We start from the raw sequence: 216,695 nt of genomic DNA, 5'->3' as shown, positions 1-216,695 counted from the left end.
TAGGTAACGTGATTTTGCAAGGGATTCTGCATTTAATTCACCATATTATTTATTTAAAATAATTATCTAACTAGTGGGGGTATATAAGGTTTTTTAGGCTCAATAGATTTATGTTAAATACCAATTACAAATTAAAGATTTATCAAGAAGTAAAATCTCGGGTATTTAACAAATAGCCCAATAAAATTAATAGTTTAACTATATTTTTGTTGGAAGTGGATAGAATACGAAAGTATGATATAATTATTGTTCAACCAGGATATTATTGAGAAATCACACTTGATACAAAATCTTAACTTCAATTTACAGTAGAACCTCGATAAATTAATACCCGATAAATTAATAACCTCGCTTAAATAATAAATTTTCCCGGTCCCGACTCGGGGACAACGTGCTAAATTAATAATTCGCTAAATTTATAAGATAATACACATTCGAAAAATTTAAGAAGCCCCATATAATATATAAATTAATAATGCATAAAAATAATTCTTAAATTACTTGGTATAGTACATATTTTATAGATCTATGAAGCGTAATACAATATAATTTAATTGTTGTTTGTTTCTTTTTGAAGTTCACATTACCATCAATCTCGTCCCTCACTTTTTTTAACATGGTTAGAACTTTCGGTATTGTTTTGTCATAACTCAACATAAAATCGTTATACATCATTGCTGCTTTAAGAGCTTCCGTTCGTGAAACGGGCTCTATAATGCATTGATCTAATGATACATTGAATAATATACACGTAAAAAAAAATGTATTTATTGAAAATAATAATAAAAGTAATTTCATATAAATTAATAATTTATTAATTAATGTATAAATTAATAATTATTAATTTATCGATAAGTTAATATTTCCCTAAATTAATGAAATTTTGATGGTCCCAACAATATTAATTTATAGAGGTTTAACTGTATATGTAACTAGAGTCTCACCGTGTGATACGATTAAAAGAAAACATAATATAAAAATATTATAAGTTAAGATATTGGGAAAAAAAAAAAAAAAAAACCCACACCGGATCAACTTTACTTGGCAAATAATTACCAATTTAACATAATATGTTGTAGGCCACATCAAAATGCTATAGATAACTAAAATTAATGGAATCGAATTTTGGCGCAATTTTATACATCCAAATATTTCTCGAAATAATAGACGGAGACATTACGAGAAAACCGAACATTATTCAATAGTTAACATGTTTCATGTTCATACCCCTAATAGGTTGTTCCAAACAATAATTAATTGTCAGTTTATATTATATTACATTTTATTTTTTTAAAACTAATGGTATTGGCGGGTTAAACCGTCTAAATTAGCAGTTTGAACTGTATAACCCGTCGATTTGCCGCCCCTTTGTTTTTTGAATAATTATAGTTTTTTTAAGAAACAAAAAAATAAAATGATAAAATAATAAAATTCAAAATCGTTTGGTGGCGGTTCAAATCATGAATTGGGCCATATTCGGACCGTGAACCGGTATATATATGTGATGCTGCTCCAAAATGTTGGGTCAGCCCAATGGTCTTGAAGCCCACAGTTCTCCTAAGTCCAGGAATTCTCAAGCCCAATATCGAGAATGTCGAGAGTCCTTGCCACGCGTCCGAGGTAGTCGAAGGGATCGCTCCACTCGTTAACCTACAAAACAGTTGAAAACACTAGGTGACACGCCGGGGGTGGCCCGACGATTGTCCTCCGACGCTCAAGTCAGAAAACTATCACAATATAAACAAATAATATTAATTAATTGCCTAAATAGTGCTTACCTTATTATATGAGTTAAATCACATATTTATAGGTGATGGAATATGGAGACTTCTTGTAGAAATCCGATGTGGGACAATATGTTATAACTAAAATCCTATTGAATTTTAGTAGATGTGATAATTGGGCTTTTATTATTAATTGGATTGATTTGGCCTTTTAGGCCAAAAACCCAATTAAGAATTAGGCACATCATTAAGCCCCCAATCCCAGGTTGGGCCACGGCCTCGTGGACCTGCCTGGGAGTAAATAAGAAATGGTCGCTTGAATACGTATCTCCCCCTTTTTTTATGTTAGGAGAAAATACCGAAATTGCATTTTATCTTTTTCGGAAAAAATTGCCAATGGCTAATTTGTTTTGGAAAATGCTTCGAGACTTCGTGAATTGGGAGTCTGTTTTTCTTCAAGAACGAGAACTTAATTTATCTTCCTTAATAGGTGATATCCATTGGCTTTAGTGCTTAATCGGACTCGCGCATTTCCTAAAGAATGAGTTTTGCTTTATCTTTTCCGGTGAGACGGTATCCCTTGGCTATATTGCCTATTGAGAGGTTCGACTCTCGTAAAGAATGAGCTTTACTTTATCTTTTTAGGTAAGACGGTATCCGTTGGCTTTAACACCTAATGGGAAGTCCATTTTTGAAAAGAATGAGTTATGCTTCATCTTTTTCGGTGAGACGGTATCCCTTTGGCTATATCCCCTAGTAGGAGGCTCGACTCTCGTAAAGAATAAGCTTTTACTCTATCTTTTTTGGTAGGACGGTATCCCTTGGCTTTAACGCCTAGTGGGAAGTCCGTATTTTTGTGAAGAATGAGCTATGCTTTATCTTTCTAGGTGAAACGGTACCCCTTGGCTTTATTGCCTAGTGGGGAGTCCGTATTTCTGTACTTGGCGGTTGATCAGACCCTCAAGTTTTTTATGTGGGAAGTCCGTTTGCCTAAGTGTTTTATACGAACTTTTATGGCAGATCAGACTTTCTTGAGCTTTAGTTGCTCTATTTTTTGGAGCTCTAGGAGCGAGAAACCAAGGTTCGAGTTGGCCAGACCCTTTGTGATCCTTGATATCTTCCCATTTAGCTACTTTTTGAATCTGTTGAATTTTTGTTAAATCGATTGTCAATGCTCTGCGTGCAGAAGACAAAGGGTTGATGTAGAAATTACGGCGGCGGTATCCCACCGGCTAAAATAGTTTATTAATAATCTTGCGGCTGGTAGTGTGCCGCCGATTTATTACATAATTGGAAATATTGAGCGGTGCGGTATGCTAGCGACTTATTACCTGATTGGAAATATTGCGCGGGACGATATGCCCCCGACTTATTGCTGAAAAGAAATTACATGGAGCCCGCGTGGGGCAATAATAAATATTAAGTAAAGTATTTCTTCAGGATTGCGATTGTTCTAGGAATTCGCTCAAGTGCCCATCTTGGAGAAGTCTTTCGAGTGATTGCTTAAGCTGAAAGCACTCCTCAGTAGTGTGACCCCGATCTCTGTGGTATTCACAGTAGTTATCCGACTTTTGTCGTTCTGGATTCTCATTCATCTTTTTCGGTGGTTGAAGAATACCCTTCTGCTCAGCGATGATCATAATGTCAAGAAGTTTATCCTTGAGGTGAGAACTTCCCGAAGGTGCGATTTTCGATGGGATGTCTCTCTTCTTCTCTATTACAGTTGTGGCTTTCCACATCGCGCTTTCATTTAAGGGGTACTCTCATCTCCGTGATCTCCTCAATCCGTATGTACTTTCCAGCGCGGTTCAAGAGCTCCTCCAGGGTCTTAGGGGGTCGGCCCGCGATGGACTCTCGAAAACGAACATGCTTCAAATTTTGTTGTAGTATGCCGGCTAACATCTTGTGAGTAACGTGGCGCACTTCATGTACTGCTTTGACAAATCGTTGTATGTAATCTCTGAGTGGCTCTCCGTCTCGTTGTATGACCTTGAAGAGATACGATCCAGTTTTGGCACATTTCTTATTCATTGAGTCGTGGTTAAGGAAATGTGTCGCTAGTTGGTCCAGATTGTCTAAGGACCCTCCGGGCAAGCCGTTGAACCAAACTTGTGCCTGATATGTCAGCGTAGTCTGAAAAATCTTGCAGTAAGCTGCGTTACTGAGGCCGTAGAGGTCAAGCTTGGCGTAAAAGTTATTTAAATGTTCTTGGGGATCTCCGGTCCCGTCAAATTGGGGTAGATTGGGGATCCTAAATCCGAGGGGTAAGACTTCTTCCATAATGGCAGGAACAAATGGGCTTATTCGAGCGGGGAATGTTTCAAAGCGAGCGGTCGTTGGCCTCGAAGCTTTTCGTCGAGGTCTCCTTGAGTTACGGTCATCAATGCCATCACGACTCATTTTCTTTTCAGATTGGGAATATCTACTTCCAAATTTATTTCCAATAGAGTCTCTATGGCGATAGGAGCGCTCGCTATTCCTGTCGTATCGTGATTCGTGGCGTGCCACACCCGGCCGAGAAGAAACACTTCTCTCTCGACGGCTATGCGCCGCTCTCTCCCTTGGAGGAGCCCTCTGCCTCAAGGGGCGTGGTGACCGGCGACGAGCTTCTCTTCGAAGGGGGCGGTTCGATGATGGGTTGTGATGAGGCGATTGGTGGCGAGCGTATCTTCGAGGCTCACGATCTGAGGATGCGCTACACTGAGGCGAGTGGTGGTGAGCCTCTTCGAGGAGCTCGTTCAGAGAAATAACTTTGGCTGTCGAGCGATACTCTTTTAAGGCTTGTAATTCCTCTGCAGTCATCTAAATGACCGGCGCTGAAGATCCCGCAAGGTTGGCCGCTCCCGTCGTTCTCTCCCTTCGAGGCGGCTCTATGACTCCAGCGTTACCTTGAAGTGGTTGGTTGAGATCGCCTTGACCACCTTCGTTGGCCGCTCCCGTAGTTCTTTTGGTTCGAGGCGGCTCTAAGACTCTACCGCTCTTCGGGGCGGCTCTGAGACTCCGTCGCTTCCTCGAGGCGGCTCTGAGACTCCTCCGCTCTTTGAGGCGGCTCTGAGACTCCGTCGCTTCCTCGAGGCGGCTCTAAGACTCCTCCGCTCTTCGAGGCGGCTCTGAGACTCCGTCGCTTCCTCGAGGCGGGCGGCTCTAAGACTCTTCCGCTCTTCGGGGCGGCTCTGAGACTCCGTCGCTTCCTCGAGGCGGGCGGCTCTAAGACTCTTCCGCTCTTCGGGGCGGCTCTGAAACTTCGTCGCTTCCTCGAGGCGGGCGGCTCTAAGACTCTTCCGCTCTTCGGGGCGGCTCTGAGACTCCGTCGCTTCCTCGAGGCGGGCGGTTCTAAGACTCCTCCGCTCTTCGAGGTGAGTGGTTGGGATCGCCTTGATCCTCTTCGTCATGACACGTGATCTAGTTTGTCTTCCCACAGACGGCGCCAAAATGATGCTGCTCCAAAATGTTGGGTCAGCCCAATGGTCTTGAAGCCCACAGTTCTCCTAAGTCCGGGAATCCTCAAGCCCAATATCGGGAATGCCGAGAGTCCTTGCCACGCGTCCGAGGTAGTCGAAGGGATCGCTCCACTCGTTAACCTACAAAACAGTTGAAAACACTAGGTGACACGCCGGGGGTGGCCCGACGATTGTCCTCCGACGCTCAAGTCAGAAAACTATCACAATATAAACAAATAATATTAATTAATTGCCTAAATAGTGCTTACCTTATTATATGAGTTAAATCACATATTTATAGGTGATGGAATATGGAGACTTCTTGTAGAAATCCGATGTGGGACAATATGTTATAACTAAAATCCTATTGAATTTTAGTAGATGTGATAATTGGGCTTTTATTATTAATTGGATTGATTTGGCCTTTTAGGCCAAAAACCCAATTAAGAATTAGGCACATCAATATGTATATATATATTAGGTACGGAACACCGCGCTTGCGCGGTGCCCAGTCGTCATATTCGTACGCATCGATCGGTTATTACGATGGGGTTTATGATGCGAACGCACGATGTGATACTGTGTAATCCCCAAAAGGCTCTAAATTTATGGTTAATGTACTTAAAACTGAACCAAAAACGCGAATTTAAAAAAAAATCAAACAAAAAAACCTTTAATCGGCTCTCGGGCGCCTTTCCTTTCACCCAGTCAGTTTGGAGGACACGCATATCCGCCATTGCCTATTTCACATCGAACACACCGCCGTCATTGAGGTAGCCTTTATCGGAATGCAGAAAATTAATTACTCATTAATCAGCTTTCGTTAACACATAAACGAGTTTGTATTTCGACAATCATTTGTGCAGCCGCAAATTCCCTTGCTCCTAAGGGAGTGGACCCCACACCACCCTATATAGACAACTTCAAATTGTCACTTCCCATCGCCACATTCGAAACAATTAACCTAATCGTAAAAAAAAGATAAAAAAATGCAGCCTAAAAATCGATATAATATATATCACACGAATTCATTAGCTTATTTTTTTGAGAAGGAATGAAATTTATCGTGTTACCATTTAATGACGCCACAAAATATTTCGGCAGCCTCCAATTATCCTTCACACATATATACTCCAAGTCCTGAGAATATAATACACATTATTTTAATTTAATTATTTATTTATTTCTCAAAAAAAATAAAATAAAAAACAAATTTGTATATGAACATAATAATTTACTTGACATGAAGATCTACCGGGGAGAAAAATGTCAGGTGATTTTGTTTGCTTTGTGGATTTACGGTTGTCGTGATTTTCATTCTTCAGCAGCAAATGACTCTTCCTAGATAGGAATGATTCAATACATTTACGAGCTAAACCAACTTCACCACCTATCGAAATATACAAATTTCAATGTAATTCATTAAAAAAAAAAAAAGCAAAATCGACAAAAGATGACAAAGACTGCGAAAAAATGGCGTAAGGTTCCTTATTCGTTCAATGGGATCTTCATATAACGCATATTCATCTTCCATAGTGCACATTTGGGAACACTGCCGCGACATATATAAACTACGACACAATACTTATTACATTATAAATTTAATCCATTTAAATTGAAAAAAAAAAACATTACCAGTTGTTGCCTTTTTTCGATAAAGAATTGCCAAGGCATTCTACAAATCCTCCGAATCCCGCACGTTTTTCACTTCCGTATTATTCGTCGCCTCAAATTGAACAAGTCAATTCTCTTTTACAGCAATCCCAGTTTGATTAGGGACAAGATTTCCAGGTCATCATATTCCTTTCTTGCATTCCTATCCCAACTAATAATCGGTGAAATCTTTGGACATCCACGCAAGAGTTCCATTTGTTTCTGCATTTAAGATTTTTTCCCTCTAATCGGTAATAAACCCGTTTTAGGAGAATCCACATTGTCACATTTTTTATCTCGATTTCCCATAACTGACTACATTGAGTTCGCCGCCATAGAACTTAACGGTTACACCTACTTGTTCAACACTACACTTCGATTTTGCCCTCTTAAAAGGAACATCAACTTTAACAATTCCATCGAATCGTGCAATAAGGACTGCAAGAAAACATGCTACTATTGAATCATTCTCAAAATAAGCAAACAATCAGAATTTGCTACAGGTTAACATATGGACGAGCTTAAAAAAAACCACACTCCCTCCAAACTATATAAGCTAATTTCAGCAGCAAAATTATAATGCATGAGATTTCATCAAAGAACTATGAATGAAGATTACTTTGTACCACAATGTTGCAGACTTGTTCCCATGTATCGAAGAATTACTCCATAGGTCACGCAAATTGGCCACTCCTACATAAAATAATTTTTTTTAATGCATTTACGTATAATATTTCATAACTTGTAGAGAAAATAGAAATTGAATTGAATATAAGACACAATAAATTAAATAGCTCGAAAATCTTCTCTTCTATTCTTGCCTCACCTTCCACTGTAAGTTTTGTCAGTTCCCCATTGGTGGTAAGCGAATATGGTCTCTGCAATAAATCTTTCCTGAAATAATTAAATATCAAAAGATTGTAGAAATCGATTTAATCAAAATTGGAGAAATTTATCTCATATCTACAGAATGACCTTTACTTGTTCTCCCATGTATATGTTGTCGCTATTTGATTGAATAATAAAAGTTTAGTATTACAACTATCCAAAGCTTAACTGCAAATGAGTCCAAAATTTCAATAAAGATACCGAAGAACTCGAAGAACCAAAACTGAAGCAGCAATCTATGACTAACAAAAAGGTAACGACAAACAAATTGTCAACATCATCTATAGTTCACAATTAGAATAAACATGCATAGATAAATTGCTTTCATGAACTGCACTAATAAAATGAAAGTAAAATCCATACGTATCTAAACGACACTGCCGCGCCACCGCCGCCGGCAAATGAAATTTGTACAGAACAAACTGAAAACAATATACCAAATAGAAAAACACTTATGAAAAGATATAAACGCGCAACAAGACTCGGAACATGTAAGCTTCATTGTATCATCTAGTTGGGGGGAAAGTCATTCCCTGGTTTATTTTTTATTTTTTATTATCTGCACTACCAACTATAACATGTATCCACTGAGAAGTTAATTTAGGCAAATTTCAGCAGTCTTAGAGCATACTCAACTGAGATACCTCCAACTTGAATAGGTTTGAGCAAATGACAGCAAAATGCATACATTTCAGCAGCTTATTAAGAAAATCTCATCAATACCATCAATGCAGAACACCGTCGTAGCAAATTCTCCGGTACTTATAATCGACCGCAGCAAATTCATAACAATTAGCACTTAATTATTGGGTAAAGGGAATCATGATAAGTGAGTTTACATGAATTAGTATAAAACATTTCAGAAAATAAATTTCTCAGTAACCAAAAAAAAAATGTTGGAGAAGATGAAAAAATTCGCACATAAATGTAAACAGTATCATATGTTTGAAAACAATTCGCACAACATTTCAACATTTTATAATAATTTCACACACCAAAAAAAGGGGAAGAAAGAGAAACTTGGGAGACCAAATGCTACAGTTATTCAGTGTATATGTATATCTGCAGAACTTGTTGGAGAAGATGAACATCCAATCCAATGATCTCCGTCCAAAAATTACAAAACCACGGTAGAAGAAGAAAAGATTAGTCAACAGTGAGGAATGCGTACCTATAAATAAATGATTGAAAGGAAAAAAATCAAAAAAAAGAAAAGAATGTTAAGTTTGTAAACTACGAAAAAGATTAAATGACAACATACTCCCGGAGGCGAAAAAGATAATGGAAATGGAAAAAAAATGCACGCACACAACAATTATTTATGTTCTCTCTGTCTAATGTTTCCCATGTCATAAATTGATTCATTTATTTTTACATCTCATCACGAATCTCTTCATTTTTCGGTGATATATTGATCCATATGTATTTATTTAGTTTTGAATTATTATTCTGCATTTTCTGATCTTTCTTGTTGTTATGTATGTGTACCAGTGGAGATGGCTCATGAGCTTGATGTTGGTAAACATGGTTATGCATGTGACTATCGTTTATTCGCCGATACCACGCATGTTGTGTTTTTCAAATATCGAGTGAAACCTAACCAAGTAAATTATGTGTTAGATGTTAGTGTTTTGTTCATCGTGAGGAAAATCAACGGTGAAGATGAGATCATCGGGTCGGAGAGGTACACGACTGATTTGTACGCACCCGATGAACCCAATTGCGAGTTGACTTAGGTTTTTAAACATCGTCTTGAGTAATATTGGATCTCTGAAGAGCAACTTGCCGAGTTCAAGCAGAAAACTATTCGATTTAGCAAAAGAAAAGGATTCCGATCCCAAATCACGCGCTCTCAACAACATAATTGTTGAAATCGACGTTGTCACACTGTGGCAAGTGGGGGGGAAGATTGACGCAACCATGAAAAGGGCGATGAAGAAAGAAAACCTGCTGCCATTGTACATATGGCCCTTTGAATCGGTAAATGGTCATAGACCGGTGTACGTCGCCAGACCAGGGGTTACTAATGTTTCAAAGTTTTGTTGGATATGCCTAGGAATCGGGTTTCAGATCTCTATAGTGCGTGGAAGATGATGAGGATTTGTCGTCTTTGTAATGACGGACCGAAACCGAATTTGTGGAGTCAAATGACAATCATGGATTGTTCTAAACGTGCGTATCATTCCAAATGCATTTTTCGACAGCTGTTATTGACGTCCAACTATTGCCCTTCATGGAATTCACAAGTATATGATCCTCGCGTTGTTTTTAATAAAGAATCATCTTCTCAGGTAATGCCCCTTGTCCTCTTTGCAAGTTGAAATTGTTTTTTCTCCGTTGCAAAAGTCTTCTTATGTCGATAAGTATGATGTCAAGAGACGCACTAATGTTGTTTTCTTGTTTTAGCAAGCAAGTGGTGGTTCAAGCAGCTGCACTGACTCCTCAAGTTGATGATTGAGAAATTTGACAAGTTATGAGCTCCACTTTTGCTGTACGGATGTTAATGGAGCTACTAATATTTTCGCTAACATGGGGTAGTTATTTCGAACAATCTTTTTGAACGATGTTTTGATGGAGAATGTTAGTAGGGGAAGTAGTTTGGATTATGATGAATGGTGTTTTTTTTTTTTCGTTTTTCTTTTTTGTTGTATCCAGAATTGTGCTAATTAATATGAAGAATGACCTTTTGTTGTTTTGTCAGCTTCCAAATGCATTATTTGCTACTCTTTAGAACACATGATTTGTTATTGTTCATGGTGCTAATAATATTGAACTGTTTTAAGTCAGATCAAATGCAAAGAGTTGTTTTTAGGGGTTGTGTGATTAAAAAGATGGATAATTATAGTGTTTTATTAATATTAAGTATTAATAGTGCAAATAGTTTTTTATTAACTATAAGTTGGGGTTGTGATAGAGATTGTACTTCTCGGACCATTATTATCATATAAGTATGTACCCAACAGCAAAATGTACGAACCCTGGAACCATTATTATCATATAAGTACATACCCAATAACAAAATGTACGAACCTTGGAATATAAAGAAAATTACGAAAAAAAGCTCCCTTTTAATTAAACTTAAAATATAATGAGGAAATCAATAAGGCGGCGGTTATATGCAAACCCATTTTTTTATTAGTTCAAACCCACATAAAGGAGTTTATTAGTTCAAGCCCGTAAATTAACCTAATTTTATTACATCAAGACCAAAGAGGTCCGATTCAATCGTTTAGGTCCGAGAAGTACAACCCCTCTCGGACCCTAGACAACCAAATTTTTGTTGAAGTAATTAGAGCCATAATATTACTACTTCAAAATCAAAGTTTTGTGACAGGGAATATTAGAGAAATTAATGCAAGTCATCATACAAATTAGTTTTTAGAATAGTTCTATTTAGCAAACCGCCGTTGCATATAGCAAAACTAGATAGCTGGATCATGCATGTTAGTCAACGTCCTCCACGATTCCTTCTTCCTTCTCAATAACTTCATTCCTGGAAATACAAGAAATAAGAAACATACAGTCAAATTTCGATGATTGTATCAATCTGATTTGCAATGGGTAATAAGCATTCGTGTAAGTTTTACACATGTGTTTGAAATTTGTATACCAGACAAGAAAAATAAACAATCCGTTTGAAATTTGTATACCAGACAAGAAAAATAAACAATCCGTTTGAAATTTGTATACCAGACAAGAAAAATAAACAATCCATTCAAAAGGTTAATCAGTCAAATTAAAACAATAACAAATCATTTACCCAGTAAAAGCTCGTTCCATTAATGCAACAAATATAATAAAAATAATAATAAACATGCCGAAATGGAAAGAACATACAACCTGTAGCAATAGTCGACCGGTTAAGCATCAAAGACGGGAATCAAACATTTTGGGCATAGTGGCTGTACACACAACTTCTCAGCCATGCATCGTGGATGGAACATATGTCCACAACGAGGGAGCCGAACAAATGGATCCCCAACATACAAGTTCCCCATATCTCTACATTTTTCGGAAGCGCATTCCACTTTCTGATCATACATCGTGCTATCAATCATCATCCTTGGTAACTTTGCGATAGTAAAAAGAGAGGCAGGGTTGGGAATATTTCTGAGTGCATCACCTGCTCTACAAAATGGTCATAGGGACATCGGAATCATATTTTGGGCTCGGACCCCCATGCATGGAAGATCCTCGGATTGCACAAATGTGGTGACCTCCAATTTTCCATATATCCGGAATACACGGCGATCGGCATCAGCAGAAGCAATGTTTTGACCAAATAGCAACGCATCGTTAACAAATTCATCTATTTGATCTTCTGTCATCCTATAATCTTTAAGCCTATAGCTCAACATCATATGCAATTCCATTTTTCTACCCATGTGAACACGGGCCTCTAGTAACTCTTTATCTATAAACGAACTCTCACTGTTCCCTCTTTTGATAAAAAACATACTCTCAATCTCATAGTAAATAGATTTCTGCCCAGGAAGAAATCTCATATAATCATCTTCATTTCTGACAAGGATATTTTATTCGAACCGGATTCCGAGCTTCAAATATCAATTTTTTTTTAATTTTTTTTTAGTGGTTGACTCGGACCTTTACTACCGGTTCACGGTCGAACAGGTCAAACCGGCTTGTCCAATTCATGTACTTGGTCATCTGTCATTATATATTCTTTAAGCATGTAGCTCAACATCGAATGCAATTCGATTTTTCTACCCATGTAAACACGAGCCTCGTCTAGTAGCTCTTTGTCTATATATACGAACTCTCAGAGTTTCCCTCATTTGACATAAAATAGACTCTCAATCTCATAGTAAAAAGATTATGTCCATGAAGCAATCTCATATAATCATCTTCATTTATGTCAAGGATATTTTATTCGAACCGAATTTCGGGCTTTAAATATCAGTTTTTGTTATTTGTTGTTTTAGTGGTTGAATCGGACCTTTACTACCGGTTCACGGTCGAACAGGTCAGACCGGCTTGTCCGATTCATGTACTTGATTATCTGTCATTATATATTCTTTAAGCATGTAGATCAACATCGTATGCAATTCGATTTTTCTACCCATGTAAACACGAGCCTCGTCTAGTAGCTCTTTATCTATATATATACGAACTCTCAGAATTCCCTGTTTTGATATAAAATAGACTCTCAATCTCATAGTTAACAGATTTCTGTCCAGGAAGCAATCTCATATAATCATCTTCATTTAAGACAAGGGTATTTTATTCGAACCGGATTCCGATCTTTAAATATCAGTTTTTTTTAGTGGTTGAATCGGACCTTTACTACCGGTTCACGGTCGAACAGGTCAGACCGGCCTGTCCAATTCATGTACTTGATCATCTGTCATTATATATTTTTTAAGCATGTAGCTCAACATCGAATGCAATTCGATTTTTCTACCCATGTAAACACGAGCCTCGTCTAGTAGCTTTTTGTCTATATATATACGAACTCTCAGAGTTTCCCTCTTTTGATATATAAAATAGACTCTCAATCTCATAGTAAACAGATTATGTCCAGGAAGCAATCTCATATAATCATCTTCATTTATGTCAAGGATATTTTATTCGAACCGACTTTCGGGCTTTAAATATCAGTTTTTGTTATTTGTTGTTTTAGTGGTTGAATCGGACCTTTACTACCGGTTCACGGTCGAACATGTCAGACCGGCTTGTCCGATTCATATACTTGATCATCCGTCATCCTATATTCTTTAAACATGTAGCTCAACATCGTATGCAATTCGATTTTTCTACCCATTTAAACACGAGCCTCGTCTAGTAGCTCTTTGTCAATATATATACGAACTCTCAGAATTCCCTCTTTTGATATAAAATAGACTCTCAATCTCATAGTAAACAGATTTCTGTCCAGGAAGCAATCTCATATAATCTTCTTCATTTATGACAAGGGTATTTTATTCGAACCGGATTCTGATCTTTAAATCTCAGATTTTTTTTTCGATTTTATTGCGTTGATTTATTTGAATGTTACGCATTGGATCTCGATTTAATTTACCTTTTGTTTGTATAGGCATGGTTGCGGCTTCCGGGACAACAAAGAGTGGGGTCGGTGTGGCGTCGATGAGGTAATCACAAGGGTGGACATGTAAAATAATTTATAGTTGAAGGGAAGTTTGTAATTACCCAATAATGAGAAAGTTTTTCATAATTTAACCATATCTCAAAGGAGTGTTTGTAATTTACCCAAAATAAAAAAGAAAAATTAAAAATTAAAAAAATAAAGAAAAAAAATTCGAAATGGCCCTGATGCGGTCAACAATAAGCTAACTCGAATCACCTCAAATTGACTCTTGAACCTACAATGAATACTCAAGAACCGATATGATCATGTGATAATCTTCTTCAATTTGACGAAACGAGGCGTTTCCTATGTAAGAGAAATACACGTTAGTGCGCCGGAGCTTGGTTCCGGCGAAAGCCCTCCGATGCTTAAGTCAGTCCAAATTCCAAAAGAAGAATATAAGAGGAATACGAGAAGAAAATATTATAATGTGTATAATGAAAATTAATTATCTTTTCTTAATAAAATTGAACCATTTATATGCTCAATTTAATTATGAGCCTGAAATATAATCTTGGGCTTTTAATTGAAATTAGACTCAAATATTATAATTACAATATTTGGGCTTCATCATACTTTTAGCCCATATACATCAGGCCCCAAAATAAAATCCATTGAAACTTTTAGTTCTAATTTCACATTTAAGGATATGTTCTATTGGGTTACAAAGTAAATTTATGAGCTGATCCAATTGTATTACGGTCCAAAATCGGCAAGATGCCCAAATAATAATTGGAGCTCCCTTTTTTTGTTTTTGTTATTATTTATTTTCTATGAACATTTAATGAGGATTTGGATTATATTTTATTTCTAATTTACGTACAGTTTTGATTATATTCGCAGGTTTTTTTTTCTTCTCTCGCGAACGCTAAGGTAATCAATTCTTTGAATTTGCTGTCGATTTTTTATTTTATTTTATTTTGTCTTATTAGGTTTTGTATTGTTCCATGTCGTAAATTGATTCATTTATTTTTACATCTCATCACGAATCTCTTCATTTTTCGGTGATATATTGATCCATATGTATTTATTTAGTCTTGAATTATTATTCTGCATTTTCTGATTTTTCTTGTTGTTAATGTATGTGTAGCATGGCAGATGAGCTTGATGTTGGTAAACATGGTTATGCATGTGACTATCGTTTATTCGCCGGGACCACGTATGTTGCGTTTTTCAAATATCGAGTGAAACCTAACCAAGTAAATTATGTGTTGGATGTTAATGTTTTGTTCATCGTGAGGAAAATCAATGGTGAAGATGAGATCATCGGGTCGGAGAGGTACACGACTGATTTGTACGCACCCGAAGAACCCAATTGCGAGTTGACTCAGGTTTTTAAACATCGGCTTGAGGAATATTGGATCTCTGAAGAGCAACTTGCCGAGTTCAAGCAGAAACTATTCGATTTAGCAAAAGAAAAGGACTCCGATCCCAAATCACGCGCTCTCAACAGCATAATCGTCGAAATCGACGTTGTCACATTGCAGCAAGTGGGGGAGAAGATTGACGCAACCATGAAAAGGGCGTTGAAGAAAGAAAACCTGCTGCCATTGTACATATGGCCCTTTGAATCGGTAAATGGTCATAGACCGGGGTACGTCGCCAGACCAGGGCTTACTAATGTTTTCAAAGTTTTGTTGGATATACCTAGGAATCGGGTTTCAGATCTTTATAGTGCGTGGAGGATGATGAGGATTTGTCGTCTTTGTAATGAGGGGCCAAATTTGTGGAGTCAAATGACAGTTATGGATTGTTGTAAACGCGCGTATCATTCTAAATGCATTTTTCGACAGCTGTTATTGACGTCCAACAATTGCCCTTCATGCAATTCACAAGTATATGATCCTTGCGTTGTTTGCAATAAAGAATTAGGTAATGCCCCTTGTCCTCTTCTTTGCAAGTTGAAGTTGTTTTTTTTTTGTTCTTTTTTTTTCCGTTGAAAATGGAATAAACTATGTGATGTGGGACCTTGTTTACAACCATGTCAGCTAAGTATGATGTGAAGAGACACATGCACTAATGTTCTTTTCTTGTTTTAGCAAGCAAGTGGTGATTCAAGCAGCTGCACTGGCTCCTCAAGTTGATGATGGAGAAATTTGACAAGTTCGAGCTCCACTTTTGCTGTACGGATGTTAATGGAGCTACTAATATTTTAGCTAACATGGGGTAGTTATTTTCGAACAATCTTTTCGAACGATGTTTTGATGGAGAATGTCATAACTTATGATGAATGATGTTTTTTTTTTTTTTTTTGTCTCCAAAATTGTGCAAATTAATATGATGAATGGCCTTTTGTTGTTTTGTCAGCTTCCAAATGCATTATTTGCTACTGTTTAGAGCACAGGATCTGTTATTGTTCATGGTGATTAAACAGATTAGTCATTTAGAAAAATATTTTTATTTCGAATCACGAAAGTCCTAATTAGAAAAATCAATGTTTTGAAAACCGGACCAGACCGGCCAGTCCAACCGGTTCAACCGCGAACCGGCGGTTAGTCCGGTCCGCAATGTTCCATCCATTTTGGCTTTTGTTCGGCTCCCTCGTTGTGGACATATGTTCCATCCACGATATATGCATGGCTGAGAAGTTGTGTGTACAGCCACTATATATGCCCACAATGTTTGATTCCCATTTTTTATGCTGCAACCGGTCGACTATTGCTACAGTATGTGTGTTCTTTCCATTTTGGCATGTTTATTATTTTTCTTGTTTGGTATACAAATTTCAAACACATACACGTAGAACTTACTATCCATTGCAAAACAACAGATTGATACGTAGTAGGGGGTGAAAGCGGATGGATTGGATCAGAATTAGCCTTTTCGGAAAATTTCCAAAAAAAATCGGAAGTACAAAATCAATTCCAATTCCAATTCCAATTCCAAAATTTTTGGAATCTGAAAATTCATTCTAATTCCAAAAGGCTCGGAAATTTCGGAAAAAAATCGGAAATCACATAAGCTTCAAAATTTCAAAACTTAGCCGAAATTTTCTAAAATGTTCATAATTTTTCGAAAATAAGAGCATCCACGGCGATAAAAGTAAAACTAATAACTATTAAATTTAGTTCAAAAAAATAAATAAAAATAAACACAACATAATATCCAATAAAACTTCCTAACAACAATTCATTATGTCAAAATCCTAAAACAAAACTTATAGGTGTATTTTTCGGAAAATAAGTATTATATAATAGATACTATTTATAAGTGTATTTTTCGGAAAGAAAATCGAAATTTTTCGGAATTAATTTCGGAATTAAATCGAATCGTAAATCGGAAATTTCAAATTTATTTTATATAATCCCAATTCCAATAAAAAAAAATCGGAAAATTTCGGAAATCGGAATTTCAGAAGTCAGAATGAAAAAGATTGTTCCAAAATCGGAACCGACAGAAATTGGAAAATCCGTTCCAACTTGCACCCCTAATACGTAGTCATCGAAATTTGACTGCATGTTTCTTATTTATTGTATTTCCAGGAAGGAAGCTATCATCTAGTTTTGCTATATGCAACGGCGGTTTGCTAAATAGAACTATTCTAAAAACTAATTTGTATGATGACTTGCATTAATTTCTCTAATATTCCGTGAGACAAAACTTTGATTTTGAAGTAGTAATATTAATATTATGGCGTTTTTTTTTTTTTAGGAAAATATTAATATTATGGCTCTAAGAGCATCTCCAACCGATTTCACCATTTTTTCACCAAATCCTATTTATGGTGGTGAAAAAATGGGTTCATCTCCCACCGGTAGCACACCATTTTACTCTTCCACCATTTTTAGTGGAAAAATGGTGGTTTTGGTCTCCAATGGGTATCACCAAATTTTAGACCAAATATTAAAATAATAATATTTCACCATTTCACCACTTATAGGAAATGTAATTTGGTTTGGTCTCCAATGGCATTTCACCATATATACCCCAAAATTATAAATCTAATGTTAATCGTAATTTTATAATATTTTATTTCGTAAATATTAATTATAGAACCAATGCTAAGTAATAAATTTTCTCAACTAAATAATTTAAAAATTATGTTATTAATCTTAAAAAATTGTTTATCATGTTTTGTTATCATGTTATGTTGTTTGTTATTTTATGAGCTATGTATTTCAATTTAAATGCTCCATCATGTATTTCATCAATTAAAGTGTGTTTTGTTAATTATTTTATTGTTGCTTATTGTATTTTATTAATAGCAATTAGCGTATTAGTTAAGTAAATAAATGAACTAATAAACATTGATACCAACAAAATAAATAAATTAATTAAAAATAAGCATATTTATATATTTAGAGTTAATGTTTTGTTAATAATAACAAATGTATTTATATTTTAAAAACTAATTTAATAATTAATACCAATGTATTTACGATAAATATGCTAATAAGTTGGTAATCAGGTGCAATTAGTTAAAATCGTCATTTTATATGCTACTTAATAAAATGGTGTTAATTACGGCAAATCCTATTTTCACCTCTATATTTGGTAGGAAAAATAGGATTTGGTGGAAAAAATAGGAAAATGGTGGACCGGTGGGAGATGAAAATTTCTTCACCAAAAAATTTGGTGGAAAAATAGGATTTGAGTATTTGGTGATATGGGGGTTGACCACGGTTGGAGGCTAAAACCAAATCTCTATAATTTTAGGTGTAATGGTGATATAGGAATTTTGGATGGGAGGCTAAAAACACCTAAACTAGATGAAAAAATGGTGTTATGGTGTCGGGTTGGAGATGCTCTAACTACTTCAACAAAACTTATATTGCTCTACATATCTAGAGTGAATTGTAAAACAAATCTTTTTAAATATTGTTTAAAAACTTTTGTTAATTGGGCCCTCTAAATGAGTAGCACTTATTATAGTGGGCTTTAAATACCCAAAAAGCCCAAAAAATAATTGAAAATCAAATAAGCCACGTGTTTAACGATGTGTGTCGTTCAATAATATCAGCTCCTCTTTCTACACCAATATCCACACACAAACACAAACACACGGAGAGAGAGAGAGAGAGAGAGAGAGAGAGAGGAGAGAGAGAAATATAGAGAGAGAAGAGTAAGATCTAAAATCTGAACCCTAGCAGAAGACTGAATAAATCGAAATTCAGAAGTAATTTCGATCGGAAATAATGTCTTCGACCTTCAGCGGCGATGAAACTGCCCCGTTCTTCGGCTTCCTCGGCGCCGCCGCGGCCCTCGTCTTCTCCTGTAAATTTTTTTGATCTCGATTCAATTGCTCTTATATTTGCTGATTATTTGATTTTGTTGTCTGTAATTCTGATAGTTATTTAAGTACACATTTTGCTGCGTTGTGATTGTTTTCCCATGAGTTCCCCCAAATACAGCGTGTTTTTTTTTTCTTTTTCGCTTTAGTTCTTATTCTCGTACGTATTTATTGCTGATCTGGATGTTATTCGCCGAGTTTTTCTTAATTTGTGATGTCTGATTTCATGATCTGGCTTTTATTTTATTTTTTTAATTAATATATGGTGTTTTTTCAGCTGAAGTTGACTACAATTTTGTACTTCGAAATTCGGATTCCCTTTTGCTGAAGTTGATATTCCGTGTTTAAAGTTTTTCTCCATGTCATTAAGATTATATGAAAATTGAAAAGATTATATGAAGTACTTATTCAAAATCTGCTGTTCTCAATACTTCTCATAAAATCTTTGATCTTAGATTTTCAATTATATTTTGCTGATTTATTTATATGTAATCTCATTGGATCTTTATTTAATTTGATTTTTGTTTGTATAGGCATGGGTGCGGCTTACGGGACAGCAAAGAGTGGCGTCGGTGTGGCGTCGATGGGGGTAATGAGGCCGGAGCTCGTTATGAAGTCGATTGTGCCAGTTGTCATGGCTGGTGTTTTGGGTATTTACGGTTTGATTATTGCTGTAATTATCAGCACGGGTATTAACCCTAAAGCCAAATCTTATTACCTTTTCGATGGTTACGCACATCTCTCGTCTGGCTTGTCTTGTGGCCTTGCTGGACTTGCTGCTGGAATGGCTATTGGGATTGTCGGAGATGCTGGTGTTAGGTATGAATTAGCGGATTTTATACTATCTTAATATTGAAACTTGATTTTTTTTTTTAATTTTGCTTATGAGACTGTTAGTGGTAGGGATGCTACTTTGTTGCGGAAGTAGCATTATCGCCTGTACTAACTTGAACTTTAGGCTTGAGTTTGATAATTAGGGCTTGATTTCGATATAGTTTAACGAGGTGACTTTAATTTTATTTTGTGTTTCTAGTTCAAATGTTGTAGTGAAATTAAATGAAATTATAGGTCGATAGCATGTTTGGTATCCCGAGCCTCGATGGCAGATGTTTCTGGTTTCTGAAAAAAGAAAAGCTGGACTCAATTAGAAATGGCTTTATGATTCACTAGATTAAATCGGTAGTTGTGTATGAAGCTGTTCAAGATTAGTGAGGTCCGGTTTTGAAATCAAACCAGTGTTCTGTTACGGAATGAATTTTCGTCGGCCTTTTTTATTGTTAATTACTATCCACCCTCTGTCGCTTGTTGGTGAATAAAATTTGTAATAAGAATTATCAGTCGATCAAATATGGTCTTGCATAAGCATATAGAATACTTTCCTTGTATTGACATATAGAAATCTGGCTGAGTTGACTCAGAAACTGACAACTTTTGATTTTTTTTTTATCCTCGTTTTACCAAATAAGAAAATATTTTGAAATAAGATGTGCTTAATATGGTCTTATATGAAGGACCGAAAACAAATATGAATAAGATCACATACTTTCATTGTTATTAGATATTTCAAAGTTTGTTCAACTTATGCCGATTTGGAATTTCGCAATTGAACTTTGTGTTTTCTTTGTTTCCTTTTTTTTTTTTGCTTTTCTTATAATCAACGTGCGATTTTAATTACAGGGCTAATGCTCAGCAACCAAAGCTATTTGTCGGGATGATTCTTATTCTCATTTTTGCTGAAGCTTTGGCGCTCTATGGTCTTATTGTCGGAATTATTTTATCTTCACGAGCTGGCCAGTCCAGAGCTGACTAGGAAAAAAAGCCAGTAATTAAATTTCATTTCAGAATGGTAAGAAATTTCAATTGTGGCTGTTTTTAGTGACCATGTTGTACTATGATTATTCTTCAACATTGACGTTTTTTTACGTTTTATTGTTTTCACACTGAATCCCTCGTACCTTGTGCTATATTTTATAGAATTAGATTTTTTTTTCTTGCTAAATAAGAGCTTATGGAGCCGTGAGCTTATTGGCTATTCGATTTTGTGTATTTTCGAAGCCGTGAACTTGAACATGAATTGTGTTTTCATCAAATATTCATTTCTTTTGTCCTGACATTAGTCGTTTACTCGTATTATATAGTACCCTGTGAATTGTTGTACGAATGGGAAGTTTTGGCTCTGTTATTTAGAAAAAATTTCCTAGTATAGTAAAAGCTATACAGTCCAGTGTTTTCTTAGTTTTGCTGGAAATATTACTCATACTATATATATATATATATATATATATATATATATATATATATATATATATATATTAAGTATATATATATCTCTATGGCCCCCAAAGCCCGCCCCCCTATTTTCCACGCTTTATTTTTTGCCCCTTTTAATCTGAAACGGCGTCGTCTCGTAGTAATCCACCACTCACCGTGCGCCTTTATTTTCTTTCCTCTTTTCTTTTGGAATATGCACGATCGACCTCTGTGCTTCTTTCTTTTCCTTTTTTTTTTTCTCAAAATTCTTCGCCGCTTCAACGGATGATCCACAGGCCTACAATTCCTGACTTTGACCGCCGCCTCGTACGCAGCCGCCGCTTCGTTCGATGACCGTCGTCGCCGACGCCGCTTCGTTCGATGCCCACCGCCCCTGTCGCCAACGTCAGTTCCCACCTTTTTTTCCTCCAATTGCAGGCTTCTCCACTTTCGATCTCATCCGCAATTGGATTACTCTGACTTGTGGGCTCGTAATTTTTGGGTGCACAACCTTTTTCTCCAATTCTCCCAGTTTCTATTCCCATGGCATTCATTCTATTATCTTCCTCCTCTTCTTCTCCACCCCTTTTCTGCTACCAACTTGCCAGGTTTTATGCTCTTTTGCTCCCGATTTGTTCGATAAAACTTTTCCCTCTTGTTTTGCTCTTCCTGTCGGTCCTCCGGTCACCTCCACCGACGCTTGCAGTCGAGCTAAGGCAGAGAGAGAGAGGAGAGCTACAAATCATCTTACATATTTTCGGTGTATGTTTTCTGCTCCTTGGCTCTCTTTTTGCCAATTTTAAATATAAAGTATTATCCATTCGACTTATTTATATTTTTTCGTTTTGATTTACCTTGCTTTAGGAGGCTGATGGAGATGAACTTGAAATGGATGATGACGAAGATGATGAGGTAAATGCACTTATTTTGCAGTTATGTAAATGGATTTTATTATTGCAACTTCTATTACTTACTAAATGCATGTCTGCTTCAATGGTGTATTATTTCCTATAATTTTAATGCTTTGATTTGCTCGTTTTTCACAAACTAAAAATTGATATCATGATAATATTGTTAGTTTTCAATTTTTTTAAGATAATCTTTTGCAGTTTGCTGGGACTCACGTGAGTTACTTTTGTTGTTTCTCTGACTTGCTAAATGGAATCAATTTGATAGGGAAGATAAACTATGGTTAATCTATGTATAGCTCTATATTTGTCTCATTCTAAATATAATATATGATGTATTTATATGCAAGAAAAGAACAGTGATGGTTATGAAGACGACGAAGCAGAAGAAGACGAAAAATGAGCCGAGTGTGAATGCAAATTAAATTTGTTCATACAGTTTGAACATAAAAGTTTTTTTTTTCACTTGTTTGCCTAATGATGTCTGTGATGAACAAGTTTAGATGTTTTTGAAGAATAAGACTAATATATGTGGATAATATATTCTCAACTTCCTTTCAAGTCCATTTTGTCTCTCAGCACTTTCAGGCAGCCCCTTAGAAGATAGTATTAATATGTTGATGCTCTTTGAATACGTAGAGTATAATATGATGCTTCGCTTTTAGACATTTAGATGCATGAGTAATGTTGGAATATTTACCCAGATGTTATATTCGAAGCTGTTTCCCTTTTCTTTGAGGATCTTGAGCAGCTTCTCAACAATTTGGCCCTTGCCATGTGAGTTTGATTTTCTTTATCTATGTTGTTTTCTTTTTTCCTTTCCGTTATTACTAATGTGTTTATTAATTTATTTTGATACCAATTTCAATCTACGTGGTCAACATGTTTTAGATTTAACTAGGTTGATGCTCATTTTCACGACTTCAGCCGTAGCACTTTCAGGTAATAATTTATTGTCTTTGTTGTTCCATTCTTTGTGTGTATGTTTTTTTCATCCTGAAGAAATTTATGTCTTTTTCTTTGTCCTTTTTTTAATCTATTATTTCATATACTCAAGGACAATTTCAACAATTAAATTTCCTGATTTTGAGCTTTTTGGGTTTAAATTACCAGTATAGGTGCAAAGAGGGTGAATAGTTTGTGTGTTGCCCTCAGAAACTTTTGTAAAAAGAACAACTTCGACGGGTGAGTTCAACCTTATCTTAATCAGAAATTATTAATGTCATCGATGAAATTGTCTATTGGCACAAGATATTGGCTGGTTTATTGCTGATAAAATACATGTTAGCTATGTTAGTAGTTGTGCCTAATGGATTGACTATATGCTATACAATTTATTTACCCCTGCGAAATTTCAATATAGTTTCTATCTTGCCACCAATTAGTGTACTTAAATTATTGCTCCAAACGGCATCTTCTTAAGTATTCGGACATAATGGCCCTTTTTTCTTTTTGTTTTTTGTCGGCCTTACCAATTTTTGTTTTTCTGTTTTGTATGTTGAGCGGGTTTCTTGGATGATCAGTCTGTACCAGACATAGATTAGTCATTAGCCTGATTCTGGAATGATTTATTCGAACATGTTTTCATTACCGGATTTAGTGTACAGACACAATGATTTTTTTTCCAATTTTTCATAATTTCAATATTAATTGTTGAGTATTTCTTTTGCTCTGTTTCACTCTGATTATACGAAGTTAAAATGGTTCAATTTTGTTTTCCTTTTTTGCAATCTCACTTCGCGTGAGAACATACAAGTTGATATTCTGTACGACGTTGCGATGGTAACATTTTCTTAGGCTAACATTTTTTTTTCGTTGTCGTTTAATTTGAAATGTGTTTTAGGTGCTACATTTGGGTCAAAACCCTAATTTGTCCTTCTATATGCATTAGTCTCTTCTGGACTATGAAAGACACAAGACACAGTGATGAGCTTCAACTGCCGGTAGCAACACTTACTGAAGTTTCTGCTTTTGACGTTGATGTGAGTTCGCATTTAATATTTCTTATTGCATGGTTCTTCCAAGTTTTTTTATAAATTGAACACTTTCCTTTGTTGTGCGAAGGTGACCTAATATATTAAGTGCAAATATTGGGTTATTTGTTGGAAAATCTCTTGATTCTTTGGAATTTTTATATTTGAGGAGAATGTAAGTGTAAAGATTTAAACATGAACCTGATTATTTTTATAACTTTAGCCTTGCTTATGCAAAGAATCCAACACTGCGATGTTGCGGCGTTTCTTTCATCTGAGATTCCTCTGGATTTGGAGGACGCCGGCGAACAAAAAGAGTGGTAGCGGAAGATCTAGAAGAGCAACAAAATTGAAGTTCGTCGGCATCGAATTTAGGTTGGTTAAATGACCTTGATTCTCCACCGCTGTCGTGTAATATACATATTCTCTTAGGGGAGGCAACTCCACTGTTTGTTTGCTCTGTAATCTTTTTTTTTCTTCACTGATATTCATACCATATTATTTTTTATGGGTTATTTGATTTTTTGGAGTCTGGTCTTGATCGTCTACTATCAATTGTTTAGGCTTTCTAGCTTGCTTCTGGTGTTCCCCGGCGAATTTAAAGAAGGCAGCATGATCGAAGATGGCAAGACGAGGTTATTTAGGAACTTCGATGTTTAGTGATACACTATCGTGCACGTTAACTGTCTTGCCAAGATCAATCTGGCGGGCCCACTCGATACTGTTTGGGTCAACAATTGTTGAATATCGACAGGTAATTAATCGAATTGTGTTCGGACTTGTTGTATTATGATGAAAAAAAGCGTAATTTTGTTTTGTATATGTTATTTATTGAGTTATGTTTGGTGCGTGAAGGACTTGATGCGACTTCGAATGTTGCCAAACCGATAAAGGATCAACTGTGGCCATTTTCGAATTTTTTTTTTGAAATTTTATTTAAAATGAAAGAACTCACAGGAAAGGTTAACAACAATGAGGACAACTAAGATACCAAACTACAAATTAGAAAATTTATTTTTACTTATTAAATTCCAGTCTCGCGTTTTGTGATTTGTCGAAATTTACTATATGCTTAATTTTCCCTTCTCCATTTTCTTTTCTGATGGTGTTTTAGTTCGTCAGCATATAGAAATGTCCTATGTCGTAGAGAAATTATGTTTGTATGTTCATGGTTGTGGATGTATCTTCTCCATCACAACTTCTTTTACTACTTGTTTAATTTGAGTTGTTCTGATTTACGAGCCTTACCAAATTTTCTTTATATTCTTTTTTGTTAATTGACTGCAACTTGTTTGAGTACTTCATTCAATTTGAGTACGTCTGATATTTTGGACTCTGAATAAATGAGGCCAATTATTCTACAGTTTTGAATAACAGGAGTGTTTCTGGTGGAGTTAAAATATGGAACTTAATAAAACATTGCATATCACTTTTTCCTAAACTATTCCATGTGTTTTGAAGGGATTTTTCCCATTTAGGCTCATTTGCTGGTTTATTACCGATCTTAGGCAGGTTTCTATTGGTGATAGCTTTCTTCACTTCCTTTGGAAATTATATATATCTTGCTTCTTTCTTCCTTCTTTCCTTCTCGTTTTTAGTTTTGTTTCTCTGTAATATGCTAAAATTGGAGTTCATGTGTAGGTCTTATCAGCTTTCGGTTTAGTGCACAAGATTGTTGCATTTCAGAAGGCTGCTGATTTTCAGGTGAAGATTTGATGCAGAATTTATTTATTTTTCATTCAGCTGGCTGAATCTGTGTCTGCAGCCTGTGTCTACGACACGCTTATATAACATATTTCTTTCGCGTCTCATTCTTCAATTTGTTTATTCAGTCTTCCGCGTTCCTCCCCACCTAAGTTTTGTGCATTGCTGCAAATTTCGTCCTTGCTGATTGTTGTAATTTTCGCTTGTAATATTTTTTGCTTCCGCTGTTGCGCTGGATGTTCCTGATACTTTTACAACAAGGTTTTGTTTGAGTGATTCTGTTGCAAAAAGATTATTTTAGATTATATGTTAATGCATTGGTATTCTTTTTTAATTACTACATTTACTGGGCATTGCCACCGCGCCTTGCGCGGTGCCCAAGACTAGTATATATATATATATATATATCTAGGAAGATTGATTCGAAGTTCAATCTTTAACCGGGCTCGTATATAGTCGGACTGGTCATGGTATCGAGTCGGTTTCATAATCGGGTGGCAGATTCAATTAAATCAGGACCTTTTACTAAAATTACGATTCCGAAATGTCACTCAAATTAGCTGTCGACCCGAATCCACGATGGAGCATAAAAAAAGAGAGTGCACAACTCGAATCCAGGCCGTGCGCGTCAAGATTTTTGTATATTTTAGTGGTATGTCATTTAGTATTTTGCGCAATTATACGCATCATAGTTCTTGGATGACTCAGTCGATCATGTCATGTATATCGAGATTAACAAGTTTTCATGAAATAATAGTATATAATATTCAAAAGCTCGAATTTGGACACAATACAGTCAAGAAGTTGTCGCTTCGAACTTTTCGTGAACAATACTGTCAACATACATATGTAATCCACGATATTTTCAACCAATGTTTCTAAATGATATGCATTGCGTCTCGCATCATTAAAAACTCAGTAGATTCTTATTTGATCCACTGGACATCAATGCATTTCTAATATGCAAAGTGGTATCACTATGCAACACAATTGTTATAATCCCAAAGTCATCTATTATATTCACGGAACCTGCTATAGTTTTAACAATGTCATACTCGAGAATACATTTCATTATTGATTACGCGTTGTGGAATAAAATTTATATTGTATTAAAGTATATAGAAGAAGTATTACAAGCAATGCCACTCGAATCAACTGCCAGAGGAAATAATCACAGCTTTCGTTACCAATCAAACTTTTATCTCCTTGGTTTACTATTCTCTTGATTTCTAGTATAAGTTATATTAATAATATTTTATTCATAGTACTTTTCGTATATAGGCCTATCTTATATATATAATATAAATTTTATTCTATAACAAAATCAAATCTCTTATGCTGCTTGTTTTAATTTGACAAAAAAATCGAATTAGATTTTTATAATGTTAAAGAAAAATGATAATAAAAATAAAAAATCAAGTGGGTTCGTTTATCGCCACGCAACAATTGAAAGTTGATAAGCCCGACCATGTCCCTGAAAGGGCTATTTGATAAAACCCTCGATGAAATTTCCTTAGAACGATAGTCTTAATTTTAAATTTTATATCAGACATGACCCCTTTAAATGCAGAATACTTTTCAAAAATCTATTATATCACTGTCCAAGCATCATAAAAAGAAGACAAAGAGGTGTTAGTTTAATCCATTGAAAAATTCCCTCCTCAAAGGTAAAAATTGAAAGTCACTGTAAATTAACGTAATCCACTATAAACACAGCTACAAAAATAACAAAAAAGACAATAAAATGCAATAATAGGAAATAGTACTCATAAAGAGAGAGAGAGAACCTTGAGCTAGAATAGTCGAAGAGTTTGTCGGTGGTTGTTGTCGTAATGTTGGAGGTAGATCGATTGCTTTAAATTTCGTCATCGCCGAAATCAAATATTTCAGTGGTGGTTGTCGTCGATTTTAAGTCAGAATAAGTAAGGTTGCGACAGTAGTAGAAATAAGAAATAGAGCGGCTACGGATAGAATGGGAGATGGGCCGTTACTGCTGAAAGAAGCGATTGAAAGAAAAATCTTGACGGAATTTTTTTTTTGAAAACGTGGGATATACAATTACGATGGAGGATATAATAGTAAAAATGAATTAAGTATTGGTAACTAAAAACTTTTTGGATTCAATTTTTCCCTCCACGAAGAGTTTGACACCTTCAAACCTACCAAATTCAAATACATTATACTTTTGGCCAAATTACGGTCATCCCCTTAGTTATGGTTAAATTATGAGAAAAAATCCCTCCTATTTAGGTAATTACAGATACCTCTCTTAATAATGTATTATAAAAAACACATTCAACGGTAAATTTAGGGATGTTAAATTTATAAAACCGAACCGAAATTTCGGTACGCCAACATTTCATACTGCTTACCGAACTTAATATACGATTTGGTTCGGTAAATAACCGAATTACATAAATTTTATGTAAAAATATTTAAAAGAAGGGAGGTTGCTGTAATTATCCAAACAATAGGGGGTTTTTCGTAATTTTATCATATGTCAGGAGGGTGGCTGCAATTTTCCCTATACTTTTTCACTAACCAAATTAAAAAAAATATTCTATATATAAAAAAAGAAAAACCCGATATAAACCGGTCCAAAAAAACCGGCCCGTTTCCCACTCTTCTCCCCTATAAATTCCCATTTCGCCAGTCATGCAATTCACGCTCTCTTTCACGATCCTCGTTAAGCAAATCCGAATCCGTCCGTCGCCGTTTACTCCCCCCGTCGCCGTTAGGTTTCCGTCGTACCAAATCCCTCTCTGCAAGTTCATCCACTCTCTGATCTAAAAACAATTCGTCTGCATGGTGGGATTAAAATTCGTATTGATTAATTCCTGAATCCCATTTTAATTCCTCGCCGCCGCCGTGTGTGTTTAATTTCTTCTTCTTCTTCTGAGGGATAGGCGTGGGTAAATCGGGTTCCTGTAGTCGAGCTCGTAGGATCCGTTTTGTTGTGACCCGAATCGCTTTTTTGCTCCGTTTTGAGGGGGTAGCCGGGGCTCCGGCCTCGGCGGGTTTCAAAACCCCCACCTGCCTACTACCATCCTTCCATTTCAGGTGTTACAGATAATATAATCCTTTTTTTTTTTTTTTTGAAAATTATTTTCCAACCCATCAGAAAAAAACTAAAAGTATATACATCGTGAAGAAATCGGTGAAGACGATATGCCTCCACTCACTTGCTGCGTCGACGCCGCCGCCGCCGCCTCTGATTCCGCCGCTGCCTGGTCGCCGGCCGACTCGTCGCGGCTGTACCGGGTGGAGGGGTGGGGCGCGCCCTACTTCACGGTCAATTCAAACGGAAATATCTCCGTCCGCCCTCACGGCGCTCAAACCCTAGCTCACCAAGAGATCGATCTTCTCAAAGTCGTGAAAAAAGCCTCCGGCCCGGAAACCTCCGACGGGCTCGGGCTCCCGCTCGTTGTCCGTTTTCCCGACGTGCTAAAAAATCGACTCGAGTCTCTCCAGTCCTCCTTTGATTCAGCAATCGAATCCCAGAAATACAACTCTCACTATCAGGGCGTTTACCCAGTGAAATGCAATCAAGACAAGTTCGTGGTTGAAGACATTGTGAAATTCGGGTCGGGCTTTAATTTCGGGCTCGAAGCCGGGTCCAAACCAGAGCTTCTCCTAGCGATGAGCTCCCTCTGTAGTGGAAGCCCCGATGCACTATTGGTATGCAACGGTTTCAAAGATGTGGAGTTCGTATCTCTTGCTCTCGTTGCGAAAAAGCTCCATTTAAACACTGTAATTGTTCTCGAGCAAGAAGAAGAGCTCGATATCGTAATCGAAGTCAGCAAGAAGCTAGGTGTCCGGCCCGTAATTGGGGCCCGTGCTAAGCTGAGGACTAAGCATTCGGGCCATTTCGGTTCTACCTCAGGCGAAAAGGGCAAATTCGGGTTAACTACATCGCAGCTTCTTCGAGTTGTGAAGAAATTACGGGACTATGAAATGCTCGATTGCTTGCGGATGCTGCATTTTCATATCGGCTCTCAGATTCCTTCAACCAATTTACTGGCCGACGCTGTCGATGAAGCTGCGCAAATATACTGCGAATTAGTCCGCCTTGGGGCCCACATGGGAGTTATTGATGTAGGCGGCGGCCTTGGTATTGATTACGACGGCTCTAAGTCTTCGGATTCCAAAAACTCGGTTGCTTATACTCTTCAAGATTATGCTTCGGCTGTCGTTCGATCCGTTCGTAGTGTATGTGACAGCAGAGGTGTAAAGCATCCCATCATTTGCAGTGAAAGTGGCCGTGCAATCGTTTCTCATCACTCGATTTTAGTCTTCGAAGCCGTTTCGAATTCAACAAGCTCCTGTAATTCCCCGGAGATTTCTTCTCTTGATTTCGAGGAGCAATTGAAAGATGATGCTCTTGCTAATTACCGAAATTTATCTGCAGCAGCAGCTAAAAACGACTACGAATCTTGTTTGAATTACGCAGAGCAGTTTAAGGAGAGACGTGTCGAACAGTTGAATTACGCAGAGCAGTTGAAGGAGAGATGTGTCAAACAGTTCAAAAAAGGGTCTTTGGGAATGGAAGAGCTGGCTGCAGTTGATGCCCGTTGCGAATTAATGTTTAAAGAAATCGGCTTTCCTGAACCCGTTAGCACATACCATGTGAATCTCTCGATTTTCACTTCGATTCCCGACTTTTGGGGCATCGGCCAATTATTCCCCATTATTCCAATCCACAGGCTAACCGAAAGTCCTAAAAAAGAGGCGATCTTGTCCGACTTAACTTGCGACAGTGATGGGAAAATCGACAAGTTCATCGGTGGAAAATCGAGCTTGCGTTTGCACGAGTTGGGAGAAGGGGGAGGAAAAGGGAATGGAGGTTATTACTTGGGGATGTTTTTGGGAGGGGCCTACGAGGAGGCGTTAGGTGGGGTCCACAACCTGTTTGGTAGGCCGAGCGTGGTGCGTGTTTCGCAGAGTGACGGCCCACAGAGCTTTGCTGTGATGGACGACGCTGTACCGGGGGCTTCCTGTGGGGATGTGCTGCGGGCGATGAATCACAATCCGGAGGTCATGTTAAAGACACTTAAGGCGCGTTCGGACGAGTTTGTTGGAATCAGCAGTGAGCTTGCTTCTTCTTTTAACAAGATGCCTTATTTGGTGGTGGATAATGCAGCATCTTCTTCTCCTTCTTCATGCAATGGTAATAATAATACTCATGGTTAATATTATTGAGGAGTTGTATTATTGTGTTGCTTTTGAGTTAAATTATGAAATCTTCTAAAAAAAAAAATATATATATATATATATATATATATATATATATATATATATATATTGTGTGTGTGTGTGTGTGTGTGTGTGTGTGTGTGTGTATGTGTGATATTTTAGGGTTGAAGGATTTTAATTATTTGGTTATATCCTTGTAAATAATTTGTCTTTTTTATTTTTTTTATTTTAAGTTGGTGTTGGTGTTAGTGATGGAGTCTTTAGCCATCCTGTCTTGATAACTTCTATTGTTATGTAAAAATTCACTGTGTAATCGAAATTTATTAGATTATTCTCTTTTTTTTTCTTTTTTTTTTTTTGGGTGACATGGAATATTACGACTCTCGGATAACTTATAAATCATACGAGCGATGTAAACAATACTATTCGAATAATTCTCTAACAATGTGCTTATTTTTATGTATAATCGAAGATATATAATTTATAATTAGTTCACATTCTACATTTTCACAGCAACATAATTATTTATTTAAGAAAAAAATGTAGAAAACAATTTATTTATTTAAAATAAAACAATAAATACAAATATTTTTTCTCTCAAGACATGATTGATCTGAGAGCATCTTTAATGTAGGGATATTTGAATGAGAAACTGAGTTCCTTTGCCCTTTTTGGGAGCACCTTTTGTCCTTCAAGAACCTGCATTAAATAATAATATTAATAATAATAATAACCCCCAAGAAATTGATTTTTATTTTAATTGGAAATATTTATAATATTAATATATATTTAATTAAGAATTTTTTAATTTTTAAATATTTAAATCTTACCACACAAGCACCTTCACCAAGAACAGCTTTGAGGGCAATATCTGGTACAGGCAGCCAAGAGGGCCTTCCCAAAGCGGACCCCAATTGATCGCACATCTCCGATAGTCGAACGGGGTTTGGTGCTGTACCGTTTATCACTCCTGTTTTTTTTTTTTTCAAATTCCAGATAATATTAAATATTAATTTAATCCAATCGACCAGTTTTCGTAATTTATTAATATTCTAATGCATATCGGTATTTGTGTTGATAATCTCCTAAGGCCTCGTTTGGTTGGCGATATAGGATTATGACCAAACGAGATCTACGTGTGAAATCTTATATGCAAATTCACAAACTTTTTTCGTCACCTTTATAAGAAGGGTTCGATAGAGCTTCGTAGATCAAGTTTACTAAGTCGTCGACATGAATCCACGAAAACCTGACAAAGAAAAAAATAAGGAAACGTAAGTTATTAAAATCTGATATTTTTTTTGTTTACGAAATCGTCAAACAGCCAAACAAGTCCTAAGAGAGTTTTACCATTGCTTTCCGGTGCCCAAAGGCCCACCAGCAAACATCATGAAGAGGGGTATCATTTTAGCTGTAAGAGATTCCAAAAAGGCGTCAATAAATTACAATTTCGACAGTATCGAATATGAAGAATTAATTAAAAAAAACACCCGTTTTTACGAACAAAAGATGCCAATTTATACATTATGTACTCGAAAAATAATAAATTTCTATTTTAAAATACTAGTTTTTTTAGAAACGATGGGGGTCATGGCCCCCCCTGTGCCCCTATGTTAGCTCGATCACTCGTTGAGTTCATTTCAATTCAAATTGCAACTTTAAAAATATAATCATTACGTAAAATATAAATCTCCCAACTTTGACATTAGAAAATTAACGGCATTCCGAAAGTAGTAAAGAATGGTAAAAAGTTACCTAAAGCACCGCCCTCTTTACCAAGAACAACACCAATACGAATCAACGCTAGTCTAACATCTTTGTCGACTCTTAAAGCCGATGCTTCCCATTCTCGACAAACCTGACAACCATAAAATAATCGAATTAGACTATTTAATTTAAACAAATCATTAAAAATATTTTGTATTAAAAAAAATTAATATCACTTGCCTCAGCTAGGTAATCATTTCCCGACGGACTTTGCTCGTCAAAGACTCGCGTTTCACTAGTGCCTGAAACAACAAACACAAAAATGTTTAATAATCTACTACATATTGCAGCTTGTTCAATTTGTTGTCACGATATTTCATATAGCAATAGGGCAAATTACGGCCACCCCCTGAGTTATTGTCAAATTACGAAAACTCCCCTCTGGTTTGGGTAATTACAACCATCCCTCAACTATGTATTATCTTACAAAAAAACCTCTTCACAGGTAAATTTAGGGATGTTAAACTGGTAAAACCGAACCGAAATTTCCGTTCGCCTACATTTCATACCGTTTACCGAACTGAATATACGATTTGGTTCGGTAAATAACCGAATTACATAAATTTTATGTAAAAATATTTAAAAGGTGAGATGGTTGTAATTACCCAAACAAGAGGGGTTTTTTTCGTAATTTGGCCATACCTCGGGGGTGGCCGTAATTTTCCTAGTAGCAATATAATATATATAGCGATGCATACCGTAGTAGCCGACTGCTGTTGCACTGATCAGAACCTTTGGGCGACGTTCGTTTTGCGAACCGTTAATTAAATCGACAACTTTGGAAGTTGCTTTGATCCTGCTTTCCTTGATCTCTTTCTTGATCTTAACAACATCCGAACGGAAAATTAATATATATAGATATAAATTTAATACAGCTTAGGTTGAACTTAGAAAAAAAGAAGTCGATAAAATTCGAGCATACATCGGGTGACCATCTGGTACTAATAGGCAATCCAGCGAGATTTACGACAGCTGTCGAGCCTTGAATGCAGTTTCTCCACTCTGCTTCCTCTGCTATTATGAGTCCCGGAAATTCCCTCACTAGTATATTTATATATATGAATAAATTAAACTTAATAAAAAAAATATGAACTTTGAAAAAAAAAGGGAATAAATTGGTCATTTTGATATCAAGAAAAGGAACGAAAAATTAACTTATAGCTTCATTACCTTCTTACCCGGAAAAATCGATAAGGCTTTCGACTTAGAGCGCGTCAGAACTCGCACGCGGTGATTATCTACACATATTCCGAAGGTGTAACAAAGTCAAATATACTTCAAAAATAATTCAAATTTGTTTATGATGAATTGAGTGATAAATATGAAAGTGGGAAAATGTACCTGCGTGCAATCTTTGAACCAATCGTTTACCGATGAAACCCGTGGCGCCGGTTACCGAAACAATCATCTCATCTCCCTGCTGTAAAAAAAAAAAATTGCTAGTAAAATATGTTTGCCTAACTCAATAAATTGCAGATGAAGAATGCTCGTAGTAAACAAGCGATTATTGACCGGCCCCATTGCACGAATAAATTCCGGAACTTGTCTGTATATATAACCATTGTTAAACTTTGTACCAATTTACATTTTGAAGCAATTTAACTGTTGAATTCTTTAGTTTTCAGCATATTCTTCTTTAGTCTAAATTTAATCTAGAGAGAGAATTAGTGCATTACCTTCTGAGATGACCTAACACAGAAAGATGTCATTCTTTGAAACTTCCATACCTGTAAAAAAGAAGATATAACAAGAAGGCTACTAAATTTGAAAAATGCATTAAAAAAATTAAACAATTGTAGAGAGAGAGAGTCTAGAGAGAGAGAGAGAGAGAGAGAGAGAGAGAGGTAACGAACTGTGGAAGTTTGGGGAAAATGGTGAGGCGGAGAAATGGAGTTTGCCCAAGAAATCGACGTGGCCCTACAGACCTCCATTTTCATTACAGTCTTTCAGATGAAGAATTTCAGACCAATATATCGACACCACTTTTTATTTCTTTTTTTTTCTCTATTCTTTTTTAATTGAGTCGTTATTGTACAGCCACATCAACCAGCTGCTCATATCCACACCAAACTTACCTCATTGGCTTTTTTTCTTTTTTCTTTTTTAAATAATAATAATAATAATAATAATAATAATAATAATAATTTTTTTTTTATTTTTTTTTTATTATTATTATTTATTTTCTTCTCTTTTTTACCTTTTATGCATCGCTACAGTTGAAGAATACTTGATTTTTTAAATTAAAAAAAAAAACTAATAATATATCTTAGCAGATCTTACATGAATGGTAGGTTTTTTTATGCACGTGTCTTTATTGATGTTATTACAAACTTATATTACAGATTTAAATGAGGGTAAAATAAAAAATGAACTTGGGATAGTTCGAGAATCGAAATGAAATGCTGATCAACAATACCAAAATCGAAGGTCTACAAATTGATCCAACTCGAACAACACGAACCAGTTGATATTATCACTCCCCGCCTCTCTATACTGACAACCTGCATTATTATTATGTACAAATTTCTCAGCATTTTTACGATAAATGTGGTAAATCGTAATTCTTTTTTAACAAATATATAACATCATAGCTGCCTCCACATGATCAAAATCGAGTTCGATATTAGGTTTTTCTATCCAGTTTTTTTTTTTTCCTCTCGCCCATCTCACTGTGCCACGAAAATAGTAAGAATAAGTCGAGTAAGAAGAGATTATTGACCTTTTATTTATTTATTTTCAAGACTAATCGTTGTACTTCAGTCATTGTCTTCCCGGCCAAAGTTGTAGATTATCTCAATCTGCAGAAACAAGAAAAAAATAAGTTGTGGAATTTATCAGATAACATACGATTGCTTAAAGTCACGATTCTCAAGATGAAACGGAGCATTGCATTATAGAATATATTAATTGTTCTTGTTAATCAATGTAGACGAAGAAAGAAAAATAATTATCGACAGCCCTATTGTTACGGAACATAAATTCCAGGGTAGAACTAACTAGTAACCCTAACTAAACAGTCAAAGTGCTTACGAGACAGGAAAAGAAGTGTAAATAAAGAATCGTGCATAATTTATGCCATCACATTATTTAAGCACAAAAAGATATTATTCCTTAAACATGAGAATATACAGCTAAGCATCCACGACAGAACGGAAATATAACTATGAAAAAATTAAACTTTGCCCACATTTTAAGACCAAAAGAGAAACAAGGAGAAAAAACAGAAGAGAGCAATTTCATACAGACGATCATAATTCGATGAACAGCAAACTAAATAATTTCTTTGAAATAAATAAAAAAAAAAAAAAGAGAGACAGAGAGAGAGAGAGAAAAAGCACAAGAAAACAGGTTTTAGATCAATTACCCCAGGAGGTGGTGTCGGGTTTCGGCAAAATTTGGTGCCACCTGGAGCCCATGGAACTATTCACCGGAAAACGAGTATTAGTAATCAAAATGCGTGGCCAAACAAATACCCGTTACAATTGTATACGTCAATCAGAACTGCGTCTATCAGTTATTAGAAGGTAACCTTATCCAGTTAACCTTAAATTGCATTATATAATTTATAAATTACAGGCAAGCATCATTTTGCTCGATATACGTCTATTAATGCCAATCCACTTATTCTAAGTAAACGTGCTAGGCTGCTAGCAGCAGCAAGAAACAACTAGAAAGCTCAGCATGTAAAATTACTTATCCCTTGGAAATAACCCTAAGAATGCATTCTTTAATGTCACAATTATTTGAATACAAAAGAACCAATTTAAAAATCCTAGTAGTTACCAATGTACGGATCGGGGTGCCGCCATTTATTGTAGGTTGTTTCACCAGCGTCTATCATTCTATCGATAACATCAACATCCGCCTGAAAGGCCATAATAGTAATAAACAACATAAAAATCATTTTCGAGCGTTGGTAAATATTATTTGGTTAAAAATATAACATTAAACAAAATTTTAATGATTTCTCAAATGATGAAATTTGTTCTCGTTTACTGATACATCGGGGCGCAAAATCCACTATGCATCAGTAACGAGAACATAAGTACACTTCCTTCTACAGGCACCATAGCAATTAGCAACAAAATTTAATTCGTAATCGAAAACAGGTGACTAATTTATTGAGTTTTAACCAATAATTCCATTTTCCTAATGTTTATATTTGAAAAAATGTGCATGAGATTCATTTTCTTCGAAATCGATGAGAGAATTATCAGAAAATTGAACTGAAAAAACAATGTTCCTAAAAAAAAAAATATCAATTGGAGAAGAGAACAAACCACTTGTTTGTTGGCCTCAAACTTCTCTCTGAGAGCATCAGCCTGATAAAAAAAAAACATAAAAATACTTGTGATTATATAATAGATTTACATAGATAATTATTTATCGAGATTTGAAATTGAAACAATGTACATAAATAAATCGTAAAGGAAGAATTACATCGGAGTAGAAGAGGTGGCGATGGACGGCCCAATTGAGAGTGTCCTTTAGAGCTCGCCTGTAGAGGATCCTAACTCTCTCCTTCTGTGCTGCTCGCCGAGCCAGATACGACGCCGTACCCACACTCATTTCTCCTCTCTCTCTCTCTCTCTCTCTCTCTCTCTCTCTCTCTCTCTCTCTCTCTGATCTCTGCAACTGTTTCTCTCTCTGTTCTATGAAATGAAGTTCCTTTGCTTATTTTGGGCATGACAAAACAAATACGACGCCGTTTCATGTAACGATTTGCTTCACCAGTATTGGGCCTGACAATCTACAAGGCCTAGTTAGTTAATAGAGGACTTTTGACCTCGGCCCAATTCTTCCATTAATAATATATTGCAATTGAATTTTATTTTCTAATTTCTTTTCATTTTTTTAATTCGATCGTTACTAATGAAAATTAAAATGAAATGCTATTTGCGGTCACAAAATTGCTATTCGCGGTTTATAATAAAACCCCCCAAAACTTTTAAAAATATCAAAAATCCACCAAAACTGCAAATAGCAAAAAAAAAAAAATATCGAAAATTCGAAATCAAGCTTGAAGAAGGGTTGGGCTTCGATTTTTTGATGTAATTTCGACTCTTTTATGTGTAATATGCATTGGGTAGGTCGATTACGGAACCAATTTCATGTTAAAAAACCCTACAAATCGATTTGTACGGCTTTTTTTCCGCAAAAAAATGTTCGAACGTCCAAGATTTGGGCGCCCATCTTGGGCGTTCGAACATTAAAAAAAAAAAAAAAAAAAAAAAAAAAAAAAAAAATTGCAGCTTGCACGCCCAACTTGGGCGTGCGCTGCATGAATGGGCGCCCAAGTTGGGCTTTTACGCGTTTTGGGGGGGGCGTTTGGATTTTTTTGGAAAGTTTTGGGGTTTCAGTGAAATAAAGTATTTTTGGGGGTTGTTATAAACCGCAAATAGCAATTTTCAAACCGCAAAAAGCAATTCCCTTAATTGTGGATGATTTAAATTGATTTGACAACTCTAGAATATTAATTACTATTCGAGATTGAAAAAAAAATTGTGGATGATACTCTCGTTGTCTTGATTTTTTTATTTTTTTTATTTTTTGTTTTTTTTATGATTATTTAAACTGTGAGATGTGTCTCGAATATTACTTATTATTCAAATTTCTGAAAACTAACTGGGAAACCAACACTTGAATAACTGAAAAATTTGATTACAAAATCTCAAGCACATGACACACAAAACCAAACCGTACAACAACAACATTTCCTAAACACCGGAAACAGAATTTCTAATTAACCTTAAAAACTATCGAGACAACCTCGTAAAAAAAAAAAAAAAAAAAAAAAAAAAAGATGTCACGCTGTTTTTTTCCAGGTAATTAATGATCTTCGGACGACGCGTGGAGGCGTAAAACTAAGTCCAAGCATCTCTTTGAGGGCTCGCCCGTTGTGCGAGAAACCAATAAGCTTGGCAACAATGGCAGCACTCTTTGTGATGTGGTCCGTTTTTTCGGTGTCGGTCCATAAAAGGTGAACCAGTTGTAGCCTCCTTTGTTTCGAGTTCAAATTAATACCCCACTCTTTGTAGATTCTGTTTCTTTCGTCTTCGGTGTATCTTTTATACATGAGCCTGCTTAGCATTTCTCTCTCGCGCCGAAGAGATTTCTTGCTGTTGTTAGTCCAAGAAAATCATATAATTAAGTTTAGAAAAAACACTAAAAAAAAAACACTGATTTTCAGGCTGTGATTATGGAAACAAAAAAAGGGAATGTGAGATGATGAAAAAATAATCGGAATTAGCACTTTCGAAAAAATTCCAATTTTCCGGAAGTGGAAGAATTATTTCCAATTTTGTCCCATAAAAGAATCAGAATTACGGAAATTAGAATGAAGAAACTTGTTCCAAAATCAGAGATTTTCGGATCGAAATTGGTTAAATTCGGAAATTTAAAAAATATATAATAATATTGATATTATAAGTGTAATTTTCGGAAAATAATCGGAATATTCGGAAATTAAAATCTGATCGGAAATCTGAATCTAACATGTATTCCAATTCTGTTTAAGAAAAATCGGGATTCGGAATTAAAAATATTGTTCCTACATCAGAAAATTCCGGATCGGAATCAGCGAAATTCGGAATTTCAGTTCCAATTCGAAATTCGGAATTACCATTGCTATTACTCAAAAACAAGCATGAAATGTATCCAACCGAATTATGTAGTTATTAAAACAAAAAAATCCCGCGAAAAACGGAAATACTACGTGAAATGACGGTGTTAGAGAAGTAAATAAATACCTTGATGCTAGTGTAAGAGTACGGCCATCTTGTCGAACCGAAGTTCCGGTGGTAAATATTTCCTTGAGAAAAGATAATCTCCTATGCTCTACCTCTACGTAGATGGAATCTTTTACGCGGTCTTTAATAAGGAGGATAAAATATGTCCTGTGGATCAGTGAAATATTGCATGTTTGCCACAGTTCGATTATCGATTTCCGCAATTTCTCAAACTTTAGAGGCCAATCATTCATCATTGGATCTCCTGCTATATTTTCATCTCTCTTTTCTATCTCTTGAATCTAACAACATAAAACAAGATTTAAAAATCAACATATTGAAGAATAAAAGGAGAGAAAAAAATAAGGACAATTTGGAGAATAGTTGAGATTTTATTGCATTCAGCACCCTGTGTTTAGTCTAATTGTTAAAAAATCCCCGTGTTATAAATATTAGCCAAAAAAAACCCTATAATGCAATTTTTTTTAGCAAACTACCACTAAAAACTCGAGTAATCGAGAACTAATATTGGGTTTTAGGATCACTCTCACCTGATGCCCGGTTCGATTTTCATACTGAATCTTTGCCATTTCTCTAAGTCCAGTGACGAAAGAACCGAGAGTGGGAATATCCTCTTCCTCATGGCTGTAGTTTTGATCCCTTATTTCATCCACGAAACTACTATAGTCAGAAGATCGAGAATCGCTTCTCGCAAGTCTTGCAATATCCGTACCGTAAATAACCGGAGGAAGCTTCCATTGCTTCCTTGCAAAGTTCTTCTCCAACGCAGTTGGTGGTGTACTGTCGCTTTGTAATTGTTCAGACATCTCAAATTCAGACAAGGCAGTCATTACATTAGCTTTACCACAACTTCGGCTTCTCGTAAGTTTGAAGCTTCCGGAAGCTTCCGTACTTGCCGGTGGGGCCCGGGGAGACGTTGATGCATTAGGGTTTTGTCTGAAAAGAGAATCTATCGTCTTCTCAACATCTTGAATTTTCTGATTTAATTCACCGTAATTACAATTAACAGTAGCTTGTGTACGTAAATCCGATAATGCATGTTCCAGAACGGGGCTATTTATAGAATCGGACAAAATCGGCGTGCTTTCTTCACTCTCACTAGTCGATTGGCCAAATGATTCGTTTGTTCTGTCAGATTTGTCCATCTCAACGCAACGTACTTCCTTACAGATTTCATCGGTATCTTGTCCGATTCCTAAATGAAGGTCCTCTGTTTTATGGCTTGAATCAGATATATCGTCGGATGAATAACTACTTTCGGAGTGAATTATTTCATCGTCTTTTTGCGAAGAAGCTTTATCAGTTTCAATAGCTCTGAGTAAATCATCAATTCGAGAATGAGCAAGATCCCGTTGCTTCTTTAGCTCGCTAATCTCTTTCTCTAACTGCAGATTAGTGAGGTGGGAAGCCACGTCAGCATGCAACAAAAATTCAATCATTTTGTAAACAAATAATCATATATGATATAACCTTTTCGATTTGCGTGTCTTTCTTTTTTAATAATGTGCCGTGGTCGCACACTGGATGTCCAGGTGTGCTCTTTAACTCGTTTTCCAACCGGGCAACCTCTTTCTGCAGATGTTTGACCAGTGCCTTGTCGGACATGACCACGTTGACCTGAGCATTTGTCGATACTTCTTTGGCACAGCTGGCGAATAAAAGGGTGTTTCTTGATTGCTCCACGTGGCTTCTAGAAGGGCTCAAGGTACAAATGATGGCTGTTCTTGCATTGCCTCCCAATGCAGGCTGCAGTATTCGCGTAAGCTTCGAGTCTCGGTAATTGATGTGCCCGTTTCTTCCTTTGCTGCATTAATTTTGAGATTCTTTAATTAGATGTGTGTGGAGAGAGAGAGAGAGAGAGAGAGAGAGAGAGAGAGGGGGGGGGGGCTGAACTCAGGGTGTAAACCAGACAGATCAGATCGGAATTAGCCCTTTCGGATCGATTTTGTCGCAAGTTAAAAACTAAATCCAATTCCGTTCCAAAAAAACAGAAAAATCGAGAATGGAATTTCGGAAACTGGAATAAAAAAACTTGTTCCAAAATCGGAAAATTTCGGATTGGAATTGGCGGAATTCGGAAATTTAGAATATTTTGTCACCTAAAAAATTGGAATCTCATACATATTCCAATTCCGATCCAAATAGTTTCGGAAAAAATCGAAAATCAAAATTTTGGAATTCAGGATGAAAAAATATTGTTCCAAATCGGGAAGTTTCGGATTGGAATCGGCAGAAATCAGAAATTTCGTTCCAATTAAACTTTTAGGCGGTAATTAAGGCAGAAACCCGAAAAGGAAAACATTTATACACAACTACACATTCAGTATGATCATCCATCAAAACATTTAGCTAAGTCTAATTTGGCATAATAGAAAAAAACTAACTCAATACCTAAGTTTGCGAATGACAGTGCTTAGAGTTAGTAAACTACGATTTATATGGCAGCCTTCTTTCAGTCTTTGCCCAACTGATAATGCTTGAGACGCCCTCTCACTTCCTGCTAAATCGACAAAATTCTGCACGCAAAGATATAATAAGTTACTTATTAGCTGAGCAATCTATATCTATTTAAATTAATTAGCATATACACGAATAGCGAAACTTAATCAACAAATTCAATTTTTCTCTACCACACTCGCAGCAAGGGTGGTTGAGTTGCCCTTCCCTATAAACTCGCGAGCAGTGCTCTCAATCGTCTGGAGAAATTCGATAAAAAAATGCCGAATTGAGACTTCAAAATAAATAAATAAATAAATAAAAAGACGAGAGGAGTGAGGAGGATCAAACCAATCTAAGTATTTGATGTGATCTAGAGCTTGCTTCATTCAACGAGGTCTCCCCAACTTGTCTTTGTGCTACGCGTAAGTTAAAAACAAACACATAATACATACGGCATTACCTTGTCGACTAAGCAAAGCTAAAACCGTAGACTAAGTGACGGAAAAATAAGTTTCACTAACCTTCGCAGATGGATAACAACTCTTTGAGGTGATTCCAATCCCTCAAAGTTTCTTCTGTGAGTTTCTCTATAATCGTCCCTCTCTGCAAAATTAAGAAATTAAATTAAGAAAAAACAACATCTGTAAACGTACAAGACGAAAATTAATATTTGAAAAGAAAACTCACTTCTGGATCATCGAGCATGCGTAGTGGAGTATTCTCCGTGCTAAGGAGGTCTCTAACAACTTCGTTATATATCTCCATTGCAGAAAACTTCATAACGAATGCTCTTTCTTCATGCTGTGAGAGAGAGAGAGAGAGAGAGAGAGAGAGAGAGAGAGAGAGAGAGAGAGAGAGAGAGAGCATATCATTTCAGCGACTTTTATTTAACATTTCCAGTAAAATTGAGGCACACTTTGCTAAACCTCGAGAGAAAAAGATATCAGAGGAATTAGAGCTAACAATTATTACTTACCCTTTGTACATATTCGTAAATATCAGTGACTGTATACTCGGTGATGCCATTCATCGTGTACGTTTTTCCGCTGCTTGTTTGACCATACGCAAAAACAGTAGCTGATAGATATCGATCCAAAAATGTTTACGGAATTAGTTGAAACCAATCAGTAGCACATAAATAAGAAATATTAGCTAATCCATTAATCTCAACTTACAGTTGACGCCATCGACAACAGAGAGAGCAATCTCCTTTATTCCTTCGTCATATACTTCCCTTGTTTGGCTGTCGCCCCTAAATACTCTATCTACGCACACAAACATGAACGAGCAAGATTTTCATAACATGATTTTATATAAGATGTTAAAAAGAGCTTATAAGATGCCTAAGAGCTTATAAGCTCTTCCAAAGCGTTTGGTATTTTTTTCTAAAAGATCTTAATTTTTTTTTTTAAATAATCTGTCGGAGAACAATAAGTTTTTTTTTAATAAGTACATCTACTCCACCTTTTTATTTAAGATCTTATAATGAATAAAAATAGTAAATAAGCTCAATATCCAAACACTTTAATAAATTAATTGTAAAAATAAGATGTAACAGCTTATCAGCTGTTTAAAACAGTATATCAGACGTAAGAGCTTATCAGCTGTTTAAAATAAGCTTAGCCAAACGGGCCCTAAGTTTTCTCACAGGAATCGGAAAAATCATTGAATTTTGGTATTTAATGACTTACCAAAAGAATAAGCTGTGGGAAGTCCAGACCGCTCCTGAAGGCTGTTTCGATACAAAATGGTGGTCGAATTGATGCATTCCCAATCGGCAACTTCGTTCCGCGCGATTTCCTTTTCGCTCAAAGGCCTTAATCTCACCAACACTAAAATCTTCTCTTCACTCACATCCCCATTACTTTGCAGCTTCTCCCAATTCATCAAATCTTCCGCACCAATTTCTCCCATTTTCTTTTTTCTTCCTCCACTCGTATTAGTTTAAAACTATTCAGTGGGACCTACAGCATAGCAGTCGAGCACATTGTTTAATCTTCAACAAACAAAGCTCAACAGCTAATTAAGCAAAAAGGATTAACCCCCCAACTAATGTAATTATGATTAAGCTAAAAGGGAATTGTTAAGGGGTTGTTGTAATTAATCATTTTGCTTAACACTTTACTTCCAAAAGAAACCTAACATTCCATTATTCTTCAGAGTCAGAAAATTACTCAAGGTTAGATAGCTTTGCTTAATGGGGACCCCAACTATGCTTCAATTCCAAGTAATCATCCTAAATTTCTTTATTCTTTTTCACAAAAAAAAAAAAAAAAAGAGAAAAGAAAAAGAAAAGAAAAGTACTAATAAACCCCCAATAATCAGACATATATATATAATACATACATACAGAGTGTATAATTTCATAGCCTTACACTACACAGAGGTACAGTGAGACTATAAAATAAAATAAAAAATGTAATTATTCGGAGAAATTATAACTAAATCAAAAATTATTCGTGACCAAACTACATAAAAACATCGGCATGTGCAGGATTTCATCATGAAAACACATCAATAATTCCAATTTAACGGTTTAAAAAAAAATTAAAAATTTAATAAAAAAAAACAGCCACCTTTACTGAGAAATGACTCCTGCAGATATGTAATGCACACACAATTTCAAAATTATTTTTGTGCGGATTACTAATCCGCCATTAACGAAAACAAAAACTCCCAAAGTTTAAATGGAACAGTACAAAAAAAAATCGCCGAAAATCATACCTGCTGCATATGAAATCGAGCGAATTTCGACGGACTTCATTCAGCATTTGCAACTGGTTTATCTCTCTAAGTAATTTCTCTCTCTATATATATGCACACGTATATTTGTGCGCATAAATACACACACAGAGTAGCACCGTTGCACAGTGAGGTGAGGTCAGAGAAGATCCGTGTGAGCTTTGAACGTTATAATACTTGTTGCGCATCTGGGAGGGAGAAGTGTGTGGAATGACGAAATTACCCCTTGCTTTTTTACTTTTAAAAAGCCTGGGGGAGAAGCACGTGCCCACGTGACCTCGTCGGTGTATTTTATAGTAAATACGGATAAATGGATAATTAAGGTACCAAAGGTAATTAATTTTGGGATTTGCTTTTTACCGTTTGAAAAAGGCTATTTACCGTTCAAAAAAACTCTCTCTCTCTCTCTAAAAAAAATTGCTCTCAAGACAATTTCTTCACAAATCATTCTTATTGGTGTGATATACGAACATAAATGAATTTATCGAATGAAGATCGGGATAGCGAACACAGCGAGGTAAAAATTCCGTCTTTTCGATCGAAAAAACTGGGCTAAACATTCAAAAGCCCAACTTGGGCGCCCGACAGTGCAGTGCACGCCCATGTTGGGCGTGCAGTTGGCTGTTACACGCCCATTTTGGGCGTTTGTAGGCCAACTGCACGCCCAACATGGGCGTGCACTGCACTGCCGGGCGCCCGACTTGGGCTTTTGAATTTTAAACCTTTTTTTTTTTTTTTTTTTAAATCAATTTTTTTATGTTTTTTTCAGGACGATACGACTACATTTGAAGTTGATCATACCGATTATTTTACCACTACTCAGTTGTTTGACTCAAAGGATGAGGTAGTGGTTTGGGTGAGGTTCGTTGCAAGAGGTCTTTTTGTGAAAATAGTAAAAAGAAGCAGTCCTAAAAAAAAGATTTTTTTGACTTGTGACCTATTCGGGGAAAAACGAGAATGTCCATCAACTAATCCAGAAGCGCGCCCGAGAAGGACCGGTAGCAAAAAGATAGGCTGTGGTTTTTATATTGTCGGAGAGCTACGATGGGATGATAAATGGGAGGTCAGAGTAATATACGGGAAGCATAATCATGTTCCGATATACAAGTCCGGGCATGGGATGAGTGCATTGTCTCAGGAGGAGGCGAAGATCATTAGTGATCTGTCACAAAGTCATGTGCCGCCCAAGAAGATTTTGGCTAACTTGAGACAAAATGGTTTGGGCCTCGATGCTTATTCAAAACAAATATACAATCAGAAGGCGAAATTGAAAAGACTATCTAGGGGTGACCGTACAGTGATGCAACATTTGATTGGGTTGCTTGAGGAGCATAACTATTACAAGTGGTTCCGCACTGATGAAACTACACATGCAGTTACTGATTTGATGTGGGCTCACCCTCAATCTGTGGAATTGTTAAGTAAGTTTCCGTACGTATTACTACTTGACAGTACTTACAAAACAAATCAGTACAAATTGCCTTTGTTGGAGATTGTTGGTGTTACTCCTGTCGGGAAAAATTTTACTGTTGCAGTCGCATTTTTGCGCCATGAAAATGAAGACCATTACACATGGGTGTTGCAAAAGCTGAAGAGACTTTTCCCCCCTCAGACTCTACCTAGTGCCATCGTGACGGATCGAGAGTTAGGGCTCATAAAGGCGCTAGAGAATGTATTTCCGACCGTACCTCATCTCTTATGTCTTTGGCACATTAACATGAATGTGGGGCGTCGTGCTTCAAGATGTCTCGGCAATAGTAGGCGTCGCGGCACGGCTTTTGTAGTTGGCGTGTGGCAAACTTTGGTAAAATCAGTGTCTGAAGAAGATTTCGCCAGGAATTACACAGCTTTGACGGACGAGTACGCGAATTATCCAGATTTGATTGAGTATCTCCAATACACTTGGCTCGTATACAAAGAGAAATTTGTAAAAGCATGGACGGATCTAATTTTCCATTTGGGTAATACATCGACAAGCAGGTATTTATTTATAAGTGGTTAAATACATATACTTAACTTACTGTCATGTAGTTTATTGAAACATAGCATATTCTAAACATATTAGGGTGGAGAGCAACCATAGAGCATTGAAGAGATGGTTGGAATCGTCCACGGGTGGCTTCGACACATTTTGGGCACAGTATCACTCAATGATGAAAGATCAATTTAACGAGATACTAGCCGATTTTGCAAAATCAAAGAGGATTCGGGCCCAGACGATCAACGTGCCCGTATTTAAAATATTGTCCAGTGGAATTGTAACACATAATGCTCTGCAGATGTTGGACGATGAGAAGGATGAAGACATAGACGGTTGCGTCTGTTATATGAGGAAATGTCTTGGACTCCCATGCAGACATGAAATTAGTGCAAAGATGAATGCACGACGTGGTGTGTTTTATGCAGAGGATGTCCACATTTTTTGGAGGACATTTATTTCGGGATTCGGGGATTCCCTAGATGAAAGTGTTGGTTCTGTTCCCGACCACAGGTCACAGGCTATTGGCAGGCTAGAAGGGTTAATGAATGATTTGCGTGAGCGGTCAGAAATTGAGATCACGGACGTGACAGATGCCATTTTTGAACGAATGCATCCCGGGGCCATGGAAATGAATGCGCCACAAGTACTAGACTGCCCGAGAGGTAGACCGCGGACGAACTCTACACAGAGGGATTGGTCAGGGCATGAGTTTCCATTATTTCCGGGAGAAGGTGAAGAGTCTGGACGAGGGCGAGGACGAGGACGAGGACGATCACGAGGCAACAGAGGGCGTGGTTCATCTTCTGAGAGATCTAGCCGTGGTCGCGCTCGTTCATCGACCGTGAGTGGACCCGCAATAGGTCAAATTCCCCGACCCCCTTGGATGCGACACCTTCATTTCTGCCTTGTTCCGGAGGTTGTGACGTGGACGGACGTTCAAGGGGATGGTAATTGTGGTTATCGAAGCGTCGCGTGTGCAGTGAAGAACCACGAGGATGATTGGATGGATGTTAGAATGGATGTTTATAACTGTATTAAAACACACGAAGAGTTCTTCAAGGATTATTTCGGTGGTGGTAATTTAGTGTATCGGGTATTGGCGAGTGTCGCTTATTGGGACAACGCCCCAGCACCCTATGAGAAGTGGATGACTATCACGGACGTGGGCGTGGTTGTGGCAACATATTACAACGCGTTGGTCTTGTCGGCTAGCAGCTTGGGCAATCAGACTTATTTACCACTTTGGGCTCCCGAAGGTGTTTCACAGTTATCTTACGAGATGACTATACTATTTCTTGAATCAGGAAGCCACTTTGTGTATGTGAAGATGAATGACAATTGTCCGCTTCCTCCGTTTGATAGACAGTGGGCGAGGTATAGCAACAATAGTGTTGCATATCTACCAGAGGCGTTGCGGAGTCGACGTGAAATGTGGGATATTCTTAATAGTGTTTGATTTAGTTTTGTTTATTTTGTTGGAATGAATGTGTTACTATTGACATTGTATGTTATTATTATTATTATGTTATGATGTTATAATAATAATAATAATTATTATTAACCTAATAATAATAATAATAATAATACTTAAAAAACGAAAATCAGGTCCTGAACACTAATAAACGGAAATCAGGTTATGGTTACAACATATTTTATTAAACATAAATTTAGCTTAAAAAACGAAAATCAGGTCCTGAACACCTAAGTATCCCTCGTCCTACGCCTGCGGTGAGAATGTCGCCTTTATGATGTATCACCTGCCACCGTTTACACCACGGCTCTCCCGTAACATGTGCGTTAACCATCGGAGGCCGGAAACACGAAAAATACTCATATATCCAACACTACAATACGGGAAATAATAATACGGCATAATTAATAAAATATGCAACAACAACAACAACAGCACCAACAGCAACAACAACAACAACAACAACAACAACAGCACCAACAGCAACAACAACAACAACAACAACAACAACAACAACAACAACAACAACAACAACAACAACAACAACAACAACAACAACAACAACAGCAACAACAACAACAACAGCAACAACAACAACAACAGCACCACCAACAACAACAACAACAACAACAACAACAACAACAACAACAACAACAACAACAACAACAACAACAACAACAACAACAACAACAACAACAACAACAACAACAACAACAACAACAACAACAACAACAACAACAACAACAACAACAACAACAACAACAACAACAACAACAACAACAACAACAACAACAACAACAACAACAACAACAATAATAATAATAATAATAATAATAATAATAATAATAATACCTCTAATAGTGTCAGACATCCAGCAATCTGCGCCGCCTCAGCTCGCGTAGCCATGCCCAACTGTCGGTACAGATAGGCCAATGTAGCCGAACCCCAAGAATACTCGCGAATCAGATTGATTTCCTCTAACAGTGGGAAAAAATCTGCTCTGACCTTCGATCCACTCTTATCCACGAACAACAACTTTCCGAGCAAGTATGCAATATATGCTCGTACTCGATACGCGGAAGGAAAGGTAGAATTGTCGCCATATTTCACCTCCAAATCATCTAACCGGGGTCCGCCACCATACCACCAATGCTCCATAAGTGCGGGGTCGACTCCGAAAGCTCTCGCACCAAGCTGGATCGCGTCGGCCTTATCCATCCAGACGTTAGGGCGAGTTCCACTAACTCGCAAACCCATGATGAAATGCACGTCGTGCAGGGTAATTGTCATCTCACCGAATGGCATGTGAAAACTGTTGGTGTCCGGCTGCCACCTCTCAATAAAAGCCTCTATTAATGGGTTATTGTGCTGAGGCAGCGAACAATCACGCAAGTGATACAAGCCGGTACTCTCAAGTAGTGAGACACAATCATCGTCGTCGGGGCCCGGCCAAGTACACTTCGCGTGCGACCGTAATTTAACCATATGTCGTCCCTGTTCAAGATATATTCATATATAAGTATACCACAAACAAGTGTAAATATTATAAACAAAATTTATTAATATTAATAAGTATTACCTTTCCCTCCCAAATGTCGTAGGCAATATGTGCTCCAAAACTTGGAATCAAGTGAGCGTATTTAGGTCCACTGGGTGTCTCACCGGTCAACATCCAAGGTCGAGAAGGAAGTTTTTTTCTCGGAGCGGTGCGGGACCTCGAGGCAGGATTAGAACCACCGAAAGTACCACCCATCGGGACAGGAGGCGGAGTCGGAGTCGGAACATCCTCGTAATCGTCATCGGATGGAAAATCCGGCACCGGAAACTGATACTTCTGCTGAAAGCGTAGTTGTGGATCGTACTCGTACTCCTGCGGCTGCATATATGCATCCATGGGTGCATCCATCTCCTGCTCGGCCTCTGTCTCTGTCTCCTCCTGAATCATCGTACGTGGGGGTACAAAAGCACCAGTGCGTTCCCCACGACGTTTAGAACTAGTCACATTTCTATTATGTGTCCTTCCCTCCCGTTCCGCAGTAGTCTCCACCACCGGATCTGCAGGTGGACGAATCAGGGGTCCTTTCCCTTTTCCGAGTCCGAATTTTTTCGCCCAATTAGACATCCTGTAAACATAAAATTATATTAAATTTACTAACTTATTTTAATTCAGAAAAAAAATATTTCTTTTAAATCAAAAAAAAAAAAAAAAAAAAAAAAAAAATATATATTTAAATCGAACGCCCGGTTTGGGCGTTTCCCGGCCGAACCGACGCCTGGACCGGGCGCCGGTTCGCCCGGGAAACGCCCAAACCGGGCGTTGAAACACTCATTTCACGCCCAAACCGGGCGCTGGCAGCATGAACCGACGCCCAAAGTGGGCGTCGGTTCATGCAGCCAGCGCCCGGTTTGGGCGTTTGGCTCTAACATCCGAAAAATTCAAAAGCCCTACAAATCGATTTGTAGGGCTTTTAAACATGAAATTGGTTGCAAAATCGAGTTACCCATTGCATATAACACATGTAGGTGTTGAAATTACCTGAAAAAATCGAAGCCCAAGCTCGATTTTGGTTGATTTCGAAATTTTTCGAAAAAAAAAAAATTTTCTGAAATTTTTGGAATGGGGGGTAATTGGAGAGAATTTCGAATTTTAGGGGTTTTAGAGAGATAAACTGTTTTTTACTTTGAACGGTAAATAGCACTTATTAGCCCGTAAAGAGCATTTTCTTTAATTTTTCTTTTCCCTTAAAAAAAAGGTAATTTTTTTTTTTTTTAAAAATTAATTAAATGTCGGACCCTGAAACAAAAATTCCGTTGCCGGGACTTGAACCCGGGTCTCTCGGGTGAGAGCCGAGTATCCTGACCAACTAGACTACAACGGATTATCGATATTTACCTCAATATAATAGTATCTAAACTGTCAATATATTTTTTTCACATAATACTTTTTCCTTTTTTCTTCACAGAATTAATTCAAACACAAAAAAGATCGTCTGAATACTATGATTAATTGTTAACCGTATTGGACAATTGGCCTAAAAGCAAATCGCCCAGGTTTAAAATATACGAGGTTCTCACTGATCACATACTATAGTGAATAGGTTTAGGATAAAAGTAGCACCCAGTGAACTTCATTAGGTGCACGTTCGACAAAATAAAGAGATTATAAACAGCTCGATTGGGCCGCACTAATTCGTAAGTCGAAACTATGCAAGTATGCAACACACTTTTACAATTGTTTCTTGCATTCTAAATAATAAATGTTTTTTTTTTGTTTATTCAAATAAGCAAAACCAAACCAAACAAAACCCTAAAAAATCATATATTATAGATTCAAATTATCCCAATCACATATAATAACTTAATTTAAATAAAATTAGAATTCAAAGCAATGGAATATTAAGACGATGTTTTGGTACGGCCACAAGTTGGACAGCCCTTGGTGCAGTGAGCCCAAACAAATCATTCATATCAAGCTCATTGGGCTTCATTCCATCTGGCAGCTCCCAATTGAAGCTATGGCAAAGGTGGGCCACGGTCAACTCCAGCCCGTAGAGCCCCAATTGCATACCGGGGCAAGACCTCCGCCCCGACCCGAACGGTATGTACTCGAAGTTGCTCCCCTTGAAATCGGGCGTCCCATCTTCCAAGAACCTCGACGGGTCGAACTTATCCGGGTCGGTCCACTGGGTCGGGTCCCGCCCTATGGCCCACACGTTGATCATGACCCGTGCCCCCGCGGGGATTACGTAGCCGTTGATGGTTGCTTCACTGGCGGTCTCGTGGAGGAGGAGAGGGATCGGAGGGTGGAGGCGGAGCGTCTCCTTGATGACGCATTTGAAGTAGGGGAGCTTCTCGAGATCCGATTCGTTGACTTTTCGGTCAAACCCTACGACTTCCGCGAGTTCTTGTTGCACCTTTTTTAGGTCTTCGGGGCTTTTCATTAGCTCTGCCATGGCCCACTCTATGGCGGACGCCACTGTTTCAGTTCCACCAAACATGACATCCTAAAATATAAATAGAGATTATTATTATTATATTATCATCAGTGACTGAGCCAGAATTTTATGCCTGCGAAGTAAATACAACACTAAATATAAATAGAGATAATAACTTCAAAACTATCATATTTAGCATTTAGCAGCTAATGAAGCAAATTATTGCACCAAACTATTATATATCTATACATATGCCTTAAATCCAAAATTAAAACTGTAGCAACGTGAAATTTTAAAATTTAAAAAAAAAATAATAATAATAATATAAACGATTTTTGTCCAATAGGAAGATTAGGTGAAGATAACGTGAATAATGCTATTATTTGGAACCAAGCCTATAATGATCATCACAACCTTCCAAGAAAGATTTGGATGATTTGACTCCCAAAATTAATTTTATTTTTCCCTTAAAACGCAAATGGATTGATATTGTTACCTTGTTCAAAAATTTATTGGATTGTGAGGGATGTAATTCGGACGGAGTGGATCGGAATATGCCATTTCAGATAAGAAAATTTGATTTTTTTCGCACGTGAAAATTTAGTTCCAATTCCGTTCCCAAAAGAATTGAAAATCATAATTTCGGAAATTGAAACGAAAAAACTTGTTCCAAAATCGAAATATTTTGGATCTTGGATCGAAATCGGCATAATTGGGATGTTTTTCAATTTTTGCTCACCTTAAATATAAAATGCATATTAATATTGGTATTTTAAATGTGAATATAATATTCGTAAGGAAAAAAAAAATCAGAATTTTAGGAATTATTTTCAGAACTTTAATCAGAATCTCATATATATTTCAATTCCAATCCGAATAGTTTTGGAAAACACTGAAGTCGGAATTTCAGATTGAAAAATATTTTTCCAAAATCGGAAAATTTCGTCGGCCGAAATCAAATAAACCTAACCACACGAATCATATATCTTGTTTTTCTAATAAAAAGACATGCACAAAAATAAATATAAAACAAAGAATAGCATTGAAAATGAAAGAAAAAAAATATAAATAGAGAGAAAAAAAATAAAAAAATCTTACCATGATAAGAGCCTTGATGTTGTCTCTAGTAATGCTAATCGACGACGACTTCAAATCGTTGTTCGTATTCCCGTTTTCATCGTAAAATTCCATGAGCTCGTCGACCATATCATCCTCGACTTCCTCCTCCTCCTCGGAATTTTCATAATTATTGCATTTACGATTTTTCTTATTTATATGATCGTCGATAATTTTATCGATAAATCCATCGAGTGAGCCACGTGCATTGGTGAGTCGTGTGTTCAAATCCCGGCCGTTCATCCACCCCAACCACGGGAAGAAATCGGCGATATTAAACGCCCCGAAAAGCTTCGAAAATTCCTGCATGATCTTAACGAACTCCCCTTGCCCATCTCTTGAGACGGAGCCAAACGCAGCCCTGTAAGTTATGTTCTTGGTCAACCCAAGTACCGTCTCGCCCACGTTGACCGACGACCCGACCCGGGAATCTAGGGTTTTGACGAACGAATCTATTTCTTCGCGGGCCGAAGCCCATGACCCGGCCCGCTTCCGACTGAAGAGCTTTGTGACGCAGATCTTCCGCATCTGCCGCCAAAAGGGTCCGTAGTGGGCGAATGCCATGTCAGCTCGGTCGTAGGTTAGGTAGCGTATGGAGTTGTTCGCCGGGCGATTGGAGAACACGTGGTCCTGGGTCTGGAGTACCTCACGCGCCATCTCCGCCGTGGAGACGGCCACCATGTGGATGCGGCCCATCTTCATGTGGAAGAGGCCGCCGTAGGTCTTGGCTAGCGCCGCCAGGCCGCGGTGGTTGAGTTCGCCGGACATGGTCATGTTGCCGATCACCGGAAACCCCTTTGGCCCCGGCGGAAAACGGCGCCGTTTGGTGGAGTGCAGATTCGTCAGCAAAACAGTGACGAGAAAGAGGAGAAATAGCGACGCTGTTGAAATGAAGTCCATTGCTCTGTGATTTTTTTTATTTTGACTTCTTTGTTAAATCTGTATTTATAATGACAGCAATATATATATATATATATATATATATATATATATATATATATATATATATATATATATATATATATATATATATATATATATATATATATATATATATATAATCCGTGCTGGAAATCTCAAAGAATTACAGATTTTATATATATTACATAAGGCAAATTAGGACTATCACTCCTTATATAAAGTCAATTTAAAAAAAAAATTATGTTTGCATAATTACAAGCACATTCCTCTTATGGAAAAAATCACTTATTTTTAATAAATTTAGGAGCATTTATTCGATAAAAAAATTACAAAAATTGCGGGTTATGACAAAATTTCATACCGTTTAGCGATTGGTTCGATAGGTAACCGAATTACCAAAATTTTATTAACAATATTTAAAATTTTGATTTTTTTTTTATTCTTTTAATAAATTTTAGTTTAAATAGTAATATTACATTTATAAACATATATATAATAAAATAAAACTGAACACTACACTGAATTAACAGTTTCGTTCGGTTCGGTTCGATTCGATCGGTTTACCGACCGAATCAGCACCCTTAGGTAAATTTGATATCGTAAGAGTGGATGTGTAAGATAATCTATAAGGGGTGATTGTAATTATGCAAACAAAGAAGATTTTTTTTTTGTAATTATACCTTATCTTAGGGGTTGGTGGCGGTAATTTACCCATACTATATATTTATATTTAGATAATTACGCATTAAATGAAATATTTAATTGAAATTGCATTATTGTGTATATTTACAAAAATGGAAAGTAGTTATATTTAATGTGTATATATCAATTAGTAACGTCAATAAGTCAAGTCAATGAAGTCAACACTAAATATTGTATGCACTTCATGAATTTCATGTTTACTCACCAAATTAAGAATATCCGTTACCATAAATTATTTATGGGGCTTTTAATATCATATGCTAATAAAATATTAAATAGTACATCGGGGATTTTGTCTTGTAATTATTGATGATTAACAATAAGTGCATATGCCTTATAATTTTATAAGAAATGTTTATTAATTATAACTGATATACAATTTAGTTGTAGATATTTTTTCTTTCTTTAACAATTCACTTTTCTAATTTCTTTATATTAAAAAAAAAGTTGTTTGTAAAAAACAAATTAGAAAAGGCAACAAGTTCCTTTCATTGAAAAAGAATTGGCGTTACATAAGTAGATGAGCAGCTCTCATGGAATCTTACGATAGATAATATATATTTTTTTCTTGGTTTGAAAGAATCAGCAGTCAACCATATATATAAACTTACACTCTCGTATAATAGCTTACAAACCATCATGTAAGATGTAAATCACACTATGGTAGCCATGTGCATTAGATAGCTAATATATTTAATTATATTTGCTATAAACTAAAGGCTAATATCACACATTTCGAAATATGCACTAATTTTAAACATCGACAGTCAGTAATGGGGAACTGAGAATCGTTTTTGTTCGCCTGGGTTTAACAACAAGTTTCCATGTGATGGACAACCGAGTACAGTGGACCACAACCGAATGTCGTGAGGCGTGAAAAATGCACTCTAAGATTTGCGCGTTTTCTAACAACAGTTAATTTCAAAATAATTGATAGCGCTTGAGGTCCTACAAGTTATATCAGAATCAGTGTCACGTATTTGGTTCCGTCATATTCGATACAACAATAGTTCATTTATTTTAATACATAAATAATTATAAAAATCAATAGTCATCCATTTTCCACTTCAAGGATTGTCAATTTATTTATTTTTTATTTTTTTTTATTTGATATTAAATATTGGCGAATTTTAGGATACGGTTTGGGCCTTTTTAGCCTTTGTTAAAGAGTATATATATATATATTGCTACATAAATGGGCCTCATCAGTTGAAGCCCAATAAATATTGTATATTCGGCCTCTTTTTTTTTTTAAATTCATTTTTAAATATTTCTTTTATTATAGGGTATTACAATCACCCCTGAGGTATGATCAAATTATGAAAACCCCCTCTTGTTTGGATAATTACAACCACCCCTTAACTCATTAAATTTAGTGGAATCTTCGAAATTATATGGAATATTATCACTTTTGTACCCGTTCTATCCCATTCGAACTCTACATTTTGAAGCAAGATGATCATAATATGTGTTTTTTGGCTTGTATATATCCGATTGTGGTACATCAGAAACTGTATTTTTACACAAAACGAGTAAAAACTAGAGAACATTCTACGAAATTTAGATGATTATGTTGAATTTGACACCATAAGAGTGGAGGTGTAAACCAACCCTCATTAGGAGAGTTGGTACCTAGCCTTTACCAATAGGGTAACAGTCTAGGGTTCGAGTCCCCCCTCCCCTACTTCCCCTTGTAATGGACTTGAATTTATTCAAAAAAAAAAAGTGGAGGTGTAAGAAAAAATATAATTGAGGGATAGATATAATTATCCAAACAAAAAATTATTTTTGTAAATTGATCATACCGCATGGTGTTTGTAATTTACCCTTTATTATAATTATTGTTGTCTAGCTGTGTTTATTGTTATGGGTGAAATGTCACTGAGAGAGAACTATTTGATTTCTCTGAAACTGCAATTTGCAGTATGAGGATATTTATTACGTCATTAATTCATACATTTTAAATTTAAAGGGTAAATTCCACTTTACTCCCTTGTACTTTGGTTGGATATCATTTTACCCCTATGCACTCTCAATTGCATCAATTTGCCCCTTTGTGCTTTCGTTCGATATCACTTTACCCTCTTCTACTCTCAATTCATCGATTTACCCCATTGTACTTTGGCTCGATATCACTTTACCCCCTCCTACTCTCAATTGCATCGATTTGTCCCCATGTACTTGAAAAATTATCTCAATGTGGTCATCGGCGTTAGTTTTCAGACATTTGACATTAACACCGTTTGATCTAAGTTCGAAAATTACAAAAAGCCACCCCTCCAAGTTTAAATAATTATAAAAAAAAAAAAAATTGTGGTTGGCGTCGTGGACTATATGTTCTCGCTGTTGATTTTTTTATTATTTTTAATTTTTTTTTAATAATTATTTAAACTGGAGGGGTGACATTCTAGTAATTTTCATACTTAAATCAAACGGTGTTAAGGTCAAAGGTCTGAAAACTAACGACGATGACCACATTGAGATAATTTTTCAAGTACATGGGGACAAATCGATGCAATTGAGAGTAGGAGGGGGTAAAGTGATATCGAGCCAAAGTACAATGGGGTAAATCGATGAATTGAGAGTAGAAGAGGGTAAAGTGATATCGAACGAAAGTATAATGAGGCAAATCGATGCAATTGAGAGTACAAAGAGGTAAAGTGATATACAGCCAAAGTACAAGGGGTAAAGTGGAATTTACCCGAAACTAAATATCTTCATACCTCTTTATTAGCTACTATTGAACCAAATTTGAACTTCAATTTATTAATTTTAAGGTCATGGTGGTGAAATTGAGATCTCGATTATTTCGATAAATAAATTGAAACGCAAATAGAATTGATTTAATCATAATTTTATGCGTCACTTTTGAGTGTCAAGACTAGGGGTTGGTGAACGAGTTGAGCCGACTCGAGAAAAGCTCGAACTCAAGTATTTTAAGCTCGAGTTTTTTGACAAGTCGAGCTTGAGCTTTTTTTAGTTGTTCATGAACTCAAGAGTCACTCGCGAGCCTTCATTTTTTTTTAATATTATTTTTTATTTTAATAATATATAATAATATAAAATGTTATAATAATACTAAAAAAATTACGTATAAAGATTAAAAAAATTATAAATATTTCTTAATAATTATAAAAAAAATCATAATAAGCTTGGGTTCGAGATCGACAAAATAGAGCTCGAGCTTGAGCGAGCCAATATAGTCGACCACAGTTCGTTCACACCCCTAGTCAAGACATATTTATATTGTTTATTATTATTATTATTATTATTATTATTATTATTATTATTATTATTATTATTATTATTATTATTATTATTATTATTATTATTATTATTATTATTATTATTATTATTATTATTATTATTATTATTATTATTATTATTATTATTATTATTATTATTATTATTATTATTATTATTATTATTATTATTATTATTATTTCCTTTTCAATTTATGAACTAGTATATATATTATTTTATTTTTAGTGAAAGAAAAAAAAAAGGGTAAATTACAAACACCCCCCTGAGGTATGGTCAAATTACAAAAAAAACCCCTCTTGTTTGGATAATTACATCTACCCCCTCAACTATGATTTTTTCTTAGACCTCCACCTTTATGGTGCCAAATTCAACATAGTCATCTAGATTCCGTGAAACGTGCTCTAGTTTGTACTCGTTTTGTGTAAAAAATACAGTTTCCGATGCACCACAAACTGATATATACAAGCTAAAAATCACATATTATGATCATCTTGCTTCATAATGTAGAGTTTGAATTGGATAAAACGGGTACAAAAGTGATAATATTCCATATAATCTCGAAGATTCCACTAAATTTGAGGAGTTGAGGCCCGGTTGTAATTATCCAAACAAGAGGGGTGTTTTTGTAATTCGACCATACCTCAGGGGGGTGTTTGTAATTTACCCAAAAAAAATTGCAAGATATCCGCATGGCAGGGAGGGACCACACAAGAAATGTGGGCTCCAGAATCACCTAACGAGTAAATGAAGCGAGTTGTAAAAGCGGGTCCCATCCCACCACGCTTTTGCTTATCAACAATCATTTATTTCCAATATTCAAGCCTTAAACCTCGTGATCACAAGTCGCAACCACCTTTTATTTTAATTATTCATTTATTCTCACTCACTCAATAACCAGACATTAACCACATATACGTATGCGTATCTCAGTAATTACGTGTAGATCTATGATCGAAATTCACTCATAATAAATAATTATCTGTAACATCTAATTACTAGTTTCTAATCCAATGTGGTACTTTTTTTTTTCTAATAATGGCATTATGGAACATTGGTGCACGAGACAAATCATAATCACCTTAAAGATATAATGTTTTGGAATAATAACTCTATATTGAATATCAATCTCAAATTATTTAGAATAACTTATAGTTTAAATTAAGAGCCTAAATTATAAAATTATAATGTGTAGTGTGTCGATCGTTAATATATTTTATTATTTTACACATATAGCTCTCGTTTGGTTGAGAAGATTAACTATTATTAATTAAATAATTGGATTTTATCCGATGTTTGGTATCACCAATATTTTTTTCTCGGATCGACCCGCAAATATTATATTATCATAATTTATGTTGCTTCATCTTACTTCTTAAAGAGTTTTTGTGTTGGACTTGCTCGAATCCGATAAAATAATTGAATTTTCAATAAATTATTTAACCTTATACTAATCTCATGTTGGCAACAAATGAGCCCATAACATAGCTTAAAAACTATAATTAACACCACAAGATTGCTTAACTATATTGTAACTCAATTAGACACTACAAAAATGGAAAGGAAAAAAAAAAAAAGTGAAAAACTAAAAATAATTTTAACCTAACCTACCTAACTCCGACAACCGTACAAAATTTAACCGCTACAGTAAATTAAACCTACCCTACGGTTCAGCGAACTCCGAACCGCCAAACTCGAACCGGGTTCAACCACCACGCGCCACCTCCTTTTTCAGGCGCATCTCCACAACTTTCCGGTGACTGTTCGAATGTACTTCCTGTGAAAACGTCGGGCTACAAGCCGGTCTATACTCGGGGAAGAGCCGGCCGGACTTGAACCGGACTCCACAAGCGTTGCACAACGTTTTCGGGCCGAGCGGCCCGGTTCGCCACTGTGGAGTCTTCTGAACTTGACAGTGCGTGCACCTTCGCCCGGAACCCGAACCGCCGTCGGCATCCGGTTTTTTCTTCTGAACCGGCCCTGTGAAGAGAAAAGTTGGTACTGGTACCACGGAGGAACCGTGGGAAGACGACGTCGGAGATGAATCCGCGGCGGCGCTCAACGGCGTAGACGACAGGTACCACGGCCGCCGGCCGGTCGTCCTCGACCGTTTGCTCCTCTGTTTCCTCTGAACCGGAAACGGGAGGAACGGGAGCCGGATCTTCTGGACCGGTGGTTTGGTCACCTTTTCAACCCTGTTTCCGGTGAAACTTCCGGCGGGGCATAATAAACTCAGGCCCGAAGTAGAGTCGTCCACAAATTGCGACAACCACTCCAGATTTTCCAAATCGTCGACCTAATCATTATTTAATTTCCCCCAAAAAAATCAATTTTCACCACAATTAATTTAATTAAAATTAAAATTAGGTTAAATTAGCTACCGGAACGGCGAGTTCAGCGGCGGAGAGGCTGTGGAATTCGTCGGCGCCGGAAAAAGCGGAAGGAGAGTGGCTCGAATTAATCTCCTCTAGACCTACTTTTGCTTCGGCGTCGTCCTCTAATTGTGATCCGTGAAACTCCTTTTCGGAGAAATCGAGGTTGAGTAGGTCTTCAACGGGGAACTCGTCGGAAGAAACGGTGTTGACTCCGGTGAAACACCAAACGTCGTCGTTGCAGAACGCCTGTGAATTCGTTTTTATAGCCATTTGCGATAGGAAACTCGACTTCAGGGCTCTGGTCTCTATGCACTCCATTTTTTATTTTTATTTTAATTTTGTTCGAACTACAGAAATTAAAAAATTAAACAAAAAAAAGAGAAAATGAAATTAATTATTAATTAAAAATAAAAGTGAAGAAAAAAAACGATGGTGAAGAAGAAGAAGTGGGTGAAGACAACTGAAATGTGGGCTTGTTCGTGGGCGAAACTGGTGGTGGGTTAATGGCACTTCTTTATTTTCCTTTTTTATGTTTTAATTATTATTTATGTTATTATTATTTTATTTTATTTTTTAGATATATTTTTATTATTATTATTCTTTAGTTTTGCATGTAATATAATTGCATGAACTTTGCGAGTACCGACAGAATCCAGAGTTTTTCACGAGGATTTTTCTTTCACTGACAAAAAGTTTCAAGTTATGGAAATATTCCAATTAGCGTCAGATTTTTCTTTTGAATAGATCTAAGCAAGATTTATATATAATAGGGTAAATTACAACCGGTGGCGGAACCAAGATGAAAATATAGGGGGGCTGGCTAAAATTTTGGGTTCACAAGACATTGCAAAAATAAGTTTATATTAATATGTTTTAATTAAAATGTCATATATATTATAATTTTTCGTATTTTAAGCATAACAAAAAAATCCAAATTAATTCAAATTATTCTAATAATGTATCGAACTCAATATTTTGGGGATTCAGGGCATCGTCTCATATTAATTTTTAGAGTTATTGATAAAAAAAATTCAAAAATATGTAAATATTCATAAATTTTATTTCAAATAATATAAGTTTTCACCATTTTATTTTATATATATATATATATAAATTATGGAGAAGAAACAAAAATTAAGGATTAAGATACATATTTGTAAAAACTTTAGGGGGGCCAAAAATAATATTCAAAAAATACATTGCCAAAATATCTAAAACAAAATATTTTTTTTTAATCTTGGGGGGTCAACAACCCCCAAGCCCCTACTAAGTTCCGCCTATGATTACAACCACCCCTTAAGGTATTGTCAAATTACGAAAACTCCCCTTATGTTTGGGTAATTACAACCACCCCTCAACTATAAATTTGCATACAAGTCCATCCTTGCGGTTTCAAATTTAGTGGAATCTTCGAGATTATATGGAATAATATCACTTTTTTACCCGTTTTATCCCGTTCGAATTTCACATTTTGAAGCAAGATGATCATAATATGTGTTTTTAGCTTGTATCAGATTGTGGTGCATCAGAAACTGTATTTTTACACAAAACGAGCACAAACTAGACCACGTTCCATGAAATCTAGATGATTATGTTGAATTTGACACCATAAGGATGGAGGTGTAAGAAAAAATTATAGTTGAGGGGTAGATGTAATTATCCAAACAAGAGGGGTTTTTTCGTAAATTGACCATTCCTCAGGGGTTGTTGTAGTTTACCCTATATAATAAGGGGGTAATTGTATATAAGGGGCAAATTACGCCATCCCTGAGTTATGGTCAAATTACGAAAACTCCCTCATGTTTGAGTAATTACAGCTACATTCTTCAACTATGTATTATCTTACGAATAGACCCCTCCACGGGTAAATTTAAGGATGTTAATTCGCTAAAACCAAAACAAAATTTCAGTACGCCAACATTTCATACCGTTTACTAAACTAAATATACGATTTGGTTCGGTAATTCCGAAATACATAAATTTTATCTAAAAAAAATTAAAACGAGGGGTGGCTGTAATTACCCAAACAAGAGAGATTTTTTTTATAATTTGACCATACCTCAGGGGTGACGTAACTTTCATATATATATATATATATATATATATATATATATATATATATATATATATATATATATATATATATATATATATATATATAACGTTCGCATATAGATTCGATTCAATTTACGATTTAAATTTTGAAGGGATTGAACTCATTGACCCAAGTTCGAATCATCTTTCTAACAGTCGCTGGTTAGATCTTGTGGTTAACACCTATATAGTTAAGATTCCTTCGTTACCAAAAAAAAAGTGTCGAAGAAGAATAAAAGGTTGGTGGGAGAAGGATCGTAAGATTATACCCCCCATAGTTTGTTTAAACATAAAAATATCAAAATAATAAATGTATTATTTTAAAAATAAATAAATATAATAATTTTAAATATTAACTATTTCAAAAAATAATTTTAACTGAAAGTATATCTTACATAGCTATTATACTTTGTTACGTTAAATGGAGAAAATATTACAATTTACAAGCTGACACTCACTTGAAAATAACAACAATTACATTTTTCACAAGCCTGACAAACTTTATTCAGTATTCCTTCAGGCATGTGAACTATATATAATTCAAAAAAAAAATAACAACAAACTTGAATTTATGCTGTGATGTTGTGTACAGCACTATAAATGATGAAGTTCATACATCACAGTCGGAATCGTTTAATACCACTCTGCTCGGGATATTTCGCTCTTCAAATTTGCTTCTGTAGACCAATCCGAGGGCAGAAATATGAGAAACAACTGTGAACATTATTTTCCTTATATATTTTATACGGAAAGAGACTTACACATAATAGTTGGTCGAGATTGAGATAGGTATGCTACAATTATAGCCAGTATGATGAATACAAGAGCAATCTGCATTGTGTAAATATATATGTAAAAGAATTAGTATTCTTTTCAGTAAGTAGAATCTAATAACGTAAGAATTCCATCAACACTAACCGAAGTTGCATTAAGTTGTGGCTTGTTCTGGATAATGCATGATTTCCTGTGAAAAAATATAATGTCAGTTTAAAAATTGATTGTGTGTATGCGTGTGTGTGTGTTGGGGGGGGGGGAGAGAGAGAGAGAGAGACTCACCTTTGGCTTAAGGTTCCGGAGTCCCTGCATAGTTTCAAGATTGCTTCTAATCTTTCTTTTGTCTTACTAGCATTAGGATCATTCTCGTCAACCTAGAAAATTCAGAAACCATAAAGCAAAAGAATTTCCGATGCCACTACAGAACTATTGCATTCAAAATCACAAATAATATGCCGAGCAAAATTTCATTCTGTAAAGCATACAACGTACAAAAAACATAATATTTTTTGCAAACTGGTAGTGCTAGCAGAACATGAATATTGGCTGGATTAAAATAAAATAATGTTTCTAGAAACAAATGAATGGACTTCGGTTTTCTACAGGTAAGGCCTTCTATGACATATGATGACTGGAGACGAAACTCCGTAATGTGATGAAATTAAGAATGCAGACGGTTGATTGGAACTATAAAAGCAAATCTTTAGAAGGAATGATAAAAAATAAAAAAACAATTTCTGCCTGAAGAATCTTAGCATAAACACAAAATCCCAGGGCATGCTCTTTTCAATTTCGTGTCAAACGTCGAAGCTCAAAAAATATGCAAAGTTTTTTTCAAATTCGGGGGAAAATATTTTTTACGAGCAGAAGTTTTTCAGAAAATTCAAGATATCGGAGTCCAAAAATCAATTACATGTGCGATCAAGTTGAACCATGTACATGCCAGCCAAAATGGATTCTTTGGTGTGAAGAAGCGTACCTTTGATTTTAGCATAAGGGAAAAATCATAAAAAGCCCCATAGACATCTGACATTGTTTTAGTTCGGTCGATAATTTTCGCAGTTAGACCTATACGACAAAGAAACAGAAAACATAAATAATTAGTGTCTCCTGTTATTTCAATAACAAATAGGAATGTGACAAAAACACGAAATGGTGCAAAAGAACAGCCTAAACCAAATTTAATAGTTGTAAGTAAAAAGGTGCCAAACATTTGTATCAGATACATGTAGCCATTCTAAATTTCCATTGAATTCCATTCGTTACTTAGTACACCTACTTAAATCGATAAAAAGAATGCATCTAACTTTATAGAAGCCAATTGTGCATCCATGAAAAGCAGTTGAGAGTTTCTAAACTGTGAGGAGGCTAACAGTCACAAATAGAATATTCATCTTACCACGCCTCATTTTCACAACACCTCTGAATACTTGAATGTTGTTGTAACACAAAGCTAATGTCCCAATTGCCATGATCTGGTAATAATTAGGAAAAAACAAATCAGATTCACCTTCTAACATGACAAAGCAAATAACATGAAGCATTCTTGTTCCACCTCGACATGGTCTTGCAGAAATTTGAGATAATTGAATGAGAATTTGATGGAAATAATTTTATTTGTTTAACATTTATAAAGATGGGGTACTTCGAAGTTATTATTCAATCTATTCTAGCTCTTTGCAACAAACCACCATTATAAGGAGGATTGTAGGTAAATTGCGTGAAAACATTACCTGTGGAATTGCACAAAAACGAAAGATGGCCGGATCTCGCAAAGCAGCCATGTAGTTCAGGCAATCTTCGACATGTATTAAAGAATTTGTGACCATGTCATTCAGACACTGCACTGCCTTGACTGAATTTTCCTCATATTTTAACTCCTAAGTGATTCAATACCAAATAAACTGTCAAAAACCATGATGCGCAATGATATTTTTTTACATGAAGCAATAAAAGAAATATACCTCAAGTTTGTTAACATATTTACTCCAAATCTGGCGAGGCCAGAACATACGAGACTTGGGTATCTCATTGATATCTTCTAGATAGTCTCGGATGATATTTGTTTTCTGCAATTGTTTCAAATAAGTAATACAAATATTATATTAGAGTTACAAATGTGAGGGATCTATATAGTAAGTAGACTGAGTACTAAAATGATTGCTGCATATAATGATTTATACCTGAAGAAATAAACCCATCGAGTTAGAGATAGTATCTGAAGCCAGATCTTCTTTTCCAGAAGCATGGAACAACTTCGACAACCCTAGCCCAACAAGCCCAGCCACATAGTGGCAATATTCATCGTAATCATCAACTGTTTCTACCTGGCAAGAGAAAGAAAAAAAAAAGACAAATTTGTGTCGAGTATAGAGTGAGTCTTTGACCTCAAGTGTGTTATGAAAGATTCCCAATCCATAATCATCTATTATCAATTTATTGTTCATCAATTTGTCGTAACATAAAATCAACTCATGTTAACCCATCCAAATTTATTATCATATATGTAATGGCAACAGAAATAGCACTATTTCATTTTTTTTCAAGAAATAGAGTCAATGTAAAGAAGCAATCAAACAGTATTTTATTAGATATATTCTCTAGATTCCATGAAAAGACATTTTAAAATCCAGGTAATTCATTTCAAGATTATGTCAGAGTTGCCGACAAACCGCCTTAGTGTGATATTTCTAGTGCATACCTCTTTGCAAATAAATTTTGCCATTCCTGCACCCATTCTCATGGTAATATCTTCAATTGCTTGCTGATAACTGTAAAAGAGAATGTAAATCATCTCTCATGCACAGAAATATTACCATGAGTACTTAACTAGTAATCAGGATTATTACCAATTTCATAGAACTGATAATGTTTAAGCCAAATTCTATTAGAAGTCAAATATGCATGCCTTCACAAGATTAATCATAAATTGTATTTATTTGATAAAAAAAAACATGTTGAATAATACATGCTATATTACCGACTTAGTGAGTCAATTTGTTAAAATAACAAAAAAAAATATTGCTAGTATGGATATACCCGCTTCCAAGCTCCAGAAAAGCAGTTGATACATGATGGAACTCGTCCATGAGAACTTTGTATTCCTTTGTACCACCTGTCAAGGATTGTTTAGAATTGAATAGAATATTCTTATGTTAGACCAAAAACATTTTAGCATGTGCTTTCTCTTGAATGTGTGTGTACATGGTGAAACATCATCAGCAGCAACAATATAAACCATGCAGTTTCATATCAAAGGTGCATATTGAGCTGAAACTGATCGAAATTCTAACAGTTTTTTGACCTGTCATGCAAGGGAAAGATAGCATATTAGTGGGAGCTGAATTCCACTTTCTAAAAGACAACTGGCTCAGCATTTTATTTTTTAACCTTGGTGCTGCTAACGATAGCAAATAAAAAGCAAGATATGCAGTAGATTCAAGATGCCCTACCATTGACTTAGCATAAAAGATATCAGACGCATAGTAGAGTGCATACTCATTTTGAATGAATGATTGACCAAGGAAAAATCCAAATTGGAACCAATATGTACAGTCCATATCTATTGTTAGATACATTGGCCGACGCTTTCAATGATTAAATTCCGACCACAGGCTATTAGTTATACACAATTTACTGTGGTTAAGTTGAAGATATATTAGTATTTGTGTCCTTCTCTTTCTTTTCTTTTCTTTCTGGACATGATATGGGATAAAATATGTACAATATGAACTAGAGCCAAAAAACACAGTTCTTTTGGCTAGTGACCAGAAAGCAATGCAGTAGTTCAAAAGCCTTAACGTATATGCCATAAAAAAATAAACAAAAAACAGAAGTTAGAAAAATACGAGGGAACCCTTAGTCCCTTACATTGCCCTTGAATATCTTAAATTGAAAAGCTGAAAGAATACCAAGTAAATTCGAGTCCGAACATGAAAACTCACATGAAAAATGCCATTCACGGTCATATATGTGTTGATGAAAATCCATCAGAATGGGTACTTTAACATCCGTAGCTACGCTTGTATCATCCTCTGTCAAATGAATAACCAAGCACGAAAATGTCATTTAGATAGTGGCGATGAAAAATGATAATCCATAAACACCAAACAACGATGAATAATATGCTGCCATGTTAATGTTCAGGTAATAGGGATCAAGTATTGGTTCATCTTAAAAATACATTCAGATCCATCTAGAAATGAGGAGAATCAGAGGTCTGGAGAAGACAAGTAAATGTCACCTCTGTATTCTGCAAACGAGCTGTTGGGGTTTCTGACGTTCATCCATGTTTCTAACTCTTTATTATAATGCTAGGAGGTGAATCAACATGTTTCAAAATAATGCCGTCATACTAGAACAACAAGTATATAGGCATGGTACTGTAATATACAGTTCCGCCCAAATTTACAACCCTCATAAATCCTAATAGACCATAACGCAAAACAGCTTAACCAATAGGCATTCTTAAATGATTTAATCACTAAGACGATAGGAAGATGAAGTATGCAGGAATGTCTTTCTGGACCAATTCCACTACAATTTTTTCACAAGCTAATGAATAACTAAAACAAAATTATTAATAGAGATCTTACCAACTGTGTCAAGTGCTCGAAGAACCAAATAGAAAATGCATACCTGCAAAGTCGAAGAAGTTTACAACGAAGTTAATCTTTGCACAGCTGAAATACATACAGCGACTTTCTAGCAAGTCAATAATCAAAACATCGACTCTTCCAGGATATGACATGAAACAGTTTAAGGGTCATAACATCAATTTTAGTCGATGGAATCAATTGATCTCTCTCCTTTTTCAGAACTTCTATTAGTAACTCTGTTTGTTCTATCGAATTTTGTTTGCACTCGTGCAAATTGTGTATCGGCCATAGAATTGAACTCGTGCATTGGAGCTGATTAAAAATACACATTCAAATTTCAATCAAGTATTTAATAACTGCATGCGTAACAGCTGCAAGAAAAATTAACCAACCTTTCCAGAGACAACAAAAGCTACAACAGATGAACAATATAAGTAACCGCAATTTTTAAAATAGAGAGAGAGAGAGAGAAATTTACGGCATCGCGAAGATCAGTGTCGAGCTGCTGAATAACCAAAGCGAAGCTTCTAGAAACTTTGAGAAGCATACTGTAACAAAACGCCCAGTGCGGCTCCGATCGGATCTGCTTCTCCGCCTTTCTCGCCGCCAGCTTCAGCTTCACCATCGGATACAAATCATCCGGGTGCTTTAAAATCGCGCGCAAACTCACCATTTTTATCCTGCTCGACACCAAAACCACAAACACTATCAAATTCACGATCGATCCAAAAAAATAGAACATAACAAAATTCGAAGGCTCCGGCTGAAGAAATTTCTTACTGATACAGAAACCGATGGATTTTGAACACAATACAACGAATCGAACGCCAACAAATTATCAAGTTCGCAACGAATATCCTTCAATTTTAACGCAGTACAATAAACAGCATTCCGCACTTTCGGCAGCTTTTTTGAAGTGGTTTTGATTCGATAATGGAGGACTCAGTGGTGTCGATTAGTGTATGTATATTATATATATAGTTGTAATGTGTGTGTGTGTGTGTGTGTGTGTGTGTGTGTGTGTGTGTGTGTGTGTGTGTGTGTGTGTGTGTGTGTGTTTTATGTGGAAAAAATGAGACTGTTTTGTTTGCGTGTTGTGTGTGCAAAATGTGTGAGGTGGGTTAAAGAAATTGAAGAGGCTGAAATATTTGACGAAGCAGTATTTTATGCTTATTTATTGTAAGCTTATTTAATGTCTGGTTTAACAGTTGCCAAACAAGGCCTTATTTTAGGGATGACGTGTAAGGTCGTGTTTAGCAGTCTTCATTTATTCTTATTTTCAGATTGAAACGTCGTCGTATATTACCCTCAGCCCCTCAGCATGATTTTATTCTTTATTTATTTTTATTATTTAATTCTTTAGCAGTTTCATGGTTTTTATTTTATTATTTAATTTATTTATTTTTCGACAAATGAGCAATATAAATTTCATTGAATTATTTGTTGCTATTTTCCATGGGCAAGGCAAGAAATTCAATGGGGTGGTTTACAAATTTCAATCGTTTTATACTGTCTAATTTCCATTCACATGGAAAATATTAAGGTGATTTTTCATTTCAACTTTTTATATATATAAAATAAATAAACTAGGAACAAGACAAACTAGGATTGTATTATATTTAAGTGATAGTCCATTAAATTGATTTTCTATTTGTTCGTTAAAATATTATTGTATTTTGATTTGTCTCCATTGAAATGTTAAATGTCGATTCAATTTTACTATTATTATTTTAATTTCGAACGTTTATCACTCTGTCTTTCAATTTTCTTGATTCCGTTTGAATTAAAGAGTCAAGACAAATAGTTGTAAACTCCGTGTTTTGTGTTCTGCCAAAGTCACTTGAAAATGGTTAAAATGACATTCGAAGTGACCACATTATTATTAAAACTGAAACGATATTTATCACATCCCTTATCACAAAAATTTCAATGTGGTATTAGTTTGATGTGGTACGATTCCAAGTCACGTTTTACAATTCCTCCTCCGCACTTCTTGATTACTCGCGTGAGTACTATCCGCACACAAACAGTCATTAGGGCGACGAGACCACCCTTCGACGCTCAAGTTAGCTCTTTATGACAGAAGAATTCATAGAATTTAAGAGATTGTTCAGGAGTTATGAATTACGTACATTCGATTGTGAGGATTTCAGGTATTTATATGGAGAGAGATATTCTCATGGACCTAAACGACTTACCATGGCCGACTTGATCCTAACTATTTAGATCAGTTTGAGTCTTACTCAATTTAAACTTATATTATTATTTTTAGTCGATTTTGACTTAGGTTCTTTGCCTATACGAACCTGTGAGGTTGGGCCCATCATAGTTAATTTTTTATTTCAAAGTATACATTTTGACTTCACACGTATATTGGCTAAAGGCAAAGATAATGAAATATTCTTCTTTTATCAACGCGCACTAATCACCTAAAACTCTAAAAGAAAATTAATCTAAATGCATAAATCTTGATTTGGAATATTTATAAGAATATACCCCACGCCCCCTGTTGAAGCTTTACGTTTTCAAGTCAATTTGGAGCAAATTAAAACAATTGTTAAACATTGAAAAAACCGATAATTTTTTAATTAAAATAATTAGTACCAAAATTTTGATATTATTGTTCTTAGCTGTCAATGGTCGCTGCCGGCCGGCCATCCTCACCACAAAGCTATACAAGTTGGACCGGAAGTTGTACGAATTTCTCCGTTTCACATTAATAAGAATCGGCTAAGAAAATTGCATCAGCGTCTAATTGTAACTAAAGCGAAGTTTACCAAACATACATATGTGATTGTAATATATATATATATATATATAAACCTCTATAAATTAATATAGTTGGGACCATCAAAATTTCATTAATTTAGCGAAATATTAATTTATCGATAAATTAATAATTATTAATTTATACATTAATTAATAACTTATTAATTTATGAATTTACTTTTATTATTATTTTCAATAAATACATTTTTTTACGTGTATATTATTCATTGTACCATTAGTTGAATGCACTATAAAGCCCGTTTTATATACAGAAGCTCTTAAAGCAGCAATGGTGTAGAACGATTTTAAGTTGAGTTATGAGAAAACTATACCGAAAGTTCTAACCATGATAAGAAAAGTGAGGGACGAGATTGATGCTAATGTTAACTTCAACAAGAAACAAACGATAATTAAATTATATTGTATTAAGCCTTCATAGATCTATAAAATATGTACTATACCATGTAATTTAAGAATTATTTTTATGCATTATTAATTTATATATTATATGGGGCTTCTTAAAATTTTCGAATGTGTATTATCTTATAAGTTTAGCGAATTATTAATTTAGCACGTTGTCCCCGAGTCGGGACCGGAAAAATTTATCATTTAAGCGAGTTTATTAATTTATCGGGTATTAATTTATCGAGGTTCTACTGTATATATATATATATATATATATATATATATATATATATATATATATATATATATATATATATATATATATATATATATATATATATATATATATATATATATATATATATATATATATATTGATGATGCTAAAGTTAGATCACCTTAGATAGTTGAAGTAAATGAGTTGGAAGAGCAGAGTGGATCACTGGCTCACGAGCTTGATGACCTTGAGAGACCTGCGATCATAGAACACATGAACTAGGCCGGGGGTTGATCCGGCGGAAACCCCTCCGACGCTCAAGTCAGACGTGTTGATCATAGAAATAGTCCAGAGAATACAGTTAATAGTATTGCTCAGTTAATCGGACGTACCTTAAGGAATGAGTTCAAACCTTTATTTATAGCTTAGTTGAGATTGTCGGGCCCAAACCTTACTTGAAGATGATTGGGCCTCGGTGATAATGGTCTTCGATATTGGGCTCGTGGCCTAGTAGGTAAAGAAATTGTAGGCCCATTGGGTTGGCCCAATTAGGCATATCATTAAGCCCCCCACTCTCGATTCGATGTGGGGGCCATGTTGAAATGGATGACAGATTGTGTCGAGAGTAAAAATTGTAGTAGTCGCTTGTTGGCGTATGGCCTGATGATGTGTGAAAACGTGTTGGAGCGTGTGTCGGAGGGGAGTGAAGGCGCGTTGCGCGACCAATTTGTCGCGATATAAGTTACTTGAGTCGTCGGTGTTGTCCCGCGACGATGTAGTAGCTCGGATCAAGTTATCTCCTCGTGGGAGTTGTCTCGTCACGGGGTAATAGAGTTGATCGAGTTATCTCCTCGTGGGAGTTGTCTCGCGATAATGTAGTAGCACGGAGTGAGTATTCTCCTCGTGGGAGTTGTTATTTATCGACATTGTCAATGTTGTGACGCGTTGCTTGTATGTGTTTACATATAGACTTGTGCGTGATGTACTTGAGGAGGGGATCAGGCTCTCAAGATTTTTTATGGGGATCGTGCCCCTTGTTAGACCTCGTGGGTCGTAAGTGTGTTTGGACCGTGGCCACGTTTTAATGAATGACCCATCGAAAACAAGTAGATAAATTTGAGTAATCAAGCTGGCCAGGCTATATAGATTCCCATAATATCTCTAAGTGTTTCTAGGGTTGTAATCGTGCTAACTTGAGCTTGGATTATATAGTGAATTTCGGGCGAATTGTCTCCTCATGGGAGTTGTCTCGCAGCGAAGTTGTAGGAGCATTGGATGACGCGCCACTGAGGAGCGTGCGGATTGAGGTCGCTCTGAGCGATTTGTCTCCTCGTGGGAGTTGTCTCGCAGTGAGTCTTATTATCGAGCGAGGTGGATGTACGTGGGAGTTGCCTTGCAACGGATTTGTAGTGCCGAGCGAGTTGGCTCCTCGTGGGAGTTGTCTCGCAGCGGGTTGTGGTACCGAGCGAGTTGACTCCTCGTGGGAGTTGTTTCGCTGCGGGTTCGTAGTACCGAGTGAGTTAGCTCCTCGTGGGAGTTGTCTCGCTGCAGATTGTAGGATGGAGCGAGTGGTCTCCTCGTGGGAATATCTCGCTGTGGTTTCGTAGATCCAAGAGAGTTTGCTCCTCGTGGGAGTTGCCTCGCAACGGGTTTGTAGGATCGAGCGAGTTGGCTCCTCGTGGGAGTTGTCTCGCTGCGGGTTGTGGTACCGAGCGAGTTGGCTCCTCGTGGGAGTTGTCTCGCTACGGGTTGTATTAGTACCGAGTGAGTTGTCTGCTCATGGGAGTTATCTTGCAACATGTTGTATGATCAGCACGTCTGACTTGAGCGTCGGAAGGGTTTCCGCCGGATCAAACCCCGGCCTAGTTCACGTGTTCTATGATCGCAGGTATCTCAAGGTCATCAAGCTCGTGAGCCAGTGATCCACTCTGCTCTTCCAGCTCATCCTACATCAACTATCTAAGGTGATCTAACTTTAGCATCATTATAAACATACAATCATGAGATTGCTAAAATAATTTTAAGATCCTTGTTGTATCGGTAATTACTATCACTCTATTAAACATTGTAGAAACGCTAACGGAATAAGGCATTAGATAACTTATTCCATTAGTGTTTTATGTTTCAAATAGTGGTGGAAAAACATTGAGCTAAGGGGTGACATGGTTTTGCTAAAATTTCTTAAATCCTTGTTATTTTATATAAATTTATAAAGTTTCGTATATCGTAGCATTAACAGCCCGAGGAAAACAAATACAGTGCATATCGGTTCCCATGACATGTAATCTTGTCTCCGGTAATTGTTTCGTGGTGTGGTTGTAGTTACCAATATCATAGGGACCTTAAAGTTATTTGAACATATGGTGTAGTGTGTAATTTACCCTAATATATATCTCGTCTTTTTATTTCGAAATGGCATATGTAACGGTCCGGGTTGGGCGGGTCAATCTTGCTAGATAAGGTAGCCCAATATTATGGTGAATTATTGCCGGATCCATACAATTCAAAGGGTTAAATTAAAAAAGCCCATCTTCTAATCCTTCAATAATATCTCAATATTTTCCTTCAAAGTCACTTAATAAAACCTTATTTTTTATCGGCAAAAATGACCTAATTGGTAGAGTAAACGAAACACGAAATTTACGACCTAACTCGGGAATTTACTTTCTTGGTCGAACTTGTCACACTACAATTTGCCCGGTGCAATTTTAACCTTTAACATAACTTGTGCACTATGCATGAACGAAATTTACAAAGTGCACGTGTGTGTGTGTGCATGTATACTATAGTCCGTCTCTCTCTCCCTCTCTCCCTCCCTCTCTCTCTCTCTCTATACATATATGTGTTCTAAAAATCGGCCGAGGCGGCCGATTAATCGGTCTCCGAGGCGAAGGCGGTCCAAAACCTTTACGATTTTAGTGTAAAGGTTTGAAAAATCGATTTTTTGCTTGTGAGGCGGTTTTAGGCGGTCAAACCTTTAAGGCGGGTCAAACTCGGTGGCAAAAATCGGTCAAAAATCGGTTAAAAATCGATTTTTTTTTTCTTTTTATAATTCAAAATAAAAGTTGGATTTTAATAAAAGAAAATATGAGTTTATGCCTTATTTTGTTTATGTTAATTGTTATTGTTAAAGAATTAATGATGTATGCCAGAAATGTTCAAGAATAAATGTAAATTCAAAAAAAATATTTTTTTATTTATATTTTATAAGAATATTTATGTATTATGATCTTATGATTATTAAACTTTTATTATGTTATTAGGATATATACATGATGGAGATATAACTATATTTAAATATCTTCTTATTTATGTTTGGAGTATTTATAAATAATATTTAGAAATATATTATATTAAATTTTAAAAACCGATTTATTTCCGATTTATCACCGATTAATCACCGCCGCACCAATTAATCGTGAGTCGGTGCCTGACCGACTTGGACCCGATTACCGCTTTTTACAACATTGATATATATAGAATATAGTCTATAGTATGTATTAAAAAGATTAATAGAACTTCAAAATACCAGTTGAATTGATTTGTTTGTAATTTTTTTTAAATTTAAAGAAAATACTAAAACTAATTTTATTTTTATACTTAAAATATTAGAATGATATCAGGAAATAAGCCTAAATCATTATATAAATAATATATTTGTCAAATCAAAGTGAAATGGGAAGTGTAAAATCAATCAAGGAAGCAAACAATGATGAACCTAAAAAAACCCTAGCTAGTATTTAGAGAGGTTGGGAGTGACAAAGGAGCCTACATACACCTCAATATATATATTATTAGCCCATACTCATTTTCAAATATCTAATGATGTTGTTTACTTAAACACGAAAAATCCACTATGCACATCCATATTATAAGTTACAATAATTAATCTTGACATTGAAATAAAATTATGACACACATGTATTATATTTCTTATTATATTTTTATTTATATTAAAAAAATAATCAATTCAACTTCCTCATGTATAAATGCCCCTCTGAGATTCTCTGTCGCTGTGTGTAATATATATATATATATATATATATATATATATATATATATATATATATATATATATATATATATATATATATATATATATATATATATATATATATATATATATATATATATATATATATATATATATATATAAAATGTATACACACACACACAAAAAGGTGCATATGTATGAAAAAAAAGCTTTTAATGTATAAGAAAAAAAAGATGAAACAATTATTGTATGAAAAGATGAATGAATAAGATTTTGTCAACTGTCAAATTAAGTCCCAGAAAAGAACAAGTATATGAAAAAGCTTTCCTTTGTCTTCTCCAAGAAAATCATTTCTCAGTGTAATAAAATGTAGTAAAACAGAGGAGTATATATGTATAATGTATCATGTATGTATATATATACATATATATATATATATATATGTCTGTGGATATGTATATGAGAAAGAGACAGTAAATTAGCATAAGCATAAGATCTAGCTAAATATAGAAAAACATATACAAATCAGACAAAGGCAACACATGACAAAGTACTGTGCGAATTAATCACAGTACAAACCGGGGAACAGAGATAATAACATATATTACGTCATAAATAAATAGTGACAGCGAAAATACATACAACCCTAAACCTAGTTCAATGAAAGGGGTGGTGGACCCCACCACCTCCAAATGCAGGAGGATATTTGTCATCATCAGCATATCCAGGTGCCAAGATCCACCACACTCCATTACATTCTACTCAACATTAATTTCATCGAACAAACAAAACCCTAATTAAAAAGAAGAAAAAAAAAAAAAAAAGACTCCATTTATCTATGACGAATTACTCAGAGCAGAGATACACAAGGAATTAATAAAGCTCTAATGCTACAAATTAACAGCATAAACTCTTTCTTGGCCCTCTCTCTCTCTCTCATACAAACACTAAACCATGAAACTTTTTTTTACCAAGATATTTATACATCAAACTGGCTTGATGTGTAAAACTCAGAAATACCAAATTCATACAACATGTAGAGAGAGAAAGAGAACATATATATATATATATATATATATAGAGAGAGAGAGAGAGAGAGAGAGAGAGAGAGAGAGAGATTTTTTACCATGATATGGTATTTCAGAGTTCAACCTCAAACTGGGGGAAAACTCAGAAATACCAAATTCATACAAAGTAGAGAGAGGAGAAGGAGAGGAGAGAGAAAGAGGAGAGAGAGAGAGAGAGAGAGAGAGAGAGAGAGAGAGAGCTTAACTGCAGCAGTAGAATCATTACTTTTAGGGCTGCTGCAGAAAATTTATTACCCATTTAGCTACGCCTTATAACTAATGATGATTATTATTGCGACGTGGTTCCCAATAATAATACTCAGCAGAAGAAGCAGCGCCTCTACGGTTTCCGATGACGGTCATCTGAACCGGCTGACCCGACCCATCTCTAGGCGGGTCGAAACAAACCGGCAGAAACTCATCCGTCTCACACTCATAACTGCTCTCCTCTGCGTGCTTCACCGCCGCTTCCTTCCCCTATCACACACACAAATCATCAAACTCTAAAAGATCTTGAATACATATATATAATTATATATATATATATATATATATATATATATATATTTTTTTTTTTTTTTTTTTTAATTATAAACCTGGATTTCGGCACGTGCAACTTCGATCTTCTTGGGCCATAAATCAAACCGAACAAATTCCCAATATTTTTTCTGATGAAAACTGTCGGAAAATCTGGAAGCACCTCTAGCAGTTGTGAAGTTCACAAATGCAAACCCTCTGCTGTTTTTAGTCCTAATATCATAATTAATCCAAATATTTTAAAAAACATTAATTAATTAATTTTCCTCAATTCATGCATGGACGAATCTACAAACTTAAACACATATATAATCATTACAAAATAAAAAGTAGGGGGTTTTATTTATGTACATTCTAAATTAATAACCTCGACTTAAATTATAATTTTTTTACTAAAAATGTATTAATATTTCGTTAAGTTAAATTGATAACCTCGATTAGATAATTAGTTCTCACAGTTAAAAAAACGTATTATATTACAACTCGATAATTTAATATTTCCCTAAATTAAATTAATAACCGCGATTAAATAATTATTTCTCACAGTCATCCCTATTCGGTAAAAACGTATTAAATTACTACTTCGATAATTTAATATTTCGTTAAATTAATAATATTTTGCACGTGACGATTGTATTAATTTATAGAGCTAAGTTTAAATGTATACCTAAAATCCATTGGCAAGTACAGAAAGTCATAGGCTGCTGTTTCTTCATGTGAAGTACCTTCTGCATCTTTCTTCTTTGCATTTTCAAGTGCGCAGAACTCATCCAAGAACTCTATCAAATACTTTCGACTGCCACCAAAAATTAAATAATTTAAAATCAAAATATATGTATGCATGTATATAAGAAATAAAAAAAAAATTAAATTAAATAAGAGAATTGAAGGAAAAAATATATACGGGCAACTATAGGGTATGTTCTTGATCATGATTGTTGAATATTTCTGTTCATCTAGTTTAAGAGGCAACAATTTATGCCTTGATTCTTTTTGTCTGATCTGCATGTTATTCCGACGGAGTGACGACTTGCTGTAGAAACCGTCACTATTTTTGTCGCTGTTTTTTGTTGCTGTTTTTTTATTTTTTTCAAATTTATTGTAAGTACTGTGGGAGTAGTAGTTCTCTCTCCCACTCCCCAAACCTAAACGAAACACTCCTCTTTGCCCTCTTCCCGGTTGCCCAGAATAAGCTCTCTCCGGAAACTGCGGCGGCGGCGGAGGCGGTGGTGGTGGTGGTGGTGGTGGTGGTGGTGGTGGTGGTGGTGAAGGGTTCACATAGTAAGCTGTGTAGTGTGTGTAAATAGGTTCTGGTGAGGGTATGTAGGTGAATATTTGAGAAGAGAAAAAAAGAGGTGGCTGTGGGAATGGTTCGAGGGACGGCGGCGGGGGGGAGGTGGTGGTGGGCGGCGGAGGGAAGAAAAATGGCGGCGGAGCATGTGGGTCCGGCGATATTCCCGGGGGTATAGGGTTGTACTCTGCTGCAAATGGGTTGAGGGGTTTTGAAGAATGTTGTTTTTTCATTGCAATGAGAAAATAAAAGAGGAGTATTTATGGCGGAGGAGTTATTGCAGCTGCTTCATTAAATGAAGCTTCTTTAATGGAGGGTAGAGAGAGAGAGAGAGAGAGAGAGAGGGAGAGAGGGAGAGGGGGAGGATGAAGGACTTTAGTTGTGGGGTGAATTATATTTATAATTGGGGTTTCAGGTTTACTAAAATAAGAATTAAAATTGGAATGAATGACACGTGTCTGTTGAATCAGAGTTGGGATATGAATTCTGTTTCTCCATTTCTTTACTAATTAATTAAGTCTAATTAATTAAATATAAATGAGTCGAATAATTATTGTTCAACTTTGGACTAATAATATTCCTAAGGGGTTTACTATTCATAGTGCGGTTTTTTCCAGCTATAATGCGAAATAATTCATTTGTCAGAAAATACTTTAACCTTTTACAAAATCCTCTCAACCTCCAAATATTTCGACTTTTGTAGATCGTGATTTGTTTTTGTAGAAATCAGTTAAAACCCAACGATTATCAAGATGGCCAACATCGATCCCGTAAATGAGGTAAAAAAATTACGTTTTAGTGTGATTTTTTTTCGATTTTCAGTCGTTTCGTGTAGAATATCACAAAATTATTCAAGTCGTTTCGTGGTGTTTTGCACGAAATTAACACCATATTCGTGTTTTCAGTCATTTCGTATACAATACTACGAAATAATACCTCTTATTTCGTGTAAAATCCCACGAAACAGCAGTAAACTGTTTTGTTATTCATTTCGTGCATTACTACACAAAATGTTACATTAATTTCGTGTACTTTTACACGAAATACCTAGTAATTTTTTTTTTTTTTTTTTTGTGCAAGTATCTTAACTTTTTTTTTATTTACGCAGCCATATGAAGACAATTTGTATTTTGATCCCTCGGTTTTGGATCAAAATGAATATGAAGATTTCTCTCACTTCTTCCAAAGTGGGCCAAAGCAACTGCAGTTAGTCATTGTCACCGTTTGATTTGTCAGTCTAGAAGGGAGAATGCACAGTACTTGAGGTGTGACAAATACGGACATGGCCGACAAACGAATATCGACGTGGAAGATCCTAGAAACACTGGAACAAAAAAATGTGGTTGTCCGTTCAAATTGATTGGCAAAAAGTCAAGGTTTGATAAATTATAGCGGTTGACTGTCAGCGATGCCTACATACTCATCGTCCGGCTTTGTTTCCTCACGGACAAAGTACGACTAGTCGTATAACTCCACAACGGAAAGCAAGAATTAAAGAATTTCGAAATTCTCACGTGAAGCCAATGCTAATCATGGATAGATTGAGGAAAGATGATCCGACGATACAAACCTCTATGAAGCATGTTTACAATGAGTTGGCCAAGATTAAATCTGAGGAAATGGAGGGCATGACTGTTATTCAGTTTATGATGCACAACTTTCAACAAGGCGAGTATTGCTATTGGCATCGCGTCGATAGTGAAACGAGCAACACAATTACAAATATATTGTTTGCATGTCCCGAATCTATTAAGTTACTACGGCTGTTCCCGTATGTTATATTGATGGACTGCACATACGTACAAAACCAATAAGTAAGTAAAAATTACGATTGTTTAAATTATGATTATTGTGTTTTAAAGTATTGTATTGTTTAAATATGTAAAAATAACATTGTTGTAGGTATGCTATGCCTCTTTTGGAAATAATTGGGATAACTCCAGTTGGGAGGAATTTTACAATTGCTGTTGCATTTATGTCGCATGAAGATGCAGACACCTACGAGTGGACTTTGAATTGTTTGATAGAGTTGCTAGATGGTGTCGAACCTGATGCGATCTTGACAGACAGTGAGTTTGGTCTTTTGAAAGCACTGCCAAATGTCTTCTTATTTTCGTATCATATGTTGTGTATATTCCATATAAACAGAAATGTTGAGGCAAATGCGACGAAATTTATGGGAGGCAACAAAGACCAAGGTCTAATATTTCGACGTGGGTTGTGGGCTAAGCTGGTGAAATCAGAAACCGAAGAAGAGTATCATTACAATTACAATGAAATTGTTGGACGGTATGCAGGGTATCCTAGACTGATACAATATTTGAATGATACGTGGTTTATATACAAGGAGAAGTTTGTTCGAGCCTATACTCGCAATGTGTATCATTTTGGCAACACGAGCACCAACAGGTATTACATGTTTTAGTTATTTAAACGATAAAATATATTATATAAAAATAATATTATAATTTATTTTGTAATTTGATTGTCGTTGTATGCTTTGATTGTTGTTGTTATTGGATAGGGTGGAGAGTGTTCATTCTTCAGCGAAGGGTTGGTTAAATGCTTCGATCGGAGGTCTGGATAACGTGCAATGCAAACTTCGGGACCAAGTTTATATCCAAATTAGTCAGCTGAAGTGCGATTTTTCATTATCATCCAAGATAAGGAAGCATACTGCAGCATGGCCGTGTTTTCAGGGTTTGATTTGTTATGTTACGCATCTGGCATTAGAGAAATTGGATCAAGAGATGGAGTCCCCGGCGATGCAAGATCCGAGTATTTGCACACACTATCTTTGGAATACTCATGGGCTCCCATGCGCGTGCAAAATTGTGCAGAAAATGGAAGATAATGACACGTTCGTCATTTCAGACTTGCATCCATTCTGGAGTACCATGGCAGTTGAGCCTTCGGAGCTACCTGAGTATCAAGTAAACCGCGAGGAGATTGTGGATAGACAGATTGATGACCTGAATTGCAATTTGAAGAAGATGAATTACACGAGTAAGATAAATGTCGTGGCCTAATTGTGTGGCATCGTTTATCCGTCTACGTCGCATCTGTCCGAGCCATCATTTGTTAAGACCAAAGGACGACCAAAGAATAACTCGACAAAGAGAGACCCTTCCGGATGGCAGTATCATATTGATGAGGAGACAATTAAGTCGTCTTGTGATTCCAAGGGTCGCCAAACCTCATCTGATGCAAAGATTCCTAAAGCAAAGGTTGAGAGAAACACTGATGGAACGCCGCAATCGAAGATGAAAGGTCGTGGTTCTCGTATTCCCACACAAGAATCTGCTGAATTTGTAGTTGTATCTGAAATCTAGTTGAATTTGTATTTGTATTTGAATTCTAGTTCAATTTGTATTTGTATTTGTATTTGAATTTGTAGGTCAACTTGAGTGTCTGAAATAAATTGGTTAATTAAAAAACAAATCAATTAGCGATTTCGTACTGAATTTCACGAAACATTACATTATATAACAATTTCGTACTGAAAAATCCACGAATTTCGTGGGTTTTGTCACGAAATAGGCGATTTTTTTCAATCCAACTGTTTCGTCCTTTGTGTTCTATAACAATAAACACTTATATTTCGTGTAAAATACACAAAATTATTGTGTGGATTTCGTGTAATAATACACGAAATAGCGGGAAAATTTGTTTTTTTTAGGAAAGTTACAAATGAAATAAATCGCACTGCAAGGCGGTAAAAGTTGCACTATGAATAGCATTTCAGTATGCCTAATTGGGTCAAAATGGAACTACAATTTCTTAATTATTGGGTTACAAGTCCAACTTTGAAGACCACAATAGTAGCTCAATCACCTCCAGATAAGGTTTCAGCCCGATAATTTCAATTAATTAACGTCAGCCCAACCGACGAAGTATAAATACAGATTTTAACTCATTTGTTAAGATACGTTCAATATTCTAGCAATACTACTCTCTGAATTCCATGTACAATTTTACCATTCACACGTGTTCTCTGGTCGCAGGTATCTGGGATCATCTAGCTCCTGAGCCAGTGACTCTCTCTACTCTTTCAACTCATTCTACTACAACTACTTCAAGTGATCTAACTATAGCATCATCATGAACATTATGAAGATTTCATATTTATTATATATTAATTCTATAAAATATATCACTAGATTTAATATTAGTTAATTAACAAGGATACATGGGTACTATCTCAGTAGAGAAACAGTTTTTTACTACCATTTTTTTTTTGCCAAAGTAAAAAGCCGTACCAAAGAATTCCTTTTACTGCGCGACATCTTGGAGACGTAGTAAATGCTAGAATTTGTCGTATTAAAGTTTTTGCCATGGCCGTATATGCTATGAGGTAAATTTGTAGCAAAATTTTTTTTACTACGAATTTAGTACCTTTTGCTACGGTTAATGGTAGTAGTAAAAAAATATTTTTCTACTAATGTATATTCCTAATTATATGTTATTTCTATGTTACACTTGTTGTAGGTTACACCCGATACATTTTTATTGTTAATCTATATACACCAATGTTGATGTATGTATTTACATGCTTATGAACAGTATATATATACCTGGTGTATTTCATCGGACGTATAATTTTCGTTACAATTGGTTATTTGCAATTGGAAAACCAAATTAAAATATTAGCTCACTAGGCATGGGTCCATTTATCCCAGCCCATACCATTTTTTCATGCAGAAAATTGGCCCATAACTCATTACTTAATATGGGCCTGTGAATTGTGCCTATAGCCATTACTATTGGGCTTGCCATGGCTCGTACATTTGGGATTAAGCCGATAATGTCTCTATATGTTAATATAAATTAAAATATAATAAGGGCAAAATGGGAAATACAGCAATAAATAATTTATGTAAGTTTTAGAAGGTAAACAAACCGATTAAACATATAAATGCTACACATATTTATTGGTGCACCTAATCCTCCAAACATTCACATGCAAATTATTAAATGCAAAATAAATCGATATTTATAAAATGTTTTGTTTTTCTAATTAAGAAATCACACAAGAAAAGTAAATTACACTAGACTAATCATATGTAACATGTTCGATCTAACGATTGTTGGTATGAAAATTCGAATTTGTGTCATTTGACTCAAACTCTCTTACTCTAGCCGTTAGGCAATCCCTGCAGTACGATATTTATATAATTATGGGTAAATACACTTACACCCTTAAGGTTTGCCAAAATTACTGTAAGGTTCATATATTACTAGTAATTACAATCACACCCCTGAAACAATTACCAAAATTTCATGTCGTGGAGATTGGTATACAAATATTTGTTTTCCGCGGGGCCGTTAATGCTATCATAGACGAAAATTTATACATTTTATATAAAATAATAAGGATTTAAGAAATGTTAAGAGAGCCATGTCACCCCCTAACTCTATGTTGTCTCCGCCATTGCCTGAAACTAATAGTCTCGTAAAACCCTAACGGAATAACTCATCCAATGCATTATTCAGTTAAGGTTTCTAACAATGTTTAAGGGGCTGATTGTAACTACCAATACTATAAGGATCTTAAATTTGTTTTAACATACTTCAAGGGTGAAAGTGTAATTCACCCTAAAAATATATGTATGGGTTGTTGCTTTATGGATCTTACGTCTAATTCTTCCGTACGCAAGGGTAATTCTGTAACTCCGACCGTTCGCATATGGTTGGGAAGTTGTCGAGTTATGCGGGAGCGTGCGGCTTTCGTCACAAAGATTCGAATTTCGATTAATGAATAAATAATAATACATTTATTTTGTCCCGGTAAATTAAATGATATACTGCCAAACATTTCACTGTTGTAAAGCGGCTGTTTGGCGCTGTTATTTCCGCTTAAAATTTTCAGCCAGCTTTTTCAAATATATATAAAATTTCTCTACGGTACCAAACACTCCAATTCAATGTGGTTCGACGCAAAAGCGTGGCGGAAGTTTGTTTCACAAAGTTGCACCAATGCTACCGACTACTGTACGATTAATACAAATTCTATTAATTTAATTATTTTCAATTTTTTTTTTACTTGAACTGCCACGTCATCACATGCTTTGCAGTATAAATCGTGTGTTGCACGGTCTGCTTCTTAGGTAGTACCATACTCTGGCACGACGAAATACTCTCTGACACTATCATTTTTAATTTTTTTTAATTATTTTTAGAGAATTCGAATTTCCGCACTATTTTTAAATTCAAAAACAAATACGAAAAATAGTAGTCCAGTCGTTCTCGCTCCTCACTACTCACTAGTCCCACCTCCCTCTCTCTCTCTCATCTTCACTCATTACTCTCTCTCTCTCTACTCTGCAACTCTTCTTTGTCTTAAAGAAGACGAAACCGAAACCAAGTTTTTTCTCTCTCTCTCTACCCTCCATTCACACACGGACACGCATGTGTGTGTGTGTGAATAGATACATATTATTCTCTTCTGAAGCTTCTTCTACACAGTGCAATTCCGCTGGAGAAAACAAAATTAAAATAATCGAAACAATTTTCTTCACTTTTCGAATTCACGCCATGTGATTTCTGACACATTCTTCGTCATACTTCATTCCCCCTCTCCCTACTTTTTTTTTTAATTTACAGAAACGGTTACTGGAGCGCACTGAATGAATAACATAAATTGATAGATTGGGAAGTGTTGTTTAATTTGTTGTTTTTTTTTTGGGGAGAAATGGCGGCTTCATCTTCTAGAGGAAGAAGCAGCTCACCTTTCAGCCATCGGAAACCTTCGAGTCCGTACTCATCTACATCGTCCTCGTCGTCGATGATGAACGGGCGTCTAATGCCGCGGTCGTGCTCCACCTCGGCGACGTCGTTTCACGGCGGCGGAAGCGGCAGCGGAGGAGGTCACGGCTCTAGATCCATGACGCCGAACCGAGCTAGAGATTATCCTCAAAGCCGGACGCCGGTGAGTTATCCGTTAATGCAAGAGCAGCTGACTGGAGAGGCGGTGGAAGTTGCTTCGAGATCGGGGGATAGCATTTCAGTGACGATTAGATTTCGACCTCTGAGGTGAATTTGAATTTAGTGATAGATCTGATTTCTAATCCATATAAGATCTTCTAAATTTGGAAAACAAAATTGAGGTTAGGGTCAGGAAGTTGGGGGGGAATTGATTTTGCGCATGTTTTGACATTTTTGTGCTGTGGGTGACAGTGAAAGGGAATATCAAAGAGGTGATGAGATCGCATGGTATGCAGATGGTGACAAAATGGTGCGGAATGAGTATAATCCATTGACTGCGTATGCATTTGGTAAACTTCTTTGCTTTAGCTCGCCTGTTGTTTTCTGATCATATGTATATATATGAGTTATCGCTACTTCAGCTCTGAAATGCCTGAAGTTGGAACAATGTTAAGGCAATAGATTTCAGTAATTCCTTACTTATCAAAGTTTGAGAATAGACGATTGATTATTATTGTGACTGCCAGATATTGATTAATATCAGCACTAGATTTTTGCCGTCTATTTTGTTGCTTAATCAGGATGTGGTGTCTTTAGCTTCTTTAATTTTTTGTATGTCAGATAGAGTATTTGGGCAGAGTACGAACACTCAAGAAGTGTATGAAGTAGCTGCTCGGCCAGTAGTTAAGTCTGCAATGGAAGGTGTAAATGGTAAGCTCAACTTGCTATTAGTCTCAATGTTTTGTCGTATGCAATAAACTGCTTAAATTTCAATTTAAGGCTTTGCCGAGTATGGACAATTATTGCATGACATAACTCCGCTGACCAATTGACCGACTAAGTGCACTCATAAGTCTTTGCAACTTAACTTTGTCCAAGTTGATGCGCAGGAACTGTATTTGCTTATGGTGTCACCAGTAGTGGAAAGACGCATACCATGCATGTAAGTTAAATCCTCCATTAATTTTGTATCCCGATTAAATTTTTGTTGCAAGTCATGGTATGAAGGACAGAAGGACTTAACTGCATCTCAAATTAGCAGTTGCTTTTAACTGGATGCATATAATATCCTGAAAGTCTTGTGAACATGGTTCTACTTTTGTATACTTGCTAGTCCTTATTGATTAATTTCTCATTTTCAAGAAATGATACAAAATAGCTGCTTCAGTGTTCTTCTCCCCTTATAGAGGTTTGGTATCTTATGTTGAAATTAATGGATGGGTAAATGCTTGTTGTTTGACTACATTGATTGAGGAACATTCTTGAATATAAGGGACTCCTAGATGCCTGTTGTATTATCACATTAGTTTAATGAACCCTTAAATAGTTCATTTTTGCATTGAGCGTGAGATACTTCAATATGATTTATGATAATTAATTTTGAACTTGTCCTAGTGCCATTTGTTCTGTTTGCTTGTTTTGAGATTCCTAATGGATCTCATGTTATTTTCTACACATTTCTTATCAGGGAGATCAAAATTCACCAGGTGTCATACCGTTGGCTATAAAGGATGTTTTCAGCATAATCCAAGATGTAAGTTCTCTTCAACCTTATTTATAGGTTTGGAAATTTAAATATGTCCGTTGCATTTAAAATACAACGGTTACAATTGACACGTGCCCCTGTGTTATGTTTTCCATTTACTCAGGCATTATTTAATTAAAGAATGAATCTCATATTCAATGCTTATATGGCTGATTGTAATTTTCTTTCAGACTCCAGGTCGTGAATTCTTACTTCGAGTGTCATACCTTGAAATCTACAACGAGGTTAGTAGGAAATCTCCGATATCTTATTACAGTGAGCTTATTCTAACCGTATGACTTAATTCCACGAATTTACTCTGTCGCGTAATTATTTATGTCTGATGCAAGTTGTTTATTCTTCACTAACATAAAGGATTACGTTACTTCCATTGTGCACATGCCACTTTAACTCTTACATTGATATCTTAGCAGATTTAAACATTAATTATTGTTCTGGAAATCGACCAAGTCATGTCTCTTATATTTTTGCTATCAGGTGATTAATGACTTGCTGGATCCAACTGGCCAGAATTTGCGTGTGAGAGAAGATGCACAGGTTTTTGTCATACTAAATCTCTCTCCCTTCTGTTACGCATGTCAGATGTTTTCAGAATTTGTATTGGTGTACACGTAATAAATCTTATTCTTCCAGAATTTCCAGAATTTGCATTGGTGTATCTGGTCGTTGTAATAAATCTTATTCTTCAACATTATAGGACAATCTCGTGAACTATGTTACTTCTTACTAAGCACTTCAATTAGTGTGTTTTACTATTTAGAAACTCTTAGAGAGCTACTTTACACTTTATAGTACTCTAAAGATTCACAGAATTTGTACTTGCCTTGTGCTGAGTCTGTTCAGCGTGAGTTCTTAAGTTTTCTTGGTCTTAGCATCTCGTATTTGTTGAACTAATACAATATCGGATATCTGGAGCTATTTATCTGCATCATCTTATGCCGTTTAATTCAGCGGTGCTTAATGTGCTCAGGGAACTTACGTTGAGGGCATAAAGGAAGAAGTTGTTTTGTCACCTGGACATGCTCTTTCATTTATTGCTGCAGGGGAAGGTGAGCATCTTAGTTGTTTTTTCTTTTTTTACATGCATAGTCCAATCTAAAAGTAGTGAAAAATATCTAATTTTCTAATCTGACGGCATACCATTTTTTTGTCTTTTAATCTAATACAAATTGCAGAGCACCGACATGTTGGATCAAATAATTTTAACCTATTCAGCAGCCGTAGTCATACAATATTCACATTGGTACGAATTTCTGTTTACATTACTATTTCTTTGAGATCCATCTTATCTGCTTCCTTTGAACTGATATATTTATGTATTCGCTTTCAGTTTATCGGACATTGGATTCTGTTACCTTGTTGAGTTGTCTCATATTTGTTTTTCAAAACACATCAACTGAAATGTTCATAACCTAGCCTCCTATCAAGTTTGAGGTTAATGCAACCTCATTTTGTTGTGAATACTGAATCAAAAGGGGGAATGATGACCAAATTGCATGTTGTAATTATTTTTGAAGGATTAAAATATAAATGGACCAGGAGTGATTTCTATCGATTTTTTTTCCTCAAAATGCACCGGGCAATAAAATAGTCCATTTATTAAATGTGCAACACTAATGGTATAATCCCTCATTTTGATTAATGAATGAGGGAAAAATGGAATTTAAATGAACCGGAAAGGAGTGATGGAAAAAAAAGAATAAAAGATTGCGTTGAAAACATTTGAAGTAATATTAAGTATGAAGTCTAATGTGCCATTTATAGTCTCGTGGCTGTTTGTTATTTTTCTCAATTAAATGCATATCTCTTGCTGCAGATTTGTATTGAATTTCTTTGTAATCCCTCGCACCCTTTCTTTTCCTAGTGATACAATAGCATATGTGCTTTCTCCAATTATGTTATTTGTTTGCAGTCGTGTCTTCCTTTCTTTTCGTTATTGTTCTGCATTCTTCTCTTGTAACATCTGTTTATCGTTCTGCGTACAATCCCTAACTGCAAGCTTGTTCCAGATGATCGAAAGTAGTGCACATGGAGATGATTATGATGGTGTGATTTTCTCACAGCTGGTATGAATACTTCTAATAATTTGGATTTTGGAATGGGAAAAAATATATATCAATTCTCAGTTTCTCACCGTACAGAATTTATTACTTTCCTATGCATACTAGAATTTTGCCAGTAACTTGGCCATTCTTTATGCAGAACTTAATTGATTTAGCTGGATCTGAAAGTTCAAAAACTGAAACAACTGGCGTAAGGAGAAAGGAAGGATCTTACATCAATAAAAGTCTTCTAACACTTGGAACTGTGAGTGAACTTGCTCTTTTGTCACTTAACATATATTTACGACGCTTCTCCTTTTCTTGGTTTATTGTCGTTTTACATTTTTTTGTTTCACTTGCACACAAACTTAGTTATTTATTTTTGCTATTTCTTTTCATGTTCTAATGTTGTGATTTTTTTGCAATATAAAGGTTATTGGGAAACTTAGTGAAGGGAAAGCATCCCACGTTCCTTATCGGGATTCAAAGCTTACTCGCCTTCTACAATCTTCACTAAGTGGCCATGGACATGTTTCGGTGAGCATAAGAAACCATCTATTTCGTAACATGAAGTAATTTTTCGTTCCGATTTTATGTTCTAAGTTTATCATTAAATACTTTGGCGATCTATTTACTTTGTAGCTCAATCTTCTCCTTTTACTTCCACCACTTTACTGTTTCTGTTTTTATATTAGGCATCTCATCCATTAATAGGTTGGAAATTCTGTGATTGGAATTTACTGGTGGACTAGTTAATTTAACATAATCAATTTTTGTTCGATCAGCTTATATGTACAATTACTCCAGCATCAAGCAATTTGGAGGAAACCCATAATACTTTAAAATTTGCCAGCAGGGCAAAACGCGTTGAAATTTATGCCTCGCGTAATAGGGTGAGTTTGTATACATTTATGCTTTGGACTTGATACATATTTGAGAGTGGTGAAATCATACAGTATTAAATCATTTCAATTTCAGATAATTGATGAAAAATCATTGATAAAAAAGTATCAAAAAGAAATATCAGTCCTCAAAGAAGAACTTGACCAACTTAGGAGGGGAGTGCTTGCTGGTGTCAACCCTGAAGAAATTATAGTCTTAAGGCAGCAGGTATTCATGACTCTCATTTCTAAATAACTAATAATCTGTATTTTTTTGAGTTACAGTCTACTTATGCAGAATAGGATAGACACTGAACTTATTTCTGCAATCTATTTTTGTAATGTAGTTGGAAGAAGGGCAAGTGAAAATGCAATCAAGACTGGAGGAGGAAGAAGAAGCCAAAGCTGCTCTAATGAGTAGAATCCAAAGGCTAACAAAACTAATACTTGTTTCCTCCAAAAACACAATACCAGGATACACAAGTGACGTGCCCTCTCGCCAAAGGACTCTTTCTGCTTCTGAGGATGACGTAAGTTGTTTTTTTCTGATTTGCTTATTTACTAGGTATCTTTAAGACATTATACACATTCTCCTTTTTCCTTCAAATTGTTGTGGAATTGGACTTTGATGTTATTGGCAAAATTCCCGTTCATGATGTCCTTTCCAAATCAATCTGCTTAAATTATTGACTTATGTCAGAGACTGGGTATAGACTTAGTAATTATTGTTCATTCACTATTTTCATGTTCTCTTGTCTAACAGAAGTTGGATGTTCTACATGATGGTTCTATAAAAATCGACGGTGGAAATGAGAAAGATTCTCCATCTTCTGCTTTAACTATCACATCAAGTATTTATGATTTTAAACACCAAAGATCATCCAGCAAGTGGAATGATGATATATCACAAGCTGGCAGTACTATGACTGAAACAACTCAAGCGGGTGAACTTTTTAGTGGTTCTTCCTGCGTGTCAAACCTACCTATAGTATGTTTTCCAACTTTTCTTTTAGTATTTAAACTGCTTTTATTTAAAAAATTACCAAATTATTTCTCAACCTAGTTATATTGTCCGTCAGAGAACTGTGTTAAAGCAATCGATACATTTACTGTTAGAAATCGTACCTTCATCTGGCAATCTACATATATTTTGTTTAGTATCTTCTTGTAGTTTATTTTTGTACACGTATCTCAGTATCTTTGTATAGTTGGGAGGATAGAATTCTTGCTCAGAGCATCTTTTTAGACTTTGATGCTGATCTTTTTGTTTATTTATACCAATTGGTTTTTGGTTAATGTGTTGCCTTTAAATTGTTGACTAAGCATATCTATAGTATGTTTTTGTTGGACCTTGGACTTTTGGTTTATGAAAGCTTGTTATTTTGAGTACTCACTGGCTCTTTTTGTTCTTTTATTAATCATTGTAGGATGGTATAACAATGTCAGACCAGATGGACCTACTTAGTGAGCAAGTTAAGATGCTTGCTGGAGAGATTGCATTCAGCACCAGTACCCTAAAGCGTCTGATAGAGCAGTCCGTAAATGATCCTGAAAGCTCAAAAACTCAGGTGGTCTACAATCTCCTTTTGAAAAATTATTATATGGCTATCTTTGCTGCTATTTTTTCAGTTATTAAGTGTTATGAACACCTTCTCATGCAACAAAAAAATATAAACATTTTCTCCCACTTCTGTCACTTGGTGAATAGTACCATGATCTCTCACTGTATTGAATCTTGCATACTGTGGAAATAATAGAGGCATGGGGTGGATCAAACTTCTAATTGGTCTTTGACTAATAATATTTATCAGCTACCTTTATTCTAATTTTACCATGCTTCTTAGATGCGTGCAGTATCTACTACCAGTGTATGATGTGTGTTTGATCTTGTCCTCTACACTCTTTACCCAAATCTTAGATATACCTTCTAATTCTGATAACTCTGCGTTTCTTTGTCTTATTTAAAAGATCAAAATACTCTCTACAACTCTCCAAACTACCAAGACATAATTTCTTTTAAGTTTTATTTTTTATTTCTGAAGTTCAAAATATAGAACAATATCAATAAATGTGAAAGTTGTGATGAATGTGAAAACTTGAGTTGCAGAGATTACTGGTCACATCATGATTTCGAACTCATAAAAGTTCTGTGCACTCTGGTTTACAGATTCAGAATATGGAGCATGAAATCCATGAGAAGAAAATGCAGATGAGAGTTTTAGAACAGCGTATAGCTGAGGCCGGTGAAGCGTCAGTTGCTAATGCATCTATGGTTGAAATTCAGCAGGTCTCTTATTCATTTCAATGAACACATACTGCCCTGTCTTTTACAGGATCATGTGAAGCCTTATCATCTAATATTACTTGACATATTTTATTTTCTTTTCTTTTTTCCATTGCAGACTGTCATGAAATTGATGACACAGTGTAGTGAGAAGAGTTTTGAACTTGAGGTTTCTATCTCTCCTTTGTCTTTCTGCTTGGCACTTTATCTTTATTCATTCACAAGTGCTCTATATCTGTCATTACCACAACTCTTTCACTATAAATATCTTGTTATTCTAGTCTTGTAGAACGATAAGTGCTTTTTGTTAAGAATTTTAATCTTGCAATGCAGATTAAATCAGCCGATAACCGTGTTCTTCAGGAGCAGCTGCAAAACAAGGTCAAACAATGAAGAACATTGTGCTATTTATTTCTGATATTTTCTTTCTGCTTCTTTGAAAAGTCGTTTTCCTGTCATGTAAAATGCTTATGTCATGTAAAATGCTTGTTCTTTTCTTGCTATCAGTGTTCTGAAAACAAGGAATTGCAAGAGAAAATTTTCTCCCTGGAGCAGCAACTAGCTTCAGTATCTGGTGACAAGGTCCCGTCCCTTTCCGAAATCCGTGTAACTGATGAATATGCTGATGAGTTGAGAAAGAAAATGCAATCACAGGTAAATTATATCCTAATTCACTTTTTTGTAATTGTTGAGTTACTAAATATGCAAATGATTCACATTACTAATTATTTGAGTTTTTAGATGAAGTGGTGATTCAACAGTAATAATGGTGTTATTTGAAGTGCTTAAGAATTCAAATGTGTGAGCTTCTATGTCGGTAGTTGAAAAGTCTTACTAAGCAGTCAGTATTTTTCATTGAGTCAACTATGATCTAATCTGTTGTGTACTTGTGCTGAAGTGATGTCAGATATATGATTGCTTTTGAACTTAAAGATGATCCATTTAGATGCTAATATAAACAATGTGCTGTGTAAATGTGGGTTATATATTGTCTTGTTTATGATTTGCTTAGATGTACAAGTTTGTATCTCGAGTCTTCATCTGATTTAGCATCTTTCAGTCGCTTTATTTCTGCTTGTGATTTTGATTCCTTCTCAAATCTCAACCAAGTCATTGCTAAATATTTCTGAGCAGAAAGAGAGAGTAAAAAGTCCTTGTGACTTTTGGTATTTATATTGACTACATCTCTTTCTATTTAAGCAGGAAATTCAGAACGAGAAACTAAAGCTAGAACATGTTCAAATCCTCGAGGAAAACAGTGGATTACGTGTACAGAATCAGAAACTATCCGAGGAAGCTTCTTACGCCAAAGAACTAGCATCTGCCGCTGCAGTTGAGCTAAAGAATTTAGCCGGTGAAGTAACGAAGCTATCGTTACAAAACACCAAACTGGAAAAAGAATCACAATCCGCCCGTGAGTTAACCTCTAGAAATTCCAGCATCCATGGCGTTAACCGCAAGCACAATGACGCAGTACAAAGGAACGGTCGAAAAAATCGGATTTCTGGCCGATCAAATGACTTCGAGTCATGGAGTCTCGATTCCGAAGATCTAAAACTTGAGTTACAATCAAGGAAACAAAGGGAGGCTACTTTAGAGGCTGCCTTGGCTGAGAAGGAGATTTTGGAGGATGAATATAGGAAAAAGGCTGAAGAGGCAAAGAAGAGAGAGGCGGCTTTGGAGAATGACCTGGCTAATATGTGGGTGCTTGTTGCTCAGCTAAAGAAAGAGGGGAATGTTATGCTAGAACAGAAGATGAATGACTCGAAAGTTGGCGATGTTGATAAAGACCCGATAATGAAAGATAAGGAAGCTCCAGATAATTCAATGGCAGCTTCTAACATTCCCAAGGAAGAACCTCTCGTTGTCCGCCTGAAAGTAACTATTTCCTATCTCTCATACCTTTAAATGATCATATCGTTTTTTTTTGGGTAGAATTCACTTGCAATTGATGATCGGAATATAAAACTGAGAAAAGTTCATGGACTAGCTTAATCTTACGGTTCCCTACAATTTCTTTCAGGCTCGAATGCAGGAGATGAAAGAGAAAGAACTGAGGTACAGTGGAAATGGAGATGCAAATTCTCACGTGTGTAAAGTATGTTTCGAATCACCTACCGCTACAATGCTTCTTCCATGTCGCCATTTCTGCTGTAAGTTTTATTCCATGTTCGAGCTTTGTTTATCTGTACGTTCATCAGGTAACACTACTAATTTTAAATTTTATATACTTCAAAAAATATCGCAGTATGCCAGTCATGTTCCCTTGCATGTTGTGAGTGCCCTATTTGCCGAACAACTATTGCAGATAGGATTTTTGCCTTTACATAATAATACTGCAGTTGACCTTCAGAAAAAAGAAAAGGTGAGGGCAATGGTGCTTTCTGCATTTATTATTTGAATTTTAATGCTGCAGTTTATGGATGTTTAATTCGTTCTGTTTTGCAGGGATTTGTCACAATTCGCCTTCGTTTACCAGCTGCTATTCTTTCATTAGTCGAATTGTATGTAATTCACTACCAAAAAAAAAAAAAAAAAAAAAAAAAAAAATATATATATATATATATATAATTGCACTCGTTTAAAAAAAAAAAAGGAAGACCCTTTCGTGTGGTATATAAAGAATTTATTGCTAGGTGGTGTTAGTTTCGGTTTCCAAATCTGATGAACGAATATTGTGTTATGTTCGATTGGAAGTTGTAATGTATAGAAGAACAGTGCAGAATGGTACTGCGATCCGCCCCGTTGTATAAATATCTGAATCTCATAGTGCTTTTGTGGTTTGTTCTATATTAGGTCCGGTGAAAGCTTATATCTACAATACATGCGTTTAGATTCATCAAATTTATATTTTACACACATGGTCATCCATATGTATATGTGTTTGATTGTGTCAAAGTAAAAATGTTAACTGCCTAATAATGTTACACACATGGTTTGCTCTATGTTAAGTGCAGATGTGCCATCCACAAAATTACTGAAAGGCTTGTTTAATCTATTTTAACCACCTGACAATATGAAATGCAGAATGGAAATGCAGAAAAATAATTTACAACCAATTATCCTTGTTTAACTTTGTTGGGAAACAGTATTCTCTTTTCTTGTTGGAATTTGTTAAAGAAAAATTTGTCAAAAACAATTTCCGATGCCGGGAATCGAACCCGGGTCCCCTGGGTGAAAGCCAGATATCCTAACCGCTGGACGACATCGGATTATTGGTAAGCATCTATTCATATTTTAATGTAGTAGAAACCTATTTCATTAACAAAAATAAAAAATTTATTCCGATGCCGGGAATCGAACCCGGGTCCCCTGGGTGAAAGCCAGATATCCTAACCGCTGGACGACATCGGATTGATGTTATTGCAACATAAAATTAATTATATCTTTAAAATACAAGAACTTGTGAACTGGGAATTGACTGATTTATTTATTTGACTCGAATTAATATCTGTAAAGGATGTCAATATCTTCGTGAAATATAATTTTTTGGAAGGAGATATATATATAATTGATTGAACATAGATGAATAGCTTATATATTATTGAACATCTGGCAAAGCCAAGAAGTATACGCTGTAAGACAGAATTGGTAGACCTAAACGAGTGGCCGGCCGCTTCTAATTATTCAACTAATATTTCTGATTTCACAAACGATCCATCACTTTTGTCGGTGCAATTGTTGTTTACAATCAAGGGTGCTTATGTAATTTCACAATTCAAAACCATAATTATTTTCATCGTAAAAATTCAATTAATTATGCAAGTATTTTTTTAATCTAATAAAACCACAATTATTTTCTTCCTGAAAAATGATTTAATTATGCATTAAATGTAATTAATTTATTAGGAAATGACGTGGATTATTGCTTCGATTCACTTCACCCGATCTCTTGTTTTCATTTTTTTTTGTATTTTAATGACCGACAAATATATTTGTTTTTCGAAAAATATTGTCAAACATATTACTCCTTCATTTTTACATTATCGGAATTTTTTTCTTTTCTATATTAGTAGTCAAATTATACTCTTTTTCTTCATTATTTTTCCAATTTTACTTATAAAAAAAAAAAAAAAAAATCTCTTTTTAAAAAGATAAAATACAATTTTAATCTAGTGGGGCCCAGATGGGCAGCTCCGAAGGTGGTCCCCACATTAGCAAAAAAAACCAGCTGTGAAATACATGTAGTGAGTGATTCCTCATGTTTCTTCACCTTCTCTCCGTTGAATTGTTCCCTCCCCAAGATCTAGCTCTCTCTCACACACACACTTCTCACACTCAAAATCACGAATTTCATTTAGAGATTATTTGCTTTCTCTCTCATCTCGGGTTTCAACAAACTCTCCTTTTTGAAGATTGAATTATCGACTGAGATCTCGGAGGTAGCTCCATTTTTTCAGGTGAATTTGTTGGCAAAAATATGATTTTAAATTAAAATTGTTAATTATATTTGTATCTAATTTTACAATTGCGAATGGCTTTTATTGAAATTCATCTGATTTGACTTATGGGCAAATTTGCGCGTTTAGATTTTGAATTGATGAGTAAATTGCAATAATGGAGAAATGCAGGTGTAAAATGGAGTAGGTTAGAAGTCAGCGCTTTATCTTTTTCGATCATATGAAGTGAAGAGATAATAGTATATCTGAGAATCTGAGTGTTGGAGATTCAATGTGTGTGAAGGATTGTATTTATGTTATATTGATTTATGTGATTTAAGCCTTGAAAATTTTATTAAGGTTGTTTTGTTTAGATTTCTGTTCGTTAATTTTGTATAGTTCTGTTATCACAGAATTTCGACACAATCGAGGAATGATAAAAGGATGGGGCGGAAGAAAGGATGGTTATCTTCAGTAAAGAAGGCTCTCAACCCGGATTCTAAAGAAAAGAAATCCGAGGTTTGTATATTTTATGCATATGTTAATATGTATACCGAATCGTGGTTCTGTTGTATACACTTAAACTACGATGTTTGATTGATTGATTGATATTTGTCTGCTTTCAGAAAAAATCGAAAAAGAAATGGTTTGGGAAACAGAAGCTATCAGTTTCCGAATCTCCAAATCCCGAGCCCGTTCAAGCGTCTCATCCTCATCCTCTGCCGCCATTGGAAGAGGTGAAGTTGGCTGAGGTGGAGAACGAACAGCAGACGATACGTGATTATTCTCCTACAGTTGATGCAGTTGTAGCTGATGAAGAAGCTGAAGTTGTTACAGCGGCTTTTGAGGAGGTAGTTCAACCAATTATTGTGACTCGATTCGCTGGAAAATCTGTGGAGGAAGTTGCGGCTATCAAGATTCAGACAGCTTTCCGTGGTTACCTGGTATTCTCTACTATACAAAATCTCCATTTTTTTTAGTCCCTGTCATTGTACTTGAATAAGGTAGACATGAACAATAAGAAAAAGAGATGTCTTACGAGAGTGTATCGAACTATATCAACCGGTTTTGATGTTCTATGCCTATTTAAGAACTTTGTTCTGAAGAGGAATCTGCAGTGTGTGGCCCCGTAAATGGAATATATAATATTTGCATTTTATTCGGTTATTTAGTGAATTATGATGTCTTCAAGGTAGAATTACTTTTACGATGGGGTTGATATATATTTGTGTTCCTAATTTTCAGGCAAAGAGGGCGTTGAGAGCTCTAAGAGGGCTCGTGAGACTGAAAACACTTGTCGATGGGCCCACAATAAAACGCCAAACCGCAAACACTCTGAAATGCATGCAATCTCTATCTCGTGTGCAGTCTCAGATTCAATCTAGACGAATGTCAATGCTGGAGGAGAATCGGACGCTCCAGAGACAGCTTCTGCAGAAACGTGCTAAAGAACTCGAGAGCTTGCGAGTTAGTTTTTTTTTTTCCTTTAAATGTTATAACAAATTTGACTGCTATACGAACTATAAATTAAGCAAATTAGCTCAGTCAAAGAACTCGCTGCTCGTTTAAGGGTTTTTTTTTTTTGTTGGAAACAAGACAGAGATCAAGAATCTGAGGCATAATTTTCTATAATGACATCATCATATAAACCATATCCATAATTTTTCAATCAATTCTTAATCGAGCCCTTTGTTCTAATGAGCCTTCAACAATGCAATGTTGCAGATGGGAGAGGATTGGGATTATAGTCTACAATCGAAAGAGCAAATTGAGACGAGTTTGCTTCACAAGTATGAAGCTGCGATGAGGCGGGAAAGAGCTCTCGCTTATTCATTCACTCACCAGGTACTTCTTATTTATTTATATCTCTTCACAATCTAATTATCTTCAGCCCTTACAAAATAGGAGAACACACGCACACACACACAGAACGAAAAAATAAATAAAGAGAAAGACATACACGAGGGTTTTGAAATTGTGTAGTTCGTCCTTTTCTTTGTGTGGGGTTAGATGTTTTAAATCTGTGTCGCATACGAGTTAACTGAATTTCCCGAGGTTGCATTTGGATGGAAAGATTTTGAGCAAATAATTTTAAATCCAGAACAACAAATCCATTGAACTTGTTTGATGAAATTCGTTTTAGTATTTCGATTCCTTAAGTTTCAATCTGAACTAGCTTATCAGTAATCGTTGATGGATTTGAAATCCACTTTATGTGGTTCAATTTGATAAACATTCCCTCAAATCCATTCATTATATCCGATTCCTTGAATCATGAAACCTAAAATTGGCTTATGAATACTCACATAGTAGTTAAAATCCCAAAAATACGATGATCTTACGATTTTACTAGCCTCTACCTTTAAATCCTAGGTTGAATCGCAATCCAAGCAAAATCCTTAAAATATACTATTTCACTTCTCTTTAACGATTTTACATTTGGATAAAATTGTGCTAGGATTCAGTTTATTGGGTTAGACCCGATTGTTTGAAAAATGTTCATTTTATGTAGGGAACATGCTTTCTTTACGTTTGGAGATACTTTATACATGTCAAGACATATAACATTCGGCATGCGTTTTAAATTCACAAGATATGTAAAATCCCACGATTTTACGATTCGATTTTGGTGCCCCTTTTAGTTATCCATGCATGTTTAGATTGCAAATTTCCATACGTAAAATTAGTCACACATTTCCATTTGAAACAGCAAACATGGAAGAAATCAGCAAAATCCACCAACTTATTATTCATGGATCCAACTAACCCTCACTGGGGTTGGAGCTGGTTAGAAAGATTAATGGCTAACGGCCCATTAGACACTCAAATCCCATCCGATAAAGATCTCAAAACCGACCCTTTACCCTCCATGGGAGAAATCACAAAATCTTTCGCTCGACATCAACTAAACTCCGAGTTTCCATCTTCACCTACTTCAAGGGCATCTCCCGCAAGAAAATCATTAAAACCAAAAGAAGACGAATCAATGAGTGTACTAAGCAACGCTCAATCGGAGCGAAATAGAAGGCATAGTATTGCAGGTTCTTCGGTGAGAGATGACGAGAGCTTGGCTAGCTCGCCAGCTGTACCGAGTTACATGGCACCCACTCGATCTGCTAAGGCTAAGTCGAAACTATCGAGCCCTTTAGGAACACTGGAAAATGGTGCTTTGGATAATAAGGGTAATAATTCATCTTCGCCTGCTTCTGCTAAGAAACGGCTTTCCTATTCGCCTTCGCCAGCTAAGCCCAGGCGGCACTCTGGCCCACCGAAGGTAGAGATTGCTTCCATTGTTGATAATTGATTTGATTGCCCTTTTTGTTGAAGAATAAAGAATATTTTTATTGTGTTCATTTGATTCTTGAAGTTCCATGATATATTTTTTTTTTCTTTCTTTCTTCATTTGTTGTTGCTATAGATTTGGTTATTCTTCTCTCAGTGTTGTTTAGATTGTTATATGTGGGAATTACTTTTGGAGAGGACTGGCTTTACTATTGCTGTGGTTGAATTATGACATATTGTATTAAATTTATATTTATAATTAAAATTGTTTGCTTCTTTTATTTGTTTAATGATTATACATTTCTATGATTTAATATGCTTAAGTGGGTTAAATGTTGAAGTTCAATATTTCAACTTATGAAGTTGAATATGTTAATTTATTATATCAACTTTAAAATCCATTATACTCAATTTCAACTTACATAAACATATACACATACTCGAACACACTTTTCACACACTTTCGACACACACATATACGCACATACAATACTTACATAATTGTTCCTCGTAAGATAATTATAGAATTAACACTCAACAACTAATTACAAAACTGTCACTAATCAGTAATTATAAAACTGCCACTCGAATGGTAATTATATAACTGGCATTCTACTGGTATTACAAAATTCTTTCTAAGCAATTCCAAACTACTACATACGAATACTTCAAAAAATTGTCGTTAATCAAATAATTACAGAACTGCCACACATCAAGCAAATTTGGATTTTTTTACAAAGTTAAAAATTATTTTGTGTTACTACGTAGAAAAAAAAAAGGATAAAATACACCTACTCCCCTGATGTATGTTAAATAACTTTAAGGTCCTTGTGGTATTGATAATTACAGCAGCATCCCTTAAACTAACAATGTTTCAGGGAGATGATTGAAATTACCGATACCAAATGGACCTTAAATTTATTTTAGCATAACTCCAAGGGTGTAGGTGTAATTTTCCAAGAAAATAAAAGAAAAGATCCGGGCTCACCCTGTGTCAACTGGCATCTTGACCACGTGCGTATCACGTGAGGTAAACATCAGTAATCCCTTTTTCTTTCGATTACCAGAAATCATTTCACCGACTTTCATTCACACCAAAACCCTAATTCTTTCTACAGCAACTATACACTACGATTATATTGATTTCCCCCCAAATAACCAAATACTGTTTTCCGTAAAGATCATATCTGAAGATTCCGGTCTAATAAAGGAAGAATAGCGAACCCCTGCATGTTGAATTTCAGTTTTTGAAGCGCTGAAGTTCGTATATTGAAATAAAAAAATGGTGGGTGCCGCAACCTTGTTGTTTCTTCATCAAAATACATATAGTATTTCAGCCAATTCAAATGATTTTGTGTGTGTGTGTGTGTGTGTGTGTGTGTGTGTGTGTGTGTGTGTGTATGTGTGTGTGTGCTGGGGTGATTTATTTCGTAATACGATAATTTTTGTTTAAAGATCTCGACTTTGTGGGTTTCTAATTGGATCAATTTCCGGATTATGGATACGAGTTTATTAATAATACTTGATTCGTTGGTTTAGTATATAATATATATTCCATTCTTCATCAAGGGATTTTGCTTCTTAAGTATTTATCCTAGCTCTTCAACTTACATAGGTTGAACTTACTGTAAAGCACGGTCCGTTCGCTATACGTCGACTCCTTGTTCTCAGTGTTTAACCTCAAATGTGATATTGTATCAGTTCCTATCTGCATTTAGTTGTGCTTTTTTGTGCACGTGTGATATGTTCACTGTTTTTTCTTGCTGCTCGGCATGTTGATCTTGTGAACAATGAACGTGTATTTATTGTTCTATCCTTTAATGATGTATCGATGGCAGCCTTTTATTGTCAAGAGTTACTTCAGCTTGTCGGAAACGAAAAGTGGCAAAAATAACCAAATATTATTTTCTCAAGTGGATATTGTTTCATTGTTGGTTCAGTTTATATTTTTGGGATTTTATAATGACTGTAGTATTTTGGAATGTAATTAGACTGTATCTAAATGCGTGTCCCCCCTGCATGTAGATATTGTAATTTTGAAGTGTCGTAGAATTGGTTGTGGTTCTTGTCAGACTCATATATGTTATTGAACTCTACTGCCCTGAATGATCGTTTCTCATCGTACCAAATATTCTACATGGGTTTTGCACAATGATAATGTTTACACACACAGAATATTTTACTTTCAACTACAAGGTTGATCACAATCGAAATGGTGAAACTCAAATTTTCTGGTTGGAGTAATATCTTTTAAAACTGGCTGTATTTATTGAGCATCAATGTTTTAAATTCTCGTGTAATCCCCGAGCTTGTTCAATACGCCAGTGAGAAATGGATTTCTTCTGGCCTATCTCTCAGGACATTGTACATCTACTGTCTCATCATCAATAGCATGATTTGACATTCTTTCATGGTTCTTACTTATGGTTGTTATTGATAGCTTTTATAGTTATTTTCGTCGGTAGATATTATTTTCTATTGTTATATGTAAATCACCCACCGTATGAGAAATTTAAACCTGATTTTTTTTCAACAGAGTTCACCGCTTATGGCCGGACTTGCTGTTGCTGCTGCGGCTCTAGCAGGTAGATACAGCATACAGGCATGGCAAGCAATCAAGGCAAGACCGCCAACTGCTAGAATGCGTAAATTCTACGAAGGAGGTTTTCAGCAAACAATGACTCGGAGAGAAGCAGCACTTATACTCGGAGTCAGGTAAAATTGATACCTTCTTTCTTCACTTATCTCGGTTCCTTAATTTAGAATTTCTCTTTGGCCTATAGTTTATGTGTTGATGCAACCGACAAGATCGATTGAATTGGTTAGAATTATATTGGCCATGATAATTTAATGCGTGATCGTCTTATGTTGGGATTTGTGATTATACGATTCTTTAATTAGTTAATAATTGGAGTTGTGTTTGGATTAAATATCTTTCATATGCTTGATTAAAATCTATCATGGGCTGGAGACGTAAACTCCAAACATTTGTCAAAGCTCGACTGTATTGTCTTTCAAGCCTAATTTAAATTTTCAAATAAGGCATAGCCTTAGAGTAGGCTGGACTAAGTCTTGATGTTACGTACTTCTGCTATTTTCACTTTAAAGTTCGTTGATTTGGTAACTAACTAATTAACTCAAGTCACTGGTTGAACTCGAGTCAACAAAGTTCAAGGGTTTGGCATGTGTTTATATATATATATATATATATATATATATATCATTGTAAATGTGGAATGAAATCTGATAGAATGCTCAAGTTGAGCTAATCTTAAACTCGGCGTTTTTGTCTCTTGACGTTTATACAACCCTCTGTACTTTCATGAATACTCATCATCGACAATTTCAGTTCATGAAAATACACATTTGATCCCATAAAAGTATCTATCGAGAATCTACTTCCTGCTTTAGCATATTCCCACACAGATAGATACATGAAAAACAACAGAAATAATGAATGTTTGACAATTTTTTAATTTTCTTGAATGAATAATTGAGCATATTCCCACACAGATAGATACATGAAAAACAACAGAAATAATGAATGTTTGACAATTTTTTAATTTTCTTGAATGAATGATTGATATTTTTTTATTAATTTTCTTGAACAGAGAAAGCACACCTCAGGATAAGGTAAGGGAAGCACACAGAAGAGTAATGGTAGCAAACCATCCAGATGCCGGTGGTAGCCATTACTTAGCTTCCAAGATTAACGAAGCTAAAGATATAATGATGGGCAAGAGTAAGAGCAGCGATTCTGCATTTTAATCTGATCGAGCTTCGACAAAAAGTTTTGACAGCTGGAATTTACCCTATTGGGTAATTAACTATATAAATATTGTTCTCAAATTTTGAAGTTATGTTTCGAGGTATTTTATTAATTTTTCATCATTTCCCGTGGGGGTTGTAACATTATATGTGGAGCCGTATTGACCGCAATTTGATAAACCTTGTGCTATTTTTGCTGTACTCTTTAATAATTGCAATAAAAACATATGAATGTAGTGTCTTAATAAAAGGGGTTATTAGTTAGTTACCTATCGGTTTATTTCATGCTACACTCAGATGAATTATGCCGGGTAGATCTTCATAGTGTATTCAAACACAAAAAACACAAATACCTATGATGGTGTGTTTATGAACGGTGAAAATTTATTAGGTGTTCGATTATTGCTCGAACCAATCTCGTGCCTTTGTAAGATTTTGGAAATAAAACCAAACGGGCTAGGTTTTTGTACACCAATTCTGCTGGCATTCTACACAAAAAATTAAAAAGAAATAATAAAAAAAAAGAAAAAAAGGAAAAAAAAAATATATATATTTATATGTATGTATATATATAAAATAAAATAAATAAATATAGGGGAATGGACTTGGGTACATGCCTCATTTATAAAACCCAACTGATAATTACAATATGCCCTTCTGTTTGGGCTTATGAGGCCCAAAACGGGCCCACCGCATCCACTCCAATTGGCGCCAAAATACGTAACCATCAATTTTCCCGCCAAAATCCTTTTGCCTACCCCCAAGATCCCATTTCTCCCCCTCCTTTCTCTCACTTTCTCACAACACACACACACACACGCATTGAGCAAAACCATATGGCTTCTGATTCTTCTCCGACCAGAGATGGTAAGATTCGAACACTACCGATTTCTCCGATTCATACCTTAATTTATTCAAAAATATTCACATTTTACGTTTTTTTAATTACAGGTCCATCTTCCCCAGATGTCGGTCCGACGAGTCCAATCAGCAACACACTCTCCTCCCCCGGCGACTCCCGGCGCCCAAAGCGCGGCCGCAGATCCACCTACGCCACCCCATCTCCGCTTCCCTCAGATTCTCGTTTCAGAACCCCCGACGCAACTCCAACCCCCACCGCCACTAATTCCCGCCGCCGCGGCGGCAGAGGCAGGCGGCCATCCGAAACCCCCACCGCGGCCGCAGCCACACCGTCCTCCGCCGACGATGTGCCGCCCTCGTCGGAGGCCGGCGACATGGACGAGGACGAGGCCCCACCGACCTACGTCTGGGGTACAACCGTCAGCGTACAAGACGTCAATGCCGCGATACTGAGGTTTTTGAGACATTTCAGGGAGAACCCCGAGCAAATAGAGGGCAAGTACATGAGGCTGATCAACCACGTCATCGAAATCGAGGGGGATTCGCTCGACGTCGATGCGCAAGACGTGTTCGATTATGACGGCGATCTGTACGCCAAAATGGTTAGGTATCCGCTCGAGGTTCTGGCGATTTTCGATATCGTGTTGATGGATATGGTCGTTAAAATTAATCCTCTATTCGAGAAGCATATACAAGCTAGAATTTTCAATCTCAAGAGTTCGACTTCGATGAGAAACCTTAATCCCGCCGGTTAGTTTTCGTCTTTACTTCGGATAATTTATTGGTTTTTATTTTATTTTTTAAATATTCTTTTTTGATTAGATGTCGAGAAGATGATTTCGTTGAAAGGAATGATAATTCGATGTAGCTCGATTATACCTGAAATAAGGGAAGCGGTGTTCAGATGTCTCGTGTGTGGCTATTACTCCGAGCCGATTGTGGTTGATAGAGGTAAACAACGACTTGCTCTCTTTGATGTTTTGTATTTTGCATGTTGTTTTTCGTTTGGAATTAATTGGAAATCGGTACCTTTTTCTACCCGTTTGGTGCTTACAGGGAGAATTAACGAGCCGACCATTTGTGGAAGGGAAGAGTGTCTTTCTAAAAATGCAATGACCCTTGTTCACAATCGATGCAGGTAAGACCTAGTTATCGTATGTTGTTATCAATGTATTTCGTCGAACTCGTGTCGAATCTTGATGGTGTATGAAGCCTTTTACTTCGGTTTCACGTTGTGCACATAGTTTACGATTTTTAATAAATCAATAAAATTAGTGGTATACTAGTGTATAAATCAATGCCACTATCGTAATTATCTGTAGTTGTAGGGTTCCGTCCGAATTTGAGAGATTGAATCCTAAATTTCAAACGAAAACCGTTGATTACCAGTAGTAGTAGGTTTAGTCTAGTAAATGGTGTTTTCTTGAGGTGATTTTTTTTGTTTAAAACCGAACATTTTTCTTCTTAGCTTTATTGTACTTTGATTTTAGTAAAATGTAATGCATAATTGACCATTTTCTCGGGTTTCCTCAAAAAAACACGAAAACTAAAAGATTTGCGGATAAGCAAGTTGTGAGGCTCCAAGAGACGCCAGACGAGATCCCCGAAGGAGGAACTCCGCACACTGTGAGCTTGTTGATGCACGACAAATTAGTCGATGCTGGCAAACCAGGTGACAGAGTTGAGGTGAGATTATCGTGTCTATTTATTTTCGTCGCTTTTGGTCTTATTTATATTTGTAGTCTTTATTGAAGTGGTGTTGTTGCTGTTAGGTTACTGGAATTTACAGGGCTATGAGTGTCAGAATCGGTCAAACGCAGAGGTCCGTGAAGTCAATTTACAAGGTAAATTAATCATCTCGACTTCTCTTGTGTCCTTCACCGATGAATATGATTTTTTTTTAATTTAATTTAATTGCCGCTGATTTTATATACAACGACTTTTCTTGTTTTTCAGACATACATCGATTGTCTTCATCTAAAAACAACGGACAAATCACGAATGCGTGTGGAGGATCCAATGGAAACTGAAGATGAACCGAGTAAGAATCATGACAAATCAACCGCCAGTCATGAAGATGAGGTACTACTACTTCATAGTTCACATTATTACATATCGAATAAACTAATTTTTTGTTCGATTTTCCTGTGTAATAAATAATAATTATTCTTATGTGTTCATTGCAGGTGGAGAAATTAAAGGAGCTATCGAAACAGCCCGATATTTACGAGAGACTGACGAGGTCGTTGGCACCAAACATATGGGAGTTGGACGATGTAAAGAAAGGCCTTCTTTGCCAGGTGTGTGTATCACGTTTAAGACAGTTACTAGGTTTATGTTTTTTTCTTTTTGATTGGAACTTATGTTATTGCTTGTACTTGTTCGAAACGGATTATTTCAAATAGCTTTTCGGCGGGAATGCATTGAAGTTGGTGTCCGGTGCTAGCTTTAGAGGCGATATTAATATTCTGCTCGTTGGAGATCCCGGAACAAGCAAATCTCAGCTGCTTCAGTATATTCACAAGCTTTCGCCTCGTGGTATTTACACTAGTGGACGAGGAAGCTCTGCTGTAGGGTTAACTGCTTATGTCACCAAAGATCCGGAAACCGGTGAAACGGTTAGTACAGTTGGCAATTTTTTTTTTCTTTAAAGGGTAAATTACAACCACCCCGAGGTATGGTCAAATTACGAAAAAACCCTTCTGTTTGAATAATTACATCTACCCCTCAACTATGAATCTTCTTACATCTCCACCCTTATGGTGTCAAATTCAACATAATCATCTAGATTTCGTGTAATTTTTTTCTAGTTTGTACTCGTTTTGTTCGAAAATACAGTTTTTGATGGACCACAATCTGATATATACAAGCCAAAAAACACTTCTTCTGGCCATCTTGCTTCAAAATGTGGAGCTCGAATGAGATAAAACGAGTACAAAATTGAGAATATTCAATGTAATCTAGAAGATTCCAGTAAATTTGAACCCACTAGGGTAGACGTGTAAGAAGATTTATAGTTGAGGGGTGGTTGTAATTACTCAAACAAGAGGGGTTTTTTTTGTAATTTGACAATACCTCAGGGGTGGTTGTAATTTACCCTTTTTTAAATTATGAAAGTGTTAACTTTATTGGAAAAATGGCTTTGTAGGTCTTGGAGAGTGGAGCATTGGTTTTGAGTGATCGAGGAATCTGTTGTATTGACGAGTTCGATAAAATGTCCGAGAATGCAAGAAGCATGTTACACGAGGTTTGATTAAAGATCGATATTTCTTTTTATTTAATTAAAATTTTGAACTTTTCAATTCGTACAATGGGTATGTAATAAATAGTTTACCGTTGTAATTTGACATTTTTGATTTTTATTTAACGACTTTTTTATTTTTATTTTGCAGGTGATGGAGCAGCAAACAGTTTCGATTGCGAAAGCCGGGATCATTGCTTCGCTAAATGCAAGAACTTCAGTACTTGCTTGTGCTAATCCAATCGGGTCGCGTTACAACCCTCGTTTATCCGTGATCGATAATATACACCTTCCTCCTACTCTCTTGTCCAGGTTAACACTTTTCCAATATTTCACATACGCCAATTTTTCGACTTTATTTATCGATTAATAAAGTGAGAAGCAATATTGACTTGGAAAATACATTTTTCCAGGTTCGATTTGATCTATTTACTTCTCGACAAAGCCGACGAGCAGACAGATCGGCGACTAGCGAAACACATTGTGGCATTACACTTTGAAAATCCCGACGTGCGAATCATTTCTTTCCCCCCCGTTTTTTTTTATCTAAGTTTTATTTTTTGGAGATTCGCATTTTTAATCTCGATTCTGCCTTCTGTATGCAGAGTGCAGTGCATGATGTTATTGATCTGGCAACGTTAACTGCTTACATAAGCTACGCACGGAAAAATATACATCCGAAGTTATCTGACGAGGCCGCTGAAGAGTTGACTAGGGGTTATGTGGAGATGCGACAACGCGGAAATTTCCCTGGAAGCAGCAAAAAGGTTATATATATATATTATGTGATCTTGTCATTTTCGAAAAAAGTTTATTTATAGTTTATATATTTTTTAAAAAATACGGATGATAGTTGATACTAGTATACATAGTAACAGTTAATTTTTCCTGGCTTGATTAATTTTTTTGTTTATATAGGTCATAACAGCAACCCCAAGACAAATCGAAAGTTTGATACGCCTGAGTGAGGCCTTGGCCAAAATTCGTTTCTCGGAATTGGTTCGTTTAAACTCTCCTTTTTAACACCCGAATTTCAAATTTGAATAACTTGGATTTATTTTTATAAACAATATTACTCGTATTCGCAGGTCGAAAAACAGGATGTATTCGAGGCTTTTAGGCTTCTTCAGGTTGCAATGCAACAGTCTGCAACTGACCATTCAACAGGTAATCTTATCCTTTTTTTTTTTTTTTTAAAATTTATTTATTAATGTTATTAATTGAATATAGTGGTTTAATAATCGGATACGTTGAGCAGGAACGATTGACATGGATCTGATTACGACTGGGGTTTCTGCAAGTGAGAGGATGAGACGAGAGAACTTGGTATCGACCACACGCAACATAATTATGGAGAAAATGCAAATTGGCGGCAAATCAACTCGCGTGTTGGAGGTTTGTGAAATATTTAAATTTTAATTACTCATTTGTTATTTTCTTTTCTGCAAAATTAAATAAACATTTGTCTGATTTTTACGAAATTATATTTTTTTTCCCTAGTTACTCGAAGAGATGAAGAAGCAGAGTCCTACTGCAGAAATCCACCTTAATGATGTGAGTCTCTTTCCGTTACCTAATTGTCGAAGAAATCTCGTATATTGTCGGGAATGGTGTTAATGTTAATACGAATAATTCAAATGTTTCTTTGATAAAATCAAGAAAACAAATTTTATGATTTCTCGCTCTTTTTCGTAACTGTGCTGATACGTTGACCTTTTTGTTGTTTTGTCAGCTTCGAAATGCACTGGCTACTCTTGCGAGCGAAGGATTTGTTGTTGTTCATGGCGACAGTGTGAAGAGAGTGTAACGAAACGATGGTGAAATGAGGCAATTTGTGGTTAAATTAAATATCGGAATGCATGACTGATTTAATTTTAAAATTAAATTTTGTCGTACGCTATATGAATGTAGTAGGAATGTTCGTACCATCACGTGCTTTCGATTTCGAAGACAATTTTCATTGTCGAACATGTAAAAAGATTTTAGTGAAATTCTTGGAAACCCAAATTAGAATCATATAATCGATTTTATATATTGGATTCCGAAATTTTAAAATATAATGCAAGAAAAAATCACAATTCCTGTACTGTACATTGTACATGTTGATTATCTATCCAATGATCTTTTTCAATTGAATTAAATAGTAGATGACGAGGATCAGTTCGGTGTCACTTGACCTCACCGAACTCTCCGTACTTAAAGTTATTAGGCCAGAGCCCAACGAACGATAGAAATTAAGCCCATCGAACCACTGAATGTGTAAGTACAAAGATGAACCGAACTGATGCTAAGAGAAATTTTAGCGGTAAGATCGTTGACGAGTACAAAAGTTCGTCAACACATAATAGGTCGCGTAAGAGGAAGGACAATGAGTGGTAGGTGACGAGCTCAGAGACAGTCGTAAAAGAAGAAGATTTTCGTATAACTTCCATAAATAAATTATGGCAAATTACGGCCACCCCTAAGGTATGGCCAAATTAAAAAAAACCCCTCTTGTTTAGTAATTACAGCCAACCCCCCTCGTTTTAAATATTTTTACATAAAACTTATGTAATTCGGTCATTTACCGAACCAAATCGTATATTTAGTTCGGAAACGGTATGAAATGTTGGCGTATCGATATTTATTTTTCGGTTCGGTTTTACCACCAATTAACATCCCTAAATTTACCTCTGAAAGGGGTCTTTTCGCAAGATACTACATCCCCTTTATTTATTTAATTTTAGAATAGACAGGCTTCTTAAATTTTCCCCTTTATATATTAAATGTAGTAGGCATTATAGAAAAAGAGTTTTTATTATTTAGGGTAATTACACCCACACCCCTGTGGTATGCTTAAATAATTTTAAGGTCCTTATGGTATCGATAATAACACTCACCCCCTGAAACGTAGTTAGAAACCCTAACGTGATAATGCATTGAATACATTATTCCGATAGGGTTCCAATGCATTATCCCATTAGAGTTTATAACTACGTTTCAAGTGAGTGAATGTAATTACCGATACCACAGGGACTTTAAAGTTATTTAGGAATACCTCAGGGGTGTGGGTGTAATTTACCCTATTATTTAATTTAGTGATGCATTAAATTCAATTATTTTTTGAATGGAGAAACTATTCTTGAGATTTTTATTGGTAATGTGATTCATTGATTTCAAATCGAAGTTCACTGAATTAAAAACAAGTGGAGAACAACACAAATCTATTTTGCCGAATTCGTTTCCATTCTTTCGTTAGTCACATGCGACTAAAGAATCCGATGTTTGTTCTAAGAATAGCCGAATAATATAAGAGCACATTAAATTAAAAAGTAAAAAACAAAGAAGAAGGTAACTTCGTCGGTTGTCAGAAAATGCAGGAAACACATCTATATACATGGGTTGAGATAAATTATTTAGTCACAAATTCATAGTTACCTTAACTATGAATTAGTAACAGCTGCAACAGTCGAAACCATGGAGTCAACTCCACAAAGATTGCGGCCTTGACAAATTTTATAGTAGCCCTTTTCTCCCCAGTTTGGCCCCCAAGAGTTCTTGATAATCCAGTATGGCTTCTCCTTCATTCGAATTGGAGCAAATGCACCTGCACCATAACCAACCAACAATACACCATGATCCAAACGCTTTGCGCATATAAATGGGCACGAAACTCCTCCAACGTACGTCTGCATGAAAACTGCGTTGATACCCACTGCAAAAGCAAGCCCATCAAATAAAAGTCAGTGTTAGAAACTATTTGATGTGTGTGTGTAATACAAAAGCTTTTCCCCTGAACTAGATTCCTGATTACCCTTTTCCATATATCTAAAGGAAGAGGGGCTTAATTTTGTAGTAATGATAATTGAAAATAATAGAAAAAAAATCTCCGAGTAAGTACCAGCAAGAGGGCCATTCTTGACAAGATTGGCTGCAATTTGTTCTTCGTCGAGGGAGACAACACTGAAGTTAGAAACCTTGGCAGCAATCTTGGTCTTGTCAAATTTGCAAGCTCCCTTATCAGTGCCAGTGTATGGGTAGTCTTTTTCTTGCATGAGTCCACCAGATTTAAGTGTGTACTCAAAAGCACTATTCATCAGTCCACCGCTGCAGCCCGAATCACATGAATCCTTTTCTTCTGGATCACACTGCACACACACACAAAAAAAAAATGAAAACTCAATCAAATGTTCTATTATACTCAAACATTGTCACATTCGATAAATAATTAAGATTAAGGGTCTTTTCCATGTCAAACACACACATGTATCTGAACACCAAAAACAAGCATAAAAAAAATCATTTCAATCGTACAAGATTCGTAACTGGTGAGTAATTACGAGTATAGATCATATCTAAAATTCCAAGTATAACTTGAACTTAGATCAATATCTTCCAGTGTTACATTCACATATCGTAAACTAACTACCTAAAAAGTCCTTCATACATCTAGTAACAAGATAACACTACATGAATAAGTAACCAATTATATAAAAAATTTAACAAAATCTGTATTTGGCAATAATAAGCAGCAATAAGAGGATAAATGAGAAAACGAGGATTAAAGAGACAAACCTCGTGATCACAATCCACGAGCTGTTGTTCACTGAGGCTAACCAGATTACCTGTAGCCAGAAAATTGGCACCTTCCAGTGCTCCTGTGGTGCTGAACGACCAACACGATCCACAAGTACCCTATAACAAAGTGTTGAACAATTATCAACTGAGTTTTATATACTACCAGCAAATGAATTTAACAAATTCAGAAGTTGACTCTCATAGATTCCTAATCAAAATACATATACTTCCAGATCAATGAAGCATTTAAAAATCCAGTTCAACGTCTTCGATTTAAGAACGAAGCATCTGGAGCTAAATATTCTACTTGACCTAGATACAGAGGAATCGATCAGCTACATTACATGGAATTCGGATGATATGTTTGTTATCTGTCAAGTATTGCAAATAAAACTCTAATTGAACACTGACTGAACTCCGTGGCTAAAACTCCAAAAGGAAAATAAGAATTATTTAAATAAAAATCACGCTGAAACCTAAATCAAAACGCACCTGATTCTTCACTTCCGTTACGGCACCGTGATCTCTCCAATCGAAGTCCGTCGGCAGATCGTTCGTCGGCAAAATCGGCGCCTTCTGAGCGTCGGAAGGGAGGCGCAGCCGCCGATTGACGCCGAGGAACTGGCTGCGGAACTCGCGCGGGGTCAGATCGGAGAACTGAGTGACGCCGTGGACGGCGGACGGGTCGATCTTCTGGTGTCGCACCGCGCGGCGCATGTTAGCCTCGAAGACCGAGAATCTGTAATCGTGCTCCTCCTGCGTGGCGTACGCCTTCCCGAATTTCCTCTTGAAGGCGGCGAAGTGATGATCGGCGTTCAGCAGAGAGTTCTCGTCGATGGCGCCGCCATCGCCGTGGTCGACGACTTGACGGATCAAGAGGTCGTCGGGCTGGGCGCCGCCGCTGACGTCATCGCCGGCGAAGGAAGATCGGAACAGCGTCGCAATGAGGAGGGAGGAGAGGAAAATTAGGGCGAAGCGTGAAGCCATTGTTTGTTATATCTTGTACGTTTTCCGATCTCTCTCTGTACTGGAATTTATAGATACAGAGAGCTGATATATATTGTATAGAGTGTAGGAGTGGGAAAAAAAAAGAGATAGAAACTGCCAATGGGAATCTAACACGTGGCGGAAGATGATTCGTGCACGGAATGGCCACTGCCCTTTAAGGTTGCTTGTAGGGCTGGTTATTGCAGTTTTTTTTTAATTAGGTCATTGTGACTATTTCTTTGTATTTGTCTTCGGAACAACCGAAACAACTTGTGATAAATTATATATATTTTTTTTTATGTTTTATGAATATATTTAGGTTAAATTATGGTCACTCTTGAAATTACAAAAAAATCCCTCTTAATTTTTAGTAATTACAATCACTCTTCAACTATGAATTTTTTTACATGTTCATCTTTATGGTGTCAAATTCAACAGAATCTTCTAGGTTTTGTGGAATGTTCTCTAGTTTATCCTCGTTTTATACAAAAATGCAGTTTCTGATGCACCACAATCTGATATTTGCAAGCCAAGAGACACATCTATGATCATCTTCTTTGAAAATGTGGAGCTCGATTGCGAAAAAATGTGTACAAACTGGAGAATATTTCATTTCACTAAATTTGACACTGCAATGATGAATGTGTAAAAAGATTTATAATTTATCACAAATATTTTAGGAATTTATGTAATTTAATATTAATTTAGGGGTGGCCGTAATTTACCTATATATTTATATTTATAAGATGCCAAAAAAGAGAATATTATTGATAATAACATAATAGAGTTGTGGGACCATGTCACCTAGGATATGGTAAAATAAGATATCAAATGAATTGTCGCTACCCGAAATTTCGAATAATAACTAGCATAAAGAAAAGAAGAAAGGAAAAAAATTCCGAATAATTGAAAATACATATATGTAAATGAATTGAGTCGAGTGATACAAATTTATCGATCTTTAAAAGTTATTGTTGTAAATCGATCAACGTAATTTCATGCAATTGCAAAATCTAAACTCAATAATCAATCGAATCTATAAAAACAATAATCGACACCGAGATAACGTGGTTCGGATCGGAATGACCCTACATCCACAGGGGCGTCTTTGTAATATTTTAAAATATAAGGAGTCTATATGTATGAGACCTAGTCTCGGGATAATAATATAATTTACTCAAACTAGCAAACCTCTATCGCTAATTACACATAATCGCAAGGAGGTACTTGCAATTTACCCATTATTATGTTGTGCATTTATCATGTGATTAGTTTTGGGATTAGGCTTTTAATCAAAAAGAGTGTGATTAATTAGGTTGATTGCCAAATCCAAGGTTAGATAACTTTCACCATTTAAAACAAACTCGGAGTAATCATGCATAATCACAAACACTCTGATTAACTCATTAATCAACATTCAACAACCTATAAGCCAAACACGAAGGGGGCAAAAAAAACATAATAATAAGGGCAAGTTATGGTCAAATTACAAAAACATCTTCATGTTTGGGTAATTACAGCCACCCCTCAACTATGTATTATTATCTTACGAAAAAAAACATATCCAGGGGTTAATTTATGGATGTTAAATCAGTAAAGTTGAATCGAAATTTCGGTACGCCAACATTTCATACCGTTTACCAAACTAAATATACGATTTAGTTCGACAAATAACCGAGTTACATAAATTTTATATAAAAATATTTAAAAGGAGGGGTTGGCTGTAATTACACAAACAATAGTAGATTTTTCGTAATTTAACCATACCTCAGGGGTAACCATAATTTGCCTTAATAATAATTAATAAATAAAAAATAATAATTAATCAGCAATATGTACTTGCAAAATAAGTAGAGAAAAATCAGAATATATTTGCACTGTCTTGTGAGCATTACAAAGGGATGAAACCCTAAAGAATCAGATCACATTCCCTTTGTTATAAAAATGCCGTTCCATCTCCGTGTTTTTTTGTTCTTCGCGATATTATATATACAAACTATAATGCGTCGTATTTATCTCGTAGTTTTGCTTTGCCAAGCCATGAAAAACATTGTAAATGTGAAGCAAACGACGAGAACTATACAAATTTTGAATGTCCATTCGCAGCACCGAGAAGTTTTGTCACAGCTGCACCAGTGCTGATTAACCAGCTTCCCACACTTGTAGCAGAAACTAATCCCACATCTGCATCGAAAAATAAAATAATAAATAAATAAATGAAATCAATGTTTATTAAAACCCGTACTCGAGACGTTATTTATTTTCTAAGAAACCAAAAAAATTTCAGAACGGTCTCTTGCTGCGGGTTAACGAAACCCCAATGTATCGACTTTCGAATTTCGATCAATCGAAAAACCCAGGTTTAAAAACCAAGATTTTGAGATCAGAATACTATAAAAATGCAGAGTAATGTCACAAACAAACAGAGAAATAAATCAGTCGGACAGTATACAAACGACAGTATATTCATATTATAACGTGCTTATGAGACAAAAAGGGTGTCATATATTCTATTTTTAATCATCACACGGGCAAAACGAAAGACGAAAATATCAATATTTAAAACAAAGTGAAGACGAACAAAAGAAAAATCAATTGAAAAATGCTCACAAAAAACACACACATACGTGTTGGTGTGTGTAGATGAACGGTAAAGATCTAGCGGGTGTAGAGTTTCGACACTTAATATACTTTTAAGACACCATTAAAACGAAACATATCGATAATCGAATTCCTCGCCAAGAACATGAGAGTTTTACTTACAAAAGATGGTTTGTAAATTAATTAAACATGACTGAATCCTCAAATCAAATTCGTTGTTAAATTCGATTACTCGACGATTGTAAAAGGATAAGGAATCAGAATTAAATAAAAAATCCTCAATCAAGATCAAATTCATCAGACGATCAGTCAGAAACGCATCAAACAAAACCCCCAAAAACCCCAATCAAGATAAACACACACACACACACACACACACACACACACACACACACACACACAAATCAAACAAAAAAAAAGCAAAAATAATAAAAGAAATATGTAAATTAATTTAAAAATGATTTAATCCTCAATCAAATTCGTTGTTAAATTCGATTACTCACCGATTGTAAAAGGATAAGAAATCGGAAATGAAATAAAAAAATCCTCAACCCATATCAAATTCATCAAACAAAAACCCCCAAAAAACCCAATCAAGAACACACACACACACACACACACACACACACACACACACAGATATATCAAACAAAAAAAGTAAAAAATAATTTAAAAGAATAAGTAAATTACTCTAAAAATGACTGAATTCTCAATCAAATTCGCTGTTAAATTCAATTACTCACCGATTGTAAAAGGATAAGAAATCAGGATTAAATAAAAAATCTTCAACCCCCAAAAACCCAAACAAGAAAACACACACACACACACACACACACACAAATCAAACAAAAAAATAAAAATCAAACAAAAAAAGGCGAAAATGAAAAAAAAATAAAAAATAATTGATCACCTGCATTTGACAATCTTACAGCCCTCTCTGAGTTCGACGAAATGCCTACACCGAGGACACCTATTCCACTTCCTTCGTTCAACCAGCCTACCAAAAGCGACGTCGTTTGTATCCCTAATTTCCCCACTCTCCTCGCACCCAAACCCCGCATGCCAAACCCCCTTACAATGGAAACAAAAGCACCTCTTACAGCTAGGGCACGTCGATTTCTTCACAACCCCACCGCACTCGTTCAGAATCAGCGCGCTGCAGTTCCTGTAGGGGCAGTAGCACCTGTCGGACCCCACAATCGCCGCCTCGCACAGCACGTCGCACCACCGCACGAACAGCGCCTCGCCGACGAGCGGCGCGCACGCGCGGGGGTCGAGCGCGTGGCCGCAGTTGGGGGCGGGGCAGTTGATCCGGGCGGCGTTGTTGTCCTCCAGCTGGACGCGTATGTACTTGACCACGCAGTCGGTGCAGAACGGGTGGCTGCACCTCCCCCCGTTCCTGAATTTCTTCCCCCGAATCGACGCCGGCTCTATGCAGATTTCGCAGGTGAATTCCCGATTCCCCGCCTCCGGCCGCCGCTCCTGCAGCTCCTCCTCCTCCTGTTCGTCCGGCCGCGGCGGCGGCGGTGGTGGTGGAATTTGGGGGAGTGTTTGCAGAGTGTTGCCCATAATTTTGTTTGTGTGTGTGTTTATTGAAATTTGAAGGTTGTGTTTGTTGCAGTAGCCATGTGAATTGAATTGAATTGAATTGAATTTGCAGATGCAAAAACTCTCTCAGTAGTACTATAACTAGTACTAGTACTTGTCTCACACGTCTTTTTTTTTTTTTTTTAATTATTAACTCTTTTTTAGGCCCAATTTTTATGGGCTTTTTACTCGGAGTGGAATATGTGGAAGAAAAAAAAAAACTTATTTTTCACTCTAAACAATTTCCACCAAAAATATGTTTGAGGTAAATTACGGTCATGCCCCAAGGTAAGGTCAAATTACGGGAAAAAAAAATCATTATGTTTGGATAATTACAATAATTTTTTTACTATGAATTTTCTTACGGGATTACCCTTACGATGTCAAATTCAACAAAATCTTCTATATTACTTGGACTGTTCTCTAGTTTGTACTCGTTTTGTGCAAAAATGCAGTTTCTGACGCACCACGATCTGATATTTACAAGCCAAAAAATACATGTTATGATCATCTTGTTTCAAGATGTGGAGCTCGAAGGGATAAAACTGTTACAAATTGGAGAATATTGCACATAATTTAGAAAGTTTCACTAAATTGGCACTGCAATGATGGACGTGTAAAAAGATTTACAGTTGAAGGGTTGTTGTAATTACCCAAACTCTCAGGTGGCCATAAATTACCCTAAACTATATTCCTTTTTTAGTTTATAAATGGATTGTACTTTATATGCCGGAATAAATCATATAATTTAAAATAAATAAGTAAAGTAAGAGATTAAATTTATATACTCCCTCAAGTACTAAAGTATTTAATATTTATTGTCTTATAATAAAACCCTTTTGTTTTTAATTATTCATCATTTTAAAATTTCAATGATACATTAATTTCATTTTGCATTTTTCTCAATTTTGATTTTTCTTCCCCAAAACTAAATACGAACTATGGTTAATATATTTCAAAAATTAAGGTGGTGTTTGCAAAAAAAATTGTAAGAGTTAAAGTCGGTGATTATGAGGTAAAACTAGAAATAATTATTTATTTTTAAAAGTTGGTAGTGTTTGTAAATAGGGACAAAAAACATAAATATCTAATATAGAAGTTGATGCGTTGCAAATAAACTTTAATTCTCAGATTTCTAGTTAGTTACAAAAGCGCTGTTAACTTCTCGAATTACAGGTTAAAATTACTTATTTTTAATGCAGTAAAAATTGAAAAATTAGTATTGCAAACATTAAAAATAAAAACTCCAAATATTGATAAAATAGTGTGAACACATGAAATGTATTGCTGAAATAATTGATGAGTTAGGAAATAAAATAAAGTATTGAGTAATGTAAGCTAAAATGGAAAGAAGGTGGGAAAGTCTTGGGGTTCTTCCTTAAAGTTCATGCAATTAGTGTGCTATTGCCCTTTTCTTGGACAAAACGGCGACGTTTCAGGAAAGTAATTATTTTTTAGAATAAAGTATATCTATCTGAGTTCTGACTATCTCCCCAAACTTGAATATAATTACAGATAAACCATTTCGAGTTTGAAAAAAAATTACACAGACATCTCTTCAGATTGACACTAAAATAGCGAGTTATTTAGTGATTACTTGTAATTACTGCCAGCTATTTTGTTACAATTTTGGTAAATGTCACAGTGAGATGATATTCGTACGTATTACCAGTTTGAGTAGGGGCAATTAAATTTGGCCCGGGCCCACTGTTGACATTTTTCACAGTACAAATATCATTTTGGGCTCAACCTTGTGAGTATTATTAATGAAACATTGTACAAACTTATCAAAAATCCGTTGTAGTCTAGTTGGTCAGGATACTCGGCTCTCACCCGAGAGACCCGGGTTCAAGTCCCGGCAACGGAAATCCATTTTGGTTTTGGTGAAAATTGGAATGGCAATTTCTTATTTTAATCCGAAATTCATCGATTTTGGAACAATATTTTTTCGATTCTAATCCCATTTTTTTTTTTTTTTATCAGAGTTGGAATCCGAAAATTTTACGTTATTAGAACGAGTTAGTTTATTCCAATTTTCGATTTTTCCAATATTTTTGGAACATAACTGGAATCAGTTTGTCACGTCCAAAAAAAATCGATTTTTTTTCTCCAAAAAAACTAATTCCGAATCGGTTTGTCGCGTCCAAAAAAAAAAAATCAATTTTTTTTCTCCAAAAAAGCTAATTCCGATACTAATTCCATTTGTGTAAGACCAAATTAATGAAAGATTTCAAAAGATTCCATTTTATTAAGATGAAATGACAAATATACCCATAAATTAAATTGGTTTTTGTTTGCTCATGCCAAGACCAAATAACAAATAATGAAAAAAAAACGAAAAAGAAGAAAACAAAGAAAACGTGAAATTAAACCACCCCCCCCCCCCCCCCCCCCCCACGCCCAAGCTCTGCGGCCAAAGCTCCGCCGCAGACCGCTCTTGATGCGACGTTCTTGATGTCTTATACATATTTTTGAAACCTTGGATGAATTTGAACAATAAATTGCGTCTTCGCATTCGCCTTTTCCTATAAAAAACAAATGAATATTGAAATAAAAATTAATTGGAAAATAGAAAATTAAAAAAATATGAAACAATTAAATTTCGATATTAAGGTGTCGAATATATGTCCATTAATTCGACACCTTAATGTCGAAATTTAGTATATTTGGATTAATTTGCTAACAGTTAAATTTCGACCCTAAGGTGTCGATTTTGTACTCCAAAATCGACATCCCAATGTCGATTTTTACCTATAAAATTCGGCATGTACATGTCGACTGCGTCTGTGCGGGATTTAAAAAAAACTAAAATGAAACAACTAAATTTCGACATCAAGGTATCGAATATATGTCCATAAATTCGACACCTTAATGTCGAAATTTAGTATATTTGGACTAATTAACTATCAGTTAAATTTTGACACTAAGGTGTCGATTTTGTACTCCAAAATCGACATCTCGATGTCGATTTTTAACTATAAAATTCGACATGTACATGTCGACTGCGTCTGCGCGGGATTTTTTTTGGAAAAACGATATTCTAGCTTAAGAACACATAAATACATATCTTCTTGGATTCTTCCACCGTAGAATGTTCTAATTTGATGTCTTCTGACTCCATACTTGCCATGTTTGTAAGATTTGTTGAGTTTTGATGATTTTGAATGTTTATGTTTTGTGGGTTCATGGAGGAGGAAGGAGAAAGGTTTTGTGAATTTTGGAAGGTGGAGAAGATGAGAGTTGATCTTGTGGTTTTGTGATAGGATTTTTTGTGTTTTTGAGTTTTTGTATTGCACATTTGGAATTTTCTATTTTTTGTAACAAGTAAGGGTATTATAGTATTTATACATTAAAAATTTTAATTTGGTCTTGCACAAATGGAATTAGTCTTGCATATAGCCCAGCCTAATAAATATTGTCATCCTTTCAAATTTCAAACTAAAAAAACCCATGGAACTAAAATTAATACAAAAGAATGATGTAAGGAGACATATAAATATATAATATAACAAAAAGACACCAAACAAACATACACACACACTGAGATTTTCATCTGACGTCACCCCTTAATTTAAGTTGAGAATTAGTTGGATAATACAACAAGATTACAAGAGACAAGAAGAAGAAGAAGAAGAGCCCTTAAAGTAGAAAGAAAAAGGCAAATCTACATCAAAATAATTACAGACATAAACAAACAAACATACATACACATATCCGAGGAAACAAGGTTAACTTATATAGTTCCCCTTCTTACATCACCTAACAACTTTTCGTCACTGCCCAAATATGAAATACCATACGTATCACCTTCGACGACGTTTTGTTTCCACCTGAAAAAGCCCATGTAACTGATAATATTGCCGATATAATACCCAATTATCGCAGCATACGTGTTACATGAGCGGAAAAATATATTAGATAATTAGGAGTGATTATATTGAATTTTTTACCTTCATGTCGGCGTGAGAAGTGGGCAATTTCTTCTGATCTTCGGTGGAACAATTATAGCAGTAAAAGTGTTCGACTTTTCTGGCTTCTTCTGGTGTCATGTCTATACAAGTTGGATGAAACCTGAGTCAATAATCGAAAGCATATATTTTCAATGCCACTCCCGAAAGTATATATTATCATACAGATATATTCATGTAAATATTGCTATTATCTATGACATTGTCTTACCATGTCAAGAATTTACGGAAGCAACAAAACTATATTTGGATAGTTTGCTATCGAATTTTTTGAAATTTACGAAAATGACTCACTGAGTGTCGACAAGTGTCCAACAACATAAATAGTTACGGTCCCAATTCTAACTGGTAACAAATGCCGGGAGTTTGCAGTGTTTCATTGATAACCTATTTACTCGAAACTACTATTACAGTTAGCAAACTACTACTAAGTTCATTGTGCTATAAATTACGCGAAGAGGGGGATCGAATTGTTTACTCCAACACTGAAAAAGTGCAACTTAAGATCACACTATATCGAGATGTGAAATCTCCGTTTATATGTTTCATGGTACCGTACAGTAGGACTTTATGAAATTTCTCTCCCGAGATAGTTAGTAATCACTTTTGCCTATTTTTTTCTTAATGAAAAAGCAGGCAAAATCTATTTGTTCTAATTTTATTGTGTCATGAACAACGAATACATTTGCAGTCATTTTCTTAAAAGGCATAATAAAATTAAGAGGCAACAGGATATATTGAAGGAGCTCGACCCACAATTTATTAGCACATTTGAGAAAAATGACAGTACAGCCATGGAAACGCTACATTTATGGAGCTGGCCAATTTAAATATTTCTCAAGATAGTAAAGCAGGAAATGCAATAACTAGCTCTACGCAATCAGATAAGAGTTCACTTAACTTGAGTTTTACATCTTTCAATGAGAGTCAGGAGGATAATAGCTAGGTATATTTGGGCAATGATAAGGTTTTAACGCTATTTATATCAGCATTCTACGTAACCACATTATTTTAATAGTTATTACCAAAAAAAAATATATCCCGGTTCTTGCTCAAGTTTGGCACGACTTAAGTACGATTTTTTGTTTTGCGGGCAGCTCAAACTTGCTCTTATCTCGAGTTTCCAGCAACATATTTTTCAACGGAAATAACACTAAAATCAATTTCGTTGATATATGCACACTTAATGAATAGTAGTACACATATAAATTCTCGCTCATACAACTTCAGAAACACTTTTAGCTTCCAAAAAACTGTGTATTTCGAATTGTATTTCCGAATTAGCCTGACATATAGATATATAGATGTCCTCAGCACACAGTCATGAAGTGGCTTCATTTTCCAAAATAATCTAACCTCACGAACAAGTAATTTTGCCTTTTCGTAACATGATTGTATAGAATTTAAGAAGCAAAGCATGAAATTGGCAGTTAAGCAGAAAATAAATTCCTTCGAAACAATCAACTGAGAAAATGGTCCAGAGGAACATAATAAACTCACCAATCACTGCATTCTTCACACTGAACCATAAGATCGTCGGGGTTATAAGGCATCTCACATTTACAGTACCTGCCAAAGCAAAACGAGCAAGAAAAACTTTATTGAAAAACGCATCTAACAGAAGACACTTAAAAGCAAGAACTAATTCGAAAATTAACACGATGAAACAATCTTATGATTATTTGTCTTTTGATCTCGTAAGATAGAAATGTGATGAATGTTACGATGTTCTACTATAAATACAGCTGTTATTTGTAGTCGATTATTTCTATGCCACGCCCGTTGAAGACTACACCGGGAATTTTTTACCGTTGATCTACACACACCAATGTGGGTGTGTGGGTGTTTGTGTATATGAATGGTAAAGATCTACCCGGTGTAGCATAGAATAAACCAATTGTAGTATGATAAAGTTGTATTAATTGCGTATACAAAAGCCATTTCATTAACCGAAACTACTGCATTGTTTGAACACCAGCAACTCATTACCATAGCATGAATTGATCATAGAAATTAGAAACCAAAACCAAGTGGCTGTTTTGTTTCAACCTTCAGTCAAATGAAACTCCAATAACTTCAACAATTCAGAAACTAAGTGTAAGAAAATCAAACCATTAATTCAACAAATTAAACAATTTAACCCAAAAAAAAAATTAAAAAAAAAAACTACAGATTAAACTTACACGGCGACTCTGTCTGGGTTGAAAGCACCGGTGGTTGAATTGTACTCGAATCGACAGAAGAAGTCTTCGTTCCCAACAGCATCGAGCTTAGTGTAGCTCTTGAAGCTGTGCACTGTACACTTGCCCTCAATAGTGTCGGCGCTCTGAATATCGAAGTGGTCGGAGAGAAAAAGCTCCTTCGAGCCGTGGAACTGCCGCCGACCTCCGATCGATTCCTCCGGCCGGTAGTACCATCTGACGTGGAACCTCACGTTCGCTCCGCGGCCGTCCGCCTCGATCTTCTCCACGCGCGCCACGTAGGACGGATTTGACGAGTCCGACGCCCTCATCAAAACGCAATCGCCCGCTGCACAAATTAACAAAAAACAAAATTCAATTGACCTCGAATTCGTGAGCAGACGAACTCAAACAAACAGATTTAAAAAGCAAGCTTTCAATTTGCGACGAGAGATTTACGAATTCGCGAAACTCACGGCGGATTGTTTTGCTGATGTGCTTGACGGCGTAGGAATCTAGGGTGCGGCGGCCGATTTTGGGCTTAGCCATGAGCTGTACGGCGGCGGAGGAGGAGGAGGACTGCTGTCGGGGAGAAGGAGTGCATGTAGCGAAGATTCTAGAGAGAGAGAGAGAGGGGGTTTTAAGTGTAATTTCCTTTTCTTCTTTCCCAAATTCTACACCGAGAAAAGCTCAGGTGCTCCGGCGGTCCAGGTACGCCCCCAGATGGTACTCCGTAAGTTGATCCAACGGTGCTGGTTGATTCAGTGCGTTTGATGATGGATTGCGATGAAGGGTAAATGTGAAATTATGATGAAGATTGAGGGCAAAATTAGGACAGAAATCAGATTTTAAACATGAACCTGAAATCAATTAACGGTTGTGGTTTTGTATTAACAAACATGAAGACTTCGTGTAGTCGTCAACGGGAACGGCCTCCGTTTCTCCATATTTTGTTCCGTTAAATACCTCATTTATAATTAAAATTTAAAAATATATTAAAACACAAAATATCCTTGAGTTAAAATAGAAAGTATTATATATCTTATTTATAGTAATCTATATTACACAAAGAGCCCCTCTATAATTAAATAATATCGACTTAATCTCATATTTAATAAAAAAAATTAATTAAATTTATCTAATATATATATTTTTTAATAATTAATTTTTGAAGTAGACAGACTTCCCCCAGGCAACCAGATGCAGGGCACAACATATACACGTTTTACCCAGTCGGGACTAAAATAAACCATTATTTAAGCGATGTTATTAATTCATTGAATATTAATTTATCGAGGTTCTACTGTAAATCATTCAAACTCCATTAATTTATGCATCTGAAGCTCATAATTAATGTACATCTAAACCTCCATTAATGAACCTTTTATATATACTTTTTTTCCTTATGAAACAAAGTGTATTTTAATTCAATGTTCCACATAATTTACAAAGAATGGAGTACAAATGATATACCTCCTCTTTTTTTCCACACTATAAAAAACTTACAATGAAACCCTAATTTACCAGTATGCCCCTCTCTTCATCTCTATACATATGTGACTGATCTTTGAACAAGAGCAATTTTCGAAGCATCACCGCCGATTTCCTCGAACACTACTACCAAATTCCGCACAGGCTTCAACCATGACCGAGGAACGTGATACCTGAGAAACCAATTCAAGAAAACAAATGAAATTAATAAACTCACAAAAATAATAATTAATAATGTAATTAACTGTTCATTCGTTAGAATAAATTCGGTCAAAAACTCCTACATACAGTGGCAGAGCCAGCATACCCAGCATACTGTCAAAGGGGGGCAACGGCCCCCACCAATTCTCAAAAACCTATAGAATTTATATGCATTGGCTGAGCCGGACGGGTGGTGGGGGGGCAACGGCCCCCACCACTTCTCAAAAACCTAAAATTTTATATACAGTGGCGGAACCAGCATACTGCCACTAGGGGGCAATGGCCCCCACCACTTATCAAAACCCTAGAAATTGTAAGAAGATTTGTCTCCTAAAGACAAAATTCTGGCTCTAACACTGCCTATATACATACATATATGTGTGTGTGTGGGGGGGTGGGGGGGGGGGGGGGGGGGGGTTTATACCATCTTTGAGTCGGTTTTCCACAGCCGTATTGGCATTTTGCCTGACGAAATGTGCCGGCATAGCTACACGTGTTGCATTGGCCTTTAGCATAAGCAGTCCAATATCTTCCGATACTTTGGCCGTTGATCCACACTTGGCCTTTGCCCATGCTACCTAAGTCCAAGGCTAAAGGCTCGTTTCCTCGTGGTGCATTGAAGTAAGCCTATCGGTGAAGCATCAAGAAAATTGAAAATAAATTATAAATGCAATGAAGTTTTTCGCTCTAGGCATTTAAGGTGTGATTGGATCGAGGAAAAATACAATAGTGCGTAAAACATTGTTAATATTGGTTACCTTGTACCACGTAAGTGGCCGGTGCTCGTTTGCTACAAATGACTCTTTTAACCAATCAATAGAGGAAATTTTACTCGGTGAAGCTAAGTTCATCGCTTCCCCTTTCAACCCGACCTGGAAAAAAAAATGTCATGTTTTATCCAAATTTCAATACTCCCTCCGTTCCTAAATAATTGTCACTTTTCACTTTTCACAAAGATTAACAAACTCAATAAATATATCTTGATTTTAGAAAAATCATATAAAAATGACTAAAATAACCTTTATTATTTAATGTTTTACAAAAGAAAATTAATGAATAGAGTTTCATTAATAAGGTTAAAACAGGAAAAATGCATTTAATGCAGTATTGGAAATCTAAAGTGACAGATAATATGGAACAAAAATATTTTTAAAAAGAGACAGTTATTATGGAACAGAGGGAGTAGTATTTATAAAAATAACAAGAAAAAATAAATAAATAAATAAATAAATAAATAAATAAAAGAAAAAAAAAACCTTGTATGACCATTTTTGGCGGGACAAGTCTCTTGGTCCGTGGTCTAGGCCATGTACAACAACGGGCCCCACTACTCCGGTGCTCCATGTTTCGAAACGGTGGCCGTTGTTCTTGAAAATTATAAATAAATTATATTATTATATAGTTTTAAAGTATATATATATAATTAAATATTGTAAATGAAAGATGGAAAATCCGGTAGTAACTAACCGGCAATCCAACAGCTACACTGAGTAGAGCGATGCCGTTTATTCCAGCATGTAAGTTGACAGCTTTTGCGAAGGTGAGTTTTCTGTTTTCTTGACTCCCAAACGATGATCCTGTATTAACGATACATTTCATCACGTCATTATATATATATATATATATATATATATATATATATATATATATATATATAACTCCGTAAACAAAAGAAAAACATGCGTGCATGTTTTACCTGATAGTTGTCCATTGACAAATACATGCAATACATGGCCTGCTGAATCCACACTGAGAATTGGACTCGATCCTCCACGTAGAAAAGATTCCGTTGAACTAATCTCGACGCTGCCCGAAAAATTAAATTTGTTAATTGCATGAAAAAATATATATATTAATCCCTTTAATTAAAATTGTGTCTTTTTTTTTTTTTAATTTACCTGGTCATGTACCAAAGGTAATCGGTAGCATCTCTAGTGACGTTTAATTGCTCCAAAAGACCAACAACCGTAATTTTTGCGTCGACATCATTCGACGAAATGTCTTCATTGAATGTTTCCCACGATAGCATTCTTGCATTTGTAGGCAACATTTGTGGCAATGTTGTCTTCGATCTAACCTATATACGGTCCAAAAAGAATCGATTTTGTAAGACCAATAAAATCAAGGGTAAATTACGGCCACCCCCTAGGTATGGTCGAATTACGAAAAAACCCCTCTTGTTTGAGTAATTAGAACCACCCCTCAACTATGTATTGCCTTACACGTCCACCCTTACGGTGTCAGATTTACTGTTGAATGAGGGGTTTTTTCGTAAGATAATACATAGTTGAGGAGGGTGGTTGTAATTACTCAAACATGAGAGGTTTTTTCGTTATTTGACCTTACCTCAAGAGGGTGGCCGTAATTTGCCCTAAAATCAAAGAACTTAAATTGAGCCCCGTTTTTCTCTCTTTTCACAATAAAACCTTTCGCGAAAAATCGAACCCCTAAACCTTGTAAATATTTCCTACACATTTGACATATATATTTACATGTATGCGTGCACGGAATTTTTTCTAGAGGCCAAATATGCATTAAAAGTTATCTAGTCTAAGGGAAGCGATGATACTACATTATTCGAAAAATAATAAGGATTTATATAAAATACTATAGTTTTTAGAATGGATGGGGGCCACGGCCCCCATGGCCCTCTTCTGGCTAGCTCCAACACTGTTTGAGTGTGTGTGTTTACGTCTAAATTTATAACGAGACCCTATTCGATGCATTTCACCTCGTAAAAAAGGGATTCAATGTAAACGAAGAACTAAGGGAAATCGCTAACTTAAAAAGCAAAATATTAATAAAAAAATGAAATATTATATGGCAACTTACCGTTGCAGTATTATAAACGGCATTTTTGCAATCGGGGAGTATGGTAATTGACCAAGGAGGCAGATCGTAGTGCATATTATTAAATGTCACCCTTGCACTTTTATCCCAATGGTAATTCGATAAAAACGCTGCACATTGTCCCGGTTTTGAAGAATACACATGCGCCTACGTCAAAAGCCGAAACGAAAATATAAACACCGAGCCATTCGATTTTTCAGAAGAATGATAAAAAAAAAAAAAAAAAAAAAAAAAAAAAAAAAGAGAGAGAGAAAAAGATTCATTTTGTCACCACACAATTTTCAAATATATGGAAGGAATTTTAGCATAATATATATATAGATGACTAAAATACCCTTGCCAGTAAATACCTGTTCGTAGTTTCCTAAAGCAGTAACTTTAGGATCAGCGGCGATCAAAGCAGGCTCGCATAATTTTATTGCATTATGAAGTTCCTTTAGATGATTGTATTTTGGCTGTCTTAATAAGCCTGCAATTTAATTAAATAGATAAAATATTAAATTTGTCAAAATTGATTTATCTTAATAATATTCTTATGTTTCTTACCGTATTCATCGATAGGAGCATCGTAGTCGTAGCTGGTGGTAATAAAAGGACCTCCAGCAGTTCTTCCAAAATTTGTTCCTCCATGGTACTAATTAAAATTTTTTTTTTTTTTTTAAATTGCAAGTATATGTAGGTATAAAATTGTATACGTCCGGCTTAAATCTCCGATGAATTGATTATATATGACAAAAATGATTCATTTATTTATTTAACCACCTTAAATATTTGAACTACTAGGTAGTTAATTTATTAATATTTTTTTTAATTAAATCAAATATTCACGATTTTTGCCCAAAATCGAATAAAACCTTAAAAAAAATTAACATATTCGAAATCTATCAATTTTATTGCAAATACAAAATTTTATTTTACCATGTAGTAGTTTACAAAGGAGCCACCTTTCTGAATGAACCTAGCAACTGCAAACGCCAAATCTTCAACCGGACGATGATGTATCGGCCCACCAAACTCCTCAAACCTTCACACGAAAATCGTAAACAAAAAATTCGTCGCACGTATATTTTTTTTCATTAAAAAAATAAATAAATACAAAAAAAAATATGGTACCAGCCAGTCCAAGCCTCGGTCCATATAGCCGGCTTGTAAGGTTTGTTCGGAGAAAAATAATCACAATAAAAGCCGTTGCATGTATTAATCTGCCACATGAGAAAATCGACTATGGTAAAATGCAAGAAAATAGGAAAAATAGAATAATTTATTCTTTCGTAATCTATAAAATAAAATAAAATAAAATAAAAATATAAATTACCACTGGATCGGGGGCATCGTCTTCCTTACACATAACCCAAGGCACACCGGTATCTAATTCCACAGCCATTTTTGCAGCCCAAGACATATAAGAATGACCGGCTGAACCGAAGCTCTTGCTTTCCAAACCGTACTCGTTTTCGATCTACATTAGTACAACAATCATTTTTCATAATTGAATATAATTTCTTTTTCCTTTGAACTCTATTAAGGCCTCGTTTGGTTGCTAATGTGATAAGCGGAGAAAAAGGGCTGATAAGAGGAAATTTTCCGGGGACGGAATATTTTCGACCAAACAAGGCCTTAAAGAAAGAATGTGTCTAACCTGTGAGAGAATAATTGGACCACCTTGAGATTGGAACAATCTCTCATTCTTCATCATTTCGACTATTTTCTCGGTAAATCTTTGCATTGCCATCTTTAAATAACAAAATTAAAAAATCAACAAAAAAAATTAAAAACTTAAAATTAAAAAATTAAAAAATTAAAAAATTAAAAAATTAAAAAAATAAAAAATAGAAAATTCACACACACACACACACACACACACACACACACACACACACACACACACACTTGAAAGGTTCATTGTCAGTTCTGAAGCTAATGCCAGGAACATACTTCAACCAAACAGGGAACCCTCTGAAATTCAATATACAGCAAAATTATAGCAAATATTAAAAAATATATATATTTTTTTATATTTAGTAATTAATTTAATTTTAGAAAATTAATTACCCAAAATTCCATTCAGCACAAATATAAGGCCCAATACGAAGATGCAGATACAGCCCTGCTTCATGAACCAACTTTATGAACCTTATTAAATCACATCTTCCCTCAAAATTATACTGAGAAAAAAAATTAAAAAAAAACACCAAAATTGAACATATTTTAAGGATTCAAGAAAATAATTAAATAAATAAATGAAAAAAAGAAAGTACATTTCCAGGTGAAGGTTCATGAAGGTCCCAAAACACATAAGTATCAATAGCATCTAACCCTCCATCTTTAGCTTTTTGTATAAGCCCCTCCCACATCTGCATTTCTTGAAAATATTATCTTTAATTTAAATAAATAAATAAATTAATTAATTTAAAAAAAAAGAATTTGGGGGTTTTGTTTAACTTACATCAGGTGAGCTTCGTGGATAATGAATGGAGCCAGAAAAAAGAATCTTTCTTTGGCCATTGATTACAAGAGCTTTTCTATCATAGGTCACACTGCAATGTGAGAGCTGAAGAAATAATAAACTTAACAATGTAACACATAGCACAAAACACTTGGCTTCCATTTTCTTCTTCCTTTCTTTCTTTCTTTCTAGAGAGAGAAAGAGAGGAAGAGGGAGAGAGAGTAAAGGTTGGATTTTTATACAATGAGAATGTGGAGATTCACTCTGACAGAGAGGCTTTAAACAATTTTTGGACATTTACTAAAGACAACATTTCAACACTGATCAGTTCAACAATTTAATAGTGTGTGTGTGTGTGTGTTTATTTTATTTTTTATTTTTATTTTTGGATATGATGGTGTTTAATTAAATTCATGTCAAATCATGGATTCTAGTGAGCCCTGATTTTGTTGTATATTTATTTATTTTATTTTTATTTTTGGGTACCCTTTTGTCTGTCTGCTTCTACTATTTTTGCAGCACACAGTAATTTGCTGCTTTTATTTTTTATTTTTTATTTTTTTCTTTTTTTCAATTTTTCAATTTCTTTAATTGAAATTTATATACATATATACAGCTTGTAATGAGGATTATACTTGGGAAGAAAACAAAGTAAACAAAGCTATTTAGTAGAAGTTAAAAGGGATTATTAAATTAAAAAAAAAAATGTAATTTTTTAAAGAAGAGTGGAGCTGGAGGACAACTATTCATTTTCACCAAATCTGAGGAACTTTTATGACAATCTAACACATGATAATGTGTTAGAATAAAGTAGGAAGTGACAAAATAAAATCACTTTCATGCATTAGGGAAGTTTGTGCTTTTAGGTGAGTGTGTTAGAAAAGTGTGTGTTTTGAATTTTTTGTCAAGTGTTTCTCTTGTTGTGTGAGACAATGGTAATAATTCTTTATTACCCATTTGGGTTTTGTTTCAAATTTTAAATAGGCTGAAATAATTATTAAACCAACGAAATATCAAACAAAATTCAATTACGTAATGCATTTCAATATATATTTATATTCATAGCAACTCTTTCTTTTCCATGTGACACCGATTTTGGATTGTGCTAAACAGGTTCGAATTTGACACTTACTGATGAGTCAATCTGTTTTCTCTGCTACAATAAATTATACACTAGAGATGCAAGCTGCACTGAAAAAGCTAAAGGACAGATAAATAAATGTGATGATGATTATTGAGAGATAATGTGGTGATTATGATGATTATTATATTAATTCACAAATCATGAGGACCCCCCATTCAACACATCTCTATAGCCTCACTTATTTTTCATGACAATGTGTTAGTTGCAACATCTCATCTTTAAAGTGATTGAAATTATCTAACTCCCTAATTACTTTCGTGGCCATATTTAGTTGTAACCACCCTTTGAAAATGACATTAATTAATAAAAGTTCCCCAAAACAAAATTCAATACATATATTTTACATATTAAAAATTTAAAAATATATATTTAAAATATAAATAGATTATGTAATATGAAGAAAGATGCCCCATGTGAGAAGCTATTTTGACAAGTCCCCTTCAACCTATTAGCTTTTTGTCCACACTAGTGAAACAATAATTGTCGGTTGGATTATTGATAAATTGATAATAACAATTCCAAAATCCGTGACATCTCATATATATTGTCATTTGTTTCCCCATGCCTAATATTTAATATTAGTGCAACAAAATACCGTGAATGCGCACTTGTGCATTAAATACTTCTGCATCGAAATGTAACCCATATTTATTCCTCACCGAGTATCCCACAGTTGGATGCTATACCTGATTAATGGTTATTAACATTGGGTGAATTTTAACTGTAAATTTAATTAAATAACTATTTACTAAGCAAATATTCACATGAGTTGGTGCGTGCGTGTATAATTAATTATATGTAGTTCCACGGTTTAAATTCATCATGTTTAAATAATCATACGTAGCATCTAATTTCCGCAAAGGACCTATATCAATTACCAAATCAAGAGAGAGAGAGAGAATTTATTATATCCATGTAAAAAAAATATGCATTTATTCATGTATTTAATTCTGAAAAGTAACCCTAAGATATATCAATTTTGAGGTGGGAGACCATTACCCAATTTTGAGATGAGTGTACTTAATAGATCTGTTATAGATAGGAATCGGAATGGACTTCTTATCTTTAAAGAAAATAGGATAAATTACAACCCCTGATGTATGGTTAAATTACAAAAATCCCCCTCTAGTTTGGGTAATTACAACTACTCCTCAACTATAAATCTTTTTACATGTCCACCCTTGCGGTTTCAAATTTAGTGGAATCTTCGAGATTATATGAAATATTATCACTTTTGTACCATTTTTATCCCATTCGAACTCCACATTTTGAAGCAAGATGATCATAATATGTGTTTTTTGGCTTGTATATATCAGATTGTGGTTATGCATCAGATATTGTATTTTTATACAAATCGAGTACAAACTAGAGCACATTCCACGAAATCTAGATGATTATGTTGAATTTGACACCATAAGGGTGGAGATGTAAGAAAAAATCATAGTTGAGGGGTAAATGTAATTATCCAAACAAGAGGGATTTTTTTGTAAATTGACCATACCTCATGGGGGTGTTTGTAATTTACCCAAGAAAATATATATATAGTAGACAAAATAAAGAAACATGTCATGTGTTTTCAACCTTAGTATATTGGATAGTGATGATGCATTTCTTCATTATCCATCCAAATCTATACTACTTCTTTCATTGAATTATGCAGCTACCCTACCAAAATGGGCAACCGGATAATAGGGATGGCAATTTGACCCGCCCCGACGGATCCCCGCCCCGCCCCGCCCCGAAATTTTCGGGTATTACCCGCCCCGAAAAAAAATGGGGCGGGTATGGGGATTGAATTTTTTTTTTGACCGGGTACGGGTACGGGGATGGGTTTGCCTATACCCGTCCCGTAGACCCGCCCCGTACCCGTCCCCGTACCCGCCCCGCATTATTTATATATATATAATATATATTTTTTAATTATTATATTAAATATAAATAATTAAATAGTAGGAATATATTAAATATTAGTTAAAATGGGGATTTTTAGGTTTCCATTATATAATTAAATATTAGTATTATAATTAAATATTGATTTATTTGTTGAAATAAATCATTAAATTGCATATTTATTTATTAAAAAAAAAGAAAAATAAAATAGACGGGGATTTTTACCCGCCCCGATACCCGTGGGGATTTTATGGGGCGGGTATGGGGATTCTTTTAATACCCGTGGGGATTTTTTACGGGGATGGGGATGGGGATTTTCATAGCGGGGCGGGGATGGGGATTGCAAAACCCGCCCCATACCCGCCCCATTGCCATCCCTACCGGATAAGCTTTTATATGTCATTATATGGTTATTCCGTTTCATATGTATTGATGGAGATCGGTTCGGTACCATTCGTCCGAACTCCCGATATTGAAGACTAGTGGGCCAAGGCCCAATGAATAATAAGAGCTAAGTGCAAAACCAAGATAGGCCACGACCCGTTAGACCAAGTTACAGTAATTGGTGGAATCGAAGTGGGCTTAAGTGAAGATGTCAGATTGCCCACGTTGGTAAAAGTTTATTAGGACAAAACGAGGGGTAGGTGGCGAGCTTGAAGACAGTTGTTGTGCGAAGAAGATTCGAGGATAATTGCCATAAACGTATGTGGTAAGTGTTTAAATTAAGATCGATAATTGGTTGACGTAAATCTCGGACGAATAAAAAGGTTTTAAATTAGCAAATATCCAATATATGATTCTCTGTATAGATGAATGTATCAAATCTAACCCTACCGGGTTACGATTTAACATCTGTAATACCCTCATTTTCTGAATTCTCCTTTTCTCTTATTTTATCTTTTTACGGTCGATTAGTTCGTCTACCGACAATGGGCGTACTCTCCAACGAATGAAGGAGTTGGATTTGGAAGGATGTCTTGAGCAGGGGCGAGTCCACCCTTGGGCAAGGGTGGACTCAAGCCCCTCCTCAATTTATATATTTTACCCTATATTATACATATATATCTATTTAGCCCACCCAACTTTTATTAATTACCCCACCCAAAATTTAAATTAATGCAAGAAAAGCCCCAATTTTTATTAATTAGTTCACCCAAAATTCAAATTAATGCAAAAAAAACCCAATTTTTATTAATTAGTCCACCCAAAATTCAAATTAATTCAAAAAAAGCTCTAATTTTTTTTACATTTCTTTTTTTTTTCTTTTCCAATTTTCGGATTTTGTCAAAAAAAAACCTAAAAAAAATTCGGGGGCGCTGCTCCCGAACCCCCGAAAATTTAAGCCCACCCTGGAACAAATTCCTGGACTCGCCACTGGTCTTGAGGTGCAAATTGTGCACCAACATATATATATATATATATATATATATATATATATATATATATATATATATATATATATATATATATATGAGAGAGAGAGAGAGAGAGAGAGAGAGAGAGAGAGAGAGAGAGAGAGAGTAGCCATTGCACGGAAAAAGAGCACGCGCAGCAAACCTTGTCCACACCTACACCTCAATGAAAATAGATATTGCTTTTACTACAAGAGAAAATGAGTAGCAAAGAAAACACAAAAAATGATATATCAAAGGGTAAAATGATTTTCCCCTTTATGACTAGAACCAAAACTTAAACCAAAAGCATAAAAAATAAATTTATACATTGATAACAAATAACTCAATCTATCAAAGGGAGGGTTAAAAAAGAATAACATAAAAACTTACCAGAATTATGTTTCGAACCATCTCTTAAGACTCCTAGAGCCTTGCTTCTTGTCACCAGAACGAACATAGTCGCCCCCCGAGAATTTTGATCTGTATTTTTTCAATCAATATATTGAGTTTATCCACTACATCGCGCCCCACCGCATCGTTCTTCTTACTGATTTGTGTATCTTTTATTCTAGTTCAAGTGATTATCTCTATTTTCTTTACTAGTATCGATCAATCCCTTTCCTTCAATTGTTCCGATTTATCACTATGCAACATCCTTCATTTTGTTTGTGCTCCTACGTTTGTTTTTTCTTGCTTAACAGTATCAATTTTACCTCCTTTTGATGTAGTGGCTTCACTTGCCTTTTTTTGCTCATTTCTCACCTCCTTTGGCTTCGACTTCTGTATCTTTTTCTCTGATGAAAAACACGTCTTTCAAAACCCTTATGCTTCTCAGGTAAAACGGCCTTCTTCGGTTGGAGTTCCTTCACTAAGTTCATTCTCTGAATTCCGTTTTTTATTCGGAAAAAGGCTTCTAATATGAAATGGAGTCTCTGAAATTGTGAGTTCTTGAATTCATGTTCGAAAGGGGAACCCACCTTCTGTATCGTTGCGAAAAGCTTGATGCTGAAATTGAAGCTTTTCTGCACGTTGCTTCAGTTTCTGGACGTTATCTAAACCAAACTCCACGATTGGTCAATGTTCAGGATCAAAAGTATCTGTGAAACCATTACACACACTGCATTAAAATTCAGGACACTGATCGAAGCAAGGGGTAAAACCGTAAAACCACATGATTCAAAAAACTATAATCAAATAAAGAGACACTAACCAGGGTTATTGTTAACAACTCTTTGGGACACAAGTGCATGTTGATGCTCGGTGAACTCTAATAAAGCCACACCACGCGGACGACTTTTTTCACCTTCCTTTACTTTTTCGGAAGCATCCTGCAAGATCTTTTATCTGCACACACGAAAAAAAAATGTTAAATGCAAAATAGGTCAACAAGTAAATATCTGTCGACATTAGAGAGACAATTGCCGAAAACCATTATTCAATCTGACGAATGAAGGGTTTTTGCTTTGTGGCACGAGAGGTAACTGCATCCATGAAAATTTGTCGAAGATCTTTTTCGTACATAGTCTTTGGCACATTGTATACAACGAGAGCCTTGTCGACAGCATTCGGCAGCTAAATGATTGTCCAAGTCCAGTGAAAATATATAGAGAGAGAAACATCACAAAAGGCTACTAAGGACTCCATATAATGAAACACATATCGAAAGATCTTGGTCCTTTTTACGGGGAAAAAAAAAACGGTTCATGTACAATATATTTCAAACTTTCTATAAATCCAATTTTGCAAGTATTACGTACGCTATGTATTTCCTTATTGTTATGAATCGACAAGGAAACAACACTAAAACGAGCACGAGGGAGTTAGATGTTACACCTGTTATTTACACCGGGTTGATTTGAACCGTAGATTTGATTAAATAACTACCCACTAAGCACACATACACATGTGTGTGTGTGATTATGTGTAGATTTTCGATTCAAATCCACCCAGTGAAAATAACCAAATGTAGCATCTAATTTCCGAGTTGAGGAATTATAGCTCATGAGCTTGGCCTAACCTGATTTTCTAACCCGAAAGGCCTCTGGAGAAAATGCACAGGCAGAAACTAATTGTAGAGAAAATATCACAATTTATCCAATGCCATTTTTCAAATGAAATTACCATGAACGGAAAATTGGCGGCGAATATTAGGGGTGGTTTCGGTACGGTTGCCGAATATTTTGTTCAATACCGTGTACCTACCGTATCTTGCGGTATTGAAAAAATCTATACCGTTACCGTACCAACAATTGCGGTATACCGTTATCCGGTATACCGCTAGTTTCGGTACGGTATGATCGGTACGTGGTAATCTACCATGCATAATTTTGTTGATGAATTCGGATAATACCATAATTAAGATGAATACTAAATAAATGTATAAATACAACAAATTAAGCAAATGAATATGGCAATTAAGCAATCTACATGAATATACATTATACAACTGTAGTAGAAAATTTTGCTTTAGTTAACTAATGCTTACTAATATATCTATAGAAAATTTGTAGAAACTAATGAGTAAGAAAATTTCATGGTTTAAGTAAAAGAAACAAAAAAATTAAATATGTTGCAATAATGCAAATGAAATAAAAGGCTGGGACCTCAGGGAGAAAGAAAGGGAGAAGAAAATTGTTGCAAAAAGAATTCCACTAAAAAAAGATTAGTTGGACTTTAGAACTAAAGAAGTGCGCGCGAACATAAACAACTTAACGAGAGGCAAATAGTGAGTTTGCATAAATATATGAAGAGAATAAAATAAATCATAATTATATAGGATGTATCATATCTTTATTCTTGTTTTTTTTTTTTTTAATTATTTGTTGACTATATTTTTTATTTAACAATATAAAAGGAAATCTATATTAACTAATTTTTAAAATATAAAGTTGCGGTACGGTACGATATTACCATGGTATTGAAGATACAATACTGTTACCGTACCGTAAACTAATGGTACGGTACCAATACCGTACCAAATGTAATGGCAACCGATAGTTCGGTATTTATTCGGTAATTTTTGATAGGTATACCGTGGTAATCGGTATTCGGTAGTTTTTTTCCAGCCCTAGCGAATATGGTGGAGGGAGAATGCTGATTATCACCGCCGCCGGCATCGGTATGTTGGGATATATTATTTAATTTATTATTTAATAATTAGTTTAGTTAATATTTTATTATTAATTAAGTAGATTAGTATATTTATAATATATATTGCCGTGAGTTAGTGGTTAGGAGAAATATTAAGTATTTTATTAGTCTAGGTAATTATCTTTCCTAGTTAGATTAGGATTCTAGGGTTTTATTCTCTTTAAATAGTCGTATTGTGCTAGGGTTTTATTATGAAGAGAGAAATATTAAAGAATAGATCTTACGTTTCGTAAAGAAATCTTATGATACTCGAGAGATCGCATCAATTGGTATCAGAGCGAAGTTGCGATTAACACCAACGCTTCGTTAGCAAGGCAGCGATTACATCAAAGCTACGCTGGAGCAAAGTTGAGATCACATCAAAACTTTGTGAAAATCATGATGTCAGAAACAAGACGGTTGGAGCAATTGGAGAAATCCGTAGAGAGATTACGGATTGACTTTCAGAAATTGCTCGAACAAAGTCACGGACGACGTCAACGCCAACACAAAAGCCGAAGGGACCGCCGCCCATCACCGCCAACGCCACCGCTACCATCAACACCGCCGCTGCCGAGCCTATTCCCGGAGGAAGAGGAAGAGGACGACAATGACTTTTTCGAAGAACCCCAGATTTTTGTCAGTTCGCCGGAAGAAGAAGAATCGAATTCCACTGAGATAAAGTGGGACGAAGAGCCGAAAGAAGAAGAATCGGAGTCAATTAAGATAAAGTGGGACGAAGACGAGAAATTAACCAGAGAGGAGAGCGAAGAGCTACTATGGATATTGGGAGATTTCCATGGTGTTCAAAAGAAAGGAGACGAAGAACCGATGGTCAGTTTGGAGGAGACAAAATCTGAAAAGACGATTAAAAAAGTTTATCTATCGGGAAAAAAATTGAGTATTTTCGCAAAAGTAGCCTGTGGAATCTCTTGGGGTCAGCAAGAGCCATGTGTTAAAGAGTTTGGTCGTTCATCGTGTTTTTCAGGGTCAATCGGGAAGCGAGTCGATGAGGTCAAACATAGGTGGAAACACAAAGGAGATGGACCAAATTGATTCGAACCTTGAGGACAAGATTCATTTCAAGCGGGGTGGAATGTTGGGATATATTATTTAATTTATTATTTAATAATTAGTTTAGTTAATATTTTATTATTAATTAAGTAGATTAGTATATTTATAATATATATTGCCGTGAGTTAGTGGTTAGGAGAAATATTAAGTATTTTATTAGTCTAGGTAATTATCTTTCCTAGTTAGATTAGGATTCTAGGGTTTTATTCTCTTTAAATAGTCGTATTGTGCTAGGGTTTTATTATGAAGAGAGAAATATTAAAGAATAGATCTTACGTTTCGTAGGAAATATTTATGATACTCAAGAGATCGCATCACGGTACTCTTCCTTTTTCCCGCCGTTTCTTTAGGGGGAGGGAAGCTGTTTTATGCTTGTAAGAAAAAAATCAACTAATGCAAAAAAATTAAATCCACAAATATGAAATTAGTTAATGCTAGATAGTATGTGAAGAAGTGATTTGTCGGACGGCGAATATATTCCGGCGGAAACGCCGATTTTGTGGTGGCGATGATTTATTTATAGCAGGGATTTTATATGGGGTTTTTCGAATTTGGTCTGGTGCACTGTTCAACGATGCAGGCTCAAGAGTGTAGCTCAACTGGTTCCGGATGTGGTAAATTGGTGCAATGTCCTAGGATCGAATCCTGGCAGCCGCAGTGTGGGAATTTCAACTCCAATGAGGGTTGGTTCCTTGTGGGCACCAGGTTCGGGTCTGCTACCTTAACGGGCCGTTGAGTTACCATAATTTACATTCCTCCATCAATCCTTAATTTACATTCCTCCATCAATCCTTGTCTCACCAAGTTCGGTCCGCTACTTTCCGTTGAGTTACCATAATTTACATTCCACCATCAATCCTTGTCCGCTACCTTCCGTTGAGTTACCATAATTTACATTCCACCATCAATTCTTGTCGGACCAAGGAATTGGGGGACCCTGGGGGCGAGAGATTTTGCCTTTTGGTGCAAGGCTCAAGGTGGCCGCTTTCAACCAATCGGAACGAATGGTAATAGTGGCCCGAAATGAAATCCGATGCTCAAGCTTTTATATATATATATATATATATATATATATATATATATATATATATATATATATATATATATATATATATATATATATATTAAAAAAATATATATAATAATAAAAACCAGGGTTCTAAAAGCATTTATCGGGTCCTAGGCGGTAAGGGAACGCCACACGATAAATCGGCGCGGTGATGATTAATATAAAATAAATCAGTTTATGTAATATATTTCTAAAAAGATTATTCGTATTTTGTAAAAACTCTAAACAGAAATAAAAATTGGGTTAGTGAGTTGGGGTTGTCTAGGGTCCGAGAGGGTCTGTACTACTCGGACCCAAACGATTGAATATCAACCAATAAAAAGGGTAATGATATATGCAGGCCAAATTAAACATTCAGGCACTTTTTTACCATGATTTTTTACCTTTTTACCATAACTATTTACCTTTTGTACTATTCATATGCACAAAATCGGACTTTTTTTTATTCATGTGCTCGTGTGAATTTACGCGAGCACTTGGCAAGTGCTCGTGTGAATTTACGCGAGCACTTGGCAAGTGCTCGCGTAAATTCACGTGAGCACATTAACAATTTTTATTTTTTTTTATTTAACCCACTCGTGTGATTTCACACGAACAGAGAAGATATGCTCGTGTGAAATCACACGAGCAGAACGTCTCTGTTCGTGTGAAATCACACGAGCAATTAAAAAAAAAAAAAAAAATTAACAAGGCCGGCTCGCGTGAATTTACGCGAGCACTTGCCAAGTGCTCGCGTAAATGCACACGAGCAGGCCAAAGTCCGATTTTTTCATTTTTTTTTTCGGATTCGTAATCTACATAACAAGAGGATCGTAAAAACGTAAAAATTACCTCCGATCTGTTGACGATTTGCACGGGCTTTGCGAAAGAAAATCGAAAGGGTAGAGAGAATTTTTGAGTTTTTTACCTTTTGTTTTTTGAGAAATGGTAAAAAATGTGCCTGAATGTTTAATTTGTGCCTGCACAAATCATTTCAGCAATAAAAATGTGACACGTATGATTTGTACGAACCCCATAAAAAAAAGTACGATACCTACCTTATACATGAAATTACATAAATATCCCTATAACTAAAACTTAAGTAATAATTAATAATAATTAATAATTAAGATGTAATTACAACAGTAAAGACGTAACATAATTTAATTATTCTTCTTCCTTAATTCTTCTGTGTTTTTTGAACCCTAATTATCGACAGAGAGAACGTTTTTCTTTTTCATCTTCTGACGATCCCGCCATAGCCGTCAAGCACTGCGCTGAGATTTCTCCTCTCCAGCCGATTGTAAGTTATTTAATTTTAGTTCCAACAGATTTAAATTATTCTTCTTTTAATTTCTCCTGCAACCAAAAAAAAAAAAAAAAAAAAGAGAGAGAGAGAAGCCCTAGCTGTTCTTTAATTTTCTATTAGTTCTGTGTACTAAAATATTACAAATTCAGTTAATTCTGTTCTTTTTTGTCCGAAGGGTGCAACATAAAAACTAAATCTTGATTGTAAGATGTGTGGCCATGGAGATGTATGTAACAGTATAATTTGATGTGATACACTCATTTATTTTCACCTCTTTTTTTTATATGCAGTCCTTTTCAAGGTGTCTGCTGCTTCATTGCATAATAAAAGAACCTCCCCTGCATCTTGTTGCCATTATTATTTCATTTCTTTTAGTTTTTTAATCCAGCCAAAAAAACTGAAATTAGAATTAAAATTAAAATTCATTGCACTATCTATACCAGTAAACATTATGGGGTCACTTGAATTTTCAATTGTTTTGATGAATGTTCGTCATTTTGTTGCGTTCTTTATTTCTTTATTTGGCGGGTCCATATCGGTTAATTGCCCCCATGCTTGTTGCTTTATAGGACCATAATATGTGGTTGCATATTGTTTTATACAGCTAATATCTTCTGCATTATATACATTATATTTGTTTTCATTCCCTCTCTGCAACTATTTCGATTCCTCAAAATTCATTTTTTGTTTCTCAATCCCTCTTCGGTGGTTGTTCTTTGTTTTCGAGGCTACACACCTTCGGTAAATTGTTTGACTGATTTTGATCTTCAATGTTTGACTCAATTTCTCGTCTGTATATTTTTCTTAATTAAATTCAATTTATATATCCATGTCTTGTATGATGCTTCGAAGAAATTTTTCTTCAATGTTGGAGACCCTAAAACAGATAAGCCTGTGAAATTCTCCTCCGCCATGTCCCTCCTTCTCCGCTCCCTTCCGGCGGTCGCCCTCCGCGCCAAATCCTCTATTCCGCCGCGTCTTCCTCTCCTCCTCCTCACCTTCTGCCGCCTTAATTCGAATCCACCTAAACTCCTCCACAAACGCGCCTTCTCCTCCATTTACGCTTCCACTTCCCATTCTGAAACTCTCAGCGTCCCCACTCCCAAGCAGCCATTCCCTCCTTCTGCCGAAGAACTCGAATGGGTGAATCGAACCGCTCTTTGCGGCGAATTGTCGGAACAATTTCTGACTTAAATTTAATTAAATATTTCAATTAGTACTTATGATTTCTTTTATGGTGTTTTTTGCAAGGGAGCCTGGTCATAAAACTACCACGTATATTAGAAATCCCGTCAACATTGATCGACGTACAAATGTTTGTGCCAAGAAATCAAGAAATAGAGTGGAAACTAGTAGTACTCCATATGACTGTAGTCAGAATTCAATAGGATCGTGTCTATAGATGGATGGTTATGGTGATCATGGAATAATTTTGATTATGATTATCCTTGGATTTTTGGTTTTACTTGCGGTTTTGGTATATATTTTGTTAAAGATTTTGTGGTTAAATTTGCTGGCGGTTTTGCATATATTTTGTTAAAGATTTTGTGGTTAAATTTACTGGCGGTTTTGGCATTTATCCTTGGATTATGATTTATTTTGCTAAATTTTGTATGTATCTATTTTGTGGTAAAAAAATTCGCACAAAATAATTTGGCTGAAAATTAATCTAATTAAGGATTATGTAGTTGAAACAATATTAAATTACGGGTGGTGGTCATCCGGTTATCTCGGCCGCGCCGCCCTTTCAAGGCCACTTGTTTCAAGCCCCATCACCACCAACTTCTGAAAGTTTTAGTAAATTGCAACTTACCCCAAATTAATGTTTTTGAAATTACAGTTAATCTCCTACTTTTTATTATTGTTGAATTGGTCGAGGGCCCAGTTGGAATAAAGCTAAAATCTGATTTGAGGTTTCTCAAAGTTTCGAATTTTAAAATTTAGTCCCAACTTTCAAAGTTTATTTTTGACTAAATATACAATTTCAGAAATTACATATTTACCAATTAATCAAAATTTTCTACATTCTAAAATTATTTTGACTAAAAAAATTTAATTACACTCCAGCCTTTCAAGTATTAAAGTTTATGGATTTAGGCAAGGGGCAATTTTTTTATTCCTATCATTGAACCTGCTTCTAACAAATTTTTAGCTCACCTATTTAATGTTCTTGATGACATTGCTATCAGAAACAGAAAAAAATCTATCACTACAAAAATAAAAAGATAAAAATATAACTCTCCAGGCCGTAAGAACTCATTAAGACCCACAATCCATCACTATAAAAATCATTTAAATCAATAAAATCAAAACGTACAATATCCCCAAAGTCCGTCGGATTCAAATTTATCCTGAACCAAAACCCAAATTCAATAAAAAAAAAAAATTCAGTCTCTAAAATCACCTGCAATTAATCATAAACGAAAGAGAAAGAAAAATACGGAGGACCACAAAATATGCTAAAAGCTAACAAGAGTAACTGCTCCCAAGACAAACGAGCTCCAAGATTAACTGCGCACGAAGATGAAAAGCTAAAACTCCATAACACCTATCAAAGCACAAAAAAACAATGAATTAGCCCCACCAATATACCTCGAAAGAACAACTACACTGCAATACAAAACGCAATACATAGATAACAAATGCATTAAAATCATACTTACCATTATCGAGAATCTATATCAAGCATAAGAGTTCCTATCTCGGCGAAGCGAACATATTGTAATTGCTTCTGTATAGATTAATGGCAATTTGTTGTCGGAAGATATCAGATTGCTCCTAATAGGCAATAGATTCATTATGCCACAATTAAAATGAGCATATATGTAGAAATTAAATTAAGAAGTTATCTAATTAAAAAAAAAATACTTCTGACAGCTCAAATGCCCCCATCTCAAACATCATCATCATGCAAACATATACTCCACAATCGAACATGTCACATTATGCATACTGATTAATGGTGATAAATAAATTACAGTATATCTTAATACATTTATAAATATGAATAGAAATACCCATTTGGTTGTAAAAGAACCCAATATGGATCCATATAATAGAACTTATTCGTATATTCCATTAATAGTATATAAAACAGAAATGGATCAAATTGTATTTCAAACTAGTGTTTCAAAGGAACTCCAATTCACTAGTCATAAGAATATCATACCCCATAAATCGAGCTCTAGATCCCCAGCTTAGAAACAGTCCCAATCCTCAAAACTAAACAAAATCTACGAAATTTCAAATTCATACATCAACTACAGATACGGAATTCCAGTTCCAGACTTTCAATTCAAACAACAATAATTAAAATAACCAGAAGCCTAAAATTGTGAAAGCACACTTTTTATCAACAAAAAAAAAAAACACCTATAAAGAGCTCTGAATCTTTTTGCATTAATTTTTACCATTTTAGAGTTCCATTAATCCACTGAACCTAATGTGATTTGACAAAGAAACTAGACATTAACACGACAACGAATTTTGCAGCTCTATTGTTTATAAAGTTCCCAAAAAAAAAAACAGAAAACTCATCACCAGAAACTATAAAGAAAGCAATTTACTGTGAAAACAAAAGAAATAAATATTTAACAAGAATTTCAGTGATACCTTTGCGGAAGTCTTCGATTTCTCCGGTAGTGATTCGAAGAGACGATTCACAATAAAAAGTACGAAATCTAAATGTATATCGCTTTTTAATCGGTTATGAATCCCGAGCCGCATTGAATAACCCAATAATTCCATCTATCATCCACCAATCCGAACCAGTCTCTTGGCCATCGGAGAAGATTGAGAGTCGGGGCGAAACGATGAACACTTATAGTAATTTTCTCGTAACGATGAAGATTGAGAGTCGGGGCAAACGATGAGCCAGTCTCTTGGCCACCAGTAATTTTCTCGAAGAATTGTGTTGGATAAGAAATGCATATGAATTCGTAATTAGGGCTGAGATTTTGACTTTTGAGGAAAAAAATTAACAGCTTCAATTCTTTTACGTTTTAATATATTATTGATTTTTTTAATTCTCTAGTTTAATTACGTAAGGTTAATATAGTAATTTTACATGAAGTACGATGGAGTACGATGAAGTACGACCTGTGTACGATCTAATTTTACTGGGTTCATACTTTAATTAATAAATACCTCGGTTCGTATTGAGTCATACTTGGATCGTACTTCAAATCAGCGGTTATAATTATTTATTTAATATTTTCAACGTACCAGATTTATTCGTTTGGGTCCGAGTAGTACAGACCCTCTCGGACCTTAGACAACCCCTAGTGAGTTGGGGTTGTCTAAGGTCCGAGAGGGTTTGTACTACTCGGACCCAAACGAATAAATCTGGTGCGTTGAAAATATTAAATAAATAATTATAACCGCTGATTTGAAGTACGATCCAAGTATGAATCAGTACGAACCTAGGAACTTATTAATTAAGGTACGAACCCAGTAAAATTAGATCGTACACAGGTCGTACTCCATAGTACTTCAAGTAAAATTACTTCATTAACCTTACATAATTAAATTAAAGAATTAAAAGAGTCAATAATATATTAAAAGTAAAAGAAAATTGAAGCTGTCAATCTTTTTACTCAAAAGTCAAAATCTCAGACCTAATCACCAATTCATATGCATTTCTTATCCAACACAATTCTTCGAGAAAATTTCTGGTGGCGGAGAGGCAGCCCAAATATGCAAGCCCCGCAACCTTTTCTGACGGCCAAGAGAACCAAGAAATTTGGAATTGCTGGGAAGTATTGTAAGTGTACATCGTTTCGCCCCGACTCTCAATCTTCTCCGATGGCCAAGAGACTGGTTCGGATTGGTGGATGATAGATGGAATTATTGGGTTATTCAATGCGGCTCAGGATTAATTCATAACCGATTAAAGAGCGATATACATTTAGATTTCGTACTTTTTATTGTGAATTGTCTCTTCGAATCACTACCGGAGAAATCGAAGACTTCCACAAAGGTATCACTGAAATTCTTGTTAAATATTTATTTCTTTTGTTTTAATTTACAGTAAATTGCTCTCTTTATAATTCCTGGTGATGAGTTTTCTGTTGTTTTTTTTTTTTGGAAATTAAATAAACAATAGAGCTGCAATATTCGTTATCGTGTTAATATCTAGTTTCTTCGTCAAATCACATTAGGTTCAGTGGATTAATGGAACTCTAAAATGGTAAAAATTAATGCAAAAATGATTCAGAACTCTATATAATAGGTGGGTTTTTTTTTTTTCTTTTTTTGTGTGTGTTGTTGATAAAAAGTGTGATTTCACAATCTTAGGCTTCTGGTTATTTTAGTTATTGCCGTTTGAATTGAAAGTTTGGAACTGGAATTCTGCATTAGTTGATGTATGAATTTTGAATTTCGTAGACTTTGTTTACTTTTGAGGATTGGGACTATTTCTAGGCTGGGGGATCTAGAGCTCGATTTATAGGATATGATATTCCTATGACTAATGAATTGGAGTTCCTTTGAAACACTAGTTTGAACTACAATTTGATCCATTGCATGTAGTATTAATGGAATATACTTTCATTCATTGTATACATTGTTTTCTCCATAGAAATATGCTGATATAGGCGAAATCATAATGCCAGAAAATGAGAAAAGAAAATGGCAGAAAATCATACTTTCTTCACCTTTTGTTTTCTTTTTTGCAACATATTTGCAGTTAAAGTAATGTTTATAAATGCAAATACGTAAGTAGTCGAATCAAATGTCTAAGCTCAGGGAGTAATTACCGCATGATTCCTCAAATAACTTGCTGCGAATTGTTTATGAGTCTACTGTTTTGAAAGTTAATCTATTGACTCACATTTCTCTCTATGATTTTCTAAAGATAGATTCCTGCGAGCTCAAATTAATAGACTTGGGTAGGCAATGTATGAATTTTCCGAGAAATGGATTTTGTGAAAATGTGGATATTATGTTTACCGAACCATGTTATTATGCTCGCTAATGCTTTCTTTAATGCATCTCTTATTGATTTTCCAAATAGTTGCGATTATTCATGAAAGCTAGCCATACTCTGGATTATCACTCAATTTTGTGTTGCGAGAAACTGCAAATGTTTATAAGACAAGATCTGAACTTTGGAAATGCATTTCACGATAGATCTGGAATTGTTTGTCCATTTTGTGCAAGCATGTTAGCTCGTCAAAATAAGCAATTAATTGTATTCCACTTGATTTAACTTTGATCGATGGATTTGGTGATCGAAATATGTACACTTACTAAACATGTCATATATCTAACTTTGACGAATTATTGATACGTGTGAGGATGTCGATTTGGTAGTAGTGTTTTTATCTTCTTCTTCAAAAACACGTTAATAGAAACAAGAGACAACATAATCACAGCTCTTCCTCTCTTTATTTTTATTGAATATATTACTGAATTGAAGAAGTGTTCTGACTTGACGAGCGTCGGAGTGCTAACGCCGGGAGCACCTCTCCTGATCCTTTTGCAGGTTAAACGATGAACAGGTCCGAGACGGAATAGACTTAAGGATTCATGGCGATTGGAGAGTCTGGTATCAACTTCGACCGAGCCTAGAATTGCCAATTGAACAAACACAAACTTTACAGAACAAACCCGCCAAAATACTTCAATAAGATTTTGTATACAATTCAATCCGGTCGGATTAGTGATGGTTAAAGCTATTTTAATGATGATTTCTAGAAATTTGAGGCATGTTTACAGGTGCAATATGTCCGTAGAGAATTTCTCAAATTGATTAATCATTGTTTTAATTTCTCAACAACCAACATAAATAATTTGGTGTAATAAATATTTTTTGAGTTTAATATGTTGCAGTAACACTGTGCCCAATAGTCAAAGCAAAAATGTGACATCGGGATCAACTCAAGCTAAAGTTAAACTTTACCAGTTTTAACTATTCAAGTGAAAGCTAAATTTAAATTTTACCAATTTTCATTATTCAAGTGAAAAAGTAGTAGGACAAAGTAAAAGGTTGATTAACTAAAACTACACTATATAACAACATAAAATTAGGTGAAAGCCAACAAAATTGAGCAAAACTAGAAAGGCTAAATGAATCAACTATCCCTTTATTGCAATGGAGTTAATCCACCAAAAAATATTGATACATGAATGGACCTTAGCCCTCTTTATGAAGTGATACTTATTTTAGAAAATTGTCGGTCCTTGTGAAAACGCCTTTTGATAGCGGCAACCTTTCGAAAAACAATATGCCATACCATTTGAACAACGACGTTCTTTTATGAGGGATTAACAAAAAATAAAAACCAAGTTAGCCGATTCATAGCAAAACCTTTTTGGTCAATTTCATGTGGATGAAATTATAAATTCAATATTGCCGTTAAGTTATTTATAAGAAGATCTTAAATTTATTATTGACTATCAGATGTTACAATATAGTTTAACAAATCCAACGTCAATAGATCAAACCGTAGTTTAACATACAAAACCCTTCTCATTGCATATGTTATTGCATCCTCCATTTTGTTGCATATATTTTGTAACTACATCTGCATAAATTGTATCTTCCATTTTGTAAACAATAAGTTGATTCAGGTATTTCTTCATTTCCATTATTTGCAATCTTGAAAAATATTGATCATGAAGATTGTTGCATGAAACCAACCTTTTGACACCACTAAAACCAAAAAATGGCACCTGATTCAAAAACTCATATACTATAACCCAATACAAAATGAAGAATAAATCTCAACAAGGCTTGATCATAATGGTGTATGCTCATCAATCCAGCCAAATGACCAGTTATCGTAATTAAGGTAAGAAAACGATAGAATTATGTTTTTGTTTTTTTTTTTTTCCAAATTAATGCATTTTGCTTTATATTAAAAATAAACAATGGCTAAAATGACGTCGTTTTACTGCTCATTTGATAAATAATATAATTATATGGCCAAAATGCTATGTAGCAGGAACACAGAAACGCCGATAGGGGGAAATAAGGAAACATATTCATGAAAACGGTCTAAACGTATAAATATTAAAAAAATTCAGCATAATCAATACTCTCGAATATGAGTTGGCGAACCACATCTTCATAATACTTTTCATATCAAAACCAACTGAATTGCCTCCCCAATCCAAACCATGATTGAGTGGATCTTCACAATTGCTACTGTGTCTGGAATAACTTTCATCATCGGAGGAATGTGGGATTGCTTCCTCAATTCCAATATTGAAATCCATTGTGCCTATTTTATTTCAAAAACAACCTCAAAATCACATTGTTGATATTTATTTGAGCTTAGAAAATAATTTATAATACAAGACATGGATAAATAAATTGAATTTAATTAAGAAAAAAATATATACGAGTATACAGATCTGATGCGACTAAGTCACTAGATGCAACTAAGTCGAATGAGATAAAATTTTGGTAAAAAAAAAATAACATTAAGAAACACTTTTGTGTAGTTATATAAGTCCATATCAAATACACGGTAATTTACTGATATAAATTAGTACCGACAATAGCTAAACACGGAAAAGATGCTAATACACCATCAACTATCAAGATTAATTCCATACTACTCATAAGGCAAATCCATTAAGTAACAGCAGATAAAAAATAACTAAATGAATACACAAGTAAAAATTGGTCTTCTCTATCCGGTCATTTTGTATGTTCAACATTGCAAATTTATCTATATGTTCAAATGTGAACTGTTGAATTTGAAATATTACCCAAGTCAAACTGAGAAGAATCACTCTGTGGTTTATTATTGCAACCTTATTTCTAGTGAACTACATATGAGATTTACAGATCATGCAGATCATTAACAAAGTTATCACCATCACCGATATTCAGCAATTTAACTTTATGAATTAGACTCTAAATTCCTTGAGCTTTATATCCTTCATTATAATAATATCATTAACAAATTACTACAAGTGATGAATCCATAAGTATACCAACTCTGTTTTAGTACTCTGTTTTAGTCCAATCAAAACAATAAATTCACTCTAATTCAAAATAATAAAACCGTGAACTATGTCTTTGACAAAATCAAGGAAGATAGACCATACTTTTTGCCAAAACAATTATGTAAAACAGTATCTACAAGATGAGAAACATATTTAATTACTGTTTGTCCAGCAAATAGGACCGAAAAAAAGTAAAACGAAGAACATAACCAATAGGAAGATATAAAATCATTCATGGTCTTTAAAGCTTTAATTCTTAAGAAAGAAGAATAATTAAAATATGTCGGACCTAAAATTAAATAACTTACAATCGGCCGGAGAGGAGAAATGTGAGCGTAGTGCTTGACGGCTATGGCGGGATCGTCAGAAGATGAAAAAGAAAAAAAATGTTTTGTCTGTCGGTAATTAGGGTTCAAAAAACACAGAAGAAGAATAAGGAAGAAGAAGAATTAAATTATATTACGTGTTTACTGGTGTAATTACATCTTAATTATTAATTATTATTAATTATTACTTAAGTTTTAGTTATAGGGATTTTTATGTAATTTCACGTATAAGGTAGGTATCGTACTTTTTTTTATGGGGTTCGTACAAATCATACGTGTCACATTTTTATTGGTTGATTTTCAATCGTTTGGGTCCGAATAGTACAGACCCTCTCGGACCCTAGACAACCCCTAGTGAGTTATGGCCATGTTCTTTTTTTTTTTTTTAGGGTGGTGACTTGGTTTTGGTTTGGCTGAAATAAATTGGGTTTGGAAAAAAAAAACCTGGTTTCGTTTTAGTTAAAAGAAAAATAGAAACCGCTATTTTTTTCGATCTATCGCTCAAAGTTTGACCTAGTTTATCGGTTTGACATGCCTCAATCAATTATAAAACGCCAAACACCGCCACAAAACGTAAAAACGATTTTTCAATTCTCAACATAAATGTTTAGTTACTATGGCCAACGCCTAGACAGCCGATATTTAAAACACTGAATAAAATTCAAGCTAATTGAACCCTTAGAGACTAGAGCAACTCTAATGGAAGTATGAAAATAAAATGTAGAAATATTAAATAAAGATGTAATTATATAATAGAGAGCGGGAGTATAATCAAACCAAAAGAAAAATGGTTCAAGTTCAAAACTCAATACACATATATTTTTAGCTAATACACACACTCAGTTACGTTCATAGTAAAATACAGTTACGTACTTACGTTATATATTACAGAAATTACAGAAAATAGTTGGTAGATACAATCATACAAACACCAAATAAGATTAATTAATAACAAAATGATGCAGACTTAAAATCAAATTCTTAATAACCCAATAAATACAACATTATTTGAATTTATTTATTTATCTCCCATTCAGAGCAGCAAACTGAGCAAACATAGCAGTTCCAGAGTGCTCCTCAATTACCGAAATTTCACCAGAACTTTTATCATCCGCCTCACCCGCCGCCGCCGCCGACGCCGGAGTCACCGCCTTATTATCAGCGGCGGAATCATCACCAGCCACCGCCACAACAACCGGAGCCGCCGCCGCGTCCTCCACATTATTCCCCTGAGACGACGCCTCCTGCAGCTGCAAAGCGTACTCCAAGTTCCAAAGCACATCTCCCATGGTCGGCCTATCGACGCCGTACTCCGACAAACACTTCTCCGCCGCCTCCGCAAATTTCTTCATTGATTCGGCGTTTATGTGCCCTACAAGCGACGGATCTATGATTTTATCGAGCAATCCTTTTCTCTTCCACTGCATCGCCCACTCAGCTAGATTCACCTGCTCTCTCGGCAACGATGGGTTAATCGCCGGCCTAGCGCAGAGTGCCTCCAGCAAAACGACGCCGAATGAGTACACGTCGGATTTATCCGTTAGCTGTTGCTTTCTGAAGTACTCAGGATCTAAATACCCGAAACTACCCTTCACCGCCGTGCTGACGTGTGTCTGCCCCTCCGTGGTGGGGGCGTCCTTCGACAGACCGAAATCCGCCATTTTAGCGACGAAATTCTCGTCGAGGAGTATGTTTGTTGTTTTGACGTCGCGGTGGATGATCCCCTGCGCGGCGCCGGTGTGGAGGTAGTGGAGCCCACGCGCCGCGCCGATGCAGATCTCGAGCCTTTGCTTCCATGGCAGATGCGGCATCTCCTTGCCGTAGAGGTGGTCGCGTAATGGACCGTTGGCCATGAATTCGTACACGAGGATCATCTCGGAGTTCTCGTCGCAGTATCCGATCAGAGAAACCAGATGACGGTGGCGGAGTTTCGACAGGATTTGGATCTCCGTTTGGAACTCGTTGATGCCTTGCTCCGACTGAGGGTTTCCACGTTTCACGGCGACTTTTTGGCCGTCGTCGATTTCTCCGATGTAGACGTTCCCGAATCCTCCGACGCCGATGATGGCGGCCGGATCGAAGTTGTTGGTGGCGTCCTGTAGCTCGGCGAAGGAGAAGTACCTGCCTAACCCCATCGTCGACGAGAAAACCTGGCTTTTTCTCGATCCGAGAGAATTTTTACTGCTCGACATAAAGCTGGTGTCGCCGGCGTGAATTGGTAGCAGCCACGACGAGAAACTGTTCCTCTTCTGCCAGTCCTGCGGCCTCTTCTTCCACTTCACCGCCATCGCCCCCAATCCGATGAACGCGCCGAACATCATCGCGAATCCGACTGCGGCCACTGTTCCATTGACCGTGTTCGTGCCGGCGGCGTTCTGGCCGTTGACTCCGAACTCGCCGTCCAGACTGCCGACGGAGTTGTTCATCTTCAAAACCTCGAGGCCGTTCAGGAGGGCGTTCTTTGTGCCGGCGTTGTCGTTCATCGGCCCGACTTGGACGGTCAAATTGTCGAACCCCGAAACCATGGTTGCGTTCACCACGAAATCCGCGAAATAAGCGGCGGTTAATCCGCCGGCGGCCGTGGTTAAATCTAACGCCGTTATTGCCGGTTTGCCGTTAATATAAACGTTGAAGTACAGATCGTTAGTAGATTTGCTCACAATATCGGCGAAATGCAGACGGACGAGATATTGGAAAGAATTATCTATCTTCATTTTCCACGTAATATTGAAACTCGGAGCCTGCAATTAATAACATAGGAGTTTTATGCTAAACAAAATATATTATGGGGTTTATTTGCTAATATTAATAATATAGGCACCTCTTTAGCAATTGCTACTAAATAAGGGTGTTAAATATAATAAACTCATTTAATCTTTTATATATTATTTAATTATTTTTAAAAAGAACACACTTGAATTTTGGAGCTCACCATAACATTGGCGTCCGCCATTTGGGTGGCGGTGGCGTAAACCACAGGCGGCGCAATCAACGGTGACTCGCCGTCGGGGTAGGTGATCACGTTCGGCTCGACGGAGGCGGTGCTTCCGACAACCGGCGGGTCCAGGTACAGCTTATCCGATTCCCACGTCCTTCCGAGGGTGTCGTTCTCCGGGGTGACGGTGGGGCCGCCGGCGTTGATCCTGTACACCGTCTGGTACGCGGCGTTGAGGAGGCCGGAGTAGTCTCCCTTGGGGAACACGGCGGTGGCTACGTCGCCGATGAGAATATCCGGCGCGGAGACGAACTCGATCGCGTTGACGAAGGCGACGCTGCCCACCGCCGGGTCGAAGGCGACGGAGAACCGCTCGGTGGTGACGTTGACCAGGTACTCCTTGAACGACCACGTGGCGTTCGCCGCGTTCTCGAAGTCGTGGATCAGCACCAGGTTGCTGCTGGTGCTCACCTTAAACTGCGCCGCCTTCAGATCGTGCTGCGTGTTCTGGACCGGGGCGAAATGGAGCCGGATCCAGTGCCAACCGGGTCGGACCACGTGGAAAGTGTACGTTGCCAAACTCTCAAACACCTTCGCCGACGAGTAGATCTGCGACGGGAAGTCGGAGGCGGCGGCGGCGGAAACCTGGATGTCTCGGCCGTTGTAGGACAAATACTTGCTGGTGTCGGGATCGCCGAGGAAGACGCGGTTTCCGGGGAGGGTGGTGGAGGTGGAGTTACCGCAGTCGAGGAGGTAATTGTCCGGCGGGGAGAAGGAATCGGATTTGGCAGGAGCGTTGAATCTGGCGGCGTTGGATGAAAGAAATAGGAGAGAGAAGAGAACCAGGAGGATCGAGGGCGGCGATGGGCGGAGCCACCGTGGAGGTATATTGTCCATGATTGCTCCTCCTGGTATGGAGGGTGGGAGAGAATAAGAGAGAGAGGTGTCTATAGAAGAATGGCGAGTGAAAATAGGGGTTTCATTGGATGTGGGTTTGGAAAGATTATAAACGTTGTGGTGGCTTTTTTATTTTATTTTTATTTTTATTTTCTGTTTTTAATTAATGTTTAGCTTTGATTTCCGTTTTGGTATTCCGCCGTTTTCGGGGGATTGTGGGACAACGAGACTAATTCGTTTTATTTTTTTATTTTTATTTTTTGAGGGAAATTAAAATGGGAGGTTATAAATTGTGGAATATCTCTTGTGAAAATTGTTGTGTAATAGAAAATTTGTACAACAACTAAAGTAAACAAATAATTAAACATTTGTAACGTGGGCAAATTGGATGGGTGCTTAAGGAAAAATATAATAAGAGGGAAACTTTATGAAATAGACATTTAAAACATGGGGTTTTTGGGATAAAGTGCCCAACCATACACCTTTATTATTCTAGGTTCATGGTCATTTTCTTCTTTACACATAAGTCCATCACTTACACCTTACTAACTAGAAAAAGGCAACTTACTGTTTTATGACAGTTTTGCCCTCGTATATGAGCTGCTCATTAATTGAACCCTAAGCTCGATATTAAGTATTCTCTACACGCCCGAACATAAGGTTTCTCTCTGTATACTGTCAATCGCTTCTCTCTTGCAAGGAATTTCGTTGAATCTCGCGTTATACGTTCATCTCCACTGCAGATAAGTACGGTGCGTGAATGAATTCGAACATAGTTAAGCTATTTTTCAAAAAAAAAAAATTTAATACGCAAAATGATCGGAATGTGAATTACGGGAAATCAGAAATATTGACGTTCGGTGTTTGAATGTTTTGAATTCTGTTGAGTTTTTGGAATTTTTGTGTGTGTTTTTGTTCGAAGGATAATTTCTCATTATTTTTGATATATTACGTTTGTTTTGTAATAGCATGTTCATTTAATGAAGTGTTTTGGTGTTGTCACAGTAAGTTTTTATAATTTTACTGTAACTGGCAGTACAATTTTGATTATACAATTTTTTTATATCTTTACAATCGTTTTTCCCTTTGTTATTATGTTACTGCTAGTAACATAAATCTTTACAATCGTTTTTCCCTTTGTTATTATGTTACTGCTAGTAACAGTACAGTTAGTGTATAGTTGTAATTGATGGATACATGGCTTCGTTGCTTAGATTTGACTTTCTTTTCACTTTATACCTATGTTACTGTCAGTGACAGTATAATTAATGTATAGTTGAATTTGCAGATATAACGACTCCTTCTGTTGCGCTGTTATTAAAATATGGTGAGCGTTTTATACAGTTACAGAGCTTAGAATAGGGATGGGTTATGCTAATATTGTGAATTTTGTATGTTCAGATGGGAATACTCGCATCGTGATAAGCTGTCGTTCATGTATCATGTCCCCACGATTGGTGATTTTTTACTAAAAGATGACAAAGATATATCAGGGCTTCTTTTACTAGTTGATCAATTTTCTATTCGAAGGATTGAAGTTACTGTGAAGGTAGTTCAGTCATCGTGCAATTTGGTTGAAACAAGGTCGATGGCATGTTCTCCGAGTACATTACCTGTCTCTGATGTTCAAGCACACACTGCAATTGCTAATTCACTATGTAATCCACTTAGTGTTTCCTGCACAAAGAAGGTTTTGCTCAGTTCACATTGGGCAAACTTGATTACTGATGTCGGTCAAGTATTTCGTGGGGGGCGGCTAGAATTTAGAAAAAGTTTGTCGAAGTTTGCATTTGAGATTGGATTTGAATTCAAGTATACTAAAAATGACAAGAGGAGAGTGACAGTTGTTTGCAAGTTCAGAGAGTCGAAAAATTGTTTATGGAGAATTCATGCCTCAGTTGAATTTTTGACTGATTTTTTTATTATGCGTACTTATGAGAAATTCCACATCTGTGGATCAACATTTAGTGTTGCGAAGAAGTTAAGAATGGGTTCTAAGATTATAGCTGAAGCTATTGTGGAGAATATGCAGGCAAAACCATTGATGTATGCTAATGATGTTATTATTAAAGCGAAGAAGGATTACGGGATTACTACTAACTATCATGTAGCATGGAGAGCTATTGAAGCTAGCAGGAGTTGTGTATTTGTAGATGAAGCATTGTCTTTTTCATTCCTCACATTGTACTTTCGCGAAGCTGGACGTTGTAATCGTGATAGTGTTTTCGACGTGGAAGTTGATAATGCAGATAACTCGTTCAAGCGGTGCTTCTTCAGCTTTGGGGCATCTTTATCTGGATTTAAGTTCTGTCTTCAAATGCTCATCTTGGATGGCACATTTTTGAAAGAAAAATACAAAGGTGTTCTTCTAAGTGCCATTGCGAAAGATGCAAGAAATGGTGAGTTTTACATTTTCAGTTTCGGTGATAGTTTATTTTACTGTCAGTGTCAGTAACATAGCAGATCTTGTGTTTTATTTTTTTCAGGTCTCTATCCAGTTGCATTTGCTATTGTACGGGATGAAAATATTTCTAATTGGGATTATTTCATGAATCATTTAAGAATTGCACTTAATACAGATAATGTTTTGACATTTGTATCAGATCGACAACGAGGCATTTTGGAAGCTGTTAAAAACATTTTCCCTCATTGTCATCATTCTTTTTGCATTCTGCATCTAGAGAATAATTTGAAGAATAGGTTGAGTTGGATGCCGCCTAATTACAGGGATATGTTAGTAAGACAATTTACAGCTTGTGCATATGCTCTGACTAAGCAAATTTTCCATCAGAACCTTGACAAATTAAAATCAAGTGGTTCAAAAAAAGTTATTGATTTCTTGTCGGATGTGCCTTTTGATAATTGGGCTTATGCTTACGTTGAGTCCTGTAGGTATGGTGAGTTATATTCGAATGCAGTAGAGTCATGGAATTCTGCAATGAAGAAATTTCGACATCTGCCGATTACAGAGTTGGTTGACTCCATTCGGGGATGGGTAATCGATAAAGTATGTGAAATGATTACATAATCGAAGGGTTTCAAAACGACGTTGTGTCCAGAGATGGAAAAGGTGCTTAACAATTTTGTGGAAGCTGGAAGGACATGGAATGTGAGAAGGTCAACTGGAACAGTTATTGAAGTGCATTCAGATCCGCATGTTATTATGGATTTGTTTAGTAGAACTTGTACCTGTCGGATTTGGCAAATTATTGGTTTCCCTTGCTGCCATGCAGCTGTTGCGCTCTTTAATACCCCCGAAACAGAACTATATGCATATATTGATCCCTTGTTTTATGCGTCGTATTTTCGTAGCACTTACTCGTTTCCAATTCATCCATTTTTTGTGGATTTTGAACAGGTTGAGCAGCCTATTGTTCGACCTCCTTCTTGCCAGACGCGAAGGGGCAGACTGAAAATGAAGAAAATACCATCTTGTGGTGCGAATATTAAGAAAAAAATCAAGTGTGGAAGATGTTCCGAGTTTGGTATAATATGAAGTTTGCAACAAAAATATTTAAATGTAATAGCCTCTGTTTTTCTAGGTGACTCTGTTTTTCTCTGTTTTTCTAGGTGTTTTTTACTGCACATAACAATAATTTTTACCTATTTAATGTTTTTTTTATGTTTTGGTACTATTTTACACTACTAGAAAGATCGGCTTTCATGACGCCCTAAAGCGTCACTACATCAAGATATTGTGACGCTTTGACTTTTGTGACGCTACACAAAAGCGTCACATAGGTGGCCGTCATAATAGATTTTTGTGACGCTAATCGTCGTCTCCAAAGCTACACTATTATGACGCCTTATACGTCCCAAATACATAGCTTTTACGATGCTAAGCGCGTCACATTATGAATTATTTTGTGACACTGATAGGCGTCACATTATATGAATATAATGACGCTTTCGAGTGTCTCTAGAAGTTTAACACGTGTCTTAATAACTATTTGTTGCGACGTTTTATGTGCCATTAATAACTATTTGTTGCGATGATTTATGTGCCATTAGAAGAGTAGTGGTGAAGCCTTAATTCGTCTCATAATATTGTTAGAAGATTTTATTCTCGTTTTGTTAGAAGCCTTAGTACAGTAACACTTCAATCATTCAACATAATCCATACATAAACAATCATAAACCATTTACACATCACTTGCATAGTAAAACTTGTTCTTAAAATGAATTCATTCATTTCAATGGTTCAAAATTACAAAAAAAAAATATTAACAAGCATCCCAATATCTAGAGAATAAAACATCTCCACTTAATATTCTCATGTAAAACTAACACACCTGTACTTTTTCAATTCTTGTAAAAAGAAACTTCTAAGATTTAATTCATGATAATCTACACTGGAAAACAATCTTCAAATATGCATACCAATGTAGGACTTGCCCATAAAACTGCTTGCAAAATTTTCTTCGGTATTGTTTATGGATCCATAGTAACCTATTAAAATAATCAGATATCAGTGGAATTCAAATAAATAAAAAATCAAAATGTTGGAGCGTTTAATAAGAGATCAATACCAAGTAATACGGCCAAGTAACTTCAATCGTATAACCGACTATCTTTTGCGCTTCCCATTACTGCAAAATAATTATCACATTATAAATGAATAAAGTAACCACTATTTCACATCTGTAATCGAAAACATACTAAAACTTTAGATTAAAAGCACATAAATTAAATAACTTACAAAATAAACCCGAAGAGGTTGTGTAATAGGACCTTTCAGATATTTTTATAAAATCTCATTTTTATAAGGTTAATATGAGTAACATCCAATAAACAGGTACCCAACCTTTAGGTCAAGACGCACGATGGATACATTTATTTGATTAGAAAGATCGAACATATTCAACTGGTCAGTAGATAGCAAATGAATAAGTTCATGGATAACTCTAATCTTTACAGAGAGATTGGTTAACTCATCTTCTTCAGGTCAAAAGAATAAAAATTAAAAGCAATTAAGGTCCTGCAAATTTCATATGTGTTTAATTTTCCCATTTATATAGCTTGTAATGATAACTTACAAAATTATATAACAAAAAATGGTAGATTATATAAAACATAAAGTCTACATCATACCTCGAAAGTTGTCAATCATGAAATTCATAATCTCTTGACCTCGAAAACTTTCTTCTATGATTACCTATTAGGAGAATCAAATAAATTAAGGAAAAATGAATAGTCATATTAAAAATAAATCTCTTTTAATAATCGAACTTCAATTATAATAAAATGAGAAGATGAACTTCAATTCATACCATCAATTCGACATCAAGGTACATTTCCGCATTCTCTTGCTGAACAAAGTTTGCTTTCTTGAATAGATATATATCATCACAAATTAAATGACCCAAGCAAATCTCAGGTCACATAATTTTTTTTATTTAAAATCAACTATTATAAACCAAAAATATCACCGTCTCAGTGTCTTTACTGTAAATAACCTGCATAAAGCACATAAAACTAATACACGATTTTTCTTAACCACCATTGCACCAAATCAGTCCATTTTATACCAAAATCTATAAAAGAAACCAATATTGTTCATGCATACAAACACATACATACACAAACACAAAATCATATCTTCAGATTTTCAACATGAACAAATTTTACCTCATCAATCTTAACAACATTAGCCAGCTCTAGCCGCAGTCCTGCCCCCCTATTAACAAAGAAACAAACAAACAGCAGGGGCATGGATTATTCCACAATATTAAAAATTATAGCTAGTATTAAAAGACAAAATATTCTTATTCTATCAAATATAGAAGTTAATTATTTGAAGAAATAAAAAAGTGCTGAAGCCACATACACATCGCACCTTACACAAATTGAGAGATTCCACACTAGGGCATCATGAGAAAAATAAAATCACAGTTAAAATCATTTTTGTAATTCGTAAACACCAAAGACATGTATAAATACCTAATTTTGAGTCCCACGAATCATATGAGCACTACTCAATTTCAATTATAGAAAAATAGGGTTTTCTTTTTCTTTTCTTCCATCTCAAAAGATTGAAATCAACCTCTGGTATCTCAGCTTTCGCCGGGCCAAAATTAAAACCCTAGCAAAAAAACAAAATCATAACAATAACAATTTAGTTGTACCTCGATGGGGTTACTAAGTAAAAACTCGCGTACGTGTCATCTTCGTCGGATTAGAGAGCGCAATTGTGCAAAAGATTGAGAATAGGGCATCCATTTGCAGCGGCGTTATGAGAAAACTAAATTGGCAGAAGAGGAGAGAAATGGGATAGAAGGGTTTAGGAGAAAATTGAGGGAATTGAAGGGTTACGATATTTTTTGGTGAATATAATGTTCGGTGAAAATGAATCTGAATTATTTTGGTGAACACTGAGCGCTAATTCTACGTTTTTCCTTTTTTTTCTGTTTTTTTTAATTGAAAAAGAATTATATAATTAATATAACCATGTTATGACGCCCTACAATAAGTGTCGCTATAGTGCCGTTATTTTATGGCACCTTTAGTTGAAAGCGTCACAAAATATAAATTTTGATAAATAAAGAAAAGGAATAATAAATTCACGGGACCAAAGTACCGCTTATCTAGTTTAAGGCGTCATAATTGTATAGCTATTGATACGCCTTTCTAATACCGTCATATTAAGCCGTTATTAGAGCGTCACAAAAGACTATTTTTCTAGTAGTGTTACTGGCAGTAACATTATTAGTTTGGTGCAATTTTACATTGTCATTCAAATTGGTTTGATGTCAAATGTTCTTAATTGTATGAATTAACATTTACAAAATTAATTTTAGTAGTGATAACCACAGACTCATGCATTGGATAACTCACATTATTCACGTGCACTATATTACTGCACATGACAGTAATTTTTACTATTTTACTGTCACTGGCAGTAACATTATTAGTTTGGTGCTATTTTACATTGTCATTCGAATTGGTTTGATGTTATACTGTATTTCTTGTATGAGTTTAACTTAAAAAAAAACAATATTGGTATAAGATAACACGAAAAATATAAACTGCACATAGAACGACCATTCATACACCACCTACATAATATACTGCCATTGACAGTAAAATAGTGTTTTTAACATAGTACTTGTTCTAAAATAACACGAAAAACATAAGTTGGAAACATAACGTGCATCACACACCACCTACATAATATACTGCCATTGACAGTAAAATAGTGTTTTTAACATAGTACTTGTTTTAAAAACAACTAAATACGATGACTGGTAAATAATACATCAGACCGACCCTTGCCGTTGAATCATGTCCTCACAAGTTAGTTTGTGATTTAGAAAATCGTGAACTATTTCTTAACTTATTGTATAAATGCTCGCTTCTGCATCCAGTTTTACCACAGGCTGTTGACGGTAGTATTGTCTGATGACATACAACACAAATAATCCACAATCCTCGCTTTTTCGATTCTGTTGAGGTGAATCTTCAATTTCTTCCAGTATGGCACCCACTGGAATACCGTTGATATTTTTTCGCTAACAAACGACTCCACACCTCGAATCTGCAAAAGCAAAAAAAAAAAAGTGTTGTTTCATAAATGACATAACCATGAATGTTTTGTAAAAATAACAATTTTCACTTACAATGTCCTGTGCATCTGTCATATATGGATCTCTGCGAATGCTTTCTCCATTCCCAGTGGCAGGACTGAACGAGTTGTAATATTCCCAGACATTCTTTTTCTGTCGAGGACAACCAATGTCCAATGATCTAACACATATTCGCTACTGCCGTCTGAATGCACTGGAAATATTAGATACCGATAGGTCGAGATATATATGCTTGATGATGCTAAAAATAGATCACCTTAAATAGTTGAGATCGAGGGAGCTGGGAGAGCAAAGTGGATCACTGTTCACGTGCTAGATGGCCCTGAGATACCTGCGAACAAAGAACACGTGAACTAGGCCGGGGGTTGATCCGACGGAAACCCCTCCGACGCTCAAGTCAGACGTGAAGATAGTCGGTAATTGTGGAGAGAATTCGAATAGAAAAATTGATTGAATAATAATTGCGTACCTTAATTAAATGAACTTAAGTTATATTTATACTTTATTGATTGGGCCGAGATCAATTTATCGGGTCTAACCTTATTTGGATGTGATTGGACCTCCATAGAAATAGCTATTAAATTGGGCATGTGGCCCAGTAAATATGGGTCTATTGGGCTGGGCCAATAGGCATATCATTAAGCCCCCCACTCTCGAATTGATGTGGGAGCGAATTGGAGAGAGGTACCGAATCGTGTCGAGAGTAGACTTGTATCTCGATCTTCCTTTTTGTGTCATGGACGTAGGGAAGGTGATTGGAATCTTGTTCCGGTAAAATAAAAATTACCGGAGAAAGAAATCGCGCGTTCCGATAGCACGCGATTACGGTTATCCGGAGATATGGCGGCGGAGCCAGTAGGCCAAGCCGCGCGACTCGAGAATGAGAGAGGAGCCGTGCGGCTTGGCTCCGCGCTACGTGGAGCCGCGCGTTTCGGTGTGTGAGGGTGGAGCCATGCACGGAGCCCGGAGTGGGTGTGTGGAGGAGGAGAGAGGAAAGAGAGAGAGAATTGGGTAGGTGGTGCTGGGCCACATGGGGGGAGGGGGGTGGGTGAGAGAAAAGAAGAGAGAGAGAGAGGAGCGGGAGGGGGTGGTTGAGGAGAGAGAGAGGGGGCTGCCCCACGTGGGGGAAAAGGAGAGTGGTAGGGTGGGGTAGGGGGTAGGTGAGAGAAAAGAATAGAGAGAGAGAGGAAGAGAGAGAGAGTGGTAGGGTGGGGCGGGGCGCGTCGCGCGGGGGGGGGGGGGGGGGGGGGTGGGGTATGTGCAATTTTTTTTTTTATCTTCTTTTTCCTTCTTTTTCTTTTTCTTCTTTCTTTTTACGGTGCGTGGAATTGTAGGTTCTTCATCTTGTCTTTATATTTGGAGTAGATGGGTTTGCCCATTACTATTTCATTTGACGTTTATTTTGTATGACGTTGTCATTGATTTGACGCGTTGCTTATATGTGTTTACATTTAGCATTGTGCGTGATGTACTTGATGAGGGGATCAGACTCACAAGATTTTTTGGTGGGGATCGTGCCCCTTGTTAGACCTCATGGGTCGTAAATATGTTAGGACCGTGACCACGTTTTAAATGTAGAACCAATGAAGACAGATAGAGAAGTTTATGAAATCAAGCTGGCCAGGCTATATAGATTATCATAACATCTCTAAATGTTCCCAGGGTTAAGGTTGGCTTGAGCAAATAATTATGTAGTGACCGAGGAATAACACCGAGTGTAAGGGAAATAATTTGCTTTATTCATTGCTTGAAAATGTAAAGATTACAAGCATATTGAGGCGAATGTGATTTAAACATATAAGGAGCGAATCGCTAGAAATAACTAAACTCGTACTAAGTAGCTGATGTAGGGGTTTCGTCCAATTGATGTAGAGAGGTGAGGGGATTCATCATCCTTAAGGTAGGGTAGCCCCCCAGTTTAAGATGACGCGATCACTAACAATGTTATGAGCTCCAGAGACTCCAAGTGTCATTGACATCATTGGAAGTCCAGAGATGTAGAAGGAGATTGTCAATGAGATGTCGACGATTGTCGTCGGCCATCTCGTCGCCGGGTGTTGAATTGATCTTCATCTCTTTTCCTCTTAGGAGGAGGGAGAGCCGAAGCCTCTTCGATGCGCACGTGTTTCTCAGCGCGACTTAGTAGCTCTTCCAGAGTGGTTGGAGGTCTTCCTGCAATAGATTCCTTGAATCTACTTTCCTTCAAGTTTTGTTGAATGATTCCAGAGAGCATACTTCCTCCCACGTTAGGAACTTTGTGAGCTGCCTCTACAAATCGTTGAATGTAGTTGCGGAGGGTTTCGCCCTCTCTCTGGGTGATAGTGAAGAGGTACGCGGGAGTCTTGGCGTACTCTTTATTGATAGCGAAATGGTGGGTGAAGCGATCAGTTAGTTGGGAGAGAGCTTCAATTGACCCAGTGGGCAAGGAGTTGAACCAGCTCAATGCTCGTTCGGAGAGCGTTGTGCGAAACATCTTGCACATCGCCGCATCAGTTGGGCCATATAGATCTGCCATGGCGTAGAACTTTTCAAGGTGCTCATGTGGGTCACTAGTTCCATCGAACTGCGGTAGACTCGAGACCTTTACCCGTTGGGGTAGTATCTCATTGATTATTGCGATAGTGAAGGGACTGCGCCTTTTTGGAGGTATTGCCCTTCCACCAATAGAATTACCTATGTGGGGGAGGTGATTTGAGCGAGATACCCGACTGTTAATCTCATCATCTCCAGCATTGTGTGGAGGTACTCGTTGGCGAGAGGCGTTGCCTCTTGAAGGTGAACGTGGGACTTGTCGCCCAGTTCGTGCATTATGGCGATGAGTAGATTGTTGCATTCGAGACCTAGGGTCTGAGGTGGATGTGTTATCCGGTGGCGGTGGAGGTCGTTGTGCCACAGGTGGAGATGCAAGGAGAGCGTTGACTCCCGTTGTGGCGATGTATTGTGCCACTGCTTCAGTGGCAGCTCGAGCTGAAACTTCCGCAATCATGTGTTGGAGGGCCTCTTCGGTTATTTGAACCGTTCGAGGAGCAGGGAGTGGTGGATCCTGCGGGGGATTTATCTGGACCTCATGAGGTGGATCTTGATTACGATGAGGAAGTGGCAAGCCAGAGCCTCCACGAGGTGGAAGGTTGTTAGCATTGGCACGTTCTGTCCGAGTAGATGACTCAGGGACATCATGCTCGCTACGTGATCTTGTATGCCTTCCCACAGACGGCGCCATTATGATGATGCTAAAAATAGATTACCTTAAATAGTTGAGATCGAGGGAGCTGGGAGAGCAAAGTGGATCACTGCTCACGTGCTAGATGGCCCTGAGATACCTGCGAACAAAGAACACGTGAACTAGGCCGGGGGTTGATCCGGCGGAAACCCTCCGACGCTCAAGTCAGACGTGAAGATAATCGGTAATTGTGGAGAGAATTCGAATAGAAGAATTGATTGAATAATAATTGCGTACCTTAATTAAATGAACTTAAGTTATATTTATACTTTATTGATTGGGCCGAGATCAATTTATCGGGTCTAACCTTATTTGGATGTGATTGAACCTCTGTAGAAATAGCTATTAAATTGGGCATGTGGCCCAGTAAATATGGGTCTATTGGGCTGGGCCAATAGGCATATCAATGCTCTTGATGCATTGCTCCAGCATGTTCTAGAAAAAGGGCAGACCATTCGCTTGTCGATAATGTCCATGTATATTTTTACAACATCACATATACAAATATCAGCATATATAATATTTTTTGAATTGATGTAAAAAAAATTGACTCATCAGAAGTGAACTCGGAAAACAATAACTTTCACCATCCAAATCCGGATCGATGTTGTCATTAAACAGTCCTTCCTCTTGCCACATATGCATAATGGACATGTATGCATCAAGAACCTTCACGTACAAACATAAAAGCAGTCGTCGTAATCATCAAATGCAGTACGAAAATTATTTATTAATGTAAATTACTGTCTTTGAGAGTAACATTATTAGTTTAAATGTATTTAAAGCTATAAATGTGCTACCAGTGACAGTAAAGTTATGAGTTTTTTGAATTCTCACATTTGTGTTTGTGGACTTCCTCTTTAGCAACTGTATTATGTCATCCATCTGGACAAACTCACCCACAGAACCTTTTGGATTCCTCCAAATTTGCAGAGTACCCCTATATAACAAATGAGCATATTAGATTAAAGATGTAGAATATTATTTAGCATTAAAAAAAAACTGTAATACATACCCATGCTCAGTCTATGCGATTTGTATAGTAAGATAACGTACGATGTATTGATCTTCCTCAGAGAGCAAATTGTAAATGCCCATTTTCTTGTAAGTATAATCTTTGCGTTTTTTTCTTAGCTGGTTCATTATCATCGATCGTACGTTGTTTCTGTTCCCCTCGTGTCATGTCGGCAACAACTGATTTTCGAATCAGGTTCTTTTTTATCTTACCTTCGATCGGGCCTAGATCGTCCTTCGCTTTAGGTGCATTTAGCTTTGATCTTGTTCTTTTGGCCACAACTGATGACTTAGGAGTCGCTTTTGCTATGTGTTTGCGAGTTGGATTCGGATTATCGATGAAGTATGTATCATTATCATTGCCCTCTTTTTGTTGCTCTGCAGTCATCTTTTGGTTTGCATCAATTGCAGCCTTCAAAGTAAGCTGCATATCTTCAACCTTCTACTTCAAGCTATCATTTTTTTTATCATTTTTTTTTTCTGCAGTTCAACAATTTGGCAATATTGCTCTTGGATGGTGATAAATGATGCATCAGAGCTTCCCTGAGTTTTCATGACATCCGTATTCAATTCTCCAAGTTTTTCAACATCATCATTGTCCTTCTGTAGTGCCTCATTCGCAGCCCGAAGATTCGCCATCTCAGTCTCAATTGACATATTCCTCTGAGTTGCATCACCGAGTTTTTTTTTTTCAGTTCTTCTACTTCTTTCGTCAATCTTGTACTAAGAGAAGATTCTAGCTGAGAGTTAGTTGGTATATCGGAAAGCCTCGCTAAATCGCTGTTTAGAATGTTGATCGTGTTCTCCTGATTGCTTATCTTTCTCTTCAACGATTCTTCTTCAGTTTTTGACAACCTATCCGAAAGATCAAATGTGAGAGTGCTTACTTTGCAAATGAGAGTCGCATTTTTATCTTTAATTTTTGCTATTTCACTTTGCAGATCTGTGACCTCTTTCTGTAAGCTTGTTTTCTCGGATTCAAGAGTGCAACTCTGATGTTAATGTTTGAATTCTATTCTTGTACACTCGGAGGCGATCCATGTTGACCATAACTCAGAGAAATGTGTGTGTTGTCATTGTCGGAATCTGCATATGTTCTGCCATGTGAATTTTTTTCGTTGTTTGACTGTGAGTTGGGCATTTTGGCAGCATCTACAGCTGCTGCCAACGCTTCCAATCCTCCGGTGCTTGCCTCTTCATTATCACCACATTGTTTGTTCTTGACCAGAGAAATTGTTTTCTGTTTGATCGACTAGCTTCTTTTTGCCCTTGACTTTTCTCTTTGAATCAGATTCATCGCTCTTATGGGGCAGAACTCCTTTAGTTCTTCTCTTCCTTTTGTTTGCGTTTTGTTTCCCAACTAGTTGTTCTTGTTGCTCGTCACCAACTTCGTTATCCTCAATGTCATCAACGTCATCTTCATCTTCCAATTCTCCCAGAGAAGTAGCTTCGAAATCTGTTGGTTCCAACGTTTTAACAGAAACTTGTAATGATACAGTAACATTGTTTAATTTTGTGTGTGTTATTGATTTTCATTGATGGTAATAATGTCATTACTTATTTATTATCTATACAGTTTTTATTTTTTATGTTAGTGGTATTGAAGTGAGAAAAAAACGGTATTTGTTTTAGCCGCTCCCTTTCTTTTATCTTGGTTTTGAACATTGCCTTTATAAGTTTTGTTTTGTACATATATTTTGTTATCATTTACTTAGGTGTATTTATTTTTATTTTTTTAATACTCAGCCGTGCAGCGCACGGGGCAAGGGCCATTTTTCTTTTTACAATATTTCGGATTTTTTTTTTGAGAATTGGGATGTTTTCTGGATAAATTTCATAAATGCGATAAAGCGTCATTTAAAACGACGCGCTTTGCTGACCGTTAGATTGAGCTACGATCGACGCCCAGATCTCCAACTTTGTCCTCTTAATCTGACGGTCACGGATTAAAGAGAAGATCGACGGCCCTTAAAAGGCGTCCTTTTGAACGACGCGCTTTGACCTGTCAGGGTTGAACGCGTCAGTTTAAATGACGCGTTTTAAGGACCGTCTGATCCTTCTCGATCCAACGGCCGTGATTTTGGCCGAATATATATATATATATATATATATATATATATATATATATATATATATATATATATATATATATATATATATATATATACACACACATATTTAATCCTTAAGGAATTCACCTCATTTGCTCCCTTTTCTCCCTCTGCTCCCTTCTTCCCAACAAGCCGTAAGTTTTTTTTCTCTCTTTTTTTTTGTTAATTATTGTTTATTTGTAGTTTGCTAATTTATATTTTAATTAATGTAGGTAATTTTAATTAATTTCAGCAGGGTACTTATTGAGGTAAAACTTTCACTCTTTCAATTATTATAGTTAAATAGGATTTTAATTATTAATATAATTTTGTTAAATTTTTATTAATGGTGGATTAATGGTATTTTTATCTAGTAACTTATTAATTATTTGGAGATAAATTATTTCTTGTATTGGTAAAATATATATAATTTTTTATGAAATTCAATTTTTTATTGTTGTTTTTACTTGTTATTTTTAGGTTAAACTTGAACTTGTGGTGGATTTAAGAAGGAATGTTTGATTGTGTTTAAATAATTTCTGAAATTTTAAATTTTTTTAATGGTTTAAAGATGATACGAGTAGAATAATTAGTAGGATAAATTAATTAATTAATAGTGAGTTAGTGGATAAATTGGTAGAATTAATTATGGCATTAGCCCCTCAAGTTTACATTAGTTTCACTTTTGATCCCACGTTTTAATAATTTAACATCTTTTCATGTTTTTTTTCTTGTTTTTAAATAATGGCTGAAATTTAAATTTTGTTGTATTCTGATTGTTATAATTAGGTGAAATGTAATTTGTGGTTGATTGAGAAGGGATTTACGTTGCTAGCAAATAATAATTATTTGGAGGTATTTATTTGTTATATTGTACAAATTTTATTTTTTTTATTGTTGAAAATTTAATTTTTTTTGTTTTATTGTTATAACTAGGTGGAAGTGTAATTTGTGGTGGTTTGAGAAGGGATTTTTGTAGCTAGCAAATAATAATAATTTGAAGGTAATTATTTGTTATATTGTACAAATATAGTACAACTTGGGGTTGGAGCTGTTATTTTTTGACTCTTTTTTAAATAATTGCCGAAATTTTTATTTTGATGGTTTTTTTTTAATTATTATAACTAGGTGGAAATCTAACTTGTGGTGAATTGAGAATTGATTGTGGGTGCTAGCAAATCTTCAATTATCTTTGAGGTAAATTAAATATTTTATTGGTTAATTAACGTCTTACATGAATTACACAATTAAAGTGTTATATGAATGTGTCGAAAAATTACGAATTACACAATTTTTTAAGGATTTATAATATACAAATTAATAGTTTTCGAACTATCAAATTATAAAACGAATTAGAAAATATTAAATATTAATTGTTTGTTTTAACTGATTTATAATCTAACATTTAGTGTTTGTAGCTATAAAAAAATTAGAAAATATTAAATATTTGGAAATAAAAATAATAATCTCAAAATATCAAAATATAGGGTTTCAATGGCGACTCCGGGTAGGAATACTGTCAAAGTTTTCGTGTACATAGGAGGCCAGATCGTTCATGATGGATTGTCAGTGAATTATGATCTATCTCATCATACAGTCGTACGAGTTAAACGCGATATATCTTTCTCAGACTTCTTGGCCAAAATATACTCACGTTGCCGAATAGATAGAAATGAATTTGTGTTATCGGTGTCTAGCAAAATATCACGATGGTATCAAAATCAATGGAGCGAGATAGTTTCTAAAATAACAAGTGATGATGATTTAGAATTTATTTGCATCCGGATGAAGGAAACGATTCCATAGATGTTTATGTTGAGTCTCAACCTTTATACAATCCTTTGATGCCTTCACAATTCACTACATCATAACCTCTTTACTCGCCTTCGAGACCTTCACAATTCACTATATCAGAACCTCTCTACCCCCCTTCGAGGCCTTCACAATTCACTACATCATAACCTCTCTACTCCCCTTCGAGGCCTTCACAACCTTTTGATTTGAATGAAACGTACATCAGCTTCATTGAGACTGGTGCACATATTCTTCGTATTTTTAGGATGATGTTGGATCAGATGCTCCCAGATCAGTTTATATGGATGCCATATGATCTGGATGTTCCGGAGTATCAGGTTGTAGCTGGTGATTCGGCAATCGCATGTTGTGGTATATGGGTATCGAGAGTCCCCCTGATATGCTACGCAATTGTAGAGATGCATCGACCAGACAGAGTAGTACGTCAGTTCGGGATGGTACAACCCATACCTGAACCTCCTGAAAATACTGAGACTGATTTCCGGATGCACGTCAATGCTAACCGTACAGGTGCTACCGACCGAGATTGGAGTCTTACACATGTTTCGCATGTTACCGCTTGGGATAATAGACTCAATTATATTATTGATTATCCATATGCCTGTGACAGTCAGACTACAGAAGATGGTTATTTTGAGTGGTATGAACTGCACACACGTCGTTTCATATCACCGATTACCCCATCTGATCGTACAGGATTTCAGGTTGGAGGTCAGATTTCAATGGATACAGTGGTACGTATTCAAATTTATTTATTATAAAATTTTGTGTATTATATAGTTTTTATTAATGTGTGTCTTCTAAAAATAAAATATTTCTTATTACTTATTTGAGATTCAGCATCTTCGATCGTTGGTTGTTTCTGTTGATGGCGGAGACACGCCCCGGGATTGCTATCGTTCGTATTTACCGACTCTCAGAACATGTCTTAATGTCTTAGAGTCTCGACACGGACCTTCGGATAGGCCTCAATCTGAGATGCCTTATACTCAGACTCACCCTCAGACTCAGACTCAGATACCACTGTCTCAAATGCCTCAGTCACAGACTCAGATGTACGCTGGCGAGGCAGGAACTTCTTCTCGTGCATATTATCCGGCATTCGATAATTATACAGATCCTAGATCATACGGGCATCCATCCGGTATGTTTAGTACCTTTGATTTTATTTTTAATACTATCTACAACTGTGAGTATAATTATAATCTCGTTGATGCAGATCCGTACACCCCATACCCCTACTTTAATCCGAATATGAATTCGGAAGACCCAGTTCATTTGGGGTCTACGCATCAGTTTTCGTCTACATCGCGACCGGTAGATCATCAGATGACACCTATTCCTTATTCTCAATCCGCAAATTCTTCGAGTGATAATGAAAATGATGAGGATGAACAAGTTGGTAGAGGGCACAGGACTAGAAGGCCCACGAGATGTGGCACCGGAGGTCACCGTCATTGGTGATATTATTATTGTAGTTTATGTTGCTTATTTATTAAAACTTTTTAGTATTTTAGTTATTCAATAAGAAACAAATTAAATAAACTAAAGGATTTAGAGACAAAAAATATTTCCCAATAATTAGGCATTTTATTTTTATTTAATAGAATATAAATTTAAATATATATATATATATATATATTTACTTAAAATAAATTAATTACAAGAGAGGAAATGGAAATTCTAGAAACCAACCACTAGTTGGTGTGGATGTGATTTTGCCTTATTTTAAGGGGTAATATAGTCTTTCAAGTTTATAGTTAATGGTGTTCATAGAAGCTACCTTAATCAAACTTCAAGGGGGTAATGTGGGTTCCTTCGACCCTACATCCGGTGAAAAACTCCGGGTAGGTCTTCTGCTGCCACGTGTTCTTTTTTTTATTTTTCTAAACTCCTAAAGGTAAACCCTAGCGGGAAATCTATTATAAAATACAAATAAGAGACACGTGGCAGCGGAAGACCCACCCAGTGTTTTTCACCAGGTATAGGGTCGAACAAATCGGTAATGTGCTTAATTTGATACCACAAGCAGGTCATGTGCCAAATGGTGAAACCACAATGGGGTTACGTGCTATTTATCCTAATTTATATTTTAAAGTGGGCCAAACTTGTTATAAATTAAGAGGCACGATTTTCTAAATGGGCCAATTTATGAAGCCCAATTTAAGCAGAAAATGATCTCTTTCTTGGTAAACAAGCTGAACATAAGAAACCACTTCTAAAACTCCAGAAATTAGAAAGAAGTAAAAAAAAAAAAAAAAAATTAATCCCCCAAAAAAAAAACAAAGGCATTTCTGAGAACCAGAAGAAGGTAAACGATACGCCAATGGCTAGCAGTGAGAGCGAAGACGCCGTCCGCCGCAAGTCGGCCATTTCCGACTACCGGAAAAAGCTTCTGAATCACAAAGAATTAGAAGGCCGCGTTCGATCTGGTTTGCAATTCTGAAAACCCTAATTTTCCATTGTTTTATCTTATGTAATCTCAGAACTGTGCTATTTGAGTTTTTTTTTTTCTTTCGATCTACGCGTTGCTGTAAATTTTCCGTGGTTCGTTCTACTTACTGCGTTTTGTGCTTGTGTTTGATTGAAGTCATAATTTACTGGATCTAGTTTTACTGCTAGGGTTTTGTTCTGGTAATGGACGGTGAGCTAAGAAATTATGAATGTCGGAGGATTTTATTTATATATATATATTTTTTTTTATAGAGATGCAAATGTATAGGTTTTAGGGTTTTAGAATTATCTGATAAGGTGTTGGAAGTAGTCTTCATTTCGTTTACTCTAAAAAGGTATGTTGTTGAGTCGTAAGGTATTAAGCTTGATATTTTGAAGTAATTGGGGTTTTCAATTGCGATTTGTAGTTCTTTTTTTGGCTGCAATCTGAGTCTGTGACTCTTACTACTCAGTAAGCCGGTCTTCCGAGCGATTTCTTGGAACTTGTTAGTCTTATGTGAACGTTTTTCTGGAATTGTTTGCTCTGATTTATTTCAACGTAGGAGCATTCTTAGTAATTAGTAACAAATGAAAAGGCGAAAAGACGCTGTATTTAGGCATTATATGTTTCCCCATTCTTTTTCTTTTTTCCTGTCCCTTTTCATAAGGTTTGGGGTGTGGCGGAGCTGTTTCCATGGACATTTTGAATAAATATGCTGCATTCTCTTTGTTTTATAATAGATCAAATCTAAACCGAGATTAATTGGGCAACATTTTTAGCTCTATGATATGTAATGTGACCGACTTCAAGTTTGTTATACTCTATTGTTATGACTAAAGGGCAACGTGTGATTTGTACAGTTCGGGAGAATTTAAGATCTACAAAGAAGGAGTATGCTAAAACAGAAGATGATTTAAAGTCCCTCCAGAGTGTTGGACAGATCATAGGAGAAGTTCTTAGGCCCCTGGACAACGAACGCTGTAAGTAAATGTTATTATAATTTGTGTTTTTATTTTAAGAGCTCATCATTCAATTGTTTCTTTCTGCTTGTCAATGTTATGATGTCAAAAGATAAGCGCTTATGAATTTAGAGTCTTGGTTGAAGATATATATATATATATATATATATATATATATATATATATATGTAGAGAGGCATTCTCTATGTTTTTCTTTGAATAATGAAAATGAAATTGTTATTACTATTTCAGTGATCGTCAAAGCAAGCAGTGGCCCAAGGTATGTGGTCGGTTGCCGCAGTAAAGTTGACAAAGAAAAACTTACAGCTGGAACGAGGGTGGTTCTTGACATGACAACACTCACCATTATGCGAGCTCTACCTCGTGAGGTGCAAACATGTGCTGCTCAGTAATGATTGGATATAGCCCGTCAAACAATAATACTATCCAATATTTACCGACTCATCGGTGTTTGCTGTATGTATGCTGCAGGTAGATCCAGTTGTCTATAATATGCTTCACGAAGATCCTGGAAATGTCAGCTACTCTGCTGTGGGTGGCCTTTCAGATCAAATCCGAGAATTGAGGGAATCTATAGAATTACCTCTAATGAACCCTGAACTCTTTCTTAGAGTTGGCATTAAACCTCCCAAGGTGACACTTTCCGAAGAAAACTTGATGATTTTTTTTTTGTTCCTTCACTCCTTAGTTTGTTTTCAACAATGTCAAAATTTCCTGTTGTAGGGTGTACTTCTCTATGGTCCACCTGGAACTGGCAAGACATTGTTGGCCAGAGCTATTGCTAGCAACATCGATGCCAATTTCTTGAAGGTCGGAATATACCATACCTTCTTCATGATATTTGTCATATAATCTGCGTAGGTTCTTAACAAGTTTTATTGTGCAGGTTGTGTCCAGTGCTATTATTGATAAGTATATAGGTGAGAGTGCAAGGTTGATCAGAGAAATGTTTGGTTATGCTCGTGATCACCAAGTATGTATTAGATGTAACAAAATAATTTTTTTTTCTCTATTATAGTTTAATTTGTGAAATAGGATTTACATTGAACTACCTTTTTTTCGTTTGAAGCCATGCATCATATTTATGGATGAGATTGATGCCATTGGTGGGCGCCGTTTTAGCGAGGGAACTAGTGCTGACCGTGAAATTCAAAGAACCCTTATGGAATTACTAAACCAGCTTGATGGGTTTGATCAGCTCGGAAAGGTCTTGTTCTCATTTTTACATGTCGAAATTTATCATTATCACATAAAATTCAGTAAACACGCCTAGAGCATGTACACGACACACTGGATTGACTAGATCTTGCTGTTATTTAAATTGTAACTTGCAGGTTAAAATGATTATGGCGACAAATAGACCCGATGTTCTGGACCCTGCACTTCTTCGTCCTGGTCGATTAGACAGGAAAATAGAAATACCGTTGCCTAACGAACAGTCAAGAATGGAAATTCTCAAGATCCATGCTGCAGGGATAGCCAAACATGGTGAAATTGATTATGAGGCTGTTGTTAAACTTGCTGAAGTAAGCTGAAAAGACTAATTTGACCTTTTCTGCCCAGAAATTTAATTTGTTTGTATTTTTGATTGACATGTTTTGTTGTTCAGGGTTTTAATGGTGCTGATCTTCGTAACATTTGCACGGAAGCTGGTATGTCAGCAATTCGTGCAGAACGTGATTATGTTATCCATGAAGATTTCATGAAGGTAATTTTTTTTCTGTATTTTCAGATATGAAGATTGAAGTTATTATATAGTCCCCGTTTGTCAGAAACATGTATTTGAGAGTACATATATCTCTTTTGTATGTCGTTGGGTGATTAACTCCCAATGGAATTAGTAATCTTTCCTTTTCTTGTTTTTTGTTTTGCTGGAAAATATTACAGGCTGTAAGAAAACTGAATGAAGCTAAGAAGCTTGAATCAAGCGCGCATTACAGTACTGATTTTGGGAAGGAATAGTAAAAGCCAAGTTGGAACGGAGCGCAGATAGCGGTGTATGTGGTGCATTTATCTTCTTAGAAGATCGATTACCTTTCAATCGGACATTTTGTTCTTCAGTTTTCAAGTCTTGCATGTATCTCTGTATTATGTTTTTATTCGCCAGCTGCTAGCAACTATTTTTTTCCGTACTATTTTCTTTTTTAATTTGTTTTATTATTTCGTGTTCAATTTATACATCTGACGACCGAGGAAAAGATCCACCGTTTTCCACACGGATCATCTAAGAGTTTTAATTTATTCATTCCTCTAATTTAGTAAATTTGGTCAAACAAATTACAGCATCTATCATTATCGAACGAGGCCTACAATTTGAAGCATGGTAATGTTATCATGCTGAAAGAAAAGTCCATCACTACTACCGTTTGTCTCGTTTTGTTCGTAGAATCCATCAGTTCAACAATATTAATGACACTATTATATGTAAGAAGTGAGGTCTTGTGTTTTGAGGCTACAAAAGCATTAAACAATCGAATTCAAATCTCACAAAATACAATCTTGGTTTCCAACTTCCTATCAATTTCCTTTCTTTCTGTATAATGAATTGAAAAACTTCGTTTAATAACACCATTTTTTACAGTGTTCCTGCAATAGCTAAACCTATGACTGCATTTTCTTGATGAAGAAGATCGAATCCCTCTATCCCCGGTTCCTTCATGACACTTTTACCGCCCAATACTCCGACATTTACCCGTGTGTGGCCGAGGCTATAAAATACACAGCAAGCCTGCACATTTGCCCCATATAAAAAAATGAATTTAATTAGTTTGTAGCATGTAGGTAGTTAAAAATTAATTGTCGTATATTTTACTACGTTGATGACTGACGATTGCATAAAATCATTTCAACCAGAACGATGAACTCAGACTTTTCATTGCACAAGCGACAGGTGCATTCGCACGTGCAATGTAAAATTTAAATACAAATCATTCCAAACTTATAAAGTTTCGATATGATGATAGAACGATGGGAGAGCAAAAGGTATTAAGTGCATTAACTGTGACATCAATCAAATTTTACTTATTATAAACATAATTGATCCATATTTTAACTTAGTTATAGGGGCATAATATGTATCGCGAAAAAAGTAAGAAATATGAAATATTCTTACTAATCAATTCAATCAGAATAGAAAAGATGGATATAATCAGTTAAATCAGAATGAAATCGAACTTACTTCGAAATCTTTCAAGTAGCTCAGTACATGCTAGATCTTGCCCAGAAAAAAGCCCTTTCTCCGAGCAGATTGACTCTCCCCCAAGGATCTACTAGCTTTCGAGCTAAACGAAAAGTGTCGTTTCAGAAAAGGCTTTCCTAACGAGCTCTTCATGCTTGTGCGCGAGCTAGTCTTCGGACCCTTTTCCTCACCCCTAACACATTTATGGTGATCACACGCAATCTTACTGTGCAAATCACTATCAACCACACGTTTTTTCGATCTTTTTCTAGCCTTTAGATCCATTTCAGCTTTCATTGCCGTTTCGGAAATATATGCAGCATGTTTCTCCCCGTAAGTACAAACCGGGCAAGGTGGGTCGTACTTATTGACTTCAGGAGTTGTATACTCCAAGCATTCAGCATGGTAAACATGTCCACATGTTAGAACAGAAACCACGGCCAGTTCATTAGTGGATATTATCTTTTGGCCCCACAAAGATCTCTCGATCAAGGGCTTCGTACAAACACCACAAGTTTGGAGGTCCATAGAAGAAAATCCCGAGCTTCTTCCACTAGATGTAGTGATTTTTTCCCTACCGAAACTCAAGTTTTCAGTGTCGAATGACCACCTCTCTCTCCTAGTAGGAGTGAGGTCAGAGAAGATAGGGATTGACCAACTGTCTGAAGACCCTCCGTTTGAGCCCTTGCTTGATTCGTTGGGCAGAGACAAAGAAGTCTCTTCATATATTGAGAACGACGGGGGTTTGTACTCTGAGGTACGTGATAGGTGGCGCCTTCTTGAAGGAGTCGAGTTTGGAGGAAGAATAGATGAAACTGAAGGGGCTGATGTAGATAATTTTACAGGGGATGGGTATGAAACATACGAAGATTCTGTAGACTCCTTTACCTGAACAGTGATTAGGGAGAAGACAAAGGATAAAATGTCACTTAGGAAACGTTGAAAAAAAAAACATCGGATTAGAAATGATTGACCGTCAAAAACAAAAAGAAATATCGGATTAGCTTACAGTCTTCACGTACCTCAACCAGATTTTGGGGGATAGTTTGATCTGCAAAAGGTAAAAGGTATTTCAAATACAGAAAGGGAGAAAACTTGTATATTTTCCATGTAATGTGTAAATTTTGTTAAAAAATGACTAGAGGCCGTCTTTAATTGGTACAGAGCAGAGACTCCAACTATTCGTTTCGTAATCGCCTCAAATTATAATAATTAGCAAAACAACAGAGTTTTTTCAGAGGTCTTTACGACTACCATTTCCTGATTGATGCATATATAAACACACGTTCTCTGTTTCCGAACGTTACCACATTAACTTGACTAGTCTTTACAGAGCAGAGAGAATGTATTAGTATGTTGACCATTTCATTTTCGTTTTTTAATTGGGAATCCTTTTCATTGCAGCATGCACCACTTATTGCCTGAATAATGAATACCATGCGGTTGTGGTACCGAAAACATATTTTCAATCTCTCCTTTCCCTTTTTAACATAGTAAATTGCCAAACACGTGCATTCTTTCGTAATACAGTAGATGACAAAGAGTGGAATACAGTACATTTTCCATTTCAACTTGACGAAAATGAGGAAAAGGGATATCGTAAATACATAATCATTTTTGAACAAATTTATTCCAATTACTGCACTTCACATTTAAAGAAAAAAGTAACAGAAAATATTTATCACATAGTAGTTTACCAGAAACTGGAAGCCTTAATAATGTACCGGCATTTCCTTCAGAAACCGGCGATTTTCGCCACGAAAGTGAGCGAGAACTATCCAAAGGACTTCCTTCCTCGGAATTAAATGCAGTTTCGAGAGTAGTACTAGATTTGGCTTCCACTTGATCGTTTCCTCCACTCGACCAATTTGCAGGTATCTCTTCCCCAGCTACTCGTCCGCGATTTTCCCATCTAAAGCTCCAAGACGGTGACCGGACATGCCGATGCAACGTTTCACCACGTGCTCCATTTACTATACTTCTATCCTTTGCAGCCACACAACAAGCCGCCCCCATTTTTTTTTTCTCAAGAGTTGAAAACTCACTGTTAATTGCCTTCAAAACTAATGATCTGTGGAAAAGTCGAACCGTGATTAGTAAGCTATACATTAAGCCTTAAATATTCACTAATTACGGCATTAATCCTTCAACTCTCTGCGTAAGCAGGCAAATATAAAATCATACCAATGTCAGATGTTTTTCTAGTTCTTTGAACATCATAAGATCAGACAACAACATGCAACATGTGGATAAACGAAAATCATCATTTACAAGTCATAACACATCCATTATGCAAAGTTATGATCACGAGAAATTGAAGTGTTCTCAAATACCTAAAGTCTATTAAACAAAAATACAAACCCGGAAACGGAATTCCACAATGAGCTAAATAAGGATCACGACACAATATGATACCATAAGTATCTAAATCTTCAATAAGCGGAATCGTAGTGTTCCCAATTCCCAATTCCCAATTCCAATAGTTCCATAAACCCATGATAAAAATGTAGATTGAATGATTGATCAACAATCGAAATATTAATATACGTAATCTCTTTAAAATCTTATATACACTTCTCCAATCACAAGAGCAGGTACTAAATCCCAGATATATACGAAAACCAAACGAATAATTAACAATTAAACAATTTTGCCTAAATCAATAAACTTAATATATTCATCCCTTTGGGGTGAACAAAGATCCGAAATTTATGCCTAAACAACTGAAAATTACTGTAATATATATTGAAATTATATGCAGAATTCTTCTAATTCGCACAATTTCCATAAAACAATCACCAAAAAAACACACACACACACACGAACGAATCCATATACTTTGCAAAAGCATAACTAATGTAATGAAGCTTCAAATAAAATACCAAAAAATAAAAAAAATAAAAAAATACGTGATCGAATTCGAGCGAAACCTCGATTCGCCATTGTCGAACCCTAGAGAAGAACAGGAAAAAGGCGTGTGCAAGTGTACAGAGAGAGTGATTTATATATATGTATAAAACATTAAAAATATGCATTAGCAGAGAGATTAAAATATAGATACGAATTTGTAATATAGAATATATGTATTGTATATAGATACGTGGAAAGTAGAGAGAGAAAAGGTTCTCGTCTCTTCTTCTTCGTTCATTACATATTTAATTATACGGTTTCCACTTTACAGAAAGGGATGGGAAAGATGACGGTTTATTTAACGGCGTCATTGCTTCCGTTTATAAAGAAATGGAAAAAAAGAAAAAAAAAAGATTAAATTGTGAGATTATTGAAATATTCGATTAATTTTTATATAACAAAATTCTTTTGAGATTTTTGGAACTTTCTACTCAATTTAAGGAGTATAAAATATAAATCGATTTATTTCATCGAAATTAATCTTTTTGGATTTTTTTTTTTAATTTACTTGGAAAGAGGAAACTAATTCTGAATTATTTCCATAAAATTTGAAAAAAAAAATCAATTTTTTTTTCAAAAAAATATTTTATTTAATCGCAAAATATATTAAGAATGTTGTTGAATGTAACTTTTGAAGAAGGAAAAAAAAAACAAATTATAATTTTCGGAAATCAAAATTGAATGTGGAATCACATATATGAGATAGTAAACTTGTGTCAATTGATTTGAATTCGAATTTCTTCATTGCCAACATTCGTTATGTCGAGTTTGTCACACATGTTTAATCTAGTGTAATTTATGTTTCTCGTATGATTTGTTAATTATTCTACGAGAATGTAGATTTACTCAGTGCACATATATGGTTGGATGCAGGTTGACTCGTTATATAAAAAAAAAAGGTAAATTACAACCACCCCTTGAGGTATGGTAAAGTTACGAAACTCCTCCTCATGTTTGGTTAATTACAACCATCCCCTCAACTATAAATCTTATTACACGTCCACCCTTGCGGTTTCAAATTTAGGGGAATCTTTGAGATTATATGGAATATTATCACATTTGTACCTATTTTATCTCATTCGAACTTTACATTTTTAAGTAAGATGATCATAATATTTATTTTTTGGCTTGAATATATCAGATTGTAGTGCATCAGAAACTGTATTTTTACACAAAACGAGTACAAATTAGAGCACATTCCACGAAATTTAGATGATTATGTTGAATTTGACACCATAAAGGTGAATGTGCAAGAAAAAATCATAGTGGGAGGAAGTAGATGTAATTATCCAAACAAAAGGGGTTTTTTCGTAAATTGACCAGACCTCAGGGGTCGTTGTAATTTACCCTAAAAAAATTAAAAAAATGAGGTATTTGGAATTCATTTGAAATAAAAAGAAAATGTAAATTAGATCCAAATATTCATCTCATAATTTTATGAGAAACTTATACCAAATTGGTTTCTTATGGTGTACGCGAAGTGCGTCGTACGCGATCCATGCTTTTTTTCACGCCACACGTAAGCATCTGCAATCCCGCCTTAAATAAAATATTATTATTTTTTTATATATTTTGGCGGGTCAATTTCTGTTGCCACTAATTCGGGCTTCGGCCCGATTTTATAGAGCCCAATTGATGAAGTAAATAACAATAAATGCTATATCTCAAATAATGTGAAAAAATGGAAAAAAGCCCATTTGATTTATGGCATAATATAAAAGGATTTCTTGTACACTCGATTATATATAAATATTCATAAACACCTCTAAATTAAAGGTAATTAATCATGATATATCCTATTTTGCAAATATTTATTTTCACCTCAATTTGGAATTTGTTTGAAACGAGGGTTGATCAATTTTGGCGATGGATTGTTTACCCCATAGTCGTTTGTACTCACTTTCAGAAGTCGTCTTTCGTCGTCGCGTAGTCGCACCCACGATTCTAATTCCTGCCCAATTTTACAAAAGAAATATTTTATATACATATAAATAGAGTGAATTGTAATAAAAAACATGGGATATTTTTTGCTAATAATATGGATATTTATTTTAACAATTAGAGTAAATTATAGGGAGTCGAATGCAATAATTAAACACCATATAACATATAAAGTGAGCTTAAATGAAAAATAATAATTATAAGATAATTAAGGTGGTGTTTGCAAATGCGGGTTTATTTCTAAAAGTTGATAATGTTTGCAAATTAGCCGAAAAATCAATTTAAATAGAAAAAACAGGAAAATAAGTGCTTTTAAAATTATATACGTACAACTTATTTTAAGAGAAGAAAAAATAGAAAACTTGTTTCGCAAATATTTAAAATACAAATTATGTGCAGAAAAAAAAAAAAAAAAAAAAAACCTAAGAATTTATTTCTAAAAACTTTTACAAACACCACCGAACAAAATTTCTGCCTAAAGTCTTATCATCATCCTCTAACATGTAATATATAATCTCATTCGACATTACGTGCATATTATTGCATACATACTAAATTTGATTTTACGACACGTGTAATTAAACATTTAAACATATATCATAAATATATTTAATTATATATTAATGCTTTAAATCCCAATCAGAAAACATGAGCAAATATGTCAAATAATAATTTGACGCGCACCTGAACAGCTGTGGTCCGCTCTTTCTTGGATTCTAATTGGCTGTCATCCGATCTAGGGTTACAGTCTCGTCCTGCATGGAATTTTTTTACCAATTAAATTAAATTAAAATTAATGATGATGAAAACATTTTAATTTGAGAGCATTACCCTAATTTGAGAACATACACACAGTCTCTCTCTCTCTCTAAAACACACATACACAATTACACACGCATTTTTTCTTTAAACCGATCCTGAATACAGTTGAAATCAGCCAAATTCTATTAAAGATATATATTTTTAACAAGTTGTCCTCGGGTTGGGATCAACAAAAATTAATAATTAAACGAGATTATATTAATTTATCGATGTTCGACTGTATTGTTATATATATAACAATTTTCTTTAAACATATATACTTGAATAGAGAGAGAGAGAGAGGACGAACCTGCAAAAGAGATGGAAAAGATGGCAGCAGAAAAGACTAGAAAAACAATTAGACTGATCTTCTTGAGATGAATGAGTTCCATTTTCTTGATTTTTTTTTTCTTTTCTCTTTTCTTGAGATGTGTGTGTGTGTGTGTGTGTGTGTGTGTGTGTGTGTGTGTGTGTATTTGTCCTATATATATAAACAGCACAAGAGCAATAAATTCAAATTTACAATAAAGCAAAAAACTCAATCAGGCCGGATTGAAAAATATGAAATCTAAAGTTGAGGTATTAATAGCACTTTAATTTATTGTTACGTTGTTGGGAGGGCATGCACTAAGTCTTATTAGCATTAATTATTATTTATTATTCTTATTATAATAGTAATGCATTAATTATTTTTTATTTTTACCTAATAGTATATTATTATTATTATTATTATTATTATTATTATTATTATTATTATTATTATTATTATTATTATTATTATTATTATTATTATTATTATTATTATTATTATTATTATTATTATTATTATTATTATTATTATTATTATTATTATTATTATTATTATTATTATTATTATTATTATTATTATTATTATTATTATTATTATTATTATTATTATTATTATTATTATTATTATTATTTATTCAGACTTCAAAGTATTGACTATTGACAAAAATAATAATTAAAAAATGGAAAAAAAGTAAACTACTAGTTATGCATAATTGCATATAAAGTATTAAATATATTATACGTACATTTATATAAGTGGCAAATCAGTGCAATAGATTTAATAATAATAATATTAGTACAATAGCTTTTTGTACTACAAATTATTATTAATAATAGGGAAAAAATATTTAAAAAAAATCCTATCTTGAAAATTTTATATCCAAAAAGTCATAATTCTCTAAAACGAATTGGTTCATTAGTGCCTTAGTGCTTTGAATCCTAAGTTCATCCAAATGCCCAAAACGAGGAAAAAGAAAGAACAAAACGCCACTACTAAAAGGACATTAGTGGATAGTAATAAATATAATTAAAACGTCTAATCCTTTTTTTTTTTAGATTTTTTATTTATTTATTAGTGTTTGAGATAAAAAAAATATGTCGATTCATTTCTCATTGAGCCAAGATTTTGGTTTAGCATTGAAGTTATGACGCACTAAAACGTATGTACATTACGCATTTCCACGTTTCGGAAATACGTTTCGAAAACCGAAACGTCATATTCACCTGTCGGGATCATTTCCATATATATTTAAAAGTTTTGAAGACGTTTCTGACAATAAAAAAAAAATATAGAATCGCATTTCCACCCTAAAATAGAGATGTCATAAATTGTTCATCAAACTAATCTTGGTCAACTCAAAATAAAACTATGGGTAAGTTCAATTATACTATCGAAGACTTTTTTTTTTCGGTTTTGATGAATGAATTTATATTTAATTGGATTGAATTATAAAAGCTACCATTGAATTTGTTATTTTATATAAAATGTACTTTCTCAATTTTAATAATAATCAAATTATATTGACGTGGACCAATTCGGCTATATTGGACCGAACCCTCGTCTACCTAAAGTTATTGGGCCAAGGCCCAATGAGTGGTAAGAACTGAGTCCATCAAGTCCAAGCCCAATGAATGGTAAGCACCAAAAGAAGGCTGAAACGACAAGGTCGCTGAAGTACGTATCGAGTATAGAAAGCCCAATACTAAAAATCATTAGATTGGATCCCATAAAAGGAAGAATAACAGGTGGTAAGTGACGAGCTCAGGAATAGCTGTTAAAGAAGAAGATCTTAAGATAATTTTCATAGATAAATACAGAAAATGTGTAAATTAGGATCGACGATCAGCTAATCAATGTTAATCTCGTACGAATAAAAATGTCTCGATTGTCATTATTTATCGTTCACCGTTTCATTTTTAGAGTTTAAATAGTATTTTCTGTCAGACGTAAACGGTCAACTGACGGAGTGGACCAAATAAGCTATATTTTGCCCACATCAAAACATGAGGATAAAAAATGGAATTAGGACAAACACGAGGCAGAAAATGCAATTTTCCCTAATAAAAATTAAAGAGTACCGTACAGATATTTATTATTTACTGACTCGTCCTCCAAAAACTCGGACATTCCTCATTCCGCCCCAACCCCGGTCCTCCTGCCACGTGTAGTGGCGCCCACAACCCCAGTAAAATGCAACCTCTCGCATTGAATCCTTTTCTCTCTCCAAACTAGTTTTTCATTCTCTGCTCTTTAAAATCGCCGTCGCTCAGTTATCCGGCGATACATACACACATTTATCTGTATCTATACATTTATATATAATATACACACACACACACAGACGGAGTATTTAGTTATTCACCGAACGACAGTTTTCTATCCGTCTCTTTCTCTACCCTACCAGAATTAATTCACTTTGCCGTTAGGAGTTGAATGCATTTATTGCCGTTCGATCAACCTCGTGATTAGTGCCAGTACTTTTTCGAGGTTTTGCTTTCATTCCCATTCCGACTCTTTTTTTTTTCGATCTGAAGAGAAATTCTAGGGTTTATTTATTTATTTATTTTCAGCTGATTAAATTCGGGTTTTGCAGTGTGTGAGAACTTTTGCTGATAGCCGATTGATTGATTGATTGATTGTTCGATCATCGAAAGTTTGCGATGTCGGGAGCCTCGGAGAGATTTGCTATGCCTTGTGAGTGATTTTTGCTCGACTGATTGATTTTTGTTGATCTACATTTAGGTTAATTTAGCTGCGATTTTGTTTACTTTTGGTATTTAGGGTTTTTGTTGAGTACTGAATTGATTAGTGTGTTGAAATTGAGCTTGGCATTTCAGTTTTGAAGCTGTGATTTTTGGTGTTACTTTACTACTTATGGGTTCTGAGCTAGAGCAGTTCTGGATGTTAGAGTTGGGGGAAATTGAAAAAAAAAACCCGATTCTGTCTAAATTGGGCTTGTGTTTATTACTCTTATTTGTCCTTATTATCTTGTTCTTTTCGGCTGTCAATGATAGAATTTGATAAGGTTGTATATATTATATATCTTTTAAACTGACCTTATGAAATGGTATGTCATCGAACCGAGAACCTCCCACCACAAGAACGAACACAATGTTGCTAGTTGACAGCTGATTATATTACTTGTTGATGATTAATATTTATGATTTGTAAAAGAATTTATTTTAATATTTCTTAGATTGTTATGTATGTTCCCTATGGGGCAGTATCAGTGGGTATTTCTTGATAACCAGGAGTTGACTGGAATTTCTTCATAGTTGTCAATTTATGATTACTGCTGCAGTGAGAGTTTAACTGTGAAGGTTATCTAAGTGAAACTTTGGGACACATTATTTCAGAAAGATGAGCACTATCCAAACCAGGCTTACTGTATAGTTTTCTAAAACTTCTCTTACATGCATCTTTAATTTTATTATGGTGCACTTAGGTTTTGAAGGGTCATCTGGTAATGATGAGAGAAGAGAAAGGAAGTCTGATTTTGAGAATTCAGAGGATGAAAGAAGGACTAGAATCGGTAGTTTGAAAAAGAAAGCTTTGAATGCATCGACGAAGTTCAAGCATTCCCTGAAGAAGAAGAGCAATAGAAGAAAGAGTGATGGTCGGGTTAGTTCAGTTTCAATTGAAGATATCCGGGATGCCGAGGAACTACAAGCTGTTGAGTCATTCCGACAAGCCTTGATATTGGAGGAGCTGCTACCCGAAAAGTTAGATGATTACCATGTGATGTTGAGGTATATATTCTTGATTATTTTTACTTTTAACTAAGGCTTGTTTTAAATGAAATAATGGAGAGAAAGACTTACAAAAGGGAATCACGTCTCAAAATTACATCCTAGATTCTCCAAGAAACTACTAAAAAACACGGACATTTAGGAAAGTAGTACATAAAATCGGGAAAAAAAAAGTTAGAAAGTGTCTTCTATGAGCTCACGATGGATTATGATATAGTTGGCTTAGGATTTTATCCAAATGCTCTGGAAATACTGAAAAATAATGTGTTTGAGGGATTTGCAAGCTGCTTTAAATTATTAGCAACATTCCATCACTACGTTCATGGGGCAATTTAGTACTAGCACCTTGTCTTCGTCAAGCATTCAGGCTTGGACCTCCATTTGATCCTTTCTTTGATTTTTCGAATCTGAAGATGAATTTCTTATGAACTTTATTTTGTCCTATTTTTTTTCTGCATCTCTTGATCCTCTTATCAATCAAAAGCTGTTGATTTTCTTAAGACTCTTTTGAGATGTGCTGCTTGCAGGTTTCTAAAAGCAAGAAAATTTGACATTGAAAAGGCAAAGCTCATGTGGTCTGATATGGTTCAGTGGAGGAGAGAATTTGGTACTGACACAATTATGGAGGTAAAACAAAATAATTTTCTGCAAGTGACTTAAGAATAATTTGGTTTTCTTGTTTTACTTGTTCTCTTTACATCTTCTGCGTTAATTGCAAAATTTCTTAATTGTTTGTGTTTTCCCATCAGGATTTCGAATTCAAAGAGTTGACTGAAGTTTTGAAGTATTACCCCCAAGGCTATCACGGAGTTGATAAAGAGGGAAGGCCTGTATACATAGAGAGACTAGGGACAGTTGACCCAAACAAACTTATGCAAGTTACAACCATGGACCGTTACATAAAGTACCATGTGAGAGAGTTTGAGAAAGCTTTTGCAATTAAGTTTCCTGCCTGTACTATTGCCGCAAAAAGGCACATTGATTCAAGTACAACGATCTTGGATGTTCATGGTGTGGTATGTCTAATACTTCTTTGCTTCCTGTTTGCTGGCTCTCATGATTTATGACGCAGTTTTTTCTAGTTAAATTGAGCAATTGAACTAATTATTATTGTATACCTGCTTTATTGCTTTGCAGGGTTTGAAAAACTTCACCAAGAGTGCACGTGAACTTATTACACGACTCCAGAAGATTGATGGCGATAATTATCCTGAAGTAATTCCCGCATTCTTAACTTGACCAGTTTATGATGTTTTATATTTTGGTTTGTAATTCATTTCATCTCTTAAATGCAGACTCTCCACCAAATGTTTATAATCAATGCTGGTCCAGGCTTTAGGCTTCTGTGGAATACTATAAAGAATTTTATTGATCCGAAGACAGCTACTAAGATTCATGTATGTTGGTTCTTTGTTTTCATCATTTGGAAGCTTTATGTTAGTTTAGTTACTGGCTCTGACCTTTAGCTCTCTCTTTTCTTCTCGAACGTATCACAGGTTCTGGGAAATAAATACCAGAGCAAGTTGCTTGAAATAATAGATGCCAGGTGAAAGGGGTGAAATTTTCTTCTTCTTGTAACCATCTTTGAAATCCTTTTAAGTGATCTAAACAATTTTTTATGTGATTATCAGTGAACTCCCGGACTTCTTCGGTGGAATGTGTACATGTGCAGATCAAGGGGGTTGCCTTCGCTCTGATAAAGGACCTTGGAAGAACCCAGACATATTGAAGGTCCTAGATTATCTCAATTATATATTTCGTATTGTGTAATAAAATTGTACAAGTATTCTCTTAAATAATTTGTTTCAGTTTTAAGAAAGTTTACTGCTTGGGTTGGCGCAGATGGTCCTTAATGGTGAAGCACGACGTGGCAGGCAGGTTGTTAAAATTATCAACAGTGAGGGGAAAGTAGTGTATGTCAAGCCTCATCGCCCCACGGTATGGATATTGTGTCCTTTTCTCTACAATCTATACATTGTCGGTGCATTTTTCTAAATCAATTTTCATGTTAAGTGAATACAATTTGCATCTGTTGGCTTTTGCAACAGCTAAGAGGAAGTGATACTTCTACGGCAGAGTCTGGTTCTGAAGCTGAGGATATTGCTTCGCCAAAAGCCACTAGAAATTATTCACACCTCCGGCTGACTCCTGTTCGTGAGGAGGTATGGTTAACTGCATTATCAGATAATTTTGTAGTAAAGAAAAGGACTTGGTTGAAAATTAATTTAAATGTCCATTTGGTGGTAAACCCTAGTAAATTTCTAAATTACCCTGCTCGTGTAAAAAATCGTACATATTTCTTGCACTTTAGGGCGGTTCAGGAAATAACTGGAAATGAGGGATATGATTTATTAAGCGGTAAATTTATTTTATCTTTTGTAAACGATGTTTTGAGGATTATTTGATTTATTTGTCAGGCAAAGGCTATGGGGACAGCTGGCTATTTTGGTAACTTTGCAGGATACGATGAGTATGTTCCCATGGTCGACAAGGCAGTTGATTCTGGATGGAAGAAGCAAACAACCCCTGAAAGGCTCAATATTTCTAAAGGTTAATAATGACTTCATTATCATTGCTTGTGGTATTTTGCTAACTGGATCTCACTATCATCACATCACCCGATCTATGCATTATCTAAATCTGTGTGTGCCGGATTTATTCTAACAATTCCAATTTGCTGTGACAAATAGATATGGTTCATGAATCTGAATAGTTTATTCAAGCTCTCCCCATTTCATATTTTTTGTCGTATTTGTTTATCTATACGAATAATTCGTAATTTCTAGATCTTGATTTTCGTCTGAAATTTTTTAATCCAGAGAAGCTTCCATCACCTGATTCTCGCAAGGCGCCAGAATCACTTTATGCTCGAATGTTGGCAGCTCTTATGACCTTTTTCACAGCCCTTTTCTTGTTTTTCCATTCTACTATTGGAAAGAAACTTCAATATGAGTCAACACAGCAAACAATTCTAGAATCGGATTCGGACACAATTCCCATGTCAACAACGGCAGCTGCTATTGACGCAGAACTCCTATCTTCAGTCCTGAAGAGGTTGGGCGAGCTTGAAGAGAAAGTTACCAGTCTTCAAGAAAAGCCATCTGAGATGCCCTATGAGAAAGAGGAACTGCTATATGCTGCTGTTTACCGAGTTGATGCACTAGAAGCAGAGTTAATTGCCACCAAGAAGGTACCCTTCTTCTATCTGTTACGAAATTACGTCTTCTACCGTGAAAATAGTAACAATCAAATGTTTTTGGATGTTAAGGAAAGATAATTTGTAATGGCTAAACAATAGTTGCTATAACAAGTCTCTTGTTCGTCGTACACTCTTGCACTCTGTTGATAATCTTTTTTTCCGCATTGTTCTCAAATTGGCTTCTTTTTTTGAGCAGGCTCTGCACGAGGCTTTGATGAAGCAAGAGGAGCTGCTTGCTTATATAGACGGTCAAGAAGATGCTAAATACCGAGTGAGTGAAAGTTCATTTATTCTTGACCTGAAAAATTGTTAATTTTTTCGCGTAATATTTAGTACTGATACGAGGTGCCTTTGTTTGCTTTATCCAGAAGAAGAAATTTTGCTGGTGAGATAATGTGTTCGTTCCATTTGGAGATTTCATCGTTGAATTCATCTTCTGCTGTATGACTGTATCAGATGTCTAAGTTTAACCTACATGGATCTGAGTTGTAATTTGACGACTGGTTTGATGGTACATACTTTAACTAAGGAATTTTATCAAACATATGAAGATACATATTGTGGAGATTCTGTTGATGCGTGGTTTAGTGGGGTCTTTTTAGTTAGGTTTGAAGATATCAATCTACACTTAACGTGGGAAAATGTCGGTATTTGAATCTCATTACGTGCACAACGAACCCATTTAACAACACTTTGGAGGGTTCTTTTTAGTTATGTTTGAAGATATCAATTTACACTTGACGAGTCGTCAAGTATTTAGCCTAATAGTACTGACTTATTAAATGTGGGAAAATGTCGGGTATTCAAATCTCGTTTAGCTACTTATTAAATGTGGGAAAATGTCGGGTATTCAAATCTCGTTACGTGCACAATGAACACGCATTTATGTTTGAATTTACACTTAACTCGTCGTCAAGTGTTTAGCCTAATAGTATTGACTTGTTGAAAGTTGGAAGATGCCGGGGATTCAAATCTCATTACGTACACAACAAGCGCATTTAACAACAATTGTAACCAATAAGACTCGTTACGAAAGCAAGTTCATCAAATCCAAAATACGACTCAATTTGGTATTTTCACCACGTAACAGAGACCAGACAATAAAAAGTCAGATACGAATATAAGAATAGAGCATAAAGTGTAGACAATAACAAGTTAGATACTGGCAAGAAATATAAGAAAAGAGCATAAAGTCCACGAATGATATCCAAAATACATCAATATTGTTAAGTAATACCAATATTTGAATGTGGGAAAATGTCGGGTATTCAAATCTCGTTTAGCCTAACAGTATTGACTTATTAAATGTGGGAAAATGTCGGGTATTCAAATCTCGTTACATGCACAATGATCACGCATTTATGTTTGAATTTACACTTAACTCGTCGTCAATTGTTTAGCCTAATAGTAATGACTTGTTGAAAGAGGGAAGATGTCGGGGATTCAAATCTCATTACGCGCACAACGAGCGCATTTAACAACAATTGTAACCAATAAGACTCGTTACGAAAGCAGGTTTATCAAATCCAAAATACGACTCAATTTGGTATTTTGACCACGTAACAAAGACCAGACAATAAAAAGTCAGATACGAATACAAGAAAAGAGCATAAAGTCTAGACAATAACAAGTTAGATACTGGCAAGCAATATAAGAAAAAAGCATAAAGTCTACGAATGATGTCCAAAATACATCAACATTGTTAAGTAATACCAATATTTGAATGTGGTAAAATGTCGGGTATTCAAATCTCGTTTAGCCTAATAGTACAGACTTATTAAATGTGGAAAAATGTTGGGTATTCAAATCTCGTTACGTGCACAATGAGCACGCATTTATGTTTGAATTACACTTAACTCGTCGTCAAGTGTTTAGCCTAATAGTATTGACTTGTTGAAAGTTGGAAGATGTCGGGGATTCAAATCTCATTACGTGCACAACGAGTGCATTTAATATCAATTGTAACCAATAAGAATCGTTACGAAAGCAGGTTCATCAAATCCAAAATACGACTCAATTTGGTATTTTCACCACGTAACAAAGACCAGACAATAAAAAATCAGATACGAATATAAGAAAAGAGCATAAAGTCTAGACAATATCAAGTTAGATACTGGCAAGGAATATAAGAAAATAGCATAAAGTCGACGAATGATGTCCAAAATACATCAACATTGTTAAGTAATACCAATATTTGAATGTGGGAAAATGTCGGTTATTCAAATCTCGTTTAGCCTAATAGTATTGACTTATTGAATGTGGAAAAATGTCGGGTATTCAAATCTCGTTACGTGCACAATGAGCACGCATTTATGTTGAATTTACACTTAACTCGTCGTCAAGTGTTTAGCCTAATAATATTGACTTGTTGAAAGTTGGAAGATGTCGGGGATTCAAATCTCATTACGTCCACAACGACCGCAATTAACAACAATTGTAACCAATAAGACTCGTTACGAAAGCAGGTTCATCAAATCCAAAATACGACTCAATTTGGTATTTTCACCACGTAACAAAGATCAGACAATAAAAAGTTAGTTACGAATATAAGAAAAGAGCATAAAGTCTAGACAATAACAAGTTAGATACTGGCAATGAATATAATAAAAGAGCATAAAGTCTACGAATGATGTCCAAAATACATCAACATTGTTAAGTAATACCAATATTTGAATGTGAGAAAATGTCGGGTATTCAAATCTCGTGTAGCCTAATAGTATTGACTTATGAAATATGGAAAAATGTCGGGTATTCAAATCTCATTACGTGCACAACGAGCACGCATTCATGTTTGAATTTACACTTAACTCGTCGTCAAGTGTTTAGCCTAATAGTATTGACTTGTAGAAAGTTGGAAGATGTCGGGGATTCAAATCTCATTACGTGCACAACGAGCGCATTTAACAACAATTGTAACCAATAAGACTCGTTACGAAAGCAGGTTCATCAAATCTTAAATACGACTTAATTTGGTATTTTCACCACGTAACAAAGACCAGACAATAAAAAGTCAGATACGAATATAAGAAAATAGCATAAAGTCTAGACAATAACAAGATAGATACTGGCAAGGAATATAAGAAAAGAGCATCAAGTCTACGAATGATGTCCAAAATACATCAACATTGTTAAGTAATACCAATATTTGAATGTGGGAAAATGTCGGGTATTCAAATCTCGTTTAGCCTAATAGTATTGACTTATTAAATGTTGGAAAATGTCGGGTATTCAAATCTCGTTATGTGCACAATGATCACGCATTTATGTTTGAATTTACACTTAACTCGTCGTCAAGTGTTTAGCCTAATAGTATTGACTTGTTGAAAGTGGGAAGATGTCGGGGATTCAAATCTCATTACGTGCTCAACGAGCGCATTTAACAACAATTGTAACCAATATGACTCGTTACGAAAGCAGGTTTATCAAATCCAAAATACGACTCAATTTGGTATTTTCACCACGTAACAAAGACCAGACAATAAAAAGTCAGATACGAATATAAGAAAATAGCATAAAGTCTAGACAATAACAAGATAGATACTGGCAAGGAATATAAAAAAATAGCATAAAGTCTACGAATGATGTCCAAAATACATCAACATTGTTAAGTAATACCAATATTTGAATGTGGAAAAATGTCGGGTATTCAAATGTCGTTTAGCCTAATAGTAGTGACTTATTAAATGTGGGAAAATATCGGGTATTCAAATCTCGTTACGTGCACAATGAACACGCATTTATGTTTGAATTACACTTAACTCGTCGTCATGTGTTTAGCCTAATATTATTGACTTGTTGAAAGTTGGAAGATGTCGGGGATTCAAATCTCATTACATGCACAACGAGCGCATTTAACAACAATTGTAACCAATAAGACTCGTTACGAAAGCAGGTTCATCAAATCCAAAATACGACTTAATTTGGTATTTTCACCACGTAACAAAGACCAGACAATAAAAAGTCAGATACGAATATAAGAAAATAGCATAAAGTCTAGACAATAACAAGATAGATACTAGCAAGGAATATAAGAAAAGAGCATCAAGTCTACGAATGATGTCCAAAATACATCAACATTGTTAAGTAATACCAATATTTGAATGTGGGAAAATGTCGGGTATTCAAATGTCGTTTAGCCTAATAGTATTGACTTATTAAATGTGGGAAAATGTCGGGTATTCAAATCTCGTTACGTGCACAATGATACACATTTATGTTTGAATTACACTTAATTCGTCGTCATGTGTTTAGCCTATTTGTATTGACTTGTTGAAAGTTGGAAGATATCGGGGATTCAAATCTCATTACGTGCACAACGAGCGCATTTAACAACAATTGTAACCAATAAGACTCGTTACGAAAGCAGGTTCATCAAATCCAAAATACGACTCAATTTGGTATTTTCACCACGTAACAAAGACTTGACAATAAAAAGTCAGATACGAATATAAGAAAAGAGCATAAAGTCTAGACAATAACAAGTTAGATACTGACAAGGAATATAAGAAAATAGCATAAAGTCTACGATTGATATGTCCAAAATACATCAACATTGTTAAGTAATACCAATATTTGAATGTGGGAAAATGTCGGGTATTCAAATCTCGTTTAGCCTAATAGTATTGACTTATTAAATGTGGGAAAATGTCGGGTATTCAAATCTCGTTACGTGCACAATGATCACGCATTTATGTTTGAATTACACTTAACTCGTCGTCAAATGTTTAGCCTATTTGTATTGACTTGTTGAAAGTTGGAAGATGTCGGGGATTCAAATCTCATTACGTGCACAACGAGCGCATTTAACAACAATTGTAACCAATAAGACTCGTTACGAAAGCAGGTTTATCAAATCCAAAATACGACTCAATTTGGTATTTTCACCACGTAACAAAGACCAGACAATAAAAAGTCAGATACGAATATAAGAAAATAGCATAAAGTCTAGACAATAACAAGATAGATACTGGCAAGGAATATAAGAAAATAGCATAAAGTCTACGAATGATGTCCAAAATACATCAACATTGTTAAGTAATACCAATATCTGAATGTGGGAAAATGCCGGGTATTCAAATCTCGTTTAGCCTAATAGTATTGACTTATTAAATGTTGGAAAATGTCGGGTATTCAAATCTCGTTACGTGCACAATGAGCACGCATTTATGTTTGAATTTACACTTAACTCGTCGTCAAGTGTTTAACTTAATAGTATTGACTTGTTGAAAGTTGGAAGATGTCGGGTATTCAAATCTCATTACGTGCACAACGAGCGCATTTAACAACAATTGTAACTAATAAGACTCGTTACGAAAGCAGGTTCATAAAATCCAAAATACGACTCAATTTGGTATTTTCATCATGTAACAAAGACTTAACAATAAAATGTCAGATACGAATATAAGAAAAGAGCATAAACTCTAGACAATAACAAGTTAGATACTTACAAGGAATATAAGAAAAGAGCATAAAGTCTACGAATGATGTCCAAAATACATCAACATTGTTAAGTAATACCAATATTTGAATGTGGGAAAATGTCGGGTATTCAAATCTCGTTTAGCCTAACAGTATTGACTTATTAAATGTGAGAAAATGTCTGGTATTCAAATCTCGTTATATGCACAATGATCACGCATTTATGTTTGAATTTACACTTAACTCGTCGTCAAGTGTTTAGCCTAATAGTATTGACTTGTTGAAAGTGGGAAGATGTCGGGGATTCAAATCTCATTACGTGCACAACGAGCGCATTTAACAACAATTGTAACCAATAAGACTCGTTACGAAAGCAGGTTCATAAAATCCAAAATACGACTCATTTTGGTATTTTCACCACGTAACAAAGACCCGACAATGAAAAGTCAGATACGAATATAAGAAAAGAGCATAAAGTCTAGACAATAACAAGTTAGATACTGACAAGGAATATAATGAAAAGAGCATAAAGTCTACGAATGATGTCCAAAATACATCAACATTGTTAAGTAATACGGCGATAGTAATACCATTTATAACACCATTTGTAGTCCCGTAAGCCGCACCCAATGCCTACACAAACAAAAGCAAATTAATTCAAGATCCAATGCATAACATACAAATAAATCAACGAAGAACAATTGAAGATCTAAGATAAAAGATTTTTGTGACCAGTATCCATGTATTTTGGAAGAATCATTGCGAAAACAATCACAACTAAGGGAGGAAGTGGTTCTAATCGGATCGGAACCAAGGCTTTTGAAACAAATTGGAATAAAAAATCACTTATGTTTCCGATATTTTCAGAAATTTTGGAATTTTTCGGAAAACTTAATCATGAATGACGAGCACAAGAATTTTTCGGAAAACTTAATACATCAACATTGTTAAGTAGGCAGATAACTAACTAGTCAATAATATCATATTAAATTTGCAATGAAAGTAGGCAGATAACTAACTAGTCAAAAATATCATATTAAATTTGCAATGAAAGTAGGCAGATAACTAACTAGTCAATAATATCATATTAAATTTGCAATGAAAGTAGGCAGATAACTAACTAGTCAATAATAACATATTAAATTTGCAATGAAAGTAGCAAATAACTAACTAGTCAATGATATCAAATTCAAATATGAAATTAAATGATTAAAAAATGCTTACTATTTTAGGGGTGTCAGAAGGAAATCATCCAACAATAACATTGCAGCGCGGCAGTCTTCTCGATTTGGATTTTGGTTCGGCGGCATGTTCGGGAAAAGAGTCTCGTAAGAGAGACGTGGGTCGTTGTAGAACCAAAACACCGCCGAAAGCCTCCGCCAAAGTGATTCGCGGAATCATCTCTCCAATTTAAAAGTTGATTGTAATTGGTAGGCAACAAGTTTGGTGGCGGTTGGGAATTCACCAAATACTCCTGAGTATCGAATAGGATCCCTAGAGTAGTGACATCTGGACGCGCGAAAGGATGTCCCCTTAAGTACTTAACAACGGGGACATAATTCTTGTTCACCCAATCATCATACTGTCGTAACCGGTGACTGGAAAATCTTGCATTAATAGCGCTTGTCAAAGCAAAGGATTCGCGGAATCATCTCTCCAATTCAAAAGTTGATTGTAATTGGTAGGCAACAAGTTTGGCGGCGGTTGGGAATTTACCAAATACTCCTGAGTATCGAACAGTAGACACGGCCACGGGCCGGTTTGGGCCGGTTCCGGGCCGGTTCAAACCGGTTCACGGTTCACATTTTCCGGAACCGGAACTGGCCCGTAGTATGGACGGTTCAGCGGGCCGGGTCGGCCCGCCGGTTCGGGCCGGTTCCGGGCCTATCCGGGCCGGTTCCGGGTCGGCCCGGAAATTTTGAAATTTTTTTTTTTTGAAATATTTGATGAATAAATAAATTAAAAGAAGTACTTTTAAATAGATAAAGGAAAATGAAATAAATGAAAAGTCAATTTAGAAGCACAAGTTTAAAATATTTGATGAATATGTAAATTATAGGAAAAATTGGGGTGTGAGGGTATTTATAGGAAAAATTGGGGGGGTTGGGGGCAAAAAAATTCAAAAAAAAGAAAAATTGGGGTGTGAGGGTATTTATAGGAAAAATTGGGGGGGGAAAAAAATTCAAAAAAAAATTAAATAACGGCCGGTTCACCCGGGCTGGTTCGGGCCGGTTCACTAGCCGTTATTTGTTTTTTTTTTTTTTGATTTTTTTTTTTTAAATCCGGGTGAACCGCCGGGCCGGCCCGGCGGTTCACGGTTCACCATTTCTCAGAACCGGGCCCGTCCCGGGTAGGACAGGCCGGTTCACGGGTCCGGGCCGGTTCACTCGGTCAACGGACTGGTTCCGGGCCCAAAACCGGCCCGTGGCCGTGTCTATCGAACAGGATCCCTAGAGTAGTGACATCTGGACGCGCAAAAGGATGTCCCCTTAAGTACTTAACAACGGGGACATAATTCCTGTTCACCCAATCATCATACTGTCGTAACCGGTGATTGGAAAATCTTGCATTAATAGCGCTTGTCAAAGCAAATGACTGCGCTTCCATCAGATTAAGGCGTCAATCCAATGAACCGAACCGCTTCGTCATCACGCTCTCGAGATTCTTAATTTGCAGAATAATATTATTATTAGAAACAGATCCGGATCTAACGTTAGCCACCGTATGGTGCCTAACGAGGGCGTCTGCATATCGGTGGTCGTCGATCGCACCTCCATTTTCCCGACTCAACTCTATCATTCTAAGGCGGCAACCCTCGGCCCGGAGCTGAGCATCCGTCGGTATTACTCCCTCGATGACGCCATCTACTGGGTTGACATGAACAATATATTTCAAGCAATCAACGTCGAACCCTTGTTCCGAGGGAAGGATAATATTTTGAGCCATCTATATAATATATAAATTAAAACCCTCATGGTCTAGAATTACGACATGTGTCATCCATGTCACCATCCACCTATGCATCCTAATCATGCTCCATGTGTCACTACATATTACATATATAATATCTATTTAATTATAACTTTCCATAATGAGATATTAGAATATATTAAATATATTAGTATATATTTCCGTAAATATATATTAAATAAATGACATTTTTTTATGAAAATTACATATTTCCATAATATTATATAGATTATTATGGTAATCATTAATTATGTCATTTAATACCAATTAAAATCTTTGATATATATATATATATATATATATATATATATATATATATATATATATATATATATATATATTATGGTAATCATTAAATGACATTTCTTTTAACTATGGTTAATTTGTAAACATCACACTACTTTAGTAACAATATATTTCTCAATCCATAATATATTCAATTATTATTCTTACATTTAAAATAATAATTTTAATTGTATCAATTTAATGCATATAATTTATTTCATTAAAAATGTAGACTATTTACCTTTTATTACATAAAACATAAGTATAAATACCTCACTCCACATCCATTATTTCTCATTCATATAACAAAGCACACGGCAAAAAAAAAAGTTTTATACCCTAATTCAATTCTTTCATTATTTTAGTTACTTTTCGATTATTTTATAGCCTAATTTTCGATTGTTTATACCCCATATATATATATATATATATATATATATATATATATATATATATATATATATATATATATATATATATATATATATATATATATATATATATATATATATATATATATATATATAATGTATGGTTTTCCGTTTAATATTTACCAATTTCCTTTATCTTTCATACTTAATTGTTAATTTTATTTTTTATTAGATGTTCGAATCATGTCGTTTGCGGAAAGATTTATCTGCCGAAATTTACGAAGGAATGAAAGATGTGGTACTACAAGGAGACATGAAAAAGTCTGATATTGAAAAACACATCAAATTGCATTCTTCGTTTTTTGAGAATAATGTCTATGTTTTACATTTTATTGTATTCCAATTTATGAGAAAAGAAAATAACACCGATATTAAATATGTTTATTTATTCGATACTTTTATAGATCCAGTGATAGCAAGGTATGTGTCATATGCGGCGACGTCGGCTTTAAGCTTGCGTAGTTGTATACATTGCAAGGATATGATCCACATATATTGTATGGACGGAATGTGGAAAAAAAATAATTCTAATAGTCAATCTGAAGATTATACATGTGATGATTGTAACCACATTGATGAGGTACAAGAGATTGATGTTAATGAAGTTTAACATGTCCCGTTTCATCAAGGTTTTGTTATATTTTTTAATTTTATATTTTTTGCGTTTATATTTATCTTTTATACATATGATTTAGCCTAAATCAACTTCTAAGTTTTTATTTCTATTTTTTTGTGGTTTTGTAGCTACGGACGGATGCAATCCATGCGTCGTATGCGGTGAGCTTGGCTTAAAGGAATTTCTCATAAGTTGTGTGGATTGCGGGAGTTTATGCATATTTTTTTGTGTATCTAACTTTGATACAATAGATTGGAACGACTATACCATATCTTGTTGGCGGTGTTGTGAGTGTATCAAACGAGTTAGACCCCAGTGATGAACTCCTTGATGTTCATATGATGTTATACATACGAAGTAATAATTTCATTAAAATAGATCTGATTTATGTTCTTATTTATTTTACATCGGCATATTATTAAATTTAAGTTATTATTTATTTTACTATGTATTTCATGTAATCAAATTTAAGTCATATTATTATTAGTTTTTTTCGATTATTGATAAAAACAAGACAACACAAACTTATTTTTTATCCAAATTAAGAACATAACTATGTTTTTTAATTGCATTAATGACACATGATTTTGTACAAATTATAATACAACCCTATATAGTATTGTTAATTCAAAGAAAAGGCCCACGTAGCAGAACTGTATTTAGTTTTGCTTCATAGGTCTTAATTTGTATTTAGAGAATATTGTAATATTGTTGTATTTAGCAGAACTGTATTTCGATTTTTCTTTGGTATTTCGTATCTAGAGACACAATAGTTTTTTTTCTCTTTGAGACAATATCCTTAATACTTTTGCATACAACTTATTCAATAGTTACTTATTTTTTTAATGCGGCAAACGAATTTATTCATTTATGCCAAATGAAATATGCATATTAATAAAATTATTTATATCCGAAATCTTAATTGCGTTGTTGTCTAACAAACATGTATACTTCATAACGTTATATCGTTATACGGATATGAGTAAATTTTAAAGTATAAATGCATTTTTCTTTTATGTTTGCCCTTTTCGTTGCATTCCGTTACAAAGATTATGAGTTGCCATACGAAAAAGAGTACCCATATATATAATATTGTTATATTTACATAAATATTTGTATGCATAAATATAATAATCTATATTATATTTTACGATCTACATACTATGTTTTATGAAACATTCACGTATGAATCAGATTAATCACCCATGTGCTAATTTATTTTAAAATAAAAAGGATGAATTAATACACATCATTAGTAACTAATAACAATACGGGTGAAAATATTTTTATAATTACATGTATTAAATTAAGAATAATAAATTATTATAAAATGTTTAGTAACCAACTTATTCATGCCCAAATGACTTTTCAGTATGGAAGTTAAATATTTTATATTCTACTATAACCTATTAATATTTATGTTCTTTAATATCACATTGTGTTTATGGTAATAGTATCCGATATTTTCATTCACATATACATTATTTAAGGCAAATATATTAATGTACTATATAAGATTTTTAGCATTTTTGTATTAACTTTGACATTAATTATGAAATCCGTGGACTATAATAATTAACTATTGATATGAATGTAATGTGTATATTTTCTAAATTTATTTTAAATACTCATATATTTTGAAATACTTTGATTATAGAAAGAGTATTAATTTATGTAAGGTTATCTTAAATCAATGATATTTTTAAAATATTACCATATACCAGTTATTCATAGATTACCGCTTATTTTAAAATTTGAATTTTGAATTTTTAATCTTCTTTCCAAATTATGCTTACAATCCATACTATATAATCTACCCAACTCAATGTTATTTTGAATACTCAAGCCACATACTTTAAATTGTTGTACGATGTTGTTTTCCCTCCATAATTATCGATTTTATATTTTTTAATCGTTCTTTCACTCCACATTTCTTTACACACAATATTGTACGGATTTTAGTATCCCCCTCCCCGCCCCCCTCCCATTTTTTTTAATATTACAATCCCGAATCCAAATTCGTTCGTCGGAAAAATGGAAGTTGAACTAACATTATGCGTACTTTGCAACAACCATTTTGATTGCACTTTGGATCCATGTATGTGTATTTCATGCAGATAATCTATTAAAGTTGAACTGCGCATGGGTCCATATTTTATATGTGGTGCAGTTGAAACAGAAGATTACTAAACTTTTTTCAATTGTGGGTGTGTGAATGTGTGTTTACACATTATATGTGTTTACCATCGAATGAACGTCAGCACTTCGGCTCTGTATGGAGGTGTGGTCAATGCTATTGGTCTGTCAACATGACGATGTATCAACCATTTTCTAAAGAAAATGAATTTCATTTTGATGACGATGTAACTCACATTAATGCATCATTCACCTACTTTGATAGAAAGTTTACGTTCAAAGATCTCAAACAGAAGATAAAATCATTTCTTAATGTGAAGTTTTCATTAAATATTATTATAAAATTATCATTATATTTAATCTAATTTTTTTTATTTGCATATGTTGTAGTATATACAAAAATCTTTCGCTAAGAATCATGGGTTGATTGGCAAAAACTACATCGATGTTGAGTTTCACGGTGGTACAACGAGGAATATTAGAGTACGTACAACAAGAAGACGTAAAATATCTAATGTCTACCTCACTATTGGCTGGAAATCGTTTTGTTCATCCAACAATATGGTTATTGGCAATACATATTCGTTTGCGTTTGACAGTACAAGAAATGTAATTATTGTTGCGAATGTCGATTAGATTATTATGTTTTATCTTTAAATCGTATTATCAATAAATTAATTAATTATTAAAAAATATTTCCGTACCAATATTTTTTTTAATAATCGTCACTTTTATATAGTTTTTTTTTTTTTTTTATCAATATTCAATCAAATTGTGTTGTATAAAATTATTATTACAAACCAATCCATGTATACTATTAATATTAATACGAAACAATCTATGTATAGTATTATAATTATTATTAACAAAAAACCCACGTGTCCTAAAATTAATTATATAGGAATTTTCATATATTTTTTTAATCATAAAATTTAAATACATATTATCTATCAATATAATATATAAAGAGAGAATACACAATTGAAGTTTTGACATCTTCAATTTTGGTCCTAAATCTTTTCATCACTTTTATTTGTGGACTTCTTTCCTTAATTAGTCCTTATTACATTTTGTCTTATTTATTATTTAACTTATTTATTATTTAACTTATTTCAAAAAATGATTTCTTTATTAGTATTTTTCATTTCATTCAATATGAAAAAACGGATTGTAATAACGAGTTTATGGTAATCAAATAATCACGTTATTTTAATTATGGAAATTTTGTAAATATCACATGATTTTACTAATAATATATTCCTTATAGTTACTCAATATTTTCCGTTTTTAATATGAAAAGGAAAGACAATGATTATGGAAAACTATTTTAATATGAACCGGATCAACAATATTTTATAGTCTGCTAATTCATCCCCGTGCATCAACATATGACAATCACCAATTCAATATTATGGAAAATATATTAATAAAATATTGAATTGGAATTACGTATGAAGATGGAAAATCAATAACGGATGTGATAAATGATTTCGGAATTGGGGCAAGTAATCAATAATTTTCTCAATTAGCTCCAATCTCATCCGGATTTTCTCAATAACTAGTAATACACCCGTGCGATGCACGTGATCAATTTTTTAAAAACAATTAGTTTGGATAAAATAAAATGATCGAAAACTTTGAACATTTGACATATTTACATGTAAATAATACCAAAAAAATGTTTAATGAATCAAAATATACATTTGTTTGTGATTTACCTTCATATTCGCTGAAAATCTTTTTGTGCACACGTGCACACAACATTGCTCGTAATTTTAGTTATGTCGCCCGATTTTCTGAATTGATAAATATCTTTATCCCATATCTACTTTTAACTCTGGACATGGCGGCGTACAATTGCCTATATCACCCTAATATTAACACTAATATTACACTAACAACAACTACTACTACTAATACCAAAACCAACATTGTATCAATTTAGTATATATAATTTACTTTTTATTACATAAAACACAAATATAAATATCTCACTCCAAATCCGTTCTTACTCATTCATATTCTCCATCCAAATATTAAGAAGCACACGAAAACAAACAAGGGTATATACTCTAATGCCGTTTTCTCATTTATTTATTTATTTTTGCATTGTTTATATATTATTGTCTATACCCTAAAATTATTTTGATTTTTCTATGGTTTTCTGTTTAAACTTTACAAATTTCCTTTACATTTGATGATTATGTTAATATTTTGGGTTTTATTTTTTACAAGATGTTCGAATCATGTCGTTAGCAGAAAGATTTATGTGCCGAAATTTATGGAGGAATGTCAGTTGTGGTATCACAAGGAGACATGAATAGTTCCGATACCGAAAATTACATGGAATCGCCTTCTTCGTTTCTGGCGAATAATGTGTATGTTTTACATATTTTTTTATATTGTTTTCGAATTACAATTTATGGGAAAACAAAATAACATCGAAATTAATTATGTTTGTTTGCTCTGTACTTTTATAGATCCATTGATAGCAACATATGTGTCATATACGGCGACATCGGAGCGAAGAAACCTTGCGTTGTTATATACAATGCAAGGATATGATCCACATATATTGTATGGACGGATTGATAAAATAAATTAATTTTGATTTTCAATCTGTGGATTTGCAACATTTTGCTTCGACCTTTGAATTTGGTTTTTGAACCTAATTATTATCTTCTGATTTTGAACTATATATCAAATATTGTTTGTTTTATGCGATCAAAGTGTTTTGTTTTCATACACGCTAATTCTTTTTATTTCGCGTAACGACACTTTCACCCTAACTTGGGGTCAATTTGTAATTACACCAGTTTGACTAGCAGGCTCTAGCTAGGGCCATTTCATAATTTCATAATTTTGTTTTTCCTTAGTTAGGTAGTTTATTATCTCACTTTCACTCCATCATGGGGTTTTTATAGTCTTGCTTTTTCACCCCATTCGGAGGTTTGTATTTAAAATTCTGCTTAGGATTTAATTCGTTTTGCAATTTAATAAAATTTTAATTGTACTAAAACAATCTACTAAATATTATCGTAATATTTACAACTATATTTCAAATATTATTTTTTTATGAGATCAAAGTGTTTTGTTTTCATACACGTTAATTCTTCATATTTAGTGTAATCAAACCAGAGATCCTGACTTGGGGTCAATTTGTAATTTCACCAGTTTGACTAGCAACTCTAGCTCGGACCATTTTATAATTTCAGTAATTCTGTTTTACCTTAGTTAGGTAGTTTATTATCTCACTTTCCCCCTATTAGGGAGTTTTTATATTTTCTATTTTTCACTCCTATTAGTGGGTTATATGTATGCCTAAATTAAAATAATATATATTGGCTTAATTATATGGGATAACAATGAAACAATAATTATATTAAAAATAATATTGTTTCTATAGATAATAATCCAATATTAATCATTGTTAACCCAATTTAATCAATTAATTATTCTTTACGACCCTTCATTAGCATTAACATTAGTCGATTAGTATTATTATCATTAGCATATTAGTATTAACATAAGTATAATAAGATTAGTATTAGCATTGGCATTAGCATAGTAGTATTACCATTACTATATTAGTGTTAGAATTGGCATTAGTATATGAGGATTAACATTAAATTACAATTAGCATATTTGTAGTAGTATTAGTATTAATGTATTAGTTTAGGATCAACATTAAGATTACAATCAAGATTAAGATCGAGATAATGATTAGGATCAGGATTACAATTATGATTATGATTAGAATTCAGATTAGGATTATGATTGTGATTAGGACTATGATTAGCATTGGCATTAGCCTTTTATGATGAGCATTAGTATTAGCATTACCATATTACTATTAGCACTAGCATATTAGTATAAGCATTAACATATTAGGATTTGTATTAGCAATGTCATTAGGATATATTAGTATTAGCATTAGCATATTATAGTTACAAACTAATAATAAACATTAACATATAAGGATAAACATTAAATTACCATCAACATATTAGCATTAGTATTAGTATTATGATTAGGATTATGAATAGTACTTAGATCATGATGAGGATAAAAAATAGTATTATAATTCGTATTAGGATTAAGATTAGTATTAATAATATGATTAACATTAGGATTATAATTAGTATTAGTATCAGAATTACAATTATATTAGAATTATGATTAAGATTACCATTGAGATTAAAATTAGAATTACCATTGAGATTAGGATTATGATTCTGATTAGGATCAGAATTAGGATCAACATTAGGATTAGGACCAGGATCTTGATCATGAATAAGATTAAGATTATGATTAGGATTGTGATTAGGGATAAGATTCATATTATAATTTATAGTAGGGTCAGGATTAAGATTAACATTAGCATTAATATATGAGTTTAGTATATCAAGATTAGTACTAGCATTGGTGTTAGCATATTAGTAATACCATTATAATATATTAGTGTTAAAAATTAAGATTAGGATTATGATTATTATTAGTATTAGTATTAGAATTATGATATTGATTAAGATATAGATTGAGATTATAATTAGTATTAGGAATGGGATTAGCATTAACGTTGTGATGAAGATTAAAATTAGCATTAGCATTAACATTAGGATTAAGATTAGTATTAAAATTCTGATTAGGATTAGCTTTAAGATAGTACTGGGATTAGCATTATCATTAACAAGTCAACATTTCTGTTGGGATTATGATTAATATATTAGTATTAACGTTAGTATTAGTATTAGTATTATGATTATTTTTACTAGGACTTGGATGAGGATTATGATTAAGATTATTATTATGATTATGATTATAATTATAATTATGCTTAGGATTAGGATTAGGATTAGGATTATGATTCATATTAGGATTAGAATTAGCATTTACATTAGGATTACAATTAGAATTTGCATTAGCATTATGATTAAACATTATGATTATGTGTAGGATTATAATTAGGATTAGGATTAGGTTTAGGATTAGGATTAGCATTAGGACTAGGATTAGTAGCATCAATATTAGGATTAACATTAGCATTAGCATTGGCGTATAAGTATTGATTTAGTATTATGATTAGCATTAGCGTTATAATTAGCATATTTATTTGAATATTAGTATTGCGATTAGAATTATGATTATTATTAGTACCAGCATTATAATTAGGATTAGCATTAGCATAAGCAATAGTATTAAAATTAGTATTAGCATTAGCATATTTGCATTTCTATAAGGATTAGAATTATGATTCATATTATTATTAGGATTATGATTATAATTAGAATTGGTATTAGGATTAAGATTAACATTAGTATTAGGATTAGAACTATGGTTAGAATTAGCATTATTGTAAGAAAATTAGTATTAGCATAGCATTATGATTAGGATTAACATTAGGATTACTAATAGTAATAGTATTATTATCATATTAGTATTAGTATTAGTATATTACTTTCAGTATTAGCAATGATAATGGTAATGGTAATGGCAACGGTAATTGTAATGATTAGTATTGGTATTGGTATTGGTATTGGTATCGGTATTTCTATTAGTATTGGGTATCGGTAATGGTAATGCTAATGATCTTGGTATTGATATTGGTATTGTTGTTGATATTAGTCATGGCAATGGTAATAGTAATGGAAATGGTAACGGTAAGAGTAACGATGTATTCGCCTTTTGTATACGGAAATTAAACCTTCGGTATTTAGTTTTTTTCACCTATGTTGTCTTAATTCGTTACTTACATGGAATCGATTTTATTACTTTGAATTGCACATCAACCATTGATTTTACTATTTCGAGAACTTTTTAAAATCAAATATTTATTTTAATGATGAATACCCCGTGCAACGCACGGTGAAGTACTAGTTAGGAAGAAGAAAACGAAAAAGGTGGTCGGAGATAATAATTACGGCAGAAGAAGCGAGAGCGAGCGGCTGTGCGCGCAGTGAAAGCGAAGAAGGCGAAGAGAGTAAAAGTTAGGGTTTTATTCAAAGTGTATATAATTTACAATTTAGTCCTCAAAATAAATATATTTATTTATTTATTTATTAGTACAAGAATATTGTTTATTTATTTGTTTTTTGATTTTTCATGCATTTACACGGCTGGGATATTTTAAAAGGCCAGTAGAATATTTAAATGGGGTGGGGATTTTTATTCTTGATAAATCATTTATTTATAATGATATTTGAGATAAATCTAATGGGCTTGAAAACCCATATATGCTCCCACTTATTAGTATAATTATTAAACTAAATAATACGGTAAATCAATTCCAAATCCCTCCACAAAAATCATGTTACCGTATAATTCCCCCAAATCACGCTAGAAAAAACCACTCCGGCTAAGCACATTATCCCTCGTTTTCAGAAATGCCCCAAATCACGGTAGAAGATGTTCTTGGTTTATCCTGAAATCAGAAGCGAAAACCGCTAGAGGAAGCAAAATTTGTTCGTATTTTGTACAACGACAAGATGGTACAGAAATCAACAACGAAAAGTAAGTAGTCGGTGCCACCAGATGTTGATTCCCTTCAATTAGTGGAAAACCACAATTAATCGAAATGGGTGTTCTTATTGTTTTGTGCATGTGCTTACCGGAATGGGTAATTTTTTACAGGAATGAGGAAATCCAAAACCGGTCCCGACATTATGCAATTAGACGGTGGTGAGTTTTTAAATCCGTAAATGGTGAACAAATGCGTTGATTTTTGTTGTTTGTTGCGATGGGTGTTTGTAGGTTATAGTTATGAATTGCATGCTTAATTTGGAAACAACTTTTTGGGTTCCAAAAAATGTTGGAAGTAGCAGTCTGTTGTTTGGATGTTTTGTGTTGTATGTGTAAAACCGTATACGCAAAAGTGTGGTTTTGCGTGTTTCTTTTGCATTTTACATCTTGGTATGGTTTGCACATCCTGGTATGTGTCTGTTTCACGATTTAAGTTTTAGTGTGGTTTTTTTTGGGTTCTGTTGTAACGACCAAAATATATAAGGTCTTTTGTTTAAGCGGTTTTGAGTTGGGAACATATTCAGTGGTTCTGAATTAAGTGGTTTTTTCCTATGTTCATGTACATAGGTATTTTTTTTAGGTAAATTTGTTTGTTTTTGTAAATTGTTGTTTCAGTGTAAAAAAACATGTTTTAGTGACTGTGGTTTTTGAATTTTGTAAACGGGTTAGCATTTTAATGTGTTTTGTTGGGTTCCGTTGTAACCACTCAAAGATATGCAGTCTTGTTTATGAAATTTGAATTGTGAACATTTGCCAACCATGTTCAGTGGTAGTGAATTAAGTGGTTTTCATTTATAATCTTTACATGCTAATTTTTCCTCTGGTTTTATGGGTTGGTTTTTAAACCACACAAAAGATATGTGGTTTTGTTTAAGCGGTTTTGAGTTGGGAACATATTCAGTGGTTCTGAATTAAGTGGTTTTTTCCTATGTTCATGTGATATATAAGTAATGTGTTTTTTGACATTTTTTTTTTGTGAAACCCAAATTTTTTTTAAATGTGTATTCTTTTTAGGTAAATTTGTTTGTTTTTGTAAATTGTTGTTTCAGTGTAAAAAATATGTTTAGGTGACTATGGTTTTTGATTTTTGTAAACGTGTTAGCATTTTAATGTGTTTTTTTGGGTTCCGTTGTAACCACTCAAAGATATGCAGTCTTGTTTATGGGAATTTGAATTGTGAACATATGTCAACCATGCTCAATGGTAGTGAATTAAGTGGTTTTCATTTATGATCTTTACATGCTAATTTTTCCTCTGATTTTATGGGTTGGTTTTTAAACCACACAAAAGATATGTGGTTTTTTTTACGAGGTGCTAATTATGTACATGTCCTGACTATGTTCAGTAGTATTATCTTAAGTGGTTTTCATTATTGTTACTGTGCCAAGTAGGTTATGTGGGTGCTGGCTTTTTGAAACCGTAAAAAAAAATTTGTAGGTGGTTCTGAATTACATATCTCTAAAGTCTGCACATATTATAACCAAGTTATTTTGTTTGTGTTGTTATTTGAAACCACTTAATGGTTTGTGTTGTATCTCTTATTTTGGGTCTTCAAGTATGTTGTTGTGATTTGTGCCTAATTTAATTATGTGGTTTTGAAAATGTCACGTGGTTATGAATTATGTGCAGGTGATACAAATGTTGTGTGGTTTCTTTTTTTTTTTTCTTCAGAATTTTAAAAAATTGTATGTGTTTTGAATTAAGTTGTTTTGAATTGTGCAAGAATGCTTTTTTTTTATTTTTATTTTTTTTGTGTTATCCAAAACCACTTAACGTTATGTGTTGTATTGGTTATTAAACAATTTTCATCAGTGTGTTGTTTTTGTGTTTGTATTAATATTAATTAGTGTTGGGCTGTATGAATATATATTACAATATATATATTCAGTTGTTTGTACACTGTGATGTGGTTGTCAATCAATAACTAACCAACGGTATTTAAACTTTTTTATGTAGATTATATCAAGAAATTGGGACAAACCGTCCGACAAAAAAAGATATGGACGCGACAATTCCGTGGTGGATTGTGTAAAATTGTCACCTTCTTTCGTGGTAGACTGCATGTCATCCTTAGAAGACAAATTACACGAATTTGTGGTTTGCTATTAATTTTTTGCGAATAATGGTTTACAATCTTTTCGTGACTTCATACTAATGTATACGCGTAAAAAAAATTACAGTTTTTAATGTAAACTAATCACTGATCAAATGTTGATTTGATAGTTTTCCGTTTTTACTGGACATTGATTTAAAACCACTACTAATAGTTGATAACACATTATTAACTAGATATAAACTAGAGATTTTTTGTTTTATGAAAGTGAAGAACTAAAAAAACTACAAAAGTTTGAATTAATAATAATTTATGTGTTATAATCTATTTAATATGTAATATCAACTTTACATATGTTGTGACATGTCAACTGAAACATAAATTATATTGAAAATGATAATTGTTTTCCCATGAAAATAAATTACAAATTAGCAGAGTGTGCCTCATTGGGGCAAAATTCCAAGCTGCATTATTAAATCACAAAACGCAAACTAAACGGCGTCGTAATTATTAATACATATAAACGAAAAGTAGAAACAAAAAATATAAGAGACAGACGCATCGAACATTATGCGACCATGCATTTTGCAAGAGTTATTGTTATGTTTGCCATTCCCCCTACATTTGCTACACCTAATAGTACGGGGATCAATTCACCCCTACTTGGGATCCTCTTTTGCTTCGGCCTCCCGCGGCGAGTCTGATGTTCAGGTGGGTTTATCAGTGCAGTTACAACATCTGCCGTCGGCTGCACAAACGGGTATATGGTCGGTGAATAGCTTTGGATGAATGTAGATTTATGAAAATAGTGATCGGTGTGTTGGTATGCACCACCCAAATGGTGAAATATAATTGTGGCAGCGTGCACACATGGTATACCGTATATTTGCCACATCGATCGACTATATGCTACAATAACATAACAATGGGGGAGAAAACTCATGTGCATTCATATTAACATTATTTCGAAAAGTGCTAAACCCATGACAATTACTCACTAACATGCTTTGTGGAAAAGCACGAAAACCACTTTGTATTTTATTGAAACGATCTTACTGCATAATTAGACTCTATATTTTATTGACACGAAAATCACTCTGTATGTTGTTGAAAACCATGATATTTTGGTACGTAAATGCACAATTGTACATAAATGGGGAAATTCTGAAAATCACTCTGTATTTTATTGAAACCCACTATTATTTTGCTACGTAATTGCATTCATATTAGCATAATTTCGAACCCAGAAAAAAACCACGACTATTATGGGTATCGGCTATTATGTGTGAAAACCACTATGTATTTTGAAAAGGTTCGGTCGGCTATATGCTAACAACCACATAACTATGTCGGGGAAAAAGCAGTTGCATTCATATTAACATAATTTCGCACAAGATAAAAAACCATGAATATTATGGGTATCGGCTATTATTTGTGAACACCACTCTGTATTTTGAAAGGTTCGTTCGGCTATATGCTAACAACCACATAACAAGGGCCGGGAAAAAGAAGTTGCATTCATATTAACATAACTATTATGCATTTACAGAGTTGGGGTTGTCTAGGGTCCGAGAGAGTTTGTACTACTCGGACCTAAACGATTCAATCTGATGCGTATAAAATATTTAGGAAATTATTTTAACCGTTGATTTTAAGTATACGTACCTAGGAATTTATAAATTTAATTACGAACGTAACAAAAATAGATCTTACACATATCGTACTTCATTTAAATTACTCTTTTAGCCTCGTATAATTCTAAAGTAAACTAACTATAACCGTTGAAGTTGAAACAAAAGAGAAGAAAATCACAATCTCTTGAAAGAATTTCTTAGAATCATTTCCCAAAAAGCAATGCCAAGTATTCAATTTCCTCAGAATTGATATTTATGGCTTAGATGCTCTTGGATTATATTCCTCTCAGATGTCAGATTTTGACCTAGGATCTCATTAGGGGTTGAGAGGGTTGAGAAATGCTAGAAGAAATGCACAACTATGATTTTGTTCATTAAATATGGGCTGTATATTCCGTGACATATACATCTTAAATGGGAATTAAGCCACAAAACGTATCCATATTATTTCTAGTTAAAAATCCTTGGGCCAAAAATTCTCCATGAACATATATAAATGTTTTTACCTCACGAAGTCACAGTTTTATAACTGCAAATCGAAAATAAATGTTTTACCTGTCGGAGTTAGATCGATCGATCGATGAATAATGAGGCCCCAGAAAATGAAGTAGAAGAATATAAGAAAAAAGATCGTTTAGTTAGGGTTGATATATAGTTCATGGAAGAAGAAGAAAGAAGATGCTATTCCTTTAACTACGATTGATAGATAATTAAGTTGTAAAACAAATCTGAGTTATTAATTAGGTTTTTTCATTAAGGGTTTTTATGTAATTTTACTTATAAGGTTGGTATCGTACTTTTTTTGATGGGGTTCATACTTATCCCATGTGGCGCAATTTTATTGGTTGATTTCCAATCGTTTAGGTTCGAGTAGTACAAACCTTCTCGGACCCTAGACAACCCTACAGAGTTTGCGTAAAAGCACGAAAATCACTCGGTATTTTGTTGAGACGAAACTTTCTGCTCCTACAATCGGATTCGGTAGTAAATGTGTCGAAATAATACAGATTACTTTGAAACGGTTTCTCTGTAATTAAGGGGCGCAATCGGGATTATATGAGGATGTGTTGTTACTATATAATAGGAAAAGATATTACAAATCTTTTTTAATTTTTTTTATTTCCAATCATAAAACATAGATTACTTTTAAGTTAGAGGTATAATATTGATAATTTATTATTTTTTATTATTTAATGCTGAAATGGATTTATCTCAAAACGTTCTAAAAAAAATTGGACCTATTATAATTAGACTTGTATAATGGGGGGTTTTGACAAATAATCCCTATTTAAATAGCAAAAATAGTAACCAAATTACGAGATATTCTCAAGTCTCAACCTTAAAAACAAGGATTTTATTTATTTATTTATATATTTATTTATTTATTAATATCTCTTTATATTTCTCCTATGCAGAGACGAATAAGAAAAAATATAAAACAACAGGAATAAAGTATTTTGCAGCGAGAATTACATTTATCGTCTCTAAAGTTTGCCCGAATTCTACTTTTGGTCCCCCATGTTCCAATGTAGGCAAAATACACATTAAATATGCTACTTTAAGACATATCTGGTCGATTCCATCAAGTGACCGTTGACATCTACATGAACTTTGACCTTTTTTTGATTTGTCGAAAAAACTCTGTGAATACTGATTTCCTAACAGATGCTTAAAGATTTAAGTGGTGTTTGCAAAAGTTTATTTAAAAACATAAATTAATAATTGTTGAATTAAGTTTGTTTTAAATGTTTATTTCTAAAAATTAAGCTATTTACGAATAAACTAGAAAATCAACTTAAATTGAAAAAGCAGATCAAATCAACTTAAATTAAAAAAAGCATATATGTGGGTAATTTATTTTTGGTTTTGATGAATGATAATTATATTTAATTGGATTGAATTATAAAAGATACCATTGAATTTGTTATTTAATATCAAATGTACTTTCTCGATTTTAATAATAATCAAATCATATTGATGGGGGCAATTCCGCAATATTGGGCCGAACCTTTCTGTACCTAAAGTTATTGGGTCAAGGCCCAACGCGTGATAAGAATTGAGCCCATCAAGCCGAAGCCAAATGAGCAGCAAGCGCCAAAGGTGGTCTAAACTCTAAACAGTTCGCCAAAAGAAGGCTCAAACAACGAGAAGGTCGTCGACATACAACTCGACTATAAAGCCCAATATCAACACTCATCGGATTGCATAAAAGGAAAAATAACAGGTGGCAGACGGCGAGCTCGGGGATAGCCGTTAATTTTTGTTGGAACTTCTGCTGCAGCCTGCACTTGTACTCCATTTGCTCTCTCTTTTCATAGTTGATAATTAGCTGCAATAATATACATATTATAATGGAGATAGGCAAGGTGAGGCGCGGACTAGGTCGCTCTCGTAAAACGAATTTCACGACCCTTTCTCTAATGAGGTGCAAAAAGGTTCCGATCGTGTCGCCTATGGGATACAACAGCCCAACCTATCTCTCCGCTGTAACTTCACCGAAATTGCATGTTCAAGTGAAACAGAAGCTTACACCCGACACACAACAAGAGCTCAAAATATATGTATATAGTATAGATGGAAAATGTTTCTTTTTCTCTTCACTCTCGTATCTTGCAATACCACAAAGTCCCCTTTTTATAGTATAAAACATGACCACCATAAAACCTCTATTTAATATAGATTTAAAGGAAAATATTGAGGTTTTATGAAACAAAATAAAGTCTTTTGAGGTTTTAAAATATTGCTCTAAATGAACTCATAAATTGGTCAAATAAAATATTCAATAAAATATTATTTTTATTAAAAAATCCCAACAATCCCCCACTATTTTTAATAAAAAAAAATAATAATAATACTCGAGCTCTTGAGGAATATTATGCATAATGAAAGTGGACAATGCTTTCAAACATTCACTTAGTACAATATGTTTCCCGTACTAGAATCAAAGTGGACTTAGCCTTCAAACAGTGACCCTTGGAGCACGTAGAATCATATTGCACACATGATACTCCCGATCGAAGCTTCTAAAGCCAGCACATTAACGACCTTGTGCTTTACCCCATTTCTCGTGAGCGCTCTAGAGAATAGCCTATAATTCTCATAGGAAGCGACCCCACTTCCACACTCACAAGGTGAATTCTATCAAGGATGTTTACGTAACTCCAACACCCCATCCATCTGGGCTATAGAACTCATTAAGAGATCAAAGTCTCAACCTCACAATTCGTTACGAGCTTTATTAGTGCACACGCACCATAGGGATAGATAATAAAAGTGTGCACTTTTATCACTATCAGGTTGCTTTCAAATTCGTTTTTCTTCGCCTAGTTCGTAGGATCTCTAGCCCCTAGGCGGTAGTATCCTCATCAACAACTTTACAAAATGTATTAGGCTTTAATCCAATCCCCCTCAATGCATTTCAGATGATTTCTGAAATAATGTGAAATATAATTTCACAAATTTAGTGTCAAAGACTTTATGATTTATTAACCATTTCTCATGTACTTTCACTTAAATTTCACGTGATTTTAGCAAGGAGATTAGTGTCACGACTAGTTTGATGGTACATACTTTAATTGAGGAATTTTATCAAACATATAAAGATACATCTTGTGGAGATTCTATTGATGCGTGGTTTAGTTTTTTTTCGCACAAGGGGTCCTGTTAGTTATGTTTGAAGATAACAATTTACACTTAACGAGTCGTTAAGTGTTTAGCCTAATAGTATTGACTTGTTCAACGTGGGAAGACGTTGAGTATTCAAATCTCATTACGTGCACAAAGAGCGCATTTAACAACAATTGTAACCAATAAGACTAGTTACGAAAGCAGGTTCATCAAATCCAAAATACTGACTCAATTCAGCAAGGAATATAAGAAAAGAGCATAAAGTGTACGAATGATGTCCAAAATACATCAACATTGTTAAGTAATATGCCGATAGTAAGACCATTTATACCACCATTTGCAGTCCCGTAAGCCGCACGGCGCACCCAATGCCTATACAAACAAAAGCAAATTACTTCAAGATCCAATGCATAACATACAAATAAATCAGCGCAGAACAATCGAAGATCTAAGATCAAAGATTTTGTGACAATTATCCATGTGTCGAAAAATCAAATGAACAAAAAAGCAACCCTTCAGGATTGTGGAATTTCGTTCCGAATTCCACCCTTAATCACAAGGAAGCAAATTTTGCAATGAAAGTAGGCAGATAACTAACTAACCAGTCAAATTAAATATCAAATTAAACGATTAAGCAAAATGCTTACTAGCTAATTTAGGGGTGTCGAAGGAACCGATCCACCACAAAAATCGCAGATTGGCACTCTTCTCGACTTGGCTGATGGTCGGGCTGCAGGTCCGGGAAAAGAGTCTCGAAAGAGAGCCTGGTGTCGTTGTAGAACCAATACAGCGCTGTAAGCCTCCGCCTAATTATAGTCACGGAATCCTCTCTCCAATCGATAAGTTGATTGAAATTCATAGGCAGCAAGTTCTGCGGCGGTCGGGAATTCACCAAATACTCCGGAGCATCAAACACGATACCGAGACTAGTGACATCTGGACGCGGGAAAGGATGTCCCGGTATATACTTAACAACGGGGGCATAATTCACGTTCACCCAATCGGCATCCTCTCGTGGTAACCGGTGATTGGAAAATCTTGCAGTTATAGCGCTTGTCGAAGCGAAGGACTGCGCTTCCATCAGATCAAGGCGTCGATTTATTAAATCGAACCGCTTATTCATCGCCGTCTCGAGATTTTGAATTAGCTGTGACAATTGGACCGCAACTCCATTTCGAGCCATTAAGAACAAGAAGAAGAAGAAGAAGAAAAAGGTGCGGCGCAGTGAAAGCGAGGGAGACGAATGGAGTAGTAGAAGTTAGGGTTTTATTCAAATAAGAGGGATTTTTTCGTAATTTGTTCTTATTTAAGGGGGTTGGCCGTAATTT

At 35.2% G+C, this 216,695-nt stretch overlaps 22 protein-coding genes, 7 long non-coding RNA genes and 6 other non-coding genes across 45 annotated transcripts; 14 read left to right on the top strand and 21 right to left on the bottom strand.

Moving 5' to 3' along the window:
- The first annotated feature begins 18,749 nt into the window (after positions 1 to 18,749).
- On the top strand, positions 18,750 to 21,152 carry LOC105954602 (V-type proton ATPase 16 kDa proteolipid subunit). The gene is made up of 3 exons (XM_012978267.2): positions 18,750 to 19,025; positions 19,575 to 19,860; positions 20,719 to 21,152. Exons 1-3 carry the CDS (start codon positions 18,947 to 18,949, stop codon positions 20,849 to 20,851), a joined length of 498 nt encoding a protein of 165 aa, XP_012833721.1. The 5' UTR covers positions 18,750 to 18,946; the 3' UTR covers positions 20,852 to 21,152.
- Positions 21,153 to 23,192: 2,040 nt separating this feature from the next.
- Positions 23,193 to 25,921, top strand: LOC105957935 (uncharacterized). 2 transcript variants are annotated; one of them, XR_016029899.1, is made up of 5 exons: positions 23,193 to 23,384; positions 24,043 to 24,181; positions 24,412 to 24,547; positions 24,736 to 24,926; positions 25,814 to 25,921. It is a non-coding gene; the product is annotated as an uncharacterized LOC105957935 (long non-coding RNA). The 2 variants fall into 2 exon arrangements; XR_001172781.2 differs by having other exon boundaries at positions 23,196 to 23,384; positions 24,091 to 24,181.
- Positions 25,922 to 28,552: 2,631 nt separating this feature from the next.
- Positions 28,553 to 31,406, top strand: LOC105954601 (arginine decarboxylase). The gene has a single exon (XM_012978266.2). It carries the CDS (start codon positions 29,045 to 29,047, stop codon positions 31,064 to 31,066), a length of 2,022 nt encoding a protein of 673 aa, XP_012833720.2. The 5' UTR covers positions 28,553 to 29,044; the 3' UTR covers positions 31,067 to 31,406.
- Positions 31,407 to 31,522: 116 nt separating this feature from the next.
- SULA (NAD(P)-binding Rossmann-fold superfamily protein) lies at positions 31,523 to 34,914 on the bottom strand. Of its 2 annotated transcripts, none has more exons than XM_012978263.2 (12): positions 34,690 to 34,914; positions 34,513 to 34,563; positions 34,178 to 34,256; positions 34,015 to 34,074; positions 33,759 to 33,877; positions 33,535 to 33,658; positions 33,017 to 33,078; positions 32,825 to 32,927; positions 32,420 to 32,480; positions 32,248 to 32,318; positions 31,900 to 32,039; positions 31,523 to 31,768 (listed from the first exon to the last, which is right to left on the bottom strand). In XM_012978263.2, exons 1-12 carry the CDS (start codon positions 34,771 to 34,773, stop codon positions 31,667 to 31,669), a joined length of 1,056 nt encoding a protein of 351 aa, XP_012833717.2. In that variant the 5' UTR covers positions 34,774 to 34,914; the 3' UTR covers positions 31,523 to 31,666. The 2 variants fall into 2 exon arrangements, with proteins under 2 accessions (XP_012833717.2, XP_012833718.2); XM_012978264.2 differs by having other exon boundaries at positions 34,178 to 34,253; positions 34,690 to 34,864.
- Positions 34,915 to 35,052: 138 nt separating this feature from the next.
- On the bottom strand, positions 35,053 to 37,555 carry LOC105954600 (NADH dehydrogenase [ubiquinone] 1 beta subcomplex subunit 9). Of its 2 annotated transcripts, XM_088812766.1 has the most exons (7): positions 37,468 to 37,521; positions 37,277 to 37,426; positions 37,117 to 37,158; positions 36,620 to 36,701; positions 36,201 to 36,256; positions 35,556 to 35,634; positions 35,053 to 35,337 (listed from the first exon to the last, which is right to left on the bottom strand). In XM_088812766.1, the coding sequence occupies exons 2-6, from the start codon at positions 37,403 to 37,405 to the stop codon at positions 35,593 to 35,595; spliced, it is 351 nt and encodes a 116-aa protein (XP_088668892.1). In that variant the 5' UTR covers positions 37,406 to 37,426; positions 37,468 to 37,521; the 3' UTR covers positions 35,053 to 35,337; positions 35,556 to 35,592. The 2 variants fall into 2 exon arrangements, with proteins under 2 accessions (XP_088668892.1, XP_012833719.1); XM_012978265.2 differs by having other exon boundaries at positions 37,277 to 37,555.
- A 903-nt stretch (positions 37,556 to 38,458) lies between these two features.
- On the bottom strand, positions 38,459 to 44,956 carry LOC105954515 (kinesin-like protein KIN-7E). 2 transcript variants are annotated; one of them, XM_088813546.1, is made up of 13 exons: positions 44,749 to 44,956; positions 43,716 to 43,988; positions 43,200 to 43,289; positions 43,001 to 43,101; positions 42,712 to 42,825; positions 42,546 to 42,627; positions 42,373 to 42,440; positions 42,216 to 42,281; positions 41,977 to 42,101; positions 41,056 to 41,389; positions 40,116 to 40,970; positions 39,586 to 39,866; positions 38,459 to 38,955 (listed from the first exon to the last, which is right to left on the bottom strand). In XM_088813546.1, exons 2-13 carry the CDS (start codon positions 43,936 to 43,938, stop codon positions 38,643 to 38,645), a joined length of 2,652 nt encoding a protein of 883 aa, XP_088669672.1. In that variant the 5' UTR covers positions 43,939 to 43,988; positions 44,749 to 44,956; the 3' UTR covers positions 38,459 to 38,642. The 2 variants fall into 2 exon arrangements, with proteins under 2 accessions (XP_088669672.1, XP_088669673.1); XM_088813547.1 differs by lacking the exon at positions 44,749 to 44,956 and having other exon boundaries at positions 43,716 to 44,095.
- A 285-nt stretch (positions 44,957 to 45,241) lies between these two features.
- On the top strand, positions 45,242 to 48,203 carry LOC105966977 (protein FAR-RED IMPAIRED RESPONSE 1-like). Its single transcript, XM_088812668.1, has 3 exons — positions 45,242 to 45,283; positions 45,536 to 46,746; positions 46,832 to 48,203. The coding sequence occupies exons 1-3, from the start codon at positions 45,242 to 45,244 to the stop codon at positions 48,201 to 48,203; spliced, it is 2,625 nt and encodes an 874-aa protein (XP_088668794.1).
- A 2,821-nt stretch (positions 48,204 to 51,024) lies between these two features.
- Positions 51,025 to 51,097, bottom strand: TRNAE-CUC (transfer RNA glutamic acid (anticodon CUC)). The gene has a single exon. It is a non-coding gene; the product is annotated as a tRNA-Glu (tRNA).
- Positions 51,098 to 51,495: 398 nt separating this feature from the next.
- LOC105954581 (cytochrome P450 84A1-like) lies at positions 51,496 to 54,180 on the bottom strand. The gene is made up of 2 exons (XM_088814024.1): positions 53,252 to 54,180; positions 51,496 to 52,222 (listed from the first exon to the last, which is right to left on the bottom strand). The coding sequence occupies exons 1-2, from the start codon at positions 54,167 to 54,169 to the stop codon at positions 51,599 to 51,601; spliced, it is 1,542 nt and encodes a 513-aa protein (XP_088670150.1). The 5' UTR covers positions 54,170 to 54,180; the 3' UTR covers positions 51,496 to 51,598.
- A 5,489-nt stretch (positions 54,181 to 59,669) lies between these two features.
- Positions 59,670 to 60,991, bottom strand: LOC105952007 (GATA transcription factor 7). Its single transcript, XR_016029845.1, has 2 exons — positions 60,535 to 60,991; positions 59,670 to 60,449 (listed from the first exon to the last, which is right to left on the bottom strand). It is a non-coding gene; the product is annotated as a GATA transcription factor 7 (transcript).
- A 2,022-nt stretch (positions 60,992 to 63,013) lies between these two features.
- LOC105952034 (squalene synthase) lies at positions 63,014 to 69,155 on the bottom strand. Its single transcript, XM_012975535.2, has 15 exons — positions 68,775 to 69,155; positions 68,473 to 68,674; positions 67,992 to 68,034; positions 67,341 to 67,430; positions 66,436 to 66,511; positions 66,098 to 66,167; positions 65,580 to 65,723; positions 65,361 to 65,465; positions 65,130 to 65,276; positions 64,796 to 64,871; positions 64,376 to 64,464; positions 63,679 to 63,770; positions 63,541 to 63,586; positions 63,384 to 63,453; positions 63,014 to 63,299 (listed from the first exon to the last, which is right to left on the bottom strand). Coding segments are annotated over exons 2-15 (1,245 nt in total). The 5' UTR covers positions 68,668 to 68,674; positions 68,775 to 69,155; the 3' UTR covers positions 63,014 to 63,297.
- A 7,567-nt stretch (positions 69,156 to 76,722) lies between these two features.
- LOC105951985 (uncharacterized) lies at positions 76,723 to 78,507 on the bottom strand. The gene is made up of 4 exons (XM_088812667.1): positions 77,888 to 78,507; positions 77,651 to 77,779; positions 77,043 to 77,196; positions 76,723 to 76,923 (listed from the first exon to the last, which is right to left on the bottom strand). The coding sequence occupies exons 1-4, from the start codon at positions 78,505 to 78,507 to the stop codon at positions 76,723 to 76,725; spliced, it is 1,104 nt and encodes a 367-aa protein (XP_088668793.1).
- A 1,299-nt stretch (positions 78,508 to 79,806) lies between these two features.
- Positions 79,807 to 81,303, top strand: LOC148765125 (PKS-NRPS hybrid synthetase cheA-like). Its single transcript, XM_088812666.1, has 3 exons — positions 79,807 to 80,045; positions 80,177 to 80,683; positions 80,799 to 81,303. Exons 1-3 carry the CDS (start codon positions 79,807 to 79,809, stop codon positions 81,301 to 81,303), a joined length of 1,251 nt encoding a protein of 416 aa, XP_088668792.1.
- A 3,116-nt stretch (positions 81,304 to 84,419) lies between these two features.
- LOC105952035 (kinesin-like protein KIN-7D, mitochondrial) lies at positions 84,420 to 94,772 on the top strand. Of its 2 annotated transcripts, none has more exons than XM_012975536.2 (25): positions 84,420 to 85,306; positions 85,451 to 85,548; positions 85,820 to 85,909; positions 86,089 to 86,141; positions 86,667 to 86,732; positions 86,915 to 86,968; positions 87,222 to 87,281; positions 87,715 to 87,793; positions 87,920 to 87,987; positions 88,754 to 88,810; positions 88,947 to 89,051; positions 89,219 to 89,323; positions 89,572 to 89,679; positions 89,765 to 89,896; positions 90,015 to 90,197; positions 90,431 to 90,655; positions 91,095 to 91,235; positions 91,835 to 91,954; positions 92,070 to 92,120; positions 92,285 to 92,332; positions 92,459 to 92,605; positions 93,155 to 93,829; positions 93,975 to 94,104; positions 94,200 to 94,316; positions 94,400 to 94,772. In XM_012975536.2, exons 1-24 carry the CDS (start codon positions 84,966 to 84,968, stop codon positions 94,280 to 94,282), a joined length of 3,219 nt encoding a protein of 1,072 aa, XP_012830990.2. In that variant the 5' UTR covers positions 84,420 to 84,965; the 3' UTR covers positions 94,283 to 94,316; positions 94,400 to 94,772. The 2 variants fall into 2 exon arrangements, with proteins under 2 accessions (XP_012830990.2, XP_088669953.1); XM_088813827.1 differs by having other exon boundaries at positions 84,523 to 85,306; positions 86,078 to 86,141.
- Positions 94,773 to 95,091: 319 nt separating this feature from the next.
- On the bottom strand, positions 95,092 to 95,163 carry TRNAE-UUC (transfer RNA glutamic acid (anticodon UUC)). The gene has a single exon. It is a non-coding gene; the product is annotated as a tRNA-Glu (tRNA).
- Positions 95,164 to 95,233: 70 nt separating this feature from the next.
- Positions 95,234 to 95,305, bottom strand: TRNAE-UUC (transfer RNA glutamic acid (anticodon UUC)). The gene has a single exon. It is a non-coding gene; the product is annotated as a tRNA-Glu (tRNA).
- A 612-nt stretch (positions 95,306 to 95,917) lies between these two features.
- IQD2 (IQ-domain 2) lies at positions 95,918 to 99,902 on the top strand. Of its 3 annotated transcripts, XM_088813243.1 has the most exons (7): positions 96,163 to 96,351; positions 96,523 to 96,624; positions 96,744 to 96,849; positions 96,957 to 97,274; positions 97,576 to 97,797; positions 98,056 to 98,175; positions 99,041 to 99,902. In XM_088813243.1, the coding sequence occupies exons 3-7, from the start codon at positions 96,775 to 96,777 to the stop codon at positions 99,632 to 99,634; spliced, it is 1,329 nt and encodes a 442-aa protein (XP_088669369.1). In that variant the 5' UTR covers positions 96,163 to 96,351; positions 96,523 to 96,624; positions 96,744 to 96,774; the 3' UTR covers positions 99,635 to 99,902. The 3 variants fall into 3 exon arrangements, with proteins under 3 accessions (XP_012830991.2, XP_012830992.2, XP_088669369.1); XM_012975537.2 differs by lacking the exon at positions 96,523 to 96,624 and having other exon boundaries at positions 95,918 to 96,351; XM_012975538.2 differs by lacking the exon at positions 96,523 to 96,624 and having other exon boundaries at positions 96,145 to 96,333.
- Positions 99,903 to 100,637: 735 nt separating this feature from the next.
- LOC105952038 (mitochondrial import inner membrane translocase subunit TIM14-1) lies at positions 100,638 to 103,630 on the top strand. Its single transcript, XM_012975540.2, has 3 exons — positions 100,638 to 100,897; positions 102,149 to 102,327; positions 103,224 to 103,630. Exons 1-3 carry the CDS (start codon positions 100,895 to 100,897, stop codon positions 103,378 to 103,380), a joined length of 339 nt encoding a protein of 112 aa, XP_012830994.1. The 5' UTR covers positions 100,638 to 100,894; the 3' UTR covers positions 103,381 to 103,630.
- Positions 103,631 to 104,143: 513 nt separating this feature from the next.
- MCM4 (Minichromosome maintenance (MCM2/3/5) family protein) lies at positions 104,144 to 109,410 on the top strand. The gene is made up of 18 exons (XM_088814162.1): positions 104,144 to 104,247; positions 104,332 to 104,991; positions 105,064 to 105,192; positions 105,298 to 105,379; positions 105,795 to 105,927; positions 106,014 to 106,085; positions 106,198 to 106,323; positions 106,428 to 106,541; positions 106,647 to 106,859; positions 107,390 to 107,488; positions 107,634 to 107,794; positions 107,896 to 107,992; positions 108,088 to 108,249; positions 108,401 to 108,481; positions 108,571 to 108,649; positions 108,741 to 108,877; positions 108,983 to 109,036; positions 109,215 to 109,410. The coding sequence occupies exons 1-18, from the start codon at positions 104,217 to 104,219 to the stop codon at positions 109,287 to 109,289; spliced, it is 2,505 nt and encodes an 834-aa protein (XP_088670288.1). The 5' UTR covers positions 104,144 to 104,216; the 3' UTR covers positions 109,290 to 109,410.
- Positions 109,411 to 110,668: 1,258 nt separating this feature from the next.
- LOC105952039 (cysteine protease RD19A) lies at positions 110,669 to 113,173 on the bottom strand. Its single transcript, XM_012975542.2, has 4 exons — positions 112,532 to 113,173; positions 112,037 to 112,156; positions 111,363 to 111,609; positions 110,669 to 111,176 (listed from the first exon to the last, which is right to left on the bottom strand). Exons 1-4 carry the CDS (start codon positions 113,024 to 113,026, stop codon positions 110,905 to 110,907), a joined length of 1,134 nt encoding a protein of 377 aa, XP_012830996.2. The 5' UTR covers positions 113,027 to 113,173; the 3' UTR covers positions 110,669 to 110,904.
- A 1,704-nt stretch (positions 113,174 to 114,877) lies between these two features.
- Positions 114,878 to 117,338, bottom strand: LOC105952040 (E3 ubiquitin-protein ligase RSL1). The gene is made up of 2 exons (XM_012975543.2): positions 116,538 to 117,338; positions 114,878 to 115,210 (listed from the first exon to the last, which is right to left on the bottom strand). Exons 1-2 carry the CDS (start codon positions 117,194 to 117,196, stop codon positions 115,039 to 115,041), a joined length of 831 nt encoding a protein of 276 aa, XP_012830997.2. The 5' UTR covers positions 117,197 to 117,338; the 3' UTR covers positions 114,878 to 115,038.
- A 1,670-nt stretch (positions 117,339 to 119,008) lies between these two features.
- Positions 119,009 to 119,081, top strand: TRNAE-CUC (transfer RNA glutamic acid (anticodon CUC)). Its single transcript has one exon. It is a non-coding gene; the product is annotated as a tRNA-Glu (tRNA).
- A 1,679-nt stretch (positions 119,082 to 120,760) lies between these two features.
- LOC105952042 (chromatin remodeling protein SHL) lies at positions 120,761 to 124,234 on the bottom strand. Its single transcript, XM_012975546.2, has 5 exons — positions 123,839 to 124,234; positions 123,366 to 123,711; positions 122,683 to 122,751; positions 121,165 to 121,285; positions 120,761 to 121,044 (listed from the first exon to the last, which is right to left on the bottom strand). The coding sequence occupies exons 1-5, from the start codon at positions 123,909 to 123,911 to the stop codon at positions 121,018 to 121,020; spliced, it is 636 nt and encodes a 211-aa protein (XP_012831000.2). The 5' UTR covers positions 123,912 to 124,234; the 3' UTR covers positions 120,761 to 121,017.
- Positions 124,235 to 124,730: 496 nt separating this feature from the next.
- Positions 124,731 to 130,653, bottom strand: LOC105952041 (beta-galactosidase 5). The gene is made up of 18 exons (XM_088814484.1): positions 130,351 to 130,653; positions 130,163 to 130,258; positions 129,957 to 130,069; positions 129,797 to 129,860; positions 129,544 to 129,639; positions 129,220 to 129,363; positions 129,018 to 129,106; positions 128,823 to 128,928; positions 128,451 to 128,538; positions 128,255 to 128,373; positions 127,887 to 128,051; positions 126,953 to 127,131; positions 126,751 to 126,860; positions 126,522 to 126,631; positions 126,311 to 126,421; positions 125,813 to 125,926; positions 125,479 to 125,681; positions 124,731 to 125,026 (listed from the first exon to the last, which is right to left on the bottom strand). Exons 1-18 carry the CDS (start codon positions 130,645 to 130,647, stop codon positions 124,909 to 124,911), a joined length of 2,322 nt encoding a protein of 773 aa, XP_088670610.1. The 5' UTR covers positions 130,648 to 130,653; the 3' UTR covers positions 124,731 to 124,908.
- A 4,190-nt stretch (positions 130,654 to 134,843) lies between these two features.
- On the bottom strand, positions 134,844 to 135,308 carry LOC148765121 (uncharacterized). The gene is made up of 2 exons (XR_016029922.1): positions 135,169 to 135,308; positions 134,844 to 134,952 (listed from the first exon to the last, which is right to left on the bottom strand). It is a non-coding gene; the product is annotated as an uncharacterized LOC148765121 (long non-coding RNA).
- An 8,289-nt stretch (positions 135,309 to 143,597) lies between these two features.
- Positions 143,598 to 145,329, bottom strand: LOC148765120 (uncharacterized). 3 transcript variants are annotated; one of them, XR_016029920.1, is made up of 3 exons: positions 144,951 to 145,329; positions 144,002 to 144,116; positions 143,598 to 143,886 (listed from the first exon to the last, which is right to left on the bottom strand). It is a non-coding gene; the product is annotated as an uncharacterized LOC148765120 (long non-coding RNA). The 3 variants fall into 3 exon arrangements; XR_016029921.1 differs by lacking the exon at positions 144,951 to 145,329 and adding an exon at positions 144,207 to 144,928; XR_016029919.1 differs by lacking the exon at positions 144,951 to 145,329 and having other exon boundaries at positions 144,002 to 144,943.
- Positions 145,330 to 151,390: 6,061 nt separating this feature from the next.
- LOC105952043 (putative receptor-like protein kinase At2g21480) lies at positions 151,391 to 154,609 on the bottom strand. The gene is made up of 2 exons (XM_012975547.2): positions 153,555 to 154,609; positions 151,391 to 153,363 (listed from the first exon to the last, which is right to left on the bottom strand). The coding sequence occupies exons 1-2, from the start codon at positions 154,452 to 154,454 to the stop codon at positions 151,645 to 151,647; spliced, it is 2,619 nt and encodes an 872-aa protein (XP_012831001.2). The 5' UTR covers positions 154,455 to 154,609; the 3' UTR covers positions 151,391 to 151,644.
- Positions 154,610 to 158,621: 4,012 nt separating this feature from the next.
- LOC148765119 (uncharacterized) lies at positions 158,622 to 160,784 on the bottom strand. The gene is made up of 5 exons (XR_016029729.1): positions 160,580 to 160,784; positions 160,083 to 160,131; positions 159,546 to 159,609; positions 158,984 to 159,043; positions 158,622 to 158,903 (listed from the first exon to the last, which is right to left on the bottom strand). It is a non-coding gene; the product is annotated as an uncharacterized LOC148765119 (long non-coding RNA).
- A 9,640-nt stretch (positions 160,785 to 170,424) lies between these two features.
- LOC148765118 (uncharacterized) lies at positions 170,425 to 171,719 on the top strand. The gene is made up of 2 exons (XM_088812665.1): positions 170,425 to 170,910; positions 171,011 to 171,719. The coding sequence occupies exons 1-2, from the start codon at positions 170,425 to 170,427 to the stop codon at positions 171,638 to 171,640; spliced, it is 1,116 nt and encodes a 371-aa protein (XP_088668791.1). The 3' UTR covers positions 171,641 to 171,719.
- Positions 171,720 to 172,329: 610 nt separating this feature from the next.
- Positions 172,330 to 175,853, top strand: LOC105952045 (26S proteasome regulatory subunit S10B homolog B). The gene is made up of 10 exons (XM_012975550.2): positions 172,330 to 172,608; positions 173,471 to 173,590; positions 173,822 to 173,958; positions 174,062 to 174,223; positions 174,314 to 174,400; positions 174,477 to 174,563; positions 174,660 to 174,797; positions 174,925 to 175,116; positions 175,200 to 175,298; positions 175,478 to 175,853. Exons 1-10 carry the CDS (start codon positions 172,503 to 172,505, stop codon positions 175,550 to 175,552), a joined length of 1,203 nt encoding a protein of 400 aa, XP_012831004.1. The 5' UTR covers positions 172,330 to 172,502; the 3' UTR covers positions 175,553 to 175,853.
- A 263-nt stretch (positions 175,854 to 176,116) lies between these two features.
- On the bottom strand, positions 176,117 to 179,925 carry LOC105952044 (uncharacterized). The gene is made up of 5 exons (XR_016029918.1): positions 179,678 to 179,925; positions 178,466 to 178,839; positions 177,791 to 177,819; positions 176,769 to 177,656; positions 176,117 to 176,318 (listed from the first exon to the last, which is right to left on the bottom strand). It is a non-coding gene; the product is annotated as an uncharacterized LOC105952044 (transcript).
- Positions 179,926 to 180,993: 1,068 nt separating this feature from the next.
- Positions 180,994 to 182,974, bottom strand: LOC148765117 (uncharacterized). Of its 2 annotated transcripts, XR_016029888.1 has the most exons (4): positions 182,731 to 182,923; positions 182,304 to 182,374; positions 181,500 to 181,629; positions 180,994 to 181,205 (listed from the first exon to the last, which is right to left on the bottom strand). It is a non-coding gene; the product is annotated as an uncharacterized LOC148765117 (long non-coding RNA). The 2 variants fall into 2 exon arrangements; XR_016029886.1 differs by lacking the exon at positions 180,994 to 181,205 and having other exon boundaries at positions 181,353 to 181,629; positions 182,731 to 182,974.
- A 1,611-nt stretch (positions 182,975 to 184,585) lies between these two features.
- On the top strand, positions 184,586 to 190,245 carry LOC105952046 (phosphatidylinositol/phosphatidylcholine transfer protein SFH6). The gene is made up of 15 exons (XM_012975552.2): positions 184,586 to 185,217; positions 185,324 to 185,424; positions 186,176 to 186,479; positions 187,007 to 187,106; positions 187,229 to 187,495; positions 187,617 to 187,694; positions 187,775 to 187,876; positions 187,976 to 188,025; positions 188,111 to 188,210; positions 188,322 to 188,417; positions 188,528 to 188,641; positions 188,897 to 189,029; positions 189,299 to 189,669; positions 189,875 to 189,949; positions 190,047 to 190,245. The coding sequence occupies exons 2-15, from the start codon at positions 185,391 to 185,393 to the stop codon at positions 190,065 to 190,067; spliced, it is 1,845 nt and encodes a 614-aa protein (XP_012831006.2). The 5' UTR covers positions 184,586 to 185,217; positions 185,324 to 185,390; the 3' UTR covers positions 190,068 to 190,245.
- Positions 190,246 to 195,431: 5,186 nt separating this feature from the next.
- On the bottom strand, positions 195,432 to 196,027 carry LOC148765116 (uncharacterized). Its single transcript, XR_016029854.1, has 2 exons — positions 195,829 to 196,027; positions 195,432 to 195,729 (listed from the first exon to the last, which is right to left on the bottom strand). It is a non-coding gene; the product is annotated as an uncharacterized LOC148765116 (long non-coding RNA).
- A 13,001-nt stretch (positions 196,028 to 209,028) lies between these two features.
- Positions 209,029 to 210,289, top strand: LOC148765115 (uncharacterized). Its single transcript, XR_016029774.1, has 2 exons — positions 209,029 to 209,067; positions 210,010 to 210,289. It is a non-coding gene; the product is annotated as an uncharacterized LOC148765115 (long non-coding RNA).
- Positions 210,290 to 216,695: the final 6,406 nt, after the last annotated feature.

This window comes from Erythranthe guttata, chromosome 14 (genome assembly GCF_056151865.1).
Source record: "Erythranthe guttata isolate IM_541 chromosome 14, IM_541, whole genome shotgun sequence".
NCBI lineage: Eukaryota > Viridiplantae > Streptophyta > Magnoliopsida > Lamiales > Phrymaceae > Erythranthe > Erythranthe guttata.
Note: the sequence above shows the minus strand (reverse complement) of the source record. Positions and strands in the feature narration are given on the sequence as shown.

Excerpts from the sequence above, each read along its gene's own strand:
- LOC105952040 (XM_012975543.2), bottom strand. The coding sequence starts at position 117,196 with ATGGGCAACACTCTGCAAACACTCCCCCAAATTCCACCACCACCGCCG. Across the intron at positions 115,211-116,537 it reads TGTAAGATTGTCAAATGCAG|ATGTGGGATTAGTTTCTGCT; the intron begins GTGATCAATTAT and ends TTTTCGATGCAG.
- LOC105954581 (XM_088814024.1), bottom strand. The coding sequence starts at position 54,169 with ATGGACTTCATTTCAACAGCGTCGCTATTTCTCCTCTTTCTCGTCACT. Across the intron at positions 52,223-53,251 it reads ACATCAAGGCTCTTATCATG|GATGTCATGTTTGGTGGAAC; the intron begins GTAAGATTTTTT and ends TTTATATTTTAG.
- LOC105954601 (XM_012978266.2), top strand. The coding sequence starts at position 29,045 with ATGCCTCCACTCACTTGCTGCGTCGACGCCGCCGCCGCCGCCTCTGAT.
- LOC105954602 (XM_012978267.2), top strand. The coding sequence starts at position 18,947 with ATGTCTTCGACCTTCAGCGGCGATGAAACTGCCCCGTTCTTCGGCTTC. Across the intron at positions 19,026-19,574 it reads CGCGGCCCTCGTCTTCTCCT|GCATGGGTGCGGCTTACGGG; the intron begins GTAAATTTTTTT and ends TTGTTTGTATAG. Across the intron at positions 19,861-20,718 it reads GTCGGAGATGCTGGTGTTAG|GGCTAATGCTCAGCAACCAA; the intron begins GTATGAATTAGC and ends TTTTAATTACAG.
- IQD2 (XM_012975537.2), top strand. The coding sequence starts at position 96,775 with ATGGGGCGGAAGAAAGGATGGTTATCTTCAGTAAAGAAGGCTCTCAAC. Across the intron at positions 96,850-96,956 it reads CTAAAGAAAAGAAATCCGAG|AAAAAATCGAAAAAGAAATG; the intron begins GTTTGTATATTT and ends GTCTGCTTTCAG. Across the intron at positions 97,798-98,055 it reads AAGAACTCGAGAGCTTGCGA|ATGGGAGAGGATTGGGATTA; the intron begins GTTAGTTTTTTT and ends GCAATGTTGCAG.
- LOC105952043 (XM_012975547.2), bottom strand. The coding sequence starts at position 154,454 with ATGGACAATATACCTCCACGGTGGCTCCGCCCATCGCCGCCCTCGATC. Across the intron at positions 153,364-153,554 it reads TGGCGGACGCCAATGTTATG|GCTCCGAGTTTCAATATTAC; the intron begins GTGAGCTCCAAA and ends TATTAATTGCAG.
- LOC105952045 (XM_012975550.2), top strand. The coding sequence starts at position 172,503 with ATGGCTAGCAGTGAGAGCGAAGACGCCGTCCGCCGCAAGTCGGCCATT. Across the intron at positions 173,591-173,821 it reads GCCCCTGGACAACGAACGCT|TGATCGTCAAAGCAAGCAGT; the intron begins GTAAGTAAATGT and ends TTACTATTTCAG. Across the intron at positions 174,798-174,924 it reads GGTTTGATCAGCTCGGAAAG|GTTAAAATGATTATGGCGAC; the intron begins GTCTTGTTCTCA and ends TGTAACTTGCAG.
- LOC105954600 (XM_012978265.2), bottom strand. The coding sequence starts at position 37,405 with ATGAGTGTGGGTACGGCGTCGTATCTGGCTCGGCGAGCAGCACAGAAG. Across the intron at positions 36,702-37,116 it reads TTGAGGCCAACAAACAAGTG|GCGGATGTTGATGTTATCGA; the intron begins GTTTGTTCTCTT and ends ATGGCCTTTCAG. Across the intron at positions 35,635-36,200 it reads ACCCGACACCACCTCCTGGG|ATTGAGATAATCTACAACTT; the intron begins GTAATTGATCTA and ends TTGTTTCTGCAG.
- LOC105952034 (XM_012975535.2), bottom strand. The coding sequence starts at position 68,667 with ATGGTGAGTTTGCGCGCGATTTTAAAGCACCCGGATGATTTGTATCCG. Across the intron at positions 66,512-67,340 it reads CCGTGAATGGCATTTTTCAT|GTGGTACAAAGGAATACAAA; the intron begins GTGAGTTTTCAT and ends AATCCTTGACAG. Across the intron at positions 63,587-63,678 it reads TCCGGAACCTTAAGCCAAAG|GAAATCATGCATTATCCAGA; the intron begins GTGAGTCTCTCT and ends ATTTTTTCACAG.
- LOC148765118 (XM_088812665.1), top strand. The coding sequence starts at position 170,425 with ATGTTGGATCAGATGCTCCCAGATCAGTTTATATGGATGCCATATGAT. Across the intron at positions 170,911-171,010 it reads AGATTTCAATGGATACAGTG|ATTCAGCATCTTCGATCGTT; the intron begins GTACGTATTCAA and ends TACTTATTTGAG.
- LOC105952042 (XM_012975546.2), bottom strand. The coding sequence starts at position 123,911 with ATGGCTAAGCCCAAAATCGGCCGCCGCACCCTAGATTCCTACGCCGTC. Across the intron at positions 123,712-123,838 it reads CATCAGCAAAACAATCCGCC|CGGGCGATTGCGTTTTGATG; the intron begins GTGAGTTTCGCG and ends TAATTTGTGCAG. Across the intron at positions 121,286-122,682 it reads TGTGAAGAATGCAGTGATTG|GTTTCATCCAACTTGTATAG; the intron begins GTGAGTTTATTA and ends TTATTGACTCAG.
- LOC105952038 (XM_012975540.2), top strand. Across the intron at positions 102,328-103,223 it reads GCACTTATACTCGGAGTCAG|AGAAAGCACACCTCAGGATA; the intron begins GTAAAATTGATA and ends TTTCTTGAACAG.
- LOC105954515 (XM_088813546.1), bottom strand. The coding sequence starts at position 43,938 with ATGGGAGAAATTGGTGCGGAAGATTTGATGAATTGGGAGAAGCTGCAA. Across the intron at positions 42,441-42,545 it reads GTTGTTATCCATCTGCGAAG|CACAAAGACAAGTTGGGGAG; the intron begins GTTAGTGAAACT and ends ACTTACGCGTAG. Across the intron at positions 38,956-39,585 it reads ACTCTTACACTAGCATCAAG|CAAGAAATCTCTTCGGCGCG; the intron begins GTATTTATTTAC and ends GACTAACAACAG.
- LOC105952035 (XM_012975536.2), top strand. The coding sequence starts at position 84,966 with ATGGCGGCTTCATCTTCTAGAGGAAGAAGCAGCTCACCTTTCAGCCAT. Across the intron at positions 85,307-85,450 it reads ATTAGATTTCGACCTCTGAG|TGAAAGGGAATATCAAAGAG; the intron begins GTGAATTTGAAT and ends TGTGGGTGACAG. Across the intron at positions 88,811-88,946 it reads GTGTGATTTTCTCACAGCTG|AACTTAATTGATTTAGCTGG; the intron begins GTATGAATACTT and ends TTCTTTATGCAG.
- LOC105952041 (XM_088814484.1), bottom strand. The coding sequence starts at position 130,647 with ATGTCCAAAAATTGTTTAAAGCCTCTCTGTCAGAGTGAATCTCCACAT. Across the intron at positions 130,259-130,350 it reads ATCCACGAAGCTCACCTGAT|ATGTGGGAGGGGCTTATACA; the intron begins GTAAGTTAAACA and ends CAAGAAATGCAG. Across the intron at positions 125,682-125,812 it reads GGCCACTTACGTGGTACAAG|GCTTACTTCAATGCACCACG; the intron begins GTAACCAATATT and ends CTTCACCGATAG.
- LOC105952046 (XM_012975552.2), top strand. The coding sequence starts at position 185,391 with ATGTCGGGAGCCTCGGAGAGATTTGCTATGCCTT. Across the intron at positions 187,877-187,975 it reads AGACAGCTACTAAGATTCAT|GTTCTGGGAAATAAATACCA; the intron begins GTATGTTGGTTC and ends AACGTATCACAG. Across the intron at positions 188,642-188,896 it reads TGACTCCTGTTCGTGAGGAG|GCAAAGGCTATGGGGACAGC; the intron begins GTATGGTTAACT and ends TTTATTTGTCAG.
- LOC105966977 (XM_088812668.1), top strand. The coding sequence starts at position 45,242 with ATGAATTTATCGAATGAAGATCGGGATAGCGAACACAGCGAG. Across the intron at positions 45,284-45,535 it reads GGGATAGCGAACACAGCGAG|GACGATACGACTACATTTGA; the intron begins GTAAAAATTCCG and ends TGTTTTTTTCAG. Across the intron at positions 46,747-46,831 it reads GGTAATACATCGACAAGCAG|GGTGGAGAGCAACCATAGAG; the intron begins GTATTTATTTAT and ends TAAACATATTAG.
- LOC105951985 (XM_088812667.1), bottom strand. The coding sequence starts at position 78,507 with ATGAAAAAACAACATTCTTCAAAACCCCTCAACCCATTTGCAGCAGAG. Across the intron at positions 77,780-77,887 it reads AACATACCCTATAGTTGCCC|TCGAAAGTATTTGATAGAGT; the intron begins GTATATATTTTT and ends TTTTGGTGGCAG. Across the intron at positions 77,197-77,650 it reads TACTTGCCAATGGATTTTAG|GACTAAAAACAGCAGAGGGT; the intron begins GTATACATTTAA and ends TTATGATATTAG.
- MCM4 (XM_088814162.1), top strand. The coding sequence starts at position 104,217 with ATGGCTTCTGATTCTTCTCCGACCAGAGATG. Across the intron at positions 106,324-106,427 it reads CCGCCAGTCATGAAGATGAG|GTGGAGAAATTAAAGGAGCT; the intron begins GTACTACTACTT and ends TGTTCATTGCAG. Across the intron at positions 107,993-108,087 it reads TACACTTTGAAAATCCCGAC|AGTGCAGTGCATGATGTTAT; the intron begins GTGCGAATCATT and ends TTCTGTATGCAG.
- SULA (XM_012978263.2), bottom strand. The coding sequence starts at position 34,773 with ATGAAAATGGAGGTCTGTAGGGCCACGTCGATTTCTTGGGCAAACTCC. Across the intron at positions 34,075-34,177 it reads GGTTCAAAGATTGCACGCAG|ATAATCACCGCGTGCGAGTT; the intron begins GTACATTTTCCC and ends GAATATGTGTAG. Across the intron at positions 32,928-33,016 it reads GAAATGATTACCTAGCTGAG|GTTTGTCGAGAATGGGAAGC; the intron begins GCAAGTGATATT and ends TATGGTTGTCAG.
- LOC148765125 (XM_088812666.1), top strand. The coding sequence starts at position 79,807 with ATGGATAGATTGAGGAAAGATGATCCGACGATACAAACCTCTATGAAG. Across the intron at positions 80,046-80,176 it reads AAGTTACTACGGCTGTTCCC|GTATGCTATGCCTCTTTTGG; the intron begins GTATGTTATATT and ends ACATTGTTGTAG. Across the intron at positions 80,684-80,798 it reads GGCAACACGAGCACCAACAG|GGTGGAGAGTGTTCATTCTT; the intron begins GTATTACATGTT and ends GTTATTGGATAG.
- LOC105952039 (XM_012975542.2), bottom strand. The coding sequence starts at position 113,026 with ATGGCTTCACGCTTCGCCCTAATTTTCCTCTCCTCCCTCCTCATTGCG. Across the intron at positions 112,157-112,531 it reads TAACGGAAGTGAAGAATCAG|GGTACTTGTGGATCGTGTTG; the intron begins GTGCGTTTTGAT and ends ACTTTGTTATAG. Across the intron at positions 111,177-111,362 it reads CAAGAATGGCCCTCTTGCTG|TGGGTATCAACGCAGTTTTC; the intron begins GTACTTACTCGG and ends TTGCTTTTGCAG.